General features: G+C 37.3%; 1 long non-coding RNA gene and 1 pseudogene across 1 annotated transcript; both read right to left on the minus strand.

Moving 5' to 3' along the window:
* Window positions 1-66,899: 66,899 nt before the first annotated feature.
* LOC147825478 (U2 spliceosomal RNA) lies at window positions 66,900-67,065 on the minus strand (annotated as a pseudogene).
* Window positions 67,066-81,412: 14,347 nt separating this feature from the next.
* On the minus strand, window positions 81,413-196,857 carry LOC110346032 (uncharacterized). The gene is made up of 3 exons (XR_002389806.2): window positions 196,697-196,857; window positions 107,971-108,065; window positions 81,413-81,965 (listed from the first exon to the last, which is right to left on the minus strand). It is a non-coding gene; the product is annotated as an uncharacterized LOC110346032 (long non-coding RNA).
* Between the last annotated feature and the right edge of the window lie 91,501 nt (window positions 196,858-288,358).

The following is a 288,358-nucleotide window of genomic DNA, read 5'->3' on the forward strand; positions in this document are numbered from 1 at the left end:
ATATTCCAAAGGCCAGCATGAGGATAAGTTCAACAACAAAAAGAAACATGATATTAAATTAAAATTGAAAGAATAAAATAAATATTATTGAAACCATACTATATAAACAAATGGACAGCAGAGAAGGAACAAATTATTTTTGAAGAAAAATAAATTAATTCCTGTGGAATAAATGAAGAAAGCAGACAAATCATTATTAGAAAAACACAGTCATATTTGGTTTAGTAGAGGCATCATCAGGGGTGCAAAAATTTAGTTTAAAAAGTTTAAGGAGAGACAAAGTATTTTCATACATCTCAATTTGTCCTTAAGATAAATATTCATTAATTACGAAGGAAAATATATTAACTTGGTAGTGAATGCCATCCAACCAGGCAATCTAGAATGATGTGTCTAGTTCTAAGACTTATTGAAATCCCATTCTCTCTGAGGCAATGCACTAATCATGAGGAAATATCACAAAACCTCACCTGAAAGGACATTCTAGAAAATATCTGACTTTAATCCTTTAGAGAATGCTAATGCACAAATACCAATATCCTTGTGTTGATATTTGTGCTAAACTTACTCAAGATGGTGTAATGGGAGAATGTCGGCGAGGGTGTAGAGGAAATCTATGAGCTATGTTTCACCTCTTTTATAACTCCAAAGTGATTTAAAATTAAAAATTTAAAAATACATTATTAAGAGTGAAGCTCAGCCAGTCCCAGCACCCGGAAGGAAGCTCCCCCGCTGCCATCCCAGGCTCCAAGGGCCAAGAAGGTGAGCCGGTCCCAGCACCCGGAAGGAAGCTCCCTTGCCTCCATCCCAAGCTCCTAGGGCAGAGAAGCTGAGCTGGTCCCAGCACCTGGAAGGAAGCTCCCCCGCTGCCATCCCAAGCTCCTAGGGCAGAGAAGGTGAGCCGCGTGGGAACCAGAAGCACACGCCGCTCCCGTGGAAATGAGAAGACACTTAAACAAGCCTCAAAAACAGACTTCCAGATCACTTACAGCAACCCTAAAGGGAAACGAGATGGAACACTCTGATACTCAACCACCTGGACTCTCTGAACTGGCAACAAAAGAGGATCTGGGAAAAATAAAATCAGAAATGATTACTCAGATAACAGCAAAGATTTTGCTCATGGTGCAAGACATGATTAATAAATCTAGAGAGGAAACAGATAAAAAAATAGAAGATCTGAGGAACATGATGGAATCCCAACATAGGAAACAAATGGAATCCATAAAACAGATACAAACATTTCCAAGAGATTAAAAACTCCATGGAAAATCTGCGCAGCAGAATGAACCAATGTGAGGATAGAATTTCACATATAGAAGATAAGATTGCAATTAGTGAGGAGGAAAAGAAAAATTGCTTTAAAATTGTAAGGGAACATGAGAAATCAATCCAGCAGCTGCTAGATGATGCAAAGAAGAATTACATAAGACTGATTGGAGTCAATGAAGAAAGAGGAGAGAGTGCAGATGACATAAAAAAAAAACTCTTCACAGAAGTGATGGCAGAAAACTTCCCAAGGAGGGGAAAAGAACTTGACATACAGGTAAGTGAGGCATATAGGACTCCAGCTAGCCTTAAACAAAAAATCTACACATAGGAATATAATAGTTTGGATTCCAGAAATCCAACAGAAGAATAAAATTCTACAAGCAGTGAGAGAAAAGAAACAAATCACATACAAAGGAAAGCCCTTCAGAATCACAGCAGACTTCTCAATGCAAACCCTCAAGGCAAGAAGAGCTTGGACTGATGTATTTCAAGCCCTCAAGGAAAATAGCCTCCAACCCAGACTGATGTACCCTGCAAAACTATCTTTCAAAATTGATGGAGAAATAAGATGCTTTCATGATAAAGAGCACCTCGGGAACTTCATGAATATCAAACTGGCACTCCAAAAAATTTTAGACAATACCCTAGGAAAAGACAATGAGGATCACAACCCCAGGAAACCCAACAGAATGAATCCATTGGGCGTGACAAATTAAACGCCAAGGGGGAGAATCCGACAAAAAGAAAGAGTCATGACAAGGCTTTTAAAACTTTTGACTTCATCTCCCTAATGAGTGTATAATTCAATCTTATTATTGTACTGATTAGCATTTTTCTGATTTTAGAGTTGCACACCATTCCTTGTGCTGTACTTGCTATTTATCATCTTCTTATGTCTGCATTTTAATTGGGTTGTCTATTAATGAGCTCTAAGAATTCTTTATATATTCTGGTCATAGGTTATATGCATTGTAAATATGGTCTGTTTAAAGACTACTTTTCATTTTAATGATGTCATTTAAAGTTCTAAATTTTGATAGAATGTCATTTATCATTTTTTTTTCTTTTATACACCATGGTTTTTTATCCTATATGTAGTTCTTGCCTACCCTGAGTTCATAATTATTTTCCCTTATAATTTCTTCTTAAAGTTTTATACTTTTAGACTTTCTTATTTAGGCTCATAGATCCCTTCAAGTTATTTTCATGTATAAAAAAAGGGTTGAGGTTAATTTTTTATATAAGGATACCAGGTGTTCTAGTGCCATTTGCTGAAAACACTATCTCTTCCTCGGCTCTTGAATCAAGTTTATATTCTATAGAATGCTAATGTTAAATAATCTTTCAAAACTCAGTGGACCATGTATGAGTGGTTCTATTTCTAGATTCTCTGTTTTATTCAAATGATCTATGTGTCTTTCCTTATACCAACACTGCCTTGATTACTGTAGCTTTAGAAGAAGTCTTAAGATTAGGTACTAAACATCTTGCAGCACTGTTTTTGTTTTTGTTTTTGGCTTTTCTGGGTCATTTGTACTCCTACATAACTTTTAAATTTCAATATCCAGTTCTTCATTTATAGCAAGTATACATAGACCTGAATTTTTATATATACCTTATGTTTTCTGATCCTGCTAAATTCAAGTACAAGTTCTAGGGGCTCCTAGAGATTTCTTAGTATTTTCTCTGTAGATGATCATTTCATCTACATATAAAGATTTTGCTTCTGCCATGCCAATCCTTTCCTAGTTGTGTCATTTTATTGCCAGACTATTTTGGTTTAGACATATGTTTCAAAGTCTAATGGACAGATGAAGAGTAGGCATATCTGTCCTTGTTCCCCACTTTAGGGAGAAAGCATTGTATCGTCTCCATTCATAGAAGGAGTTTTTGTTGGAAGTATGGAGTACATGTCTTTGATCTGTTGAGAAGTTTCTGTTCTACTTCTAGTCTCCTGATACCTTTTACCATGAACAGCTGTAGAATTTAGTCCAATACTCTTTCTCCAACTAGTGACAGGATCATATGGTTTTCTCCTTTCCTCTGTTAAAATGATGACTTTTGGGGGTGGATCTTCCAATGCTGAACCAAAACTTCCATCCCTATAATAAAACCACTTTCTGCATACTGCCAGATCTGACTTCTAAGAGTTTGTTTTGTTAAACAAATTTCTATCTATGTTCATACTTTTTTCTTCTATTATCTTTATCCAATTTTAGGATTAGCACAATGTTGATTTCCTAACATGAGAGGAGAAGTGTTCCTTCTTTTTTCTGCTTTAAATGTTTGATAGAATTTATCAGTTAAAATGTTTATGAGCCTGCTGTTGTCATATAGGTAGGTTTTCAAGCTAGGAATATACTTTCTTTAATAGGTGCTATTCAAATTTTAAATTTCCTCCAGAGTTAGTTTCATTAATTTGTCTTCTAAGTTACTTCTTAGAAGTTGTCAAATTTATTTCAAAACAGATTTTTGTAATATGCTTTCTATATCCTTTTAAATTCTGTAAAATCTGTGGTAACATCTCCTAGATCCTAATATTGTAATTTAAAAAATGTATACCTGATGTTGTGTAACAGAAAGAAATGGTCTAAAATAGCAGGGGAATTGGGAGGGGTAGGGAAAGGGAAAAAAGGGAAAGGAGAAAATATGAGAAGAGGCAAAAAATGGAAACAAGGTCTTTGCAAATAGGGAAGGGTGGAGGGGGTGAAGGGAGGGCAAGCGAAGGGGGAAAAAATAAGAATCAAAATGCTCATGTAAAGGTACAAGATCCCAATGATGAATGTAACTGTATTGTATACCTAAAATGTACCAATAAACTTAATGGGGAAAAAAGTACATTATTAAATATGTGAACTAAAGAAAATTTTCGAGGGACAAGTTCTACTTTCCTTACATTAGAATTAAGAGGACAGCTCATGAGGAACAAAGAGCATGATAAGGAAAATGAGAAACGACAGAAGAGAAAGTAACAAGAAAGAAGACCAGTCCCACCCTGAGTTGGACGTTGAGGTGTTGCTCCTCCAGATGGCCTTACTCTGGGGTTGGGACCTCTCCCCTGCACCTGTACCCCAGCTCCTCGTGTGTGTGGGAGAGGACAGAAGGTAGCATCATGCATGATCTTGATCAGTCCATTGGGGGCTTAACGTTTCGCTCCTGATTTACTAACCACTCCAATTAGGCAAATATCAATTTTCTCAGATATAAAATGGGAAAATGAGGATCAGGTGAGGGTTAAATATTCCTAGGATTGTGTTACAGACAACAAACAAAATCTGTGGCAGCTTTGGTCCTAATTACCTCTTTGGGCCCAAGAACAGCCCCCTGCAGGAGATAATTAGAAGTCAAAATAGCTCTTCGTGTAGAAGAAAGTGATTCTTTGTGCAGTAAAACACTAGTGTAGCAATGTGCCCTGACCTCAAGGAAAGTCCAGAGGCTCCCAAATACGCTCGCTAACAGTTCAAGTTTTTGTGTTTGTTTTTGCTTTCCCATTGAAGTCCTATGGCAGCCTTGACATTCTGAAAACGGGCAGTGTCCTTACATACCAAGCCATTATGTACCAAGGGAAAGATACAGTGCAACTCAGTGGCTTTCGGTGTATAGCCTCTATCTGATCCTAATCGATAGTTTGCTCAGTGCCACCTGGGTAGCAGACTGGAGGAAGAGATGGAGGTGAGAGACACGACAGTGGGGTGTGTGGTGGACTGTGGTTCTCACTGTCATGTGAGCCTGAACACTAAGTGTGCACAGAGGCTATGCAGGGACATGGCTTGCTCTCCTGATGAAAATCTAGTGATTTTATTCTAAAGGTCACTTGTGAGATTATACTCACTCAAGGGTGGTTTTCTCAATTTATTCCCTGTAAATGCTTGACAGGTCTACATGTGCAAAAACCATTCAGCAAAATACCAATGCAGGCATCAGAGTTTGTAATTTATAGCTGCAATAACAAAGATCTGCTGCAACTTGTAAAATATTCAACAAGGGGTTTTGAATAAGATTTTAAAAATTCAAGGAAAATCTAGGTTTCCAGTAGACAAAATATTACTGACAAAGAATAATATATCTGGGTAGAGCAAAACACAAGTACATTTTGCACGTCAAAGGCTTCTTTACAACAAATTTGTTCAGATTACTTTGTTAAATTTTGTGTCTTGCAGCAAGTTCAAGGTTAAGAAAGTAAAATAAAATCTAAATGACCATGGGGAGGATAACAAGATTCTGAACAATGAGACATCTTTACGTAAGAAATAACTTCACTTTTATATTACAAATGAAGCTTTTTCCCACTTTGAGGATGAAAAGGAAATCAAAACATCTGCCAATTTGCCTTCATAAACTATATTCTCCTGCCTACACATAAATATAAAAATATAGTCTCCATTTCTCATTTACCCATTGAGGTTTTCCTATTTGTCACGTTTTTCAACTTTCCCTAGGGAAAGCACAGTTAAAGTTCCCTAAAATGTAAATATATGGAACTTTATTATCACATGATTTAATCCTTCTGTGGAAAGAAGTGAGAAGCTCTGATCCCTAGATCAGAGATTATAGTTAAAAAAACACAGAAAAATAAGGTCTAACTTGGTGTAAAATAATGCAACTGAAAATTATTTTTTAAACAAGGTATAATAAAATATTAATGTTCATATATTTACAACTAGCTTAAATTATAAGTGAAGCACCTTTTAATGTCAAGAAAGAAAAGCATTCTGTTGACATTCATCTTCCAATTAATTTCAAAGTATTTTTTATTTAAGGAATGTCTTTCAGAGAATGTGATTGATGCTTAGAGCATTGTCTTTACCTAACACAAAAGCAACAGTACTCTGGGAAAACAATTGAATTGGTGATCACCTGAACATGAAATAAAGGTTTAAAGAGCCTGTATCTTACTGACAGCTACGCTCCCATCTTGGCCTGGGTATCCATGGAGATCGCTATGCTGGTCCCCAGGCTGGACATCACTGACTCAGCCTGATTTGTGGTGTATGCAAGACTACTAGCTCCACGACTCGGAGCCCACTTCGTATTTACACAAAGAGAAGTAGTACGTCAATGTGTCTTTCCATTGATTGGTGACTGAATTAGTTTAACATGGGTATTTAAGGGTCAATTTCTTTGCTGGGAATTTAGCTGAGATTTCTTTTCCTTCTTTGTGGACAGTCAAGATTCTTGTTTCTTCCCTTCTACAGCTCACATGCTCCTCCGGTGGGCATTTTCTATTTCTCGTCTCCTTTCCCACCTGAATTCTGGTTGCAGCTTTGTTCTTCAGCTGTCGTCTCAGGAAAATTACCTAATCTTCCTCCTGACATAAGGGTAAAAATCCCTGCCCTCAGGTTTGTAAGATTTAAATAAAATATGCATGCCTAGAGCTTAGTATAAACCCTTTCCATAGAAATCTTTCAAATCGTGTTAGGGCCTATCAGTGTTGCTATTGTTAACAAATACGAACATTCTCTCAAATCTTTGCTACCCAAAGTGGAACTGTGGGTAAGCAGGAAAACTGATCTGAGCAGTGAGTTACTGTCTTCAAGAGATGAAATGTTACATGAGGAATGTCCATCTCTTCTTTGTTTCTTTTATATTTGGGGTAGCAACAAATAATCATTGTACATACTTTTATATATTTATGAGATCATTTTAAATAACGCCTTTTAAAAGATATTTTGTAGTGTTTTGGTTTTGTTGAGTGTAATAAGATTGTTCTAGAATATTGTGATATAGAAAAGCAATTTGTGTTGCTATGTGTTATACAACCTTAAAAAGTCTAAAAGTGTTACATGCGATATAAGAAAAACTTGCTAAATAATTTCCATGAGGTGGAGAGGGGAAGGGAGAAAAAACAGAAAAATTATAAATTTCAAAACATCCTTCACCTCTCTCAATTACAGGAAACTTGCATTCAAATTATCTTAGTTTTGGTGAAATAATTTATTAGAATTGCTGTCAAAATAATGCTTGATAGTTAGGTTAAATTTCAGTAATTATCAGTTTTGGTCCCACGACTCTTAATTATTAAAGAAATACATATATACAATTTGAAGGCACTGAGAAAATGATTAGAAATTAAAGAGAGAATTTCCTCTGAATTATGAAAGTAAGGGATGATACCATGGTTTAAATATTCTCTACCTAACCTCTCATGATACCCCCATATATCTAATATATACATACTTAAGTGTTAGGAATGATACAGTAACACAGATTCCCAAACTTTGTATTTTGAGAAAGAAAATACCATCAACTGAGAGGCAGCTAAATATAGTAAGTGATTAGGATAAATGATTACTTTTGATTATTTTCAGAGAAAATGACAAGTTTAAATACAAGTGAACTTTGAGCATGAGGACTTTGCCTAGAAAGATTAACTTATAAGCCATTTTAATGAAAGAATTTTCTTGGTTTAATGTACCTAAGGGATTAAAAACTACAATTATTCACCAAATAATTCTCTGGCTGCTGTACCTGGTGGGAATGCCTTGGGAAATGCAATCAGCAAGGCAGAGCTCCCCTTTGGGCAGGGGCGAGGGAGCAGGTGGGAGCTGGGGACACAGACAAACAAACAAGGAAAGAACTAAATCTGAATGCTCATTTGCAGTAGTGAAGCCAGTGATGTGGCAAATAAAACAAAAATCACATGAGAAGCAGTGAGGCAGATACTATTTTAGTCCAGATGCTCAGGAAAGGACTCTGAAAAGGTGGCAGAATGTATGGTGTTGGATTCAAACAGGTGTCTGATGTTCTGTCATTGAACTTCACCCTGCCTGGCCAGGCTGAGGATTCACTATCAGAAAACTCAGGAGAAAACAATCACATCAAAGCATGGAGTCACTTACTACCCAGACAGAGAAAGGATCGGAGTGCTGCATGGATGGACAGCCCTGAAGCAGACAGAATCTAAGCCAGAGATTCATTTCCAGAAAGAAAAGCAAACATAACTGTTGATGGAGGGAAGGAGAGGAGAGGACAATAGAAATTTCTCTGCTTCCGTGGGATTGTTGGAGGGGTCTGTGCATATTCACTGTGCTGGGCAGGGGCAGGTAGCTTCATGTGGCACCCCATGGTGCCCCATGCAAGGAGCCACACTAGCCCAGAGTCACCAACATAGGGATTTCACTGAGTCTACTTTCTTGGCAGTTTCTGACTTTGACACCTGTATGGGGGTCCCAAGGACACTGGGAGGCCTCACATAGTGAAGAGGACAAAGAGGGTCTCAGAAAGCAGCCCGGGCCACACAGTGGGTTTTTCATATCTCATGAGAACTTTCGGTGGCATCAACATCAGATTCTATTGAATCTTAAATTTTGATAAATGCTAAACATTGCATTGTGTGGTGATCAAGTCTTCAATCAAACTGAAGGTGCAGGTTTTCTTGGTCTTTTAAAACTTTCTCCCTGCAGAGATACATAGATTAATGAAATGTTTCCCCTGAATGATGTCAAGTTATAAAGTTTCTTTGAGGAGTTAATCTGAGAGTCCTGTAGGTCATCAGTAGGACTAGCGTTATTATATGCTCTGCAAGGGTAGCTTTTAGATATCATAAAAATGTAAATGTCGCTCTGATACATACATGTGCTAGATGTCTTGCCTACTCAGCTGAGACAGAAACTGACCATGCTTTACTGCCTGCTGGGTCCCAGAAGAGCTTCTTATTTGGAATATCACACCATGCTATGAGTAATTTCAATGTGCAGAAATATTTCAATGTTTCGCATTTGGGAGACATCTCCAGGGTGGCATCGTAGCATCAATGCTGTCAGTACAGGAGCCAGTCTGATTTAGAAATACCTCCCTGAGAGGTTGCTTAATCTGCTCAGAAGCCAATATTTCCTTATTTACTTCACTTATGTGGAAATGTAATATTTATTGGTTTCATATATTCTTAATTTAATTTTTTTTTAGTTTGGGAGCAAATAGAAGTAAATATTTTCAGGAAACAATCCAGAGAGAATACTAAAATATCAAAAAGAAAGGGGAAATATATAAGGCATTCAAGTAGCTTAAAATAACCCAAAATAAAGTTGCACCCCAAAGAATCCTTGGAATATAGTATATTAAAATTTCCCACTTTTCACCAAGGGGATACAGAGTAAAGAAACAGCATCACCTCTTCTTTATATGATATTCACCACACTTAACCTTCACCTCTCTGAAGGTGAATCAAGTGGTTATGGTAAAAAAAAAAATTCATCTGAAGGCCAGAGATTTAGCTCCATGGTTCTGGCACCTGCCTTGCAAGGGCAAGGTCCCAGGTTCGATACCGGGTACTAAAACAAACAAACAAACAAACACCCATCTGAGAGGTTAGTCAATTTGGAGCTCAGTTAGTGACTGAGCCTACATAGTAAATATATATGTACTACATTTAAGATAGAGAGATACTAAGTATGTGGTTTTATTGTAACTATGATCCACAATAATTTCTCACCACTCTTGAAGGCTAAATAATTTTGTTTGGGCAAAGAAAAAGATTCATTTGGAAAGCTAGCAAACCAAGATGGAGGCTATTACCAGCAGTGCACATCTTTCTAAAAATACATACGGGTAGTTGTAGGGGACAGTTAGATTATGGGGGCAGCAAGGTAGTGCCAAATTTCAGGGTAGTTATGAACTTGCTCGGTTCTGCCTTTCTACCTCACAGTCTGTTGATATCTGTAGGTTGCTGTATGTTTAGGGTCGTATAAAACTGAAGAAAAATTGCTGGTTAGAATGTCTTATGACTCATGTTCTTTCACTTCCCTTGCCTAGAAATTGCTAATCCTGCAGTTAGTTACTGGGACATTGAAAGTGCCTTTTCCCCAGAGAACAAAAGATGATACCAAAAGCCTAGTTCTTCCCAGGTGATAGAGGAGGTACAGAAAAGTAACTTTCCCCAAGGACAGGAGGAGATAACATTTGCTTGAGGACAGTTTTTAAGCCAGTAAACGGCTTCAGACAGAGGTATCATCTACAGCAAAGCTAGTGGGATACTAATACTGCCTGGCCGTGGAACTCCCAAAGTTAGAGACTTTCTAAAAAAAAAAAAGTGAACTAAGCAAGTGAAGCTAGAGGGTTTTCATAGGTTTTTCCTCGGCAACATGGAGTAACAAATGTATAAGCTTATGTACACAGCATTTCAACACACATAAAAACCATTTCTATCAGCTCACAACATTTTTTATGCCTATTCAATGCTAATCCTCGTGCAACTAAAGGCAGCTGCTCTTATGATACCTATAGATATGCAGTAGCTTGGTCTATTCTTCAATTTTACAAATGATGCTCAGTCATACAATATGAACACTCTGTGTCTGGTTCTTTTAATTTAACATAATGATTTAAAATACATGATGTTACTAAATTTGTTAATAGCATATCCTTTTTTTGCAGGATAATATCTTTAAAGGGATATGAAAAATATGTTTACTTATTTTCTGGTTGTTAGAACTTTGGTTATTCCAGTCTATGGCTAGTTTAAATAAAAAACTTTAAAATCCTTGTATAATTTCATAAGAAACCACACATTTTCATTTCTCTTTGGTACATTCATAGCAGTGGGTCACAGAGTAGGGATATGTTTTGTGTTATAAGAAAAAGCAAAGCACTTTTCTAACAGCACTATATTTCACAACTTGTACACTAGTAACATGGTTATCAAAGTTTGAGTTGCTCTGCATTATTATCAAAATAGGCCATTTTAAAAAAAATCCATATTTTGTGTAATCTCTGTTCATCCATTCTGGGCATAATATTCATGGAGCTTTTTGTCATTTTCTTGTAGATCTTTAGATTTTTATGTATTCCAGTTAGCACAAACTTTGCCAGATTGTATATTGTGAGAATTTTCTTTTTTATGGGTCATAGTTTTTTGATGAGTAAAGTTTTTAATTAAATAGAGCCCAGGGCCGGGGATTTAGCTCAATGGTTCCAGTCCCTGCCTTGCAAGTGCAAGGTCCCGAGTTTGATATCCAGTACCAAAAAAAAAAAAAAAGAAAAGAGACCAATTTACTTTTTATTTCCAATTTGTCTTTTTTATTGACAACATTTCTGTATTTTGTTGTGTATAACAATGTTTCAAAATATTGTGGAAGACAAAATTGAGCTAATAAACATACCCATTTATTCACATAGTTTTTTAAAAGGGTCATAGCTTTTAATACCTAATCTGTTAGCTATTTTCAAAGAATACAATGCATTGTTATTAATGCTGTATTTAGGTTGTATAATACATCCTTTGAAACTATTTATTCTGTCAAGTGAAACTTTGTATATTTGACAAATATTACCCTGACCTCCCTTGGCTCTTTGACTCCTGGTAGCCAACATTGTATTTTCTACTTCTTTAGGAGTTCAACTCTTTTTTTTTTTTTTGGTACCAGGGATCGAACTCAGATCCTCCTGCTTGCAAGGCGGGTGGTGGAACCACTGAGCTAAATCCCTGGCCCCTAGGAGTTCAACTCTTATATTCCACATTTAAGTAAGAATGTGTGGTAATTATCTTTCTATGCTTATTCATTTAATTGACTATTCTCCAGATTTTTCTAGTTTGTCTTCTTAAAAATTATGCTCTTATCTTTTATGTCTTCTCAATAAATTTTTCTTCCAATGATGGTAAAGGAACCTAGGGCTTTGTGCACATTAATCCAAAGCTCTACCACGGAACTAATCCCCAGCCAATAACTCTGTATGTCTCATATTTGGGAAGTGTTCTCCCATATTCCTTCCTAAGCATTTTACATGTTTAGGTTTCACATTCACATTTTGGATCCATCTCATTTACTACAATTAATAACTACAGAACTTCAGAAATATATCCACACATATGAAATCTCAGCTTCTGGCTGGATGCAAGACTTTCTGATTATTTTTTTTTTCAGATTGAAAATTGTGCATGTAGCATTATTTCTTTATCCTACTAGTGGTTCATTGGATTTTTGAATGTGGGCTGAAATTGGTAACAATGAACCCTAAGAGGCTGGTTAAGCAAGTTTTCTTTTATAGATTCTATATTTTGCTCTGTCAAGTATTCACACTTCTGTTGGAATCTGTTGGCTTCTATGAGATTTGATTTTATTCTTGGAGTGAGTCTATTTTTGTTTTGGATTTAGTTTTCCATGTTGATCCTTAATCTAGGATGTTGTCCTTAACCAAAGTTAGGACATTTCCAGGACCTTAACTGAGTGCTTAATTTGTTTATCTTGGTCTCCCCAGGACAGTCGGTTGAGGATTCCAATCTCCCCAGCCACCATGGGAATCTATCACCAGTCAGCTTTTCCTTGCTTATCCAGACATCTCCACTAAATCTCATGCACCTCTCAGAGCAGCTGGTGGTTGCTCAGAGATCCAGAAAAGTGAATGCAAAAGAGAACCAAGTATTGAACATTGAGAGAAAGATATATACTCTTTGATGCCACTTTTATAATGTCGACATTCAGCTATTGCCATTAAGCATTTCTTTTTTTGTGCTAGCTTTTTAAATTTCTGAAATTTTCCACATAGCCGCCAATAGGGAAATGCCTTTCCATAGCTTGCTTTTCATGAAGGATTTTAACTGTTCTCTTTTTAAAAAATGTCCTCTAGGAAAATAAACTGATGAGACCTGGTAAGTTGAGTATTCATCTATCTGATTACTAAGGACTAGCACTTAATGTTAACTCATTTTTAGACTTCTCTCGAGAAGAAAAGATCCAGCTACAAAATATGTTAATTTGGAATGGGCAGCTATCATACTGTTAAATTCCAGTGTAGCTTATCTCTCTGGCCTTGTGCTTCTCAATGTATTGTATGACAAGCAATATAAATTTGGCATAATACAGAAAAAAATTATATATTTAGAGCTGCAGATTGCAACATCTGGGCTCTTCATCATATTCATTTTCTACCCTGAAATATGACTCTAGGGGGCACATTTTCATGTGGAAAGTAGTATGACTGCAACAACAACAACGAAAAGATGACCGGCAGCATTCATTACAATGCCTGTCACATGCGCCTGGAGTAATTCAGCACAAATGGAAGCCATAGACTATTCCTTTGGATGGATGTTGCCAAAGGCAAGTGGACGTCAAAGGCTACGGTTTAGCCGATTTGGTCTTACATTTTGTCATTTATAAGCTTTACTGCTTAAATGAGCTCCTACCTTTGAGTTGCAACTGCTGCATGGGGGTAAATAAACAAATAACAACTAAATCAATGGGGATTTAGGTGGATAGACAAAAAAAATAATAGGTACAGGAGTCTGCTAGCAAAACTTCTTACTTTAAGCCAAACCTATAGACCTATTCTTGTCATTGATTGGTGTAAGACTCTTTAGATAATTGAGCAATGAGATGATAAAGGCTTTAGGTGAGCTATCAGAAATAAATTAACATGAAATAAATGCCAAAATTGCCAAAGTGTCACCAACATGATCCAGTTTAAATAATTAATGATAATTATTATATTATATTATATAAAAATATTATATATACTTGCTGAAATGAGAAACAAATTTTATTACATAATTCCATTTTAAAATCTATAATATGTATAAACACCAACAAAAAGTATTATCAGTTTTACTTTATGTGATGAGTATGTAGTAATCTGTTATACAAAATAAATAAATATGCATTCTCTTGGACCCTTCCCATTCACATGAGCTGCATCCTTTTGTCCCCTGCTATCCCTCATTTACTGCACTCTGTTTGTATTTTGCCTAGCTCAAATGATAGATACTATACGGTATTTAAGCTTTTGTGTCTGATTTGTCTTACAATATTATATTAAAAATTAATAAATATAAAGAAAATTTGGATGACTCATCCTCCTTTCTCCAAAGCATTTTTTCTGGATAAGTTACTGAAGAAAAGGAAAAGTTTCTTGAATGGAGAAGTTTAAAATAAAATGTTTGATATATGGAAACTAATCATTACTACTTTTCTTTGCAATGCCATATGTTGTCTCAATGTGAGATAATTATAACAAGTCATGGGGGAAATTTTGTACAATTATGTTTAATTAGTTCTAAAGGCGATTGTCTACCTCATTCTTCATCTCTGAATAATATTTGCAAGGAGATTTCTTTTTTCTAGAGATGTACCTGTGTAAATTTTCCCACCTCACTGGGCATTGCCACAACATAATGGATCGGATCATTGTTCTACCTCTTATATAATGAACTATTTTAACAATGTCTGTCAAATAATAATAAAGCTAAATATCAGTAGTGTGGGCAAGAGAAAATGAAAACTATTAATAGGGTTCATCATCACCATGTGACTAATGTGGATTCGGTATAGCTTTACAAGATTATATTACAAGACCAATCATTTTTCCTATCACCTCTAGCATTTTTTCTATGAAAAATTTTTTAAGGAGAAAACAGTATTTTTTAAATGTCTACAATTCTTAATTCATGCATAGCAATGAAAATACAGGAAATAATGGGAAACTAAAACTTGTTCAATGTATTTATCAATTGCAGGTGACACTTGTACAGAAAATCACTTACATTGACATTTTGATAATTATTGTCTAGGAAATGAGTAGACTAATTTGAGAAACATTTTATAGCAAATAACAACACCAAAAGACCCCCTGCACTTACAATGTAGGGAGACAAAGCCAAAGAGCCAAAGTGACCCAACTGTGTAGAGCTGAATAAGCTGTGGACAGCAAGACACAGTCAGAGCAAAGATGGACATGGGCTGTCATTAATCTTTGGGAATGCTTCCCTCTCAGATGAGCTTATAATAATAGAGACATATTTGGAATCCCCTGTGTGTGTTTCCCAGCAACACTTGTGTACTGAAATCATCATCTGATATGCAAAAGTATAATAGATACATGTATAATAAAGCTTATTACAGTATCTCCATTTCAAACTCTTTAGGTAAAGAGTAGTGTCTTAGAAGTTTATATATAGTACCAACCTCTGGCACTGTACATAAAATTTTATGTTCAACTCATTGAATGAAAAGTGAATTTTATTCTCAAGCAAACAGCTGGTATATTCTGTGTTCTGACAACTTTCCCATTTGAGTGGTAAGTCCTCATGTCATTTCAAAGCTATGGTGAATACGTTTTTTTTTTTTTGAACTTCAACTGGGTCTTATGCAGGAAAACGAATGGCTATTGAGTCCTTCTCTCTGCATCCATGTGAGCCTCTTTATTCAATAACATTGCCTCTCAAATATCCAAGAAGAAGGAAAATAGCCAATTGTAACAATGTATTATTTCATATATATATATATATATATACACACATATATACATATACACACATATGTGTGACTTTGGGGTTGCAAATTATCTAGAGCCAAGCTTTTCTCCTACTAGTGTGCCACAAGGCAGCGGGTCCTGCATGGCCTTCCAGTGGCAATCCCCACTTCAGCCAGAAGATGCCAAGTGGGACATGGGAAATTATCACAGGAGGAGAGCCTCCTGTCAGTACCTCTGTATCAGCGAAGCTGTAACATGCAGGGGAAACCACTACGTTAACAAAGAACCACAATTCCAGTTAAAGGATATGTGCATGGGGAAAAGACACCATGGTGAGTTTGGTGTCAGAATATGGGACTCGATCATGTGCGTATCAGTATGGTGCAAAGAGCCTGTGACTTCAAAGTGGGCCTCTCTGGAAAAGCGAGAAAAAAGTAGTTCATGAGACAGAACAATCAGAGAAGAGAAAGAACAGAGAAGAGGGCTTGTGAGGGCGAGGGACCTGAGAAAGGCTTAATAAAGCAGCCCGAATCTCCTGGAGATTTAAAAAAATCAACATATTGAGTATGGTATTCGTAATGTCCCATGAATTCAAACATAATGCATACACAGTGATATCCACGTTACATGTACATTTTACGAGCTTAACAACTGCATGTTCTTTATAACCTAAATCCCAGTCAGAACATATAACGTTTGCATCCTATGCCCCTAACAGACGGCATCGTTCCCTCTGCACCTGTGAGGAGGACCCGGAGCGCGGCTGTTGCTCACAGACACTCCATTCGCATTCCCAGGGCTCCACAGAGCCGGGATCTCGCAGGAGCATGCGTTTGCGCCTGGCTTCTTCAACTCGGAGTAATGTCTCTGAGATGGCAGGTGGCCTGGTACTCATTATGTCACCTGCTTTCATTGGGAAGTATTCTATTAAGTAGCATTTATTTTTCACCTATTGACATTTGTCGTTTTTAGTTTTGGCTTTTTTCTTATAGGAATACTTGCACTACTTTCTTGGACCTGTTATCCATGAGAGTCGTTTATTTATTTAAAAATAAAAATAAATAAATTTATGAGGTATAAAATTTGTGTCAAAAGTTGTGCTATTTTACATACCAGCATTGTACAGACATTCCAGTTGTTTTACATCCTTGATAATTTTTGGTAACTTTTAAATTAAGACATTATAGTGAGCATGTATTTTATATAAATTTGATTTTAATTTTAATTTTCCTAAGAACTCATAATCGGAAAAATTTTCCATATATTTTAGGCATTTGAACTTTATATTTAAGTACCTATCAAATTTTGGAAACGTTTTATTGGTTTTGTATGCCTTATTATAGAGTGATAAAATTATTAAAATACCCCAAGAACAAGAATATATAGTGTAGTATGTTTTCCCCGGTCTATTTATTTTCAATATTGTTTTTAAGGTGTTTTCTCAATTACTATCAGGAATTCATTTTCATTTTCAGTGCGTATATTGTTAAATATGTTTCTGAATTTTTTAATATTCTATGTGAAATAAATTGTTTCTGCAGTGTTTACCTTGTGAGTTTTTGTAGCAGATATATTTATATATGCACACCTATGTACATGTATGTTACAAATTTATATACACCTAACAAATGCATATAACTCTATGATATTTTACATCATTTTGATAATTTTCATCTTTCAAATAATTTGCCTATTTAAACTTACTTTTTAAAGATTTGCACAAAACTGTTTGTATTTCATGTCTTATTTTCTTGCAATCTCTAGTTATAATGTTCCCTATTTCATTACAGATATTTCTAACTTAATTGATTTTATTTTTCTATTTTCTGTTTTAATTTTGCTCAGATATTTATCACTTCATTTCTTACGTTTTCATCAAGTTTAATTTTCTCTTCCTCTAGTTTCTTTCAATGAAAGCTTGGATTTTAGATTTTCTTTTCCATAAAAAGCATTAATGCAGTAAGTTTTTTTCCGAGAGCTAATTGAGACAATTGTTACAAATTTCTTCTATTCTTATTCTTTGTGTTTTATGGATTTTTTTTCAGCTACTGGTTTTCAACTTTTAACATTATGATCAGATGACAAACTGTATGAATTCAGTCTTCAAAATGCATACTTTTTATGTCGCAGCATATGGCATCTGTTGGTAAGCATTCCATGTATATTTGAAAATGATACGTTGCAGAGGAAAGGTGGTTGATTATGATTTTCTGTCTTATTGTATTAATTCTTGAGAAGGAAATCTTGAAATATCCGATTTCAGTGATTTATTTATCTTTTCACCCGGATCATTTTTGTCTCATTTATTCTGTAGCCCTTCTAGTTACAGATGATTTTGTTATGATTACTACATTTTCCTGCTTTTCTTACAAATTTATGATTAAGAAATACCCTGTGTAATATTCCCCGAGTCACTCTGTTTTGCCCTATCTCAGTTGGCCCATGACAACTTTCCTGTGCAAACCATTTGCAGTTGGTATTTCCTTATTCTCTTCTTCAATTTCAGTATATTTGACTTGAGTTTTAAAATGTTTCTATTATGTTATATTTATTCATTAATTCTCTGCAGTGTCAATATATTTACCTTTAAGGTCCATTTCTTGGTTATAGAGCTTATGAATGGGTAAATCTTAACTTCATCCATTCAGAAAATTTCTGTCTTTGAATGACTCAGTCCTTTCATTTTAATGTGATGATTTTAATTGTTGAATTTACATCTTTTTTCTATGTATTTCAACTTAACTCATAGCTCAAGTTTTCTCTCCATTCCTACTTTAGTGTCTTTGTTTATGTTAGGCAATTATTTCTTATAAGACATTTTAGTTCTTCTACTGACTTTCTAGCTATAATATAATATAATTTTTCTTGTTGTTGATGCTGCTTTAAGGTTTATCATCTGTTCCCCTAATTCTTGCAATCACCCTCAATTTACTTCTGATTTATCATTCATTCCAATATAATATGGAAACATGTCTATATTTTTATGTATCCATGTGCCTATTTCCATTCTGAAGTTTTTAATCTACTTGCATTTCACACAATAATATGGTTAACATTATAAGCTCAAGGATATACCATTATAATTGTTGTTTATTTTCAAATACAGAAGAAAAAGGGAAAATATATAAATACAAATACTACATTCATGCATTTTCTACTCTTACAGTTTCTTGAAGTCATTCTGTAGATCTGAATTATCATCTGATTTAATTGCCTTTAATATTTCTCATCATGCACATCTAGCAATAATGCCTATTAGATTTATTCTGGTTTTATTTTTGAAGGAACTTATATTAAATATAAAGTTACTATGTGACAATTTTTAAGGAGCCAGGCAAGCTGTAATAAAGAATATTTTTGGCTACAGTTAGTATAAAACCCAGTAAAAGTTCTTCTAAGATTTTCCTTTTTCCCTCTGGCATGTATTCACAACTGAATGAGTGGAATTATAATATTACATCGTTCTGAGAATTTTTTTATATTCCAGACTTTGATAAAGCATTCTAGAAGTAGACATTCCTTACTTCATTAGAAAACTCCCTAGAAAAGTTAGCAGAGCTGGCCATTCCTTGTGCCTGGAATGCTTACTTAGAAATTTCTCACCTTTTGCCAAGGTATCATGAAAGAACATTTTACTTCAAATTAGATATACAAGGTGAAATATTACATCGTTTCTCTTACATGAGAAGCACAAGTATAAATAACTTAAAGAGTAAAATAAAAGGAAGATGATAAAGATAGAGACAGTTTTTAGAGACAAGAAGGAGATCTAGGGATGGAGGAAGATGGGAGGAAGAGATGGGGTCAGGAAGTAAAAAGGATGAAGATGTTACAGGTATATAACAAATACACCACGATGAGATGAATGCATTCATTGTGTGTCACAAACATATACTAATGTTTCTTTTAAAATTTAATTCAAGACTTCTCAGAAGCATACTTATTAAATAGTCTGGGCTCTCAGCTCCTAGAATTACCATTTTGGGGAGGTTTAACCTTGTTTTGCAAGTTAAAAAGTCTCTGATTATGCTCAGTATGTACTTTGTGTGAATAATAATAGTGGCAGTAGCAGGCACACATACAGGCATCACTGGACTAGAAGAAAGTTGGGAGGTAAGAGTTGTCGGTGATGTTTTATTGGACAGTAAAGTACTGTATAATTTTCTCCTTCTATACTACTAACTCTTCGAATCTTACAAGGCAAAATTTGTGGTGAAAAAAATAGAGCCAAAAGAGTTTTGATGCCAGATATTGGTTATAATTAAAGCTTTATGGATGACAAACTAGTGCAGGGAGCTTCCTTCTGTGGTGAAACTATATTCCTGGGACAAACTGAGGCATAAGATGACTAAACTCAGCCGCAAATAAACAGATCAAATCAGGAATTTTAATCACATTTTCCTCCTCTTCTCTATCATAGTACTTCCCAGTCTTAAAATATATTCCAGTTGTATGATTATTTTGTGTCTGTTCTTCCCATGAGTTTTCCAAGTTCCCTGAAGAGATTTCTCAGCAGTTTCCATGCCTACATATCTCAGTATTATCCTTAGTGCTACCTTTCATTCGGAAGTATTTTCCTAATGAGTTAAATGAGAAAAGTCCTGGAGCTGATGAATCAAATAGAAATTGTAGAATAATTTTACTTTAGTGGAAACTACGTTTTATACCTGCACACCATTGTGGGATTTAGAAAGTGCATGACTAGGTCCTCACAACCAACTGTGAAGTAGAAAGAGCTGATTGCTATTTATTTCTAAGGTAAACATGAGCATCTTAAAGCTCCGGGAGGTCAAATTATCTGTTATTCATTATAAATTTGAGACTAAAATAGACAACTTCTAGCTTTGTAATGTTCATTTTGGTGTCAATAGCTATAACTCAAGTAGAGATGGGGTTGGATGTGGATTTTCAACCTGTTGTTGAAAAGCATATTCTTGCTGATATTTGAATTGCTTGTTACCATAGCAAATAAACATTTTGTAGTTTATTACTTATCTTTAAACAAAATAACCACTCATTTCCTACAACACATTCTGCAAACTTTGTCATTTTTCTCTGGCAAATGTCTTCTGCATGCTTAGAAGTATTAAAGAATTTTAGTTTGAGAGCCAAATCAGAATATGTCCTTTTTACTACTCTAATTCTACACTTATTCTTTTACCCTTCTTTTAAGAAGCTATGCAGAGAAATCATGTTTAAAATTTATATTAAAATCTAATTGTATATTTCATTGTGTGTTACAAAAAAGATCATAATAGCTCCAGTAAATGATTTTACACATGAAATTATGATATTCTTGGTAAGTATTTTCCTACTGGTACAACTGCTGTGTACACCAGAGTCCCACTGACTTTACAACTTTTATTCTTCACTATTCTTAGAATGCAAATTTTATTCTAGAACTTGTGAGATGCCTTTCCTGCAAAGGACACATCAAAGAGAAAGTAAGGCATGCTGCCATAAGGAAAGTAAAAAATCTTTCTAGAAATATCCACCTGACTTCATCTTATAAACCATTAATCTTTACTATGTCAATGACCTGTTGGATTTGCAAGGAAAACTGAGAAATGTATTATTTTTGTTTGCACGTTTTGAAGTTTAGTCATTGCTGCCCAAATAAACTTGGATGTGGTTTGGCAGGAAATAAAGAAAAATGGATAATTTTAATGGTAATTAACTTTGTCTAGCAAGCTATAAACTGCCTCACGTACAATTTTCATGCTAACTGACTCTGCTAGTGAAGAAACATGATTCACAGAGTCTTTCATTTTTTCACTTACTCTTCCAACAAGCCTGAGTTGGATGTTGGAATGGAGCGAAAGACACACTGTTAGCATGCAATACACCTATGGCCAGATACACTACACACAGAGATGTTCAGCAAAGGATAAGTACCGAGAGAGGGATAAGCACAGAAGGAAGTCAGCAATCAGCAAAGTCCTCCCAATAGACATGAAAGCCCAGAGGACTGTGGATTTAAACATCATGACCGTGAAGTTTATGCCAGAATATTGCACAGCAATGGGGCATCTTGGACTATTCATTCACTCTGTACTAACACTCAACTTGCTTAATCTCTCCAAGCCTCAGTTGTTCTCATGTGTAAATTGGGTAGTAGATTAACAGTGGGGTTATGGGATTCAACGGTTAATGTAAATAAGATCCTTGAACAATGGGTGGTGTTTGAAAGAATTCTTGGATGTAGATTACAGATATTACTGTCTTTGTTTTACAGATGAGAAAACTGAGACTCAAAAGTTTAAGAAATTCACCAGTGATCTCATAGCCAGAAGGACAGAACTTAGGTTTCTTACCAAGGCCAGTGGGTTCTGAGGCCCACAGCATGAGCCCTTTTGTTCCTGCTGTGGGGTTAGACAATCCTAATGGGACAGCAGAATATCTCTGTACCATTCCTCTGACAAGGAAGACTCCTTTCGCTCCTTCCTCATGTCTCAAAGCATTGTATGAGCAGAACAACTTCCCTTTTTAGTTAAACAATTGGGCAGCCTCTATGTGAAGGACCTTCTAAAAGGTAATATTAATTATACAAAACACTATTTTCCAGTACTTATGGGTGTGTTCTGTGTGTATATGTGTAATTTTCTTTCTATGGATGAATGGGCATTTAGTAACACTATTTTGCATCAGTTTTCACAAAGGACCCAAGGGAAACAGAATGTAGAGATAACAAAGCAATATAATACCTCCACAAATGAATAATCAAAGATTCTCCAGCTAACCAAGAGTGAAAATCAAAGCAAAAATAGCAAGAGCTACCTAAAATGATTGAGAGGACTGACTCAAATTGATAACACAAAATCCAGACCTGTGTGAGGATTTCTCTTGAGTCATAAATCTGAGCTGGGAACAGCATGAAAACCACTTCAGAAACTAACACAAGGATGCCGTAGCAAGGTCTCCAGTTGTGAGGAACATGCCTCATCAGCCCGCTGCAGACAGGCAGGTCTGCAGACACCGTAGCAACATCACCAGTCGCACGGAATGGGCCAGATCAGCCCATGCCCCAGCAGCAATCCACTAGACACCCCCTCCCAGTCCTCTGTACAGCCACCTGGTTCCACACTACAAAGACGCAGAGTACACCGGACCACCAGACCACTGTATTGGGTAAGTTGGAGTCATCTTCACCTCCCATCAGGACCGGGACTATCTTCAGGAGAAGGGCAGCTGGAACCTGCAATACAACTCTGCAGAGTTCAACCCTACGGGAGGACAGGGAGCTCAACTTGGGACTTGCAGACAGAAATCTGCCTGAATCTCATGGGTCTGCGACTAGCTTGCTGAGACTCATTGACTTATATCTGCACACTGCAACCCACATTGTCTATTGTGACAACAGAGACATAACCTGAAAGAGGCCCTTCATCTTCATGGTTATTTTTTATCCCCAAAATTAGTATTATTAGTTTTTTTCTCTTTTCTTTTCTTTTCTTCCTTTTATCTTTAATTTTTTTCCTACTCTTTGCAAATATTTGTTTTTCTCTCCTTTTTTTCTTTTCTTTTCTTCTTCCTTTTCTCTTTCCTTTCTCTCTCTCTTACACTCACTCTCTTGCTCTCCCACATTGCTCATCTTCCCTTTTTGTCCCTGTTTTGATCCTCATTCAGAGTTCTTTATTTTCCTAGTATTCTCTTTTTCCTTCTCACCTGTGTCTTCTGGCCACACTGCTAACCTTCCCCTATCCTTCTTCCCATCTATCCCTCCCTCCCCAACCCCTTCTAACTCCCCATCCCAAAGGGTAAAGTTGTTATATTGAAGAGTTTATTCACTATATATTGGGTTGGTCCTCAATCTTTATTTAAGTCACACAGTTAAAGGTGATGGATTAATAACTACCACAAATTATCATTCTTTAAGAGGTATTTGATGCTATGGTGGTGCTGATTGTATGACTTGGGATAAAGTGTTGTGACTGATCTAAACAGTTTTCCTTCCTGGTATAATGAAAATGAGATAGCCTCAGAGTCATTATAGACTTAAAACCTAAAGAACAGTTATATGTGGTAGACACTTCTGAGAAGCAATCATTCCATAAGGGTTTTAAATAGATCAACAAAGATACATACAATAAACAACTTCATAATATCAACCCAGGAAATAAACCAGGGACAGCACCAAAAAAGAAAAATGAGAAGGCATTTAAGCAAGTCACAAACCCAGACTTCCACCCCACAAAAGGCAATTTCTGAGGGAAATGAGGTGAAAAAGTCTGATAATCAACCACCTGGACACCCTGAACTGATAGCACAGGAAGTAACAAAACAGATAAATGAGGCTCTAGAAAAATTCAAAGCAGAAATAATCTCCTGGATATCAGCAGAGATGGTGAGTAGAGTGAAAGACATGATTAGAGGATCTAGAACAGAAACAGATAAAAAAATAGATGAGCTCAGGAACATGCTGGAAGCCATGAATACCCAGCATAAGAAAGAAATGGAAACCATGATCGCCCAACATAAAAAAGAAATGGAATCCATGAAACAGATTCAAACAGATATTCAGGAGATCAAAAACTCCACTGAAAGTATCTACAGCAGATTAAGGGAATCTGAAGATAGAATATCAGATATAGAAGACAGGATCGCAGATAGAGACCATGAAAATAGAGATTTCTTAAAAATAGTAAGGGTCCATGAGAAATCAATCCAACAACTGCTAGACGATGCAAAGAAGAATAGCATAAGACTGATAGGAGTCCATGAACAAACAGGAGAAAGCAAAATTGACATAAAAAAACTGTTCACAGAAGTAATAGTGGAAAACTTCTCAGACAGAGGTAGAGAATTGGACATACAGATAAGTGAGGCATATAGAACTCCAACTAGCCATGACCAAAAAAAAAAAAAAATCTACATCTAGACATATAGTAGTCAAGATCCCAGAAACTCAACAGAAAAACAAAATTCTACAAGCAGTTAGAGAAAAGAAACAAATCACCCACAAAGGAAAGCCCATCAGAATCACAGTAGACTTCTCAACACAAACCCTCAAATCAAGGAGAGCCTGGAGTGAAGTATTTCAAGCCCTAAAAGAAAATAACTTCCAACCTAGACTGTTATATCCTGCAAAATTATCTTTCAAAATTGATGGGGAAATTAGATATTTCCATGAAAAAGAACACCTGAGAAATTTCATGAACACCAAACTAGCACTACAAGCAATTCTAAACAATATCCTAGAAAAAAGCAATGAAGTTCACAACTCCATGAGGCCCAACAGAGTAAAGCCACCGGGAAAGGTAAGACACTAAAAGGAAAGGGGGAAAAATAAAAAATAAAAGAGCCAACAAAAGTAAATCATGACAAGAATAAATCAATATTTATCAATTATAACCCTCAATGTTAATGGCCTCAATTCATCAATCAAAAGAAATAGACTGGCAGAATGGATTAAAAAGGAAAATGAAACAATATGCTGTATAGAAAAAACACACGTAACTTAAAGAGAAACTCATAGGCTGAAAGTAAAAGGATGGAAAAACGTTCTCCATGCCACAGGAACTCAGAAGAAAGCAGGGTAGCAATTTTATTTGCAGACAAAGTAGATTTCAAACCAAAACTAATTAAGAGAGACAAAGATGGTCACTACATCCTTGTGAAGGGAACAATCCAAGAGGAAGAGATGGCAAGCCTAAATATATATGCACCAAATACGAATGCCCCCAACTATGCAAAATAAATATTAATGGACATGAAAAACCAAATAAACACTAACACAATTGCAGTGGGGGACCTCAATACCCCACTATCACAAATAGACAGATCATCTAGACAAAAAGTTAACAAGGAAATTCTAGAACTGAACCAAGCTATTGAACAAATGGACTTAATAGATGTTTACAGAGTGTTCCACCCCACAAAATTAGAATACACATTTCTTTTTGGCTGCACACGGGTCATTCTCCAGAATAGACCACATGCTAACTCATAGGACAAGTCTAAGTAAATGTAAAAGAATTGAAGTTACCCCCTGTATATTATCAGACCATAGTGCAATAAAATTGGAGATCAATAATATAACATAAGAAACCGCAAAACCCAAAAAAACACATGGAAACTGAATAACACCCTCTTGAACAACCAATGGGTCACAGAAGTAATTAAAGAAGAAATTAAACAGTTTCTACAAGTAAATGAAAATGCCAGTACAACATACAGAAATCGATGGGACACAATGAAAACAGCTCTATGTGGGAAATTCATAGCAGTGAATGCCCATATTAGGAAAACAGAGAAAACTCAGATAAATAAGCTAATGTAGAACCTCAAGCTCATAGAAAAAGAAGAGCATAACAAATCCAAACCTCATACAAGAGAAGAAATTATAAAGATTAGGGCAGAAATTTATGCAACAGAGACTAAGAGCACAATACAAAAAATCAATGAATCAAAGAGTTGGTTTTTTGAAAAAATAAATAAAATTGATAAACCTTTAGCCAACCTTATCAAAAAAAGGAAAGAAAAGGCACAAATACATGCAATTAAGAATGAAAAAGGGGAAGTCACAACAGATCCAACAGAAATCCAGAGGATCATCAATACCTACTTTGAGAACCTCTATTCCAATAAAATGGAAAACACAGAAGAAATTGGCAGATTCCTAGACACATATGAATTGCCAGAGTTAAATACAGAAGACATAGAAATTCTAAACACCCCAATTACAATGAGTGAAATTGAAAATGTCATAAAATATTTACCAACATGCAAAGCCCAGGCCCCAATGGCTGCACTGCTGAATTTTACAAGACATTTAGAGAAGAATTAATGCCATTACTCTTTAAACTCATCAAGGAAATTGAAAGGGAAGCAAAACTTCCAAATTCATTCCTGGAAGCAAATGTTACTTTGATTCCAAAACCAGAGAAAGACCCAACCCAAAAAGAGAACTACAGACCAATCTCCTTAATGAACATAGATGCAAAAATCCTCAACAAGATACTGGCAAACAGAATACAGAGGGTCACCAAGAAGTTCATACACCCTGACCAAGTCGGATTTATCCCAGGGATGCAGGGATGGTTCAACATATGTAAACCAATAAATGTAATACACCATATTAACAGAGTCAAGGACAAAAACCGTATGATCATCTCAATAGATGCAGAAAAAGCATTCAACAAAATCTAGCACCCATTCATGATAAAACCCTACAGATAATTGGAATAGAAGATCTTTATCTTAACTTGATTAAGGCTATCTATGAATAACCAACAGCCAACATCATACTAAATGGTCAAAAACTGAAAACTTTCAGGCTAAAATCAGGAACAAGACAAGGATGCCCACTATCATCACTCCTGTTCAATATTGTTCTGGAAACATTAGCCACAGCAATTAGAAAAGAGAAAGAAATAAAAGGAATAAAGGTAGGAAAGGAAGAAGTTAAACTGTCATTATTTGCTGACTATACGATACTTTACATAGAAGATCCAAAAAACTCTGCCGAAAGACTTCTAGACTCAATTGACAGATTCAGTAGAGTAGCCGGATACAAGGTCAACACTCAAAAAACAATAGCCTTCTTGTACACATATAAGAGACTCACTGAGAGAGAAATTAGGGAAACAATTCCTTTTACAATAGCATCCAAAAAAATGAAATATCTAGGAATCAATCTAACAAAGGAAGCAAAAGACCTCTACACTGAAAACTACAGCACTCTGAAAAAGGAGATTGAGGAGGATATAAGAAAATGGAAAGACATCCCTTGCTCCTGAGTAGGAAGAACCAATATAGTGAAAATGGCCATAGTTCCAAAACTACTACATAGATTCAATGCAATGCCAATTGAAATTCCAAAAATATACTTCATAGAAATAGAGAAAACAATCCAAAAATTCATTTGGAACCAGAAGAGACCTAAAATAGCTAAAGCAATTCTAAGCAAAAGAGACATGGCTGGTAGTATCACAATCCCCAACTTGAAACTATACTACAAAGCTACTGTGATAAAATCAGCATGGTACTGGCAAAGGAACAGATCTAAGGATCAGTGGAATAGATTAGAAGATCCAGAAACAACTCCAGACATGCTCAGCCACCTCATCTTTGACAAAGAAGCCAACCACCATCATTGGAGGAAAGATAGCCTATTTAATAAATGGTGTTGGAAAAACTGGATTTCAACCTGCCAAAGATTGAAACTAGACCCATACCTATCACCATGCACTAAACTAAGATGGAAATGGATTAAAGATATAAATATTAAGACAGAAATACTAAACTTGCTAGAAGATAAATTAGGTAGAACTCTTGAAGACATTGGCATAGGAAAAGACTTCATGAACAAAACCACAGCAGCATAGGAACTAGCAGAAAGAATCAACAACTGGGATATTGTCTTATTAAAAAGCTTCTGCACTGCAAAAGAAACCACCAACTGAGCTAACAGACAATCTACAATATGGGAAAAAATTTTTAGCAGCTGTACCTCAGACAAAGGACTACTATCTAGAATATATAAAGAATTGAAAAAAATCAGGACCCCCAAATTCAAAGACCCAATTCAAAAATGGGCATCTGAAATGAATAGACATTTCTCAGACAAGGAAGTAAAAGCAGCAAACAAATATATGAAAAAATGTTCAACATCACTGGTTATTCGAGAGATGCAGATGAAAACAACATTGAGATTCCACCTCACCCTAGGAAGAATGGCTGCTATCAAGAAATCAACCAATCACAAATGCTGACAGGGGTGTGGGGAGAAAGGAACCCTTCTCCATTGCTGGGGGAATGCAGACTGGTGCAACCACTGTGGAAATCAGTATGAAGATACCTCAAAGAACTAGAACTAGAGGTCCCATTTGACCCAGCTATTCCCCTACTGGATATCTTCCCCAAAGAATTAAAAGAATCATATCACAGCGATATATGTGCACCTATGTTTATAGCGGCACAGTTTGTAATAGCTAAGGTTTGGAAACAGCCTAAGTGCCCATCAACTGGAAATTGGATAAAGGAAATGTGGGTTTTTTAAAATAAAATGAAGTACTACTCAGCCTTAAAGAAAGAAAAACTAGAGTCATTTATAGCTAAATGGATGCATATCGAGGCCATACTCTTAAGTGAAATAAATACTACACACAAGGGTAAACACCGAATAGTTTCACTAGTGTGAGAAACTGATAGTGTAAAGAAGGGTTAAAATGAATAATTGATAATTTGAAATAAGAAAAAATGTCCAAAGACAAAGGAGTGAAGGGAGGGGAAGGGGAAAGGAAAAGAGGGAAAGGAAAAACTACGAGAAAAGAAAAAAAATGGAAATGAAATCTATGTAAATAGGGAAGGTTGGAGGGGGTGAAGGGTGCACAGGTAATGGAGAAAAAAAACTAAGCACCAAGATATATCATGTACAGGTACAAACATCCAATGATAAATGTAAACGAATTGTATACCTAAAATGTACCAATAAAAGAACTAAAAGAATAAAAAAAAAAAAAAAGAAGCTTCTTCACGGAAAGAGAAACCACCAACAGTGTGAAGAGACAACCCACAATGGGGGAAAAAATTTTCACCTGCTGTTCCTCAGACAAAGGTCTACTATCTACAATTGATAAAGAACTTGAAAAGATCAGACCCCTCAAATTAAAAGACCCAATCCAAAAATGGTCCTCTGAGATGAACAGACATTTCTCAAAGAATTAGAAATAGAAAATAAACATATGAAAAGATGTTCAACATCACTGGTCATTTAAGAGATGCAAATGAAAACAACGCTGAGATTCCACCTCACTCCAGAAAGTATGGCTGCTATCATGAAATCAACCAATAACAAATGCTGGCAGGGCTTTGGAGAAAGAGGAACCCTGCTCCACTGCTGGTGGGAGTGTAGACTGGTGCAACCACTGTGGAAATCAGTATGGAGATACCTCAAAGAACTAGGACTGGAAGTCCCATTTGACCCAGCTATACCCTTACTGGGTGTCTTCCCCAAACAATTAAAAGAATCATACCACAGTGATATATGTTCACCCATGTTCATAACAGCACAGTTTTTATTAGCTAAAACTTGGAAGCAGACCAATTGCCCATCAACTGGAAACTGGATACAGAAAATGTGGGTTTTTTAAAAAAATGGAGTACTATTCAGCCATAGAAAATGAGAAATTAGAGACATTTATAGCGAAATGAATGCACATTGAGGCAATACTCTTAAGTGAAAGAAATGGGACACACATGTAAATACTGAATAGTTTCTCTGGTGTGAGAAACTGAAAGTGTAAATAAGGACTAAAAGGTATAATAGATAATGTGAAATAGGAAGAAAAGGTGCAAAGGGGAAGAGGAAGTGGGAGGGGTAGCGGAAAGGAAAGAAGGAAATGGGATTAATATGAGAAAATGAAAAAATAGGAACAAAGTCTTTGTGAATAGGGAGGGATGGAGGGCTTGAAGGGAGGGCAGGGGAAGGGGAAAAATAAGAATCAAGAGATTACGTAAAGGTGCAAATTTCCAATGATCAATGTCATTATATTGTATACCTAAAATGCACAATAAAATTAATTTAAAAAAAAAAGAAACTAACACAAGACATAGTACATAGTTTTCATCACTGAAGTAAGTCTGAGTTCTAACTATTTTCATTATGTTTCTTAAAGGTCACTAGACAGCTGAGATATAATATTTTATAGCATAGTCTTATTCACAATTCAAATATTAAACAGGTCTTTAAATCTCTTTCATAGTAACTGCTTATTTATGCAAACCCAGGACTCATATACAGCAGAGTGAGCATACACAGAAGTTAAAGCCTTTTGGAAGTTGACCCACGGAAGCAGCAGAAGGGAAGGTAGAGTGCTGAGCAGGGAAATGCTGTTTCTGCATTGAAAGTTTTCAGTCTGGCAGAAAATACAGGCATTGCAGAGAAGATTAGCAATGCTTTGCCTCCATATTGAACCTGATGGTGTCTAATTGAGAAACATCTTGTGAGGAGTGAAAACCACACTGCCACCCCAGGTGTCAACAGCTCTCTTACAGCCAGCAAAGCTTGATTTGACCTATTCCGAAATATTGGTCAGCCAGACGGCGCTTTGACTAAGACTACTGGACTAGTCATACTTCTGCTCCCCTTGTCCATATGATCTGGGATCTTTGAAGGCAAGGCTGAGAACTTGCGTCCCCTGGTCTTGCTGGCATAGCTACAATGATTCAGGTTCCTTTTGTGCCTTCACTTCTGCTCATCTTTCTCATCAGCATCTTGGGGCAGGTGGCAGAAGCTAAGCCACTGGGACTCCAAGAGCTCAAAAACCCAGCACACAGAATTAAATAGGAATTGACTACACAAGTATATGGATTCTTGTTGTGTAACAGTTTGAAGAGAAACTCAAAATAAATTAAAACAAAAAAATGAGGACATGTCCACTGATGGGAAACCACAAGGGATCTCCAAGCCATTTGCAAAAGCCCAGTGTGTTTGTAAGTAAAGACTGAGAAGGAAATTAGACTGGGGAAATGAGCAGGGCCATTATCAAGTCAAAAGGAACTAATAACTGGCTGAAGAGTATGTAACAAGTGTAGGAAATGTCCAGCCATGTTAATAATTGCAATATCTCAATGATTACTCATCCTACTGGAGATTTAACTTTTGTATCTCCTTCATGACAGACACAAGGTAAAACAACTTCCTCTAAACTGGTCTGATAAGAAGTAGAAGTTTCCATGCTATGACAGAGAAGCCCTCTCAATGGGACATATTTTTGTAGCTCTGAATTAGCCCAAACACCCTATTTTATTATATAGGTGACATGTGATATAACAACATATAATACAAATTATATTTTATATAATCTAACATTATCAGAATTCAAAGAACTGCTGTAATTTTCCAGGCAGTTCTGTACAAGGAAGAAAATACATCTCCTTTCGGTCAGGATTTTACCTATTTGAAAAATATTAAATACTATTTCCAAATATCCTTATCTAATGTCCCTAGTTCTTCGAGAAAGTTTGTTTTATGTCAATCCATTTGATTGAGGCAAGACAATAAGCACATGTATCTGTGATATATAGTCAGAACCATTTGTAAATGGTGCTTTCTGACCATGTCTTTTGTAGGCAACAGTGTTTTTTACAGTACGGGTTGATTCATTTTTTTCAGGTCCCAGATAGGTGATTACGAAGCACAGTACCTCCTTAGGAAAGAACAACACTGCGAATTAAAGAAAAGTCTTAGGCATTTGGATGAATTTGTTAGATATACTAGATCGCATGTTTCTACACAATGATTTGGGAAACCATGTCAATAATATAGCATGTCCCAAGCAGTTTTCATGCCTGTAATTGGAGGGGTGAATCGGAGAAATTTGGAAGCCATCTTATTTGTAGATCAGCGATTAGGTAGAGAGTTAGTGAAAATGTGTGTATTTCCTAATACACAGTAAAAAATCTCATTTAGCTGCTACACACACACTCTGGCTCCTGCTTTATTTATTTATTGAGGTTAGTGGTGGAATCTCACTGCAGTCCTCGGCTTACTGTGGCAGCTTGGCTCGGATCTGCATGGACTGGCCAGGTGGTCCGGGAGATCCCTGGCATGCAGGCTTGGTAGAAGCAGTCCTCAGGGAAACCTGGGGCCGAATTCCTCACCTGCACCCAGGGCGAGTATGTCAGGAGAGTCGGAAACCGCATTTAGACACAAGAGAGAGCAGAGGGGTGAGTGGACTTCACTGCAAGCTTGGGATCCAGGCGGCCCCGCTGCATACAGGCCGCCTTTGCTCCAGCCTCTGCTGTGAGATTTTCCTCTCCTCTGCCAGATCTCACGCTCAACCTCACGGCCCACTTCCTAGTGACATCAAGCAACTCTTGTTTCCTGGGAGCTATTTAGTAAAGTACAGGAATTTGAAGTTCATATTGAAGTTCACAAATGCATGTGATTGAATAAATAAATGTGGGTATAAACTGTTTAATAATAAGCATTGTGAATTGCTTGGGTTCTAAAAGATTTCTTAAAAAAGAACCCACATTTCTCCTGCCTCTAAAATGTTTTAGTCTGTTGGAATCATACAAATACAGAGACTGTAACATAACATGTGACATAACACACCACATAAATTGGTATGATATGTTAAATAAATTTATAAAATATAAAACAAATTATAGTGAGTACCTGAGGGTAGGCATTAACTCTCTTTATGGGGTTCTGGGGTCTGGGGTCCAGGGTATGAGGGTACAACTGAAAAGGGATCACATTTTCAGACTATTATGACATGAGTTACAGTTTGCCAGGTAAACCAACAGGAATAGACACTGCATATCAAAAATAGCAAGTTCAGAGAGACATGGAGTTATTAAAAGGTAATGTTACACTCTCTGAGAAAGGGAAAATTATAGCCTGCCTAAAGCCTCGAGGCCAGTGGGAAATTACAATATAAGGAAATGAGGCTGGAGTAGCAGTTTTAGGCCAAGTGGTATAAAGATTTATGTATCAGATAAGGCAGCTGATCTTGTAAAAGTCCATTTTGAAACCTACTTCTGTTGCCAGGGGAGCCACATGGCCCGTTTTTGGAGGGAGGAGAAGACAGACTGCCGGTCCTTGAGCACTGTTTCAATCCCTTGGGCTTTTCTGAAGAGGCTTCCCAATTGTAACCTCCTAAAATTAATACTCCAGAACAAACTGGGAAGTAGAGAGCATGAATCTCATTGTACGGCTGATCAACCGAAGTGCAAGAAAAGCCTGGGAACTTTCACCTAGTCACGAGTCTGTAAGCACTGAATTTCTCTAGGTAGAACTAGGTGGGGAAGTTTGTCTTCCCCTGAGTCTGTTGGCAGTGGGGAGTCCTCTCCCCTCTCCCGCAAGAGTGACATTGAAGACATCAGGGAAATGTGCTCCTAAGCGAGGATGTAGCCAAGCAAACATACACAATGCAAATTGCATTCCGGGTAACAAAAATGTCCTAATGCGAGCCTAGTAGAAATCTAAACCCCTTTGTTCTCTAGTAGCAATAGTTCAGAGTTTGTGATTAAGTGTTTGTGGTGGCTTCCTAGGATATAATTAACGTGAGTGACAGGAAATGATTGTATGTTCTTCAATTGCACTTTGACCTCCATCATTTCTGCTAAGGATTCAGCTTTTGACTATTGTAAATTATAAGCCCCTTTTCACTCATTCCTTTTACATTTTTCGTCTTGATTTTAATTTTTATCATTTTTGCCATGATACGTGATAGATTTTTCTTATATTTTTATTGGAGTTTGTTAGCTTCCCCTAAATGTAGATAATTTTTTTGTCATACATTATAGTCATTTGTTGCCATTATCACACACACACACACACACACACACACACACACACACAGAGTTTTCCTGTTTTCCTTTCCTTTTATGTCTTTCTCATATTTTATTATAGATGTATTGTTTCTCAGTATTGTCTCATATTCTTGTATGATCTGTATTAATATATTATAAACTTTAAAAATTCTAGTTTAAATCTAATCTTATATTGTATAGTGATTGTTTACATTTCAGAAATTTTTTTAAATTCCACAATTTCCAAATGGATCTATAGAGATATATATGGAGTTACATATGATGTTTAGGGGATGTATATGTCTCCTATAAATCCATATATACTCTTATGTATATAAATAATCATTTGTATTATATATTTATGCATAGCAACATATCCTTAGGTAGGTATATATTCATATATATCTTTTGTCACTTTATCAATATTTCCTATTGATGCAACACTGCCCTGTTTATAATGGCTATTTTGAATTCATTTTGCACTTATTTTGATGTGAAATCTGAGCATTTTGCAGGCAGCTTGTGTTGGTTATTTACTTTCCAACGTAAATTGTATTTCCTGTCTCTTTAGGGACCTCATAATGTGTTGTTGGAAACTAGTCTTTTAAAATAATGTATGGTAGCAACTCTGCATCCTGTTATCCCAGTCTCCGCACCAACCTTTGGGTTCAAGACTCGTTATTGTTGTTGATATTATTTTCTTGCTTATTTTCAGGGACTGGCTGAATTATTTTAGGGAATCTGCCTTCCTCTTCCTCCTCAACAGTATTGTGTCATTCTGTCCCTAATGAAGCACAGTTTTGGGTATTCACAGAGTCATCCTGGGATGGCCATGGCTGCTTGGAGCTCTCGCTTTCTTTCCTAAATGCAAAAGCTTTTAAATTCTCCTGATTCACAGTTGATTGCTCTGCTGTTTTAACAATGCTCTGTCACGTATTGCTCTCCAAATTAATCTAATCAAATTGCAGCCTCTTTCAATGATAGCTTCTGAAATCACGTTAGCATTTTATTCTAATTGCAGAGGGACTCCACCAAGTTGTCCCTTTTCTGAGTTCACTCTGCCCACCGCTGACCAACTCTCTACACTGTGTATTCATCAAATCCGTACCTGTCTTCCTAGTTCCCTTCTTTTCAAACACCCCATTCCTGATAGCCTTCTTAGGTTTTCCTGGAATAATGCCAGGTGCAGCTTGGAGCAAGGCCCCAGGCATGCAGAAACTTCCACCAGGCAGACCACTCACATGCTCCCATCTCAGTCGCTGAGAAAAAGCCAAGGACAGGTCCTGAAAAGCACTTTTTGCTGGGAATGTGCAGAACTTTCAAACATTACCTGAATTAACCATCCCCTCTGCATTCTCTATTTGTACATTCATGCACGTCCTTAATTTCCTTGTACCCTTGAACTAGGGTCATGGTAAACCCTGACTACCCTTTTCTGGATCTAGAGGGGAGAAAAAATAGAACTCTGTTTCATGGTTACTGCTCCTCCAACTCCATTTACCCTATGGTCTTCCCAGTGCTATTCTATAAGGAATAGGATTCTTTGGCTAACATTTATTGATGACTTATTTACTATGTTTTGTTTTAAGAGCTTTGTTTTATTATGATAACTAATCCTTAAGACAATCTTTGGTGGCAAATGCTATTGCTATTTCTGTTTTACAGGTCATGAAATTGAGGAACAGAATTCTCAATCAAATTTCTAATAGCACACATTCATTAGAAGAGGAGGTAAAGATGGGTTATAAACCCAGAGAGTCATACTCCAGGGACTAAATATTTCATCAATATGTGAGCTATAAAAAAGCATAATGTTTGCTTGGCTAATATTGACTTAGACTATCTCCAGTGCTGTTGTTTGAAAAGGTCTGTGCTTATTTCTCCATGTTGTTTAGCATTACTACATGCTACCTAAAGTTATGCTAGAGATCGTTTGTACGTTAAGACCATTATTTGTTATTTATTTGTGTGCTTTCTGTTGAGATGTAAGGTGCAATTGGGGTGTAGAGGGAAAAATTTATTATTCTTTCATATTCCTAAAATTATATTGAAAAGCATGTTTGAGCTTTTTTATTTGAAGATATGATAGAAATCTATTTAAAATTTTTCAGATAGAAATTTTAATTAAATATGAACAAATTTTTTTTTGTTTTCTTTTTTGACATAGCCCAACCTAGTCCTGAGTTCAAGATCCTCTTGCCTCAGCCTGCTAAATGCTGACACTTACAGATATGTACAAACATGCCCAGCAAAGATATACTTTTTAAAACAAGATTCAACCATAAGGAAAAAGTGGCTTGCAACCTAGTGAGGTTTCTCACAACCAGGAGTATTTAATCAGAAACTGGGGCAGAAATGGATTCTTTTCAGCGGGTAGGAGACAAGAACAGATAATTCCTAAGTTTTCCTTTATTTGAACAACATTCTATTTAGTAGGCACAAAATATTTTATGTTTCTGTAGTATCCAACTAAATAATGATTTACATAGGGTTTCTCCTCTCTTTGCTGCCTTTTGGCCTAATTAATACTTTTGAAAGTCCGTAACTGCTAAGGCTTAAATAGAAGAGAAAATGGATATTGATTTTGTAAATTCAAAAGTTAACATGTTTAGCAGGAGGGGACCCAGGTTTGGTTTCTTTGTTTCCCAGCAGATATTAACTATGCAAACACGAAAGACTTGTAAATTTATTGTCTATACATTTTCTTCTTCCTTTTGAAACTTTTTAAAAGTTGATCTTTTAGATATTTCAGGTTTAACTCTGGATTTGCATTAACCAACAAATATTGAATGTTTCTTCTCTACATAAAACAGACAGAGTTAGGCACGGAAAGAGTCCATAAAGATTGGTTCTTCCCCTCCTGTCCTGACAACAGTGAATGATTTCAGGCCTACAGCATTGGTACCAAAGGAAGCATTCAGAAGTAAGTGCTCCGAGCATTAGGTAGTAAGTTTATTCCATTATTAAGATAACAAACATCCACTAATTATTCACACTGCACTGGGCCCTCTGCTAGTGCAGCAGATGATGCAAAACCCACACCAGGGCCCTGACTTTCAAAAGTTCCAGTGAAGAGGAGCAGTAAACATAAAACAAAAATATGTGCAAGGAAGAATTATGTAAATGTAACAAACTGAAAGTGTCAGCTCCTAGCAAGAAACACTACAAAAATGCAATCTATGTTAGACTCATGGATATTCCCTCAGAGGTAGAGAAGTTTAATGGACAGAATATAAAAATATCCATTTGGTGAAAAAGGTAAAGGTGTGGTTTTAAAATGAAATGGGAGAAAAGTCTTATAGGAAGAAGGAATATCTACAGCATAAAAACCAGGGTGAAATATGCTTGGTTCATTGAAATAACAGAAGGAAGAGTGAGATGGCTAGGGAAAGTGGTGGGAGAAAGGCAGCAGAAGCAGCATAGGGCTGGGTGGTATGGAAGGGTTTTGTGGGAGAAACAGCACTTGACATTGGGTGGCATATTAAATGTTCCCCAACCTCTGGAGGAAGGGGAAGCTTGCCTTGGGGTGAAGGCATTAAATTGTTTTCTCCTAAAAAACTCAGAGTTCAACAGGAGCCTATGAGCCAGGTAGATTTTATTCATGAGTTTTATTCCATCTAGCCTGAGAAACTTTCAAAGGAGGCTCTTGAGAAAGCAGAATATGAAAAAAGATTAAATCAAAATATTTCTCTGAGAAGGTCAGGTATGTACTCGTAAATCCTCCTGAGCTTCCCCACATGAAAGAATATTTTAAACCATTTTCTTTAACATCATCGTGTTCAAGGCAATATTGTTCTTGGTGTGAAAAAAAAAGCCTGGTGGGGCATACAGGAGTTGGCTTTTGCAATACCCAGTTTTTGGAGCCCTTGTAAAACTGTCAGTGAGTTGATTCAAACTTACTATTTCCAGGTATCAGTACTCACAAGGTAGAAGAGGACTTTGCATGAGCTGATTAGTTACAGTCCAGCAGGGATGAAATATATCGAGAGAGGTTTCTTCCTAGTTTTCTTGGCACAAAAAAAAAAAAAAAAGAAGAAGAAGAAGCTCTTACTGTTTGGGAAATCTAGAGCACCTCAACTGCCCTTGCCTGCCAAGAAATGATATGTTCCATCCCCAGGTCTTGAGTTGGCCTTAGTCTTTTCTTCCACTACATTTCACGGGTTCTGCATTAGGAGTCTTTTTGCTTTGGAAGGACACTTACCATTACCCTGCATGGGGTTGCTCTCACTGAGGCATTGATGATGCCCTTTTTGAGTCATAAATGAGAATTTAAATTTACCATTACTCTCATTACCCATGCAAATTGACTACTTGTAGTTGAATTGAAATGGTGCTTCTCTGACCACAGGTGAAGAAAGCCCTGAGCTGTTAACCTATCAAGAATCTGGGGAAGGTGTGTTCATGAATTTACCATTGCTCCATTCGAGCCCAAGTGAAGTGTGACCCTTGAAGGGAAGAGAAAGGAAGGCTCACTTTGCCATGGTGAGGATGTTCCAGGGCAATCAAGCCTTCCAGGTTTTGGCTTTTCCCATCCTAGGAAATAAGAACAGAGTTACAATCATGGCAGTGCAGGTCCTGCTGGTGGCGTTTCTCTGCAGCAGTTATGCCTTTAACTCCCCAAGGCCAACTCAGTCATTTCTCCCAATTTCTAGGAGTCAAGGTTAATATAGTATATTTTGCGGTTTTAAAGAATCTTCTTCCCAAAAAGAACAATAACATTTATTTGTTGAGTATTTACTTTGTAGGAGACACTGTACTAACTCCCTTGCATCCGTTATGTATTACATATCACAGCAATCCTGTAACATGGGTGTGATCTTTATTTATACATACATTAGATTTTGAAGGCTTATAGCAAATAGTTAACCTTCACATATTCCCCCAGATACTGTTTGGTAGAAGCAGTATCTGAATCAAGTGCATTGTTTCCAAGATACCTAGGCTTTTTTAGGGAAGGTGTGAGACTGGTGAGTAATATTTGTGGACCTGGGGTTGGGACGAATGAATGCCAACCCCAGTTCTCATACTTGACCATATATATATGTGGAAAGGAGGAAGTTATTCTCTTGTGAGAGTACAATGAATGTATGAGAGTAAGTGATCTATGAAGAAGCTGTGTGACTGTAGACATTTAGAAGGCTCAACGACAGGCTATGCTTTTAGCTCGCATAGCACCATTTTGCATTGATAGAAAGGATTTTTGTGAATGACTAAAATGCTTTTAAAGCAACTGAATAATTCCATTAAACTCTGTGAAAGTCAGTTAATTTCCAAGTGGGAATATCTGTACATTAAATCACACATAGTATCAGAAAGGAGTTCTCCATAAACTTGACTAGTAATCCTAATTTTTTCTGGTAGTGAGGCAGGTATACACATGACTGTTAGATTGCTCTTTGTGCACCTTTACACACTTGAATATTTTTAGTTTCTGAAAGAAATGAAGCAGAATGATATTTTATTTAGTTTGATCTGAGTGGGTCTTCCTCGAGGAAGCCCACCTAGAGGTAGATGCCTTGCAGTTACCAGGAGCCCTTCCTGAATTACCATCTGGAACATATGAGAAGTCCTCCTTATGTCAGAGCACCAGGAGACTGAAGTGCCCATATACGTAGGGGCTGTTTGGATTTTAATGCTGGGTTCCCAATGCCTAGGAAACATCTGCATATAGAAATGATTTCTCAATCTGTGGGCCACTCTTTTACCCAGTAGAAAGTGTAAGAATTTCAAGTCTTGTAGGGCTTTAGGGCTTGAGAATTTCTCAAGTTTCCTGGTTAAATGTTGGGGATGAGATTGCATAAACTGTGGATATACAGCCTGATTAGAGACTGCAAAATGAATCCAACATCGACATCAACAACGAACATATTTACACCAACTTAGTGTCTATATTGTGTCATACACTGTTAGGTGATATGGTAGGTGGTTGTTACAAATTATAATTGAGAAAATAAGGTGCCAGGATTTAGCTCAGTGTTTCTAGCACCTGCCTTGGAAGCACAAGGTCCCCAGTTTGATCCCCAGTACCAAAAAAGGAAAAGAAAAGAAAAGAAAAGAAAGTAAAAGAGAAGAAAGGAGAAGAAAAGAGAAGAAAACAAAAGAGAAGAAGATAAATATAATTTAAATAAGTTTCTCAAGACAAAGATGCCAAAACATGACTTTCTCCTCAGAAGTCTATAATCATATTCCTCACTCTGAGCTAAGCAGTGTCTACAATTGATTATCCAATTACAGAAGGCGTGATCTCAAAGAGAACTAGTGGTGAGCTCCCTTTCCTCCAATGCTTATTTTCATATTACTATGACCCACTTATGGATTCCCCACCTTGTCTTTGGCCAGCTGGTCCAGGGATGGACAGGATCCTTAAACAGAGATCCAGAGTGAACATTAGGAGGCCCTCGGGTTATTCTTATTAGCTGAATTAATTTGAGCAAGACATCTGTCTTCTTTAAATTGGTTCCTTGACCTTTACAGTGGCATCAACAATACTCACCTCCAAAGTCTGTTAGAAGATTGCTTCACAGAATGTATACAATGTGCTCAGTGTCTCAGACTGCACATGTTTTTAATGATCTTAACAGTTCAAAGAATTACTGGTCAGTTATTTCATAAAATGTCCCTCAGTTGGGATTTGTCTGATTTTTTTTCATAACTAGACAGGGGTGATAGATCTGAAAGGAAGACCACACAGGGAAAGTACTGACTGCGCCCCATCCTTTCAAGAGCACATGGTGGGACACCGTGGATCACTGATGACATCAGACTGGCCACCTGGAGAAGGCAGTGGCTGCCAGTTTTCTCCATTGCAGTCACTGCACCTCATCCTGGCCAAATCTCCTCTCTAGAGGGAAGTTGTTATACACACTCACTAAGAGTGGGTGCTAGGTTCCACTCTGTCATTGATAAGTATCTGCACAAATTATTTGGGATATTTTTCTCCAAGAAACATTTGTATATTGTCCCTCATTTATTTTTTTAGTCATCCATTTTTATTAGCACAAACATTCATTTTGTGTTGCAATGCAATATTGTTTACTTACACATATTTTAATGTTCCAACTTTTTCACTTTGGCCCCTGTGAATCCTGCATGTTGACTCCTGGACTCTTATGTTACCATCTGATCCACTAGCTTTACCATGCATGTGTGTATGTGGACTTCTCCATGTGCCCCATGGTAGTCCTAACCTTCTCCCTTGCTTATTTACAAACTCTTGTTCCAGCAGAGAAGAAACTAGCTTTTAACTGTTAAATTCCACTCACTGCGTGTGTGTGTGTGTGTGTGTGTGTGTGTGTGTGCATAATGGCTTTAGAATTGTTGATCAGAATTCTTGCAAAGAGGGCCTTTTTTAGTTGCCATAGAATATTTATATGCAGTTAATTTGAATTTTTGTTTTGAGATATCAATCACTTTAAAATTATTTGGGTCAATACTCTTTTTTTTTTCTTACACTCTTCCTGAGGTTGTTTTATACATTTCTTTTACAGTGCAATTTTTTTTTTAATATCCTGTAGTCCTGCAAGTCCTCCAACCTAAATTGTTTTTTTTTTTAACTTTGAAGTCGTCAAGTGTTTATTTTTTTATATAAAAATCATTCATTCCAGCAATTATTTTCTTTATGTAGATACAAGCGTTGGACATGTTAATTTTTTTAGTGTGAAGGAATTCACCACCAGCAGACTGCCTTACAGATGCCTTCTAATTAAATATTTCTGTTTCACTTTTGAAGGAAGATGTCACTGGGGAAAGGATTCTAGGCCAGAATGTTTGATCTTCTAACACTTTAAATATTTCACTCCTGTCTCCTAAGATGTTTTTCCTTTCATCTGGAGTTCTTCAAGTTTTTTTCTATTTTCCTTTGGTTTTCTGCAGTTTAAATATGATCTGTCCGTTATGTCCGTGTGTACATTGGATTTGCTTCCTTGCCCTTTTCATGTCCTCCTCCTCTTCCCTGCATCACTGTATTTATCCTTCTTCATGTGCTCTAAACTTCTGGCATTTGTGAGTTGGTATCTGTTAGTAATTTTGGGATTTTCTCAGTCATTATTACTTCCAATGTTCCTCTACTGTATTCTTTTTCTCTTTCCCATATTCTAAATACACCTTTGTTTTATCATTTGAAATTATCCCGTAGTCCTTGAAGGTCTCATTGTATTTTTTTCTTCTATTTTCTCCTTGAATTTCAGGTTGAGAAGTTTTTATATAACTATCTCAGGCTCTGTCTCCTCAGCTCTATCCTGTCTACTGCTGAGCCTATATTAATAGCATATTTCATTTCTGTTTTGGTGTTGTATTTTTTCTTTCTTAGAATCTTTCTTTGCTTATCAAATGCACATATTTTTGTGTGATGTCTATTTTTCAATGACAGCCGATGTTGGTTTGAATAGTGTCCCCAAAAATTTACATCTTGAAATGTGAATGTAATCTTGTCTCTACATAGGGTCTCTGCAGAGAGAACCAAGTGAACATAAGGTCATACTGGTGGGTGGGGTCCTTCACTCCAGTGCTCTTGGTGTCTACAGTGGGGAAAAATGAACACACAGACTCAAGTCCACTTGATAATGGATGCCCAAATTTGAGTCATGCTGACAGAAGGCAAGAAAAATCAAAGACTGCCCAAATCCACTAGAAGCTAGGGGAGAGAGAGGCATGGATCAAATTATATAGATTTCTTCCTCCAGAAAAGAAGGAATATATTTCTAATCATTTAAACCACTCAGAATGCTTTAATTTGTTCCAGTGGCACTTGGAAACTAATACAGAGCCTTTAATATATTAATCACAATTATTTATTTACTGTTTTTTCTCTTTTTTTTGAGACAGGGTCCTGTTATACAGTTCAGGGTGGCCTTAAACTCACTATGTAGCCCTGCCTGGACTTGAACTTGCAGAGTTCCTCCTGCCTCTGTCTCTTGAGTGCTGGGATTACAGGTGCCTACCACTGCATTCAGCTAATCACAATTATTTTAAAGTCTTGTGAGAAAACTCTGACACGTTTGTCATATCTGAATCTGGTTCTTCCTTACGCTCTGTCTCTAGACTGTATTTTCTATTAGCTTTTGTCTTGCTTTGTAATTTTGTTGTTTTTGGATCTCAAACATCTTAGATTTGGTAACAGGATCTGAAATATGCAGATTTTTCTATAAGGATGTAATCTGACTAGGACTTTGATCATGGTTACTATCTGCAATAGCTCCTGGTGACAGAGACTTGAAAATTATCTGCTGAAATTGTTTTGTATTTACTCTGGACTTTGAGCTTCCCTAAACATTCCTACTCAGAGAGAGTCTAGGTCATATATTCACAGTTACTCTCTAAATGCCGTGGTGTGGTATAGAATAGGGAAAGACATCTGGAATCTTATGATTAAGTATCAGCTTTATTACTATATTGGTGTTCCTGGTTTGTGGCACATGTGATTATATTCTGTTTTGCCTTTTGCAGTGATAAAACTTTTCTTCCCTGGGCCGGGGATTTAGTTCATGGTGTCTCTGCCTGCCTTGCAAGTGCAAGGACGCAAGTTTGATCCTTGGTACCAAAAAACAAAAAAACAAAACAAAACAAAAAACCTAAACTTTTCTTCCCTTGGAGAGGCAGGAAAGCTAAGAGTAGTCGGCGATGGGAGGAAGGCATTTCCTGTGGGGAGAGAGCATGCTAAACACCTTTATCCTACAGAATGGGTCTTTAGAATGCATCATTTTCTGAGCATGCTTCACAATGATTATTGTTCTTTTCCTCCTGTCAGATCTCTCTTGGAATATTCACTGTGATTTGTGGGAGGTTGTGCTATTCATTGAGATTGAATATGTACCCACAGATCATGTATTAGAGACAATCTGCAGCGAAACGAAGTTGGGCAGAAGAGGCATTTGGTTTAAGAGAGCTCCACCCTCCTGAATGGATGCAGTTGTCATGGGGTTGAGTTTCTTATTTAAACAAATTTGACCTCTTGTTCACTGTAGCATTTTTTAATTAAAAAATTTATTACAGTAAAAGAACATTGCCATAATATCCCTCTTTGCAAACACACTTATCCCATGATTCTTGCAACTTTTTTTTTTTCTTTCTCTTTTAGTAAAGTTTATATTAATCTTAGGGAATAGCCACGTCTTCTTAACATATTTTTATTCTTTTTATTCTACTTCTCCTCCTTTCCCACCTCCCCCTCTCCATCTCTACATCTTCTTTCTCTATTTTCATTATATTATCTCTATTATTTAGTTCATGCTTGCAACATACAATGTTTACATTCATTGCAAGTATTTGGTACTTGTACATGATGCATATTAAATCTTTTTACACCCCTTTCCTTTCCCCACCCCTTCACCTTTGGTCTCTTAGACCTTCTCCTTTGTGAAAGATCTGTCTCCTGATTTCTCATATCAATCTTTTACTTTGCTCTTTATTTGTACTTTTTCACTACTCAAATGAGAGAAACCATATGGTATTTAAGCTTGTGTGTCTGATTTGTTACATTATGTCTTCCAGGTTTATCCATCCTGTAGGTTTTCTCTTCATTTTTATCAACTTATGATGCCTTCTGCGGTTATGATGACACAGCAAGAAACCCCTCCCTGGGAGCAGTCCCTGGATCTGGGCCTTTCCTACCTCTAGAACTCTGACTGAAACAAATTTATGTTCATTCTAAATTACCAGTCTCCAATATTCTATGACAAATACAAAACAAACTAAGGTTCCTAGAGTAGCATCCAGGAGAGGCAGTGAGCTCTTCTAAATTTGCAGCAACCAGAGAATTCTCAGTTTCAATCGAATTCACACCTAGCCTACAGGATTTTCAGTACTTGTCCAACTTCCTGTCCAATTTCTCCGTGTCCATTAAAAATGAAATCTGGGGACTGGCTGCATTCTGCTTGTCCTGAATGAATTGCATGGCATGGCTGATGTGTAGATCCTTTTGGAGACTGGTACCTGTCCTAGGAGAGCCTGTTGGCTGTTCCACTCGGAAGGCTCCAAATACCAAAGAGTTGTTCACAGGTTGCATCTACAGCAATTACAAAGCCACCAAATATTGGCTTTATCCCCTTAGCCAGCCTCTGTTACAACCACTCAAATTTTGGCAAGATGTGGACATGACAAAACACTTACATGAAGTCCTGAAATGGGAGACAAAAATGAACCTTTCTCAAAACCTCCCATTTGTATTTAAGATATCAATCACCATGTAGTCACCTTACAGTCCATATTTCTAGACAAACTGCAGGATAGGCCCTAGTATAAAAATTAAAATATTGGGAAAATCACTGGCCTAAGACACACAATGAAACTTCAGTGTTAATTTCAGATCTTGCCTTGCCCTATGACTCCTTTCATGAAATAGTTGAATAACAACATCATTATTTAACATTCCTTTAATTAGTCTAAGGAATAATTCTGTCATTTCAGAAGTTCATTGGCATAGATAAAAAATCAATATCAACATTTTGAGATTTTATTTAAGCATATTATTTGTTAATTAATATCTGTTAAGGATGCACTGAAAGTATTCTTACATTTGTGAATGTTGGGTAAAACACCTCTTTTCACCAATTAATACTGATGTTATTCTGAATTGAACCACAGTAGAAATAAATATTAGTATCTATACCCCAAGGAGAATTTGTTACAGGGCTGAGTACTGTTTCTTTCTACTTATATTCCTTTTCAGAATATTTAGTTTCTAAAAACTTATAGAACATGTTCCAAAAATGAATGGATTTTTAGGAGCTTGAAGCTTTCTAACAGAATCATAAATTGAATTTTACAAGGCAGTAAGATTTTATTAACACAAATTTGAAGAAGCAAAGGAGGAGGAGATGCTTGACAGTGATCTAGAATCAATCTTATTTCAGTAGCTACTTCTCAGTAGTTTACGTGAAATAGAATTAGACTCGTTTCAAAACAACAGGAAATAGATAATGGAAAATAAAATTAAAGCTGATTTTAAAATAAAACAGCATTGTTGTCTCACTGATAAAATTGTGGAAGAAAATGTCTCACTTCTTTTTATAAATTATTAATATAGTTCCTTCTTATAATATTATTTATGTATTGGGAAGAAATAGTGATGGGCATCTAAGTCAGACTTCTATAGTCAGAAGCTTGGTCGAAGAATGAAATTATTCGGACCCAGAGTACAATGTTTTTGTTAGGGGATCTTATAATACAAATGCAATTTTAAAATTCATTTTAAAACTCTAGATCTTCAGATTTTCAAGGGATTTGTGTGTGTAAAAGTCTTTTGGAAGCCAGCATTGCTACGGATAATTTATAAATCTCTAATCATCAGTCTGCTTGCTGGTTGAATCAAAAAGTATTAGAAATTTGTTTAACTGATTTCCAAACTTTAATGAGAATCTATTAAATAAGGAGCATATGCAATTGTGGGATACATAAAATTATGGAGATACATAAAAACATAAGAGATCATATGGGACTTTTAATACTGGAAGAAAAAGTGAAGAAAAGGGGAACGATCATCTCACAGAGTATAGACTAAGACTCAAAGGAAAATGTGTTTGTGCTCCAGGACCTAGGTAAGAAAGCCCCCAGCTGTGCTATGGAGAAGTAAAATTTGTCTACTACTGTGGAGCCAGGCCCTCTCTGGTCCCTTCCCCCATCATTCCTCTTGTATTTTGGTATCCTTGGTTTTCCCACAATAATCAAGATTTTGAATATATGTATACCTCCAAAATCCATATATATACATATATATATATATTTATATATATGTATATAATGTTAGCAATTCATACAGTTTACAATCATCTTGGGGTGGTCACACATACATATTACAGCTTGTTTCATTGTTGTTTAATCCCCTTCCCTTCTTTCCTGGTGCCCACCCTTCCTCCAGTTCCCCACCTCCTTTTCTGTACTTGTTGATATTATTTGTCTGAGCTCATGTTATGCCATATAGTGTTCACATTAACTGAGGTTACCAGATTCCTATCTATGGCACCTCTTTATTCTCCTCATTTCTGCTTATCCTTCTCCTCACCCATCATCCTTGTTGCCTTGGACCACTTCCCTATTGCAAAGATCTGTTTCCTTGTCCCTTTCTATCCATCCTTCATCATTTTCTTTGTCAGTATTTTGCCTCACTAAAATGAGAGCTACCATATGGTATCTAAGCTTTTGTGCCTGATTTATTTCAGTCAACATTATATTTTCCAGGTACATCTATTTTACTACAAATGTCTCATGTGCGTCATTCTTTACAGCTGAATAGTATTCCATTACATGTAGACACCACATTTTCTTTATCTAATCGCCTGCTGATGGGTATATAGACTGCTTCCAGGACCTAGCTATTATGTATTGTGCTGCTCTAAACATTGCTATGCATGTATCACTGTAGTATGATGACTTAAGCTCTTTGGGAAAGATACTTAACAGGGGGGATAGCGAGGTCATATGGAATTTCTAATTTTAGTTCTTTGAGAAATCTCCATGCTTATTTCCATAATGGTTGTGGTTGTTCTAGTTTGCAATCCCCACCAGCAATGTAGAAGGATTCTTTTTCACCCACCCTTGCCACCATTTGTCATTGCTTGATTTCCTAATGACTGCCATTATTTCTGGAGTAAGATGGAACTTTAGTATTGCTTTAATTTGCATTTCTCTAATGGCCAGAGATGTTGAGAATTTTTTCATATATTTGTTGGCCATTTGTATTTCTTTCTCTGTGAAGTATCTGCTCATTTATCTAGCCCATTTCTTTAGCCCAGGTCTTTAATTTTAAGTAGTTTGATATTTTTTAGTTCTTTCTATACTCTAGATATTAGTCCATTAGTCCTCTGACTGAGGAGTAACGGGGAAAATGCTTCCCTTTTCTCTAGGTTGTCTCGTCATGTTACTGATTGATTCTTTTGCTGTGCAGAAGATTTTCAGTCTGATATAATTCCATTTGTTGATTCTTGCTGTTATTTCTTGCTGCACCCCAATTTTGCCTTAAAACCCAGAGAGAATTGTTTGGTTTCTGAAATTGACCAAAGATGAATATAGCTAATTATAACTGAGGCAATAAGGATATGTGTGTGTGTATATACATATATATAGAGATAGATACATACATATATATATAGATAGATACATATATATATAGAGAGAGATACATACATATATATAGATACATACATATATATAGATACATATATATATATACATATACATATATATATATATATATACAGTTAAATATAAAACCAAAGTCCATTCCAGGAGCAAAGCACAAATATTATTAAGCAATTTAAGTCACATAAGACAAATGATCAAAAGGATTCAGTGTGCCAACAACTGTACTTTATATAAGACAAGTAAACTCGATCAGCCTCCCTCTTACTCCAGGATTCATATGAGCCCATTTATCTCTCTATTAAATCAGCTATTGATCCTCTGGGTTAGTAATGAGGGAAAATATAAGGTGAAAGCAACTAGTTAGACACTATAATTGAATTCATGCCTCCTAAACTTGAGCTATCCCAGCCCTACCACTTTTGCTATGTGAAGATTCTCTCCAATTTACAAACTTTGGAGGTATTAAAAGACAGGAGAGGACTAACACCTTTTGTCATTCCTTAGAAGTGAAGGAAATGCTGAACAGTTCTTTTCTGACAAAGTGTAAAAAATAGCCTAGAATCAGAGCTTGAAGATAACAGAAAACTCTTTCATCAGTAGTGAACTGTTTCAAATAAAGGATTTAAGCAAATGGAAAGCAACATGACCTCAGAGATTTAACTTAAACACCTGAGGGCTCAGAGGTTGTATTATCCTGAAATGTCTTTGGCTGCAGATAATAAAATACCTAACTGCAGGGGAGTAAGCTTTCAGGATATTGTTGTCTACACAAAGTGCAGACTTGAGAGCAACTATCTGAAGTTTGCACAACTTCTTAGTGATTTTTAATCACACAAATGGGAAAGAAGTGTAGAGTTTGATCATCCAGCGTGCCCTTCCCTAAACTGTCCAAAGCATCTTCTAAACAAGTAAAGAAAGTTGTCACTGAAGAATTAATACTTACTGAAATGCCATTTAATTGCCAAACACCACCCAGACACTTAGCCATGGCATTGCTATGTAGAGGAGTTATGCCCTAGTTAGGCCTTAGTCATGCCTCTGTCCCCTGTTGTTGTATCTGTCTTTATGGATCTGGACTCCAAGTACATTTCAGCTCAACAAAAATATTTACCACTGACTCCTTGCAGTTTTATGGGTTTTTTACCCAGGACCCCGATTGACTACCATCCCAATGTCTGTCTTTGCTTTCTAGTTTCCAGTTGGATATTCCCAGTTGCCTAGGATTGCTACATGTTCCCATAAGGTACAGGAAAGATATCTATTGAACTGATTTGACTGAGAAGCCTGAATCAGTAAAGAGGGGAATTTTCTAGTGAAGGCTGAATTCCCTTCCCAAGGCAGCTGTCTCTCAACTCTGATGACATGGAGTGTTTGTGCTCACCAGCCAACCTGCTCTATCAGAAATGCAGTTCTTGACTTGACTGTAGTTTTCTTCTATTCTCCTTGGTATAATTAAAACCCGTCTCATTGCTTTGCCTTCTCCCCAAACCCTCAAGGCTTCTTTGCTTCTTTCTTCTTGCTTCTCTGCTAGTTTTCTCTGTGTGTGGACTTTGGTTTAGGGAGGAGCCCCTACTGCCTCTCTCCTCCCGGATTTGATTATGGTTGGTCATCTAAGGGCACTGAGGAAAGGGGAGCTGCAGGATTTCTTCTGCTGTCTTAGCCTTTTATTGTTTTATGCTTCCCTGATGAGTAAGATTAAAAGAGAGACGGGTTTTGTTCTTTACAAAAACAAATAAACTTAAGGACTATAAAAATAAATCTATGAACGTCCACAAAAGGTCCTTTGTGGATTTAAATAAACAGCTAAGAACTTTTGGCAAGTGTGGAATTGATGGAGGAAAATTTTTGTTCTCCAGTAATGAGGATGGAAACAGGAAAGGAGAACACCACGGACAAAAAGACAGCCTTAAAATTCACCTCAGTTTTCCTAAACTTTAAAAAAGATTCTTCCTGAATGTAGGTACCTAACCTCCCTTTTCTTAGAGTATTTAATTTGGAAAAGTTGCAATTGCAAATTCTGTCCCTTGCCCTTCGAAGCTGTATATAAATATCCAGCAAGGCCTCTTCCCAGGAGGATGTCTTTGTCAATAACCTGAGAGTCCTTCCCTGGTAATAGGATCACCAAGGATGACAGCGCTCCTCTCTTCAGGTTCCCGCAGGTCTGAAGGAGTCTGACTCTGGGAGTGCTCCATTCAAAGAAGGAACACAGCTTCCATCACAAGGATCTGAGTCCATGTACTTTGCCTTTCCGTTAGGCCAATTAGTAAGCACAGGTGGCTTCAGCCTCCCAATCTCAGCTCTTAAATCCCTCCAGATATTTATTTCACCAGAATGGCACTCAGTTTCTTCTCCCAGTGCAATACTCTTTGATACAGTCTTTCTTGACTGTTTAACTTTTTGCCGAGCAATTTGACACTTTTTTTTTCACATAATTCATCCTCAGAGATGTATGCAGCTTATGACTGTGAATGCCATAAGAAACACGTTAGCTTATGCAGTGTTAAGGCTGTGCCTTGAAGTCCCCCCAAAGCCTCATGTGGTCCTAGGTGGAGCTTTTTCAGAGGTTGCTGGATCTAGAGTGTGTGACGCTGGGACTGATTCATGGTGCAGTGCTAGGATCCAGGGCACTAGGATTCAGGGTGTGAGTGCTGCCCGCCCTCAGTAGCCTGGATAAAACACAAGGGGCAGAAGGAGCTATGGTTCCCTTGTTGCTTTGCTACTTCCTGCCTGCCATGGACTGTTTCTCCTCTGTCATGCCATCCCACCATGGAGCCAGCCGATTATGGACTGAAACCTCTACAAACTGTGAGCCAAATAAACCTTTCCCTTTTAACTTTGAGGGTTGGGTATTTTTTCTCAGCAACAAGAAAAGTAAACAAGACCTGAAGGTATAGGCAAACTCAACTAGTCCCTGTGTTCAGAGGTGGATTTCTCAAACATCCAAATCCTCCACATCCACCCTGCCCTCCTCCCCCAGCACTTCCCCTGCAAGACATAGCAAAATCGGAATCCAGCTTGAGATTTCCTCTGTAGCCATAGACATTTAAATGTGGCTAGTTCTGAGTGTGCTATAAGTGTAAAACACCATCTGTATTTTAGTAATTTACATGTTGAAATGATCATACTGAGATTAAAATTGTGTTATTAAAATATATTATGGAAATTCAAAGCACTTCTTTATTTTTACACTTTTCAAGGTGACCAGTGAGTGAAAAATTTAAAGTTGTGTAAGATGCTATTCCCACTATTTCTACTGAGCAGTGCTTATTTAGAGTCAACAATTTAACCTGGGTCATTGTGATGGTAATCTTGATTGTCAACCTGATCAGCTTGAAACAAGTCTAGACGACTGGTGAGGCACAGTGTCCTGTAAGCCTTGATGGATCCCTGGGTTGCGCCCTTGGAGACTATTCTGGTCCTGGCCCCTTCCTCTCCAGCTTTCTTCCCTTGTCCTTCCCTTCCCTTGCTCAAGGTTTCCACCGCGGCTTGAGTTGAGCAGCTTTCCTCTGCTGTGCCCCTCTGCCTTGGTAGTTTTTACCTTGCAGCCGGCCATGCATGGACTAAAATCATGAGAAAAAATACACCTCTCCTCCTTTGAGCTGTGGTGTCAGGAATTTGGTATCAGCAATGGGAAAGTGACCCAATTGAGGCAACTTCTATATTTCCTTTAAAGATTCTAGAAGGTGAGTCAGAGCTCTTATAATTCTGAAAGAACGTAACTATCCAGGATCAAGGAGATGGTAAGGGAAAGCGATTGTTTGCAGCAAAGTGAAGGAAGTTTTAACTTCTGATGTCACCACTTCCTGCTGTGGAAATATGGACAGTTCTCTTACATGGGTGGACTTCAACTTTTCATCTCTAATATATGAACATAATGCCTTTTATCATCTTCTTAAAGATATTAAGACAGTGTATCTGAAGCATTTATACAGTACTTATTTCATAAATGTTACTAATATGAAAAAAATTTGCACCAACAATTGGACCAGAATTCAGACATATTACACAACTATGAGTATTTCAAGACACAACAACAACGGATATGGAAGGCTTGTGCTTAGTAGCTGGCATCTAATTTTGCTTGCTAACTGTGAAAGGGAACAGTGTAGAGATTTTCTACCAAGACTAACATGTTTAGGAGGTAAATATTTTATTTATTTCTTGGCAACATTTTTATTGATAGAGTATACAATTTGGCTTTTTAAATAATCCTTTTGCTTGCAAAATTTATTTTGGGAATTTAATGATGATATTTTATAATTGTTAATATTAATAATTATAATTCATTAAAATTATTATTAAGATACTTATTGAGATATTAATTGATGTCATGCCGAGTTATTAACAACATTATTCATGAAGTCATTGACATGTACATGGCCAGGGCTTGCTGGCTGTAGCCATATGTTATGATTTTTAAAATATATTTGCATATATTTTTAAACATATTTAAATATCTCAGATGTCACAGTAATAATTCTAGCCACTACAAACATTCTATGTAATGTTTCTTTGGACACAGATTTATTTTCCATGAGAAAGAATTATTACTTCCTATTCATCACTCTTAAAGTTTATTGGAGCCACCATTATATAGTACCACAAATTTTGTGTCTTAAACAACATGAAGCTATTGTCTCACCGTTCTGATAACTTTTATGGTAATACAGAGCCCTAATGCTCTGTTATGATCTGTCTCCTGTCCCAGATTGTGTATATTTATGCTGGTTATCTGCTATTATAGAGCTTTACTTTAATCTGAATACCTCTTCATTTTCTGAGTCAGAAATCAGACTCTGCGTAGTAGAAAGACTATAAAACTGTGTCAGGGAGACTTAAATTTTACTTCTGTCTCTGATTTACTTTTGTGACTCAGAATCCTCATCTGTGCCTTTGATACTTGGTTTGTTCAGATATAAAATCAGATAGACTTGATGATTTTGAAAGTGCCTTATGACTCCATTTCTCCAGAATTTATTAAAATACAAGTTAATCTTAATTTACCTCTAGGCCTGAAAGTGTCTCTAATATTTTTGTATGAATTATAAAACAAATAGAAACCTCCCTTTTTTTCTGAGAAAGTGCCATAAATGCAAAAATTTATGTTGAGCGTAAATTTCAATGTTCTCCTCAGGCAATTTGTATGAAGAAGGTTCTGAGGAGTGAAGGTCAGGTAGAGAGAATAAGACTGAAGGGAAAGGAAAAATTATGAGAAAAGGAAAAAATGGAAACCAAGTCTGTTTAAATAGGGAAGGGCCCACAGGTAATGGGGAAAAAATAAGAACAAAGATACACCATGTACAGGTACAAGCACTCAACGATAAATGTAAACAAATTGTATACCTAAAGTGTACCAATAAAAGAATTTAAGCAAAAAAAAAAAAAAGAACGAGGGACAAGAAAGTGTCATATCTGATTGGTGCAATATGCTAACGTGAGTAACCTCAGGTTGGGGGAAAAGGTGTCTGGCTACTGGCTGGGTCCAGGAAGGGGCAGCTTGTGGAGAGTTGTGTACAAAGATGTTTTTGCTATGTCTGTAACCACATACATCCTGACGGCTCAGGGCCATCAGTGGTCAGTGCTTTGGCTGTCAGGACACTAAGGTGGTTGGTGGGCACCTCTGTCCCTGAAAAGCATTGCAGTAGAGTTAGGAGAGAAACATCTGTTGTTAACCCAAGCCTCTATTTTTATGGACTACAACCTAGAACCGCTGCATGGTTTCATGAGTTAGATTTGTCACCTAGGGTTACAGTACACGAAAGACAATGATACATCAAAACAACAGAACTTATACTGCCGTAGTTCTGGAGAACAGGAGACCCGAATGAAGGTGCTGAGAGACCATTTCCCCCCATGTCACCAAAGGGGGGTCCTCCACACCTTTACCAACTGATGGCAGCTTCAGGCCTCTGCTCAAGGCAGCACTCCTGTAAACTGTTGCACCTCTTCATCTCTCCTGTTTTCTCTTGGCTTTTTTCTCACATTCTTATAAACACAATTGTACTTGAATTTATAGTTAGCTTGCATAATCAAGAATTCATTCATTTTGAGATTCTAAAGCTAATTTTGTTAAGAGAAACACTTTCCTAAATAAAAACACATATATAGATATTAGGCGGTCAGATATTTTGAGAAGCCACCATTCAACAATTGCATAGGACTTCTGGGAAATAAAATCCTCAACTTACATTTTAACAGGGCAGACTCAATAGTTAACATTTTTTTCTGTTTTCATCTGTCTATGCTTTTGAATTCTTTTCTAAGCAATCTGAATACCAAAATCATGCTTTCATATAAAACAGCATAATTCTTCTTCTTTTTTTTTTCTCCATTAACTTTATTGGTACATTTTAGGTATAAAATACAGTTACATTCATCATTGGGATCTTGCACCATTACATGAGTCTCTTGGTTCATATTTTTTTCCCCTTCCCTTGCCCTCCATCCCCTCCACCCTACCTTATTTGCAAAGACTTTGTTTCCTTTTTTTCCTCTTCTCATATTTTCTTCCTTTCCCTTTTTTCCCTTCCTCTACCCCTCCCAAATCCACTGCTCTTTTAAACCTTTTCTTCCTGTACACAATACCAGTTATACATTTTTTAAATTACAATATTAAGATCTAGGAGACATTACCACAGATTTTACAGAATTTAAAAGGATATAGAAAGCATATTACAAAAATCTTTTTAGAAATAAATTTGACAACTTTTAAGAAGTAACTTAGAAGACTAATGAAACTAACTCTGGAGGAAATATAAAATTTGAATAGCACCTATTAAAGAAAATATATTCCTAGCTTGAAAACCTACCTATATGACAACAGCAGGCTCATAAACATTTTAACTGATAAATTATATCAAACAATTAAAGCAGAAAAAAGAAGGAACACTTCCCCCTCATTTGAGGAAATCAACATTGTGCTAATCCTAAAACTGGGTAAAGATAATAGAAGAAAAAAGTATGACCATAGATAGAAATTTGTTTAACAAAACAAACTCTTAGAAGTCAGATCTGGCAGTATGTAGAAAGTGGTTTTATTATACAGATGGCAGTGTTGGTTCAGCACTGGAAGATCCACACCCAAAAGTAATCATTTTAATAGAGGAAAGGAGAAAGCCATATGATCCTGTCACTAGTTGGAGAAAAAGTATTGGACTAAATTCTACAGCTGATCATGGTAAAAGCTATCAGGAGACTAGAAGTAGAACAGAAACTTCTCAACAGATCAAAGACATGTACTCCATACTTTCAGCAAAAATGCCTTATATGAATGGAAAAGCTACAATGCTTTCTCCTTGAGGTGGGGAACAAGGGCAGATATGCCTACTCTTCATCCGTCCATTAAATTTTGAAACATAGGCCTAAACCAAAATAGTCTGGCAATGAAGTGACACAACTAGGCTAGGATTGGCATGGCAGAAGCAAAATCTTTATATGTAGATGAAATGATCATCTACAGAGAAAATACTAAGAAATCTCTAGGAGCCCCTAGAACTTGTACTTGAATTTAGCAGGATTAGAAAACACAAGGTATATATAAAAATTCAGGTCTGTGTATACTTGCTATAAGTGAAGAGCTGGATATTGAAATTTAAAAGTTATGTAGAAGAACAAAGGACCCAGAAAAGCCAAAAACAAAAACAAAAACAGTGTTGGAAGACATTTAGTACCTAATTTTAAGACTTCTTCTAAAGCTACAGTAATGAAGGCAGTGTTGGTGTAAGGAAAGACATATAGATCATTGGAATAAAACAGAGAATCTAGAAATAGAACCACACATATATGGTCCACTGAGTTTTGAAAGATTATTTAACATTAGCATTTTATAAAATATAAACTTGATTCAAGAGCTGAGGAAGAGATAGTGTCTTCGGCAAATGGCACTAGAACACCTGGTATCCGTATATAAAAATTAACCTCAACCCTTTTTTTCCATACATGAAAATAACTTGAAGGGATCTATGAACCTAAATAAGAAAGCCTAAAAGTATAAAATTTTAAGAAGAAATTATAAGGGAAAATATTTATGAACTCAGGGTAGGCAAGAACTACATAAGATACAAAAAACATGATGTATAAAAGAAAAAAATTGATAAATGAGATTCCATCTAAATTTAGAACTTTAAATGACATCATTAATATGAAAAGTAGTCCTTAAACAGACCATATTTACAATGCATATAACCTATGAGCAGAATATATAAAGAATTCTTAGAGCTCATTAATAGACAGCCCAATTAAAATGTAGACATAAGAAGATGATAAATAGCAAGTATAGCACAAGGAATGGTGTGCAACTCTAGAATCAGAAAAATACTAATCAGTACAATAATAAGATTGAATTATACACTCATTAGGGAGATGAAGTCAAAAGTTTTAAAAGCCTTGTCATGACTTTTTCTTTTTGTTGGATTCTCCCCCTTTGCCTTTAATTTGTCACGCCCAATGGATCATTCTGCTGGGTTTCCTGGGGTTGTGAGCCTCATTGTCTTTTCCTAGGGTATTGTCTAAAATTTTTTGGAGTGCCGGTTTGATATTCATGAAGTTCCTGAGGTGCTCTTTATCAAGAAAGTATCTTATTTCTCCATCAATTTTGAAAGATAGTTTTGCAGGGTACATCAGTCTGGGTTGGAGGCTGTTTTCCTTTAGGGCTTAAAATACATCACTCCAAGCTCTTCTTGCCTTGAGGGTTTGCATTGAGAAGTCTGCTATGATTCTGATGGGCTTTCCTTTGTATGTGATTTGTTTCTTTTCTCTCACTGCTTGTAGAATTTTGTTCTTCTGTTGGATTTCTGGAATCCTAACTATTATATGCCTATGTGTAGATTTTTTTTGATTAAAGCTAGCTGGAGTCCTATATGCCTCATTTATCTGTATGTCAAGTTCTTTCCCCCTCCTTGGGAAGTTTTCTGCCATCACTTCTATGAACAGTTTTTTTATGTCATCTGCACTCTCTCCTCTTTCTTCATTGACTCCAATCAGTCTTATGTTATTCTTCTTTGCATCATCTAGCAGCTGCTGGATTGATTTGTCATGTTCCCTTACAATTTTAAAGCAATTTTTCTTTTCCTCCTCACTAATTGCAATCTTTTCTTCTATATGTGAAATTCCATCCTCACATTGGTTCATTCTGCTGCACAGACTTTCCATGGAGTTTTTAATCTCTTGGAAATGTTTGTATCTGTTTTATGGATTCCATTTGTTTCCTATGTTGGGATTCCATCACGTTCCTCAGATCCTCTATTTTTTTATCTGTGTCCTCTCTAGATTTATTAATCATGTCTTGCACCATGAGCAAAATCTTTGCTGTTATCTGAATAATTATTTCTGATTTCATTTTTCCCAGATCCTCTTTTATTGCCAGTTCAGAGAGTCCAGGTGTTTTAGTATCAAAGTGTTCCATCTCGTTTCCCTTTGGGGTTGCTTTAGGTGATCTGGAAGTCTGTTTTTGAGGCTTGTTTATGTGTCTTCTCATTTCCACGGGGGGACGAGGGTGCTGCTGGCACCCACGTGACTCACCTTCTCTGCCCTAGGAGCTTGGCATGGCAGTGGGGGGCTTCCTTCTGGGTCCTGGGACCAGCTGAGCTTCACTGCCCTAGGAGCCTGGGATGGAGGCGGGGGAGCTTCCTTCTGGGTGCTGGGACTGGCTCACCTTCTTGGTCCTAGGAGCCTGGGATGGCAGTGGGGCAGCTTCCTTCTGGGTGCTGGGACCGGCTGAGCTTCACTGCCCTAGGAGCCTGGGATGGAGGCGGGGAGCTCATTCATAATTCTTCTTTATTAAACTGAAAATGCACTAACCTTCCATCTAAAATAGACCCATGATGTACCATTTTCCATGTTTTTCATGTTTATTTATCATCCAGTATATTCATTGGTCATCTAGATGATTTCATGCTCCTCTTGTGATATTTTGAACCTACAGTACTGAAATTTCTGTTTAATCATTATAACTCATCCTTAACAGTATTTATTTTTCAGACGCTTAATAAAAAGAATAGAAAAATTAAATGAAATGAAATATCCATGCAAAAATATTCATGTCAAAACAAAGGAATATTACTAACTACTGAAGCTTTTATTTTTACAGTTGGTCACATGCATAATACCTTGTGTTCCAAATTTCTGTCGATCTCTATATGTTTTCCTTTCACAAAGCTCCCCAGCTGGCCATAATTCCATAGCCAAATTTTTATTTCTGAACTATCTGTGCCCCAGTTTAATGAATGAAATATATTGTTAACATTTTAAAAAAAGAAATAAGAATATGTAGCAGGATCCCATAGGATATCATATATCCCTGTTATGATAGTCCCTGACTCTTTTTCCTTTTAGAAAACAGTTTTTCCCTTGGTAATCTGGATTAATCACCCCCACATTGTACAGTTACATTTTCCTCTTTCTATTTGTTCCCTGCTATCAAATGCCCAAAAGTTGCCAAAAGCAGCCTTCCTGAGGAAAGTTAAAGAAAAGAGAGAGAGGAATGTGGGGATGAGGAAGGAGGTGGGAGAGAGAGATTCTGATGTTCTAATGTACAGTAGATGACTATGGATTACAACAGTTTATCATTCATTTTTTTTTTTTCTTTTGGTACTGGGGATCGAACTCGGGTTCTTGAGTTTGCGAGGCAGGCAGAGGAACCACTGAGTTAAATCCCTGGCCAGCTTATCATACATTTTATAAAGAACTAGAAGCAAGGAGTTGAGAGGCTTCTCAACAAATAAATTATTAATGTTTAAGAAGATGGAAATAGTAATTCATGTGATTTGATCTTTGTACATTGTATACATGAATTGTAGTGTACCTCATAAATATGTCCAAGTGTTATGTGTCAATTTAAGAAAAATATTTTTTTAAATGGTTCCTTTTTCTAGCCCCTGCTGGAAGCCCAGGGAAAATTTGCTCTGATATTTACCATGAGAACTTGGTTGGGCTCCCAGAGGTGAAATTCTTGAATGTATTTGCCCCCCAGTGGATTCCTTCAAAGTTTATAACTTCCAGCCTCATCCACCTTGAGCCTCTAGACTTTTGCCAATTGCAGTTCAGGTTTTGCTACCTCACCCTTAGCTCCTGTGGAGGATTCTGCTGCTGGGTTTGTACTCCGGTAAATTATGGCTTTGAGTCTGTCTGTCCATCTGTCCCTAACCTTTGAAGAAATGTTTTTTCCTGGAACCTCATTTCTCTTATTGATCTAAGAATCTAAGATTAGTTGATAATTTCACATCTGTTCAACTTTTAATTTGCTACTGAAATTGAGAGGCAATCTACCTCCCTCTCTGTGGGTTTAGAAACTAGAATAAAAATTTTTTCAAAGTATTTTCAATTTCAATGATCATCAACAATTTTATACCTCTTTAAAAATGTATTTACTTCACATACTCTCATTAAAAAATGGCATCTAAAATATTCTTGAATGTGGAGGCAAACATTCTTTGAGTAAGAACTAAATAATTTATTAGAAAGTTAAACTTTTACTTGCTCATGGTGACTGTAATACATATTTTGCTCCAGCCAGGCATGGTGGTACATGCCATACCAGAACTTGGGAGGCTGAAGTAGAAGAGTCACCAGGAGTTCAAGACCAGTTTGAGTTACATAGTGAGTTCAAGGCCAGCCTGAAGTATACAGTGAGCTCCCGCCTCAAAAAGACAAAGAACGAACAAACAAACAAGAAACTTCACTTTTTTTGCTCCAAGCAAAATAATCTTAAACCAGTGCGGCTGTTTTCATTGAGTTGCAAACTATATTATTGTTCCTTCAGTGTAATAGAGATGGCTTAAACTATGCCTAAATGTGTCTGGGATACTTATTTTTCTTACTTTTTTTTAAGCAGATGAAACTTTGTAACTGATTGTGTTTTACTTTATAATTATATTTAATTCAAATGTATTTTCAACATAGTTTCAAAAAATCCATCTCTTTCTTAACTGATCATAGTGCTTTAATTTCCAAAGTAATGATATAGTTTAAAATTCTGAATAAATTCTCCCAGGGCTTTTAAATATTCTACTTTTATTATTTTAAGCTTATTAATTGCATTATAATTTTATGGCATTTTAGAATTGGGGATCATAAGACATGTTTATAATTTATCCAGGCTTCATTTCCATGCATATTTTGAAGAGATTTTGTAAAAATAACTGATTTATTCTCAGAGAAAAGATGTCCCAAAGGCCACCTACTCAAAACTTCAGACAATAAAGGATAGAAGGGTAAATTTAATCACCATATATATGATGTGGGATTGTGGGTTGAGGACAATATGAGAAATTATAATTTATAAGCAATATATCTGAGAAAAATAAATCTACTGAAATTTATTTAATACAATATTCTTAATTTTCATATTCAAGATAAATGTCATTCCAATGAATTCCTTCAAAGGACTGAGTAGTGTGCTATTGAGGAGAGAAGAAAATTATTTTCTGGGTAAAAAATATATCAATGAACCATCAGATTTATTGACATATATTATCTCCAGGAAAGGAAAATCAATTAATTTCCCCAAATTCTGTGTTTAGCAATGTGGGACTAGTATACATGAGGAAGTAAATCTCTGACCTGTAGAACCTCCTGTGAGCATTAAAAATCAGAACCATGGAAAAATATTGTGCTACAAAAGGCAATAGGGATATTATCTCCACAAAGAAGCACAGGATAAATGATGAGAATTGAGAATTGGTGTAGCTTCCAGGTCAGGTCTCGAAAAGGAAGTGAGTAAAGTGAGTAAAAATCATGTTATGGTTTATATCTGGATCACCCTCCAAACTTTGTTTCATGTGATCACAGAGCTTTTGGGAGGTGACTGGATCCTTGAGGCACAGTACTTAGCACTGGATCTACCCACTGACCAATTCATAGCTAAACATACCTCTAGGGCCAAGGTGAAAGAGATGGGCCACTGGAGGCATGACTTTGGAGTTGTGCACCTGCCAGGCTCTTCCATTCTCTCTCCTTTCTGGCTGCTATAAGGTGAGCAGTTATCCTCCCCATGCCCTTCATATGATGTTTCTGCCTTGGGGGGTTTAACTGACCATGGACTGAACCACTGAAAACCTGAAGCCGAAATAAATACTTTGCCTTTAAATTTGTGGTGCCAGGTAATTTGTACCAGTAATGGGAAAGTGAATGATATATAAGATGAAATGATAATATCTTATGCTGAAGTAGCAGTAGCTAAGTGTCACTGACTATTGTATGTGTTTCCTACATGCTAGTATATTTAGTCCACATTATAAGTTCAATGAAGTAAGTACTTCTGTCATCTTTCTAAAAATGAGAAAATAAGAACATGGAGCTTTTCATTCAGTTATATTTGTGATGCAGAATAATTACATTATCTTGTGGGTTTGGCACAAATGCATATCACATCTTCATCATTTTCACTGTTTCTTTCCTATTATGCACAAATCTCCAACCCCTTTCCACAGTGTCTCCTATGTCCTGGTTTCCTACCATGTCTCTTTTATTTGTTCTTTGAATTACTTCAATTTTGGGTTTCTCATATTAGAGACACCATGAGATATTTAAGCTTCTGTGTCTCCTTCATTTCACTTTACTTTATGGTCTAAGGAGCCATCCATTTTACTGTATTTTAGTATATGTGCTGCCAAAGCAAGCACCATTTTACAATAAATGATTCAAACTTATCCTTCTTTATTTCAGAGTAATATCCCAGTATGTATCAATATCACATTTTCTTTACCCATTCTTCTCTTGATGGACATAATAGTTACTTCCCAGATTTAGCTATTATGAGTTGTGGTGCTATAAAGATGGTATACATGTGGCACTGTAATAAGATGTCTTTAAGTCTCTCAGGAAGATATCTAGAAGGAGAATACCTAGGTCAAAGGAAATTTGTACTTTTAGGCTTCTGAGGGATGTTTACATTGACTTCCATAGTGGTTGTACTACTTTACATTTCTACTAACAATATAGGATTTGCTTTTCCCTGCAGCCTTGACAGCGTTTGTTATTATTTGATTTCTTGATGATAGCTATTCTTTCTGGATTAAGATGGACTCTCTTACTTCAAAGTTTTTATTTGTGTTTATCTAAAAGCCAGAGGTGCTAAACATATTTTCGTGTATTTATTGGCCACTTGTTCATCTGAGAAGTGTCTATTCATTTCAGTTGCTCATTTTTGAATTTTTTTTATTTTTGAAAGCCTAATATTTTTGAGATCTTTATAGATTCTAGATATTAGTCCTCTGACTGAGGAGTTCTCTGTCTAGGAGAATTTTTTCCCATTCTGTAGGTTGTCTCTTCACTCTGTTGTTTGTTTCCTTGGCTGTACAGAAACTATTTCATTTGATATAATCTCATTTGCCAATTTCTGGTATTGTCTTTTCCAACTGATGTTCTGTTCAGGAAGTCCTTGACTATGCCTATGTCTTCAAGAGTTTATAGAATTCTTTCTTCCAATAGACCCAGTGTTTCTTTTTTATATCTACATATTTGAATGATTTTAATTTGGTTTTAGAGAAAGGTAAGAGATACAAATCCAGAATAATTCTTCTGCAAGTGGATAACCAGCTTCCCCAGCATTACTTGCTGAGAGACAATCTTCTCTCCAGCATTTCTTGTTGTCACCTTTGTCAAATTATAAGGCTGAAGGTACCAGGGGCTGTTTCTGTGTCCTCTGTTCCATTCCCTTGGTCAACATGTCTGTTTGGGGGTCAGTACCAAGTACCATGCTGTTTTTAACCTCTATAGTTTTGTAGTTCAACCTCAAATCCAGGATTGCAAGGCCTCCTGCTTTGCTCTTGTTTTTCCAGATTACCTTGGTGATTTGGGTAGCTTCTGGTTCCATATAAACATTATAAGTTTTTTTCCTATGTTGTGGAAAATGCTGTTGGTATTTTGATTGGAATTTTGTTAAACCTATATATCATTTTTGATAATAATGCCATCCTAGCAGTATATTGGTTCAGACTTTCGAACAAGTGACTCCACTGAGAAAGAAAATAAGAAACAATCCCATTCACAATAGCTTCAAAAATTAAATATTTAGGATCTCATCTAACCAAGAAATTGAAAGACTTCCATGAAGAAAACTAGTGCTCTGAAAGAAAGAGATTAAAGAGGACATCAGAAAAGCAACCTTGTTTTGACTAGGCAGAGCCAGTACTCCCAGCCGGAGTTTAAATGGCCTATTCATATTAAAGTGCCAATGAGCAATGAACAAGGGAAAATGGCCCCAACACATGGTCTGGCCCTCGGATTTTACCATAAACCATCTTAGACTGCTTTTCCGCCTGTGATGGGGTAGGTTGACATTCGGTCAAGTTTTACCAGGCATGTGTTGTACTATAATTTTGTTGTAGTGTTAGACATGTGCCTTTTGCCAGATATTTGTTTTTATAAATGTCTACTATTCTTTCTGACTTTCCATTTATTAAGCACTATATTTTGAAGAGCAAGTATTTTTCATTTTAATTAAGCCCCATTTTTTATTATGCCCTATTTTTATGTTTGACTTGAGAAAACTTTGATTAAGTTAAAGTCACTACGATTTTTCTCCCATGCTTATTAAAATAAATCTTATGGATCCTATGTTTAGGTAGTTTATCTATCTGTTGTTGTTATAAATGATATGAGGTGATGACCAGGGTTTGTACATTTGTGGGGTTTTTGTTTGTTTTTGGTTTTTTTTTTGGTACCAGGGATCGAACTCGGGACCTTAGGCTTGCAGGGCAGGAGCCAGAACCACTGAGCTAAATCCCCAGCATTTGTTTTTAATGCAGGTATCCACATGCTCCAGAAGCCATGTGTGGAGATGAAAATTATCAAATGCACATTGAATTAAAGATATCTTTTGTTCTGAAATATTTTCCTTATAAAAATGAAAGTATCAGTTCTGTCCTCCAAAATATCTTCACATAGAAATACGGATGAAATGGTGGCCTGGAAGTTGAAGTACAATTCAGTAGTTTTGAACACACAGCCTCTCTAAGACCAGTGACAGCAAACCGACCATGGCCTCCACATTTCTCTGACATGAAACCAAATAATGGCTGAGGAGGATGTGTTCTGGCAGTAACAAAATGCTCAAATAATTACACATGCAAATATCACATCCAGTCATGCAGGTAGTTAAAAGTGTATTCAAATATCCCATTTCAAGAAATAAACAATTCTCTGGAATATGAGAAGGGCGTTTTTTTCTTATAAAATAGAATTGTGTAATTTCTTTGCTTACTGAAACTTGAGGTATTAAGGGATATTATGTATGCAGGGACAGAATTTCTGGATTAAATAAAGCAGATTTTAGTTACAGTTGGGACTCCTATAAGATCTCAGGAAAACTAGAGAGATCTTTTTTTTAGCTACCTTCAAATAATTCTTGTATTGCTCTTGCTTGGGTGGGTCTTAGTGGTAATTTATAATTGAACTTCATTTCAGCTACAGGATGAAAAAAACATCTTGAGCTGATTTTAGGGGCTATGTTTATTTTTTGTGGTTTTATTTTTTGTTCATTGCATTATTTATCACTCTTAGTTTTACATCTTAGAATAGCAATAGTATTTCTTTGCTGTTCCTCATGTGATTGTTGCCAGGATAAAAAAGGTAAGTGAAATAATTGTATAAATTATAAATAGTATATGTGCACAGCAATACATGGTAAAGTGACAAACAGATATTCTGAAAGTCTGATTGTGAAGATTCCAAGTAGGTAGATGTGAAAATGCTTGTTTTTAAGCCCAGTTTTAATATTACCTACTACTGATATATATATATATATATATATATATATATATATATTTGTGTCTATGTATATGTGTGATAAAACTGGATATGATCATTGGATAAATATTACACATATATTTCTCTTTGAAAAGTTGAAAGTGTCTGCCTGAAAATTATGTTGCACAAATTTTTGAGGGTTTTTTTTTCAGTACTCTTTATTTTGGGTAGAGTTTTTGGTAGATTAAGGATGTCTTATGCAGGTGGCAAGTGGAAGTACTATATATTTTTCATTCATAACATAGTTACTTTTACTCCTTTAGTTATTTCTCCTCTTTTCTTACTCTTAAATTCTTAGTTCTGTATTCTTGCTGTTAGGTTCCACATCGTTTCATGATCCAGCTAAAATCCATCATTTCATAACTTGTTGATGGAACTAAATTACCAGGCTCTCTGTTAACATAGTATCCTCTGAAGTTCTCTGTTTTTAAATTATGGTCCATCCACCACCAGCTCATCAGTGAGTGTCCTTTCCTTCATAGTACAAGCTGTTCTTTATCCTACAGCTATTTTATAAAATCACTGGAAATTACAAAGTTCCACTTCAGCCCATACAACTTGGGGACTAAATCAGTTACTCTTACAGTATTATAAATGCCTCTTTCCTTTCTCCGGTACAATACAAATTAGAGTGGTTTTCTGTGGAGAGGACGGAGAAAGACTTCTGACCAGATGCTCAGTAGATGAAAGGAATCAGATAATAGTCAGACCTCCTCTTGGAGAAATAGCTCAAAATCTTTAGCTCTGTCTTGAGCTGCTGTTTTCAAACCTTGCCAATGTGCTTAGCAAACTAGAGCTTTTGCACTGAGAAGAGACTAAGGAATAAAGGGACCATCACCTGGGTTTTGCCATGGAATTGGTAAGGGCATCAGGTCTCAATTCTCAAGAGACGATTTGCAGATTTTCATTGTCACATTTCCAACATGGCAATGTTGTGCTTCTGTTTTATATTGCAGCCTATCTACATCCTTGATGGTGATTATAAAGAAATAATGGTAGTAGAAAACCCTTCCCTATGTCTGCTCTGTGTCATCCTCTTGGCTCATGAAGATCTCAGTCCTCACTTTCACTTCAGAAATGGCAGAGAGCAGCACTTCCTTTCCTGGAACAGGCAGAGAGTGATGTGAACAGGTATAAATAAAAGCCACTCTGTGCTTTATGATGTGTGGATTAGTAAAGGCACTAAACCATTCTAATGACAGATAAGGAACTTATATCCACTGTTGCTGAAAGAAATAAAACTATTTCATCATAAATTAAAGAGGACTAAAACGTTGCAAGCTCATCAGTAGTACCTCAGCAACAAAGAGGTAGAATTTTATGCTCATTATGAAGCACCTTCATTCATTAACACCCACCATCTTTTCTTCTATTTCCTTGCTGTCAGTGTTCTCAAAAACTTATGGAAAACACCAAATTTTGCATAATATATAAGAATAATATGGGTCAGGATGTTATCGTGTTTAAGAGGAATGCTAGCATATCCTTATTCCATGTTGCACTGTTAATTTTTATTTCATTGACAGTCTCATTGAGATAGCAGCTGTGCACCAAGCTTGAATGGCATGATTTACTGCTCAAAGATTAAATCTGGATTTGTAATAAATGGTTAGACCGTGGATCCAGAAAATATAATTCTTAAAATGTTACAGTAGGAGCACCACTTCCTCATACTGATAAAACCTGGTGCCATGTGTTGATTCACCGGCACAGGCTGTTACAGAATATAGTGTCATAAAAATTGGGTGGAGGAGTATGTTCACCGGACATCTCTTCGTATCCTGTCGACTGTTATGTTTATCACTCTTGTCCCTGGATTTTTGCTGGTGCAACTGGATAATACGTTTCCACAAGCTCTGAGCCTTGTGCTCTGCACTTTTCACCCCCATCTTTTTCAGGATGTAAGGTGTCTGCAGATACAGCTCAACACTAAATCTGGAAATGCACTCCAGGAATATGGGAGAATTGAAACCCTACCCCTTTAATTGACAAATTTATGAAAATAGCCATGGGGCAATCGCCTTCCCATTTTAGTCCTGAGACAATTTTCCTGTCACCCCTTTCAAGAAAGTTAAGTAAATGGCATGTCTACTCATCCTTTATGTTTTCTTGTCCAAAATTGGAGAAGTACAGCATTTTTCTTGACCATGTGGTCTCAGAAATTCATGTAAAACAGTTTTCTAGGTAGGCATTATCAATTGGCTGAGTTTAGTATCCTTCCCACAGTTTAATTTCCACTCCTCCAGGGAGAAATCGTATCATAGATAATCATGGATTCTCTCTTAATTCTGTAATCACTGATCCCTGTGGATCAGGAAGACTTACCTGAACAACTGTAATCAACTCATACTTTTGGTGAGAGAATGCAAAACATAACAAGGAAGTCATAATGCATTTTTTACACTGCACAAGATCATTAGACTCTCTTAAGACCCCCAAAAGGCAAGATTTTTTTATAAGCATATAGTTACTTTAGGAACTAGAATATTACACTTGATCTTAGCCAAAAGGCCAAGAAGGAATAGGAACCAGAATATTAACAGAATCATAATATAAAAAATAATACTAGGCAGTAGAAGATGGTGTAATATTTCTAAAACTGTAAACCACATATCAGCTGTAACAGAATCCTCAAGGCAATTCTTTGGGCTCATTAGCTGTTGTATTCCTCATGTTTTCATGATTTTTGAAAGAGATTTAATATTGGTCATCCTATGTCTTCTGACCATATTCCATTTGATACATGGGTATCTGCTCTCCTCTTCTACTCCACGGACAGCCAAGATGGAAAATGGCCCCAAGAGCATCAATCACCAGTGGTCCATAGTAGCAATAAACTTGGTAACATAATTTTACACCATCTACCCTTATTGTCCCATTATTTGAGACCTCTGCAGTAGGTTCTGATCTCCTGCTCCATGCTCTGGTGCAAGGCTGAGAAAAAACTAAAAGACATAACTAAAGAAACAGAGAAACTGGGGAGCCAGGATGACCAATGATATCCTCATCTACTCCTTGTCTTAAATATACTAGCTTCCAAATAAGATTTTGATTGGCTGTTTTTTAAGAGAAATTGAAAAATATAGACACAATTATTTCCAAAGCTCACTGTTATCCTGAGGAGTACCAGTGCGGGAATTTAACCCAAACTTATCTTAAGTAAAAAATATGTATTTATTTGCTCATATATAAAAATAATTTGGAGAAAAGCAGATAGATATTCAGGCAAGTTTATTAATAATTGATCCTCTTTATCTTCCAGATCCTTGTTGTGTGTATGTGTGTCCATGTTTGGCTTCATTCAAAAATAGACCCCTCAGCCACGCGGGTGCACCGTGCTTATTTCTAAATCTAACAGAAACATATGTTGTCTTCCCAATGATTTCAGAAACTGAGTATCTTTTTCTCAAGCTGGCTGACTCTTCAGATGTTACTCTCTGGTCAGTAAGATGTGATGCTCTGTTTGGCTGTTTCTAAGAGAAAGGTCATTCTTAATAACTAAATAAGATCAATACCTCTCCATCTAAACAAGGTGATTTTAGACTACGACGTAGTTGTTCAACCAGTAAAATCAGAAGGTTAATATCATAAAAATTGAAGATGAAGGTGGAGCAGACAAAAAGCAGCAAATGGCGGTTACGAGTTTGCACTGATCTAAGCCTGCACACATTCCCTCAAGACTACTCCTGAATCTTCTTACTGTTCCCTCACCTCAGTTGACTTTCTTCCTTCTCAGGCTAACACCTGTCCTTTTCCAAGCAAGAATTAGCTTTAGTAGCCATCTTGGGGCTTTGTGATGTTAGCAAGTTCTCTCAATTTTGCTGGCATCTCCCATGTGCTCCTTGTGGGAAGTCATTGTTCTACACAGCCATCACTTTTACAATGCTTACAAATGATCCATATTCTGATCCTGTACGGTTATCTTTATCTAGTGAATCCAAGCACTGAAAAGAGCTGATTGAAGTCATCAGCATCTCCCTGGTTTCATCTATTAGGAACAATTTAGCACAAATAGAAGGGCACATTGTGGCAATCTGCCAGTTGATCCTCAGAGCTAAAAAACATCTATATGGAAATAATGGTGGAGAAATTGTGGGAACAGGAAAGAAACACGTTGTTAAATCTCTAGAGATTCATCTCTTATGCATTAACTCTATGAAAGAGTCTTCTTTGGGAACTTATGCATTGTTTTAGTTTGGACTTAAAGTTTAAATAAATAATAAAATATGAAAGGCTCTGAATCTGTAGAACAGTTATACTTCCATACATTGTTGATTTTCTCACACAATTCTCTACTGACACATGTCAAAGAAATTGCAAAATTATGTGTCAAAAATTTTATTAACATTAGGTTGACCATTGCTACACAATGATGTGAGGTCTACAGGGATGAATTCAATTTGTGGTTAGCCTAAGGAAATTTAACATGTTCCCTAGTCCCAGAGTTTATCCCAAGTCCTTACTATTTAATCTATTTAATTTTAAACTGGATTTAATGTCAGCATAAAAATAGAAGGACAAAACACATTTGGCTCTGAGCACTAGAATCTCCATGGTGAGAAAAATACTCAGAGAGAACCTTTTACTAAAGGTAGGCTGTTAGAAATATATTCAAATGTGAAAACTTACACAGAGTATTAGGACTAGGTATAAGCAGAAGGTCAGCCTAGGCCATGTCCTAAAAGTTGGCCAAGATGCTTCACTCACTTGTTGCAGCAACAAAAATACCCATCAAATGGGCTACATGACTTTTTAGCAAACAGTACCAAAAAACTGACTCCTACATTTCATAAATCTCTAAGTAGTATAATGTGTGACAGTGCAATACAATATGTAAAATCATTTTTTTAACCATGTAAAGAAATAGGTACAGTTTTTGTTGTCAGCCTGTCTATGCCCCCCATGGAACTGATAAAAAGTGTCTAAAGAAAATTCTGTAGAATAGTGATTTCACGGACCTATTGTCAGAAAGAATTGTGTCTGAAGTTCATTTGAGCCTCTGGGTACAGTAAAATCACTTTTTACTCTTTGGCCAGTGTTATGGGTTGCATCTGGATGGCCCCCCAAAAGCTTCATTCAGTCTTAGGTGGGGCTCTTTCAGAGGTGGCTGAATCTAGAGTGTGTGACTGATTCACAGTGTAATGCTACGAGTATGGGTACTAGGATTAAGGGTGGGTGATTACTAAACCAGGCCACTGATTGGTTTGGAACCACCCTTATCCCAGTGGCCTGGATACAACATAAAGGACAGAAAGAGGCTTGTCTTGTCTCTTGCTTGCTTTGCTACCTTCTGCCCACTATGAACTATTTCTCCTCCTCAATGCCACCTTGTCTTGGAGCCAGCCAGTTACGTAGCTAAGGTGCTCAGTGTCTTTCTCATGATGCTATTCTTTCTTGTCCTCCTCATTTCTCTCATGCTGGATTTTTCTATTTCTTTTGATTAACATTTCTAAACAGATTTTTCTAAGATCAAGAATAAGGTAAACAAAGAAACTTTTAAGTGTTGTGCATTTCAAAGAAAAGTGGCCTAGATGTCTAGATTCAGAATGATGATTACCAGCTCTGTGACCCCCCAATTTCAATAAATTTAACATGTTTCTTTCCTTCCAGTCATACATGGATTGTTTTAAGAATGCTGTGCCTCTATGAAATATTTTGTGAAAACTTTGGAGGGATTCAGAGGTTTTATAACAGAGGGTACAATTCACAAAGTTAATTAAATTCTAATTTTTCTCACTTGAGAGAGTTTTTCTGAAATTCATACCTCAAAAATTCCTCCAGAGGAGAGGGTATGTTGTGAATATCATGCCTCACATTAACATGACCATTTTCCACTAATTTATTTACAGCTGATTGTATTAAACACAATCCTTAAGGCTTCATATCCTTATCTCACTTAACTCTGCAGAAATAGTAAACGGTCTTCTGTGAATATCTTAGTTTTACAGATTTTTTAAAATATGAAGGCCAGGGTGCGGGTTTATCAATTTCACAAAGTTAGGAAAGGATTAAACAAATTTTCAACATCAGATCTTTTTTTGCTTCAAAGCCCATGCTCCTTGCAGTATGACACACTTGTTTCCATATGAGCACAGTAATTCACAAGGCCTGGGCCATTACAAAGCTCTTACAAATACGTCCTATATCAAGGTGTTTTTCAACTCTCTGCCTCCCCCAGACCTGAGTATGAACTCAGAATGCTCACTAAAGTTAATCTTTTTATGTCCTATCTACCAAATGAAAGAATTCTGACAACTTAGAAATGCTAACATTTTCATATTCAGAATGCAAAACTTCAAAATGCTTCCCTTGATGGTGTGTTTTGAAATTTTCTCATTAAGCTGCTACCGACTCTCTCCTCGCTCCCTGTGCTATTTCATCTCTGTGGATCTTCCAGGGTGCTGAATGATGAAGAGGACCATTAAAGTGCTCAGCTTCAGTAATCCATGCATAGAAAGCAGAAGTGCAACACAAAGAAATGAGCTGATGTCCATCCATGATCTGAAGATAGATCATAAAAAAGATACGCAAGACTACGTTTTACTTGAACACAATCATATTTAATGATAAACCTAACAAAATTATTCTTTGCATTTCTTTCTCTGAAGGGGCACCTGGTCATTTTTTCCAGGGGAATCATCACAAAAGTAAAAGGGAAATTATTTGTTAACTAGAAGTCTCTGAAAAGCACCACCCATCTCCTGACTCTCCTTTATGTTACACAGGAAAGTTTTCAAGATCAGAGCCACAATTTTTTAAAAAAGGAATTACCGGAAGGAAGTGTTTTTCATGTCTTTCCTGTGGTACTGGTGATTCAACACAGGACCTTTGCACTGTGCAACAGTCCCAGCCTTTTTAAAAATTTTCTTTCTTTCTTTATTAATGTAGAGACATGGTCTCATTGAGTTACTAGGTTGTCCAGGTTGGGTTCAAACTTGCAGTTCTCTTGCCTCAGCTTGAATTTATTTTAATCTGAGGTTAACTCATTTAAAATCAGAACCTAAAACTTAGTATTTGTATTCATTTAAGGGAATGCTAAAGGATGCTTTTATAATAGTGATGGTGCTAATTGTCACTGTAAGTGGAAATGATAACAGGTGCAGAATTCAATTATCAGAATCAAATAGATTATTGGATATACTTATAGAGTGTCAGCTTTATCCCAAGTCCAGATTTACAAATCTCATTCTAGTGATAGTAAAGAAGGGATCACATTGGTCCTCTTGTGAAGGAAAAATCATCCAGAGCTCTGTTATTCAATTATATCTGTGCAAACATTTACACTCACAGATACACATACACTCTCTGTAGAGCATATCATGTATTTCTCATTGCTTAATGTTTTGTGTTCTTTTTATTTTTTTATTTATTATTTTTTTGCACTTTGTTAAATTCTTTTATTGCTACATTGTAGGTATACAACATAATTACATTCCTCATTGGGAATTGTACCTTTACATGATGCATCTTGTTTCTTATTTTTCCCCATTCCTAGCCCTCCCTTCATGCCTGCCACCCTTCCCTATTTACAAAGATACTATTTCCATTTTTTCCATTTCTCAGCATTTTTCCTTTCCCTTCTTTCCTTTCCCCTGCCTCTCCCACTAACCCTACCCCTTTGGACCTTTTCTTCCTATTTTGCATTATCGATTATTCATTCTAATCATTGGTACATTTTAGGTATACAATATAATGACATTCATCATTGGAAATTTGCACCTTTACATAGTCTCTCTTGGTTCTTATTTTTCACCCTTGCCCAGCCCTCTCTTCAACCCCTCCATTCCTCCCTACTTACAAAGATTTTGTTCCTATTTTTCCATTTTCTCATATTAATTACATTCCCTTCTTTCCTTTCCCCTACCCCTCACACTTCCCCTTCCCCTTTGCCCCTTTTCTTACTATTTCACATTACCTATTATACATTTAGTCCTTATTTACACTTTCAGTTTCTCACACCACAGAAACTCTTCAGTATTTATACATGTGTGTCCTATTTATTTCACTTAAGAGTATCTCCTCAATGTGCATCCACATAGCTGTAAATCCCTCTAATTTCTCATTTTTTATGGCTGAGTAGTACTCCATTTTATTAAAAAAAACCACATTTTCTTTATCCAGTCTCCAGTTGATGGGCATTTGGGCTGTTTCCAAGTTTTAGCTATCACAAACTGTGCTGCTATGAACATGGATGTACATATATCACTGTGGGATGATTCTTTTAATTCTTTGATGAAGATCCCCACCAGTGGAATAGCGGGGTCAAATGGGACTTCCAGCCCTAGTTCTTTGAGGTATCTCCATACTCATTTCCACAGTGGTTGCATCAGTCTACACTCCCACCAGCAGTGGAGCAGGGTTCCTCTTTCCCCACAGTCCCACCAGCATTTGTTATTGGTAGATTTCATGATAACAGCCATTCTTTCTGGAGTGAGGCGGGATCTCAGCATTGTTTTCATTTGCATCTCTTGAATGACCAGTGATGTTGAACATTTTTTCATGTATTTATTTGCTATTTCTACTTCTTTGAGAAATGTCTGTTCATTTTAGATGCCCATTTTCAGATTTGGTCTTTAAGTTTGGGAGGTCTGATCTTTTTAAATTCTTTATAAATTCTAGATAGTAGACCTTTGTCTGAGGAAAAGCAGGTGAAGATTTTTTCCCACATTGTGGGTTGTCTGTTCACACTGCTGGTGGTTTCTCTTGCTGTGCAGAAGCTCTTTAATAAGAAGAGATCCCACTTGTTGACTATTTATGCTAGTTCACAGGCCACTGAGGTTTTGTTCATAAAATCTTTTCCTACACCGATGTCTCCAAGAGTTCTACCTAAATGTGTTCCAACTGGTTCAGGGTTTCTATTTTAATATTTAGATCTTTAATCCATTTTGATTTTAGTTTAGTGCATGGTGAGAGATATAGGTCTAGTTTTAATCTTTGGCAAGTTGAAACTCAATGTTTCCAGCACCATTTATTAAAGAGGCTATCTTTCCTCCAGTGAGGGTGTTTGGCTCCTTTATCAAAGATGAGATGGCTGAGTGTGTCTCATGTTGTTTCTGCATCTTCTAATCTGTTCCACTGGTCCTCAGGTCTGTTTCTTTGCCAGTACCATGCTGTTTTTATCACAGTAGCTTCGTAGTACAGTTTCAAGTTGCGGGTTGTAATACTCCTTGCCATGTCCCTGTTACCTAGAATTGCTTTTGCTATTCTGGGTCTCTTCTTGTTCCAAATCAATTTTTGGATTGTTTTCTCAAGGTCCATGAAGTATGCTGCTGGGATCTCAATTGGAATTGCATTAAATCTATATAGAAGCTTTGGAAGTATGGCCATTTTCACTATATTAATCCTTCCTACCCAGGAGCAGGGGATGTCTGTCCATTTTCTGATATCATCTTCAAACTCTCTTTTCAGAGTGCTATAGTTTTCAGAGAAGAGGTCTTTGATTACTTTCATTAGGTTGATCCCTAGGTATTTCAGTTTTTTGGATGCTACTGTGAAAGGAATTGATTGACCCATTTTTTTCTCAGTGAGTCTGTCATTTGTGTAGAGGAAAGCTATTGATTTTTGTGTGTTGACCTTGTAACCGCCTACTTGCCTGAATTTGGTTATTAAGTCTAGAAGACTTTTGGTGGAGTTCTTGGGGTCTTCTATATACAGTATCATGTCATCTGCAAATAATGACAATTTGAATTCTTTATTTCCTATCTTTATTCCTTTTATTTCTTTCTCTTGTCTGATTGCCATGGCTAATGTTTCCAGAACTATATTGAACAAGAGTGGAGATAGTGGACATCCTTGTCTTGTTCCTGATTTTAGTGTGAAGGATTTCAGTTTTTGACCATTTCATATGACATTGGCTATTGGTTTCTCGTAGATGGCTTTTATCAGTTTGAGGTAGAGACCATCTATTCCAATTTTTTGTAGAATTTTTTTCATAAATGCATGTTGGATTTTGTCAAATGCTTTTTCTGCATCTATGGAGATAATCATATGGTTTTTGTCCTTGGCACTATTGATATAGTGTATTACATTGATTGATTTCCATATGTTGAACCATCCCTGGATCCCTGGGATAAATCCCACTTGATCAGGGTGTATGATCTTCTTGATGATCTTCTGCATTCTATTTGCCAGAATCTTAGCAAGGATTTTTTGCATCTATGTTCATTAGTGAGATTGGCCTATAGTTCTCCTTTTTGGTTGGGTCTTTCTCTGCTTTGGAAATCAAGAAGATGCTTGCTTCCAGGAATGAATTTGGAAGTATTGCTTCCCTTTCAATTTCATTGAAGAGTTTAAACAGTAGTGGCAGCAGTTCCTCTCTAAATGTCTTGTAGAATTCAGCAGTGAAGCCATCAGGGCCTGGGTTTTTCTTAGTTGATAAGTTTTTATTATGTTTTCAATTTCATTGCTTGATATTGAGTTGTTTAGAATTTTTATGTCTTCTTTGTTTAACTTTGGTACTTCATACATATCTAGGAATCTGTCCATTTCTTCTGTGTTGTCCATCTTATTGGCATATAGGTTCTGGAAGTAGGTATTGATGATCCTCTGGATTTCTGCTGGGTCTGTTGTAATTTCACCCTTTTCATTCTTAATTACATGGATTTGGGCCCTTTCTTTCCTTTTTCTGATAAGGATGGCTAAAGGTTTGTCAATTTTGTTGATTCTTTTGAAGAACCAACTCTTGGCTTCATTGATTTTTTTTGTATCTTTCTCTTAGTCTCCATTGCGTTGATTTCTCCTCTGATCTTTATAATTTCCTCCCTTGTATGAGCTCTGGGGTTGTCCAGTTCTTCTTTTTCTAGAAGCTTGAGTTGCAGCATCAGGTTGTTTAATTGGGCTCATTCTGTTTTCCTAATATGCGTATTCAGTGCTATGAATTTCCCTCATAAAACTGCTTTCATTGTGTCCCATAGATTCCGATATGTTGTACTGTCATTGTCATTGAATTTAAGGGTTGTCTGATTTGATTTCTTCTTTAATTTCCTCTGTGACCCATTGGTTATTCAGAAGTGTGTTGTTCATTTTCCATGTGTTAATGAAATTTTTCCTCTTCCTTTTGCTATGGATCTCCAATTTCATCACACTATGGTCTGATAATATACAGCGGATAACTTCAATTCCTTTGCACTTACTTAAACATCTTCTATGTGTGAGTATGTGGTCTATTTTGGAGAATGACCCATGTGCAGCTGAGAAGAATGTGTATTCTGATTTTGTGGGGTGGAACACTCTGTAAACATCCGTTAAGTTCATTTGTTCAAGAGTTAGATTGAGTTCTAGTATTTCATTACTTATTTTTTGTCTAGTTGATCTATCTATTTGTGACAGTGGGGTGTTAAGGTCCCTCACTACAATTGTATTAGTGCATATATGACTTTTCATGTCAGTTAGTATTTGTTTTATATAGTTGGGTGCACTAGTGTTTGGTGCATAGATATTTATGACTGTCATCTCTTCCTGTTGGATTGTTCCCTTACAAAGATGTAGTGTCCTCCTCTGTCTCTCTTAATCAGTGTTGGTTTGAAGTCTACTTGATCTGCAAAGAGGATAGCTACTCCAGCTTTTTTTCAGGTTCCTGTCACATGGAGTATTGTTTTCCACCCTTTAACTTTCAGTCTATGAGTTTCCTTTTGAATTAAATGTGTTTCTTGTATGCAGCATACTGTTGGATTTTGCTTCTTGACCTATTCTGCCAGTCTATTTCTTTTGTTTGGTGAATTGAGAGCATTAAGGTTGATGGTTATAACTGAAACATATTGACTTGTTATTGCCATGACTTTTTCTTTTTGTTGGGTTCTCCTCCTTTACACTTAATTTCTTGTCCTGCCAGATGGGTTCATTCTGCTTTGCTTCCTGGGGTTGTGATCCTCAATGTCCGTTCCTAGGATATTGTTTAAATTCTTTGGAGTTCTGGTTTGGTATTCACGAAGTTCCTAAGGTGCTCTTTGTCATGAAAGTATCTTATTTCTCCATCCATTTTGAAAGATAGTTTTGCAGGGTACATCAATCTGGGTTGGAGGCTGGTTTCTTTTAGGGCTTGGAATATGTCACTCCAAGCTCTTCTTGCCTTGATGGTTTGTGTTGAGAAGTCTGCTGTGATTCTGATGGGCTTTCCTTTGTATGTGATTTCTTTCTTTTCTCTAACTGCTTGTAGAACTTTGTTCTTCTGTTGAGTTTCTGGAATCTTAACAATTATATGCCTATGTGTAGATTTTTTTTTGATTAAGGCTATTTGGAGTCCTATATGCCTCACTTATCTGTATGTCAAGTTCTTTTCCCCTGCTTGGGAAGTTTTCTGCCATTACTTCTGTGAAGAGTTTTTTTATGTCATCTGCACTCTCTCCTGTTTCTTCATTGACTCCAATCAGTCTTATGTTATTCTTCTTTGCATTGTCTAGCAGCTCCCACATTGATTTCTCATGTCTCCTTATAATTTTGAAGCAATTTTTCTTTTCCTGGTCATTAATTGCAATCTTATCTTTTATACCTGAAATTCTGTCCTCACATTGGCTCATTCTCCTGTGTAGACTTCCAATGGAGTTTTTCATGTCCTGGAAATCTATTTGCATCTGTTTTATGGATTCCATTTGTTTCCTATGTTGGGATTCCATCATGTTCCTCAGCTCCTCTCTAGCTTTATTAATCATGTCTTGCACTAGGAGCACAATTTCTCCTGTTATCTGAGAAATTATTTCTGATTTCATTTTTTCCAGATCTCCTTCTGTTGCCAGTTCAGTGGGTCCAGGCGGCTGAGTATCAGAGTTTTCCATCTCATTTCCCTTTGGGGTTGCTGTAGGTGATCTGGAAGTCTAGTTTTGAGACTTATTTACATCTTTTCTCATTTCAACTGGGGGGCAGGGGGTGCTGTTGGTGCCCACGAGGATCACCTCCTCTGATCTGGGAGAGGTGGGACAGGGGCCGAGAGCAGTGGTAGGGATGGTGGCCCAGAAGCCCCTTCCTCTGGTCCGGGAGCATAGGGACAGAAGGTGGCCCCAAAGCCCTTTTCTGTGGGCTGTGAGCAGTGGGAGGGATGGTGGCCAGGAAGCCCCTTCCTCTGGGCCAGGAGCAGCTGGAGGGATGGTGGCCCAGAAGCCCCTTCCTCTGGGCTGGGAGCAGTGGGAGGGATGGTCACCTGGAAGCTCCTTCCTCTGGACTTGTGTTCTTTTTAGATTAGAATACTTTTTGTTAGTTTTCAGACACATGTAGTGAACCTAGACACAATCAGCATGGTCTTCAAGAAAAGAAATGTGATCATGATGTCATAGTGAGAGGCAGGGAATTTTAGGGGAAGAGTGTCAAGAAATGGCCTTTGTTTCTGTATTATTCTCAGAGATACAACTTTTCAAATTTAACTTTATAATCATTAAAAAAGGAGTCTGGCATTTTACCTTCATAAGTAGAACTATGCAATGTTCTAAGTCAAGAAATTTCAAAACTGGGTCAAAGCCTCATATTTACAACAAAACTTCCAAAGTGAGTATGTTCTATTTTGCTTTACTTAGAAATATTAATGCATAGTGAACACCAAGAAAAGGTGCATAGAAGTGCATTTTTCAATAACTAAACATCATTTATTTACTCCCAATGTCTCCTTATGATTTCTTTTACAGATATCATTTGACATACTAGTGTTTTCAAGATAGCAGCTGCCTCTCTATTGCCTCTTTCTTTAGATTCACTTCTCTCAGATTTTCTACTCATCAATATTCCCATTTTTCATATCAGAATCTTCTTACCTTGGACATATGAACCCAAAACAGATTTCATAAACAATTATCTTCTTAAAGAAATATCATGCTATCTGATTGACACATTCTCCATGCCTTATCTCACAGTCAAAGTAGAAACAATGACACTTAGACAAAAGTAACTTTCCTCTTTATATCTGATTCTGGTGGTCATAAGTGGATACTAACAAGTATGATGTAATATAGGTAAACTCAAATTTGTAAGAGGGATTATTCGTTGTCACTCTCAACAAATTTCCATTTCTGAGTAAGAAGTAATGAAATAAGGTTTTTCAGATGTGAAAACACATATATAAGCTTCCTGGTGTTAAAATATTGTGACTGAGGCAAGATTGATTAAGTACGGTTTCTTATTCAGCAATTGTTCCAGAATTCATGAAGAGACATGGGTTAAATGATGGAAGAAGGTACAATTCCCATGGGTAGCTCTATCTTCAGTATCCTTAGATATAGTGAAGATGGAATAGAGCTTTAGAGTTATTAAAAAAAATGACAAAATAAATCTCCAAGAAAGTTATCAGACCCTAGCATTATTCAGAGAAGTTATTGAACCTAGAGTGCAGTACAAATGGGAACACTATGTAGTACTTGTGTGCAACACAAACTAGTAAGCAGCAACGAATGTTTCTGGAGGTGGCTGTGGTCTCAACTTAGATTTTTTGGCAGAGAAATCCTTGTTAAATTGAATTAGAAGTTATAAAATGAGTATCAGAAGCTTGGTATTGAAACTCTCAAAATGTTTTCAGAAATGATTGTTTTATGAGATTGAAAATATTCTCACAAGATATCTTCTCAACAATTAGAGTTATTTGTTTTCATAGGAAGACAGGAAATGGATAGACCCATGGCTGAACACTTTGCATATTCTCTCCTATTTAAGCTCTACCACAATTTTACATTATAGCTATTAGTTTTTCTTAAACACTTGATTTCACATATCTAGAAAATATTAGAAATACTGAATACATAATGTCTTATCCACTTTCCTTCTTTCATGGACAAAATACCCAACATCCACAACTTAAAGGAGAAGAGATTTATTTTGGCTCACAGTTTTAGGGGTTCAGTCCATGGTTGGCAGGCTCAGACACAGAAATGGCATGGTGGAAATGCCTGACAGAGAAAAGCTGCTCACAGAAGAGATAGAAGAAGACATAGATGTGAAGTTCTGAGAACAATAATACACTCTTCCAGGTCCTTCCTCAGTGGCCCACCTCCTAAGAGCAAGTCAGTCATGGTAATGCTATGATCCAGTCAGCTCCAAAGGCCACCTCTGAGCTCTTGAGGCTTTGGGGTAATATTCCAGATCTAAGTCAAAGCACATAATTACAGACAGACTACCATAGCACAAAATGTCTCTCACCAATATGCTTAAACAGTGGATTAGCTCTTGACAACATATGTCTAGAGAGAAGTAGACAAGGTTACTGTGTTCCATGATACAAAATTTCAGAACGAAAACAAAAAAATATATAAGTAGAGATCAAAGGCAGAGAATATGAAGGCACAATGTGTGCAGAGGTTCATTTATCCTCCCTTGTATTCAGGAAGTATTGTGTTCCACTCTACTGTCATAACCTTTGCTCAGAATATATTCTGTGTTTAATTTGTGTAAGTCATTTGTTCTTCATTTTAAAGAGCCATATCATCAAAGAAAAAGCTGTGAAACCTTGGAAAAACCAATCAAAGTGTTTCCCTCCTCTACAGAGCTAGAGAAATGCCCAGAAATGGATTCACAGGGTGACACATGGAGCTGGGTCAGTCATTCTCAGTGTAGGAAAACTCTGATATATTTTTGAAATATCTAATTGCTCCTTCTGGCTATAATGTAAGAAGATGCCAAAGCTTGAAAAGAGAATTGCTTCAGGGAAATTAATATTTAATTTTAAGGTTTAAATTATCTCTGCCTTAATAGAGTTGTCTGATTCATAATTCAAATATTGAACTCAGCCAGCTTTGAATTTGTAATTGGATGTAGCCTAGTATAATTTCTCATTGCTACATTCTAAGAGATTTAAATGTTAACATTTGTTTGTTTATGGTATTTTTATCCTTGTTTTTACATTTTCATTTCTTTTTTTGAGGCACTCATATTATAAATTAAAAATCATGTAATAGCCTTTAAATTTTGCCTTATTTTTTAGTTTTGATATCTGGAAGTAATTGCTTAGCTTCTCTGCTCAAGAGCAACATGATACAGTGGAGATAAAACATGTCAAGATATACAAGAGTCTCCCTGGTGTGGCCTCTGCTCACCTCTCTGCCTCACCTGCTCTTTGCTGAACTGATGTGTTCCAGACGTACCTGGCTTGTCTTCTTCCTTACACAGGCAGTTTATTCCTGCTTTATGTCCTCAGGTCCCCTTTGCTTTGACAGAATCAGTTTCCTAAGATTTTTAAATGACTTGGTCTTTCTTATCACTCTCACCTGTAGTTCAAAAATCAACTTCTCTTGAATTTCTTTCTTAATGATCATTCTAAAAATGAGTACCACTTATTTCACTTTTAAAATTATGGGGAATCTCTGTTACATCCCTCTGCTTTATTTTTTGTAATGCCATTTAAACATTGTTTTTATTACCTGTGCATGTATCTATGGGTGCATAAGGGAAGATATAGAATCTTTTACCCCTCCATATTAAAATCTAAGCTATTTGATAGCGCTGTCTTTTTCTTCCATATTCAATTGTATTTCTTGACACCTGGAATGATATCTAACATGGATTAGATTCTCAAGAAATCAATGCAGGAAAGCAATAAAGGATGGAAGAAGGAAAGAAGAAAGGAACAAAGTCAAGAAGGAAAGAAGGAAGGAAGGGAGGAAGGAAGAGAGAAGGAAGGGAGGGAGGAAGGAAGGAAGGAAGGAAACAGAATGAGAGATTTCTAATCTTGCTTATTGTCTTTGAGTAAGAAAATGATTTCTTACTTTCTAATAATTAAGTAGCACTATATTTCAATTTCCTGCCATAACCAAGCATTTAGATCAAGCTTTTAGGATGAAAGTATGAGAACATTTTATAAGTAGACATCTGCTTTAGAAAATTAGGCACAGTCTACAGCCATACCACCCTGAATGCTCCTGATCTCATCTGATCTCAGAAGCTAAGCAGGGTTGGGCCTGGTTAGTGCTTGGATGGGAGAAAATCAGGCACATGAAGGCTAGATTTACCATCATAATGCATTAGCTGGTGAAACTCGGCTTTCAGAACAATCTTTGTGTTGTCTGTGAGAGTCAGCAAAGATGCCCTTTAAGTGGCAGCTTTCCCTCTCTACATGTTTGTTTATGGATTATTCTCTAGAAAGCATGCAAGAAAACTTGAAGGACTTTAGAATTACAGTAAATGGTATTTTGTACTGAAATGGACCTAAATAATGGTGCAATATTGCTGAAATACTTGATAAATTCCAGAGGAAGCAAATGCTCTTGAATATTGAAAGTAGCATATGAGGCCATTTTAGTCACTGGGCAATAAGAGACCTGCAAAAAATAAACTGAATGTCAGCAATACCAGGTTATGTTTTTAATGAGTAAAAATGTCCAGGAGGTTATCTTCTTTTGTGGCTTCAGTCAAGGGACTCAATCCATTACCCATGGCATTTTGCTCTCTCTGAATACCTTCTTCAATTTGCTGGCTGCATTTCCAAACCTGCCCTCCTCCTCCATGTGGGATTAAAGCTGGAAGAAAAGGAAAAAAAGAAATGAAATGTTTTGATTTACTCATCTGACTATCTCTGGATTAGGGGTAGGGGCAGCCTAATCCAGAGCACACAATGTGACAACAGAGCAGCTATGAAATCCCAGAGGGAAATCACTTTCCATGAAAGGTAGGAAATGGATAGAATGTGGTTTAAGAATATATTTATTTCCACTGTACTAATCCATGTTCTTGAGATCCTGTATTATGGCTACCGTGTAGAGTTTTCTAGTTTCCATTTCAGCAAAGTTATCTTATTCTGTTTTGTTCTGTGGGTTTGGCGTTTTGCACATTCAGATTTCTGCCAGGGTGACATTCATTTTCCAGAGCAGGGAAATGGTGCCCTTGGGACCCAACTAGATAGACAAGTAGAGGTAGGTGCACCTCTGCTTTTACATCCCTCCCTTTCCATTTTGATGTAGAGGCTTTGGTTACTATCTCAGGGAACTCATTCTGCTTTGCCTCATTTTCTCATCTCTTTAAGGCCAGTTAGAAGGACTCACTCTGAAAGGGGAGACATTCCAGACATACCTCAGCCAATTTCACACTAGGGACGCTATAACCTGAACCCAGAGATTTCCACCGGCATGGGACACAATAAGGCTTCGAAAAGGATGTGAGACACACAACTTTGGTTTACTTCCACTCATTTCTGTCTTTCTCCATCATTCATGAACAACATGGTACTAGCATTGATCCATATTGTCCTTCTATACATGGAACGTCCAGTTCTCCTTTGTCCTTCTTTCAAATTCTAGCTGTATTTTAAATTCTATTTAACATCTTCTCAACAACCACACTCCAGCTTTCAGATTTATCTGGTTCACCATTAGGTCTTCACCACTGAATTCTAAGGATAGTTATCATCCGAGTTACTCACTTTTATACTTCATATAATATCTCACATACTTCATCTTTGTTATATGCAAAAGGTTTGAGTGAAGGGACCACTCTTAAAGTGTTGGCTCTGTATCATGAAATCCTCCAGGATGTCTCCAACATGATAGGATCAGACACTACAATGATTCCAAGAGTTTTCTTAAATTTCAAACAGTTCTCAAGCTCTTATACAAGTCCAGCTGCTCACTTATTGGTTACATTGCTCGGGAATTCTCACTTGAGATCATCAGTATCATCAGGGGCAAATGTTGTGAAAGGTAGTTTGCTGATCTCTTCCTTCTATGGAATATGAAATGTGTTTTGGTACAAATTTGAATTGCTTCTTTGATTTTTCTTTCTCTGTCATTGTTTTTGTTATTTTTCTCATGTTTATGGCATTTTGATAATGATAACAGGTACTTCTAAGGCAGGTGAGCCAAGGACTAATCTGAGAAACATTGCCCCACACACTTCAAATGCTTTTCTCTACCAGGCTCCTGAGACTTTAGGAAATACTGTCTCAATACCTTCTCTGCTCCGAGCATGAATAATATATGCAACATTTGAGCATACAACTGACAAAGGAATACTTAAGACTCAAGATGAATGCCTGAAAGTGGAAAAAAAAAATCCAGAAAGAACACTGCAAATGTGAAGGCTGGCTGCCCCCAGCCAGCATTGACTTCAGCTGCCTGCTTTGGAAATCCAGAAAATTTCTGCACATTATTGATTCAACAAAGGTAAAACCACCCACTTAGGTGGCCAATGAATTGTACAAGGCTCTTAGCTGCTTTTGAAAGGGAGATCAGCTGCTATAGGCATTGCTTTGCCCAGAGAAGCATGAAATTTGATTATCCTCTTTTTATAAAATTCTTTAACAGTCATGCCTAATTGGACATGAAACCATCTAGTCCTGTTCAGGATCCAACTGAATGTCTGACTCAGTGAGGCGCTGCCCACACAGTGCAACCTTCAGGTTCCTGTTATAAAACCAGTGGGGGTGGATTGGGTTAGCAGGGACTGTTGAAAATGTTCAGTTGCTCATTAAGTGCTGGGATATGAGACCTTTCAGAGTCTTCCCACCCCACGAAACTTTTCCATCAAAGCAACCTAGACTAGGAACAAGGTGTCATGTTGGAGAAAGCGTGTGCGAAAGAGCAGTAGCAGAGGAGGGAGGTCTCCAAGGCCAGGAGTCACAGCCTTTGGTGCTTGTTCCCTGCCTGAAAGGAATCTCAGTAATGAACATTTACCAGGTACTTTTCTCAAAGTTTTCATTCAGTTCCATTATATAAAAACTGTGGTCATATTCATTTTTAAAAAAAGAAACCGTGTCTCAGTAATTCGGGAAACTTTCTCAACACGCCATAGCTATCAAGTGTGGTACTGGGATTCAAAGCAGGGTGTTTAGCTCTAAAGTCACCTCTTCGCTGCTGAGCTCTGGAGCCACTATCAAAGCATGTAACCTTTGCATATAATTTAATTGCATATGTGTGTTTGTGTTTATGTACATGTTCTTGCCTGTTTATTTTTCAGCTCTGAAATTCCCTCTGTATTGTCCTCTGGTGGATATTGAATTGCTTATAAAGTGTGCATTTGATACCACAACCCGGTTGTCAGGTGCATACAACTTCCTGTGGAGGTGGCACAGGATGTCTGGAGAGTTTCCTGGCTAAAAGGAGCAGGTACCACCGACATGGTGACAGCAGCCAAAGGTGACAGCTAGTTGTCATGCATAGAACACAGTGCTAAAATTTGCAGGGCATCTCGACTATTTCCCAATAATTTCATGGAAAACCTTCTCATTTTAAAATATTTTGTGAGGAAAAAGAAAGAACAAATTGGCCAAGAGGAAATCTGCAGGCTGTTGGCTTCATATGGCTGAACATTAGAAGTTCACGCTTATTTTTACAAAGCACCCTTGTATTAGGAGGGAAGAGAATTTTATTATTTATTCACTTACAATGTATCACATCATCTACTATGAACATATTTATCCTATGTATAAAATAAGTCTAAAAGTTTTCTCTTAATGCCTTTACTTGTTCTCCAATCTACAAATTTATATTTGCATAATAAAAGCCATGGCCATGACCTGGACTAGCTTACAAGTGATTAAAAAGTTAGGAGATTCATAAATTTAAAAAGATGTGAGGAAAATTTATAGCAGTGCATAAACTTTAGAATCATGTCCTTAGTTCTCAGGGGAAGGGAAGATTAGAAAAAAGAAATATAAAAACTCAAATGATGGGCCAGATCTCAGAGATAAGGAAGTGTGAGCAACTTGCTTTTCAGCAGTGGGAATGTGTTTTACCAGCACTAAGTCAGCAGGGGTTGGTGCTTTAGAGTGGGATGAATTCTCTTACAGAAAGACTCCAGAGAAATAGTAAGGCTTTCAAGTTGGGAGAGGTAAATTTTATTCCTCATGCTCCCAAGGACCACCACTGAATGAAACGTCAAATGGAAGCATGCTTGGATAGGATGACGGTGTAATAAACAGGAAGGAGTCTTCAGAAGGGTTTTTCTATGACAAACTCTTAGACTACTGAGGTTATCTTCATCCGTGACTTTTTATTTTCTTGTGTTGACTCACGTTTGCTTTAATATCAGCCCTAAATACTACTGTTAGTGTTTCTCGTGGGGCAGGTCTATTAGCAATGAATTGTCTCATATTTTGCTATCTGAAAATGTACTAATTTTACTTTAATCTCTATACAATTTTACTGGATTTAGAATTCTTGGTGGAAGAAGATCTTTTTCTTTCATCACTTTGAATATGTCATGCAAATGCTTCTGGCTTCCATGGATTGCAATGATGTCCATTGTTATTGGTTAGAATTTTGACTTTGTTCTATTTGTAGTTAATTAAACGTTTCAGTTGTACATAATATTTTTAATAAAAATTGAGAAGATTTTATCCATCAGGAGCTTAAATATTATTTTTGTCTTTTTCTCTCCTCTCCTCCTGGGTTCCCTTATGTGAATATTGGTACACTTGGTAATGCCCTACAAGACTATGAAGTTCTTTTAATTTTTTTCATTCTTTTTTCTTTTTTTGGACTAAGTAACTAATTTTTGTGGGGTTTTTTTCTGCCTGTTCAAATGTAGTTCTATGTCCTTCTTACATGATGTTCTTACATCGTTGTTGATTTTTCAGTTTCAAAATTTCTATTTGGTTCATTTTTTTAAACTTCTGTGTACTTAATGATAATCTCTATTTGGTAAGACAATTTTCCTACTTTACTTCTTTAAATATAGGTTTCTTTAGTTCTCTGAATTTACTTAAAGTAATTGATTCATCTAGTAACCCCACTGTCTCTATTTTCTTAGGTATAGATTCTGTTCAATATTTTTGTTTTTCTTTTATGGGTCATCTTTTCTATCTTTATTGAATGTTTCAATTTTCTCTTGAAAACTGAACATTATACTTAATACAGTGTAGCAGGTTGGAAATCAGACTCTGTCCTTGCAGGTTTCTTGTTGTTACATGTTGTTTCATTTTTTTGTTGAATGACTATCCATCTAAGTGTGTAAAGTCTGTGTTCTTTGTTGTCTAGGCCACTGACCCCTGCGTCAGGTTATCATAGTGGCCAGCTAATCATTCAACAAGGATTTCACAAATGTCTGAAACCAGCCAATCTCCCGAGTGTCATGCATTTCAATTTCACAGCAATTGGAGAATCAGGCTGTGTTCACATACTTAATTTATGTATTTCTCTAGATAGACAAACAGAAATACAATAAGCATCTTACATTTTACATCAAGGACATCAAATTTTGCTAAATGACAATGGCTCTGGATATATAGAGATTAGCCTAGCCTTCAAACTTTCTTTTTATTATCAACAAATCAACGCACACTACTATTGACTCAGCTCTTTACCCAAGCTTCTTTACAGAAGTTTGGTGATGTGATCAGAAAGGGTTAGTGATGCATGAATTATATTACACCATTGTACAATGCTGCATGAAAAGGCAACTATATAATGCACATGCCAGTAGATATATTTCAATAAATTAAGTATTAAACATCATATCCTTGGCCCAAAGGGCAATTTTACAGAAATGAAATTGGAACAGCTGTGTTACAGTTTTGCTTACTGAGATGGTCTGAGTTAGCCAACTATAAGAATATTAAAAATAAATTAAAGCAGATGCTAAGATGCAGTATGCTATATCTTAATTTACCATGGTCTTGGACTTCACTAATATCTTCTATACATTATACATTTCATGTAGACCTTTTAGAGATAATTACTTAAAATACTAAAAAATAAGATATGCTTGAGAAGCTTGCCTCAGTATCAAGATTTATGTCAAGCATCAATAGGCAGGTGGTACATTCTAAAAATCTTTGCTGAATTAAATCAAATTTGCAACTAATTTGATACATGAGAAGTTAAAAATGAGAAGCCACCTATGAAAAGGTTTGGGGTAGGTGAAAATTAGTAAGTTTAGTTGAAAGTTATTGACTTTGCCAATAGTAGATATCTCTATGAATTAAAGGGAAAAGGGAAAACAATATGTGAAAAAGCCAGAAAACTACATGTTATAAGCAATATGGTGTCATCAAAAGATAATTTCTGCATTTAAAAAGCATGGAAAAGTTTTAAAATTATTTTATCTATTTTTTAAATGAACCAAGGGATTCAGAGGTTTAAGATTTTCAGCTTTTCATAAATCCATCCAGATGTCTGTTTTCCAAAGTTAAAAGCCTATTCCACAATTCTTTTGCAGTCGCATAAAGGGTCTTCTCTCCAGCCAATCATATTATCTTGTCACAAAATGAAATTTGGATTTATTTTGCAGAGATAGCTGCAAAAAATAAGATGCTAGACTCAGGATGCCATTGCAGCTTGCTGATACTTGAGTTGATTTCAGAAATTAAAAGCCAAATTTATTGCTTCCTTCTGAAGATGCTTTAGTCGAGTGGGCAGCATTGACCATGTTACTCAAAGCCTTTATGGTTTTTGTTACTATGCTCATGGTTGTCACTGAGTGTCTAAGACAGTTTCTCTAGTAGGAAATTTATCGTAATCAAACACAGGCAATATTAATTACAATGAAACTGAATGCCATGGATTGCAAATTTCCTCATTTTTATTTATTATTTATTTATTATTTATTTTTTTGTGAAGGTTCATTGCTATGTTTAGTGCCAAATGAACCACAAAACCATCCCTGAAAACCGTGATTCTGCTACCTTTGAGTAGATACAGACAGGCTAGTCTAGGAGAGACACAAACGTTATCTTGGGAGAGACAGAAGGGCTAAAACCTGGACCCTTTAGGACACTGATGTTTCTAGATCGAAGACTACCACTGATAAAAACTGCAGATGGAAATGTAAGGAGCTATTCCTTCTGCCCTCTTCCTATTACCCTGACCTTCTTCTGTGCCTGTTTTGATGGGATCTAACAGGAAGCCATCACATGAAGAAGTGTTGTTTGCACAATTCTAATTCCATCATCAAAATATGAAAGGATAAAATTTTAGGGAAAGGGAATGTCTTAACATCAGCACTGATTTGTTGGCAGCAACAAATTATACATGGTAAGCTTTTTTTTTCTTTTTCAGGTTTGATCATGTTTGTATATAAAACTAGGATTAAACCCCGAGTTTAAGTTCCAACATTATATACACATATAAGATGTTGGGATATAAATTACTATGGATAGACAGCTGGAATATAGCAGAGTTATTATCAGCACATTGGAGTCAAAAAATCTAAAACTTTTAGTTTCCCATAAAGCTATCAGCATGTGTGTGTTTATGTGTGTGTGTGTGTGTGTGTGTGTGTGTAGTCTGAGTTCTTACCTTTTTTAGAGAATGTTTGAGCTAAAAATAGAACTAAATTTACATGCTCATTTATTCAAACCAATTTTATCCCTGTTTTTGGAAAAATGATTTTTTATTGAACTAAATATAATGTACTATAATATAGCAAATAATTACACAAAATACATCAGAATATTTAAAAAAACAGTGAAGAAATTAGATGTCACTTAAATTTATAACACATTTTTTCTTTTCTAAAGTTGTTGATTATTTACAGAAGAACCCTATATTGGAAGCAAAATGCAATAAGCCATCCAATTTGTGAGTGAATAAAGATAACCACTTTGGGTTATTCCTTTGTGTTTCATTGGATATCTTGTGTTGAACCATCACAAATATCTTGCTAGCCATCATATAATTTGCATAAACAGTAGTTCCTTTCTTCATCTGTAGGAAGTGAAGGGAATCAACTTTGTTCTTGCCAAACTTAATTATGTTGCAATAGCCGTGCCTTTCAGATTCCAGACAAAGGGGAAAAAGCAGTTAGTCAGGGGTCATTGAGAAAGATGCTTGGGAAGGGAAGCAAAGAGGAAGGAAGAGCTACATTTTAAAAGGCAAATTGCATATTGTCTGGCAAGAATTGTGATTTTCACTCAAGCATTTGTTTCTACAAAGAATCTCACCAATTACTGTAGTAAATCTGAGCAAAAGAAGAGAGCCCTTGGAATTGCCATAGAGAAAGGAAGCCTTTTTGCTGAGAAATTCTAGAAAGCTTCAAACATGAATGTATTTTTAAAGATTTGATATCTCAAATACATCCCAAGATTAATGAGTAAGTTCAGAGCTATGCTAAGAAGAAAGGAGAAAAGGAAAACAGTTGCCTTTATAATAGGGAATTTAAAAACTGTAGATCATGCCTCAAGTTAAAAGAACATAATTTTAATACTACAAATATTATAATTTCTAGAAAGTATTGTACTGAAAATAGTAGAAGATAAAAAAATGGAAAGTGCTCTTTGCTTTCATTTTTTGAAGAGTAGAAGACAAAATAGCAGACCTGTGAGAGGTGAGGCATTTCCATGGCCATCATTGCTTTGATGGAAGCAGCGTCTTACATTTAAAATAATGGATTCCTTATTGCAAAAAAGTTCCTTATAAAAATCTTTACAATTTATTAATTTCTGGCACTTTTTCCTCTCATACAGGATTTCCTGGACTATAATCAATTTGCAACCAAAAAAATTGGCTACATTCAAGAGACCTGTTGCTGGTAGAATGTGAGGTCCAGCTTGCTCATAGTTGTTGATCCACAGTTCTCATGCAGTGTCAAAGCTCTGAGCTTCTCATGCCAGTCGGCTCATCTCTGATGGGTTAAACATGAAGCAACTGTTTTTATACCAATTAGATAAATAACCTCCACAGAATCAGGGAAGAATTCATTAGAAACTTTCTTTCCTGGGCTGGGGGTACAGTTCAGTGCTGTCAGGCTAACTTCAGTGCATAATTTTTAACAGCTTATTTTTCATATCCTACATTTAACATGAAAATGTCAGAATTGATAAGCTAAGGAACTGATTTTGATGACAAAAAAAAGCCACATAGGTTACTAAATAATGATAAGTAGAATTCAACTAATAGGAATCCTATACCAGTATAAAAATTAAAATTAATACAACCAATTATCATAGTTTAGACAACCATGTTTTTTTCACAGGGAAAAGTAAATATTTGAATTCCCATAGAATTCACTGTAAGATAACTTTAATATTTAGTAACTCTAATGCATTGTAAACAGAATGGTTTATAAATTCTAACCTACGAAAGAGTAAGCTGTTTCTTTCATAGAAAGAAAGGATGTATAGAATTAGAATTAATCTGACATTGTGGAGTAGTAGGGACTCCTCTCCAAGACATAAAGGTTAATAAAACTTATGGTGTTATTCATCATTAGTCACTGTTTATATTTCAAGTTAATGTCTAGCCTAGAAATGTTCTCTGTGGTTATCTCCCTGGAAGCCCACCTTATACATATCTGCTGTTCCACCCTTAAGGCTCTGGCCAAGGTAGCATTAGTGAACATCTCAAGTACAGTCAGGATAGGCAAGAGGAAAAGCACATTGTGCAATTTTTTCTTTTCCTTCTCCCCTGCAATGATTTCTGAAGCTGTCTTCACCTTACTTTCTTTCCTTGTCTAACATTTCTTGAAAATAATGGAGGTCATTTCTCATCAATATTGAGATTTTTAATAGCACATTTTGTTCCTCAGGAAAATAGAACATGACCATACTGGAGGAGCCACCTGAAATAGAAAGATGCAATACATAAAATCCTTTTGGAACTCAGTGGGACATGGATTAAAGAGGATTAGACATTATTTTCAACTTATACATCTAAAAGTCCTATTCTTATCTCAGTTAAGAATAGGAAGTGAAGGGAGAGAAAATCTTTCTTCTTGGTTTCCAAGGAAACTTTGGGTGAAGTTAACATTGGAATTAGAAAGCAGATCTTGACTATTGTTTTACTCTATTGTAAAATTATTCAGTTTAAATTAATGCCATAATTATTTAGCTGTGCTGCATGCTGGGCTCTGAGAGACATGGAATATAAGAGGACCTGGTTTGGGGAGGACTCTCTGCATAGGAGTGACAAAGTGTCTAACAGAGTAGGTTCCCCTCTAATGTGAAGCGTTTCTGGTGTGGCTGCCTTGGGAATCGGCGATATACCTGATCCACTCTTAAAGCATTAGATCGCTTGTCTTGCATTCCAGCCACACTTTACACAGAATTGTAAATCTTTATTCCTTTCCCCAAAGATGTTATGTGCGTGCACACACACACACACACACACACACACACACACACACACACACACACTCACAAGAAGTTAGTTACTGGGAAAATTTGAAAGATATATGGTAATTTTAGTATACAAACACCTGAGTTTGAATCCAGACCTACTAGAGAGTTATACTGAGTCAGACCCCTGTCTGCTTTCATTCTTAATTTCTTAATCTGAAAAAGGGGAACACAGAAATTTTTTACATTGAAAATTCCTTTATTTAAACTTCCAGAAACTGAGAATTTTTATGTTAGTCAGCTTTTCCATTGTTGAGACACAATACCTAACACTTACAAATTAAACAAGGAAAGGTTTTATTTAGCATATGCTTTGGGAGGATATAATCCATGCTCACTCACTTGGCTGCAAAGCAGAATATCATGTTGGAAGGGTATAGAGGAGCAAAGTCACTCGGTCCATCATGACTGGAAGCCAAGCAGGGGCACAGCACTGGAGTGAGTGCAGGGGAACAGACGCAGACCCCATGACTTTATGAACCACTCAGATATGCCCTAGAAATGTGCTCCACTGATTCCCACAGTGATCCCAAAGCCAAATAAGTCTAAACTCCACCCTAACTACCTCAACACTTCTTCAAAACTTTATTTCAAAATAGTTGGGCCCTTACTTGGTGAGATTTGTTCCACATGTGTTAGAGAAAGAAAAAACAGAAACTTAATTTTTGCGGGAGATACAGTAACAGAGCCATTATTGGGCTGCTCTCTTCTAAGACAGATACATATTCAGCTCACCCAAATGTCTGAGCATCAACCATGAGAGATTAAGGGTTATAATACAGAGGATACACATATATTATTTTACTTCCATGGAGTTAACAGTCTCAAAACCAGCACTCTGAAAGGAGACAGGCAGACAGACAGACATACAAACACATAAGCACACACAACTCATATGCAAATTAAAATGATATTGTTCAAGGTATGTTAAGGGAGAAAATCATAGGATGGATTGGCTTTGGGAGGTGTGAGTTGAACTGTAATTATGAGAATGGGTTGGGGATGTAAAGGTGGCTAGGTAGGAGGGGGATGAGAGAATCACACAGGGAACGTGGTAAGTATCAGGGGCATAGATAGATACAGTTGTTCTATCTGGGTAAGGAAAGAAAGGGGGATGTGAACTATGAGACACAGAGAGAAATAGGCAGTGTCTAGACCATGCAGACTCCTATAAATCATGTAATTGTCCTAAGAATGCTCAGCCTTGGATGAAATGAAACCTTTGAAGAAGGAGTATGTGCCAGGGAAAGGGGATGGCATTATTGGAGATAACTTTTTAGTTAGTCCTTTTTTGCAGTAATATGAAAAACTGATGGACAGAGATATGTCTTGAGTGTCTCAAAACATTTTTAGAAAAAGATCATGATAGCATGGACTAAAGTGATCATTTGTATCATTTTTCCTACAACTGCTATAGCAAATCATACACATTTGGTGCCTTATACAACAGAAATGAATTCTATCATGGTTTTGGAACCCAAAGGTTAAAAATAAATTTCACTGGGTAGAAAACAGGAACTATTTCACAGGGTCACGCTCCTTCTGGAGACTTCAAGTTGGCATCACTGTTCTCTTCTTCCACCTTCCTGTAAGAGCTGGTGTCCCTGGCTTGGGGCCACATCACCTAAATCCCTGCCTCCTGGTTGCCAATATCTCCTCCTCCTCGGTGTGTGTCAAATATCCCCCTGCCCTCTTACAGTGTACATTTAACTGAATTTAGGTCTAACATGGATATTTCAGCATAATCTCCCCATATCAAGATTATTAATTTAAGCATAGTAGAAATATCTTTTTGGCCATATATTATAGCAATTCAACATTAACCAAATTGTGGAATTTGAAATTACAATGCCCTTGTTATGGCTTCTGTCTAGATGGCCCCCCAAAGCTTCATGCAGCCATAGATGGGGCCTTTCAGAGGTGGCTAGATCTAGAGTGTGTGATGCTGAGATGAAGTCTGTGTGATTACTAAATTAGTCCACTGATTGGTTTGGCATAGTTCTGGTTAAGACTGCAGGTGGCCCACCCTGGGTGTGAGTGCTACCTGCCCTAAGGATGGATAACCCAGACACAATATAGAGGGAAAGAAAGAATCTGTCACTTAGTGCTTGCTGCTTGCTGCCTTCTGCCTGCCCTGCTTTGCCATCAACTGTTTCTCCTCTGTGATGCCCCTTTCCCATGCCACCCTGCCTTAGAGCCAGCCAAATATGAACTGAAACCTCCACAAACTGTGAGCTACAGTAAACCTTTCCTCCTTCAACTTTGGGTCTTGGATATTTTGTCTCAGCAATGAGAAAAGTAACTAAGACAAACCCCCAGATTGATACCAGTGGCAAATCTGAGACATTAAAATGGCAGATTCAACAGTTTTCTGTAAGAAGTCTCACAGAACTCATGAATTTGGTTATTAGAGGGAAAGGATATAAGACACACTCTGGGAAATTCTAAAACATGAACAGAAACACTACCCTGCTGTTATTGATGTATAGAAATATATAGAGAATGTGAGGTGCCATCAGGGAATCTTGCTTGTGTATTGGTGTACAGAATTTTGAAGTCTGATATCTTAGGTGTTCACAGATACTCAATTGGGTGTCAGTCCTTGGGCATAATTGAGTGGTCATCCACAAGTCTGAACTTAGTCTTCAGGACACCTGACACTGAGTAACACAAAGAGCCCACCCCCAGTCACATGATTGGTTACTCAAACATACCCAGCCCCTAGGCTATTACTATCTGGTGTGGATACTAAGATGTGCTTTGGCCAGCTCCTCCTGTAAGCAGAGATGCTTTTAGCATGAATGAAATGCATTAACCTCCCAGAAGTGAAGGGTAATGAGCAGACATTGCTTTGCACAAGGGCAAATTTTTAGTCCACTTTAACACCCAGTTTCCAGGGCATAAGACATAGATATACTATGGCACCAATATTCACTATACCATATGCAGATTTATTAGTTCTTTGTTTTCATATATATGTTATATATTTGTGTACATATATGTTATGAGGTCTGAGCAGGAGTGAAGAGATAAATAGTCAAAGATTGACAGTCTATTGAATAGATACGAGGGAGAATGAAGTGTTAATATTTGCTCCTAGTTTCTGGCTTAAAAAAATGATATTGGTAATGGAACAGGAAGAGACCAGATTTGAGAAAAAAATTACATATTTCATCTGGTATATGTAGACTTGAAATTCCTTTAAGATGCGTAAATACTAATTTTTATGTGAAAACTGATTAAAATAATTCCAAATTCAGTAGCGTTCTCTAAGTTACTTGTTTTTGCCATCCAAATCCACCTTTAATGCCTTTTCTGCAGTAAGTGGAGATTAATCCTGCAATCCTTTGCCAGATAGACTAATGTTGAGTTTGTTAGTGGAGAGCGCTGGAGAAAACCTAGAGGAGACAGAGGACTTTCCTTTAGATGCGGCATCGTCTGGTTAGTTCCTACAGTGAACAACTCTCACAGGGCTGTTCTATTGCATAGAAGGGCCAGCGGCGGCCCCAGAGTCTTACGCTGACAGCCTTTGCAGGGTGGTTTCAGTGAGCTCTGCTGAGAGCTCCTTCCTTGGCCTGCTGCCCGGGACTCAGTCCTGGGGAAAGCTGAATTTCTAGCGGGTTCTCCGTGTGTACCTGGGGTGCAGCACCTTAGAACAGGGCTCCTCCACTCAGTAAGCCATACCTGAGTCTTCTCCACAGCCTGGTTAGGCTTGGGGGAAAATCACGGCTGATTGGCCAAGTAAAAGAAGGAGAAAAGTACTTGCTCCATTTACCTACAGGGTGATCACCAAGGATATTAAGGAGAAATTATTGGTAGAGAAACAGACAGAAAACTGGTGAGAGCCAACTCGGGAAGAAGGGGACTTACACACAGCCAAGAACATTTCTAAAATCTATTTGACTGTGGAACAAAGGAAGAGAAATCGAGGTGCTGAATGATTTTCTGCCACCTCCAGGAGTTTACCTTTGGCTCTGTAGTTCTATAATTTCCACCTCCAGATTCCTATTCTGTACAATCCACCAAGCTCAGATCTCAGAATGTTACCAAGGCAACCCCATGGCTCACCTTGGGGTCCACAGGCTCTGCAAAGAGTCACTTGAAGCTACTGGAGAAATAACACATCCTGGAAATAAGTGCCCAGCATCCCCTGATCCTACAGTCAGGAAACTGCCGGAAGGGTCCAAGGGTGGGAGATACCCTGTGAAAGTCCAGAAAATCTTTAGCTTCATTAATAAACATACAGCTCTTAGGAACACCTCAAGGTGAACAAATGATATTTCGGTTCAAGTAACTAGCATTCAGCGATTACCAGTCTACTTTTAACATAGCAAGCAACAGCGACAATTGTTTCAGGCTACGTAATCAGTTTTCTTAAGTGAAGCCTTAGTGCTTACTCACTCACCATTCAGACTTGCACAGGCACAAACGTTGAAACAGTTTATAGAATTATATTTTCATTGTAATCTCCCACTTCTGTTTTTCTATGCATTTTTGACTGCTTTGTAGGCTGAGCTTCCAACAGTGATGGTTGCAGATTCTCAGTTTCCTCTCTTCTAATACAGCATTTTAACATGTAATGGTGAAAAATCACAAGTAAGGGAAAACGCAGGGAGATGCTTGGCACCTCATGTTGGAGGCACAATTAGGAGAGACTTTCATAAAGGAGCATTTGCAGCTCAAGAATGAGAACCATGCTGAGAAGGCAAGTGTGTGTGCAAACAAATAGGAGAGAAGAAGTTAAGAGCTATATTATCAATAGAGGTTGACTATACCATTAGGGGCAGCTGTATTATGCTGTAGTTGTGGTGCATGGTTAGAATAAATTATCTCCAAAATCTGTTCATTATGTTCCATTTACTTATAAGTACCTCAAGTTTATTTTTCTTGATGGCAGCATAGTAATCCATTGTGTATCCATTCATCTATTGATGGATGTATATACTGTTTGCAAGATCCAGATATAATAAATTGTGCTATTATGAACACGGATATGCATGCATCCCAGTAATATAATGATGTTAACTCCTTTAAGAAGATATCTAGAAGGGGGATAGCTAGGTCTAATGGAATATATACTTTTAGTTTTTGAGGAATCTCCACACTGATTTCCGTAGCAGTTATACTAGTTCAGATTCCCACTAACAGTGTCAAAGAGATCCCCCCCCCACAAATAGCATTTGTCTCTATTATTAGATTGTTTTTGGTGAGAACTATTCTTCCTTGATTATGATGGTATCTCAGTATAGTTTTAATTTGTTTTTCTCTGATGTCCAGATTTAAAAAAAGAGGAATTTTTTTTTTTTCTGTCATCAGGTAAAGTAAACTTTAAGCACCATTTTTCAAACTGTAGGTCAAAATGAGTACATGAAGGAATGAAAGACGTGATCATTTCTCTCAGTTCTGTTTCAGATGCACTGTGGACAGAGGTCTAGGTGAGAGACAGAGACATGAGCAAGAAGCAAACTTTTGCCAACTTCTCTGGATCCCAGGGCATCTGTTTAGCCACAGTATGCTGAGCCTGGAAAGAATCCACCGGTATCAGACAGAATTTTTCAATATAATCTTGCTGTAACAACCTCTTGATTTCTACCTCCACCTTCTTTTGCAGTTTGATAATTTTTACTGATGTTTCACTTTGAAATATTCAGAAATGCATTCATATACATAAACTGTATAGCTCAATGATTTTTAGGATTTTCACTATTATTCAATGATTACACTATCTAATTTAAGAACCTTTCATCAACCAAAAAAATTATACCCCATACCTCTTATTAGTTGTGCTCAGTACTACCTACACCTTGAAAACCACTAATGTAATTCTATATTTTGATCTTTAATTTATTGACATTTTGGACTTCTCATGTAAGAAAAATTATTTGATATTTAAGTTTGTGCATCTGATTTATTTCACTTAAACTTATGGTCTAACAATGTAACCATTTTCCTATAAATGACTCAAATTTGTCCTACTTTATGGCAGAGTAGTACTCCATTATATGTAAGGTTATTTTCTTTGTCCATTCATCTGTTGGTGGACATATAGTTCACTTTAAGATTTAACTATCATGAATTATTCTGCTAAAAACAGGGGTATGTATGCATGCCTCAGTGCAACACGATCTCTTTAGCACTTTGGGGAAGATACCAAGAAGGGGAATAGCTAGGTCAAATGGAATTTCTAGTGTCAGTTTTTTGAGGACTCCCATACTGAAAATCCGATTTGATACGCTGACATTGGCACTGCTGTTTCTATGCCTCGAGCCTGTGCTGGCCTTCGGCTGGATACACGTGGACGTGCAGCGTGCTTGTTAGTGCATCCAGGACACGTCAGAACAAGAGCCCACGGCTCAGCCTGTGATTTTTCTGATTACACCCCACATGGTAAAGAGACAAACAGGTCCACTCTACTAGAAGGGGTTTTCTGGGACCATGAAATTGCCCTGGTCCTGGAAAGTCCACCAAATGTTTGTCTTTAATATTTTTCACGCGTTCATTACCCATTCTCTTTTATTTTTCTTCCTAATATTCTGACTTTTTTTTCCTTGTGTGTCATTCTTTTTCTTTCTTTTCTTTTCTTTTTTCTTTTTTTCTTGTTTGTTTACTTTTTGCTTTTTGCTATTTCATTCTTTTTCTTTCCAGGCCAGTGGATGAGCTGTCGCATGGCAGGGTCCTGGAATGGATTCCTTCATATGTTTCCCACCTGCTCTGCTGAGAGGGTCCCCAGACTTTGTCTCATTTTCAGATCCTAATCAGCCTTCAAGGCTCAGAAGAACACTGCTTCTTCTAGCTTCCAGCATACATGTTCCTCCGCTTTGGGAGCATAGGAGTCCCTGCCCCTTGTACCGGCTGGGATTGGAAAAAAAATTGCTCCATTATAATATGCACAGATGATAGCTCATATAAAATATTTGCCAAAGACATAATAGATGTTTAATAAATATTTTAAGTTAATGAATTCTAGATGTTTTCAATGGAGAGAAAGAAAAGGACTTAATAAAAGCGCACTGGTGAAGATCTCTTCGCTGGAAGCTCTCTTGTTCCTTTTAAAAGTTTGTAATCATTTCTTGACTGCTTGCATCTACGTGGTTAGCTTCACATTGATTATTTGCTATCCTTTGATATTTTCTATGCATTCTCGTTCCTGTCTTCTGTGCTTTTGGTAGCACTGTAGTTTGTGGAAAACTCTCACTTTTCCCTTATGTTTCCACTCCTTTTATCTCACCCTTATTCCACCAGCTTTTCTCTCTTGCTTACTCACCCTTTGAATTCCAAATACAATGTCTTCGGAGCTCAGGTAGGCAATCTTTGCCTGTTGAAAAACTTTACAGATGAATGATAAATTCTAATTATTATGAAGCAGTTGACAGTCTGTTAACTAACACATCACTGGAGATGTTTTCAGGAGAATTGCTGAACATGAGTGAGTAAATGCTTAATGGCTTGGGTAGTAAAAATAAGTTCACAATCAGCAACAGCATCTAAGGGCTACTACAGTCTGCCGGGGAGGGAGTGAGAATTGGGGTAAACTTTGCCAGGGAGGACAAACTCTCAGCTGATCCAGAGAAAGGACCTCAGAGTGGCACGGGGACTGGGAGTCCAGGCAGGTGCGCAGCATAGGCGGTCTGACAAGGGGTTCCTGGTCCAGCAGTTGTTAGGCAGTCAGCGATTCAGCGCCTCCCTCTTCTTTGTATTTTACTGTATTACAGGTAGATATTAATAAAGAAAATATAAAAACCACCCTGCTTACTTCTATGCAAAGCTAAAACAAAATTTGATAACAAAATAATTAGGTGATAGATAAGTAGGAAGAAATATAAATAACTCCAAATTATCTTTTACGTTGTTTAAAAAATATTTTAAGTTAAAAGTTAATTTGTTCCATTTATGCTACTAACTTCTTTTGTTCATTAAAAAGAAAGTTTTTCCCTTTTATTTGTTTGTTTCTTCTTTGTGGGAGAAAAATCTCTCTCTCTCTCTCTCTCTCTCTTTCTCTCTCTCTCTCTCTCTCTCTCTCTCTGATTTGTACTCTGAGTACCATTTTAGCCATTATTTTAAGATTGTGATACACAGAATATTAACAATTGTTTTCTTTCTTTTTTAGTAATAATCAATTTCCTCTCTTGAAGAATGGGTTAGTAGGACTAGAACACAGTAGTTCACTAAATTAACCATAGAGAAGGAAGTAATTTGGGGCATGGAGTGAGTGACAAAGACCTTCACTGGGCCATTTAGTTTCTCTACTTCACACAAAGGTTAATGACATTATCCAGCTTTCCCCTGCTTTTATACAATGTGGGAAGAAAGAGTATAACCTCTTCAAGTTCTATCTAGAAAGCAGCATTCTCCACTCATTTTTTTCCTATTTGATAATTTTTTGGGCGTATCTTCAACTACAAAAAATGACAGAGCCACACAATGTAGAGGGCTTAAGTCTCCAGTTCCCCACATGGAAGGAAATTACCCAGAACGACTCAATCAGAGGTAACAAAATGGGGTTAATGGTAAAACTTTTATTGGATTAAGATTTTGATATCTTGCATTGCTGTTGTTGTTGTTATGACATCAAGCATTTGAGCCATAGCCTCTATAGCTAATCCAGGGTCAGAGTGCAATTGGCAGCAGGGTTGTCTGTGATGGATGTGGACTGATTTGTGATATCCAGAATGAGTTTGCCTTATCACTCTGAAAACCAATTCATTGTTCCTAAGAAATCACTCCCAAATTAGGTACTAAACGTCTTCCAACACCGTTTTTGTTTTTAACTTTTCTAGGTCCTTTGTACTCCTACATAACTTTTAAATTTCAATATCCAATTCTTCATTTATAGCAAGTATACATAGACCTGAATTTTTATATATACCTTGTGTTTTCTAATCCTGCTAAATTCAAGTACAAGTTCTAGGGGCTTCTAGAGATTTCTTAGTATTTTCTCTGTAGATGATCATTTCATCTACATATAAAGATTTTGCTTCTACTTTGCCAATCCTATCCTAATTGTGTCATTTTATTGCCAGACTATTTTGGTGGGGACTAGGTTTCAAAGTTTAATGGACAGATAAAGAGTAAGCATATCTGCCCTTGTTCCCCACCTCAAGGAGAAAGCATTGTATCTTCTCCATTTATATAAGCCATTCTTGCTGGGAGTATGGAGTACATGTCTTTAATCTGTTGAGAAGGTTCTGTTCTACTTCTAGCTTCCTGATAGCTTTTACCATGAACAGCTGTAGAGTTTAGTCCAATATTTTTTCTCCAACTAGTGACAGGATCTTATGGCTTTTGCCTTTCCTCTGTTAAAATGATGACTTTTGGGGGTGGATCTTCCAATGCTGAACCAACACTGCCATCCCTATAATAAAACCACTTACTACATCCTGCCAGATCTGACTTCCAATAGTTTGTTTTGTTAAACAAATTTCTATCTATGTTCATACTTTTTTCTTCTATTATCTTTATCCAGTTTTAGGATTAGTACAATGTTGAGTTCCTAAAATGAGGGGAGAAGTGTTCCTTCTTTTCTCTGCTTTAATTGTTTGATATAATTTATCAGTTAAAATGTTTATGAGCCTGCTGTTTTCATATAGGTAGGTTTTCAAGCTAGGAATATGCTTTCTTTAATAGGTGCTATTCAAATTTTATAGTTCCTCCAGAGTTAGTTTCATTAATTTGTCTTCCAAGGTACTTCTTAGAAGTTGTCAAATTTATTTCAAAATAGATTTTTGTAATATGCTTTCTATATCCTTTTAAATTCTGTAAAGGCTGTGGTAATGTCTCCTAGATCTTAATATTGTAATTTAAAAAATGTATAACTGATATTGTGTAACAGGAAAAAAAGGTCTAAAAGAGCAGGGGAGTTGGGAGGGGTAGGGAAAGGAAAAAAATATAAGATGAGGAGAAAAATGGAAACAAGGTCTTTGTAAATAGGGAAGGGTGGAGGGGGTGAAGGAAGGGCAAGGGAAGGGGAAAAAAATAAGAACCAAGATACTTATGTAAAGGTACAAGATCCCAATGATGAACGTAACTGTATTTTATACCGAAAATGTACCCATAAACTTAATGGGAAAAAAAAAAGAAAAGAAATCACTCCCAGTCTCGGTGGGAGTTCACATGAAGTTGGTAAAACTCCTCTCCAGATTCAGAGCCTATGAACCAGGCTGAGCTAATGAGCACACTGTGTTCCCTACCCCACAACAGCCCAGTTTGATCAAACAAGAGGGAATCTTGGAATTTTTACTGGAGTTTACAGGAAATAAATAGTGCCTTTTCAATGGTGTACCTCTATGAGATTATGAACTTTCTGGGACTTAATGAATATAGAACATACTAAAAATAAAACACAAGTAATGGGAAGCAGAGTTGAAGAATACAATAGTGTTTTTTGTTTTGTTTTTTTTTGCTGACACTGATTCAACAGTAGAATTCAAATATACCTTAAATGAGGCCATGCTTAAACTTCTCAGCTTTCTGAACAAATATATAATTCCAGTGTCAATCAAGCATGGATTTTTGTTACTTAGAAAAAACAAACATTTGTTTGAGTCCTAAACCTTTGCTTTCAAATCATGTTAAGTATAAATTTAAGTAAAATTTGAGTAATATGGCCCCAGAAGAGGAAAAAAATGTTACATAGGAATAAGAAGAGAATGTCATTCCTGAGCAGAGGAAAAACAGATCATTATTTTCATAAAACTCAGAACCTATTACATAAAAACTACTCACTCTCTGTTATTAGTATTTAAAATATGGGCCATCTAAGTAATAATAAAATAAATTTGGAGCATTATTTATAAAAAATGATTAAATTGTATGCATGTCTTAAAGATACTACACTTTGGTTCATCCCAGAACCTTAAAGATAAAAATATAATAGTGTGTTAAATAGTATATAGTTTAAATCAAAACCTTTTTGAGAGTACAAGAGTATCACTTATGATTAAGGTTAGGACAGCATATTTATCTAGAAAATGTCTGGGAGAAACTAGGAACGATGGTTATTCTACTTACAGCAGTCAATTTATGTAACTCAACATCAAAATACTTCTTTGAAAACTAGATTGGTTTAGTATTTTTGAAATGTTTTTCTTAATACATGTTTGCAATAATGATTCAGTTTGTCCCAGGGAACATCATATATGTACATATCACATTGTAATTCTTTTTTTGAGGGCGTCCCCTTCCCCTCTCATTTCTCCCTGCTCTCTCCAACCCTTGCTTCCCTTCTCATTTGGAAAATCTCTCTTTCCATTTTAAAAATCAGTTCTCTTTTTTCATCTCTTCTCTTTGCTTCTCTCATCCTCCCTCCATCTTCTGTTCTTTTCTCAGTTGTAAAAGATCTCCCAAATTCAGATTATCTTTCAGTATATTATCTTTCAGTATATTATCTTTCAGTATATGTGAAATTAAACTTATGTGTCTGATTTATTTCATTTAACATCATGGTCTTGAAGTACATCCATCCATGCATCAAGTTTATCTTTCTTTATGGCAGAGTAGTACTCCATTGTATATAAATGCACATTTTCTTTATCCATTCATCTATTGATGGGCATATAAACTGCTTTCAAGATTTAACTCTTACAAATGTGCTGCTATACACATGGGTATGTAAGTATCACTGTAAGATGATGACCAATTGTTTTAGGGAGATACCTAGAAGTGAAAAAGTTGGGTTCAATGGAATTTCTGTTTTTAGTTTTCCATTACAATGTGTTATCCTCAGCTAAGCAGCAGCATGGTTAGGGTCACAGAACATCTCTGTGAGAGGTTTTGTTTCTCCTATTTCTGAGACACTTTCCATGCAGGAAATTCTCCAGGCTTTCTGGGACACCCATCTCTACAGTGTGTGCAAATTCCTAGGCACAAGTTCTAATTCTCCAACACAGTTCCAAGGATTTTAAGGAATGAGGCATGTGGGATGTATCTTAGTTACTTTCTGGTTGCTGAGACATGATATCTGACCCCTGCAATTTAAAGGAGGAAAGATTTATTTTGGTTCACAGTGTGCAAAGATTTCAGCCCCTAGTTTGGTGGCTCCAAGGAAGGACAGCATGGCAGGCACATGGCAGAGGAAAAACAGTCCATGGCATAGTGGCAGGAAACAGAGATCAAGGGAGGTGGTAGGGAGGTAGGCCGTCCAACACCCCCACTCATCTGACTCCTCCTAAGGTTACATTTAGCTAGAAACTCATCAGTGAACTAATCCACTGATGAGCATCACTCCACCATGATCAAATCACCTCCCAAACGTCCCACCTGTGAGCACAGGAGGCTTCAGGGGAACATCTAGATACAAACCATCACAGGAAAACTGCTTACTATTTTCAGGGCATAGCACAATCTCATACCTTCTGAATTCTTTTCAACACATAATATTGAACAGTCATGGACTTTGGAGAGTTGGAACAAATAAAGACAAATAAAACTGCCATATAATGACACAGTTACTGATCCAAGGAGTAATGTGAATATTTATTCTTTTATCCTCAGTTCTAGATTGTTGTCTTTATATGATTTATGGGTAAAATTTCTGAGTTTAAAAGAGAACATGGCTCAGAAATCTTGAAATAAGTACCAAGCTTACATTCTTTTGTGGGCAACGACTTACACTTCAATTCAGGAAATAACTTTTTGGGAAATTGGTACTTTTTATTGTCCTACTACTAATAGATCATCATGCTTATGTATATTGTCTCATCTGAAGGGCACAATGAGCCTTTCATTAAATCTCCTAGCTGTGAACAAGTGAGTATGTCAGTAATGCCGTGGTTTCTGCATCCTAAAATGTGGGCAATACATATACATTTTCCATAAGTTGGCTTCATGATCCAATTAAAGGAGAAATAAATCTGGCTATCTTGATGACAGCCTGTGAAACAGTAGCCATGCAATATAGATTTATCCAAGAAAATGGAAACTTGTATTCTTTGACAGTGTAATCATTATGCTCTGTCAAATTACTTGACTTTTTTGTATGAAAATCTCTTAATACTTCATGTAGATATTACTTTCCCCATCAAGTTTTACTTTAGGGAAAATTAATAATTTAGAAACTTTTATATTTAAAAAATGCCAAATCCAGTAGATGCATGAGATGCCATAACCAGATAGCTGTTCCTTCCTGAAAGTTTTGTGTAATTGCTTCAACCTCAAAGTCTGGCTCCAGAGAGAACAATGCAATTGCTTGTTAAGGAGACTGGAATTTAGGGGTCAGAATGTCAACAGTGCTATCAGAAATATTCTGTGGGTGGGAATGAAGATCAGAAGAAAGGCATTTAGATTAGATTAGAAGAAAGGAATTTCTTTTCCACCAATTATCTGCTCTGGTTTATGATAATTTAGCTTACAGGTTTCATTTTTTAAAGTCTATAGCCTTCAAGCTTATGCTGACATTTACTAAAGCATTAGTGTATGTGCGGCACACAACTAGGGTGCTTTTCAAAACTCATACTATCAGGTTTAATTTTCTTAACAATGTGAAAAAAATTATCATTATACCATTTTGAGGAAATTGGAGTTTATGGTATGAAATAATTTTCTATTGTCACATAATAAGTATCTTATTGTGAATTTGTACCCAGACTTTCCAAGGTAGAGCCACCCTTTTGTAGCAATAACATGAAACCGGTCTCCTATGAAAACTCTACAGTTACAGAATGCTTTCTTTTAAGTCCATGTCCAGTACTTGTTTTCCCATCTGAAACATAAAACAAAGATGTATGTTTTGGTTCTTATTTTATAGACAAGGAGACTGAAGCTTACAGAAACTGAGTCATATTAGCATTGTCACTGCTGACAGTAGTTTTCAAATACATTTTGAAAATTCAGTGTCAAAGCTGTAGAATGTTTGATTTGAGTTATAAAATATGACATATATGAAATATATAATATGTTTGATTTTAGTTTATAAATATCCACAGCATCTTAATTTCTATTATAAATTCCCTGTTCATCTCAACACTAACATTGCTTTTTGGATAGTGGTAAAGGAGGCCTTCCAGACTTCAAGACAATGAGTAGATAACAAAATAAATCTAGTAATAAAGAGAACTGTGTCCATCTTGACTTTACATAGCTTGATTTTAAGGGTTAAAAAAATTACATTTTTGAATCTAATTGTGTTACTTTGACATATAGAAGCCAATTTCAACATTGGATGATAACATCAAATTGTCATCTAAGAACTTACATTTTTGTTATAGGATGGTTTTAATTTTAATATTAAAAAGTGTAATATTTGTTTGCTCATATTAATGACTTTCTTATGAACACTACAGAACTGGCAGCATCTCCTATCTAAGAGAGATACAAAGGGAGAACTTAGTTAATTTTCCAGGTTTATTTGTGGTGAGTATATTGTGTTTGCCTCTGTAGTACTTCAAAGTCTTGAAGTGCTTCATGTAAGTGTTTAATTAGTCTTCACTGTACTTGGGGTATAGGCATACATTTTTATTAAAGCACAAAATGTGAGAAGTAAATGTGAAATATTAAAGTTATATCCATAGCCTGATGGGAATTGTTTATGATTTATCCTTTTGGAGTTGGGTCTCCAAGAAGATGAAGATTGAATAAGTTCACAGGAAATTCTAATGTCTGGTGTCACTCAGTAATATCTAAATTTCATACATCCCAAGCAGTGAACCTTGGATGATCAACTTTCTCATATATATATATATATATATATATATATATATATATACACACACACATACCCTGAGAGATATATCCTGAAAGATATATATATCGAGAGATATATATAGATATAGCGCTCTCTCTCTCTCTCTCTCTCTCTCTCTATATATATATATATAGAGAGAGAGAGAGAGAGAGAGAGAGAGGGCTATCCTGAGAGCCTTTCCCTGTCATTTTCTGGACTGGAATCCAGGTCAGAGGGGAGGGAGTGTATGTGCTAAGGTATGGACAGTTTAGCTCTTTTCTGAGTAACCCTAAAACTCTTAGTCAAATTTCAAGCCATGGCCAGGTAGTCTCAGACAACGTTAGTTTTAGTCACATACTTTGTCATCAAAGGAGCTTGGCTAGGTGGAGACTTTCTCAGAACAATATGAAAGTTGGAAGCTCTTCATATCTAGTCCTCCTTCCTTCTTTCTCTCCTGTCAGAAGTTTCTGACCTTCGTCATGATCCGATGGTTCTTCTCATATATTCTTCTTCGTTCACCTCTTATTTTTCACAGGTATCTCTTTCATCAACTCTTTTGTGCATGTCAACTCCATGCTGACATCTGCTTCACAGAAGACTCAAATTACTGTAATATATCTAAGCTATCAGGTACTCAAGTGACTGGTGTGTCCGTTAATTACTCTGCACGCTTCCTTCCTGGCCAGTTCCCCCATTCAATCCTCAGGAGGTCTGCTCCCTTTTTCCTTTTGTTTGGAGCTAAATTTAGGCCTAGTCTGAGATACTGACATGTAGTAGATAAGTAAAAACTTCCTTCTGTACCTTAATTTCTTCCTATCTAAAACAGGGTATCAAGTGACTGTATGGAATAAAAATGTATCATACAATTGAAATTGGACAAGAGCAGATTGTAAGTATTCTTATCACAAAAAAGCTTAACATACATGTTGATGCAAATGCTAATTAGTTTGATTGTTGGTAATTAGCTTGATTTCACAATTTATATATATAGCAAAACATCATGTTGCATGACTGGTGTGTTAGTTACTTTTCTCTCATTGTTGAGACAAAATACCTAGCACCCAAAGTTAAAAGGGAAGGGGTTTATTTGGCTTACAGTTCATAGAGGTTTCAGTCCATAATTGGCTGGCTCTGAGGCTGGGATGGCAAAGAAGCATCACAGAGGAGAAACAACTGGCGGTGCAGAAGGTAGCAAAGGTAGGAGGGAGTTTAACGTCATCTCCCTGCCTCTTTTATCTTACTCTGACTACTTAGGGAGGGCAGCACTCACACCCTTAATCCTAGTGTCCTTGAGCCTAGCACTGCATCATGAATCAGTTCCAGCTTCACACACTCTAGATCCAGCCTATGACCACAGGAAGCTTCGGCTGGACATCTAGACCCAAACCATAACAACTGGATTCCCCAGAAAACCTCTGAGTAATAAAGAGAGAGGGTGAGGCAGCACCATTGGAGGCAGCTTCACTGGGGCTCCATTGAATGTTCCCTGTGAGAAGAGGTTGTAGAGTGTGGTAAGGGACAATCAAGCAATATTTAAAGACTGTGTTAATGATCCCTACTTGTATTCTAAGAATAAGGAAAGTCGTTGGGAGGTTTGGACAGAAGAGACCTCCTGCTGTGGACAGATGTGGGAAAAGTTAATCTTTGTACTGTGAAGAAGAATTAGAAGGTATGGACTGGGAGGAGGAGATTAGCTAGCAAACTACTCCAGTCCAGGTGACCAAGGGATTTGAAAGAGGAGAAGTTCAGGAGAAGCCTTCATACAAATCAAATACTGGGAGTAATGTGGCGGAGGAGGGGAAGTAGAAAGGGAAGGCCTTACCTTTCACTCAGCCCAATCATAACTCTGCTGCATATATGTGTTTCTGAGAATTCATCCAGATCCAATGTTCCTTCCAAATTCATTATGTGTTCTTACTGAAAATGAGCACATAGACCCATAAAACCAATTCTAATTAGTCTTTTTATTCTTTGCTAATAAAAATTGAAACTTTTATTTGATATAGTAAAGCTCAATAATCTTTTAAAATTTTTCCTCTTTAAGAATCCATTTTTACATATTCTAAGTAAAATAATTACGGAGTCATGAAAAATGTATTTCTAATTTCACAATTACTTTATTAAAAATCACCTACTTAGAAGGTTGAAAGTCTGATATTTGTCTAGGAAATGAATTACTTTATTTAATTTGCAGTGAAATTTTCTTTATGGCTTGTGGAGAAATGGAATTGGGCTGAGAGAATGCAGGGTATAATATTAATCATGACCTCTCTGACACAAATCTAGCCATATTGATTGGGGTGAATAGAATTTGAGGTCCCTCTCCCAAATGCTGGCCACTGAATCTACATAGCACAGTCTGCTGATCCATTAAGCTGTTATTTGGTTCTTAGGAGATGTCCTTGCTTTAATTATTGTGACAATGCTGGTATGAGCATGGATATACAAATACCTCTTTGGGATCCTACTGTTAATTATTTTAGGTATAGATCCAGAAGCAGCATTCTGTTTTCCTTTTTTAGGAATGGCCCTATTACTTCCTATAGCAGCTGCATCATTTTACGTTTCAACCGACAGTGCACAGGGTTCTAATTTCTCCACATCATTGCCAACACTTACTAATTTCCATGTTTCCTCAACAAAATGTTTACTTTGTTATGTATCCCAGGGTATTTCATTTTAATTTTCCTTTAGATCTGTAATAGTTCACCAAATGGAAGTACATGCTTGGAAGCTAGACACAATAAGTGATGTCTATCTCTAGCACCAGATCAAAAAAAAGTACAGCATTATTATACTGCATGATTTAGCTGAATATAATCACTATATATCACAAACATATCAATAATTTTTTTAAAAGATCATAGAATGAAATGTAAGTTTTTGTTTGTTTGTTTTTCTGGAGACAGGGTCTCCCTGTGTAGTTCAGGTTGGTCTTGAACTCATTGTGTACCCCAGCCCAGCCTCAAACTCATGGTGATTCTCCTGCCTCAGCCTTCCAAGTGATGGGATTACAGGCATGCACCACCACACCTGGCCAATGCAGCCTTTAAATCTATTTTACAAAACCAGTAGAACTACAATAACGTCCTATAGAAAAAAAATACCAATTTTATGTATAAACCACTATTTAATAGTATATTACTTGTATCAAAATACAACATAGGAAAATTAAATGCTAAAATTGTACAATTCCTACACCAACAAAGTGGTGCTTTTCCACATATACTACTAAGAGTCACAGAATAGCTTACATCGCCATGGGTCCCCCAACCATCACCTTCCACTGGTCCTGACAGTGGCCTTGGATGACTGTGACATTGGCCGTGGCCCTGGCCATCCAACTTGTTCAGCTTGGCCTCAGCTCTGGCTCAGAGTAAACATAAGGTCTGACTGAGCTGTGGCTTTTCCCTGGGCACTGGTGGTGACTTTCTAATTCTACTCATATGCAAAGTTACACTTTAGTCCTAGTCTTCCAAACCTGGCTCCTGAAAGGAGCAAAATTTAAAGCTGAAGTGGGGAGAAACCATCAATCTTATAAATCTCCTAAATGTTACTTCAACCAGAGAGTGGAGACTTACAGCAGAGTAAACAAGGGCACAACGACAGCAGTCTCCACTTCTTCACATCCCCATATGTAGTCAGAGACAGCAGGGATCTGAGCACATGTCCCTGAGAATTGAGAATGGGAGGTAGGGTTCCTTGTTGCCCACTCTGGTTTCCATTGGTTGTGTTTGAATTCCAGGCTGAAGGGTGGAGAAGTAGCTTCTACTGTGGTGTGAGCTCAAATTGACTGGAATTAAAAGCAATTTATCACACAAGCTTTCCCCTGGAAGTTACAAGCATTAAACCAACTCTAGTTTTTCAGCAGATTCCACCTGAGTAATTATTGTGAAGATGGGGAGAGAGGTTGGTCATGCTTCCTATTCTGCCATCTTTCTGCTGCGTGCTTGTTTACAGCTGTCTCCCCGCTGCTCCTGAGGTGCATGCGGAAATGCAGCTCACCTTGTACTTTTCGAAAAAACTTGAATGAGGTATTTCTAGGTTTTACTGATCCTATAGGTAAAAGGGTTTTTTGATGCACTGTGTATATTTATAACCCAGGGAAATAGATGTCACACTGCTACACAGGTAGGTGTTTAGGGTTGGAGAGTGTCTCAAGCAGAGAACCGTAGCCTCCAGTGGTGTGGAGGATAAGTGCTCTGTTCATTGATGTGTTCATTGATGCTCTAATAAGAAAGCACAGCACTTGGTAAAAACATTCATTGAACTGTACACTTATGAATTGTTCAATTTCCTATATGCATACTTTTTCAACAAAATCATTTGCTTTAGAGCATATTAAGCAGCAACAAAATGCCATGTCTCATTTATTTTTTAAAGAAGTTGTAAATAAAGGCCGTTAGGAAACAAGTAAATGGGCAGAATACAAAAGAATTAAAACTTCATACTATCCTCTTTTTGAGATACTGGTAACACTTAGGTAAAAATTAACTGTTGGAAGAGCGAGATATGTCAGTGGAAACCAGAGCTCTACATGGTAGGGGGTATTTGGGGCAGTAAATGTTTAATGTTTAATTAATGTACGATTCAGTTTGAAATGTGGCTTGATCACCACAGAGCTTTGTTTCTTTATTAAACATTATTCTGAGACATTAAGGTATTTAGTAAGCTAACCACAGATACCAGTGGCCAATGTCCTTCGATTGTCCTTCAATGCTGAGTACACAGAGGGAGCGGGAACAGGAAGGACCAGGAAAGTTGCCAGACCACGAGCCCAGAGGGGCGCTCTGCTTGTCCTCAAAGTCACCCTGCCCCTCCAATGCCCAAGGCTCTGGGTACAAATGCAGAGTCAGGCAGCAGGCAGCTGCCTCACCGGCCTCTGGGCATGGAGACCATTGTGATATAGGGAGTAGATGTAACTCCCAAACCTACCAGACGTCCGATGTGCTGAGTTTGTGTTCCCCCAAATCAGAATGAATTCTGAGGAACAACAGAAGTTAAGAGTAGGAAATTTTATTGAGAGAGAGACAGCTCCTGAGAGAGTAGAGGGGACCCACAAAGTGGGTTGCCACAAACCCTAAACACCTTTTAAACCTTAAATATATTTAATACAAATTCAAAAAGTGTCTATTAATCCCTACATTTTTCTTTATCAATCATTTTAGATTTTTCCTTTCAATTACTGGGCAAGGAAGATACTTAAGTATGGGAGATTTATGGCTCCAGTGTGAGTGAAATAAAGTTGTTTGGTTTTTTTTTTTGGTGGGAAGCAAAAATTAATACTGACCTTCTCCCAAGACAGATGTGTGTTTACAAGGAAGAGGTTGCCAATCATTGATTAGAAAGAAGGCAAGCAGATGGATAGACATGGGACACCAGGGTAACTTTAAGCTGTCAACTAAAGGAGAATTCTTTCTGACCATTGTGGATGCAGTCTTGCTGCACTGAAGAGATATAAAGTTCTTCCAGAGTTTGGAGAATAGTCCCTGTGCAGAGAGAGTCTTCTTCTGTCTCATCCAAAAGACTGACTCAGTGTTGGAAGAGTGCAGTTTTACAAACTGTGCTTGTGCAGGAGTATAAATTAAACCATGATTTTGGTTTGAAGCACTCTCTGGCAAATCCTAGTAAAGTTGAATGTTTGTACACTGTATGGTAGAGCAACCCTAAGTCCACTCTAAAAAATCCTACTTTATTGTACAGTCTTACACATGTGCAAGACCATGGCTGCCATACATATATATGGCAAAATTTTGTTAGTACTATAAAAATACCTGGAGGACAAAAATCTAAATTTCTAAATTTCTATCATGTAAGAATGAAGAGCCATCTTCCTTTTCTGTCATGGAAATTAATTCCAACATGTTCAGTGGATGTCTGAAACCATGGATACCACCGAACACTCTATAGTATATTTGTCAATATAAACATACCTACAACAAAGGTTAATTTATAACTTACATACAGGAAGAGGCTAGAAACAATATCAAAATTAAAAAATCATAAATCATAATAATAAGCTGTAATATGATTTCTAATGTCACTAATGTTTTGGACCATTAGTAAATAAATAAATGTTGCTTGCACGTAAGTACTTTGATACCATGATAGTTAATCTGATAATAATTAAGATGACAATTAAGTGACTCATAGGTAGACAGTGTATACAACATAAGCACTCTGGAAAATGGGATAATTCACATCCTGTGTAGGACAGAGTGGGATAGCACAATATTTCAACAAGCCATGCAAAACTCTGTGCAATTTAAAAGTTACAAATTGTTTATATCTGGAGATTTTCTTTAATATTTTCAGACTGCCATTGACCTTGAGTAAGTGAAAGCAGTGAAACTGATGCTGGAGAACTACTGAATAAATAAAATGTTATATTTAGACCATAAAATACTACTAAGCAATGAAGAGGAATGTATTAGAATCTTCCAAGTGAATAAGAAAAAGGAAAAATGATGACAATTATGAATCATATAAAACTGCTATGTATTTTTAGGATCTTACACATAAGTACTAAGTATGGAATGGACATGAAGATAATGGGAAATTCAGTATTATGATAATCTCTAAAAATTTTGTAATTAGCTAAAAATAATTCATACACTTATCCAGATGTTCATTTCTTCATGTACTCAATAAATACAGTTTCTTTGTTGCACTATGCCCTCGCCTTAGGGCTAAGAAAACAATAATGGCTGAATATGACATAGTGCTCATTTTCAGAAGAGTCATTGCCTAATCGGATGACACACTGGGAAGTTAGACTCTAATGTAAGCATTTAATTTTCAAGACAACTGTCTTACATGAAGATGTAGCTTGAAGCAAAAATATACACAAAGTCTGACTCCAAAAACATCACTATGAATGGTGGAAATCACAGGTGTGAGGCAAACAGCTCTGTAAGCTCAGGATAGAGTTCCCCTCATCAGACACTTCCTTTTTCTTTCTAAGATGCAGTGAAGTCCATTGACTGGATAAATGCTCCTTCATGCTTGGTCACTTTGAGCACTTCTTACCATGCCCCAAAGTTCTGCACAAGGCTGGATTTGTCCTGTGCAGTGTGTACTCTTTAACATGTCATCTCTTCCCATGAACTGAGATCAGCAGTAGGCATCATATGGGTTAGTCACTTTTCATTGGAAATCACATTTTCCAGAAAGTCCTTCATGCAAGAATTTCTGCAATAGAAGGTGGAAGATCTTATTCCTCAAGAGAAGGCAGAGGATATACTAGAGAAGAGATCCATTTTCTCTCTTGACATTTCTGTGATATTAAATGGAAAATATTAAGGGACAGGCTAAGCTAGATCACATAGGAATTTATTCTTTAGCTCTGAGATTCCCAACATTCAGCTTCTGAAAGGGAAAAATATCTTAAAGCAAAATTGCATATCTTTAAGAATTTACTGCTGTAGAGCTTCATCCAGTGACATCTCCGATCTCTTAAATTGTATTTTCACCATTAATTTTACTTAATTATTGCTTGGGTGACTTTGAAATTGATAAGTATGATGTATTTACTCCTTTATTTCTGTTTTAAAACTACCTCTATTGAAATTCAGAGGGCTCTGTGTCTTGTATTGCAGAAATTAGTTTAAAGAATGAAAACTCAGTTATCAACTGAATTTACAGTTTTAAGCCTGTTCCTATTGTTGCTATTCTGGTTTCATTTCTGTAGTGTGGGAAGCCATTTGGTCTTGAGCCCAATTTCCACTCTTCATGTTCAACTTCCTCATAAATACAACAGAGAAGGTGCTGCTTAATCCACTTTCCAAATAAAGAAACTACCAGAAAGAAGTCAAGTTGCCCAGAGTATAATGGTATAATAATGAAATGACCCCTCCTGAGAAGGTAATTTCCTACCTGTTTTCTTCTCTGCTACCTAAAGGTGAAATGTAGAAGATTTAGCAAACACACACACACATACACACACACACACACACACACACACACACACACTTCTGAGATTCCATAGAAGAAAGTAAGCTATAAACTAATCATAATACCTATTTTATTCTGAAAATGGGGAAAGACTAGGTAGGTAAGAAATTTATACATCATGTTGCATAATTGCAAAGCCTCTTAATGCACTTATACCAGTTTTACTTCAAACAAAGAATCCAAGAAACTTTGGAAACCATGCACTTTTAGGTGTCCTCACAGTGCATCCAGAGGTCATTGTATGTGATGGGTTTTGTAAATAAGGAAAGAATCCCTAGTCAGATAACTCTAAGATAAACTTGAAGAAATAAAGTTAAACAGGTTTCTACTCTGTCACACTTCAAGACCTTTAATATCTTAATGTGGAAGCTAAATTACTAAGAAGGAACATATGCAACATTTTTCATACTTTTAAATGTGGAAGTGTATTTTCTCCATTCATCTTGAAAAGCCTCTTTGCTCTATCACTATTATTCCATCAGAGGGGGAAGCCATGTTATAGAGAATATTATAATTAACCAAAAAGCCCAGAGTAGTAAAAGAAATTAAGCGAGAAAGATGAGACGAGATCATTTTGCTCAAAAAGGTGTAATACCACAAGGTGCTACTTTAAAGCCCATGTAATGCCTGTGAAACAAATGAAATGTATTCTTTAAAACCAGATAGGGAATACCAACATCCTTACCTATGAGACATTTGGAATGCCACCAAATGTTTAACAGCATTAACGTTTCTATAGAAATGCTCTGATACTAATAAATTGTAGTGTGCCCATAGATGGCCACATAGAAGCTGAAGGAGGTCGGTGTTTTCTGAATGATTTAGACTCACTTTTGAGGAAACTGAGGCCCAGGTTGAATTCTGGAATATATCACTGAGCACTCTCCATTCCCACAGTGCAGTGCTCCGACCTCATAGAAGTACGCATAGCTAGGACGGTATTGTGGGGATGACTGAGAGGGGAGCCTATGGCACATTCATTTAAACATCCATTCAGGGTTGTATGACAGAAGACATTTAGAAAGTAAGACAAATTGTCCTCTCTGGGTAGACCATTCTCCTTTTCAGGTAGAACAAAATAAAAGCATAGTTTTTCTCTCTGAGAAGAACAAAAGGTGTGAATATTTAATTGTTTCCTGCCGAATTCATTATGTAAAAATACCTACTTTATTCAGAAATGTGCAGTGTCTTCCAGAAGAATAGTCTTTTTTTTTTTTTTTTTGTCTGTAAATATCATCTGTGCTGCAGAGCATAAATAAGAACAATGAATGCAAGAAACGTTACGGTCTTTTAGACCAAAAAAGAGAAAAACCTTTCAATTACCCTGAAATACATGATGAAATACAGCCCATTTGTTTTTGTTTTTGTTGTTGTTTTGTCTCTGGGCAGACTCAGTGTTGTTCTAAATGTTCTGTCCTCTCACCGCTCACTTCAGAAACAGGCATTTATTTTTTTCTCTGTAGGCCTGAGTGCTGAAGGTCTAGTGACTCTGGATTCCTACCTCTTTGGAGTCCAAAAGTTCCACCTAGCAATAGGGCTTCCAACACCAGAATATTGAGCTCCAAATTCTTCTCTCTATATGGCTTTTCTTGGGCCTTGGGGTTTCTGACTTGTTTGCATATTCAATAAAGTTCACCCACTGACTTTTGAGTCCAGACCTAGACGCTGTAGCCTTAGGGCTGCATCAACAGCTGAGCCATGAAGAGGTGTGAGCTTGCCTCCAGAGCCCCTTTTTGCCTGACTAGTGCTTCTTTTCCTGCTGTACTGGCCCTCAGATTTTAGCCCATCCTGTCTATAAAACGGTGTTGGACCCACAGTGTTCCACCTAGTTTAATTGTCATCCTCTTTGATCAGTTGCCTTTCCATCTGTTTCATGTGATCCTCTGGAAACCTCTGGAATTTGAGCCTTTTCAGACCTGTGATGTATGCTAGACAACTCCAGGCAATTTCAGGTTTGTTTGATTTTCTTCATGTCATTCCTGTTACTCCTCTCCAGCCCTATTTTATTATTAAGTTTGGATGGAGTATCCCATCTTGAGCTTTTTAGTTGTTTCAGCTGATTTGAAACATCAAGACAGAAAATAGGTCCCAAATGTCGAAGATAACATTTTCACTGAGGTTAGTTTAGTAGATCTTGGCAACACCAGTATGACCAAGAACAAATTCTACCAAGGCATATCATATAGATGAGTTTTTTAATCTTCTGAGGAGTGGAAGGAACATTTGACAAACCTCCGGGGTAAGATCAGTGTCAGAAATATATGAGTTCCTGGCCCACATTTTCACAGCATTTTTGCTAATATTAGTGTTTTCATTGTCATTCATGAGTACAGTGTAATAATTCATCAGACTCATCTCCATTTGGGTTGTATCTGAATTTTTCACTCTTGGTTAGTGCACATTGGTCCTTGAATGTCATAGCATACTATGGGTTCATGGCATACCAGAATCACAACCAGAAAGGAAAACAGAACAAAACAAAACAAAAGGATGTGACTTCACAGTTTAGAATGTGCAGTATATATTATCAGAGGTGCACTTTTTCTTCAACATTGACTAGGTCAACATAAACTGCCTCTGACTTGGACCTCTCTTAAAAATCCAAAGGACAGCCAAATATCATGGTTCCACTGTCTGGGCCAGGAAGTGAATACTCTTCAGATCTTCTCATACACCTAACTGTCTGATTGCCCACACCTGCCGCATGGATGTGCAGGGGCCACCTCCATGGAAGGACCATAGAAGAAGTGCTCTTGTTATCCAATACAAGAAGCAAACTTCCATCTCTAAGAATTGCAATAGACACCCGTTAAAGTGGATCCTCTGGCAACATCTCAGCCTCAACAAGAGAATCATGACTTGCTGGAGAATCACAAAGAAGAAAAGTCTCAGGTGACAGGTCTATGCAATGAGGAACTGGAGCTTTTCTCTAGCTGGATATCACACTTAGACTCAGTCCATGGCAAAATTTGAGATCTAGCCTGACAGAACTTGTTGCAATAAGTGTCTCTCTCCAGTCTCTTGTAAATCTAAATTTTGGGGATTCGAAATTTCAGTCTTTTAATTTAATCAGCATTTTTATGTAACATGAAAACTGATAAAATGATGGGGAAAAGGGTGAATAATGGAATCTAGTGCTTCAGTTCACCTCATGCTTCTATGCCCAACTTTAAAAGTTATGTGCCTAGCATGTAAATAGTAGTTAATCCTCTTTCTCACTCCAAGTTATTCAAACATATGTTGCACAAGAGCACATTAGGACTTGGAATGGGCCCTAGTTATATAATTTCTTCTATGCAACACTCTCAGAATCACCAAAAGGAAGACTCGAGCTGTGTTCCCCAGACTTTAGTGTTTGTACTTCCCCGAATCTTTATTGTTTTGTCCAAGGACAGGAGTAGAGAAAGGAGGCAGCCTGGTGGAGAAACTGAATGGATGCTGTTGAATGAGAGAGGGAGGAAAAGTTTGTTCAGGCCTTAGCAACACATAGCAGGATTGGGCCAATATCAAGAAGATATATGACTGATGCCATAGCTCTTGACTTTTTGAGCAGAGGCTACTTCTAGCCCAGCTGTCCCAGAAGCAAATGTCCTGAAAATCCACTCAAAATCATAATAATAGATGGCCAATCTTGGTTATTTTTCCTGTTGCTGAGACAAAACACCTGACCCCCAATACTAAAGGAGGAAAAGTTTATTTTGGCTCACAGTGTGTAAAGGTTTCAGTTCATAATTGGCTGGCTCCACACCAGGGTGGCATTGCAAAGAAGAAATAGTTCATGGTGGGCAGAAGGTAGCAAACCAAGCCTCTTTCTGTCCCTTATATTGTATCCAGGCTACTGGGATCAGAATGGTACCAAACCAATCAGTGTATTGATTTAATAATCACCCACCCTTAATCATAGCACCCTTAATCCTAGCATTGCATCATGAATCAGTCACACACTCTAGACCCAGCCACCTCTGAAAAAGCCCCACCTATGACTTCATGAGGCTTTATGGGACATCTAGACATGAGCCAAAACATGATCCTTGCCTTGTTTTTATGCCATGATCATGTCTTTAAGGAGGATGAGACAGAAGAGTGGGATTATCCAATACATTGAATTCTGATGCATAGGACATGATGACTTTAATCTAGACATTTAGATGTACTTCTTATCTCTTTTTACAAATGTAAATGACTGCATATGTATATGGATGTCTCCACTATTTATGATACATTAGATACTTATCACCTGCCTGTCTCTTAACTAAATTCCTCATACTATTATCTGATTTCATTGTCATGATAACTCTGTGATGAGGGAACTTAGTATTAGCTAAGGCTCATCGGCAAATGGGTCTATTACAAAAGGAATAGGGTTGCTTTCTGAAGATCAAGGGGCCAACTTGTATTATCCAAGATTAGCTCCATCCCAATCCATCCGGCTTTAAGAGAACTAGCTGGAAAATTAACTACTATGCTCTGAAACCACATTGTCATTGGAACTGATACCCACAGGATCCCTTGATGTAAAAACTCTAAACCATTTCATGTGGGGTCAACCCCTGGTTCCATGGAACTTACAGCCACTGGGACAGAAAGTCAGAGTTGTGTAACAAGCCAAGTGCTGATTGCTTGCTTTTGTACTCCCTTATTGGCTATGTGACCTAGCATAGTTTCACAATTCATAGGAGCCTCAAATCTACCCTTTATAAAAGGAGAATAATAAAGTTTATCCTAACTCACCGAAAATTACTTAAGTTAACACAAATTTATTGCCTGGACACCACAAGCTTTAAATAAATGGTCATTAACTCTTAGAATTATAACAATAATCAGAATCATAATGATATCAGTCTTATTGTTACTATCAAAACATGCAGAGGTTCCTGGCTTATGTTAGACCCAGGAGTGTTTGTGGAAAGAGGCTGCATTTTTCAGTTTTTATTTTATACCCTTTAAATACATACAAAAACTGATGATTGTATTAATATTTTTACCTGATTCAATTTTCCTTGTTTTCCCCTGCATTTTATATCACACAAACCAACTGTTATTCTAGCATGTGATGATTACAGATTTCTGTGGCACCCAACATGTAGATGTTGCTCAAATCTCGCATCTTTACAACTTCTGAATGATGTAGGGAAAGCAGGCATTACATCAACTTTGTCAGTGAGGCTCACTAAACAGTAAAGTATCAGAAAAGGAGCCAGTCTTGAGGTCATCTCATTCCTCGTCAGAGATTCTGTCACTAGATTGTCACTAATATTGCAGTCTGTGTCTGTGGATATTCCTACTTCCCCAAAATGCAGGGATCTGATGAAAGAAGTAACATTGTCTACACATGTGTTCACCTGTCATACCACAGTCTTGAAGAAAGCCATGCTGCAGGGTATCAAGCACCAACAATTATCAGTATCCACAAAATGCTAGGAAAAAGGGGTGACACTGAAATGCAATATCCAGCTGCAGCTAGGAAAGAAACTAACTTATACATATAAATTAAAAAATTTTAAAAATTAGACCCTTCAACATAAAAGACAATCAAAAATGTTCAACTGAAATAAATTGACACTTATCAGAAGGAAAAAATGCAAAAGATCCATAAATACATGAAAAACTGTTCAATATCATTGGCAACTAGAGAAATGTAAATTAAAGTAACACTGAGATTTTGTCTTGCACAAGAAAGAATGGCTATCATCAAAAATGAAATTGTGTTATGTACATGTGTCTACTCCACATAAGGATTATAAACATGATATACTACAAAAATGTACTTTAAAAAAAGAATTAAATAACAATAAATGCTTGTGAAACTGTGGTGAAAAAGTACCCTCTTACATTGTTGGTAAAAATGTAAACCATTATGGAAATCACTATGGAGATTCTTCTAAACACTAAGAAGAGAAATTCCATTTGACCCAGCTATTCCCTTACTTACAGTGAAACATGCATGCAACGTTTATAGCAGCACAATTCATAATAGCTCAATTAGAGGCTATATGTCAATCAACAGATAAATGGATAGAGAAAATGTATTTATAGACAATGGAGTACTACTCTGCTATAAAGTAGGATAAATTTTAATCATTTGTGGGAAAGTGAATGCATCTTGAAAACCTAGTATTAAGTGAAATAAATCAGACAATATAAGCTTAAACACTGTGTAGTTTCCCTTATATGAGAAATGGAAAGTACATATAAAGAGCAACATAAAAGATAGGTGAAAGGAAACAGGGAGATAGATCTTTTACAAATGGGAAGGGCACCAGGAGAAGGCAGGAACAGGGAGGGAGGGGAGGACAAAGATATATCGAGTACATGTGCCAAATATCCACAGTGAAGGTGGTCATTATGCAGCACAAAAGTGTCCTAATGCAAAAGTGGAAAACATCTGTAATGTTCTGCTTCTAAAAAAAAAATTTAAATTGTTTTAAAGTCAGAAACAGTAAAACGACTCTAAAGCTCTTTGGAGCTGGGAGGTTGATTTATATCCTGTTAATCATCAGCCAGATGTTTGTGTCAGGTGCTTTATCCTCCCTGCAACCATGAATTTCCCTAAGCCATAGTGAAGGGTGAGGGAGATAAACTTCCAAATAAACACTTTTAAGAGGGTCTCAAGATGCTGCTGCAATAAGAACACTAACATTGAAGATGTTATTGTTCAAAATTGTTACTCTTAGAAATTCATATGTGCCCCAGTGCCATCCCACCGCTCCTAGGGCCGAGGAGGTGAGCCAATCCCGGGGTCCAGGAAGAGGCTCCACCGACACCATTCCACCACTCCTAGGGCAGAGGAGGTAAGCTGCACGGGTGCCAGCAGCAAACCCCCTCCCCCGGAAATGAGAAGACACATAAACAAGCCTCAAAAACAGATTTCCAGATCACCTACAGTAAGCCCAAAGGGAAAGGAGATGGAACAATCTGATACTCAACCACCTGGACTCCCTGAAATGGCAAAAAAAGAGGATCTGGAACAAAAGAAATCAGAAATAATTTCTCAGATAACAGCAAAGATTGTGCCCATAGTGCAAGACATGATTAATAAATCTAGAGAGGACACAGATAAAAAAAATAGAGGAGCTGGGGAACATGATGGAATCCCAACATAGGAAATAAATGGAATTCATAAAACAGATACAAACAGATTTCCAGGAGATTAAAAACTTCATTGAAAGTCTACACAGCAGAATGAACCAATGTGAGGACAGAATTTCAGATATAAAAGATAAGACTGCAATTAGTGACCAGGAAAAGAAACATTGCTTTAAAATTGTAAGGGACCACGAGAAAGCAATCCAGCAGCCGCTAGATGATGCAAAGAAGAATAACATAAGTCTGATTGGAGTCCATAAAGAAAGAGGAGAGAGTGCAGATGACACACAAAAAAACTGTTCACAGAAGTGATGGCAGAAAAGTTTCCAAGCAGGGGAAAAGAGTTTGACATACAGATAAGTGAGGCATATAGGACTCCAGCTAGCCTTGATCAAAAACAATGTACACATGGGCATATAATAGTTAGGATTCCAGAAACCCAACAGAAGAACAAAATTCTACAAGCAGTGAGAGAAGAGAAACAAATCACATACAAAGGAAAGCCCATCAGAATCACAGCAGACTTCTCAATGCAAACCCTCAAGGCAAGAAGAGCTTGGAGTGATGTATTTCAAGCCCTAAAGGAAAACAACCTCCAACCCAGATTAATGTACCCTGCAAAACTATCTTTCAAAATTGATGGAGAAATAAGATACTTTCATGATAAAGAGCACCTATTGGTATTCACCTTCATGAATACCAAACCAGCACTCCAAAAAATTTTAGACAATATCCTAGGAAAAGACAATGAGGATCACAACCCCAGGAAACCCAGCAGAATGAATCCATTGGGCATGACAAATTAAACACAAAGGGGGAGAATCCAACAAAAAGAAAAAGTCATGACAAGGCTTTTAAAACTTTTAACTTCATCTCCTTAATGAGTGTGTAATTCAATCTTGTTATTGTACTGATTAGTATTTTTCTGATTCTAGTGTTCAGCACCTTTCCTTGTGCTGTACTGGCTATTTATCATCTTCTGTCTACTTTTTAATTGGGTTGTCTATTAATGAGCTGTAAGAGTTCTTTATATATTCTCTCATAGGTTATATGCATTGTAAATATGGTCTGCTTATGGCCTATTTTTCATTTTAACTATGTCATTTAAAGTTCTAAATTTTGATGGAATCTCACTTATCAATTTTTTTCTTTTATACATCATGTATTCATATCCTAGGAAGTTCTTGCCTACCCTAAATTCATAAACATTTTCCTTTATAATTTCTTCTTAAAGTTTTATAGTTTTAGCCTTTCATATTTAGGTTCATAGATCCTTTCAAGTTATTTTTATGTATGGAAATAATGGGTTGAGGTTAATTTTTTTATACGGATACCAGGTGCTCTAGTGTCATTTGCTGAAAACACTATCTTTTCCTCAGCTTTTGAATTGAGTTTATATTCTATAAAATGTTAATGTTAAATAATCTTTCAAAACTCAGTGGACGATATATATGTGGTTTAATTCCAGACTCTCTGTTTTATTCCAATTATCTATATATCTTTCCTTACACCAACGCTGCCTTGATTACTGTAGCTTTAGAGGAAGTCTTAAAATTAGGTACTAAATGTCTTCCAATGCTGATTGCTTTTTCCTTTTTCTTTTTACTTTTCTAGGTCCTTTGTTCTCCTACATAACTTTTAAATTTCAATATCCAATTCTTCATTTATAGCAAGTATACATAGACCTGAATTTTTATATATACCTTGTGTTTTCTAATCCTGCTAAATTCAAATACAAGTTCTAGGGGCTCCTAGAGATTTCTTAACATTTCCTCTGTAGATGATCATTTCATCTACATATAAAGATTTTACTTCTACTTTACCAATCCTATCCTAATTGTGTCATTTTATTGCCAGACTATTTTGGTTTAGGCCTATGTTTCAAAATTTAATGGACGGATGAAGAGTAGGCATATCTGCCCTTGTTCCCCACCTTAAGGAGAAAGCATTGTAGCTTTTCCATTCATATAAGGCATTTTTGCTGAAAGTATGGAGTACATGTCTTTAATCTGTTGAGAAAGTTCTGTTCTACTCCTAGTCTCCTGATAGCTTTTACCATGAACAGCTGTAGAATTTAGTCCAATTCTTTTTCTCCAACTACTCACAGGATCATATGGTTTTTTCCTTTCTTCCGTTACAATGATGACTTTTGGGTGTGGATCTTCCAATGCTGAACCAACACTGCCATCCCTATAATGAAACCACTTTCTACATACTGCCAGATGTGACTTCTAATAGTTTGTTTTGTTAAACAAATTTCTATGTTCATACTTTTTCTTCTATTATCTTTATCCAGTTTTAGGATTAGCACAATGTTGAGTTCCTAAAGTGAGGGGAGAGGTGTTCCTTTTTTTTCTGCTTTAAATGTTTGATAGAATTTATCAGTTAAAATGTATATGAGCCTGTTGTTGTCATATAGGTAGGTTTTCAAGCTAAGAATATACTTTAATAGGTGCTAATCAAATTTTATATTTCCTCCAGAGTTAGTTTCATTAATTTGTCTTCCAAAGAACATCTTAGAAATTGTCAAATTTATTTCAAAACAGATTTTTATAATATGCTTTCTATATCCTTTTAAATTCTGTAAAATCTGTGGTAATGTCTCCTGGATCTTAATATTGTAATTTAAAAAATGTATAATTGATGTTGTGTAATAGGAAGTAAAGGTCTAAAGGAGCAAGGGAAGTGGGAGGTGAAAGGAAAGAAGGGAAAAGAAAAAGTTTGAGAAAAGGAAAAAAATGGAAACAAAGTCTTTGCAAATAGGGAAGGGTGGAGAGGCAGAAGGGAGAGCAGGGGAAGGGGAAGAAAATAAAAACCAAGAGACTCATGTAATGGTACAAGATCCCAGTGATGAATGTAACTGTATTTTATACCGAAAATGTGCCAATAAACTTAATGAAAAAAAAAAAGAAATTCATATGGATGTCCTGGTCCTCGGTACCTCAGAATATAACCTTGCTGTTTGTAGGGTTGTTACAGACGTGGCTACTGAACTCGAGGCTGTCACGGAGGAGGAAGAGTCTCTAGCTGAATAAAATTGGTGTCTTTATGAAGGAGTAGCTCACATTCAGCCTCACACTTGGGGATGGTGTCGTGTGAAGATGAAGGTGATGCTTCCACAAGCACACCAATGTTTAGCTGCTCACCAGAAGCTAGAGTAGGGTCGTGCGCCTGATTCTTTGCACAGCCCTCAGAAAGAAATAATTCTACAACCATCTCGATTTTGGATTTTTCTAGCCTCCAGAACTGTAAGATGTTTTTGTTAATTTGAGACCCTAAGTGTGCAGTATTTTGCTGTGGCAGCCCTAGCAACTGAATACAAAAGAGAACTTGTCATGAATTGTTGAAAGTCACTTATATCACTGGGCTCCTTTACAAAGTAAATCATTGTGTGCATAAGAAAATGTTTGGAACCAAAAGCTTCTCAAAAGTTAAAAATCCTAAATGTGCTCATGATAGCTGCCTCACGCTCAAGGTTTGGATTCTGCTCCAGAGAAACTTTCAGAGTTTTATTTCAGTTGAAAGCTTTTACCCATTTTGTGATGTAGTCAGATTCCAGCAGGTAGGACTCATTGGGGAAAATTGTTTTCTGCAAAGATGGATGATTCGTTCATTCCTGCGTCTCAGCTACTTAGAAGAAATTATCCATAGGATTGTGGCCTTAGTTGGAAAGCTGCTGCAGTTGCTTTTATGTCAGTATAATTTTATACTGCAAGAGCATCAGTTGGAAAAAAAATTTTTTAAAGTGACTAACTCATTCAATTTTGTTAAAAGTGTGATTCAAAGATAATGTGTTTCTGTGTTTGTGACCTACACCGTGGAAGGGGTTTAAAATAGACTCGTATCTCTTCCACGTTTTGCAAAGACTATGATTTCTTAGATATAGAATTTCTTCCTCCAAAGGAAATGTCAGCCTCAGCCACATTTGGCTCAGATGGACTGAGAAAGAGCTTTAAGCTCCTCTCCTTCAACTGCTTCTGAACATCTGCTTATGGCAGTTGAATCTGTGTTCCATATGCATCTTAAGATACTTCCTTCAATTCCATGTGGACCTTAAGTCACTTCTCTAAGTTACATGATGACACTTTTTCTCGCTAGGGTGAAGTAACGACATCTTTATTGCCAAAATAAAATTTCCCTTGATGAACCAGAAAAGCATTAATATAAAACTAAGTCCTTCTCTGTCATCTATCATAAATTCTAAATGTGCATAAGAGATGTTGCAAAAAGGACAGAACGGAAGAAAGAAAAACTAAAAAACAAAAATGAGACAGGGACACATCACAATTGAGGGAAAGGAGATGCTTTGTTTAGTGTGCTGGAGGCTCATCCATGTGGTAGGTAGTAGGCATTTTCTTTCATTTAACGCTAAATGATATTTAATCATAGGGCTATATCACATATTACTTACCCATAGATACAGTTCTATATACTTGGGTTGACCTCAAGTTTCAGCTCTTTTGAATAATTCCCTTGAGTATATATTTAAAAATGAACTGTTGGATTACATGAGAATTCTACTTTTAATTTTTGAGGAGGCACCATAGAGTTTTCCACCGAGGCTATGCCATTTTATATACCCACTAAGAGTTCACAGGGCTCCATTTTCTCGACATCCTTGAGAACCCTTATTATTTTCATGTTTTTTACATATATAGTGACCAACCTAATGGGTGTGAGGCACTCTCTCTGTACTTTTTATTTCCTTATTGATTGGTGATTTTGAACATCGTTTCTTGTGCTTATTGGCCATTTGTGTGTCTGGAGAAATGTCTGCTCAAATATTTTACCCATTTTTATTAGCTAGCTTGGCTAGAGATTTTTTAACAATGAAAAGTAAAAAAATAAAAGGTAAATATTTTTCTAGTTCAATTATAAAGACTTTGTCACTATATGGTAATTGGACTACTTCTTTTAGCCTTATTTTTTCACACAAATAAATACTATGTTTACTTAGAATTCTATTTATGCAGTTTGATAAAGTGAAAGTAGGATGCTAATATACATCTTTTTAGAAAAATTTGAAGTACATCTATAATAAATTTAGTGAAATAAATCATTACTAGATGAATTGTTTGGTCAAATGTCATTCATATATATAATTATGGATGTCCATGATTTGCTTTCTAGAAATAGTATATACCAATTTATAATTCTACCAAACATACATGAAAGGGTTCATATTGGATACTTTCATTAAAAATAATGTCTGAACATCACCATCAATTTGCTAATCCAATAAATGAATATGTTTTAGTTTGCAGTGAACATATATTACATGATCAGAAACAGAAACATTATTTTTAAGGATTAAAATACAAAATATTTTCATAGATCTTGGCTTTAAATCTATAGATTTTTAGTTTTGCACATTTACTTAAGAAAAATATAGTTTCCATGCTTTATATTTGGAAGATACATGTTTTGTTTTCAATAAGTTTTAAATATTTTTCCAAAGTAATCTCCTTGCTTGTTACATTGGTGATTATGGGTTTCAGTGAACATGATAAGTACATATTTGTTTGTAGTATATATAAATGAAATGCTGTTTTCCAAAATAACTATTTGCAGCATGGGAAGTCAAAGCTTACATGCTCATATTTGTCATAAAAATAACAAGAGTTTTTATAGGCAGTACAAGTATGTGATTCCTTATTTTTCTACGTTTCCTGACAAATGGGTGCACTTCAATTTGCTTCTCTCCTGCATTTGTAAAAGTAAATTCAAAAGAATAATTTCAAGGGAAAATTCCCTAAACATCATTTTAGAGATGATTAGTGAGATAGAATTTGGGGACAATTGAACAAACAGTATTAATTCTAAACATTTCAACTTGGTCTCTCAAATTTTATTATGAAAATTATTAAATCACCCCTGAGTCAAATATGTGGAGTATTTTTTTCTAGATATCTCCTTTTCCCCTGTACCCACGTGCTCTGTTTTTGAACTTACAGACATCAGTGGGGTGAATATCGGGCTCCAGATGAACAAGCAAAACACAGCAAACACAAAATCTTAACACATGAAAATCTGCTTTGAATTCTCTTCCTTCTTTGACTATTTTCCAAGGTCTTGGGAGTTATTTTTCTCCCTGAGTTTGGGGTGACTTTAAATTTTCTATACAAAGACAAAAGCAACATTAGTGGTAGTTTCATAATCTTTATTGCCCGTGGTAATTCAGTTTCCATATTTCAGTGCAAAGACTAACACACTCTTCCCAGACAGCCTGTTCTAATCCTAAGAGCTGGAAGACACTGTCCAGTCCTCTTACCTGAAATCAGATATCAGCAAGTTTAAAAATTGGAATCACATGAAAAAAAAATATGTCTTTCTCTGAAATACAAGAGCCTGAGTCCCAAGCATGAAGAATCACAAAGCTATGGTTGGGACCTAGGCAAACCATGTTATCTCCCTGATCTGTTCATAATATGGAATCACACACGAATTTTTACCTTTAGTCAATAACAGTGCAGAATAAATGCATTTATTTAAGGCTAGTAAAATGCCTGCCAGTATATTAAAAGCTTTTTCTGAATTAGTTTTCATAGTAACCCTAAAAATTTAAGAAATCTAAGTCAATTGTACACAGGTAATAAATTCAAGCAGGCCTTCACTACTTATATGGAGCCTAAATCTCTACTCTTACTCACTCTGTGCTTTCCCTTTGTTATCTACCTTAAGCATAAGTGACAGAGAATGAAATTACTCCTTTGCTATTTTTTGAAAATGCTATTCTTTACTTCCTGGATGGATGAACTTTGGAGAAAAGAGTGTGAAGTTTGGCTTTTATAAGTTTGTGTGTAATTTTTATTATATTAACTAGGCATAATTCTCAAGTGAGGCAAATGAATGTACTGGAAGTCTAATCAGTGAATTTGGGGATTATAGAGATGGCATGTGTGCAGCTCCTAGCTTGGGGACACACAGAGCAGGCTCTCAGTATGGTGTTAGTTTCCTCTCATTTCTTCCTTTTTATCTCCTACTCTCCCTTTGCTCAGCAACAGTGAGCAAGCTTCAAGTCTGGATAGGTTTTCAAGTGAATTAAGGATCCCACTGATCCATAAGTGTGTTAACATAGTTCCCTTGCTGTATGCCTGGACCTGCACATGGTCACCTTTTGCATCCATGCAGATCCACACAGGTGAACATGTCCAGTGTATAAAGGCTGATCCAATAGACATTGAAAACAAAACTTATTACAATAAATGACACACTGCCCAGAATAATGGGAGAAATGTGTTTGAAACCAAGGGGAATATTTTTAGTATGTTGATGGGGATTGGTGACAATGAGTCTTCCTCTAATGATTTTTTGAATTTAAACATTCACCTTTTCTTATAATCACCATGCACCAATCAAATGTTTAGGGCAATTTTTGTCAAATAAAAATATTATGTTCTCTCCTCATCCACGTTACTCTCTGGATCTGGCACCACGTGACTTCTGGTTCCTCTCCAAAGTCACCATGACCACGAAAGGGAAATGTTCTGGATCAATTAAGGACATGGAGGCAGCCATGAGAGCGCAACAGAAGACACAAAAGAGGACTCCAGAGCCTCTCCAGAAAGTGACACAAAGGATGGGATAAGTGTGTTCAAAGGAAGGGGAAATATTTTGAGGTGGATTTACTGACTGTGACTTCCACTCTAGTAAATTTTTTCTTTAAAATCTCACAATTCTTTTATCACACCATGTATACTGGGTCTATTTCACACTGTACCATGCATGAGGTGGGAGTAACACTGACTCAAAATCACAATAAAACCAGGGACCACGAAATAGTTCTCCCTTTTGAGAATGTGACATGGTCGAAACAGTGAAACAATGATGTGGCATTTGGGAAGATCCAGGAAAGGGAGAAAAACTAAGGATAATTTTGTAGATAACATAAATGTTTTAGAATTGTAACATACTTTGAACATCACTGATCCAAAAATCCAAAATCTGCAATGTTCCATACCTGAAAGTTATTGAATGCCAACATAATGTCACAAGTGGGAAATTCCACCTTTGGTCACATGTGATGGTGGCAGTCAAAAATGCATGCACACCGACAGTATTATACAAAATATATTCTGAGCTGTGCTTCTAAGGCATAGATGAATCCTAGTGAATGTAATGTTTAGACTTGGGTGTAATTTCTAAGATATGTCATTATATCTATGCAAATCTTCCATAATCCCTAAAACTCTGAAACCTGAAACACTTTGGTTTCTAAGTGTTTTGGATAAGGGATACTGCATGAGTATAGTAGTATTTAAAAGTTTTCATTCTACTTTAGCAGTTAAAGGCCCTTCCCTTCTGCTGATTACAACTAACACCTTGGAAAATAAGGAAGTGCCTTAGTTGTTTTGTGCTGCTTTTATAAAATACCATACACTTAGTAGCCTATAAACAACGGTCTTTATTTCTTATATTTTAGAGGCTGAGAAGTCTAAGATCAAAGTGATCAAGATGCTCATAGTTTTGGTGTCTTGGGGAGGTCCATCCTCCATAGTGATGCCTCCTAATTGTCCTCACATGGTGAAAGGGACAAGGCAACTAACTGTCCAGGGCTTCTTTGATAAGAGCATTAATTACAGTAATACCTTGGCTCTTCAACCAAATTGCAAACAATTCAGTTAGCAAACAGAAGCATTCAGTTAAATTTTGGTTTTAGTTGCAAACTCCACCTGGGGAGATGAACACAACCACAGCCATCTTCTTCACATGAACACAAACACAGCCCTCATCTGCACTCTGACATGTTGTTGTAGCTTCCTCTCATCAAGATCTCAGTTGCAGACAGACATGTGCGCTCTTGCTACAAAGCTTTTTTGTGTGGTTTTTAGCACGTACAGTACTGTACAGTATTATTCAGTCCAGCCTGGCTCTAAAAGAAAAGTGCAGAGCAAGCATGGTGGCAAAAAGAAAGGGGAGAGTGGTATTGAAGGTGACAAGAAAGTGCAGAGCAAGAATGGAAAGAAGAAGGTTTTGAAAAAAATAACAATTGAGTTGAAGAAGGAAATTGTAGAAAAGCATGAGCTTCGTATTTGTGTGACTGGCCTGGCCTTGGAATACAAGATGGCAAAATTGACAGTCTTGAATATTTTGAAGAATAAAGATGTCATCAAAGGAGCTGATGATACTGTACAGTACTGTATTGCTAAAAACCACACAGAAAAGCTCTGCAGCAAGAGCTGGAGATTGTGTCGACAGGCAGGCAGGAGTAGGGGTCTGGCTGAAGATGGTATAGACATAGAGGACCTTGCTGAGGTCCATAGCAATGGAAGAACTTGCTGAACTCGAGCGAGCAGCAGAAGCCGCTTGCTGAGGAGCGTCCCACTGAGGAAGAGGAAGGGGCAGACAGAGAGGAGGTTAGCGGTGATGTGATAAAAACCATTATGGAGAATGGAGTGAGTGCTGGGATATCTTTGAGAAACACCACCCCAGCATAACTGTAGTGAACAGAGCAGTGAATCTGGTGAGCGATAATGCCATTTTCATTTCCTGAGGCTCATGTAGCTGTTAGATAGATTTTTTTTTTTTTTTGGTCAAAATTGACCCTGCAGCCAAGAGACAAAGAAGAGAGGAAAGCTCTGAAAGAGATCTCTCTTCCTCCAAACTAAAACTTCCTCTGCATCCTCCACACCAGAAGTTGCTTCAAACAAGGTGAGTGTTCTCTCTCTTCATGCTGTACTGCACTTCGTTTCATAGTTTTGTGGTTAAAAAGTAGATACGGTTCAGAATGGATTAACCTTATTTACACTGAACCTTATGGGAAAATTTCATTCGGTTTGTGACCAAAATCAGTTCGAAACCACATTCATAGGGGTCAGAACAGATTAACCTTATTTATATTGAACCTTATGGGAAAATTTGATTCAGTTCATGTCCAATTAGGTTCAGGACCAGAATCATGGAATGAATTAAGTTCGTGAATTGAGGTACCACTGTACATTCAGAAGAGCTCTGTTCTCATGACGTACCCGCCTCTCCAAAGGATCTACCTCTTAGTACCATCACTTTGGGACTAGGATTTCAACAAATGAAGGTAGTGGGACACAAGTATTCAAATCATAATTGAAAATTAAAGGAAAGCATATGGATAATGAAGGAAGTTAAAACAGTGGAGAACTGATTTACACCAGGGACAGTCCCCTTTGATTTTTATTTTCCTTTCTCTCTTAAAAGCTTTGTCATAGTATAAGCCCTGGTGGCTGGAAAGGAGACCAAGCAGAGAAAATTTGAAGGGGAAAATCTTAAAGAGAAGGGAACCCATATCATCTCTCAGCCTGAATACATGCAAAATGACATAGAAAAGGCTTCCTGCACTTGGAACACTAGCACGGATGCAGCTACTAAACTAGGCCTAGACAAAATAGGCTCAATCTGCCAAGCATGGTAAAAGCATTGAGAACCTAATGAAAACTTAATTCTTACAAAGATAGATAGATTGATAAGTAGGTAGATGAATGGATGCATGGATGGATGGATGGATGGACAGGTAAGATGGTAGGTAGATAGGTAGATGATAGATAGACTGATATGTAAACCCCTAACCTATGCCTGCTTAGAACAGACCCAAGTCAAAGTAGCAAAGACTCTGAGACCTGAATGTGACTGAGAACAAACATCTAGGTCTCTCTTAATGTCCAAAGCATACCTGTGTAACACAGACGACCAGTACAGTGAGGCCTCTGAAAATTGAACTGTGATTTAAACAATGCTCCCGTTGTCTGATCCTACATCAATCATTTGAGAAAACATCACCATTCAAAAAAACTGCAGAGAATTTTTAGGAGGAATTATATAGAAGTTATATAGAATTTTTTAAAGTTTTCTACAGAATTATAAAGAAATTTTTAATATATGGAAAGAAGGTTTCATAGTGTCAACAATGAGCGCAAAATAACAAAGAGCAAAGTGAATAGAATGTGATCTGAACATAAAATGAAAGCAAAAGTTATCCCATAGATGATGCACATGGTAATTGCCTAAAAACTTTAGGGAAATTATTCTATCCCATGAGTTAAAGGAAAATATGCATAAAAAGGATAAAATGATAGAAAATCTCATGAGAGAAAGAAGTAATAAATAGCACAATGCAAATTTTAAATCTCAATTTAAAAAAAATTGAGTAGATGGAGTCCATAGCAGAATAAAGTCATAAAGAAAAGTAGAAAAATGAACCTGAAGAAGTACATACAGAGTCCACTCAAAAAATGTATACACGTTTGAGGAAAAGAAAAATAGTATGATGTGTTTTTCAACAGATGGTGCTGCCCTCATATGGGGGACCCTAGAGGATGTTGTAAAGCACTGGAAACCCCCCCACTGCTGGCCCACAGAGAAGACACTGAAAATGCTTGTGCAGAATCTCAGCGACCAAGGTACCCAAGCAGCAGTTTGCTGTAGTAATAAATGTCGCAAGCTCACGGCCCCCACTCTGAGCACCTCTTGGAATGGTAGAGGCCAAAGGTAACTTGGATTAATCTAATTATGTTTCAGTAAATTTAATATTAAAATACTTGTACAATTTTAAAATATTAAAATATTTATACAATTTTCCCCAATTGTATATATATTTGTATACAAATTGTGTATACATTCTCTCTTTCTCTCCCATATATATATATATATATATAAAATTGTTTGTAACATCATCTGTACTGTAAATAAAACAGAAAGAAACAGAGCCAACAGATCTATAGATATATTAAATGTTATACTAAAATATTTAACAAATATAAAAAACATTCTAGGGGAAAAATAACAAATGATGGATAATCAGATAATAAAATAGTAGACTTAATATAACAATATCACTAGTTAAATTACACATTAATATTCTACAGCAGCTAACTTACACGAAGAGATTGCCAGTGGATCAAAGCCCACAACCAAGTGTACATTACCTTGAACAGATATATAAATGTAATGAACAGATAGTTTGAGAAAAAAGAGTGGAAAACTTACATGCCTTGCAAATGAGAAGCATAAAAAGACCGAAGAAGCTTTATTAACACCCAGCGTATGGACTTCAAGACAAACATTATTGCCAGAGATAGGGATGTTTCACAGTGATTGATAGAGTACACCATTCTTCTAAAAGAGATAACTATTATGTGCAGGTGCTTAATAGAGAACTGCAAAGTGCATAAAGCCAAAAAATAGAAATGAAAGAGATTATTTTCCCCATAGCTGCAGATTTTAGTTGCTCTCTCTCAGCAATTTTCAGAAACATGAGACAAAAACAATTCAATTAAAATGACAGATCTGAAAAACACTATCAACTAACTTGATTCTTGATCTAATTGTGATTTATAGAGCAGCACTCTCCCATGCAAAGTGCACTTCTTCATAAGTGCACAAGATACTTACATCGTAGTGCACCATCTCCTGGAACTACAATAACAGTGAATGTATTTAAAAGGAATGAAGTCATAGAAATGTACTATGAATGACCATAGCAAAATTAAACCACATAGTGACAGCAAAAGATACCTAGGAAAATCCCACATAGAAAATACTAAAAGAATATTTTTCCAAGTAACTAATTGGCAAAGTAGTCAATCTTAAATGATAGTAGAAAATATTTAGAACTATCAAGTATTATTATGAGGATAATTTTGATGATGCAGATTCCCTAAAAAAACTCAAGAACAACTTGCTGAATACACAAATCCCAAGGAGATTTGAGAGTCCATGCCTCCTCCAGTTGATGGTAATTATAACAGGGTTGTGAGCCCTGATGGTCAGACAAACACCTGGGGACAGCTGAAGTCCACAGTGAACTGAAAAAGCTTCCCATTTCTGTCAAAGCTTTGCCACACTACTGTGAGAATGAGCTCGTTCAATGCCCTGAAGAACATGGGGAAGATACAGGTTTATGGGCCACTGGTCTCTACTTGCTTTAAAGAAGACAGATCTGCAATAAAGAAGTTAACAGTAAAAGAACAATGGAGAGTATGTCTCAACCGTTAGGTGTAATGTTCATTTTATATAAAGGAATGCTTTTGGTTTTATAGCTATGGTTGTTCCCATTTTATAATAAAAAATTTAAATTTAAGAGAATCTCATGGCCAAGATCACAAAGAAGGTGAATTAGGAATGAAACTTGGAGAGCTTGACTCAACGTTCTGATAAAAATGGAAGCCTCTATCCTATAGCACACAAGAAATGCAGAGAGTGTTTGAAGATAATCAGTGCAGAGAGGAAAAAGATAACAAAGACTAATGGAAAATGCCAGAGGGCACAACTCCCCATGCCAGAATCTAAGAGTATCTGCCAAGGGTTAAGTCAGATATGCAAGTGACACTTTAACGTAGAAACCTTTGTAAAGTTCTTATGTCCTAAAATTAATCATATTTCCTGGCAGCAGATGACCAGTCTCCCTCCTCCTAAACAATAGTTGCCCCCTGAGAAGAATAAGAAATATATATTTATAACATATTTCTATTTATAACTTGCATTCTGGATGAAGGAAAATCTCCAAGTGATAGTTTTGTAGTCCTTTCCTACAGCACTGCCATCTCTGAGAGCAGAGACAGAGTACTTTTTAATATTGCTGTAATTAATACATATTTGAAATGTCTTATTTTATTCAATGTATAGTTGTTAAGCTCCCGCCAAGATGCAATAAAAGAAAATTAAAATGGCCAGAGAGTTATAAATGATGGCATTTCTCTCCCCTGGAGCATGCTTTGAAATAACATTCAGTCAGTGTTGTGTCACGAAGGGCATCTGGGGATTACACTTTGTATTATTAATAAATTGCGTGGCTGAGATGAATAAGCAGAGGCTATGAAGTTGTTTGAAGAAACTGATGGATATGGACGGGTAGAGATTCACGTCATCAGGACAAACACTGCCAGGTGGGTGGAGAGGACGGAGAAAAGTTTCACTCCCTGTGCTCCCTTTCGGTTGTCTCTTGTAAGGACAAACAACTTTCTTAAAAGCGCATTTCCTAAAGGCTGTACTAAAAGACAGTGGGATCCTTTGCTCAGGTTGCAGAACAGAGCCAAAGGTCTTAGGGTTCTACCTCTACCAGCAGCTGGGACGTGATCTCAAACAGCCCACGATGGTGAATGATGTCTCTGATGCCCTGAAAACTCTTGGCTCATGTATTTCTTAATAAAAGTTCTGGGAATGTGTGTAGGGTCCACATTTTTCTACATGTAAACCCATGCTTCCCTTTGAAAACGTTTAGAGTCGATGAGAACATTACGTGTGACCAAAGTGTTAGGAGGATTATGTGTTTCGTTCAGTTTCCTAAAGTGAGAGGCGCAGGAGCAAGGTGACAAATCTGAGAAAGCAGCTACAGAAGGCCATCGCGAGAAAGGAAAAGGACCAAATCTGCTGTGAGAGAGGAGGTGACGCCAAAGGCCCGGAGGGCGAGCCCCACTCTGGAGAGGAGGAGGAGAGGCAGCGCAGGGTGAGATCCGCCCGACAGGGCACCAGATCTGGCACAGATTTTGAAGTTATAATAAACAAAACAGTTAACAACCATCTACGGAATGCACTGTGGTGAGCATTGAAAGTGATCTCGAGGCGATTTAAAGCGTATGGCAGGTTACATGCAAACACTGTTGAGTACCTTTTCCCATAAGCGACGTGGGTATTTGTTTTTTAGACCTTATTAATATCTGCAATCAGTGTGAGAATATGTATGTATGTGTGTGTATGTATGAATGAATGGGTTGCATGTATTTTCCCAAGGGGTTATCCAACTGATCCAGAACTTTATTTTTAGAAAGTCTTTTCTCATTGCCCATTAGGATGTCTTAACCTGTGACCACACAAACGTGGTTCACTTCTAGTTTCTGTTCTGCCCTGCTGGTGAACGAGTCTCTGCAAAACGCAAAGCGTTTCCAATTACTGTCCTCTAAAGAATTCAATGCCAATGTGCATTCTCATTTGTCATATTTAATAATAAATATTCATTAAGGTAGCTTACCCTCCCATCTGCTTAGAATAAGCCCCCCATATTTCTTCTGCTTACTCGCTTTAGCTATGCTTGGCTTTGTAAAATTCCATATGAATTTGAAGAATGATCTCTTAATTTTTTCCAAAACATGAGTCAGGAAAATCAAGTTTGAGCCAAGCCTGGAAACCTAGCGACATGATGAGAACTTTATTCAAATAAACATTTTTTACAAAATTAAAAAGGTCTGAAAATGTACCTCAGTGCAAGTGCCTTCCAATAAAATCAATAAATAAAGTTCAAAATATTTTTAAAAGTATGTCAGTAATACCATTATATTTAGTTAATTGATTACTATGACCAAGAAAATTCACTTTTTCACTATTTACTACTCAGTCTCATGGACTTAGTCTAAACTTTCGTTTAAAACTTCAGTAATGAATACCAATATTTTGTACTCTTCAGTTTATTTTATATGTCTTTCTTAAAATTTATTATTAGGTACTTGTTTATTTTGGATGCTATTTTTTTTTTATTTCACCCCTTATTTTAGTGTAATAGAGAAATCTAATAGTTATTGTTTATTGGTTGTTTGGTCTTGTACCTAACAAACTCATCAAAGTGACATTTTTATATTTCAGCACTTGTTTTATGTACTTGTTATATAGACTGGGTAACCTATTATTATTAACAATAATTAATAACCTATTGGGTAACCAAATATATATATATATTTTAGCTGGCTTGGCTGTCTACTAGAATATGAAATAAGATAATGTTAATAGGCATTTTTCTCCAATTACCCATCCCAGAAAAATACACCTGAGTAAAACATTCATTGTATAGATTTTAAACTTTTTTCTTACTTTCTTAATTTAAGAATCTCTTAAGAAGAAAAAGCTAGTAATAAGAAACAATTTTATTTTCAAGCCCAAGAATCCCTGCCTACTTTGTATTTTCTATAAACTTTTATTTAAATGGGATCTTGGTTTTATGTTCTATTTTTTTATTTCTATGACTTATTTATTCTCTTTATCTACAAACTCTTAAAATTTTGCCTACAGTTTCTTTTTTCAGACCCCAAAGCTTAGGTAATTTTTTTTCCTAGTTTTACTAAGCATTGTGCAATGGCATAAATGAGTGTGGTGGTCCCTGAGAATTCGGCTTTCCTTCCTCACTCCAGTAGGTTGGATGAGCCAGCCACTCAGAGTTTATGATTTGGCTGGCTGAGCCAAGCCAGATAATGAAAGAAGCTAGAACCTTAGATAAAAGTTGTGTCCATTCTAATTTTTCAAGACCCTGGAATTGAAATACAGCCAAGAAACAATGATAGCCAATCAATTCTGTGCAGGAATGCATGGCCCCACTTTCTAATTATTTGTGTACACTGTCTTTAATTTTAGTTGCTGTGGCTTAGAGAGCTAGTTCCGTGGTATCTCTATGGCACAAGGTTGTATTCAATAATTTTGTTATTGTCATTCGAACTGTATCAAATAAGTCAGAAAAGTAGGGGAGAGGAAGACATCTATCTTTGATGTATTTTTCCATCTTCTTTATTTTTACTACCTTGAATGAAGACATTGAAATGCATCAGCAGTGTTTTTCCAGGATTAGTGATGTCATTTTTGTGAAACCATGGTTTGACTTTTGCACCTCTTCAGACTCTGTGTTGGGACATTTGGTGTGGATACACAGTAACCTATATAAACACGTGTACATATGTATACCTGCTGAATGGAGACGACACTGCATCTGTCTGTCTCTGGAAGTATCTAACATCCACCAGTATTTTACAATAGCTATAATGAAAAGAATCATCTACCTGAGAAGTCACAGAGTAAATTTCTGGAAAAGTTAAACAACATTGTAAGAGATTCATAAAAATTCAATATGACAATGAAAAAGATAAGATAATTCATGCTCAACAAATTTTTATTGAATTGAACTGAATAGAATTGTTAAGAGTGCAAAAGAAAATAGTATGCCTAGCTCCTTTCTCAAAGATTTTCCAAATTAGTGGGAAGTGTAGCAAATACAACCTTCTGAAGAAGTGCAGGAATTTTATAAGGGGAGATGAAAACTCATGGAAATTAGAAGAGCAGGCTGTGGACATTATCTGGCCACCTGGTCTTCATCCAGATCTTTGTACTTGTATAATTTACCCGTAGATAAGCAGCATCCTGTTGAATTCCTGATGAGGCCATGCAGTGTGCTGGATTTAGGTCAAAATCTCCAGAAGTATTTTTGAATAATTCTCTTTCTATGCTTAATTATCTTATCTGCTCATGAGAAAAAGGTACTAGGAGCCCCTATGCTATGACTTCATCCCTTTACTTAAAAATAAATTCTTTTTTTTTCTTCCAAGTATCATTTCAAATTTAACTATCAGAAGTTCTTTAAGAATTGTCTTTTTTAACTAACAGAAAGAAACTTACAGTGTTAGTTTTTGATGATGGCTAGAACAGAAGGTCATGTAGCTATTGTGTTTGGTTTCTCTTTTTGTCTGTAATAGTCCTGCTTTTTTTAAGCAAATTAAATTATCTGCTTGTTCACTTTTTAAAATATTTCTTTGAATATGGTGTTTCTACTTGACTCTGTCATCAGCTGAGGGTCGAAGGACCATGGCAGGCTTCCTGTTATTACTAAAATATTAATCCTGACCTATTTCTCCCAGCTTTCTATCACGCATAATTCTGCTTTATTCTGTAGGAAAAGTCCATTTTTAAGTCTGGTAAATTTACAACTTGGCTGGATAATTTGCTTTTTCTTGATGACTGCCACATTAACTTTCCAAGGACATTCTGGAGAGTTTGAAAGCCTGGGCATACCGAAATTACTGCAGTACAGGCCGAGGATTTAGCTCAGTGATTCCGCCGACTGCCTCGCAAGCACAAGGACCCGAGTTTGATCCCCCGCACCAAAATAAATAAATAAATAAATAAATAAATAAATAAATAGAAATTATACCAGTACAGTCCTTTCACTTTCTAAAAATAGTAGGGAGGGATACCAGTTTTAGAAGCTTTTATCTTAACAATCTGAGGTTCTTCTTTGTGGAAAAAAAAGAAAACTGTGACTACAAAACTAGTAAAAGTGAAAACCCATACTTCTTGGAATGGAGAAATAATGACACAGAAAAGGACCCTCAATGTGAGGGAGCCAGAAACTTAGGGTCCATCCACTGGTTCACACTGACATCTTTCATGGAGGAGGAGAGGGGAGGCCCTGGGATTTGAACAAGGATCAACGAGTTCTCTTCACCTGAATCTGCAGAAAATTAGTCTGCTAAGAGATAAGCTTAAATGTCATAAAATGGGTATGATTTTATTTCATACAAATCTAAGAATGAATCTTAGACTGAAAAAGTTTAAATAGAATCCTGTGACTTGGAATAAATAAGAACTGAGGTGCAACCTGAAATGTCCTTCGTTCTGCTCTGACAGGTAGAAACATTTACATCTTAAAAGAAAGGCAGAAAAAGTGGAATGGAAGAAAAATTTAAAGATCACAGTTAAAGATGCTAAGAAAGGACTTAATTGTTCCCAGAAGAAAGTCACACAGGGCTCTGTCCATGGCCAGGTCCTTGAAGTAGAGAAAGATCAGATGATCAGATTTGTTTTCCTTCCCCCTCCCTCCCTCCCTCCCTATTTTACCTCTAATTCAGGCTAAGAAGAAACTGTGTCCCAGATTTGTTGTATAGCATAAAGTATAAGATAACAAGTGATTAAACACAAAACTAGAAGAAGAGAAAAAATATTCCCCCTCCTGTTTAATGCCAGAGCACTCCTCATGTTCCACTAGCCTCATTTTACAGAAGGAAATGAAAACTACAATGTGTGCACTTTATCAGTGTGTGGACCCAGAGCACACACCTTGTTTCCAAGTCGAAAAAGCATCTTACTTTCAGTAAGATCTGCACACCAACATCCACCTGGAGTCAGGAGGCTGTGTCTACAGAGCCCAGTGAAAATTATTTTGCAGAGCCCTGAGGGTATTTGGATCACAAAGTCTAGGTTCCGGGCAGCAGCACACATGTGCAGTGATGTCACTGAGCCCTATGTGACTCTTCTGTATCCCCGGTTCCACTGTAGTCTTCAGAACCAGGGCAGTGCCTTCCTGAGCAGTGAAATGACCTGGAAACAGTAGTCATTGTTGAAATTCCTTTCTCTGGTGCCACAATTTTCAAATCATCAAAGGAGGAGAAAAAATGGTTGCATTTCCTTTGTCTTGCATTTTGGTGATCACAACCCATTTTTATTTAAAGCAGTCTCTAGGGTACTCCACAATTTACATCAATATAATTAAACCCAGCGTCATCTTGTCATCTCTGTCACAGAGCAAACTGCTGGCAGCTTGTAATTTAACCGCACTGTGTTCTGCCGTATCTATTTGGGCCTAATAAAACAAGAATCATGCGAAACAACAATAAAAGCATTGGAAGGCTGATCAGAAATTGGAATCCAGAAGAGCCAAACAGATTTCAGAGGGCTGAGTAGACATAGGGCAAACCTGCAGGAATAACCATGTCTGGGAAAATTTTGTAAGTAATAGCTTATCCATAGTTAACTGGTGAGTTATATTTCAGAATATATTTTAGTTAATTCAGTTTTATTGTTTTTTAATTACATTCTATTTTGCATATTTAAGTTATATAGCATCATGTTCTGATACACAGATCCATGCATATTTGTGGGGTTAAATTTAGTCTATTCTTCCTAACCAAAGTGACACCCACACAAATCTTTTCAGGTATGCCTTTCTAGACTTGATGTGTGTTAGGCTCCTGCAAGGCAAATTTTTCAATTACTCTTAGACCCAGCTGGATTCTTTTGTTCATCTAAAGGGATCTGTAGGATTCTAATTTAATATTTTCAGAGATATTAGTGTTTGACAGTCACACCTTGGATAAGGTCTTTGCCTTGATAATGTGACTCGACAGCACTGCTCTGGATTTTCTTAGCAGCTTTAAAAACAGTGGACATTTATTATCTTATACTTTCTGTGCTTTAAGAGTCTGGACATGGCTTAGCTAAAGACTCTGCTTCACAGTCATTCATTAACAAGGCTATCGTGAAAGTATTACCCAAAGCTGGTGTGTCATCTGAAAGCTTGCGTGAGGGCAGATTTATTTCCAAACTCATGTGGTTGTTGGCAGAATTTGGGATTTTGAATTTTGTGGAAGTAAAGGTCCCAGTTCTCATAAGTTATTGGCTATTGGCTACCTCTGGTCCCTTGTCATGTGGATTTTTGCAGCAAAGAAGCTTGTGTGATTGAGTCTATAAAAGTTGTAGACAATAGAGAGGTGTGATAGCTCAAACCAGTTGCTTTCTTGTGTAGGCCAACCATGGAAGCAAAATGCTGTCACTTAGCAGTCCTCTATTGATTGCAAGCAAGTCAAGAAACAGCCTAAACTCCAGAGGAAAGGACCGCAGAGGAACACAAATACCAGGAGATAATTGGGTTGGGTCATCTTGTTGTCTGCCTCCCACAATAATTATGTACTTGTTTTAATTATGTGGTTAAATTACCATTGTAAACTAGCGATTTAAAAGTGTGAAGAGTTGTTGGCATAGAAACTGCCATGTACTTTGTAAAGATATGAAAAGAAATGTTGCTGAAGATAAAGACATTGATTATGCATGGGCTAGAGAATTTTAAAATGAATAATGATCTGTGATTATACAAGTAAGTTTTTTCATGTGTCTAAATTTTCATTCTATTTTAAACAAATGGGAGTTAGAATTATAGATGACCCATTATGGATGTGATTTATACAATAAAGAAAATATGTAAATTTCATCTGAGATACTCAGGTCAAGAAACTGCATAAAAAATCTGAACAGCCCCAAATATTCATGTCTCTGTGGAGAAAAAGTCACAGGACCTGCACTGTAGATTCTAGCAGAGGTAGATCCTCCTCAGGGATTTACAGAAGAGTTAGTTATTTGTAAGTTGACAAAATTGGGTTGAAGAGTAACTTTACAAAATATAAGAAAGTCCAAATAAATGTATATTAAACTCAATTACAAAAATATAATAGCATAAAAGTACAAAGAATCTAGATTCCAAAGTTCAAGTAAAAAACCCATGGGACAAGGATATCAGCAAGATGGTAGAATAAGACTTAAGGTGTAACACACACACACACACACACACACAAAACGTTCTAACTAGCAACTATCCTCAGAGGAGATACCTTGAAAAATCCTGTGTACTAGTTACTTTCCCTTCCCTGGCACAAAATACAGACAACCCACAACTGAAAGAAGGAGAGGCTTATTTGACTCACAGTTTCCAGTGGGTTCAGGCCAATGCTGACTGTCTCCAAGGCAGAAATGATATGATGCAAGGGCCTGGTGAAAGGCTACTGATCATCCGATAGCAGCCAGAAAGCAAATAGAGACAGAAAGCCCAGGGGGAATTGAGGCATCCTCCTTCACACAGTCCAAGGAAGGGATGACTTGCGCTGCTAAATTCAGGAAGTTAAACATCAACTCCACTGAGGCTGAGAGCCTGTGCTGCACACTAAGGTAGCACTAGGGTTAGACCTATTTGACACTGAAAGTCACATGATGGCTCCACCCAAAAGGCTCTCCCCACTTACCCCAATTGAGTATGAGATCTGTACCTAATTACATTTCAGGTAAGTGTAGAGGCTAGCCCTCCCAAAACCAGGACATCAAACAGTGAATAAACTCAGAAAAAGTCCATGCTCTGCTCTTACTGAGAGGCAAACCTCCATCATACATTTCTAAGCATACACTGGGATCCTGCCTGTAATAAGCTTTCACTACACTCATCCTCAGAGCTCAGCCTGAAGCCCTGCTCAACTGTAGACTAAAAATGGCAGAACTGGCCAAGCAGAGAATGTACATGTGACTAGGTTGGAAAGAGGTCATTCACTACCCAGGTGGTGGCTTCACGTGACAGCAGAGCCCAGTCAATGGTTACAGCAGCAGACTCCAGCTGGCAGCCTCCTTTGATACTGGAGCAAAATCAGTGCCCCACCCAACTAGAGAGCTTGTGAGGCTCTGGCTGTCTAGGGCTCTCCCCAGCCTGCTTTCCCAGATCACACCCAATCTAAGCGGTGAAGCTCTAGCCTGCCAAAGAATACAGAGAAAGGCCAGAACAGGACGCTGTGTCTTTGAATGAGCAGACAACCACACAGGACACAAAGATAAGGAAAAATCAGGGAATTGTGCCAAAAGACACTGATAAATTTCTGATAATGAACCCCAACGAAATGAAGAGATCTATGGAATATCTGATGAAGAATTCAGAGTAATACTTACAAAAATGCTCAGTAAACTGCAAAAATATACAGATAGCAGACTTGGAAAATAATAGAGGGACAAAATTAAAAGTTTTAACTAAGAAATGGAAACAGTAATCAGAATCGGATAGGAATCCTATAGATAAAAACATATAATAACTACTTAATAGAAAGCATAACAGCAGACTGGTCAAGCAGAAGAAAGCCCCAGGGAGCTGGAATACAGATCATTTGGAAGTATCCAGTTAGGAAACCAAAAGATAAAAGAGTGAAAAAGAATAAAGACAATGTCTGTGAATTATGAGGCCTCATCAAGATATCACATATGTGCATGGTAGCATTTAAAGAAGTAGACAGAGAGAAACGCCAGAACTCACAGTTAAAGAAATGATGGCTGAAAACATTCTCCATCTGGGCATAGATGCCCACATCCAAGCATAGAAGAATAAGTGGTCTCCAATCCAGTTCAATGAAAGGAAGAATGCAGCAAGGCACATAATAAACAAGCTATCAAAAATCAAAGACAAAAAAATCTGAGAGCAGCAAGAGATAGGAAGCATGTTACCTACAAAGACATGTCAGTGCAACAATCAATGCTTTTCTCAGCAGAAACCCTGCAGGCCAGAAGAGGCAGGGGGGAGGATGCTGTAATGAAAGTGCCGATGAAACAAAACTGCCCATCAAGAGTAATTTATCCAGCAAAGCTGTCCTTTGGAAATGAGGAACCGATAAAACTTTCCCAGACAAACAATAACTAAGAAAGTTAGTTCATCACCACTAGGTCTGCTTTGCAGGAATTATTACAAAGAATTATTTGAATTGAAACAGAAAGCTTCCATATAATAGCATGAAACATGAGAAAGTAGAAAACTTAATGGTAAGCCAGTGGTGGCGAACCTCTTAGAGCATTCAGTGATAACAAACAGCCCACTACAGCATGCGTGCCAGTTTTGTCACCACTGATATAACCACAACAGCCATATTAAAGACATTCTATGACCTTAATAAGGTGCAAAAGGAATTTTATTCCCAGTATAAATTTTAAAGGACAAAACTTTTGATAGCACTAAAAAAATTATCAAGGAAAATATATAGCAAAATAGTGTAATCCTGACATCAAAAATGCAAAATGTAGAAAGAAGAGTAAAAGTGGAGAGTTGTTACATGCAATCAAAGCTAAATTGTTAATGGAATGCTATATGAATAAGATGTTCTATGCAAGCTTCATGGAAACCACAAAGAAAAATCTTTAGTAAGAGCACAAATCAAAAGTAGGAATTATTGAAAGCAAAAAGAATTGAACAACAGATTAAAAAGATCATCTTTCATGACTAAATGGGATTGATTCCTAAGTTGCAAAATGGTTCAGCATATACAAATCAAAATTTATGACAAAAACTCTTACAAATAAGGTATTGAACAAATGCCTCTTAACAAAATAAAGGCTATACAGGTATATAATTGCCCACAGTTTACTCTATGCTCAATTTTGGAATATGAAGCCTTTCACCTGAGATCTAAGAAAAGGCAGAAATTACCACTCTTTCCAATTCTATTCAACATAGTATATGAGGTTTCTTTTCAGACCAACAAGAAAAAGAAACAAATATATGAAAATGAGAAAGGAGGAGAAACTGTCACTTCTGATGCCATGATCTTTTATATAGAAAACCTATATACTTCACCTAAAAACTATGAGAACTAGTAAACAATTCTATACAATTATAGGATATAAAATCTGAACAGAAAAATCAGAAGTCTTTCTATATGTTAAAAATGAATGACCAGAAGGAAAACAAGAGGGTAATGCCACTTATAACACCTGCATAGAGATAAAATACTTAGTACTATTTTTAAACAAGTAGATGAATGACTTATGAACATGAATACTGTACTACACAATGTTGATGAAAGAAACTGAAGACACAAGTAAATGTAAAGGTATGCTATGTTCATGAATTGGAAGAAATAATATGGTTAAAATGTTCATACTAGGCAATGCAATCTACAGATTCAATGCAACCTCAACCAAAATTCCAATTATTTTTATAGAAATAAAGTAATTCTAAAATTTATACAGAACCATAAAATGAAATATCTAAATCAATCGTGAGCAAAGAGAATAGCCAGAGCTATCACACTACCTGATTTTAAGTTATATTTTAAGATTACAGTAATTAAAACAGTATGTTACTAAAAAAAAATACAGAAATAATAACCAATGGATCAGAAGGAAGAGCCTCCAAATAAACCCATACATATGTGTTCAATTGTTTTGGACAAAGAGGTCAGCAATATACCATGGGAAAAAGATAATCTCTTCAGCAAACTTTGTTAGGTAAACTGGATATTCACATCCAAAGAATGCAATTGAACCCTATCTCACACCATAGACAAACATCAACTCAAAACATTTTAAACAATTTAAACTTATGAATGAAAATTGTGAAATTACTACAAAAAAAACAGGGGAGGAAAACTGTATTGCGTTAGTCTGGACATTTTTTTTTATTTGACCCAAAAGCACAAGCAATAAAAGCAAAAATAGATAAAGGTGATTGAATTAAACTGAATAGCTTCTGTATAGCAACACAATTAACAGTGTACAGAAATAATCTATGGAACAGGTAGAAATATTTAAAAGCTGCGAAAGGTTGATTCAAAATTCATAAGGAGTTGAAGTATCTTAATAGTAAGAAAACAGAAAAAAATGACAAAATTAGCAAGGTATTTGAATCATTATTTCTCAAAAGAAGTCATGAAAATAGCCAGCAAAAATGTATAAAAATGCTCATCATTGCTAATCGTTAGTGAAACACAAATTAAACCCACAATGAGATATCACCTTATCACTGTCAGAATGGCTATTATAGGAAAGATGAAAAAAACAGAAAACAAATGTTGGTTAGGAAGGAAAAACGGACCTCTTTTTCCATTTTACTCTGTCAGTGGTAATGCAAATTAAGACAGCCATCATGGAAAATTGTATGGAAGCTCTTCAAAATAATAAAAAATATAATTACTATATGATCCTGCAATCTCACCTCTGAGTATGTAAAAAAAAAAATTAAACTTATTTTACAGTTATCTGTCCTCTTGGGTTCACTGCAACACTATTCACAATAACCAAGTTATGGAATCAAATGAAATGCCCACCAGTGGGTGAATATTTAAATAGCTCAGCCCACAAAGATAAAAGAAATTCTGTCATTTCTGGAAACATAGATGGAACTGGAGACTATTATGCTAACTGAAGTAAGATAAGCACAGAAAGACAGATATTTTGTTCTCACTTACATGCCAACTCAAAAACTCAGAAAGGGTAGGATGGTGATTACAGCAGGTTGGTGGTGGGAGCATTGGAACATGATAGTCAAAGGGTACAAAACTTCATCCAAAGAGGAAGAATATGTTTGGTTGGATTTTTGAGGTCTATTGCACAGTGCAGTGAATATAGTTAATAGTAGGACATTTAATATTCCAAAATTAGTAAGAGAGTAAATTTCAAATTTTCTCACCACAAAGATATGTTAAATATTTGAGTTGAGGTACATGTTAACTAGTTAGATTTAATTATCTCACGCTGTATTCATAAATCATGATATCACTTTGTATCATAAATTTCTACAGTTATATATTGTCAATTTACAGTAAAAAACACATGGATATGTTTTTGGTCTTAAGGTGCATAGCTTTTAAATGTCCAATGCTTTTAAATATTGGGAAAGTTTTATTTTACAGCTTTGCAATTTCCAAATTTATAGCATCTCTCTCTATTTCCTCTCTGTTCTGTTTGTAAATCAGAGATGCTTTCTCAACTCATCTCTTTCCTAGTGAACTTTAACAAATTTAGCTACCCACAACCATCTTAGTTTTTCAGTATTCTGTGTTGAAAATCCCCATGTGGTTCTTAATGTTCGTAAAGTATCTTTTATATCTTTACACTATTGCAAATGCATCAATACTTTTTCAGCCTGTTCTAACAATTCCTTACCTTTGGCTTCTCATTGTCATAGTCAATTCCATTCATTTAAAATTTTCTTATGGCAGCACCTAACTTTCACTATGAATTTTTTATTGATCAATGGTCGTTATTATTACATAATAAGCAGCCCTCAAATTCACACAGCATCTATTTGGGGGTTGATGATATTGTAAATTGATTTCAGGTAGCTCTGGTAGACTAGTCTCAGCTTCAGGCTGCTGCTTCAGTTCAGGTTTATGCTGGGTGTGTTTATTTGGAACCCCCATCCCCTGTTGACTGTGCAATATCAGTACCAAGAGTACATTCCTCTGTCATGTGCAAGTATTCCACTGGTGAAACCATTCTCTACTGTGTTTGCTCAAGCACTGTAGACAGAAAGTTTCATATTGTATCAGAGACCCAAATGTATAGCTCTGCTCATTACAATAGGATACTGATGTAAATAAATGGCACAATGTAACAAATATGAAAGACAAGTGCCACGGAGTGTACCCTACTTTAAAAACAAAGTCCATAGTTCACTGTTCTTATAAATCATTTCTGCTAATATTTCCAGAATCTTCTGAATTAAAGTTTATTGAGAACCCAAATACTTGGTTTAATTCATTCCCACTAGAGTTTAGGGACAATGGCTTTTAAGTTATAAAGATATGAGTTTGAATCTAGAAACACAATTTCTTAGGGTTGTTGCTTCACTCTCTCGAAGGTTTGGTTTCTATTCTGTTAATGTAAGGATAATAAGACCTACTTAGAATCATTATGAGAATAATAATAAGACAGTAGGGGAAATTTTTGGCATAGTGTCTGGCTCATAATAAATACTTCTTTTGAGATCAAAACTTCATTATCTTTATTTGGTTTGTAAAGTAACAGTGCACATGAAGAGTCCATTGGTGAAAATAATCCTTACAGTTGAAAATAAAGGACATTGTTGAATGGCATTTCATGTTATGTTTATCTTTCATTCATATATTCATATTCACTAAGCTGAGGAAGTTCTCTCATCTTTTAGAGGGGAAAGTTTTTGAACCATATGCTTACATAATTTTAAGGGAGAAGCTTTCTCAGCATAGCCTTAGCATGGTAAGTGCTGGCTCCCATTTCTACTGCCCCACATTCTAAGCTTTGTTCTTCCTCTTGAAAAAATCATCACCATGCAGTTCTTTGAACTTCTCTACATTTTACTGTGCTTTTACCATAATAATGCTTCTAAAACTGTTTTACTCCCCTCTGAACACTAGATTTGTTTATTTGTGTATAAGCCATTGGAATTTCTGTGTACCTCTTCCCTTTACTCATCAATCTGAACGAAGTAATTTCTGAATAAAACGTGATTTTTGCTGATCTTTGAAATCTCAGAGAAACTCTTCACTCCGATGATATACTTGTCAACTTGGATTTAAATATCACAGCTATCTACCCACTATAGCTCTTAGAGTCTCAGAGACATGTTGTAGTTATTCTTAAGTAGTATTACAAGCATTATTTAATATTGTATTGACTGCTTTAAAAATGTTGGATCCTTTCTCAATACATTTACAAGTTTAGGTAGACAATGGCTGTAAGAATGAGGACTGGCACAGAAAATAAATGGAAAGGATGCTAAGAAGTAAAATCACTGTTGGACACTGGCTTAAGTGTTTTCAGGGAAGTGTGTGTGTGTGTGTGTCCTTTGGAGCAATTCTTTGATGAGTGGACAGCAAACTAGTTTACATTTGGAAAAGGGTTTTTTTAAACTCATTTTCAGATAGATAATTACAGATTCCAATTCAATTTTTTCTAAATGTATCATAGCTTGCTGCAAATAGTTTGTATTTTTTTACTATAAGCTATAACATACACAGAAATTTATTTAATAAAAACTTGTGATATCTCCATAATACAGCAAGTACTGAATGGGCACTAAGGAGATGATAGTAAACAAGCGATAAGATCTGTTGTGGTTGGAATCCGGTGTTTCCTTGAAGTGTCATGTGTTCAGAGATAAAGCTTTTTAGGGTGACTGGGTCATGGGTGGGCCATACTCCTCAGTGGGCAAATGCACGTAAGTTCATGGCTGGATGTGCTGTTGGGGGCTGGGTCCCTGCCAGATGAAGTGGGTCACTGGGTCCAGGTGTGACCTGGAAAGTTTTATTCCTCCCTTCACATTCTCCTCTCTCTCTGCTTCCTAGCTGCCATGGGGTGAGCATCTTTCCTCCATCAGACCCACCCACCATGTTATTTCTGCTCTGGAGCCACCATTTTGACTGGACCCCTTGTAAACTGGACCAGATAAACGTATCCTCCTTTAACTGTCAGATGTCAAGTGTTTTATCCTAACACCAGCAAAGTGACTAATACAGTCTCTGTCTTTGTAGCATGGGAGAACATATATTCATATTTATTAATGTAGTAATGTGTTTAATTACATCTGTTTTAGAAGAAAAGTTTTGAGTTATATAAAAACTTACAGGAAAATACATGACTCAATTTGAGGGTGAGAATTGTCAAGGAAAACTTATTTTTGTGAATGTGGCAACTAATCAATGCTCCCAAAAGAAAGAAAGGAAGAAGATGCAATAGGGCACATGAAGAGTCAGTAAAAACGGAAGAAAATTATAGCACTGAGACACCATTGAGTCATGAGGATGAATAGCACATTTCACTCACTCCTCCCTGGCCAGGATGTCCCCAAAGCATGAGAGACTGGTCAGAGCTAAGGCAACAGAGCCAGATGATGAACAACAGCATCTTCTGTCTGCCTCTCTCTGTCTCTTTCTGTCACTGTCTCTCTCTCTCTCTCACATCATTCTCTATCTCTTTTATATCTATCTTTATCACTATGTAATCTTTCATAACATAATGTTTAATATATATAATATAATTTAATATATTATTTACATAACCCAGCAAGGGTTAACTTTGAATTCAAGCAGGCCTAATTTTGGCTGGCATAGAGGAAATAGTATTATGTCTCTCTATGCTCTTTGAATGCCTTTCCCAAAAATACCCTGACAGCTTTATATAACACTTTTATCTTTATAACATGTATCAGGAAACTCTGTTCTTCACTACTCAAACAGGCAGAGTAGAAAAGAGGCTGTTTCTATGGCGCTATCTTGTATTTTGTATGTCTGTCCCTCTGTCATTACTTTCCAAAAATCCATAGCTTTGAGAACCCCACATTCAAGTGAGATAGTCATGGAGGTGTGGACAAAGGAGATGGAAATGAGTGGGTATCCAGGGGAAAGCATGATTTTATTACATCCTGGAGGAAAGTCAAGATGTTTTGCACACTTCTATCCAAAATGCCCCCGTAGGTATTTAGCACATTATGCTTGTTAACTGAGATTGAATGGATTTTTAAATGGTTAAGTATCCACTGGAAACTAACAATGTGAGAATTTTTAAATGTGTAGATATTATTAATACCATCATGTTCATCTCAGATCAAAAAGTGTGAGGAATTAGTCAAAGAACTTTCCATTCATTCCATTGACAGTGCTATTTTGTCAGATTCCTTAGGAGGGCCTGCTGTTCTTCCCAGCAGGTTCTTTGTTCTGATATTACCTGGCTCTTCGCAGTTCCTTTCTCTCCTGCCAGGGGCTTTAGCAGTACTGTGTCCTCCACATCCCACAGCTGCCTCACCATGTCTATCTCTAAAGTGTCTTTTCTGTCTTATATTCGCATTGATTTCTTTATGGACATAAAGCTGGGCAGAGGAAATTTTCTCATAAATGGAGCCCAGGGATATTATATCAAAAAGAACTTCCTAAGACTCAGCTGTATTACATGACAGAACATGTCCCCAGGAGCAATAGTAAGAGGCCAATCACTGGAGTTATTTAAAACTCAATTGGACAGTCATGGTGGATGTGCTGGCAGGAATTCCCTCGCTTCCCCTACACAAGAATTAAAAAGACAAGAAGATCATAAAAGAATTTTTTCTCTTGAGTTCAGTTTTTTCTAAACTGGATACTACAATTTCTGCTGAAACTAGCTGTATTAAATAGACAGTAAGAATCTCTGCTGTTTTGCCCGCATACAGATTGAGATCATGAATGAAAAAAAAAAAACAAAACGGTGAGATTCCTAAGGAAGTCTGCAACTATAAAGAAAGGCCTGGCCTCGTGAACAAATACATGATGTTATTTAGAGATTTGTGTAATAATTTTATTTTTCTTTCTGATTGTGTGATCAAAAGAAAAATATTGGAACAGTCAATAAGTACTACTAACATGATAAAATAAACCTTCCTAATTTATATATCACTTCCTGCAGTGTCATTGAGCAATTTTGTCATCAAAAATATAAAGTTTACCTGACATTAGTATATTTTATCATTAAGAGATTAATGTGATTTTTAATATCCATTTAATGCTAATATTGCTGCCATGACTACCATGCTTATTATAACACATACCAGCCTTGAGGAACATTAGAGAAAATCCCCTTAACCAGAGGAATGTAAAATGTTACATTGCACATTTTGGATACAACTATGTTGCTAACATATTAGTGTTGTGACTTTTCACTCCAATATCATCAGAAGGAAGATAGTTTTGAGACGCTCTGAAGCATTAATAAAAATTCTGCTAGGGTTTCATGAAAATTTCTGTTTATGTTCCACAAACAGTTTAATGTGAATGGACTCATTGTTTCTACAGCACTTTCACAGATACAACCCCTTTAAACCTCAGGAGAACGCCACGTAATATGCACGCTTATTAAAGTTATTTGCTCTATGGAAAAAAATTGAAAGACAAATAGTTTGTTTATTGAAAGTAAGGTCAAACTCAAATCCAGTTTGAACTCTTCTATTTCTCCACCATCCTCTCCTATTTTCCTTCTCATGTTTTCTGAGACTTTATTCCCTGAAAACGTTCTGGTGACACATTTCCTATTCTCATTGGCCTCCCATCCTTCTACACTCTCCTCTGTCCTACTCTATTTCTGTTCTCAAACAACACACAGAAATATATAGAGCATTTGTCAGTGGCCCAGAAATTAAACAGAAGCTCATTTATTTGTAGGTATTTTAGTTTTCACAGGCAAAGAAGCAATCATTCAGATATGCCCTCTTGGCTAAAATTATTAACCTTCTAGTTTATCAATCAAATAATAGATCCATTCTGGCTTTTCACTCAGTAGGACCCTCCACCCCCTTTCCTCCATCACCAGCCTCATCCACCCACCATGTGAGCACATGCTTTGAGAAAAGCTCCTGGAAGTAGACAAGCATCTCGTGTTGGGTATAGTTGCAGCAGGTAGGATCAGCATGTATACGCTAAATTGAGAACAACAGGGATCTGTCTTTCCAGTATGACTAGGACTTATTGTTAATGCCAGAAACGTTCAACAAATTTAAATGTTGATCTTATGAATGAAAAAGGTAAAAGAAACCAAGCTAATATGCAAAGAAATAATGATTTAATTGCTGTGAACATCTCAGAAGATTAAGTCACCTCAACAAAAATTTTAGTCTTTTCTCCCTTGTCAGGATGAACGTGTAGCTCTATGTGTAGTCAATAAATGTTAAAAAATATTTAATGAATGGAGACAAAGGCAATACTCATATTATAACTATCAAGTATAAGAAGAGAGAAAACTAACTTAAGATGACTGAAGTCAGAGTAAAAGATATATCTGCCAGAGCCCCACTTGCAAAAGGGCCCAAGGAACTTTACGGGGTACTGCAACTAGTCTGTATCTTAGTGTAGGCACTCACACAGGTAGGCAAAATAATGTATGAAGTTTTACATCTAAGAATGGTGCATCTTACTCGATTTTTAAAATATATTTTAACGAAGAGAGGGAGGGTAGATTGTGAAAAGCCTTTTCATTTATGTTGAGACCTTTTCCTATAGTAAATGGAAAGAATTGGTATACATTAAGCAATGAACTATTTAGATTTACATTTCAGAAAGAATACTTATTGGAAATCTAGAACACTGATTGGAAGCCTATTTTAGAGACTATGTAAAAAGACAAAGCAAAAAGTGATGAGGGCTGAGAAAAATAGAGGACACAATGATTATTAGGATGGTGGAATGAGAACTGTATAGTGAATATGTGTGGAAAATGATGCAAAAGAGAAGTAAAACCTTATTCTCAAGCAATTAGTGACAGTCACAACTGAGTTCATTCAATGATCTAACTACTCATCATTTTGAAGGGTGAGTTGATCATCTTCCTATATTTGCTGTGAAGTATGTAAATGAGTACATGAGTGGGATTCACCGGTGAAATTTCCTGGCTGGTGAGGCAAGATTATAAGTTCTTAGACTATACAGATTCCAAGTCACTGTCATACTAAGGATTGTCCAGGGATAGTTCAGATTAAAGAGAAAGATAGTGTAAGGATAATAAGAACTTTAAATATATTTAAAGAAAGAACAAACATAGAAGGTGAAGAAGAGAAACCATAAGAAAACCCAGGAAAGCAAAGGAAGACCCAGATGTTTAGAGAAATCCAAAAAGAAAAGAGTTTGAAGGATTAAACAGCCAGTGGTATCAAATCTACAAAGTGAAATAATGAAGAGATTTTACAAAATGCATTAAATTTGACCATTAATGATTACTGGGACACTAGGAAGTAAGGAGAAGTCAAATAGGTAACATGGATAAAATGCACTGAAGCGTGAGGGGATCTGGGGAAAGCACAGGAATTAGTAAACAATTATTATGCAAGTAAGTTGGAAGTCAAAGGTTGAAAACTAGATCCATGGGTTTTTAATCAATGCTACCCCTAGAATATGAGAGTCTTGCAATTGTACTTGAGGCAAACGTGCAATTTTAAAAAGTAATAAAAAGAGAAGATAAAGAATTGTAGAATTCACTTTACTACTCTTAAATTGGGTTGTGGTGGTCATTTACATAGCATCTTAAACATTTATATTATGTATATTCTCATTGTGAAAATAGGAATACCCTTATTTTCCCAATTATCAAATATTGGAACGTGTATAGTATTTGTACTTCCCGCACAGAAGTTTGATGACACTCTGTGTCTACTCAGACACGGAGTGTCTTTCTTTCGAAGGCTTGATGCCAAATCACGTGAAGGGCAGTTGGCCTCACTCTGCTAAGATCCCGCTTGGTCTGCTGTATCCCATGTCTGTATCCACAGCCACAGGCAAAGGCCGGTTTGTCTCAGGACTCCTTAGATTCTGAGCCTTTTGGATAAACAGACACCTCCCTGGGTTGACCAGAAACTCCCACATGTGCCAGTCCAGACATGGTGGCAGCAGTTCCATTCCTTCACCAGAGAAAAAATAACAGATTTCTTATCTCTTTCCAATGACTGTTAATGTTGGAAAGAACTATAGGGTGACAGTTTCTCTGTGGCACTTGGTGAAATGTGTGAGTATGTTAAACTTTCGAGATTTCAGAGACTTACCCACCACCTCCGACTCTGCGATGTGTGTTTGTTTCCAAAGTTGTCAGGCCTACCCTGGCATTTATGACATATTCCATTCTTCTCTATTATTGAGGATGACTTCATGGCCCAGGAAAAAAGGAAATCAACAAGCTGTCTATTGATGTCTCCTGCCAATATTTGCCTACTGGTCCCGCCAGCCTCCAAACTAACTCCTAACTCCCTTGCTGAGGATGCTCATTGCGTCCCTGACACCCTGTCGCCAGGGAGCACGGGAAGTTGGCAAATGATCCTCAGAGGAAGAAATGTCCTCTACTCACTGCCTCCAGATTCTGAAACTGGGTGATTAACACAGTAACTGTGGAGTAGTAGCCAAGGAGCCAAGACTGTAATTGGGCCTCTGGAGGTTTGATCTCCCTGGCTTTCTGATGTGTGGCATAGCATTTTACTTCACTAGATAGCATTATTCTTCTTTGTAAAAGAAATGGCAGAATTAAAAGATCTTAATGGTACTTTTGAGGTAAAAAGTATATAATTCTTTGATTACTAGAAATCAGTAAACTTAATTTTTCTCATAATTTTTCTCACAGCAGTTTGACACCTTAAATACCCCTGTGTCATTCATAAAGATGTGCTCTTACAATTTGAAGTGTCGCTACTACCATGACATGACAGCTACTTAACCTCCTATTAATGCCTATTAATGTGTCATCGATTTATTTGTGTGCATAAAATCAGCACATCTCAGACACCTGGATTAGCAGAAGAACATGACTGCGTGTCAGAAAATTAAGGGATCAAATCTAGGGCATGTCACAGGCTCAGTACTTATATAATTTAACCTCTCTATGCCTCAAGTCCCATATCCATATACTTAGGAGAGTTACACCTACTCCAGGGTTGCTTGGAGGATTACATGAGATAATAAAATGTCAAGAATGGAGCACAATGCCGTACTAAGTATCCATGACAACATAATTCTTTTCGCTTTTGTCTTTAGAATCAAAATAGAGCAAATAGAGCAAATCTATAAGGTCAATAATTATCCAATTCTCAAGTAAAATTCTGGTCATTACTGGGCTGGGGATTTAGCTAAGTGATGCCGCCTCCTGCCTCACAAGAGCAAGGTCCTGAGTTCAATCACCGGTACAAAAAAAAAAAATTCTGGTCACTAACATTTAGGCTGAATGAACATCTCTTTCTCCTGATTTGTCTATTGTAGAAACCAGGTATATAAAATCATGAGAAAACACTATGACATTTCCCCACCTGCATATATAAACAGTAAAGGAAGTGATATTTAGGGCTTGACATGAAATATGAAATACAGGAAATTATTTTTGGGAAGTATATATTTAGGAAGATGGAATCTAGACTTTTTGATAAATATTATTTCTTGAAATTTGTTATTTTACTCATTTTGAAAATTATGTTTATGGCAATGATCTACACTACTTAAAATTCACCCAGCAATTATCCCTTATACCAGTACCCTAATACATGCATATGAGGATACACATTGATATTTTCCTGTATTTTAATACAAATGTATACCATATTAACAAAAACTGAAAGGCCTGTGTCACTTCCTCTATTAAGTTTCACAGATGCTATGTGTAATTTATTCTAGCAGGTTGCAAACCTAGACCATGTGACCAGCACTCCTGAGGTCACAGCCATCTGTATGCCCTTTAACAGGGCACATTAACTTGGCTTATGATGAAAATGTATCTCTCATACCCTTTCTTGTTTCACCTCCTTATTCTCGACCAGGACAGTAACCAATGAACAGCCACTAACTAACAGGTCTGTGTGTTGAGTGCAGCAAAGTTATTCCTCCAAACGTCCCAGAACCACTTTCAAACTTAATTTAAATGTCTTTGTGTCAAATGTTTAACTGCTCTAGACAGCCTCCAGAACTGAGCTTCTCAATAGGAATAACAAATTGTCAAGGTGTGAAGAGGAAAAGTCATTTTCTATCTCAATCTAGTCAAGCCAGTGAAAGTGATCTATTGGACAGATAGAATAAGCAGCTTCCCATCCGTTCGTTTTTCTCACCAGTAACAAAGGAATCTGACAAATTGCCTTTGCCAATATATTATTCTCTAATGTTGCATGACTCCAGGTGTGTTTCGGTAACTCTTATATACCAGGGACATATGATTTTCAAAATACATAAGTGCCCCTGGCCAGAGGTGAGTAAAAACTTCCTGTTCCATTAATGTGTAGAAATCCAAGGTCATGGTACATGGAGCCATGGGAGATCAGGAAAGGCAAAGGAAATTCTTCTATTTATATATCTCTCATCAACCCCTCCCATGAAAGCTAGGGGGGAAGAGTATTCAGTTATCTCTGCCCTACTTACACAAACAGAGGTAATTTTATTTCATTAGTGAAAATAGAGACAGTGAAAAAGTTGCAAGACTGAACAAATTAAAGGGATTTCAAACATCTCCTTCTCAACCCAAAATGCCATCACTTCTTACACCTATCTTCTTGATCTAACAAGAATTTAATAAGCAAAGTTTTGGCTGAACATGGTGCACGATATAGGGAACTCCAGAGGGAATGAGACACAATTGCTGCACTCTAGGGTTTCTAAATAAAAGATTGTTCCTTTTTGGATAGGAAGTTGGGCAAAAGTTAGCCCATTAAGGTTTTCATGTCAAAAAGGCCTTCATGCATTTCACAATTTTCCACCTTTCCAGGTGTGACTGAGGAGCAATTATGGAACTTTCTGAGCCTCAGTTTTCTTAACTAAATACATGGTTAGCAGAAACATATTTCTTTTGTAAACCTTTAGAGGAGAGCAGTGATAAGACAGATCACCAGATAATTATGTTATGGTAGATAGGCTGGGTATAAGAGAAATTCCAGGGAAAGTAGGCACAGTTTGGTCTAGATGTAAGATAATTTAACACTCTAGGATGAATAAGGATTTGTTTAACAATTGAGAAAACATCAGATTGTGACTGAGCAACAGCTTGACCCATTATCTTGGCCACTGATATCAACTTCAGATGTTCTGAGACAGAAAGCATGGATCTTGGGTGTACAGTCATTGCCTTTTAGACAATCCAGCCTGTTATTTCAGCCTCAGTTTATTTATTCTTGATTTTGCATGCTGCTTCAATGTGTTTTACCAATTAGAAATGAGGTCAAGGTAACAACCCAGGAATTCATGTACTAAATATTTGATATTTAAAATTTTGTGAACCTCAGGAGGAACTTGGCATAGGTGGGGTTCATTGAAAGAAGAGGGAAGGGCTTGAAAAGAGAGAAAATCAGCTGACTATCAAAGCCAATGTATTTCTAGAGAGCATGGAAAGCTTGTGAATTTATTCTGGGGAAACACAAGTGAAACAGAGAGTTCTCAAAATATCCTCTGGAGGGAGTGTTCAGCATCTTCTTAAGATTTGCACATGAGTAGTGAGTGCTAAAGGGTCTTCTGTGTTTTACTCCCCACCCTCAAGCTGGATGCACTGCACCCTCCGGCCTCAGTAGCCTACATGCCTTATGACACACAGAGAAATAAATAGAGATATAAGGGTGAGAAAGGGACCAAAACTTACTCAGCTTCAACAGTGATCATCTAGCTTTTTATCATTTTAATCCTCATTTAATGAAGTAGCTAAACTTTCCCTCATAAATCACACATTCTTCACTGTATACATGGGTGAGAACTGAACTTCCTCACAGATGCAAGGTAGCTCCTGAATCAAAATGACTTATTTTTCAAAGAGGAGTCATGAACCACACCATAAACATCAACTAGCAACTATCAGCAATTCGGGGCCTGTGCCCGGCACACACCCACTCAGTCAGAGTCTACCTTTCCAGAGATTTCCCAGGTGAATTATACTAAAATGAGTTATTAAACCCAGGTCTAAACTAGTGGTTCTTAATTCTCATAGTCACTTGAATCACTAGGAGGCTTTAAAATAAAATACATTAATGCCTGATTCCCACGCATAGGTATATTAGCATAATTAGTAAGAGGTCTGCCTCAGCATACATAGTTTCCAATTCTCTGCAGAATATATTAATATGAAGTCAATGATTTTCAATCACTGACTGCCCCACCACTTAGAGCTATTGCTTCAGATATAAAAGTACAACCTAATACAATCAGTGAGAGGCTGACCCTGGATGTGTTTTCTGATCCTGAGGGAATGCTAGTGTCTCCATATGGAGGTAATGGTAAAAACACATGTGGTTCAGAGAAGCTTTATACATTTTTGGAAAGGGTTATACCTGCCTGAAAGCAAAACCAATACATGTAAGAGAATAGAACCAAAGAAGTGGAACAAAGTGGGTCTTGGGATATTTTTCCAAGCCTCGCTTAAAGGCATTCTGAAGCCATTTAAACTTTGCCTTTGTGGTTGTTTGAGTGGAGAGATCCCTATTGGGTTTACAATAATTTGCTTGGTCTTTTTAATTTTGTGCAACAGAAGATATCTTAATTGATATACAGAGGATTGATGGACAGATTCAAGGACCTCCTTGCTCAATTAAAAGTTGACACCAATCCATAATAAAGGGAAATAACTTTAATGGTTGAAAGGAACCCTCTAAGTTTTGAGTCCATAAAAAAAGGACTATGGTGGGTAAAACTTTAATTTTCTTAACTAAATCCATAGGTGGCAATAATACATTTCTTTCTTAAGACTTTAGTGCAGATCAGTAATAAAAGGACAGAGCATAAGAGAAATGACTTTGAGGGAGAAGAGAACAAGGTTGGTTTTTAGGAGCTCTTTGCAGAACAGCACAGGTAGAAGCCTGTGCAGACTTGTATTTTTCTATTTGCAACCAATTCCACTTCGCTAGAGTTCTCCTTAACTTGAATTGCTTGACTATTTTTAATATTTGCGTATAAACTATTATCATTTACTAAATTGGTTTTATAGTTCACCAGCATCCCGCCAGATTAATACATGCTATTAGTTCTCATCCAAAAATGTTCTCCAAAAACCTCATGTATTCAGATTGGGGGGCTGGTTGAAGGTGGGTCACTAAGGAACTGCGATGTGCCCAGGAAAGGTGTATTCTTGTCCCTGACTCCTCTGTCTCACTCTACTTCCTGGTTGTCATGCCTTGAGGAGGTTTCCTTTACCAGACCATTCCACAGATGTGTGCCTGCTGCTGTGATTGTACCAGACCATGTGGTTTAGAAACTTTTAGAACTGATTTTCTGGAGGCGTTTAGAAAGTTTTCATGACATAGTCTAGAGAAGCCCTAGAACACTTTAAGTCAAATTGATGGCAATTCTGGATGGAACTCAGAAGACCAGAATGCTGTTAGCAATGAGGAAGGTAAAGGGCCAGCTTAGAAGGTTTCAGTTGGGAACAAGGACTCTTTTGGAAACTGGAATTGAGGCCATGTGTGTTATACTCTGGGACAAAGTCTGTCTAAATTTTTCTCATGTCCTGAGACTTGACAGGGAGATTAAGAGTGGTGGACTTTAGGGGCATTGGAGAAAAAAAAGAATCAAGATACATCATGTAAAAGTACAAGTACCCAATGATAAATGTAAATATATACCTAAAATGTACCAATAAAAGAATTTTTTTTTGGTACTGAGGATTGAACTCAGGTCCTTGCACGTTCAAGTCAGGTGGTGGAACTGCTGAGTTAAATCCCCAGTCCTACCAATAAAAGAATGTAAGGGGAAAAAAAAGTGGTGGACTAATTGGCCTAAGAGAGGAAATTTCAAGGCAGCCCAACATTCAGGCTGTGGCATGAGTAGTGTTGGCTTTTTTTAGCCAGATCTACAGAGAGACGCAGGAAAAAAAGCAGAGTGAAAAGATTTCACTTTCACTAGAAAGGAAGTGCCTGCAAAGTTGGGGTCAGAAAGAGCATGCAAGATTGCTGAAAAGTTTAGCCATAAAAAGAAGACACATACTTTGCATCATGACAATATGAAAGATGGCTTGCAGGCATGTCAGGAATTCAACAGACATCAGGTTTAAATGGCTCAGAGGTGTAAAAGGGTAAACAACTTAGAAAGTCTTTGCTTTAAGAAGAGAGCCCATTTATAGATAAATGGATGCATATTGAGGCCATCCTTTTAAGTGAAATAAATAGGACACACATGTGTAAATACTGAATAATTTCTCTAGTGTGAGAAACTGAAAATGTAATTAAGGATTAAAATGATTAAAATGAATAATTGATAATTTGAAATAGGAAGAAAAGGTCCAAAGGGGTAGAGGTGGCAGGAGGGGAAGGGGAGAGATCAGAATTACAGGCTGGAATATGGAAAGAATCCATATACAGATGGTGTTTAAAACTATAGGAAGAGATGTAGATAGAGACTAGGCAGAAGCTCATCAGTGAGTTGGAAAGGAAGAGTCACTGAGATCAAAGGAGAGAAGCGTGTGTTTCCAGAAGAAGCACATACAACTATGTATAGTACACAGTACTTGATAGTGTGATAAATGACTGTTACTGTTGTATGTACTTACCATAACATGCTGTGCTTTTCATCTTTTAGAACACAATCCTACTTATATAAAAGAGTTTGCTGTAAAACAGTGTGCTGCTATGCTAGTGGTAGCCTCGTGTATCTCATGTTTAACTGTGTATTTGGGTAATATCAAGGGGCCATCACAGATGATTGGCATCTACCTTTTCAGTTTGCACTTAGAAGTTGGCACTCTGTGTGGTACTTTGCGATACACACAGATGAAATTGCCTAATAACATATTTCTCATATTATATTTCCATCACGTGTCACATGACTGTGTTGAAATTTAAATTAAAAAAATTTGGCCTATATGGAGTCTACTAGCTAATTAGAATTTTTTCCAGACCACTATTTGTTAAATATTAAATTTGAAAATCTTTCTAAAACAAATCACGTCCTTTGATGTCTTAATGCTTGAGATTTTGTAAAAATTATATGGAAAAATGTTTAAGTACTTTTCAGTTTTGCTTTGGTTGAGTTCTATTATATTTAAATATCATTATAGTATTTTTCCCTTGCATTGCTCTTCTTTGAATAATTTTAATTTTTATACATGTGTGTGTTTAGTGAATGATAATAAAGTTATACATTTTTTAAAAAAGAAGACAGCCCAAAGGAGCCCAACTTGCTCAGGACCACATAAGGATGTGTTCCCCAGAGTCTAGCCATCCAGACACTCAAACACTGCTATAGTCATGTTCCATTGAGGTGTGGAGGGTACTAATGGCCTCCCTGATGGTACTCTGGCATTAATCATTTGGTGCTGAATTTTCAGGTATATATAAAACAACAGTTATGGAGTCATGGAAGTTTCCACCCAGATTTCATGAGAAGATTTGAGAGACCAGGCAGTGTGCCCCTGAAAGGGCAGTGCAAGAAGCTACGAGTAAAGGTGAAAGTGTTATGGAAACCCAAGGAAGTTGGAGATGCCAGAATCCCAGGACCTGCTTAGGAAAGCCAAGGGGAATGAATGGATCCAGACCAAGAAAGAGAAGAGATATTGGCTGCAAACTTCCAGGCCAAAGTGGTGGGGCTCCACAATCCCTTTGGAGCTCACATCTCAGCAAAATCTCCTCCAGGTTCTTGGCCTGGAGCTACAAGATTTAATGTTTGTCCTATGGCATTTCAGTCTTCCTTTAATCCCATTCATTTCTATCCATCTGCTTCTCTCTTTTGGTATGGCAATGTTTACCATATGTCATTATATGTTGGAGATATTTAACTTTCATTTGAACTTCTCAGGGGTTTACAATTAAGAATTTGCCTAGATTTTTAGCAGAGACTTTGGAATTTAAGTTTTTTCAACAATGCTGGAAATTTAAGACTCTGGCAATTTGTTGAGATTAGATTAAGTACATTTTACTTAAGGAGATGGACACCAGTCATTTGGGGGGCAGAGTGGAAAAGTTCACAATGGCTGCCTGTGGGATCAGAGGCAGGAGAATTGGCAGTAGTCATCTGGCACTGGAGAAATAGAGGATCCAGTAGTTACTGAACCCAAGAAGATGGAAGTCATGGAACAAAACGAACCAAGGGTGCAACACCTGTCCAAGGTCAAAGGGCTGGAAGTTCACTGGGGAATCAATGGTGTGAGTCTGCATTTATCAGGCTGAAGAAACTAGAAACCAAACCAATGTCAGCAGGCAATGGCAAAGACAGGAGCTCTTCACAAATGGAATAACATCCTTTTTCTTTGCCTTTTTACTACAATCAGGCAACAGGCCTATTGTTTGGTGCTACCCGTCTTCTCTCCTTGTTTGCTGTATTACATGTCAGTCACCCACAGATGCACGCAGTGTTGTGCTTTACTTGTCTGCTAGGCTTTTCTTAATCCATCAAGTTGACACATCATGGTTGATGGTCACAATATACAAAGGAAAGACTCCTTTGATCAAGTAAATTTGGAAAGCGTGTTCTCAAAATTCTGTTCTAAGATCATCTCAATTCACTCAAGGCTATATTAAATGCTGAAAGATCTGGTTGAAACTGTCCTCTTCCATAAATATACCTATTAACAGTTCTTTGAATTGCAGTTTTAAAACTCAGTTGGTGCCTATTAATTGGCTTTAGTAGAGTTGAATTAATAAGAAAGGAAATGATTGGGTTTAGTTTCTTTCAAAGCACACCTTGAGTAAAAGATTTGAATACAATAAATGATGTATTCAGGGAGTGAGGTCAGGAATATAGCACCATTAAGGAGGTGAGGGAAGTGGAGTGGGAAGAAGAAAACAAGTGTATATAGATATATGAGTGATTCACCTCTTTCAGCAACCAGAGTTCCATTTCACTAGGATGGTGAAGAACTGGGATTGAGGACCACCCCCATGTGTTAACTGTCCTCTAAGTTCTCGTCTGATCTGAACACTGCTGAGCAGATTCTTTAGTCCCTGGACCAAGCCCTCAGCCACACAAGTAGAGAGATAGAGCTCAGAAGCTCTCACTGTTCCAGGAACTGCCCTCTTCTTGTGGTGGACACTACATTACTATGGGAATGATAAGGTGCTGAATGCAAATGTTGTAGCCTATGGAAAGTGTCATAAAAACTCACAAATGTTGTCATCACTTTTGAGTTGTTTAGGTGCATCCCTGCTTACTGTGGCCTTAGGTGAGCTTAGTAAACAAATGAGGAGTGATGAAAAGTAGATAGATTGTGTATATGAAGAATGAGAAAAAGACAAGAGATTCATATGTGGCTATACTAGGATCTCTTCAAATATGAGCATTTGGAAAATTAAGCCTAATAAAATTTTTCAACTCACTTCATATTGAAGGACATCAAGAAGCAAAAACCCTGCAGATAATGAAATGTGCTGTCAGTGAATGTTTCTTCGTCAGTTCTGTAGGTTACACTGTGGAAACAGCACTTTAATGTGAAAATGTCAACAGGAGGGGACGTATCTCCCCCCCATAGGCTCTGACGTCTATTGTAAATTCCACCAGAGACTGGAGGATTCCTGAGCCTGCTCTCTATTCCCCAAAGATGAAATGAGACTGATTATTGACTTTCACATACATAGGCCAGCAAATAGTCATTACTGCTTACTAATGTCATTTTTGTCACCTTGGAGCACACTTTTCAGAGAAAATGCTTCTGTTCTCTACTACAAGCTTGGCTCGGTACATTTTCATATAGTTAGCAGGTTCTAATAGTTTTTGATGAGACAAATGTGAGATTGATTTATTCCACTATTGACTATTTTCTCCTAAATGGTGAACTGAAATATTATTTTAGAAAGAGTTTTAAATAAAGAATTGGATAAAGGTGTGTAAAAATGTCCAGGAGAAATTGGGGTTCACAAGGCATAATTGACATGTTCACTAAAGTTTCTCACCAAGGCATATTTTAGTGTAACACATGAAGTATTTTGTATTTTGAATAATATAAATTTATAACATGAGGACTATAAAGAGTCTGCACCAACCTCATTAAAATTTACCCTGCTCCTATGACTCAAAAACATACATTAGAATTGATAAACAAAATGACAAATTCACCAAATAGAAAACTATTCAGTATCAAGAATGAACACTATAGAACTGTGTGCAAGAAAAGAATTGACTATCATTACATAATGTCAATTACACACAGCCAAACAAAAGAGTATTACAATTACATTCCATCTATATTAATTAAAAATAAACAAAAGAACAGGCAGAGTTAATCTATGCTGTTGCACATAAGACGTGGCTACCAATAGGAGAGTGAAGAGAGATGACAGTTAAAGCAAAGGAGTCCTGAAGTGTTGATGATGTAGTTTGTTGATAGGAACATTGGTTACATGTGGTGCTCAATTTCTTAATGTTGAAGATGTCCACTCGTATATAATTTACATGTGCACATACAATGCTATCCCTCAGTATCTTTTAGAGAATTATTCCAAGATAACAAGATCTGTGGACACTTAAAATCCTTAATAAAATGTTTAGTATTTGTATATAAAGCTGCACACATTCTCAAATATACTTAAAATCATCTCATGTTACTTTTAATACTCAGTGCAGTAATACAGTAAGTGTTATTAAATACACGACAAGAAGTTGAACGTCTGTACATATTCGGTACACATGTAATTTTTTCCCAAGAATTTGAGGTCCACAGTTGGTCACATCTGCAGAAACACAACCTACAAATGAGGAGGACTGACTAGTTTTTTAAAAAAGGAAAACTGAAGTCAGGCGTGGCAATGCATGCTGGTAATCCCAGCAGAAGGAAGGCTGAGGTGGAAAGACTAACCCAAGTTTAAGCCCAGCCTGGGCTACAAGGTAAGTTCAAGGCCAGGTGAACTGCATTGTAAGAAGACCCAGTCTCAAAAATAAATAACAAATGAAAGAAAAAAGAAAAATTACCACAGCAATTATTTTTCAGCTTTCATTAAACTTCTACTCATCACCATGGAAGACTGGAGGTATTGATTTCTGATTTTTCATGATTGAACAATTGGTCCCTAGTCTTTTATCCTGTTTTTGGACTTCTTCAATCACCATCGACTCTAGTATCAATTTAAACAACAACAACAGCAAATCTTATTTAAAGAACCCTAGTTCCTCTGTTATAAATATTTTATTGGGTTAAGAATATATGAATGGAATCTAGTTCATGTATCCTTACGGACTTATCATGAGATCTGCCTTCTGAAAATGTTTTCACCTGTCCGATGTAGCACTGTTTACTATAGATACTATGTTTTAGAGCAGATAGTTGTTCCTCCTGCTTCAACAATTTATGTTGCTTAGTAACATTTTCCCTCTTGCCAGACATTTGTAATTTCTATTCAACTCTCATATTATTTGAATTCAACTATGTCAGAGACTTCATATAAATATAATCATGCAGTGTTTGTCTTTCTGTGACTACCTTATTTCACTTGTTATAATGTGCTTATGGTTCATTTCCATTGTCACATTGTAGAATGACCCTTTTTCCATTGCATACACATGTTCTTAAGTTTGTCTTATCAGACAGCAGTTCTGCCTTTTTGTCTGGGGGTTGGAGGTGAGATTCTGATTTAGAGGCCTTGATAATCCTTCAGTGACTTAGCATTTTCCCAAGAATTTCTGCCAATAGAAACCCTGGTTCTCCTTGTGTTGAAACGGTTCTCCACTTAGTTTGGGTGGGCCTAGTATGGCAGAAGCTGGTAACTTATCTGCAGGAAATTTAGGTACAGAGCATGTTCTTATTGACAAATAATCTTGACACTTTTTATTATGCATTAACCTTCAGAAGCCCAGATATTTCTTTCTTAAGTGGAAAACACAGTATTTTGCCCATGGCAAGATAGGAAGGAGGGGAGATGAAAGGGCTGAAAAACAGAATTAAGATGTGTTATTCACCTGTACCAACTCCACATTTGAAATGTAAATACTTTTTTCTGCAAACATGTACAAAAAAAGGAAGGGGATCAGGAGATAAATGGAAGGGGGAAGAAAGGGAAAGGAAAAGAGATTTAAAAGGAATTAAGATGCATTATGCACATGTCCTAATTCTTCATAAGGAACATAAGCACTATGTACTACAACATGCACTAATAAAATAATTTTTAAAATGTCCTCAAAAACTCTAATTACTACAAAAGTGACAAGTAATGAAACAACAGTAGCAATACTAAAAGCAACAACATGAATATTACATCTATAATAATTTCCATAGTTTACAATTAAAAGACAAGTTGTCTGGCTGGTAGGAATACTAACAAACATTATGACATTATGCCAATCCTTTAGAGAGGGGAGACAAATTTTGCTCAACATTTTACATTTGACTTGATTTTATTTGTGGCAAAGTACGACAGTTTAGAAGTAGTGAATCTTATCAATCAACAAATGATCATAATTGATTTGAGAATTTACAGAATGCCATTCTATGATTGTTTTCTAAATTTACTAATATAAGGAGAAATTTAGTTCAAACTATCGTAGAATGGGCAAAACAAAATTTTATTGCTTGAGGAAATAAAGAAGAGTAATCTTCAAAATGATTTTTGAAATTGCATTTTGGATGTAGAAGGAAAAGTAGACATCATACATCTTCTCGATTTTGCCACTGGGATGCAGTACTCATGAGGCATGAGGTGGTATCCTGAGAATTACTAGAAATCAAAGGCTCAGAATGTCTCAGCTGCCAGCAAGATTTATCTCCCCTTAGAAAAATTTTGTTTTATGTTACAACAAACACATATGAAGTTTGAAGTTCAGTGAGAGATACATTGACTGTTAAAAAGTAAAATTCGAGATATCACCGCGATGCATGAATTGTTGTGGAATCTTTCGTCTGTGCCTGGGTTTACACCTTCACTCTGCCATGGCCATCAGGCTTAGCTGAGAGAAACTGCTTTTGGAGAACACTGATCTAATCTCCTCACCACTTTGTAGGTCAAGAAATGGAGGAGGTGGGCATATATCACTGTGGTATGATGCATTTACTTCTTTGGGGAAAACACCCAGAAGAGGAATAGCTGGGTCAAATGGAACCTCTAGTCCTAGTTTTTTGAGAAATCTCCACACTGATTTCCACAGTGGTTGCACCAGTCTGCACTCCCACCAGCAGTGGAGCAGGGTTCCTCTTTCCCCAAAGCCCTGCCAGCATTTGTTATTGGTTGATTTCATGATAGCAGCCATTCTTTCTGGGGTGAGGTGGAAACTCAGTGTTGTTTTCATTTGCATCTCTCGAATGACCAGTGGTGTTGAATATTTTTTCATATGATTATTTGCCATTTGTGAACCTGGGATTGCCAGCTCTGCATCTACAGCGGCCCCTCTGACGGTGCTTTGGGAACATGCTGAATACAACTGGAGTGGAGTCACAGGTCTGCCACCTCTGCCCTGGTCTTTTGCCTTACTGTAAAAACACAGCCAGTGGAATGCTTTCCCTAGATATTGCCTGTCTTTTTGCCCAGAGCTTTTAAACTCTGTTTATTCACATTGGCAGCACTCTCCTCTTTGAATGTGTCCCTCGTAAGATTGCCCATAGAATCACTTTTTTAAACAAATGCATTTTAGATACCCAATATATGTTAGGCTTTGTGGAAGGTGAAAGAAATTTATGGAGCTTATTATTATCTTGTCTACCAGGAGAGAAGGGATAGCATAAAAATATTTGATTGACAAGCACCACACATTTCTCCTTCCTGCTCCTACCCCAGCAGGAGTTTTAATCCCATGAGAAACATGGTCAAGCCATTCTAGGTGGAGGACACAGAATCCTTCTCTAAGCCAACCAAAGAAATTTAAGTGTATATCCCCATGTTGTCTCCAAATACATCTGCAATAAGTTCTGCACTGAAACGCAGGGATAAGTTACACTTACAAACATTTGGGGATCATTATTTTCTCTCTCCTACAAGCAGCTTGAGGCTTGGTATTAAGGTTTTCACAAAATTTTGATTCCTGTTTCTGTTAATGAGCAATTATACAATTTGTTGCATTAAAAAATATTTATCTGTTTTGGGGATTATAACTTATGACATCTGATACAAAGTTTGTTAAAATTGGAAGACATTTTAATACTCATAATTTCACTGATCCAACATTCTGTGGAATGCAGAAACAGTCAATATTTATCTGATTTTTATCAGGACTAAAACTATTCAACTATCATTTACTGAATGTCTACTTAGTAAATATTGGGTGACATAAAATCAAAGCTGAGCTGCACAACATTCACATCTGATAAGATTGGGAATGTGTAAACAACAAATCACACAATACAGTGTTATTAATGACTTGTCCTTACATTGCAGTTTATATGTGCAATATGAATATTAAAGTTGCCTCACAGAGGGAACAATTGGGCAAAGCCATGTCAATATTTAAATAGTTTGGACCACTCAGGGGATTTTATGGTGAGGATAGAATGTCTTGCCTAGAGTCATGAAACTCTTCCATGATGAAACTCAGGCTCAAGCTTAGTGTTCCGTTGTGGCAAACTTTCCCAAGTTCTAAGTGCCTGTGTTAATACTGAGCCTCTAAATGGAATGTTTCCCTACCATTGGAAGATGAGAACAAACAATTTTGATATTGCTGATTTCAAGCTACACTTCTTTGGATGAACCTCTTCTTTATTACAGCAAGAAGAAGCAGCTCTGACCAAAGTGATAATGTTGTTAGAATAATAAATGCAATCTAAATGAAGAAGTACTATTTTAGCCATGTTCTCTGCTCTGAATTTATACTTAATGTCTTTTCTCTGGGAATTTAGGTATAATGCCTTTTATATTAACATGTAATTTGTAAAACAACACCAATGAAAGACTGCTCTTTGAACATGGTTTTCTTTGGCAATTAATCTCTTTACCCTTAACCTCAAGTTCTAAGAGAAAGGGACACTATCCTTCTTTCTGAAATAAGATCATATTCAAACTAAACTAGGGTTAAAATAATGAAAGGAAGTCAATTTATAAATAAATATGTTTGAAATATTTATTACTATTGAGCCAAATTTTGACTATCGCAAAATGTTTATAACATTTACTTAATAAGGAGTTCAATAATTTAGTCTTTCAGGACAAATGAAATAATCTTTTACCTGTTATTCATGATCCAGTTCCAGCTGCTTTAATAATTTGTGCATATTTTAATTAGGGCCAGAATCTGCTAGACTTGTGAAGATTGCTACAAAATTATTTAGAAGCGGCAATCAAATGCCTGGATTTTTAAACATAATCTAATGAGACAGTTTGTTTTTAAACATAATATGTTTCCTTGAAATTTTGGGGGGGAAGAGCATCACTAATGGAGCTTTGGCTGATATAACCGGAAATTTCCTGAGTTACCCACAGTGACACACTGGTTGAGGCTAGTTTTCCCTCTGCCACATGGTAAATTCATTGAGCCCTGTTGTGGTGATTGCTTACTGTAACTGAGAAGCCACAGACCCACAGGGAACAAAACAAGCAACAATATTGAAGCTTCCTGACAATGTACATCAACAAATTCAGATACAGTGTCTCCCCACTGTTCTCTCTTCATGTGCCTGAAGAGAAAATACATACTTATTTGCAAAACTGTAAGTCTGCTCTATTGACTAATGTTCTAATATTCTATTTGCATGATGAAGGGACCCGAGAATGGTCTGTGGACAGGCCCGAGTACTAGCGTTGTGTCTCAAATTTATGGATCAACTTGCATACCTGTACTGAGATAAATCTGACTACAATAATTAAAGACTCACAAGCAGAGAACAGGCAAGGAAGAGAGGAGTTGGGAGGAGACAAAGCCACACCCTCAGGGATCCGAGTCTTCAGACCGCATTGCACCTCCTAGCACTGGGTCAGCTCTGGGCTCATCAGTGGACTCCAGGTGCCCATCATCCCATCACCTCAATACAACCCCACCTCAGAGAACGTGAGGATTGGAGGGGACCTCTAGACGCAAACCTTAACAAAGTCCTTTCAGATTGGCTTCTTTTACTTAGAAATATTCATTTTCATTTCCACGTCTTTTTCGTGTCTTGGTTTCTCATTGCATTTTATTGATGAATACTCCCGCGTGGTCTGGATGTACACAGTTTATTTATGCAGTCACCTACTGGAAGGAACCTTAACTGTGCCCAGGTTTTGGGCATTATGAGCCAAGCTGCTTTCAACTTCATGTGCAAGCTTTTGTGTGAACATGCATATTCAGGTCCTTTGAGAAAATATCAAAGAGCATGACTTCTGTGTCATACAGTCAGAATGTCTTTAGGAACGTATTAAGCTGTTTTCAAAAGTAGCTGTACAAAGTTTGGGTGAGGTGACGCGTGCCTATAATCCCAGCCCTTGAGGTAAGGCTGAGACAGGAGGGTCACAAGTTGGAAGCCAGCCTGAGCTACATAGTGAGTTGGGTGGGGGTTGCTGTATCATTTTGCTTTTCTACCAGCTACAAATAAGGGATCCTCACCTTGTTCCACGTCCTCGCCAGCACTTGGTAGTGTCAGTCCTCTGCATTTTGGGCATTCCCATACGAAGTGGTGTTTTCATTGTTGCTTTAATTTCCATTTTCCTGGTGATGCAATGTGGAACTCATTTCATATGCTTCTCAGTCACCTGTCAATCTTCTTTGGTTATATGCTGGTTAATGTCCTTGCCCTACCCCTTTTCTAGGGTCGCTCATTTTCTCAGTGAATTTTAGCTAACAGTCTTTTGTCAACTGTGTTTTTTGCTTTTCTTCCAGTCTGGAGATTTTCTTTTTATTCTCTTTGCAGTGTCATTTGCAGAGCAGAAAATTTTAATCTTAATGAAATCCAAGTTATCGGTTCTCTCTTCATTCATCATGCAATTGGTTTCTTATCTAAAAAATCAGCAACAAACTCAAACAACAACATTTCCAGATTGGACCTGGAATCTATATTTGATAGATAAGGAACAGAAATCATTACCTGCCCAAGAAATATTTGTCCAGTGAACTGCTGGAATAAGGACTTGAGCCCACATCTGTCTGAATACAAAGACTTTACTTTTAACAAGAGGCAAACCTGGCTTCCTAAAATGGAATGTTTTTATTTAGACTACCTAATTTGAAATTCTTGTAGTTCAAATAAAGCCAGCATTTTTATAATTTTTCGTTGTATTCAAGACATACAACATGGGTTAAGAGTTTCATTTTGTACCAAAAGCTTTATCTTAGTTTAAAAAATGTTTTATTAAAAAATAGATGTTTAGTGGATGTCAACTTTAGCTGCTTCATGAGATTGGGCCATTCTTACATCGTGTTTCAACAACTGGCCTGGGCATCTAACTTACCCAGACATATCTCACATAAATCACTGGGCTGTGTGCTCTCCACCACCACCACCTTCAGCTTCTCCTTCAATACAGCTGGGAAGTTGCCTGATCATTTACATCTCTAACGAATCTCCCAATTTTACTAATCCTGCTGGTTTATAATATGCATTCAAAACTGCCATTTTAACTGTCAACAGGTTAAAGTGGTTCATCATTGTTAAATGGCTGTGGCTTTTGTACCTTCTGAGAGCAGTTAAGAGAACAGAAATTTCATGGTGTGAATGTGGAAAAGCGTGATTCTGGTTTAAGGAACATGGCTAAGTTAAAGAAGATATAAAAATATGCTGGGGGTTTGAAGTGATGGAGGGTAATGTGAGAATGCTAGGGAAGGAAAAAGTATAAATGAACAGCAAAATAACTATATGGCTCAGAAATGGGCATAGATACACTCCATGAAAAAAAAAAAATCATGCACTGGTGCCTTATTCTAAACCAGGCAAAATTTGGTTGAGGAAGAGGATGGAGGTTAGTGTCCTGTGTTTCTCCACTGCTGTTGCTTTATTCGATGAGTCCCATGATTACATCCGTCTGTGAGGTTCTGAGTCACCACGCCTCCTACCTGGTGTTGCTTATGTTTCTGACGTAAGAGGGCTCACCCGATGTTCTGAGCTCAGAGGTGATCACGCGCCTGGTCACGTCATCTCCTCAGTTGTCTGTTAGTTCTCCAGCTCCTTTTTTTGCATTTCCCGATGTGGTCAACCTTCATTTATATTGATGGGTTGAATGCCAGTATCTTGGATCTCGTCAGAAGATTGCAATCTGAAATTAAGGACTTTGAAGCCACTGGAATGATTTTAAATTTAAATGAGACTCAGATAAAAATAGGATATATTGGTATAGCCATCAGGCGAAATGAGAGCTGACAGTTTAATTTCTGTAAATGGTGTAAGCGAATGGATACATCAGCTCCATTGACTGGTGGGGTTGCCTAGATTGAATATAATAGTCTACAGCACAGAAATTTGATGTTAAACATATTCTTGTAAGGTTTTACATTTAGAATCCAGAAAAAACTATCCTGGGCAAGAAGGCTGTATTTATAGGTTGTACTTTCCTTCTGACTCTGGTCTCAGCCTGTAGAGCAGACTGAAGTGTCCCGATTTATTACAGTTGCTGAAAACCCTAAATAACCCTGTCTGTTTGTTAAAGTTGCCCCACGTCTTCTGTATCTCAGCACTCAAGCAGTTCAAAAAGAAGGCACTGCAAAAAATGTCAAGTATCTCCTCAGAACTCATGTCTTTTCCATCGGAGGCATCTCAGTTTAGAATCTATCAAATACTTTGATGGGTACAAGAGACTTGACGTTATTGAAAGAGATAAAGGCTACATACCATGTCTGAGTTTTATTCTTGAGGCAAAGATTGAAATCTTGTAATTAGTTTTACAGGCCGAGTGCACTCAACACAGAGAGGAGCATCTATGCTGCAGAAAGAACACTCAAATCCACACAGTGGGAAAGGGGATAAAGTTAGAAGCCTCAGGCCTTTTTAGCTGGAGTTTAATTAACTACAAATATTACAAATATTTCTGTTTGGTGTTAATTTTAGGATATGTACATTAAAATAAATGCTATAGTCCTTCAACCAAAGTATGCTGCATGCTATGGTAATAATGAGCTTTATACCTACAGTTTCTAGATTTTTTGTGCCAGGAATTAAGGGAGGTATGTGGTTAGCTTTTATATTTATATGGCAGGTAATATTACATAATTTCATATAAAAGGAAGAGCGCTGTGTCCACTATTTACTGTAGTACTGTTATTTCCAAAAATTGCCTCATTGTTTTATAGCCATGCTGCTTACTCATTAAATGCTGCAAGAATGAGGGTAATATATCATGCTCACTGTGATAGTTCATTGAAGAGTCAAATTGACTGAGGTGAGTGATGTTCAGATAGCTGGCAAATTATTATTTCTGAGCGTACCTGTGCAGGCCTTTCTGGAAGACACCAGCATTTTTAACAGTACTCTCAATGGGGCAGGGGAGGGTCCAATGCATTACGGCTCTCAAATAGAACAAACCATTAATTGTTTTGCCTGAGCTAGAGCAACTATCTTCTCCTTTCCTACCTAAAAAAACAGATGAGAATATTCTGCAAAGCTGAATAATTTATTGTTTAATGAGAGAATGAAAAAAATAATTGGTTCCTAAGAAACTTTTTCTTATTTTCACTGGGGTGGTGATACTCATGTCTGACTTACTCCTCCTTATTTATTATGCTATTTAGCATGTAGTACTTTCCTACTAAGTGTTTTTAAATTAGAGAATGAGGGTATTGACTAGTTATTTAACAGTTTGTTAGTGTTTCTGCATTATGTACCACAAACTTAATTGTTTACCCATTTGTTATCTTGTAATTTCTACCAATCAGGACCCCAAGTCCAGGTTTACTGGGTACTGAACCCATGCTATCAACAGGCTGAAATTAAAGTGTTGCCCAGAGATGCAGTAGTCTTTTGAGGCCCAGGATCCTTTTCTGAGCTCAAAAATTAGCGGCAACATTCATTGCAAACAGTAGCAGTGGCACATCCCTCTTATTCCAGCTACTCTGCAGACTAAGGCAGGAGGATTGCAAGTCGAAGGCCAGCTTGGGCAATTTAGCCAGACCCTGTTCCGTGGTTTAAGCCACGGTTTCACGTGAGGATAATCTGAGACATGGTCAAGTCCAAGGCCTACCTAAGATCATTTAAATGTAAACTGATGGAGGGAAGAGCACAGATAGATATTTTAAAATAGTGAGAAAGTAATTTAAATATATAACTGGCCGTGAGGTTACTAGAATGGATGATTTTTAAGATTTAGTCCATATCAAAGATTTTTGGTACCAGCCATTAGTTGCCAGAAAGAATAAAGAGGGAAACTGGGACTGTAGCTCAGTGGGAGAGAGCTTGCCGAGAATGTGCTAAGACTTGGGATAAATCTCCAGCCCCAAAAACAAAAGGAGAGAAGAATGAATACAGGCACTGGGAAACTGAAGATGTGCCACCAAAGCACTTAAAATAAAAGTTATTGTTGTCTAGTTAGATAGGGGATGATTTTTGAGACTGGACCCAGCCTGTTTGAGAAGACCATTTTGAGACACAACTATTGGTAATGAACTTAGAGGTGGTTCTGCTGGCAGACTGATCTAATTCTTTTATCCATGAAGTGCTTTTGACCACCTACTTTCTACAAGGTCCTATTGGACATTGTACTATAGTAGAAACAGAGATAAATTAGATTTATGTCCTATCTGAAAAGAACTGACATGTAGTTGTGGGCCATTTTTAGCTGAAGAGGTGTTAAAATTCTTTCCACGGTCATCTGAAATCACTGCAAGGAATGAAGAGTTGAGATTTGACTTAAACCTGTAAAAATAAGTCGAGACACCCCACATGCGGAAGTCAGAGTCAGGGAGATGGGTGGAAGAGCATCCAAAGCAGAAATGTGTAATTATTGCCTTTCCTTTGTACTCAGCACTACTGAGTTTTACCTGCCTCCTCATGCTGGTAATAATTCATAATTCCAAATTATTAGTCAAACTATTAACTACGTTCTTAACACACTTTGCCTCTTTTCCATGCCATCCATCACAGCTGTTCTCCTCTGGCTACCATGTGTTTCATGCTCACCTTCACCAAGATATTTACAATCAAATTTCTCAGCTAAATCATGAGCCCTTTGAAATTAGGAACTTGTTCCAAATATTCACTTATAGGCCTTAGCTTGTTTCATAACTTGGCTCAAAATAAACCATAGAAACCAGATGGACTAGACCGTAAAATTTCTGTAGGTTTTAACACCATAATTGTAACGTTTCAATTCCTAACTAATTCCTCTACAGTTTTTCATTCCTATAATTAAATTTAAACCCATTACCAAATTTTAAGGGTTTTTGTCTATGTAGACGTCATCCAAATTATCTTCTGAATATTTTTCTACTCTTGGGTCGTATCCTTCTCATCATCACTGTACTTGCTCAGTACCATCCACAGACAGTTTTTCATCTTCTCTAGAGTTTTCTCCCTTCTCTATGATGGAAGGCGGCTTCCTTCTCCTGATCTTTGGGCTTGCTCTTCCTACTCCCTGATACCCCTCTCTGTCACACAGTTTAGCTTCTCCCACTGTTCTTGCCTCCCTTTGAGTAACTTATCTTCACAGACGTTCACCCTGCTTACCACTCCCTCTGCTCTCCCTCCACCTCAGCCCTCATTTTCATTCAATGTAGTATTTCACTGACTCTTCAGTTGGCTTGCTTACTGACTAACACCCTCTGACTGGGAGAGAAGTTACATGACAGCGGGAATATTCTTTCACTTACTTTTATATCCCTAGTCCTAGAATGGGGTATGGTGTATGATTGGTCCTTGGAATCTATTTTATTTTAATAATTGAAAATCATGCGGTAGGAAAGAACAACTTTTTCCAGTTTGCTAACTCATCTGGTTTGAAAAGGAAATAAGAAAAGATAGAGTTAAAACTTGACTCTAGAGAAGCATGTCTAGATTTAGATGCCAAATCTCTATATTGGATATAGGTTTGACATTCTTTTACTGGCAACAATAACAAGCCAGCATGAAAAATGGAACGGACTCCTAGAAAGATGTGTAAATTGATTTACTTTCCAATGTATCATATTTCATAAAAAAGCAATTCTTTCTTCCACCTCTTGATTACACCCTTCACCCCTAGAAGTGTATTAATTGCTTGTCATTCATTTAGCTGGCTAAACTTCAAATGGATAAATAAGTTAGGTGGCGATTAAATAGTGATGACATTTACACTGTACACTCAGAATATTCTTTCAAACATGGTAAATGTCTTGTAAACTGCAGAGAGTGGTAAGCATAATCTTCACATGGCATTAAATTAATACAGCAGTGAAGAACCATGCCACCTGCAAAACTTGTGGATGTCAGAGGATGTCCCCTATTGTTTTCATTACTGTCTGTGCATTATTAATTTTGCCATTATACTACTTCCCCTTCCTTTAGCAGCCACCATGTTTCAGATTTCTGGCAAGAAAAGGGTCACAAGATGTGGCAAAGATACTTCTTTTGTCCTGTTATTATGAAACTGGTAGCAACCTCTTATTTCATACACTCCAGCACGGACTGCACCCTAAAACATTCATTTATTCATTAAATAGGACACAGACAGGAATGAAATAAGGAACTTCCTCATTATATTACTAGCAAGGAAGTGCTGACTTATTTCCCTTCCATAGTGAATTGAAATCAGGAAAGGTCAGAAAAACAAGTCAGATTTTGGACACAAATCTGAACACAGCCATTACATGAATGACTAAGAAGAACCTGTATTATTGTTGTCTATAACCCTGTAGAAGATAAACACAAGGGATTTGATTTTGCCTAAGTACATGGAAGAGTTATGGTGTAGTAACAAGAGCCAGACTGAATTTTACTCCTGGTTCTCCCCTAAATAATCATGTGGCCTGGGTCATCACACTCCAAATCTCTTAAGCTATAGTGCTCTCACCTATGAAATCATACCGTTGGGTTACCAAATGCTTTCTACCCTGGAAATTTCATGGGCCTGCTCCATGTATATACCAAAATTCTTCAATATTTGTAAAATAATTTGCAAGACATTGCTTGACTTGATAGCTAGCATATTGAGAGAAATGAGTATGCCAATACCCCTAAAATTATAATCTTTATTTTGCAGGTGAATAAATTGAGGGCTTACTTAGCTAAAAGTCAGCAAGTGATAGCTCTTTTGTGGACTCTACCTTGTGTCTCTTAGGAATTAGAGTAAGGATAAAAAATATTACTGGAAGTCATTTACTGAGCATTCCTGGAAGATGATCTTGGAGGAAGACCATTGGATATTATCTAGTCCAAACATCGAATCTGTGCTGAAATTTGTGCCAGTTAGTTACTGACACGGTCTGTTCTCATCATTCCATCACACTGTTGGGGAGGGGTAAAACCTGCTTACTGATAGAGCCTTTTACCATTTGCGGACACTGCTGCTCCTTTGTGCTTGTAATATGAAGGACAGTATATTGAATTCAGAGAACTGATATCTGCCTGTTCATGTCAGACGGGGAAGCATACTAAATACTCTTTTAGTGATGATGTATGTCTAATGACTACTTGGGTAAAATTGTACTTTGAAAAAATATTACCAAAAATTGAATGCGATTGGGAAGTATATCACTTTTAAACATGGTAGAGTAAAGTTAGTAGGGCCCCTTCATATCTGGGGGATATTAGGTAATGATTTGAGAAATTTTATTTTGCAATGGTTATACTTCATGTTGATGATTCTCCCGTCATTCATCCTTTTACCTAAGATTCAAATTGTTCTCCATCTCTAGAGTAAGAGTCCAGCAGCGTTCTTTTAAGTGTGAACAAAGGGACGCCAGTTTGGAATATCTGTACATTGTTACCTTGACTACTTCAAAGAACGAGTTTAAAGGTAAACTTCCACCATTGTAGAAGAAGTAGAAAGTGAATAATGAATCAGAAATCCCACTGGCTAGGGTTATTTTCTTTGTTGTGGTGATTTTGTGCCCATGCTTTCTTCCCACAGTCTTTATTCCCGACATTCCTTCTTTTACCTTCATTGATATTCTCTCTTTTCTTTTTGTCTACTGCCAAAGAACTAGTTTCTGATTCTCATTGATATTAAGCAATCTTTCCACATCACACAAAACTTTATGAGAAACTCTTTCTCATGTCCTTTGTATAATTATTACCTGTATTACAATTATTTCCCTATTTTCTTTTCTTCCTTATTAAAAGTTGTATTTATCTAAGACCAGATGGCTTCAATCTTCCACAATCCATAGTGTCAGGAGATTCCAATTGACATCTTGGTTATATAGGCATTCTTTGACACTAAAGCTTTAAACAGAAGTGATCAAAATATTTGCTGAATATTTATTATTGGTTGATTTTCTTATTTGCTTTTTTTCCAGGGCTACCATGTAATGGATTAATCTTTTCTAGTATCAAAGCAATTTTATAGAACACCTCAGGGATTTCTGTCCATATTTTTATAAAATTTTTTCCTCGAGCAAAAAAGGGAAGAATGTGGAAACTCTCTAATGCTTTATTCTGTCCATTGCTCAAGGACCTGAGCTTGTTTGTAAGGTATGAATGAAGGAATTAATATTATATATTTTAAAACCTTCAAAATATGCTTTGTAGGAAAGGAAATATGTTTATTTGGAAGGTTTAAAACATTATTTAGCTCAGTGCTAACCAAGATACTCAATCACCATGTTTGTTTCATGGCAGAGAATACAATGAGATGTCTCGTGTTGACAGCACATACTTTAGTCACTCTAGTTTGTAAATTACGAAGACACAACTGATTGTTTTTAAATAAATAATCATGCACTTGCAAAAGTAAAATTCCTTATCTGGACATATTTACTTGAATTTTGAAAAAATGCTGTGTTCTGCACATCTTTTAGAACACAAACATAAATTTGTGACACATCATGGCATAAATGTAAATCTGTGACACATTGTGGTGGCCATAAAGCATATTCTGTATTTAGACTGCATCACTTGTGGGCAGATAGCTCTTCCACCATGGTGCCCTACAGAACATAGCTAACCCGGTGAAGGGTACATCTAACTTCTCATCAAATGAGCTCATCTACACCTGCTCATCAAATGACTAAAATGTTTTCCATTAAAATTCACAAAATTTTAAACAACTCTCCAGGAGCTTTTTGTTTATTAATCTCTGAAACTATTTTCTATTTTTAACCTTCTATTGTCTTTTCTTTTCCTTCCTTCCTTTCCTCCTTCCTTCCTTTCCTCCTTGCCTTCTTCCTTCCTTTCTTTTTCTCTCTTTCAGTACTGAGGATTGAACCTAGGACTTTCACACCTACCTACATCCCCAGATCTTTTGCTTTTTTAATCTTTATTTTGATACAGGGCCTTGCTAAGTCACTAAGATGTAAAGGTTGGTTCCAACGTGTGATCCTCCTGCCTCAGCCTCCTGGAGTGGTAGGATTACAAACCTGCACCATCATGCTACTCTAATAACTATGTTTTCAATTGCTATTTGTTTTTGTTATTGTTGTTCTTCACATAATCCAGTATCCTTACCTTTATTTTCTTTTCTTATAGATATCAATATGTACTGTTTTTAATGATAGTATTTATTGGATAAAAAAATTATTATTCCAAGAAACACTGTGAATAGGTTCTAGGTATGAGATTAGGAAATGTACATAGAATGTTAAGAACAAGTGTGTTCCTGCCATGGTGAATTTGATAGTTTATGGAGAGAGAAAGGCCTTAGCCAAATCCAGTCCAATGGAAAATTGTTAAAACTCATGGTAGAGTAGAAAGAATGTAGCAGGACTGCATGGTTAGGAGGGAGAAATATTAACTAGAGGCTAACAGTAAGTTATTACTAGTAACACTAACACTGGGAACTTGTCTCTGCGAAACTGACATACCTGTGAAACTACCATTTTCTCATGACTATAATACCTAAAGATTTCTAAGTGGCTGTGAGACTCTTCTTCTTAATACCCCTCTTGATTAGAATGAATAGAATAGACACTTGTGTGACTGACACTCCCATTATAATCAATTCAAGCAAAATTCTTTACCTTTCTGTTTGTTCTTACACAGTTGACATAAACCCAATCTTTAAGCTTTATCTCTTTTAAAATACCTCTATCTGTAAGCATTCTGTGTTTATTGCCCCTCAAGTGGCTGAAATGTTTAGTTTTTTATTTTCATTTTTTCTCTCTTAAACCTCTTAATGCTGCTGTGTCCTGTTTATGTGATGCTTTACATTTTATCTTCTGTAATTATTTCCCACCCTCACTAGATTGGAAAAGTTTAAGGACAGGACTTAGGTTTGTTCATTTGCTTTGTTAACATTTAAATCCCTTAACCGAACCAAGGTTTTAGTACATTCATAATGTATTGAGGTTAACTTTATATGCACAACAAAAATTCTGGTGAAACTTAAACTTGAATCTCATGTGCACAACAGCTGATTTGAAAACTACACTTCTCACTTTGTAGCTGTCATTTTCATTATTTGAACTGTATCTCTTTCATGACAAAATAATAATAAATGTGACCCAATGTTTGTCAACTAAAAAAATAATTTTTTAGCTGATATGGTTTTAATCTTAATTGTACAAATTACTAAAGATTATAAGGGATGTATATGAGGGTCAGTTTACTTTGCTAACATTACTGAGTAGGAGAGAAGTGCAAGTGAAATCCTGAGGTGGTCTATCTGACATTTGAATGCACTTTCTTTACCTTCATTCTATCTCTTGTAATATAACATGCTCTGGTGAACATTTCTGAAGACAGCTTTTACTGTATCTACTAATGTAAAATTAGAGGGAGTTCAACTCACTAGAAAAAAACTCAGCTTTATCTCTAACTCTCCATTTGAAATCATTATTTGACTGAGGGGAAAATAAAGAATTCCCACATATCTGAATGAAGAAATGAATTTCATGTGAAAAATTCAGAAAGTAATTTTCCTAAATTTCCTAGCTATTTGTCTCTTGGTGGATTGTTTCCTCACACTTAAGATACACTTGAATAATAAATTTCTCAAAGTTTAGAAGTAACTTACAATGAAAGCAAGTTTGGGGAGCATATATAAGTGTTTGGGCTGAACTGTGCCTTCTCCAATTCATGCCATAAAATCTTAACCCAGTATCTGAAAATGGAACTGTACTTGGAAACAAGGTCTGTATAGTGATGGGCAATCTGCATTAAGGTCAGGGGCGTGGGACCTGGTCTAATGAGACGGGTGTCATTGTAAGCAGAGTGCACAGGACACAGACATGTATGGAAGGAGGGTCATGTAAAGATGGAGGAGAGGAATAACATGGGCAAGCCAAGAAAAGACACCTCTGAAGAAAGAGTCCAGCCAACATCTCTGACTGCCTCCCTCGGAAATGTGAGAACATATATTTCTCTTGGTTAAGCTAGACTCTGTGGTGCTTTTTATGGCAGCCATTCTCCACTAACACAATGTATTTCAAGAAAACTTTGAATCTCAATGTCACTTCTCCCTCTGTAAAGGGGAAACTCCACAAAGCAGGGACTCCTCAACAACTCCTCTTGCTTGATCCAGAAGATATCCAGAATTTTCCTTTAGAGGCAAATAGGAAGCAAGCATCAGAGTGCTGTTAGCACCGAGGTGCAGTTTGGTGTGCAGGGATGGAGAGATGCTAGAGTCTCCTGACACTATGTTCTTCTGTGTGCTGATCCAGGTCCTTCATAGAAGCCCTGTCAAATAATCATGTCACAGGAAGAAAAGTTGAAACTAGAAATACAGAAATAATTTAAAACTTCTTCTAAGGCTTATGCTGGACAACAGTAAATCTAGAAAAAGTAAACTGTATGGCTAGGTCAACACCTACCCTAAAAGAAATGGAAACTATGACACATTACCTATTATTTCCCATTGAAAGTTCTTGATATGATATACATAATACAACCAAAACTTTGTGAGAGAGATAACCAAGACAAACGATGCCTTTCTTCTTACATGGAAACCTCAGAGGAGCAAAGAAAATAAGACAGATTATTCCAGTTTATTTATATAAAGAACTCAGAGTCACAGATATAAGGATTGAAAAAGACTCAGGAGTGTCAAAATGCTGTAGTACTAGTCTACAGATTTCCAAATTGAGTGAAATTTCTACTATATAGATATATTAGGAAGTATATAAAAATATAACTGTGATAGTTAAGCCTTTATAAGTAGCCTGGGTTTACAGAATAGTCAATTTGTAAGAAGAGACAACACCCCAAAAAATGAAATATTAATGCCAATATCTTCAATTTATGATTTTTTAACAATGTAGTATCATATACCGTTTGTTTGCATTTGGTGTTATTGTTTGGATAAAGTTACCTATATATTTGGATATATTTGAACAGACAACCAAAGAATGGTCATTACCCACAACCAAGAATTAAAAGCTCTTTGGGCTGGGGATTTAACTCAGCGGTGCCTCACAAGCTCAAGGTCTTGATTTTGATCCCCATTACCAAAAACTAATAATAATTAAAAGCTCTTTGAGATAAATCTTATTCAGTGTGAGTGTGTGTTATCACAGTAATATCTGGAGGAATCTTTTTCTTTTCATAGAAGAACAAATAATGAAGATATAATTCTGTGCTTTGTGAGCTTCTATTCCTTGCAATGAAATAGATTTTTGAGAATCTGGAATTAGTGACTCTAGATTTAGATGCATACCTGTCCTGTGATATTTAAGAGAAAAGAGCATCTGGGATTGAAGTGAGGGGATAGAAACAGACATGGATGATAACCTTTAGAATTTCCTCCTCATCACTGATAATACTCAGGAACATTTGCAATTAATGTTCATATTATATTGTTCTAGAATATATTTTTAAATTGACATCAGACTATGCACTTTAATATAGTTTTAAACTTTTCAAAGGTGTCTATAATGATATTTTAACCCACACCCTCTCTGTAGGAATGTAGGGTAATTATTTTAAGTATAAGACAGAGAGGTTTAGAGAAAGTAGAAAATTTGCCAAAGATTACACTACAAATAAGTGGACAGAAGCAAGATTCATGTTCCATTTTTCCACTGATATTTTTTCATAATTTTATAGAAGTCCATCCCTCCTATTATAGTTTATATCTGGGATCCTCCAAAAACTTCAGGTGCTCTGAGTCAGGGATTTTAGGAAGGTGACTGGATTATGGGATGGCTTAACAGTTGACTTGATGTGAAGAGGTGGGGTCTGGTTGGAAGAAGTGTGAGACTGGGTACACTAACTAGATGGAATATCTCCTTTCATGATTCCTCCTCCCATTGTCTCTGCTTTCATACTGCTATGGTAAGCAGTTTTTGATCCACTATGTCCCACTGCCATGTGGTTCCTTCTTTGGAGCTAGATGACAATAGGCTGAAGCATGAACCAAAATAAATTTCTCCTTTTAGGTGTGAATGTTGTGTATTTTGTCCCAGAGTTGAGAAAAGTGACTAAGACAGATTTACTACTGAGCATGGGGTCATTGCTGTGACATTAGCTAATCATATGGTTCATAAACTTTGGAACTGGTTTGAGGGGGAAATTGGAAAAAGTTTAGAGATATTGGCTAGAAAAGGATGCTGGAAACTGAGCTTGATAAAAGATCTTGGTCAGAACTCAGAATACCAAAATACTGATAAAAATACACTCTGTAAAGACCAGTCAGGAAACAAGGACTTCATTAGCAGTTAGGCTTCAGGCCATGTTTGGTGTACTCTAGCAGAATATGTAGAGACATTTTGCTCATGTCCTGAAACTTTGCAGGAGGTTGAGCTTAAGGGCTGTGTACTAATTGATCTAGTGAAGGAAATTTCAAGGGAGCCCAATATACAGGCTGTGGGATGGGTACTGCTTGTTGCTTTTCATAAGATCTTTTGTCTGATGCAAGACCAAAAAGCCATATTGAACAATTTGGAAAAAAAAATTGCCAGTGGTCAGAAAGGAAGCTCCTGTAAATTTTTGACTGAGGCGTGTTTGGTTGCTGAAAAGATCAGCATCAGACAGAAGCCAAATACTTTATATTAGGACAATAGGAGAATGGCTTCAGAACATGTCAGGAGTCAGCAAGACCACACCCTTTGAAACCTCTAGGATGCAAGGATGTCAAGTTTTGCCTTGGCAAGAGAGCCTCAGGGCCCTCTGCTTCAAAAGGGCCATCTAGATAATCAGTTCCTGAGTAGCCCTCCAGACACTCATAGGCCTCTGCAGCTAAGACTATATGTACCTGGCTACTGCTCAGGCTGGTGGCAAACCTTAATGTCATCAAAATGGTGCTGATTTACAGGCATGAGGAGCGCAAGAGCAGTGGGGTCAAGGAGACTTCCACCCGGATTTCAAAGGAAGGTTTGGGGAGCCAAGCAGTGCACCACTGAGAAGGTAGTGCTAAAGGCTGTGGCAGTGAACCTGAAAGTGCAGTGGAGAAGCTCAGAATCTGGAATATCTAAGGAAAACCATAAGGACTGAGTAAAGCTAGCCACACAGAAGTTATGAGAGCTGCAACCACGAGTAATGCCATACAGGTGGGACTGCACCAACACTCTGGAGTTCACATCACCACAGGTTGCCCTGGGTGCTGGATATGGAGTGCAGGAATTAAGTTTGCCCTGCTAGGTTGCAGTCTTGCTTTGATGCCATTATTTTCTACCCCTATATGCCTCTTTTTTTTGGAATGGGAAATTTTACCCTATGCCACGGTATTCTGGGAGTGTTTAGCTTTCTTGTTCTATTTTTACAGGGACTCACAGCTAAGAGTTTGCTTGAGTTTCAAAAGAGTTTGGACTTGGACTTTTTAGCAATGCCTAAACTAGCAAGAGTTTAACAACTCTTACAAAAGGAATAAAGGCATTTTGCCTCAGGAGATGAGCATAAGCCTTGTGGGGGTCAAGTGTGGAGGATATCTGGATATTCTCCCAAAGCCTCATGTGCTCAAAGGCAGGGCTTTGTGGAAGGTGATTTAATTATGATGGCATTACACCTGACTTCCTGTGAGGAGGTTGAGTCTGGTGGGAAGAGGCAGTGACTGAAGGCGTGACCTGGAAGGGTTTATCTCCATGCCAGATGCCTCCTTTCACTCTCTCTGCTTCCAGACTAACATGATGTAAGCAGATTTTCCTCAACAATGCCTCCCTTCCATGTCATTTCTTCTTTGGAGCTGGCTGACCATGGACAGACTCATGAGACAAAATAAACCTCTTTTCTTTTAAGTTATGAGTATTAAGTATTTTTCCCAATAATGAGAAAGTTACTAAGACACAACCAGTATTAAAAAATAATTCAGACTACCCATCACTGGCCTATGGGATGTATAATGTACTCCATATAACTTTAGTAATACAGTGCAGAGCTAGGTCTCCAAAAATCCAAAAACTAAAAACCAAAATGAAAAACTGGAATGAAAGGCCAAAAATCTTCATTCATTATACTTCCTTGCCATTGCAAAATTACTCTGCCTCATTACAAATGGTTTTAAAATTGAATTCACAACTGATGTTCCCTAGAAAATCTGGCATCCATCCATGAACAAGCTGCTGTTAGCTCAGCTCTGGCTCATTAGACAGCTCGAATTTGAAGCAAATTGCTTAAGATCCAACATATGAAGTCATTATATTCATTAACTATGAGTAGTGATATAAAACAACAGAACTTTATTTTTGTCTCTCACTCTTTTCTTACAATTCTGGTTAAGGGACAATCTTTATCTAACCCTGAATGAAAATTCCCAAGATCTATGACTTTTAAGTTCATTTTTTTTTTTTTTTCTACCAGGGATAGAACTCGGGTCCTTACACTGTGGGGCAGGTGGCAAAACCACTGAGCTAAACCCCTGGCCCCTTAAGTTCAATTTTTGATAGCTAAAATGCTATGCAAGTCAAAAAGAAATCTCAAATCAGAAATTAGAATCTCTAAATAGATAATAGTAGTAAAAACTTGGACCTTAATTTGATACAAAACTTCTCCTCTGCCCTTTGAGCCTTCTTTAGACTCAAAACCTAAAGTGCAGAAAAAAAAATCATCGCTGATTTCTTTTCTTTCCAAGGAATACTTTTCAACTCATGTAGATATCTTCTTTTGGCATACTCTGTTTCCAAATACAGTGAAGTTGGTTTCAATGAGCCTCATTCATTGTTGGATGGTTAGATAGATTCTTTGAAAAATAGACTGAGAAGAGAAATGTTTGAAAGATAGCCACTTCTTTTGCTGCTTTTCCTCTACCTGGATATTCCAAGAAATTAACATGAACAATTTGGCCTCTCTGGTTCTTTCTTTTCATTTGCGACTTTCAGACTCAGATTTGTGAATTCACTGCATCAGGTTTCTTTCAACCTGAATTATCATGTTAGATAATTAAAAGGCTTGGTTGAGGATGGTTTGTTTCAAGAGCAATAAATGAAATGATAGAAGTAATGTATGTTAGGCCACTGTAAGACTATTTTGGTGTAATGCTAATGTATGCTACAACATAAGTAATTTGGAAAATTAGTAAAATTATTCACAAATACCCCTAGTGATTAATGATATGCATTTTATTTAATTCTCATTTTAATATCTATGAGTACTTCTGAAGACTGTATTTGTCTGTGTATACATGAAGTCCAATATATTACATGTAGGTATACACAAAAATATATACACGTGTGCATATATATTCATAGATTGACATTTACATTGTGTCACGATTCTCTTTTGTAACTTCATTTTACAGTTACTCTTTAGTAAATGCAATAATTCTTGCAGTAATTGAGAAAGTAGCTAAAAAGGAATGATGTCTTTAGTTAATATATAACAGTGAGGAAAGAACAGGACCAATTTAAGGGAAAAAGAGATACACAATTTCTGTTTTTCTTTCAAAATCTCTAATCTAAATTTACTTCCATTGTGTAAAACAGATATTTATTCCCTGCTATTTATCATTTGAACCTCTTCTGAGACTTGGAAAAGTAGAGAAATAATCACTGAATCATTATAAGCCTGATCAGATGCATATCTAATGAATAAAAAAGTGTGTGTAAGACTCAGTTATGTTGGGTATATAACTAGAAGGATAATCTATGAATGGTGGGTTATACACATTTTAGCCTTGCTAGTATTCCATAATGTTTACAAAGTAATGGTTAACAATTTATTCTTCCACTCACAGTGTAAGAAAGTTCTTTTTGCTGCATACCTTTAATATTAAACATTTTCTTTTGAAGTTCAATGCTACCCATATTTTATTTTTTGTAATTTTTGGCTTTTTTCTAATTTTTGATATAGAAGGGAGCATTGTCTTGCTAGTTTTACTTTGCATTTTCTAATTACTAATGATACTGAGCTTATTTCCTTTTATTTCTTGTTCTTTGAAACATGTCCTATTAGACTCTAAATAATTTTTAAAGTCCTTGTACTTATATTTTTACTACCGATTTGAAGGTATTTCTTAGATAGGATCTCTACAGGTACTTTGTCATTTCCATACACTGAGAACAATTCTTCCTGACTATGGGAAATAGTCACATATTTATTTTCTTCATTTTGTTGATAGTGTATTGGATTGAACAGGATTTTTTAAGAACTTTCTTTAATATACAATTTAGATACCACAAAATTCATCCATAATAAATGTATAGTTCAGCAATTTTGCTAAATCTGCAGCACTGTGATAATCATTACCATACTCTACTTCTTTAACATTGCTATTATTTCAAAAATTTCACCTACACACATTTACTATTGAGCTCCACTCTGATCTACAGCTTTGGACAATCAATGACCAACTTTATGCCATAATTTCCTTTTCTAAACATTTCTTATAAATGGAACCAACACAAATGTAGTCCTTTATATCTGACATCTCTCATTAAGCATATTTTTATGTTCACCCATACTGTATTTAATCTTTCAACATTAAATTTACTATCCACCCCTGATTTTTCATAAATATCCTTTATCAGGTGGAAGAACTTCGTTGTTTTATTTTTATCATTATTTCTTGCTTTTTAACTGAATATGTATCTATTATATTAATATAGCATATTTTGGGGCCAGGGATTTAGCTCAGTGATTTCACTGCCTGCTGTACAAGCACAAGGACCTGAGTTTGATTCCCAGTACCAAAAAAAATATATACATATAGCATATTTTGTTTATCCATTCACCAGTTTCACATTCTGGATGACTTCCACTATTTAGGTTATTATGAATAAGTTGGCTATGGATATTTTGCATGGAAGTCTCTTGTGACCATGCATTTTATTTTTCAGAAGTGATCTGTAGAAGAATTGCTTTATATAAATTATGCTTAACTTTTAAAGAAAAGGTCACTTTTTCCCCAAAGGAGCCCTACAGTTTTACATTCCCAGAAGCAACATATTTCAGTTATTTCAGCTTCTCTAAATTGTCAATAAAACTTGTTATCACTTGCTTTACAAAAACGGGCATTTCAGTGAGTGTGTCACAGTGGATTGTGGATTTAATATCCATTTCTTTACACAATTAATGTTCAGGGATGTTGATCATATTGTTATATGCTTATTCATTTATCTGCTTATAGGTACATACACATAAATTCAAATCCCAGATTTATTTTTAATTTGACTGTCTTAACAATACTGATGTTATACTTAACAATATGTGTCTTTCTATTTGCCAGGTACCAATCTTTTATCAGCTGATGGTTTGCAAACATTTTCCTATCAATGCCTTGACTTTTCATGTATTTAATGGAAATATTTGAAGGCAATTAAAAATTAATGAAGTCCAATACATTATGTTTTCATTCATGGAATGTGCTTTTCATATATTTTCTTTAAAATATCTTTTAATTAAGGAGTAATATCTGAGGACCTATTTGTATGTTGATATTTGAATCTGGATTCTTACCCATGGAATAATTTTCGTACTCTTATCCTGGCTAGAAAGAAGATTTTATAAAACTCATATAAAAAGATATTAAATTACTCTGCAAATCTCTGAAACCTTTGTGAGAAAAGAATGGATTATTCTAGTATTTAATAAATAGAATTTATGATTTAAAAACAAATCACCATTGGAAGGACCTGGGATTCCTTTCTCGAGTCTATGGAACACAAGGAGCCAGCCTGCTGTTCATCAGTAGGAGACAACCCCTAATGCATGAGTGGCATCTGCGTCACTTTCCTATCACTGAGACACATTACCTGACACTCAAACTTGAAAAGGGAGAGGTTTATTTTGGCTTATATTTGTAGCCCGTTGTTGGCTGGCTACAAGGCAGGAAGACACGGTCTAAAGGGCTGGGCAGAGAAGAGCTGCTCACATCATGGCAGACAGGAAGCAGACAGTGAAGGGTAGAGCCAGGGAGGATATAGACTCCTCCAGGTCACAGCCTCCATGAACCACCTCTGCCTTCTACACCTCCCCTCCTAATAGTCAGCTATGATTCACCGTAATTCAATCACCTTTCAAACACATGAAGGTTTGGGGGCCATTTAGATCTAAACCATAATAGGTAGTAATGGTATTTTTAGATTTTCAAAAATGGAAGGGGCCAACTCCCACTGAGGCCACTCAATTAATCATGGCGGCACTGAAATGTAAAGGCTGAGATCACTATTGTGCTTGTATTTGCTCTTGTCTTAGACTGGTCCCTACGAGAAATTGGAATTCTCTTCCAAAAGACATCCTGTGAAAGACCTTGTGTAAGGAAACATTCCCTTGGAGAAGCTACCAAAGGTAGATTAATGAATACCAATCACTCTGTTGTCCTCAAAGTGCTGCCATCATTCTCAGGGATTATATATTCTCAAAGAAGTTGCTGTGAAAGGAAACTCTCTTTCCCTCATATATAGGTAATCATATATATGGTAGAATTTGCATTTGATTGTTGTACTTATCTTTGTTGATTTTGGATCCTGTGTTCATGCAAAGTCTTACTAGTTTTGTGAAAGGAAACTTAAGACACTTCTTCCTTTTAAAAACAAACTTAAAATATTCATACAAAAAGCCAATATGCAATTTGCAATTTTTCTCCCTAAAATTTTATTTGCACTGTAAAAAACATCTGCAGAAGAGATGTTTGGAGGTCCTACAATTTAAGAATTTTAGGCTCAGAAAAGATTTTTAAATGTCGTGTAATCCAATCTTTTATATTATTTTTAACTTACCGAAATCGTTTTCCATTTTCACTTTACAAGAACATCAGAATACTAAAAGTTACAAAAATAATTTTTGTACATCCTTTATTCATCTTCCACAAATATAACCCTCTTGTACAAACACAGCACATTATAAACTCTAGAAAATTAAAAGTGATATCACATGGCCAAGTATGTAATCCACAGAACTTAGGACTCCCTAATGTCCTTGCCTCAACCTACCATCCAATCCATGATTTCATGATTTATTTTCTGGTTTTCTAGATCTCCTTTAACCTGGACAGTTCTTAGAATGTTCACCTTTCATGACGCTGACTCTTGTAAAGGATACTTCTCCCTTATTTTGGAGGGTGCTCCTCAGCCTCAGCCTGCTCCCTTTCTATCTTAGGCAGATAGAGTGTGGTAAGACCCTAGAAGTTCACAGCAAATTTGTGGTGAGCACCTTGTGCATAAATAGGAGACGACGAAAATGTGCAAAGTTCCCTCAAGATTGCAGACAACGTTTTAGCAGCTTGGAGGGGCATCAGTGGGGCCTGCTATAGGAGAACCAGAGCACTGGATCAATAGTTACATGATAAACACAATGAATACCTGTCTCCAGTAGACTACTGATTTCCTAGGAGCGTTGGGGTTTTTTGTTTTCCTACACCCTGCATCTACAATAGTGGGCAAAAGACCCAAGCATGACGCCAAGCCAGTTTTGTGCCCTTGTATTATTTTTACGCTTTGTGAGTTTGTGATGTTTTGGAGGAAGCCTAAAGTAGGCCCAAGGCAGCAACGTGCTTTTTCAAAGGATGGGGCAAGGCTGGTTTAAAAAATTAATTTTAATTTATTTACTATCATATTAATATTATTAATTATTGTTTATTAATTACTAATTTTAGGATACTGGGAGAATGAAACCAGGACCTACACTCTAAGCTACATCCCCAGCCCACTTACTTTTACTTATTTATCTTTTAGACTTTGAGGCAGGGTCTCGCTAAGTCGCCAAGTTCCACAGGCTGGGCTGAGCCTGCTGTCCTCAGCCTCCGTCCGGGCTCCGGAATCCCGCAGGCTCCAGCGGCCGCACCTGCCTGCTTCTAGCGGGACGAGGTCCACGAAGTGCGGAGACGGAGGCCGGGTAGCGACCGCCGCGCCGCGGGCCCCGGGTCTCCGGGCCAGAAGCCCGGCAGGTGCCTGGGGTGTGCAGCGCCAACCTGCAGAGGCGAACAGAGGGCGCGCACCGGGCGGCCCCAGGGTGTCAGGATCCGGACGGTGACTCCGGACCTCCGCTCGCCTGCTGCACCCCTGCGCGGCCCCGCAGCCTGCTAGAGCGGGGATACCGGAGCCTGGAGCGCGGTGAAGGGCGAGGCTGGCGCTGATGCCTCCCCAGTGCCTTCTCGGGGCCAACCTCCTGCCCGAGGCTCACGCAAATCTAAACTGTTAACTGGCAGGGACTGTGGGGCCAGGCCTGGTGCGCAATGCCGACGCTGCCTTTCGGTGTAGTCCGGGCTCCAGCGCTGGACTCGGATGGGTTACAGGGAGGGTGCACCACCCGCTGCTCTGCGTGTGTGCGTGTGTGTGTGCGCGCGCTTGTGTGCGCATGTGTGTGTGTGTGTGCGTGTTCCAGTCTGAGGCTTCCTAGCTTCTGAATTACCCTTTCCCGTTATAAGAAGTCCTGGAAACAGCACAGAGAGACGTGCATTTCTCGTGGAAAAGCAAGGACACAGGTCACAGGGGTCCCGCGCTGGGGAGAAGGGCTCCGCGGGCTTTTGCTAGACAGACGCAGGGAACCTAGCAGGGATGGAAGATGGGGATTTGGGGTCAAAAATTAAAACTGCACCTGTTAACTAAGTAACAATGAGCAATGAAGAAACAGCTTTGGTTTTGACGATTAAAAACTATGTAAAAAGTGTGTGAACATTTTCTGGGTTCCCACAGAGCAAGGGTAAGAAAGTCAGACTCAAGAAGATGGGTAAAAATAAAACACATGCGTGAATAAGTAGAAAAATGGAGAGATTGCTCTGAAATCTGCGGGTTGCCCACAGCTTCATTTGTGACGTGATTGTCAGAAAGCCTTTCAGGGATGCGGACTTTACTTATGCTCACTGTTCGCTTCTGAAAATGAACGTTCTAACACAAATAATTGCTCCTTGGGAAATCCCTCGGTATTAGGCCAATTGCGTTAGTCTTGTTCTGAGAATGTCCACATGCCCCGTGTCCCTGATATTCAGGACTCAGCTTCTCCTTTCTGTCCTTGTACAAGTTTAGTGAAATAAATGCAGTGGTCCCCTCCCTACCTTAACAATCACATCTTAAATGTGAAAAGTTAACGTTACAAACTATAAAATTATTCATCCCCTTTACACTTTAATTTACAGCATATTTTTTACCTTTTTAAGTAAACTGGAGCTTTTGGCTTGAAACACTTCCAGTGTGTAGGTACAGTGAAGAAAAGTTCTTTTGCTCTAGAAATATACTGGTACACAAAGCTGAACATTGTCTTTTCCTTTGTCTTGAAAGATTTGGGGCTGAATGAGTGAGGAAAGAAGTGCTCCTTTGCCAAACCAAATTCTCAGTCACTAAGAAATGCCTGAAATCTATAGTGTGAGTGTGTGTGTGTGTGTGTGTGTGTGTGTGTACTCAGCAGACTGAGTGTGGGCTGCGTTTTGGATGGGTGCTGTCAGTGGTCTGCTGAGGTTATCACTGGAGTATGTAATGGGGAGCAAATTAAGCTTTGGGACCAAGTTTGCTGTCTAGAGGGCTCTCTCCTCCAAAAGTCTTCTATTTCTTAATTAATCCCAAGTCTGAAGACAAAATCAGAAACCTGGGACCTTCCACCTGGATTTCCTACCCCAAGGAAGAAGGGAGCACAGTGTTATTCATCCCCCACTCTGTGTCTAAATGCTGTGCCTGAGAACACTCAAGAGGACATTGACACCTACATTGAAGGTGTGAGTGAGTGGGAGTTTGAAGCTGCCCATCTAACTCTTCAGGAATTTCAGATGTTTCCCTTGCCTCCTTTCTTCTTGTGTCCTTTGCTGTACTCAAGGGGAAGCCATGTGCATATCATGTGTTCATTGTGCATAGGTTGAGAGGAATTCCCCAAACCTGAGAGCCAGTGTTTCAATCCAATCACTAATAAGTGCAGGCTCATCCAGGACAAGCTGTCTGGATGGATCTCCTGCAAGATCTGGACCAAATGGAGAATCTCGTTGCCTAAAACATGATGAGTGCAGATCATTTCTTAAAAGAATGGGTTTCATCTCTGCCACCTGTCTGTGTGCTGTGATCTAATTCTTTTCGATAATTTTGAGGGCTTAGTGGTTTGGGCTATGTGTACATGTGTATGTGGTGTATGTGTTATTCTTTTCCCTATTGAGTTCCAAAATCCTAACCTGCATTCACTAACTGAACCTGGTACAATCCTTTTTAGGTAAGTGACAAGTTTTAATCTCTCTCCTTCATATGTTTATGCTGAAGGCCATTTGAACATTTCAGCTTTTCACCCCCAGGCTGTTTAGCCTTGGTGGTGCTATTCAGGGAGATACAAGCTGAAGAGAGTTATCTTCAGTCCCTGACTCACATCACTGTGACAGGCGTCAAAGCTGCATTTATCAAAGTGAACCAGTGCCTGGCATGCGACATGCATGTGTTTGCCTTCAGCTAGTTTTAGACCTAATGTACCGATACAACTTTGGCGTTCACACTAGGTCAGTGCCTCATAAAATGCCATATACTCACCTTTTTAATTTTCAGAATTTTTTTTTAAGAGTGGGAAATTTTATTAAGGGAGACAGCTCCTGGGAGACAGGAGGGGACCCCGAAAGTGGGTTGCCAGGGACTCTACTTAGGGGAAGCTTTTACAGAGCAAAATCAAGGGGTGGGTACAAGGTGGGACAAAACTACACCCAATATGATTACAAGTATAGTCGCCTAGGTAATAGTGATGCAGTGGGGAAGCAAGTCACATAGCAAGTGTACATGGATGACATCATTCACTTTGGTCAGTAATCTATAGTTTTAGATTTGTCATTGTCTTAGTCTTAGTCTTTATTTTAGCAAACTATTTATTGGTACTTTTTAGATATGCACGATGATAGTTTTCATCATAGGGAATTTGCACCTATACAGGATATATCCCACTTGTCTTTTTCCACATTTCCCCCTCCCCAAAATCTCCCTCCCCTCCCTATATACAAAAGCTCTGTTTCCATTTTTTCCTTCCATTTTTATTTTTCTCTTGTCCCTTCCTTCCTTTCTCCCTCCCCACTACCTTGTTCCCTTTCCCATTTGGACATTTTCTTCAAATTTCCCAATATCTATTATACATTTTAGTCCTTATTTCCACTGTGATTTGTGAGGGTGTGATTATCCATTTTATTGCATAAAACAAGAAACTGGGGGTCAAACATAATGACTAAGTTAGCTAAGGTCGTGAGAGGGCTGAGGAAAGAACATAATTTCAGTCTGTGTTGATTCCACACCAAAGCCTATGCATGCCGTGTAGGCTTTAATGTAGACTTTAGAATCAGAGCCCTTTTAAGCTCTGTCTGAAGTGTTCATCTCCCTTGAATTTCAGGGGAGTTTGGGCACAGGCTAATCCTGGCTGTGGAAGCTCCATTTCTCTGTGAGAAGGGAATGATTTCAACACACCACACACTTGTCATACTTCATTCGTTAGCGCCAGCAGTAATTACACTGTTCTCACACTCTCCTCTTCATCTTTAGTGTCTTCCTATTATTATTCCTATTCTGTGTGACTTATTTAACATAAGGTCATTAGGAAAATCGAAACCTTGGGAGTTAATGTATTTCAGTGTTAACCAGAAAATGTGATTTTATTTCCAACTGGCTGTGGAAATAGGGTTTTGAGATCATTTGTCTAAGATCTTTTCACTTGGCTTTTTGTACTTTTAATAGAATTAGCTTTCTTTAGCAAACTTAGATTTTTCCTTTTATGATCAGGCTTCTGTCCTAGTGAAAAAGGCAAGTGCAACATAGCATTTTCTTCCTGCAGAAGAGAAAAGCATATATGATAGGAAGGCAGGCAGGCTTATGATGGAATCTCAGATGTTCTTCCTCTCTGCTCTCTGCTCTTGAGTGACATAAGGTCACCAACATCTCTGAAACCCCAGCCACATCTCACCAAGTATATTAATCTCTTCAGCCTGAAAGTGCTGAGCATCTTGCATCTCCAAAGTAAACTTCCGGATAAACAGATGCCACCGCGATGCATGCTCTTGACTTGAGAGTGAGCTAACCTTGTGTTTCATATGATTTTTTTATATCATTGAAATACATATATATATATTTATTTAAATTGCAGAAATCTGAAAGTCTTTAAAATGCAGGCACCGATATTTTCAATAGCACATAAAGCTTAATAGTTTGTTTTATATCATCTCTGTGCTGGCACACATGTAAATTTGGCCTTTAAAATGCATAAGCTGAAAATAAAAATTAAACTTCTTTTGGAAATTAATTTACACTTTCTAGAAAAGATCATGAATTACTGATTCTGGAAATTACTCACACTTTTCTTAAAAGAACTCAAAATCATAGAATTAAGGATAAAAATACACAGAGTGTTTTATTTATGATATTAATGATCACAAACAGTTAAGCAATAATAACTTTGTTCCAGTAAGGATGCTGAGAGTTTTATAAACAGTAGCTCATTGGAATTTAATTCTGCAGCTATTTCCTGAGCACCTAACCTGCCCCAGGAGTTGATGTAGAAGCCTGGGTTACACAGGAGGGGCCAAAGATGTGTCCTTGGGGGGCTGAGGGCCAGAGCCCCAGAGGAGATGGGGCCTTCACACTGGGGTGGCTGTGCAGGCTCAGGGTCATGCCAGGCTGTGCTTGAATTGAGTGTGTATAGCACAGAGAAATTTTAAAGGGGGGCACATGTGAGCAAATAATCACACAAGCAAGGAAGAGAAAGGTTAAGATTTCTCAATCAGTAAGACATGAAGCTAGGTATTTATCATGCCTTTGGAGACATGGAAGAGCTAGGTGAGAACAACAGTGCTGTCCACGAGGGAGGCAGTGTCGGTTGTGATTGACACTGGCTTCACAGGCGTGCAAAGCACACTTCTGGGTGAGTCTGGGTGGTCGGGAGGCGCAGCCCCGGGGACTCACCTGGCCCAGGCCCGCTCTCTCTGCTACTCTTCCCTCTGCTCTGCTTTCCAGCCACCAGGGATGCCGCAGACCAGCTGCAGTCGATGTCGATGTAGGGTAGGAAGGGGAGATGTCCTGGGCCGGCGATGAGAAAAGAACCTTCTTAAGCAATGTTCGGGTTCCCTCTGAGAAGTCTCAGGGTCTGATTTATTTTTATATCTTTAAGCAATAGCTGGGAGGCTTTGGCGGAACATGTTTACATGTTAAGTTGCCTTAGCAATTTCTATTGAAGTAAAGGTTATTTTTTGTTAAACAAAGTACAATTCCTCTAAGCTGTTTCATTTCATTGAACATCACGAATACATATTTAAAAATTACAGTTGTCCCCTTTTTTACCCACACCTAAACAGAACAGAAAGTAACTTAATCAAAATCTTTCTATCAGCGGGGGTACAAGCAAGATTGAATCAACTAAGTGTCAAACTTGTGGTCACCAGCTGGCCCTTGAGAAACTGCACAATGGTTAATATAGTTTGCTATTAGCTCTCTATTTTTCTATACCTCTATTCATCTTAACTAAATGTCATTTAGGTTCATAGTCCATGAGCAGGAGATATTTACAGCACTTTGAGAAATATTGAGCAACTTGTCTCCTTAATGCATTTACCTGTCTTAACGTTCTATTTCCCATTTTCCACTATTTCTTACATCTAAAGTCTGTCCTTTCAATCTCTTCGTAAGACCCTTTTAGTAAAAAGAATGTCAACAATAAGAGGGGGAGTCATAGTAGTGGGGGAAACAGAGGGGGTTTTAGGAGAGGTTTCTTTAGGAGTGGCTGTGGCAATAGAACGAAGAGAAACTGGAATTTGAGACTTGTGAGCCAGATCAGATTTCAATATATCATTGCCAATGTGCTTCATGGAGAGTTTGTTGTTAGTCACAAACACAATGACTCCTGTGATCGGAGTAACAATTATAAACATTATGGCAAGAAAAAATAAAACATGAGGGTACGATGTGTTCCCTCCTTTCTTTCCCCCAGCTGGAACTTTGTCAAGCAGCCTTGGAGGTTGGTTGGGCTTCGCCACATGGAGTAGCAGCTCTGTGCGTCGTGTCTGCTTTGGAGACTGCTGTGGACTGAAACCTCAGAAACTGTGAACCCAAATACATCTCCTGTCCTTTAAGGTGCACGTGTCAGGTATTTTGTCCAGCAATGGGAAAGCTGCCTAGAGCATACCATGAAAATACAATTCTCCCTACTTGCACATTTAAGGCCCATCATGGATGTTGTTGCTTCCTCTTAGCCTGACTTATTTCTCAAATGCATATTTCAGAAAAAGACCTGAAAGCAAATCTGCCACAGACACCTTCAGCTACATGGCCCAAACTGACATTTCTCTTTATATCTATAATGCATCTATGCAAATTACTTGCCCCATCTCAATGTGTGCCTTGATTTGCTATGCTGTATTCCCAGAAAGCATGCAGTGCACCTGCATCTCCCATGGAGCCACAGGCCGAACTGCAGTTTTGTAGTCAAACTAAACTCCCGCATTTGCAATGGTCATCCCTGAGGCCAGGCTCTGCTCTCTTTAAACAGAGTCGCCGAACAGCTGGCAAGAAACAAAGGTGAAACTTTAGTGCACGTGGCTTACAATGAAAACATAGAGCCTCGTTTCAAATGTAGGTAGGATAAAAGGCTGTGAATGTGCTGAAGGACACTCTCCAGGAACTTTTGCATGTACGTAAAAGATTTCCACAGATCTCCTGAATGTTTTTGAGCCACTGTAGATCAGTAAGGTGCCTCTTCCCTTTTCAAAATGGTGCATATTTGAAGAATTTTGTCAGATTGCTGATCATAGGCCTAAGAGATCACTCATATTTCATGGGAGATGAAATGGAGGAACAGCTGCCTGAGCAGTGATTTACACACATGATGCTTGTTGAAGGGAGAGGGTGAAATTTAAAGCACAGCAATCTACTGATACTGGGCCATGCTCAGGGTTTTTGTTGTTTGATTTGCCATGGGCTGAGTACAGGGACACAGCTGTTTTCATAGTGTGTTTTGGATGAATCCTGCCCCCTCCTATAAACAGCCACCACAGTGGGGGAAGTGCAGAGATTGGGCATAGGCCTCTGAGTTCCAGGACAACCTGTGCAAATCATGTGCACTGGCCTTTCAGCAAGTGGCTTCATCTAGGTTGATTCATGAGTTGTGTATCAGCCTTAAAAGGTGACCTCACAGTTACAGTTCCTGATAAGGCTTACTGCAAGGTGACGTGCCTGCCCACCCATGTATCTAACATGTGTTAGGGCTTTGATGCATTTGCAGGATGAGATAAATTGTGTTAGGAAAGTGGGTGTAGGAGGGGGAAGGCAGTAGAGTCCCTTCGTCTGCCTTCTACTAGTATTAGGCAGATGACGTCTAGTAAAGTTACGGGAATCTAGAGTGTGAACAACTGTTGCACTAATCATAAGGAGTGTTGTTGAGGGGCAGAAGACCACCTGGAAAACCTAAAGCAATACAGTTCCGCATGCTGGTGCTCGTGAGCCATGACTCCCATGGAGAAATCAAATTTAGTGCTGACGCATGCCCTGCTGATGTCCAGCCAGAGACGGCGCCATAACAGTGCTGAGCACACTGCCTGCTGATGCAAATGCTGTCTTAAAAGGAGACGCCTTCACAATGGAGTTAGCCCTTACCCTTTTGTTTTTGCTATTCCTGACGTGGGCTGGAGTTGCAGTGGGGCAAGGAGCTGAGGGGTGAAACTTACTGAAGAGCTGTTCGGTAAGCCAGGCAGCCTACCTTACAACAGAGGCCACCTTTCAACTACAGTAATAAAATGAGCATCTCTTTTGAGGAGGGCCCCATGGCAGCACACGGGCACATAATTTAATGGAATCCTTGTGGCACCCTGGGGAGTAGGTGTCACTAGTGAAGGGGAGGCTGCTTCCATTACCTCTAAAACAAGTAGCAGGGTAGCAGGGCGGAGATTTGAGTTAGGTATGGGTTTCTTTGAAGTTTCTTGGAAAGAGATCTGTAATCAGTTGAACAGGATCGTGAGGAAGACCCTTGGCATGCACAGCAAGCCCGGGTCAGCCTGTCCTCTGGCACAGCCTTACCACCCCTTTCCTGCCTCCATGCTCCCGAGGACTGGCTGGGGCAGTGTCACCAACATAGGCCGTCTGCCTGCCATCTGAGAGGCCAGGGAGTTGGGTTTCTCCCAGATGACACTGAGGCCAGAGAGACCCCATGGATAAGGACGTGTGCTCACTCTTTTCCCGATGAGGCTACCAAGGCATCTGTCAGCCCGCCTGCTGTTTAGGCTGTGCCCAGAAGACCAAGGTGATGTTTCACAAACAGGGTAACAGGACAGTTGTGAGAACACAGACTCATGGGCCCACCGACGACCAAGGCTGGAGAAGTCCTGTGGAAGCCCTTCTGGAAGCCCTAGTGAAATTTATTTTTCTTCATTTTATTAAGTGGGCTTTTGTCACTCTGGCTTGGAAATGCCCCCTTCATTCCTCATCTGAGTTGCTCTCTCTTTTGCTGAGCCAAAAGACAGGATTTTAAACCACCTTTGACAATGGAGCATTTATGGAGAGATAATGAAACCATGGGCTTTTTCACAGGCTTCTGAAGCAGCTTTCAGGTATATCGCCTTCTGTTACCTGCATTTGAACTACTTAAGTGTAGGTAAATTTAGATCCCAGAATTAGTATTCGGTTAGAAGGAGAAGAGGAGTCAGCCATATTTTAAAAACCCAAGATGATTTCTACAACTAAAAACTGACACGTGGTTCCTAGAGGATTCTCCTTCTAAGGGCCCCCCATCTGTGAACCTGCTGAGATCCACCTCCACATGTTGTGCACATTCTTTTTTTTTTTTCTTTTTGAAAGCAGTTGAAGTCTACAGCTTCCAGTTACCTCTTAAAGGAGCATGTGGATTCAGCAGGAAGAAATCCTCTGTAACAGCCAGCGGAGAGATGTTGCTTCACAAGTAACAGGTCCAGCCAGATTTGCAGAAAGACTGCAGGATTCCTTTTCCTGGAAAGGGAACTTTCTCTAGAAACAGGCACTTCCATCTGTAGTCCCTATAATGGTAATAATGTCTAGGGAACCATTTTCCTGGCTGTCCACATAAACAAGGTTTGTACTGTGAGCATAAAAAGGGTACAGTCTGTTAACTATAACAAACTGATTATTAGCAAACACTCTAGAAACAGATGCCTTGAGTTTGGAATATCACTTCACAATTTGCTAGCTCTGTAACTTCAGAAAATACCTTTGGCCTTATATCTCTATTTTTTCATATGTACAAAATACCACTCCTGAATTTTATTATCAGATTTAAATAGGTTGATAGATATATACCACTTAAAACTGATTGACACAAAATGGGTACTTAGTAACTGTTAGTTATTGTATCATTAGTACTACTTTATTATTATTGTATTGATGGCAATCATGATAATAAGCATCATGACTAATACCCAAATATGGACAAGATATTCTTTGGGATATTTCTTCATTTTCTGTAATTACACTCTGTTCCTCTTCCATTTCATCTGAAGGCTGCAGCTTCTTTTTGTCTCTTTCAATTTGTTTTGTTTTGTTTTCTTAAAAGCCCTTGCAGTATTTATAACTATTTACTCAGAGGTAAATACTTCCTATTTTTTTTCTGACTTTGTGATGTTCTTTACTTTTTTTGCTGTACAAAAGCAAATAAAACCCATGACTTTAAATATAAACAGGATAGAACATCATAGCGCCTTTATCTACATTATCAATGTACATTCATAATATATTTAATGGCTTAGAAAATGCATACAGCAAAACAAAAACAAATTTCAAAAACAGCAAGAGTGTAAATCTATAGGGGTAGAATTTTTGTATACTGAATTAGCTGATACATCTCAAATACCTGATTAGTTGGTTCACAATAAGAGCTCAGTAAACTTAACTGAGTACCTTTCTATTTTTGTAAGCAAAAAGTGAAAGTGTAAAACATCTGAAAATCAGAGTAAAGTGTTACCATTGATTGCTGATGAATGCTTTGATTATAACTAAGTTGTATTTTTTTTAGCATTTCTTCTGTATACATCAACTATCTCTGTTTTTCTAAAAGTAATTTGTTTTTTTGTTATTTTGTTTGTTTTGTTTTTATTCATTAAGTTTATTGGTATATTTTAGGTATACAATATGATGACATTCATAATTGGGAATTTGTACCTTTACATGATATACTTTGCTTCTTATTTTTTTCCCCATTCTCCTGCCCACCCATCAACCCCTCCACCCCTCCCTTTTTACAAAAACTTTGTTTCCATTTCCTTTTCTTATATTTATTCCTTTCCCTTCTTTTCTTTACCCTACTCCTCCCACTTCCTCTTCCTTTTTGGACCTTTGCTTCCTATTTCACATTATCTATTATACAATTTGATCTTTATTTACACTTTCAGTTTCTCACACCAGAGAAACTATTCAGTATTTATACATGTGTGTCCTATTTATTTCAATTAAGAGTATGGCCTCAATGTGCATCCACTTAGCTATAAATGTCTCTGGTTTCTCATTCTTTATGGCTGAGTAGTACTCCATTTTTTGAAGAAAAAAAAAACACCCCACATCTTTCTCCAGCCTCCAGGTGGACAATTGGGCTGTTTCCAAGTTTTAGCTATTACAAACTATGCCACTATGAACATGACTAAAAGAAATTTGAAAGCTGAGAAAAAGGAACGTAAACTTATCTTTATGCCACTTTATTGAGGATAACTGAATTTGACCCAAAAATTTCTTTTAATTTTGAATCTTGATAGATAATTTTAATGACAAAGGCAGAAATAAGGTCATGTTTTTTATTTTCTGAATGTACAATGACAGATTCTTTCTGACTTTCATCACATTTTTAAATCAGAGATGAGACAGATTTAAAGGTAATTGCACCAATAAAGCAGCATAGAATTCTGAGGCATTTTTGTCCCTTTCAACAAGAAAGAATGTGTTTATGACTAGTTTTAACTATCAGACATTAGCTTGATCTTGATTCTCATATGTATACATAATAAGTCAAGCACATATTTTGTCCCTGTGCCTTCCCAGTCATAGTTCTGAGACATTAATTAGTCTTGTGCTTAAAGGTAAGGAAACTTAGGAAAACAGGAAATAAAAGGAGAAGATGGGATATAGAGCAATGGAGAAAGGATGAAGTTAAGAGAAAAAGCCAGAGACACGGAGAACCCAAGAACCAGGGAGAATCACAAATCACGGAGAACTTGAAATTCTCCAGTGTTTTTAAGTCTCCTGAGATGAGCCCCAGACTTCTGGCTTAACCAGCAGCCAACACAGTCGATTCATAAGGCCTGAATGGGTGGCTGCTGACTTCGCAAAGAAGGTATTTCACAGTTTTCTTTTCTTTTTTATTCATAACACGTTTCACTTTTGAAAACGTCTTCATCCAAGTGGTTAGATTTCTAGGAGAGCCTACAAACAAGCAAGCAAACAAACGAACAAACAAACAAACAAAAAACAGTACAATTGAGATGATACTGGAATTTAGCTGTCTGTGGAGTTATATAACTTTAAACTTTGTAACCTTTTATTTGATCAGGGCATGCATCTAACTAGAGTCGACCGTTTCATTTCTTGTGAAAACTAGACTTTTGAATGCATGGTAAGGGGTGGATATTATGGTACCAGTCTCTTGGATATGTTTGCTTGTTTATGACTCTCCAGTCATTCAGGAAAAAATGGGTGTTGTCCTAGGTACCCAAGCCACATGGTCATTCTAGTCTATATAAGACAGGTCAACTATTGTGTACTTTTGCTGCCTGTCTGAAAACTGTATTTTTGTTAGCTGGAGCTGCATAAATGATTTACTGAAGCAGCAATTATGTTTTATAAGAAACTGTTAGCAGTTGTTATTTTGGGAAATGAGACTAAGGATCTAGTACCAGAACAGGCAAACCATGTGCTGTGAGGTAGATTTGGTTTGCCACCAGTTTCTCCTACATAAAGTTTGAAGGGAGCACAACTATGCTCATTGGTTTTGTTCTCTGCACCATCTGTGGCTGTTTCTGCCCTGAATGCCAGAGCTGAGTGGTTGCGTTGGTGACCCTTTGTCCCGTAAAGCCTGCCGTGGCTCCTGCCTGGCCCTTTAGAGGAGGAAACTGTTCAGCCCTGAGTTAGATCACGAGGACACCATTCTTAACCTTGCTTTCTATATGTGCCTGTGCCATTTTGAATTGGGATTTTTGGCCCTATTTGTAATAAAATTACTAAAATAATTAAGTTTTTTCTATGTACGGAGATGTGGTATTTGTGTTCCTGTTTCCTCAGAAATCAGCAAATGTCTTTGGAGAAATCAGACATAAAAACCTCTTAGAATGACAGCAAGAGAGCATTGAGAAAAAGCTAATGTAGGCAAGATGCTGTCAGAAGCAGGGTAAAGAGGAATGGATGTAGAACAAAGAGGACAGACATGATACAGACCTTAGAATTTATAACCAGGCTTCTTGGGAAATCCAGTTAGGAAGTGAGCAAAGGAAGAATCAAAGAGAACGATGTGCAGGATTCCAGCTTCTGGCTGTGGCACTTGTGTGGGGAGTGGCAACATGCATTGTGACTGGGCCAGTGAGAGGGTACAGGATTTCGGGTTGTCAGTGTTCTGCCAAGGGGACAGAGCACCAGTACCACTGGGGTGCAGTGTGTTTGTGTTTGCATGTGTGCACCTGACTCCGGGGACACTTCCTCATGAGCGTGCAGCCTCTTCCAGTCTCTTACCTCCGTGGAGCTGCTGCAACAAAGAATGATACTGGCTGGCTTAGAAGTAACGGAAATTTATTTTTCACTGTTCCAGAGGCGGAAATTCTCAGAACAAGGTGCCAACAGATTTGGTCTGGCGAGGCCCTGCTTCAGGACATCTGTCTTGTTTCAGTTCATAGACTCAGTCCTGGTTTTGTGTCTTCACATGGGACAAGAGGAAGCGTGAGTTCTCTGGCTCTGTTCCATAAGGGCATGAATCCCACTCATGAGGGGCTCCACCCTCATGACCTAATCACAGTCCCCTCCCAAAGGCTCCACTTCCTGATACCATCGATTTGGGGGCCAGGATTTCAATATATGAAATGGAGGGTGGGGGCATAAATGTTCAGTCTGCAGCCTCTGGCCTGTGACCTCATTGTAGAAATTTAAGAGAGGCGACCACACAGAACTCCTAATATGTGGGGTCTCCTGCTGCTTGACTGAAGAGAAATTCCATGTGGTTCCCTACCATGTGGGTTCTGGGTGTCACACACAAACCCTACATATTCCTCGGCAGATCATCCTGAGCAAAGTAGGGGCTGATTCTATAAGGTCTCTCTGAGGGAAGAGGTGTGGGTCAGACACACAGACAGCAGTGTCTTGAGCAAAGCCAAGAGGTTGATTACCCCCCTTTCATCCCTGGCTCATGGCAGCACAGAGAGGAGCTGCCCCTCCTGGTCCCTTGTGCCATCCAGCCATCTGTGAGTTGCTTCCTGGATGGGGTAGGTTTTATTAATGGAGACGAAGACCTTGTAAATCAATGCCGCTATCAGCCAGAAAGGAGATTATTTAAGGGAATTGGTAAGTAACTACACCTGTAGCTGAGATTGCCCAACCAGTTCTATCTTCCAAGTCTGCTACTCCTGGAATTATTTCTGATGCTTGTCACACCTGTTTATTGAGATATCCTGATATTGCTCACTTCTCCTGAAAGATTATAGGACACACACATTTTCTTCATGATGAGGTTTTCTTCTTCATGTTTGCTTTGGTTGCTTTCCCATCACTACACACAATACTGGACAGGCACAGCTGAAAGAAGACATTTGTGTTGGCTCCTGGTTGTAATCCTTGGTAGGCCAGCTCCAGGGCAGATACAACATGGAGGAAGGGCCTGGGGGAGGAAAGCTGACCACATCATGGCGCCCAGGAAGCATTGCATGAAGGAAGAAGCCAGGGCAGGAGGTGAACTCTTTCACATCCCACCCCAGAGACTCCTCTCTTCTGAACCTGTCCTACATCCTAAGGACACAGTGACCTGTAAGCTCATCAGTGGGATCATTACTGAGTACAGAACACCCACAATCCAATCACCTTCTGAACACACGAGGCCTTGAGGGGACATCCCAGTTGTAAACCACAGTGATGCTAAAGAAGAAAATGAGGGAAGTCACTCGAAATCCTCTGCCCTCCCTTAATAAAGGACCAAACCATCTCCTATACCAACAGATGTCCTGGAAGTCTTGCCAAATGAGAAGTTCTTTTTTTTCAACTTAGAGCAAATGAGAAGTGGAGGATATCCCTTCACTGAAGATTTTCTTCTCTTGTATCTTGCTTTCTTTAAAGTTAACTTTCATTCAGCATCTCAGCAGAGGACTTGAGATTTGTCTGTGACATTGGAATCTTGTGAAAGGGTTCAAAAGGTGGTATATAAAATCAAGTAGAACGTGTATCTGTTAGTGAATTGACCAATGTTTGCTGGAAAGACTTTTAATATTCCATTTCTCCTGGAAAGCATAAATGTAACTAATGGAAATCTAATTAAGAAAACAGCTTAAGAGAGTTTATGGAAGGCAAAGCTTTTGACTGAATTAGTGGGTTGCTGTTAATAGTAATAATACCTGGCTGAGAGTATAAGAGCTATTTAGGTATTGGCAGAGACTTTCCTGATGGGAAGTAGCACAGTCTCAGGTAGCGTTACTGCCCATTTCAGGATGATGTGGTGAAGTTGTTCCACGAGTTAGCACCTCCGTGTTCTTGGATTTTGTCCAATGAAATGTTTGCTGTTATGAAAGCTTGAGGAACCGGGTTCTAGTTCAAGTCCAATTCTTCTGAAAACAGACATCGGTTTTACACTACTGTGAAGCTACACTCTTCCTCACGCTGCTGGTTTCAGACCTTCTCTGACAGTGTCTTTGTGACCCTAGCAGTTCGTCAAGTACTACTGACTGGCAGTTGCTTCCTGCCACACCGGCTGTGTGTGTGACCCATATTCTCTCCTGTTCTCTCACCAAAGGCTGGCTTTGATTAAAAAGTCATCTATTTTTTTCTTTGTAGAAAGGCTTGCTTCCACCAATTTGACCTGGATTGTGAGCTTGGATGCATCCACCTACAGAGACAGAAATGGGAAGCTAACCCTCAGAGAAGCAATTGCTCCCTAAGGAAAGGCATCACCTTTATGAGAAGTGATTGCAGGCATCAGTAAAATTATGTGAGGGAGAGCAAAGCAGCTCACTGATGTGGAGCCAGCCTTCTCTAGTTTATGAGCACCATTTAATAATTATCACAGGCTAAGACATGTAGGGGATTTAGCGGCACTCTGTTAAGGTCAGAGTGAGTAAGGGCCAAGTTTAGATGCTGTGAGCCACTGTGCTGTTTCAGAGAAGCCATGATAGGAGGAGAGAGGGCTGGGCTAGGTCAGCCTACATTTCCACGGCCTGCTCTTGACTGCCTGAGTGACCCTGAGTGACCCTGGGCTTAGTATTTCTTACAAAGGTGAGAGGGCAGTGATGCGTTCATACAAGGAGAGCCCGTAGCACAGGCGGACTAAGCACAGCCTGGGTGACAAAGGCATGTTGGGCTCTGTCTGTGTCAGTCTTTTCTAACCAAGGTGGCTGGGCCAGGAAGTCTCCTGAGCACAAGTGGACCTCGTGAGCACCCCGCCAGTACTCTTCTTACTGGCTAGGCCAAGGTCTTGCACCTGACCCAGGGGATTTGCCTGCATTAGCTGTGCTAGTTTTTGTCTTTTTGGAGCCTCAGTTTCCTCCTCTGGGGTGCAAGAATAAAGCTGCTGAGCTGGGGAATTCTGAGTGAGGCCTCACTAGTGATTCTTGGTTCCACTTTGGGTAAGTCACAGAAGCCCAAAGTTTTTGTTGCCTTATCTCATAATAACGGCCCCTCCCCAAATCTTCCAGAGGGTGCTATTAACCAGCAACAGTACAGGAGTGCTAGCATAAGCCCTCCTCATAATGGGTGCCCAGTAAATGGTAATTGTAATGACTGTGAATTTTCATTAGTCCTTGCTCTATGAAACCACCAGTTCTCCAGGTGAGAGTGCTCGGGGCACTCATACACAGCTAATCTTACAGCATTTCTCCCAAGGAAAAAAAGTTGTATGTGTTCATAGTTTTATTTTACCTGAGATTTATGATCTGTTTTGTTTTTGGCCTTTTTTTTTGGCTCTTTCTTATTTTACCGATTTCCCAGCATGGGAGAGCAGCAACAGTAGCAACTACAGTTCAGGACCAAAGTGCCAGAAACCAAGGGCAGAAAAGAGCTCGCCCCCTCCCACCCCAGGTCCTTTCCCTGCCCCTGGGTTTCTTTGGTAGGAAGCCCCATAGCTGGGAGCACAGCTCTTTTCTAGGGACCCCTGGGCGAAGTTTCCTGCTTCTGTACACAACACTCATTTTCTCACCCCAGGAAGGGAGCTTGTCTTCAACCAAGGGGATCTGCATGGTCTTTTCCTTCCTATCTGAGCAGTTCTCAGCCTTGGCATCAGACCCACCCCGCACGAGTGGGAGGACTGCGTAGACTTTCTCTAAGCCCTCTGACAGAGCTTAAACTACCTGTGAGATGAGATGTAAGATTGCTCTGTGGTCTCAGGAGTGGCCATTTCTCTTGACAAATTGTTGTATGAGATGAAACATGAAGATGCTCTCCGCAAAGTGTAGACGAGTCACAAATGCCAAAGGTTGAAGGAGACATTGCTATTATTTCTTTCATTATTTCTTCCATTCTGGCATCTGACTCCCCAAATCCTTGGAAATTGCTAGCATCTTGGCTTTACACATATGCCATGTTATTGGAGTAGTGATGCTCAGAGTGGTAGTGTGAAAAGTAGTGATTTTGCCTATAACTAATTATATGACCTTGAGCATTCATATAATCTCTCTAAGCTGTAAAGTTTTCATCTCTGTTATGAGGGAATTCCTGCCTGCCTTACCTTCTTGATCAAATAGAATCTCAGTGCTGTAATGCTGGACCTCAGAGTCCTAGAGCCAGCCAGGGAAGTTGCACACCATCTGACACAGCCATTGTCTTCTACCTGCTCTTAGCTCTCCCCAGCAACCTTCAGTGAAAGGGTCCTGCAGCTTTCACCTGAGCACCAGCCCTGTGTCCAACTGCCCTGCTCAGGGCCTATGATGATCAGGAAGTTCTTTCCCGGCTCACCTTAAATCTGCAGTGTTTGTACTGCATCTGTTGGTATCTGTTTTACTTCTGAAACCAACCGTAAATTTAATTATGTAAAATGAATAATAGTGTAAAAATGCCAGCAGTTTTTTAAATTGTTAAGTTATCCTCTCAACTCTTTTGCTCACTTCACCTTTTGAGGTTCTGATCCGGATTGAGTGAAAAAACAGGGCATTGGTGTCAGGTGTTTCTGATGTTCTCTAAGATCCTGTGGCATGAGTGATAGAATTTTCCCTGATGATCCCCAAGGCAAGGGTGGGTGTTATTAATTTTTGCTGTTCACATACAGATGAGTGTGTGAATCCTAGAGCCATTATCGGAAAAGCATGTTTCTGAAACTTAAATTATTTTACTTGGAAATAAGGTCTCCTTCTTAATGCCTTAAATTCTTTTTATCCTGAAGAAAACCAGAAGCATAAAACTTGATAAGATACATCGAAAACTTCTAAATAATAGAGTGAGTCATTTGTAACTTTGTAAATGAATAAAATTACATTCATACTTTATAAATTGGTTGTGTTTCCATACATACGATTATGTGTTTATTTGTAATTGTTGAAATTGTGCAGCACATGTTAAATTTTATATTATCTTTTCTCCATGTCTCTTGAATTATTTATTACCATAAAATTTGTATCATAGTATTTTGCTGAATGAATATACCTGATTTACTTAATCAGCTCCCATAATCCCTAATTTGTGACTTGTTTTCCAGAACATCTGGTGTCTTCTCTTTGAGAACTGGAAACATGGGAGAAGGCAGTAACTCTAGATTCTCAAAGCAAGATTAGTTAATTTTTAACTTTTAGAGTAATCCCTCAATCCATGTTTTCTTTTCATTTCATCAATATTATTAGATCTGGATCAAATCCTGATGCATATTAAAGCAACACTGAGATTCCATCTCCAGAAAGAATGGCTGTTATCAATAAATCAAATAATAACAAATGCTGGCATGCCTGCCCTTCTATGTTGTTGGTGGGAATGTAAACTGATGGACTATGGAAATCAGTATGGAGATTCCTTAAACAATAAACAACAATGACAAAAAACTAACAATGAGGAGAGGAAGACATGTGTATTAGTCAGTGGTTGCAAGAGAACAGATTTAATGCAGGACACAGAACTGGACAAGAGTATCTTACAATATTTGCCCACATAGTCAAATCTAGAAGAATGAAAGTGATCAGTCCGGGAAGAATCCGGCGTCCGGATTCCATGGCAATGTCCTGTAGGGGTCGCCATCAGGAGCCACGAAATCTGCGATGGAAGACGGGAGAGAACCAGGGCTAGCTTGAGGCTGCAAGTCTGCAGGGGGGGGAGGGGAGGTTCCTGATGGAAGCCTAGCGGTCTGTACCTAATGCCAGGAGACCAGAGCACCTCCGAGGAGAATAGCAGCCATCCCTAGCGAAGCAAAGACGGAAATTCACCCAAGAGAACAGCCGAAGTGTCTCTGAGGAAAAGCACTCAGAATGAGAATCAGCAGCAAGGAAGCTTTTCCGGGGATATCAGCATAACCCACCCCTACCCCACCCGGTTCTCCTTTTATACCTTTCAGACAGCAGTCCTCTGTAAGTGGGTCTTCTAGGCACAGAGCCAGCTAACTCAGTTCAGCTGGGCATTCCCATTCAAGGTGACCGTTAATTAACTAACCACCACAAAGGGCTGGGGGATAGGGCACCCCCAAACAGATTAAGATGTGTTATATATGTGTACAAATCCCCCATGATGGAGGTGATCATTATATATTGCAAATGTGCACTACTAAAAAATAGCCTAAAACTAGAAATTACATCAGACCCAGCTATTCTCCTTCTATTCATCTTCCTAAAAGAGTTAAAAATAGCATATTACAGTGATACATGCATAGCAATGTTTATAGCAGCACAATGTATATAGCAGCACAATTCATAATAACTAAATCTTGGAAGCTGCCTATATGTCCATCAACAGATGAATGGATAAAGAAAATGTGGTATTTACACCCAGTAAAGTACCACTGTAGTGTAAAGAAGGATAAACTTGAGTCATTTGGAGGAAAATGGATGCACCTGGACACCATAATGTTAAGTGAAATAAATCGGACACACTGCTTGAATAAAGCATGATTTCTATTATATAAGAAACTAAGAATATAAATAAAGAGCAAAGTAAAAGATATTCTATAAGATGTAGGGAGATGGATTTTGTTCAAATGAGAAGGAGATGAAGAGATGGAATGAGAGTGGAGAGAGGGGAGGGAAAGGAGATAAAAAAATTAAGATACGTTATGTATGCATACCAGCACCTCACAGGGAATAGAATCATTATATAATGCAAACATATACTAATTTTAAAAAACTGAAAAAAAAATTCAGACACACAAAAAAGAAGTAGCAGTCTGAAAACACAGGTTGATATGTGTGTGTATAACCTGTACTCCTCAAATCCAGCTTTAGATGCCATACTGAAGATATCTGTGACTATCAAGATGTCTTTGGATTGCATTCATCTGCTGATACAAAATGAGGACACTAAAGGCCTGAGCAGTCTTTGTTCTGTCATTAGGGATTTTCCTGCAAATTACTGCCCCTTTATGTCAGGACAAGAACTTTTAAGACACTTGAACCTACAGCTGAAAATCAAAGAATTCCAACGATGTCTTGGATTAACTTAATTTGGGGCCCCCTTGTTTCTTAGTACATAACTCTGGCAGTGCACAGGCTACACCTTCATATAATCAAATCAGGTGTGTAGGGTCATTGCTAAGCATAACAATATCTGTATGCTTCTGCAAAATAGCCAATCCCCAAAGGAATAAGAACCCACAACACTACAAACTCCCCAAGTGAATTGTTAGAGATAAATTTTATAGATGGTTCATTACATAAACAAAATAAAATATTTTCAATTAGTAAATTTGGTTTAAAATACAATTGCTTTATCCTGCCCCTACCATGATATTTTTTAAGGATCCTAGTATTTTCAGTTATTTAGCTGTACCTTAAAAACCCTTTCATCTTTGGTGATTATCAAAATCATACAACTGGAAAGGAGTAGCTTAGTAAATCCCTAAAAAAGCTGCTGAAAGAGATTTTTCTGGGGGGGTACCAGGGATTGAACTCTGGTCCTTGTGCTTGTGAGGCAGGCACTGGAACCACTGAGCTAAATCCCCAGTCCCCTCAGAAGGATTTTTAAATGTATAAATGATTATATTCTAAAGAGGTCTCCCACAGCTCCCAAAAGCATTGTCACTAATAGAGACACAGCTGCATTCTCCATCTTGGGCCAACACTACACTTGTGGAATGGCTAAAACCCATGTTATCTCCCACAGGAAGTGGCTAATTTGATGCAGTAGCATATGGTTCAAACAAACAAACACAGAAATTTAGGTCCAGCTCAGTTCCTAAGAGCCAATCCACAAGGCTAAGCTCAGATATATTTTCCCCTCCATCTGTAATCCATTCCCAGCCCAGAGAAATGCTAAAATTATTGGATCTGGAGTCCAGGGATGTTTTCAACAGATGGTTGTCCAAACATTCCTTGTATCATGTTTCTATTTCTGCAGAGAAGAAGTGCTAATCATGTTCTTCATGTGTTTAGTAACACAGATGAAAAGTAACCTAAGAAGTGAACCCCAGGCTCTAGTAGTGAGAGTACCCAATTTAGGGGCATATCATTATTTTGGTGGGGGGTGATAAATCACAGTGCAACTTCTGTGTTCTTCCCTTTCCTGTGGTAAAACTTGATAACCATGATAGCCAAACATTTGAACCAGTAAGTTTGGTCCAAATGGACAGAAATGATAGACAAGAATTATCTTATAATAAATCAAGGAATAAAAAGGAAGAAAGAAGAGTTCTGGCCAGTTTTATCTACACACCAGATTTTTCAAAATTGAAAATTATAGATATACGAAGTCTGAATGTTTTGGAGCACTTGAAAAAAGTTTCATATCAAGAGAAAAAACATCCAGCTCATACACAGGAGTCATCATAAGGCTACCAGTGAATTTCACAGCACAAACCCTGAAGGTTGAGTGAGAAGTATGACATTTTCAATGCTCTGAAAGAAAAAAATTAATTATCCTGACACTCATGAATAGTATACCTATTGAGATTTTCCTTCATAAATGAAGTTGAGACCTGACATCCCCAGATAGAAAGTGAGGAAGAGCATCACCACCAAATCTGCCTTACAAGATATGTTAAAGGAACTTCTTCAAGCTGAAAGGATTCTATTTAGTAATAAGAATATATACAAAAGTATGAAGAAGCATAAAACTCACATTTCAGAAAACTCTAATTATATAATAGTGTAAAAATCTAATATAAATGTTAAAAGACAAAAATAAAAACAAATCAGCTATCACAATTTGTTAATGGAATAAAACTGTGTAAGAGATGGAAATTGCAACATCAAAATATAAAACACAAGGTGGGCAAATGGGTACAATTTTTGTACATTTTGGAACTTAAAGTTGTTATCAGTATAAATTAGGTTATTATAACTATAACATGATTCAAGTAAGTATTGTGGTAACCTCAGCCAAAAAGTTTAGTTCACGCACAAAAGATAAAAGAATTAAAACACATCACTAAAGTAAAACGTCAACTAACAAAGGAACACAGCATAAAAGAAAGAAAGGAACAAAAGAATACAAAACATAAGCAATCATCAAAGTCATAATAGTAAGCTCTTACCTATTATTAATTAACTTGAATGCAAATAGATTAAATTTTAAAATCCAAAGATGTGGAATGGTTGACTAAACACACCAAATACATTCTGCTATGCATTGTGTGCTGATTCACTGCAGCTTTACAGATAAAAGCTGAAAATGAAGGAAGGAAAGTATAAATTGCATACAAATTTGAAACCAAAAGATAATAGGTGTAGCTTTACTTATATGAGGCAAAATAAGACTTAAGTCAAAAACTAAAAGGAGAAAAAGGTCAATATGTTATGATTAAGGCTTTAATCAAGATTTTGTAATAAGTATAAGTGTATACTGCAGTGGAATGCCTAAATATATTAAGCGCATATTAGCAGATATAAAGCCAGAGATATCTGCACATTAAAAGGGTTATGCACCAAGATCAAATGCAATTTATTTTCAAAATGTAAGCATGGTTTAATATATTAAAATATATGATGTGCCACATGTACAGAATAAAAGATAATGATGAGATAGATAATCATCTCATTAGATGAACAAAAACATTTACCATTCTTTCATGACAAAACTCTATAAAGCAATTAGTTATAAAAGGAATCTAATTTGACACATTAAAAGCCATAATTGATACACCCACACTCAACATCATATTCTCTGATGAAAGACTGAAAAGTCTACCTCTAAGGTAAAGTAAGGTAAGTAAGGATGTCCATTTAAAATTTTATTTTATTAGTATGTTTACAGTACATGATTTTTACAATTATCTCGGGGAGTTAGTACATATACATAATGTGGCTTGATTCTTGCTTAAATTCTCTTCCCTCCCTTGCCTCCATCCCTCCTCTATTCTTGCCACATCTATTCAACATAGAAATAGAAGTTCTCAGCATAGCGTTTAGACAAGAAAAAAATAACAGAATATGGAAAAGGACAAGTTAATAGTGTCTCTTTTTAAGGATAATAGTGTATGTATAAAAATCCCTAAGCACTTCCCACAAAACTGTTAAAACTACTTAACCAGTTCATTAAGGTTGTATAACACAAAATCAACATAAAAATCAGCTTCATTTCTATACAATAATATCAAGTCATCTAGAAGAGAAATAAAGCAATCCCATGTCTAATACAGTAAAATACTTGAAAATAAGTTTAAGCAGGAATTGAAATACGTTTACACTGAAAATTTTAAGCCATTGATGAAAGAAAACAAAAATGGATGGGAAGTTATCCCGTGTTCACAAATTAATAGCTGACATGGTAAAAAAAAAAAAGTCTACACTACTTAAAGCAATGTGCAGATAAAATTCAATCCCTATCAAAATTCCAATAATGTTTATAAAAATAGACACAATCCTAAAGTTTATATTCAATCACAAAACACCATGAGTAGCCAAAATAATCTTTGAGAAGAACAAAGCTAGAAGATTACACTTCATAATTTAAAACTATATAAGAAACCTATAGTAATCAAAACAGTATATACTATCTTAAGTATAAATGCATAGACCACCATTGCTCACCTTTTTTGGTACCAGGGATCAGTTTCATAAAGACAATTTTTTGTGGATGGGGGAAGGGTGGTTTCTAGAAGATTCGAGCACATTACATTTATTGGGCACTTTATTTGTATAGTTATTACATTTCAATATATAATGAAATGATATAACTCAGCATAATGTAGAATCAGGGGGAGCCCTGAGCTTATTCTCCTACAACTAGATGACCCCATTTGGGAATGATGTGAGACAGTGACACCCGAAATGTTTTGCTTATGTTGTCGACTCTGTAATCTTGTTTTGGTTGCTGTCAGTGCAGAAAACCCTGCTTCAGAAAGATAGGGTGTTGGAAATGAAAGCAAGCTACTCAGTGCTTTGGGGGCAGTCTCAGTATATTGTTCTTTGACTTTAATTGGAAATACACGAAGATTTCAGGTTGTCTTAGACATATTTTTAGGGTCTCCATCATTGACAATCTGCAACAGCTGATATACGAGCAGTCAGTTCACCTGACTTACTCATAAATGGGTCACAGTTCCATTTTTCCCAATTTGAGGGTATTTTGTGGTTCGGAAGTAAGAATTAAACTCTTTTTTTTAAGTATTATTAATTTTATTGGTACATTTAAAGTATACAATATAATGACATTCATCATTGAAAATTTGCACCTTTACATAATCTGTCTTGGTTCTTATTTTTCCTCCTTCCCCTGCCCCCCTTGAAACCCTCTACCCCTCCCTATCTACAAAGACTTTATTTCCATTTTTTCCTTTTCTCATATTAATTCCATTCCTTTCTTTCTTTTCCCCTACCTCCCCACTTCCCCTTCCCCTTTGCCCCTTTTCTTCCTATTTCACATTATCTATTATACCTTTTAGTCCTTATTTATGCTTTCAGTTTCTCACACCAGAAAAACTATTCAGTATTTACACGTGTTTCCTATTTATTTCACTTAAGAGTATTGCCTCAGTGTGCATCCATTTAGCTATAAATGTCTCTAGTTTCTCATTCTTTATGGCTGAGTAATACTCCATTTTATTAAAAAAACACATTTTCTTTATCTAGTCTCCAGTTGATGGGCAGTTGGGTTGCTTCCAAGTTTTAGCTATCACAAATTGTGCTGCTATGAACATGGGTGCACATATATCACTGTTTTATGATTCTTTAACTCTTGTGGGAAGATACCCAGCAAGGGAATAGCTGGGTCAAATGGGACTTTTCCAATCCTAGTTCTTTGAGGTATTTCCATACTGAGTTCCACAGTGGTTGTACCAGTTTACACCCCCACCAGCAGCGAAGCAATGTTCCTTTTCCCTCACAGTCCCACCAGCATTTGTTCTTGGTTGATTTCATGACAGAAGCCATTCTTACTGGGGTGAAGTGGAATCTCAGCATTGTTTTCATTTGCATTTCTCGAATGACCAGTGATGTTGAACATTTTTTATATGTTTATTTGCTATTTCTACTTCTTTGTCTGAGAAATGTCTCTTCATTTTAGATGCCCATTTTTGGATTGGGTCTTTAAATTTGGGAGGTCTGATTTTTTTAAGTTCTTTAAAGATTCTAGATAGTAGACCTTTGAGGGACTGCTAGTGGAAATTTTTTCCCACATTGTGGTTTTCCTCTTCACACTGTTGGTGGTTTTTCTTGCAGTGCAGAAGCTTTTTAGTAAGAATGGATCTCACTTGTTGACTGTGCTAGTTCATTGGCAATGTTTAAGTAAGGGTAAAGGAATTGAAGTTATCCCCTGTATATTATCAGACCATAGTGCTATGAAACTGGAGATCAACAGCAAAAGAAACTGCAAGAATTTCATAAACACATGGAAATTGAACACACACTTCTGAATAACCAGTGGGTCACAGAGGAAATTAAAGAAGAATTCAGATAGTTTCTACAATTAAATGATAATTTTAATACAACATATTGGAATCTATGGGACACAATGAAAGCAGACTTATGAGGGAAATTCATAGCAATGAATACTCACATTAGGAAAACAGAGCGAGCCCAATTAAACAACCTGACGCTGAACCTCAAGCTTCCAGAAAAAGAAGAGCAGGACAAACCCAAAGCTCATACAAGGGAGGAAATTGTGACTATCAGAGCAGAAATCAATGTAACAGAGACTAAGATAATGATACCAAAAAAAATCAATGAAGCCAAGAGTTGGTTCTTTGAAAGAATGAACAAAATTGACAAACCCTTAGCCAACCTCATCAAAAAAGGAAAGAAAAGGCCCAGATCCATGCAATTAGGAATGAAAAGGGTGAAATCACAATGGACCCAGCAGAAATCCAAAGGATCATCAATATCTATTTCGAGAACCTATACGCCAATACAGATGAACAACACAGAAGAAATGGACAGATTCCTAGATACGGATGAATTACCAAAGTTGAACGAAGATGGCCTAAAAATTCTAAACAACCCAATCTCAATCAATGAAATTGAAAATGTAATTAAAAACTTACCAACTAAGAAAAGCCTGGGCCTTGATGGCTTCACTGTTGAATTCTAGAAGACATTTAGAGAGGAACTACTGCCACTACTGTTTAAACTCTTCCATGAAATGGAAAGGGAAGCAATACTCCCAAATTCATTCCTGGAAACAAGCTTCACTTCCCCAAAGCAGAGAAAGACCCAATCAAAGTCTTGAAAGCTGAGAAAAGTGATTATGGATGGACCTGGAAGAAAGAAGGCCCCAGGCTCAATATTCTCCAGTTTCTGCTAAGGTTTGAAACATGTTAAAAATCCTAATGTTTACAGCTCAGCTTTGAATGCAACGTTATTTGACACAGGTGTCAATCTCCTCTGAAGTGACAGATTGAGTCTGTCGAACAATTTATATATGTCACACAAGTAAGCAAAATTTACTACCTGTTCTGTGTCACTGAAATGCGCTGGCAGTGGTGAATGTATTTTTTTCTAAAAGCAGTTAGTGAGTGGAGAGGCTCTCATACCTCAGAAATTCTTACCAGTAATTTACCATTAGAAAACCATCTTGTTTCTGTGTATAGTACATGTGTGTTCTTTGTAACCATCTCTCCACAAAGGCTCATGAAAAAATGTTTTTCTAATGTGTTTGATAATTTAATCACATCCTGCAATATGTTGTTAAATTCGGGTGGTGTTTTTTGGTTAGCCGGTATTTCTCTATGAATGACACAGTGAGTAGAATCACATTCCTATGTGATCTCTTTGACCCCAGTAATGAACCTAGAAAGATGTCTAGTCATGACATTGGTTCCATCCATACATATGCTGAGATAAAACAACCAATTCAATTTTCCTGACATGTGGTCATTCAAAGATTTGGATAGTTCTGCAGCAACAAAATTGCACATAACACATCTTTATGGACATCTTTATAAACAATATATTGCACAGGAACAAGCATGTTTGCATTGTTTTTAACATCAGTAGACTTGTCAACCTGGATTGCATACCATGGTGACTCATTAATCTTTTCTAAAAAATATCTTCTACTATTTCATCTATTTGTGTACATATGGTGTTAAAGAGGAGTAATAGCAGAGTTAAACCACACAATAGAACAATTAAACCCAACATATCTGCAGAGTTTCTTCTAAAAAAAAAACAGAATTCACATTTTTAGCAACACACAGAACAGTTACCAAAATAGACCATATCTCAGGCCATACCATTTTTAAATAAATACACAAGAACTGAAATAGTCCCCTCCATATTATTGGGTCAGAGTGACTGAAACTAGAAATCATACAATAAAAGAGACTCTAGAAACTACATAAAAACATGAAGATTAAAATACATTATTGAATAATAAATGGATCACACAAGAAATTAAGGAAAAATAAAGAATTTCCTAGAATCAAATGATGACGGTAGCACAGCACAACAAAATCTATAGAACACAATGAAACCTATCCTAAAAGGAAAGTTTATAACTGTAAATGTGCATATTAAAAAATTAAACAACCTTGATAAATAACCTAATGAAATATATCAAAGTCCTAAAAAATTTAAGGACAATACAAATCCAAATCTAGTTGGAGGAAAGAAATCATGAAGATCAAAGTGGTAGCTAATGAAATTGAGACTAAAAAAATGACATAAAAGACCAGTAAATCAAAAGAATTGGTTGAGAAAATAAAGATCAATAAAACTTTAGTCAAATTTAACAAAAGAAGAAGAGGAAAAACTCATATTGATTCAATTACAAATGAAGAAAAGTGAAATTACAACGGGCACTACCAAAGTCCATAGGATTAAAAGAAACTACAGTATTTTGAAAATTTATACTCCAATAAATTGGAGAACCTAAGAGAAATGGAGAAGTTCCTAGATATTTATAACAAAAATTGAACCCAAAACAACCCCATAAAAATCCTGAATACACCAGTGACAGACAATAAAATGGAACCAATAATAAAAACTCTGTGAACCAATAAAAGCCCAGGTCCTGAAGAACTCACCACAGAATTCTTTCAGAACTTCAAGGAAGATTTAATGTCAATAATTCTCAAAATCTTCCATGAAATTCAAAGGGAGGGAACACTTCCAAAATCATTCCTGGAATGTAGCATTACCCTGATACCAAAACCAGACAATGATTTAAACAAAGAAAAGAAAATTGCAAACCAGTCTCTTTAATGAACATCAAGGCAAAAATATTCAACAGATACTGGCAAAGTGAATACAAAAAATCATTAAAAATATTATACATCGTAACAAAGTTGTTTCATCCCAGGAATTTAAGAATGGTTTAATGTAAGTAAATTAATAATGTTATCACATCACATAAATAAAATCAGGAACAAAATAATATGATAATATAAATAGATGAAGAAATTACTTTTGACAAAATTCAGCAACAATTTCTGATAAAAATCCTGATGAAATGAGATATTTGATGGAACTTACCTCAATCTCTCAAACTGATCAAAGCCATTCAAGACAGACTCACTGCCAGCTTTATACTAGTGGAGATAAACTGCAAGAATTTCCTGTAATGGAACAGGACAAGAATGTCAATTCTGACCACTCTGGTTCAAGGAAATATTTAGTTTATCAAGAGCAATCAGGCAAGAGAAAGAAATAAAAGTGGCATATCTATGGAAGGAAGAAGTCAAGCTATCCTTATTCACTGGCAACACGGTCCTTTATAGAGAAGACACACATGTGCGCACACACACACACACACACACACACACACAGACTTCCACTGAAAGACTCCTTAAACTAATAAATTCACCAAAGTTGCAGGATACAAAATCAAAACATATACAAAAAAAAAAGCAATTTTTTTGTACACCAAAAATGAACCCATGAATGAAAAGTCAGATGAACTATTCCATTCACAAGAGCTTCAAAACAGAAATTAATTACCTAGGACTTAACCTATCCAAAGAAGTAAAAGTCCTCTACAATGAAAAGTATAGTATTTTGAAAAAAGAGATTGAAGAGTATGTCAGAAAATGGAAAACCTTTCCCTATTCATGGATAGGAAGAAAGAATACTGTCAAATGACCATATTACCAATTCTCAAAATAAGAAGTCAAATGGCCAATTTGTACATGGAATAGTGTTTGGTATCTCTGACCATTAGATAAATGCAAATTGAAACAACACAGAGATTCCATCTTACTCTAGAAAGAATGCCTGACATCATGAAGTCAAATAATAACCAATGGAGAAGCTGCAGGGTAAGTGGAACTGTCCACATTGTTGGTGGAAATGTAAACTAGTACAACCACTATGAAAATCAGTATGAAGTTTCCTCAAAAATATAGAAATAAAAATTTCTTTTGACCCAGATATTCTCCTTCTGGATATCTTCCTGAGTTAAAGACATTATATTATAGTGATACATTTACAGCCATGTTTATAGCAGCATAACTCATAGTAGCTCAATCTTATAAGCAGCCTTTACATTCATCAACAGATGGATGGATTAAAGTGTGGGACATAGACAGAGTGGAGTAATGGTCATAAAGAAGGGTAAACTGGAATCAGTTATCCAGAAAAATGGATTCGGTTTGAGAAAATAATTCCAAGTGAAATAAATCAAACACAGAACCCAAAGTAGAAGCAATTTAAAGAGCAAAATAACAAATAGATGATATAAAACAGTGAGATAGACTTTGTGGAGAAGGGAGGGGATCTGGGTATGAGTGGAGACAGGAATAGGGAGAGGAAAATGGAAGGAAAATGGTCAAGATGTGGTTGTGTATGGACCATTTCCCCAGGTAAATGTGCTGTGTATCACAAATATATACAAATTTTAAAAAGGGGAACAGAGTAACACTTGCCACCCTATCTCTAAACTTCATCACAAATGTCCTCTGCACCAAGTAGGCTCAACTGTTTGCTAATTGTAAATGGGTTCTTAGCTTTAGCAATATGGTTAGCAACTAGGACAGATGGCCTCAGAAAAGATGCATTTGATGAGGCAATGGCCTTCAAAAATAGGTTCTTTTCTTCATGTTTAAATTTTTTCTTTCTAAAAATTCCAAAGTCTTGTCATTTAATACAGAATACTTGATCTCCATGTAGCAAAAATTTCATGGATTCCTTGATTCGCCAATCACCGTATGATGTGCAAGGAGAGCTTGGAGAATAGTAGTCACCTTAAAATGAACCTACAATATAAGTAGGACTTTATACAAGGAACTTATGCAACTTCATATCAAAGCATCCACAATAATCTATTTGAAAAGGAGGACAGGAGCTAGTTAGACATTTTAAGAAAGAAGACATGTAGATGGGTAACAGGTGCATGAAAATATGTTCCACACTAACAGTCATCAGAAAATGCATATCATAACCACAATGAGATCTCATCTCACTCCCAACAGGATAACTATAACCAAAAGATAAGTGGTAGCAAATGTTGGCTAGGATATGGAAAAAAATGAACACTAGAACTATTGGTAGAAATATAAATTGGCACAACCATTATGGAAAACAGTGTAGAGGTTCCTTAGAGGAAACTATGGAATCATATGAGTCAGCAATCCCACTTTTGGATAGATAGCCAAAGTAAATTAAATGTTGAAGCATTATCTCCAGTCTCATACTTATTGTAGCATTATTCACGGGAGCCAAGATATGGAAACAATATTACCCTTCATCACTGAAAGAATGGGCAAAATTACATATAGGTGTATGTATACAAATATACACACATACAAACATGCACCCACAATAGAAGATTTCTCAGCCATAAGAGAGAAGGAAATCCTGACAATTTTTAGGACATGAGTGAAACTTGATGTCATTATGACAAGTAAAAGAAGCCAGACAAAGTAAGAAAAAAATAGTAGTGCATGGTACCACATAAATATTAAATTAAAATTTTAAGATAGAAATAGAAAATATAAAGGTAGTTGCCAGGAACTGGGATGTGAGAGAAATGTGGAGTTGTTTGTCAAAAGGCAGAAACTTTACTTATAAGACAAACAGTCTGGAAGGTCTAATGTACAACATGATTACTATATTTAGTAACACCACATTGCATACTTGAATTTTGCTGCGGGGTGGAGTAAGCATTCTTTCCAAATTGTTATTTTTTATTAGCACAGGTTTGCAGTATGTAATGATTACTTTCCTCGTAAAGAGTTGGAATGTGTAGATAGCACATCTTAATACTTTTCTCATCCCTTTTGCCTCCCCTTTCTATTTCCTATTATCTATCTTTTATTTTGCTCTTCATTCTCTTCATTTATATTTTGGGTTTCTCATATAAGAGAAATCAAGCAATATTTAAGCTTGTATCCCTTAACAGAAACAAAAAGTGTTAACTATGTGAGGTGTTGGAAGTGTTAGCTAACTTAATTATGCTAATAATTTTACCATATATATATCACATTGTACACTTTAAATACATACAATTTTATCAGCTAAATCTCATTAAAGCTGGGCATTTAAAAAGAGTACCTTTTCTTTTCTTTGTGATTCCTCCTTCAAAAAGCATTTCTTTACGTCCCCATGAACTGTGAGACTCGTGGATTTTGTAGTGAGAGATGTAGGTACCCAGCCTCTTAGCAGAGCAGAAGTTATAATAGAGTTTTGGGCCCATATGGGCCTTATGTGTGGTGTTACATTTAAATGGTGTAGTGAGACATTAACACTGCTAATTCTCAGGTATATTTGTAACTAAGCCAGGCAAGCTTGGTGTGATGTTTCTCATTCTTAGTGTATGCTTTGATCAGCTAGGGATTTATTTTGATTTATACTTGCTCACTTCTTTCATTTACCCCATCAATTAGACTTTGAGAGAAGCTTCTCCTTGAACTTTTAGAAAGAACAATTTATTTTTTGGCACCCGATTTAAAAGCCTAGAAACCTTTTCTTGGGAAAGGAGGCAGTGGTCTCTATGATATTCTCAAGCCCTTCATTCTCTACCTGCTCAAGAAATGTGAGCCTGGATCACATCTGATTGGAAGTTTACATGGATGGTAACTCAAGTTGACAGCAATTCTGCTCTTTGTTCTCCAGCCTGTTAAACCTGTTATTTCCCAAGGCACCCTGAGATCAAATTTTTATTTAATCGGTTAAGCATGAGAAACAAAAATGCCCAAGTTCTCTCCTTTCTAAAGTTTTTGTCTGCCTGACCCTTTTTCATTAGTGTTTAAGTCAGAGAGAAATAAACTGAGATGACTCCATAAAGAGTAAACATAAAAATAAATTTGTATGTGTAAATATGCAAGACCTGAAGGGGATGATTCAATATTGAAATATAGCATGAGAGAAAAGAACTTCCACATTTTTCTACAAATAATTTTATAAATATTTGAGAAAAAGGTTATTAGGCTACAACTACAAATAAATCTAATGTACAGCCCCTAATTCTCTGATTCACTACACTATCAGTTTCTTAGACTTATACATAAGACTAGCAATTAGTAACTGTCTAGCTTTAACAGATCTTGCTTTTAACAACTATTATCAGTCATCATTCATCAGATTGATTGAGAATGAGAAATTGTAACCCGTTCATTAAATGGAGTTGAAATTGTAATCAGCACTGTTGAGCAAGACTTTATTCCTGATGCTCTTCATTAATCGGTGTCTCCAGTTCCTTTGGGAAATGGAATGGAATTTCCATAAGGATTCTATGTGTGCAGTTATATAGGCTTTTTAGCAACGTATCTAGCACTTTGGGTTTGGGGAAGATAGGTGACTTTAAGAGAAAGATGTCTTTGGATGTTTCTAAGCATCCACTATAGTGCTTGATTAAACTTATAGTTAAAGGTATAGATGATGAAAATTAAATAATTTAGATGTGCTTACCATAAAGCCATAGATGTAAGGTTTATGGGTTAAGCTAGGAGGATCAGGACATGGTAGACTGGAGGGATGGCTGATGACTATCTTCACCTAAGTGTTCCTTACAGCAAAGGAAGCACAGAGGAATAACTTAAAGTTTTAAAATTCTGTTTTTAAAGCTCATTCTGGACTCAGAGGAGTGACTTGTTTTGGCCAATAGAACATTAATAGGTATTATTCATGCAAAAGCTTTTGCATCCACTCTCTCTTGGAAATCAAGTACCATGAGTGCAACTTTAAGCAAGCCTGCCTGAATCATAGCACAGAAAGACAACAAAAGTATTGCTTTCATCTCACTATAGTCAGAAAACTTCCAAACACGAGGGAGCCCAGCCAAGACCAGGAGAAACCTTTAGGCAACCTCAGCTGTATGGCTGAGTGGAGGCACAAAGTGAGCCCCGCTGCACGTGGCTTGGAGGAATAGAATCAGTCACCCTATAAACTCGTGAATGACAATAAATGTTAACTCTTGTATGACATTAAAGTTGTATGTTTGTTGATTACAAGACATTAATGTAGTAAAAGATACCTGGTGTGTACACCAGCCCATGGAAAATGGTCAATGAATGTTAGCTATCTGTATACATTCTTATTTAGTTGAATCTAAAGCACATTGATAACGGTGTTTTCTTCTTTTTCCAGAAGATTCTGTAGGGAATTTCTGTGCAACACTGGCATAACTGCAGTCTGGCAGGGAGTGACTATTCTATTCTAGTGACTCCAAGATGCACCTTGAATTCAAAGCTGTCAAAATGCTAAAATACCACTTAATTGTGAAAATTTTCATTGAACTCTTCCAGATACCAGTGATCTCTGAGTGTAGCTTAGCTGAGCTTCTTGAAGCCAGAGTGCTGCAGAGGAGAAGCTCACCAGCTGACACACACAGCCTTGGAGCTGCAGGCACATGGGGAACAGGCACACATTCTCCTCCTGAAAAGCAGATCACTGCTCTCTTCTTTGTTCTCCAAGGTGACCAGAGAGGAGCTTTTTTGGACTCTCATGGGGGCCTCCAGGTTGACTAAACATTACAAGGACAAAGGCTTGGGAAGCAGGACTTCTTTCCACATGTGCAGTTTGAAAGGATAATATATGGCCCCTAGGGTCTCTTTATGCTGAATAAGAATAGTGTTTAATTATGCTGCACATAAACAGAGTTGAATAGCCAGGGAGATGTTAAATGCTACAATTATGGGGAGAGTCAGAAGAAGTTTAAATATTGCAATTAAAACCACTCATTGTATGTTTTACATTTTATGTTTCATCAGGATTTGTCCACCACTCAGAAACAAATTGATATATTATTCCATTATCTCAGTCTTTTATAGTTCTTAGTAGGACTATAAGGGATAAATTGGGTTAATATTTGGCATTTATAATTTTAATGGAAGATTACAGGTATTACAAGGAAATTATTATAAGATCATTTCAGTGTTAATCATCATGTTGGAGAAAACAAGACACCCAAGTGAAACAGACACTTGGCTCCAAATGAACCTCATCTGCAAAAAAACAATTTAGAAATCATACTCTTCCCACAAACATGAATAAATCAAACAAGCTTCCCTAAAGCACATTATAAGGAGTGTGAAGCCCTAAAGTCAAGTGTCCTCAAAGGATGTGAAAACTGATGGCACTATAAGGATGCTGATTATCTCTTCCATGGTGAAAACCCTAAATGCAGGAAATTAGCATACTGTAACTAGATGTGTTCTGAATCCTCTTTCTGCCAAGAGATTATAGTACTCCCTTGTGCTTGTGCCTAAAAACAGGTCCTTCGCTTTATTAATAGCTTGAGAAACACTGAATTTCTTTGTCTGAAATCCAGCTTTGATTTTTGGCCCAGAACCCTTAGGTTTGCCTGGGAAGTCAGAAGTACTGACCACATTGGTTGGAGAGAGCACAGAGTTTGAGGTCACAAAGAATCTAAATACCTACAGTGGAGCCTTTGGTCAACAGAGGGTGAAAGGTCTTGTGGGTATGAAGACAGGTCTGGATTCCCATCCCTCTCTTAAAGTATACCCTGCACCTTATTGTGTATGAAATGAGAGGACCAGTGTATGAGCTAGAACAGATGATAATGAGAAGAAATGCCTCCTAGTTACCATCTGAAGACAATGTTCATAAAGTGTTGTGAATGGTGCACAAGAAACTATGTGGACACAGGCTTTGTGTGAGCAATAAAACTGATTTATTCTGCCTTGTGCAGGCAAGCTGAGGTAGAAAAAGGTGGCAGCAGCTGGTCCGAGGAGAAGTTAAGTTTTTATAGAGTTTGGGGATGGAGGTCGTAATTTTAAGGTATCTGGCATGGAATGCTTGGGTCAAAATTCCCAGGACAGTCAGTGTAGGTGTGCAGATAGTACCGGGCTTCTTGGTGCTGGGGAGATGGTGTGTCATGTCCTAAATTTTCTTTATGGCCATCTGTCCCATTTACTGAGGACAGCATGCCCTGTTAGTGGTTTCCTGTTGCTTGTTGGGGGCTGCATGTTTGCTAAGAGGCTTTCCCTTAGGTCAGGCATGACAAAAAATATATCGTCTCTGTGGATATAGAAATTAAAAATGGACATTGGGACTAGTATCTTCTGAAGCAGACACACAACTTATATTTATTCTCCTATGTCAATGTTTAAACTATGTCATTTGAAACCATGCTCACTCTAGGAGATTTAAGATGCCTTTGTCCTCAGGAATCATCTTGCTTAGCTTTGAACCCTTGTCATGTGAGGTCATCTGCCTTCTGGCAATTCTAAACTTTTCTTTATCCCATTGGTTCAACTGAAGCATATAAAAAAGGAATGCTCTCTTTACATTAGAAAAATTAAGCTCTACCCAGGCATATGTGGTCATATACACCATGCCTCAAAAAGTATGATTGCTTGCAAGCCAAATAAATCTGGTTATTTCCATTAGAAAATGAATACATAATGAAGTTCATTAATATACCCTTCACCTTGCAGAGTTATCTTTGCTTTTGGTGAGAATATACAGATTTTGCAAAAAAAAAAAATGTTTGTGTACTTAAGCAGTTCACCATATTCATAAATGTTGAGAAGCTAGTGGCCAGTACTTTGAGTACCTTTTGTAATTGTAGGTAATTTGTATTCATTTCAGGATGTCTCAATAAATTTAGTATTAAAATATTTATACAACTTTTTATTTTCCTCATGTTTACATTTTTTGGTGCACTGTGTGTATATCAAAATATCAAATTTTATACTTCAAATATATACAATTTAAATCTGTTGATTATAGTAATAATAAATCAGTAACATAATTTTATTTTATTTTTCTCTTTACTAGTAAGAAAAGAGATTTTTCAAGAATATGTCACAATCCATCATTAGTCTCAGGTGTGAAATAGCAGAAATCACAACTAAAATTCTACCAAAGGGACAGTCTGGTTCATATACCTCTTAACATCATATATCTTGAGCATTTGATCAAGATTCAAGCTCCTTTAAAAGAGTATCCATTTGACCAAGAGTATTAATTAGCTTTTCCATTGTTGCACACAATACCTGACACCCAAAACTTAAAAGAGGAGAGGCTTAATTTGGCTCATGTTTTAAGGGGATTTAGTCCTTGGTTGGCTGCCTCCAAACCAGGGAAGCAGAGAATGTGGGGGACTGCCTTATTGATTATGTCTGAAGCAGGCTGTAAGCAGTGCAGGCTGTGAAGAGTCAACCCCAATTGGTTTGTTTATAGAAGTGAGTCTGGCCAAAGCCTATGTGCCAAGGTCAGAGTGACTCGCAACCAAATTCCATTCCCAGAGTTAAAACCTTCTTTACTAAAAGACAAGGTTAATTATTAGCCACAACCTCTATTTTGTCTGTTCTGTTCCTAATTCAAGAATGCTTTGTCTCTTCCTTTGTAAGCCTTGCCTGCATCAGCAATGTATCCATAGCAACTCAATGTAGTCCCTCCATGTAGCCCCTTTACCTCAATCTATGATGTCACCAATAAGTATTGACAGCTCAGGGTGTTCAGGACCTTTGCTTGTTCACCTTGCTTGCTTGAGCATTGATCGTCCTAGCTCCCCGTATCTGTCTCTTTAACTCTGTCTCTATGTTTTTCTTCTCACCTTGCATTGTCACATTGATCAGGAGATCAGAACCCAATGCAGGGCTCTGATAGGAAGGAGCAAGAGACCAAAGGCTGCAAGACCACACCTCCATGACTCACACAGACACAGCTGGACGTGTGCTTCTCTAATCCCTTGGGTGGATGGATCTCAGAGCCAATCAAGTGGACACAATGAGATGGAGTTTAACACTCACACTAAGATCTAAGACCAGCTCTCCAGCCCTCAACTGAGCTTCTGCAGGGAAAGAGAGAGAAACAGCAAGGCTCCATTGTCTCTCATCACAAGATGGCGGCAGAGAAAGCCTGGGCTTGCCTTCTGCCCAGATCTTACTCCCTGGAGAGCACACCCCAGTTCGAGATTGAGAAGCTTCTGAAACAGGGAAAGAAAGTGCTGAGTGACAGCCAGCCAGAAATAATCATTTCTTCCTTCTGAAAGCAAATTTAAAAGCAAAATAACCTCTCTCTGTCTTGTGTGCGTGTGTGTGTGTGTGTGTGTTGTGTGTGTGTGTGTGTTTCTTTGTATAACATACATGCTTCTGGAAAGCTATATTTACAATACAACATTTTTCAGTTGTGAAAGAATAATAAGCAATTTCCAATAATCTGTTGCTACCTCTTTTCACAGCCTCTAATGCAAAACAGAGCCTCAAATTGATTTGGTTTAAATGTAGAATTGTCCCATAATGGCTTTTTCCATGGAAAGACACTGAATATATAGTTGTGCTCCCTTGAGGAAGCAAATTCTGAATTCTACCAGCAGGAAGTTTTTCTCTTTGAATTGATCCTGACGGAAAGTTCCATCATGGACCCCCTCACTTCAACAGACAGTTATTTCAAAAGAACGGAATATCTTGGGATCCACTGAGGGTCCCTCTGTTTTCAACAGTATGTGTTATTACAACCATAGCTAGGATGAATGATTTTTTCCTGTTTTCAACAGAATTAAATAAATCCTTTTGTTGATTGACTGGCTGCTAAGAATTCCTACAGCTTTTCAAATTTTCTTTCTTGTGATGAGACTCTCTATGCAGACCACTGGCCCAGGCACATGAAAGCTTTTCCAGAACCCCACTGACTTGCATGCTACTATTGATATCTTGGTTCTCTGTTTCCTACAAATTACATATCATCTCCTCATCTAGATTTTCTGACAATCTTCAAGGACTTCTTATAAGTCCTAACACTGTTATGTCTTTGGAGGGTAGATTTTTATGTAAGGTTTATAAAAAACCTGCATCAGTAAAAGAATTAGACATGTGAGTTTAGAAGGAGAAATAAAATCACTCTACTAGAAAGGGAAGATAAAAAAGAAACAAAAGCACTTTATTGGGAAAAGAAGAGAAATAAGGAGATAAATAGCTACCTTTTGGGAGTAAGGTGGGGAGCCTGGAGCAGGTGTTCAAGGATCTTTGTTCTCAGGCCCTTTTATTACATGGTGAGAAAAGGACTTCCCCCTTGAGAGCTGCTATAACTAGACTGGGTGCTCTGGGCCCCAGGACCCCTGATCTGGCCATTGCTCTTCCATTGCCTAGGTGTACATTCTTGGATAAGCACTGCTTTGGGCTCATTGTCCTGTCTGGGTGCTTATCTTGTGAGCTTTACAGCAGCGCCTCACATTCAGGGTCAAGTAAAAAGGGTACCTGTGCATTTTAGTGTATGAACATGGTGAGAGAATAATAAAATATATGTGTACTTATGTATGGGAGTGTGAAAGTCCAGGTGTTGGCGTGTTTTATATACCGGCTGAGGTTTCTGTGTTACAGCCCCCTTCCCACTGCTTTCTTTATGCTTAATTGGACTTGGAGGGAGGTGGGAATTGAGGCCTTGGTACTGACGTGAGCCAGGCCAGGTGCCTTATCAGCTGTCTCTGATTGCTTTTCTGAGCTACTCTCTCTAGCAAGGAGGTAGTTCTTTATTTGTCAGAAACCTCATTGAGGCCTTTTAATTTCCCTGCCCGTCCCCCAAATTTCCCTACAATATTCAGAGAACTGATAGCTTTTGTGGTACTTATAGATGTGGATTACACATGCAGAAAAGTCTGGCCTCACTTTCTCCCTCTCAAGAAATGTCAGTATTTGTTGACTGTGGCTTTTGGGGGCAACTGAGAGTCTGCCCATGTGAGACAGCCATACAGTTTGCTTTAACAAAAGCCCACAACCTGGAGGCAGTCAAAATGGTGGGGAGAACTTCTTGTTCCATAGAACAAGAATGGTGAGGAGAACGTCTTGTTCCAAGCTTGCAAAACTGACTGTAAATATTTGGAGTGGAATTTAATATTTAATATTTGGAGCTGAATGTAATATTTGGAGTTAAGGTACCAATTTAAAATGCAAACAAAACAGAAATAAGTAAAATATCAACAGCAAACTCCTAGCAATTAACCATAAATTTCACAAAAGAACATTTTGTCAATAAATATCTGGAAGAGCATAATGTGTACTGAAAGGACAATCATTTAATTTTTAGTAAATTTTGTTTTTGAAAAGATACATTTCATGTTTCTGTTTTTCCTAATTTTTGAAGCAGGCATCATTGAACCTTCAATCTTATATAATACAGCATAAACAAATCTCACAGACAATGCTGAGTAAAAGGAACCAGACATACAACAGTTAATACTCTGTGATTTCTTTTGCAGAAATGATATAAGCAAGTGAAGCTAATTTCTGCTGATAGAAGTCAATGTCATGAGTTAAGGAGGGATCATATCTGGGAGAAAGGCAGGGAGTATCCTAGGGCACGAGGAATGCTACACATATAATTTATCTTGGGAAAATTCAGCAAGATGCACACAATTTTCTGTGTAATTTTTGCTACAATATGCTTCACATAAAATAAATAAAAGATATTTTCAACATTTGAAGTTTCACTTTGGATAGTTAAGGGAAGAGATATTATTTTGTACAAAATGACACCACCAATCAGTGATCCATCTGGGAATGGAGTCCAGGCCTCCTCATTTTGGCCCAAGGACTATGCTCTGAGGCAGTCCTCTTCATTCTGAAATGCTCACTGTGCTTGAGGTGCCTCTACCAAGAAGGTCCTGCTGTCACTCAAGGTGCCCACCCAGGTGCTCAGGACCCAGTACGGAATGCTTTGCACCTTATGGGTAAGCTCCTGTCACCCCATCCACACCCAGGGAGCTGGAGGCTTCTAGCTGGACAGCTGCCTACTTCATACTGTACATGACCAAGTGTGCTATTGTTTCTTTAAGAAAGTCATTTCTTCTTCTTTTTTCCAAGACAAAGCCTTTTCTTGTACACCAGAAACTCTCCAGTTCTTTTTGTTTTATTTTCTTCTCTTCCATTTGTACCAGGTACCTTTTTCTGCTGGGTTCTCCCCCTTTGTTTAAAAATATGCTCAGTCTCTTTCTTTAGAAAATAAATAAGACAACATAAAGCAAGCAAAACATCCCCTTCTGGACCCTGCCAGTGCATGCTAGACATTTGTTGGGTGCCTGCCCTCTATAAGCTCATGTATCAGTCTTGGGCAGGCAGGCCCAGGCTTCTTTTCTACATACTGCTGTCTTCAAGTTAAAAAAAAAGTCCAGTAATACTTCATTTTTTTCTATTTAGTTCTAATATTTTTCTCTGCCTCACTGTTATCTGGCTTCCAACCTCACAGCTCGGCTAACACTGCTCTTTTGAAAAATGTCCTTATCCTTTTGCTAGGGCCTAATTTATCTGAAATAGTCACAACATGTGCTATCATTGAGTTACTCATATGAATGAATCTGTGTTTTTAAATTTCCAAAATATTTAGAGATTGCAGTATAAATTTGGTGGTCAAAACCACATTCCACTAACTTCATAAATAACCCGTCTTTCTTCTTGTGTGTCTTCAGTCACATGGGGCACAAAGTCTGTGTGCAACGGTTATGCACATAGACTTTGACATGGAGCCTTAGGTTCAATTCCCACCTCTCTTGTGTAGGATCTGTGCTATTATGTTACTTAATCAATTTGAACCTCCATTTCTTCATTTTATATAAAAGGAATAGTAATAATATTACCTACTCACAAGGCAGTTGGGTGGGTTCAATAAGGAAATATAAAGCACAATAATTCTGGGCAGAATTATCCTTCAGTGAATGGAACAGTTTCTTACTGTATGTTCTTTTGTGAATTTACCTAATGCTCTGCAGCATCTGGAGTGTGAGATATTGAGGACGACTTGTGTCCTAGTCCTTACTCTCAGCATACTTGCTGTGGTCTCTTTATTCTTTGTGTTCAAAACTCTAATAAAGCCTAATGGTTAAGCACTGGGGCTGAGCAGATAAAGCTCATGGGTTCATTTTCTTAGCTGTGCCTCTTACTATCTAAATGCCCTTGGACAAATTATGTTACCTTCTGTTTGTTTTTGTGACTGTAACTGTAAAATGAGATCAATAGCTATAGATACCTACTTTCATAGCCTCTATCAACTTTACAGCAGTTGTTTAAAAGTTTCAGTGAGCTAAGGCAAGAATCATGTTCAACACTATTCCCGGAACCGAGAAAACACCTACAAAATCTTAGTCATTGTGCTCTGTCACCAGAGACTTTGATTTTGCATCCATCCATTCATCCTTGTCTCTAGGCTCTGTAAAAATCCACGCATTTGCTCTCTGTGGAGGCTTCATTACTCTGTCCTGTGTCTTCATCCTTTTGGTTCTTCTTTTGCTCCTGCTAAATAGCTTCACATCTTGTTTTTCTGTCCATAATGTGTTCACCCTTCAATCTATTGCCAATGGTGAAGTAGTTGAATTTTTCCCAAATCATATTTCTGATTATCTTTTCTTTTGGCACTTTGAACTCCTGTGGTTTCCGATTGTCTGAAGATTAAATTGTGAACTTTAAGTCATGCTGTTCTAGTTCCCCCCATCTAGATTCCACTTCCTTTTCAACTATTATTTTTTACTCTGCATGCACGGCTGGATCCAGTCACCCAACTAAAAGGACCGGTTCCCTCTTCCTTATATCTGACTGCAATTCCCCCACTGGGACAAGTGTGTCTCTTGTGCTATCCATCTGTCCTTCTCAATATTTTCCTTCTCTAAATGTCCAATCACTGCCATGTATTGAAGTTCAACATGGATGATGTCTTCACCATGACTGTCCTGCTATGTTTTCCACCTCTCAAATGGGAGAGGTACATGCTTCTGAGATCTTGTCAGACTCTCCCATAAATACCACACTTTTTACCCAATGTTCTGTCTGAAACATGTTTTTTTTTTTTCCCACAGGTCTAGTGCTTACAAGTACTTATTCTCTCTTCTTCATTCCTTGTCCTCTGTCTTTCACTACACATTTGCATCAGTATGTCCAGGGGAGGGAAGTGGCTATCTTGAATAATTACCCAACTGTAAGTGGATTGAATCAGGCTCTGTGGAGCCCACAGTAGAAACCATAAAGAGCTGTTTTCCTGTTTTGCAGTGTTATAAGGCCGAGATGGAAGGAAAGAGCCTGTATTCATTAAAATGTCTCAGTAACGTTTTCAGTGCAACACATAAGCAGAGGCAGCTGAAGGCAGTGCCTTGGCCTTGGTAAGTGCTGGAGGATACAGAGAGACCATGTCAGCCCTGTAGGACAATGGGAGCAGGCTCCATGGCAAAGGCAGTTTCATAGAGGGACTAGGAAGAAGGAAGCGGGAACTTTTGGTAAGAATTGTTAGAAAGGCAATAAAGGTGGGCAGGAGGGACTGGGCTTAGTGAAGTGAAGCCAGGTTGCCCATTTGCCTGATGGGCAATGTGGGCTTTATCCTGGTAAAATTCAAATGTGTTAGTGTCCCAAATCACAATACTCACAGGTCCCAATTTAAAACATTAATGAAATAAATCCTTCAGTTTAGTAGTAAAGACATGCACTTTGGAGTGAAACATGCTAGAAGTATATTTTCTTTTACTTACCAAGGGTGTGATCCTGTGCCTGTGATTCTACCTACCTAAATTTCAGATCACACAATTTTCTTTATCACATGGAGTTCAGAGGAGGGGTCTGGCAGTAATTAAATGCTGCCTTTCTTAAGTGCTAGCATCATAACCTTGAAAAAGTACTTTACTTCTTTGAGGTTCTTCATGTTCATGTTCATGGGATGATTGTGAAAGAGAGTAAGATAGTGCATATAAAGATCTGCTACATTACAGAGGATGAAAGCATGTTCAATAATATTGTCAGTGGTACCCCTTGCATTCTGAGAATCCACATCCCCATCCAAAAAATGAGTAAGCTGACAGTCACTTGCTAGGGATGTCATGTGAGTTTAAGAAGCCATCAGCCAAAGTATTGGGCATAAAATAGAGATGCAATCAAAGATAGATTGATACTATTTCAAGAAAATATATACTTAAGGGGCAACCAAAAATATGAATCATCATCCTATTTAATTGAGTGCATAATTTTGTGTTTAATGCCTGTCTTTCATGTCAGCATAAAATCTCAAAAGTTAGAGTTGTGACTATCTTACCACCACTCATTGCCTCTTACTAAACATAATACATAGACAAAGAGGCAGGACAGGAAAAAATTTTTAGTGGTAATTATGCCGCAATAGAGAGCTGATAAATGTTAGATTTTTATGGACTAACAAATTTTTAAAATTATTTCCAGAGTTATTGGAATGAGGCCATTTGCATTAAATATGTAGAATATTAGTAATTAAACTATAGATTCACTTTCTCTAATCCGTGTTTTTCTATTTCATTTCTACCTAATTGCACAAATTTATACTCTTGCCCTGACCCCACATACTCTAATTTTGTCCATTATTCGTCTGTTTTTATTCTTAGGAACTTTATCACTCACTATAAAAATTGGAATATTTGTGTGAAAACTATCATCTAAGGCATGCATGGTGTGTCTCTTTTTTTTTTTTCTTAAATTCTTTTATTGGTACATTTTAGATATGCAACACATTTACATTTCTCATTGGGAACTTGTACCTTTACATGATGCATCTTGGTTCTTATTTTTTCCCTATTCCTAGCCCTCTCTTCACCCCCCCCCCACCTTTCTCTATTTACAAAGACTTTATTTCCATTTTTTCCATTTCTCAGAATTTTTACTTTCCCTTCTTTCTTTTCCCCTGCCCCTCCCACTACCCCTACCCCTTTGGACCTTTTCTTCCTATTTTGCATTATCAATTATTCATTCTAATCATTGGTACATTTTAAGTATACAATATAATGACATTCATCATTGGAAATTTGCACATGGTGTGTCTCTTGACAAACCTTAATTAGATTCTGAGAGAGAGAGAATACCCTTGGAGTAAATCACACATAGAAAAAAGAGAACAAGAAAAAATAAGACTGAGAGGAAGGTGGAAAGGGGAAGAAGCAAAGGCATGGAATTTAAGCAATCAGCTTAGACATTATCAACTTGCAGTCTTACAAGTGGCTAACAACTACATTTACAAACATTTATCGAACATGTGCTGCCTCCATTCTTGTAAAATTCTGGACTAAGAAGTTTTAAAATTATAGAGAAGAATGTGTTTCTAAGAATCCTTTATATAAGTTGTTTAGGAAAATCATAAATCAATGAACATGAGCAAGCTCTTAGAGCATCTTGATTTTAGCCCAAAAAAAACAGTCCTGGACATTGAAGGGTTTTGGAAACTGCTCATCTCAAGAATGACTAAAAGTACCTCAAAAGTATTTCTTAAAGAAATTAAGTGGGAAATGGCCAGGAATACCAGGGAACAGTTAGATTTTATGTAGAGTTTTCAGATTTATTTCATGGGGCTCCAGTGGTCAGAGTTAAAAGTGCTCAATTCATTATAGTCTTCATTTATTTATCCATCCAAAAAACCCTTAAAGAGCATCAGTAAATTCCAAGAATTGTTTTAAATGCCACAGAGGAAAAAGAATTGCATGAAGGTCACAATTTATGACTGAGGTGCAGCACAAAGGATGAGAGATTACTTGGAGTCATTGTCCAGTTTAAACTCCAAGAGGGCCCAGAGGGGCTCCCTTAACTGAGACTCCTCAGCGTGCAAGTCTCAGTTAAAAAAAAAAAAACCCTAATCTGAAACTTCTGTGGCTTTTATTGATAGCTCCAGGAAGCAAGGATAAAGAACAAGAGAAGGATGTCTGTGCAGGAATTCATGTAAGGGACAAGGGAAGGACAAGGGAAGGAAGAACAGTGTGATCTGCTACACAATGGACTTCAGGACCAATCTAAGTAACTAAATGAAGTATGGGGAGGACAAGGACCAGAGCGCATATTCCCCAAGGCAGTGAGTTTGAGCCTACCTGGACCTGTGGCACTGTCGGCTGTCTTTCAATCTTTAACCATGCATTCTGCGAGGTTTTGGGCTGTGGCCCCAAAAGTCCCTTATCTCTGCAGATCCATCTCATACACATCTCTGCCCAGTGCTCTCACACATAAAACCCTGTGCCCTACTGAATAAGAGTCCTTGTAGAAAGGTGCTTTCCCAAAAAGAACTTTGAAAGATAGGCTTCCTCTGAAACAGGGTCAAAAAATCTCTTACTGCACTTTCTAGCTATTAGAACAGAGACAATCTAATGCATTTATATTTATCAAATATTACACTTGATTTTAAGTCATGGGTTCTGGTGTTTGCAAATATAGACATAATTACGACAGACAAGGCTTCTGTACATATGGAACTGTCATTCCAGATGGAAAGAGAGATGCAACAAATGTTTACACAAATAGCCAGGATAGTTTCATGTGATAATAAATTAAAAACTTTAAACCCATGGATGGTCAGAGACAGCATTTTGAGGGAGAGCTATTTGAGCTGAGATGTGGAATTCAGATTATCTGCAGTGTGCAATTTATGTTCCATCATTCTAAGGTCAACAACACCGTTCCTTCCATTGCCAGGAGTAGTGGTCACTGACATTTGCAGGTGACTCGGTTCTTCTAGTAATTGTCCTCAGCTGAAGAAAGCTGCTTCAGGCAAGTTATGCCACCTTTCAGGGTGGCATAGGAGGAGTGCAAATCCAGTGCTTCCCCCAGTGAGACCATGTTGTTCTGGGCCCCTCATCCTGAGAAGGGGTAGCTCTGCAGGGCTATCCTAGCTCAAAACTTCCCTTGGGTTGACTTGGTTCTTGCTGAGATTCATTCCATCCACACTTCTGCCTACCCTTTGTTTCCTTCACTCCACCACAGAGCGGATTCTAAAAACTAATATTAAATGTCCCATACACATATTCCTGTCTGAGACTTCAATTCCCAGAATCTAATTTCATATGATCTCTGAAGGTTATAACTGATAAGGAATGACCATACTATATTGTACCTGCAAAACCATTAAAACAACAAATTAAATTGATGACCATATTGGTAGCACTATTGATACATAGCAGTGCTGGAACATGGGACCTTGGTCTTGCCCACAAAATAAATGTGATCCTAGTCAGATACCCTCTCATGGATATTCTCTCTTAACTGTGACTGCCTCAATACTTCCTTTAGTTTGACAAAACATACACATGTTTCTTCTTGACCCCTTGACCTCCCTTTTTAAGACTATTTACTCTGAAAAACTTGCAATTGTAAACTCTTTTCCTGTCCCCTTGAGGTGTAAACTTTCTCTCAGCTTCTTGCTCCGTTTACCATCCCAGAGTATCTTTTTGAAGAACCTGAGAGCCATTCCTGTGAAATACAGTCAGGAAAAATAGCATGGATGGCCCTCGCCTCTGTCAGAGGGTAGAATCCTAACCAGTGAGTGTCAGTTACACAGAGGCTGAGCTCTTCCTGGAAGTCCTGAAGTTCTGCTCCCCTAGTTCATCCCAGCCTCCTGACTTTCATTACAGTGAAGTTGTGTTCAGTCTCTCTCCAGTGTGGTGACAGTTTGGAATAAAGTTTTCCTTGCTGGGTTAATTCTTGTGCAATTTTTCTTTGACACTCCCTTTCTTTATTAGTTATTTTTTACCAAGCAGAGAGGTTGGCAGGGGTAAAGTGGCTATAGTTTGTAGTGCCTGGTTCTGCCCAGCAGTAAACTCCTATTCTGGATCTTTCTTTTGACATTCCAACTGGGCAGGACCACAGGCAACCATAAGAGTTAATTCAGTTAGACTCCTGGAGAGGCAGCAACAACCTATCAGCTGACGTCTCGGAAGCTTAGCCTGATTATGAGCTGCCGCAGAGCTTGCACTGGAGAAGGAAGCAGGAGATCAAGCCTGGGCTACCGCATGGTTGAATGAGCAATTGCAGGTTCAGGCCTGGCTGTCTGCATGGGTGAGTTCTAAAACTGACGCTGAGCATCTTAAGTTACGCTGACCTTATTATTCCAGAGCTTCTCCTGCTCTGATAATTTAATATTAACTTCTCTAAACATCAATACAGTGGTTCAAAGACCTTACTTGTTCTGGCCACAGAGTCTTCTATTGAGCTGAGGCACAGAAATTACTTCAAACCCTCTACTGGCATTCGGGATACCTCGAGATTTCTGTTATTTTATTGTTGCTTTTTTAATGTTACTTTTTTTCCTTAAGATAAATTCCCACCAATCTTATTATTCAATTAAATGGCATACTATTTTTTATGACTCATGTTACCCATTCTTATTTGCTTCAAAAGATGGAAACAATCTTCTTTGTAGATAACATCAGCACCACAAATGTCTGGCGGGACAGCAAGAAACATTCATATCATGTGCACAAGGAAATCATATTCTCTCCCCAGTCTTTTCAGTCACTTTTACCAATTTAAATTTATTTATTTTTATTATTTTTATGGGATCTGGTAATTATTTTAATAAATTTTCATGTATTTAATTTCTACATAGTTAATTTTTTTCCTTTCAGGTACCATGACAGAAACATTTGAAATATGTCTCAGGTGTCTGTTTGTGGACCCACCCCTCCCATGTCATCTTATTATCTGGATTAAAAGAAATTTTTTGTAGTTCTTTAATCCCTGATAGAAAGAGTGGAAAAGCAGAGATCTCAGAGGGACAATTGCCAAGCATGGGGAAAGACTAGAGAGCGGAGCGCCTAGGCTATGAAAGAGGATTCCTCCAGGCTTAAAGAGGTCCCTGCTGAGCCTGCTCCTTGTATCCATCTCCGGATCCCCACAACTTTGAGCTTTTGTTAAAATCACCTAAGCTCAAAAAGGTAAAAAGCCTCAATGAAGTAGTTTCAGTGTAGGGCAGCCAAGTAATGGTAGAAAAGATCAAAACCATATCTATGAAACAGTCACAGGCTGACTGCACATACTGGGACTATTGTACTAAAAAATACTGTACTAAGGGCCAGGGATTTAGCTCAGTGGTTCTGCTGCCTGCCTCACAAATGCAAGGTTCCAAGTCCAATCCCTGGTACCAAAAAACCAAAAAAACCCCAAAATACTGGACTGAGTTCCACATTCAACCTTTTCCAAAAAGAATATATATTGAAACAAACTGAAATAATATATGCAAACACATAAAATTTTAAGGTAGTGAATATTTTCTGTGTTTATTTCTTTAGAAGTATGTTTAGTTAACTAAGGGTTTAATTCTTACACAGATATAAAGTATTAATATTAAATGTTTTTAGCATAGAAGAAACAATAAGGAAAATGCAATAAATATTTTCTTGTCTGTCAATACAGAAACTTATAAAGTTCCCATATTTCATCATGTTTATGTTTTCTACATGTATATACATTACTAGATTGGCAGATATTTTCATTCTTTATTTTTACTATTGTAATCATAATCTGTAGACAATTGTTTTTCTTGTGCTGGCATTTTCCCAAGTTAATAAATCTGGGACAGTAGTTCTCAAACTGACTATACATTATAATCACACAGAGAGCTTTGTAAAATAATACCACTGTACCTGAAAACATTTATGTTAAATAAAATAAGGCAGACATAGCCAAATCCATGTCATTGATCTCATATGTGGAAGCTGAAAAGTTTGCTGGTGTAGAAGTAGAGAACAGAACCATAATCACTGGAGGTGAGTGTAGGTAGAGGGTGTGGAACGATGGGTGTGCAAAGGGGAAAATGCTCTGGTGCTCTGTAGCACAGGCAGGTGACAACTGTGCACCTCAATTTATTGCAGGTTTTACATAGAATTTAAAGAATAGAATTTAAAATATTAACAACAGAGTGATAAAATGGTAACTGTTTCAGGAGGTGGAAATGCTAGTTACCCTAATTTTATCATCATACATTATATACATATGTCAAATTATTGCAGTGTGTCCCATGAACATGTATAATTCCTGTAGGTCAATAGAAACATTTCTTGACTTGCTGACAGATGGGAGGAAAGCTTTTTTAAGGTCAGTTGTCCTTGTTTTAGGGACTCTCCCGCTCAGCACTAGCAGGGAGGGCCACTTTCTCCTCTCCTCTTTTCTCCACTGCAAAGTCTTAGAGCAGTGAAAAGGTAGCCCTGGGACTCTTCAATAACAAAGAATGCTCTCCTTTCTATTTTCTGTGGATTATACACACACTGCTATGAGACTAGGAAATGCACTGTAACATCTGGCCTCCACTTCCTTCCCGCCACTTTCCCATACTTTTCCGCTTCTTCTGGCAGAAGGTTGTCTGACAGTATGGGTCCTGGGAACCCAAACGCTCTTCAAAGTGTCTCTTCAGTGCTCACTGCACATAGAGTCCTCTGGTAAGGAGTTGATCTTACATACCTTATCACCCTTAATGAAATTAGTGCAGCAATCCCATGAAAGACATGGCATTATCCCTGGTTTATAGATGTAAAAAACTGAATCTCAGGAAAGGAAATTTGGTTTGAGTTTCACAAATAATGACAGGTAAGTGCATATTGAATTTGAAGCACAGCTTGTTGGACTCAGCCCCAGCAACACTGTTAGACCTGATTCCTCTACAGTTTGGAATGTTGCAAGTGTGTGTGTGTGTGTGTGTGTGTGTGTGTGAATGCACATGTCTCAGTCCCCCTGAATATGTTGTTTACACCTGGTATGTGTGTAATGTGTCATATGACTTCATGCCCACACCTAAACAGATGTCTTAAAACAAAATATGACCTCATTTCAAGAAATGCGGATGTGGATCAAAAAGCAGGTGCCTTTTCAGTAGTCTGAGCATTTCTCAACATAAGTGGAGCAATGGTTCTCCCCAGTCTTTTTCAGGGAAGGAGTTCCCCCTCGTTTCATTTTTTATAGCAATATACATCCTCAGGCAGTTTATGAGCAGTACCCGCAGGCCAGCAGGAGTGGTGGTGGCACACTGCACTTAATCCCATTCTTGCCCCAATACCTCAGAGAATGAGCGATGAAAGGACAGTAACAGGAGTGCATAGCAAGCTACTTTGGCTCAACACATTGTGCCTTTTGCTAATCTTAGTCCAGAGTTTCCCCCATCTCATCAGGACAGGTGGGGTTATTTCTGGCTGAAATCCAAGGCGACTCCTTAGAAGTCTGTCTGTGTGACCTGGCAGGATTATTAGCCGAACTTAACTGAATGTTAAAATGTTGTCAGAGGCTTTGCCTTATTGTACACGAATTGCATGGAAGGCTGAGAGAGGCAGGGCAACTTGAGGAGTTACTGTTGGAATTTAAAGTTGAGCGCGAGCCTTGCATTTCCTTAGAGCAACATAGCATAAAGTTAATTTACCTAACTTGTTTTAGTCTCTGTCTTCATATTTCTCATTACAGCATAAACATGGTGCTTCATGTCTCCTAATGTCTGGAGAGAGAGTAAGTGAGGTAAGAACAGGTAGTGAATAAGACAGTATCAGGTACACCATCAATTCTCAGGGCTGCTAATCATGAGGACTGAAAGTGATTATGTTTTATCTTGCCCGTTATCTTCCAATGTGGAATACACAAAGCAAAGTCAGAGCATATCACTTCATCCTGGTGACAATCAATTCAGGCAAGCATGCATTCTTATCTCCTGCACTGGGTTCATAGGTTGAATGGTTTTTGTTAGACTCAGTCCCGTACTCTTCCCGCCACAATGGCTGCCAGCTTCAGAAGAGGACTCTCCCTGCCCTGGCGGACCAGCACTGCAAGGGCAGCATCAAAGGATAGCCCTGCAGCAGGTCAGACTGCCTGGGGGACCAGACTTCCTAGAGACTGAGTCCATGCACGAACCAATGATTTTGTGTAAGCACCTTGCACAAATCCTATTTTAATTATAGTTGTTTTTATATAAATTGAAGAGTGTTGGTGCTATTTTGTTTTTAAAAAGAAGACAGCATTTTCCCCGTGCAATATGGAATTCACTGTTCTCTCTTTCATTTAAGAATCAGGAAAATAAATTATCAATAAAGTTGTTACAACTCCATAGCTTGTGTGTGATATTTGCTCCAACAGGACACGGGTTAGAATATGTCACAGTATGAATTCATGTGTCCTCGGAGAGATAAAGGAGAAGAGCTTAGAGATTCAGAAGAGGGAAGATTCTATGGTAAAATGTAGATGTTAGTTTTTAGTAATATTTGAAAATAAAAAAGAAGTGAAGAATTTTTTTTGAGAGTGAGAGAGAGAGGAGACAGAACTGGGTCAAGAAAGGACTAGGAGGCACTGTTATATTCTTGTATTACTTTGTGTCAGTTATAGTCTTGAGCTGTATATCCCTAGGTTGCAAATCTGGAAAACAGAAAATTCATAGTTGTCCTAATTTTTTAAATCAGTAGAACACATCTGTTTCCCCATCTTTAGTTTGCTAAAACTAAACCTTGTTCCGAAAGGAGAAGGTGCAAGGTAACAATCCTTGGGACAAGAACTGACCAGGACTCTGTCACGGAGCCAAGGGGAGGAAGACTCCCTGCAAGTCGGTTCCTCTGTCACTCACACATTTGTTGCTTTTTAATTTCATCTGTAAGTACAAGTATATCAGGAGTAGCTGGGGGAAAAAAAGGGACCACTCATGTCATGAGCGAGAGGAAATCAGATGACCTGCACTGTAAGAGAACAAATGCCCATGAGTCACATCTGGGTGATGGAAATTCTGACCTCCAGAGTTTAAAGGTGATTTCATCTAAGCTACCCCTTCAGGAACAAGAAAGTGGATCAAACATCTCCTAATGTCATAGGAATTGTCTTTTCCTTAAAGAGGAAGCCCGAAAGCCCCGAGAAGAGATTTACCTGTGCATTTTGACATAACTCTTGCCTTTGTTTGTTATTGTGTGCGTGTGTGTTCATAATGATACTGGGGATTGAATCCAGACCTTTGTAGTGTGCTACATCCTTAATCCTTTTATGTTATATTTTGAGATGGGATTCCACTTAAGCTACTAAGTGGCCCAGGCTGGCTATGAACTTGTGGTCCTCCTGCCTAAGCCACCCAGAGTCCCGAGATTACAGGCCTGTGCCACCAAGCCTGCCTCTCCCTTGTTTTCCTTAATAAAATAGGAGGTTGAATTCCTGACCTTTTGGTCATGGGTCATGAGGCCAGGTCAAAGAAACCCAAGGAGCAAGGCCTTTTCTTCCCAAGGAAATCTCTCCTTTATTGAGTATACTTCCTAGGATAAGCCATCTAGTGTCGTATCTGGGCTATAGACCTGTTCTTCATCTCTTTTTCTCACCTGGTTCTTCCTTCTCTCATCAAGACTTTAGTAGTTTCAGGGACTAAAGAAGTGATCTTTTCAACAACACAGGGAACAGATCCACTAAATAGACCAGTAAATGGGTAAGATTTAGAAAAGAAAGACTTGAAATTGTAACCTCTTTTGGAATCTTTTGGACAAATTGTAAGATTTGGTAATGTCTATTTTTGGCCCTCCAAATATGAAAATACTTCTCAAACTCATTAAATAGTCAGAACACAGTGAGACGGTTTTTGTTTGTTTCTAATATTTTGTTTTAATCTGTGGATAGCAAAAGGCAGAATGGAATTTAGACACTCAAAATAGAATACTTCTCAGCATGTTATCCATACTTGCCAAAACAATTTTGTGGGTTGTGCGTTTACTAGATGTTCACACTTTACTTTGCCTTGAGGATATAAAAAGAAGCAAAAAACAAATGATCCCTCTGTAAATCAAGCTTACAGTTTTTCAGTTATTCATATATTGAATAATTATCAGTTGTATAGAGGATCAGTGTAGATGGATGGGGTTACATGACATTGAGTCTCAGGGATAACTCACCCAGCATGAGGCAACAAGCACACATTGCCAGGAGACGGACCCCTGAAGTTGAGAGCTGTGGAATGGGATAGGTTTGGAGGGAACTCCAGCTCTGGGATAGAACTGAGACTCTCTGACCTAGGCTGTTCAGGGTTCTCCCAGGATAAACAGTTTAAGTTTAACTTTACAATAAATGTGTACTTTTTGCCTTCTCAAAGATAAAAGGCAGACAGTCATTGACTTATTTTCATAACTCTCAGTGGTAGAGTGTGAGGGAGGAATGAAGCTGTTAGTCCAATAGACTGGAGGGAGTTCTGTCCCCACATCAGCCAGGGAAGGGACCTTGACAGGAGCATCTCCATCAGGTGTCCCGAGGTGGCCGCAGCCCTCATCACCCCTGGGTGGCAGTGTTAGGAGTGACTTTTCACCAGAGGGTCTCCAAGGAGCTTCCTTGAGATTCTTTTCCCACAGGAAGTGCAAGGAAATATTTCAGTTTCTGGGCTTGAAAATATTTGTCATACTGATAATTACCACACTATGACCTGCGAAGGTCAACACATATTCAGCCTTGCTTCTGCATGTTTTCTCCTTTGTGTTCTTCTCCATAGGCTCTTCTTCTAATTAATTCTCTTCAATCTTCCCAGCAAGGACAGATATCAAGAAAACTGTGAATCACACCACATTGGACTTATTGGCTTTATCATAGTCATAGATATCAGAATCTCTGGCTGATTGCATGGAGGTATCCAGTTCTCCAAAAACTATACCTTAACATCTATTAATGCCTCCTATTTCAAGGCCTTCCAGACTATAGTTCGCTTTTGGTCTAAAAAAGATGAACCAGAATATTTGAAAGCTAATTCCAGAAGGAGAGCAGAAGCTGCTGTCAGCATAGTTCTTTTTTTTTTTTCTTCTTATCCTATAGCCCCTGTGGCCTCCTTGATTATTATTATTTACATTAAGTTTATTTCAGTGGCTTCCTTTTTTTCAAAGGTCTCAGAAAAACAAAATAAAAGAAAACAGAAACTAAACAAACAAAAAGAAAGAAAAAATGTGTAGAGATGAATAATAATCTGGTAGCCAGTTACATGGAGGCAGCTCTTACATTAATAAGAGCTTGGGCATTCAGGCTCCCTCTACCAGCTCTGTCTCTTGCTTGTCTGAGGGGAAATATTCCTGCTAAATATATTTTAAGAGATCCTTAAAAGCACACACCCAGCAGCATGTTCTGGCAGAAATATAAACAAGAATGAGGATAGAATAATTCTGGATAAAAAAATAAGAAATGTGTAAATAAAAAATATCCAAGTTTAGCAAACTTCCTACTTCTCCCATGGTCCTAGGGGGCACCATCCCAAGAATTTGATTTTTTCTATTTGTTTTAATATTTTAATTATGGAATATTTTAAACACCAAAAACTAAAGGATAATGTACGCTCAGTAATGTTTCAACTAATTTATATTTTAACTCCACCTTTCACTTACCCTCATCCACATCACACAAAGTGAACTGCTCATAATGCATTTCCAAGAAAATATGCCATTACTCTGAGAAGGTGTATATAAGATCTTTTTTCAAATAAAAAACATAATCCTTTTTAATTAGTATAGGTTTGCAGTACATCATGATTGCTTTCATCCTGAAGAGTCAGTACATGGACATAACATATTTAATTACATTTCCTTTCCCTTCCACTCCCTTCCTTCCATTCTACCTCCATATTTGGCCCCCTTCCCGTGAGAACTTTCAATTTCTTCTTATCACCATTGTCTGAGATCAATCTATAATGAAGCACACAACTTTGCCAAGCTCTTCGGTTAATCATTATTTTATTGAATCCTAATGAAGGGAGTATGATGACAGTGCTATTATAAACATATTTCAGATGTAGAAGCTGGTCCATTGAAATTAGGTCACTGGTTTAAGGTCATAGAGCTAATAAGAGCTAGCCCATAAATTGAAGGAAGTCCTATCAGAAAATGCTCAGAGCACTTCAATCAGTTGTCATATCATTTCTTCAAATGAGTTGTTTTCCCTTTTCCTAATATAAGTTGTTTCTTGCTTTCCATGCAATAGGAAACTACCTGAGCCCTGGATTTTCAGTCTTGCTGAAGTAGGAAAGAAAAACTCCCCAGGGTCTAGAAGTGCTTGCTTCTGTTTGAAACCACGTTGTGACCCACAGCTGTACATCAGCTAGGGACATCCAACTGGGATCTTATGGGGAACAGAAATACTGGGGAGATTGGTTTGTTTCAATGTCAATCAGAAAAGGGCAAATGGATTAAGGTTTACTAAATAAAACTTGTCTACAACAGCATTTATTTCCTAGGTCCCACGGGTAATACAAATTGAAATGAGGAATGAAACACTATTAAAATAAATGAACCAATAGCGTTTTTTTAAACAACTATCAGTACTTCCATGTAGGGAACCCCTCCACACTTCTTTTATATTCCCTGAGTTCCAATTTCTATTTCTTTCTTGGTAGTTCAGCACTAAATGAGGGTAATGACTGTTAAGTCCTAAATAATTCTATTTGAAAACAAGAAGTTAAAATATATATATGAAGGAAAACAGGAAGGCTTTTCAGTGCACATGGGTGCCATGTTTCAAGTAATCTATTTCCAGACCTGGAGGAAAGTTGAAAATGAGGCTATAAAAGGGACCCTAGACTGTATTGTATTTTCATTTAATGTTCTGAATAAAAATTATAGATGTGAGAGTTCCAGAATTTCCCCTTCCCATTTTCCCATGAACTTTAAAGAGGACTTTCCAGCTTCTCTTAGTCAGTCTGGTTCCCTCCTATTCCAGTGACTCTCTGAAGAAAGAACAAGGTGGGGGGAAAAATATTGGCAGAATAAATAACAATAATGATCACGTTTTCCGATACTTAAGAGTTTTGATTGCTCTGTAGTTTTATATTTGAGAGCCTTTGTGAAAGTTTTTTTTTTTTTAAGTAGGAAGATATTTATTGATAGGACAGCTCCTGAGGGGCAGGAGGGGTCCCGAGTGGGCAGCCCAAAGACCCCACTTTACAGAGCAGTTTTATAGGGTGAAACCCACGTGGGCCACAGCCATGAACATCCAATAAGGTTATAAGTATAGTCACGTAGGTAATGGGGGTCCAATTGAGAGGGAAGTCACATAGCCAGTGTACAAGGATTTTCAGTAAGGGTGGGGGTCAGGGATATTTCCTAGAGAGGCTGGGTTAAGACCTTGACCCCCCACCCAGTTGATTGGTACTTATTTAGAATATCAATCACTGCTATTTATCCCCAGGGGAAGCACAAGGGTGTGTAGTTTCTCTCCTTTTACAATTCTGGCCTTCAGTGAATGTGTCTTCACTGTCCTCCATGTTGGCTTCTCCTGGGCTGGCCCTGTCTAACTGCCTAGGAGATATCTAATTAACTTACCTATCTGTAATATTCCCCCCTCTGAAGAAGTACCCCTAAGTGCTGTGAGGGACCAAAGGGCAAAGACCAATTTGGCTACTTCCAGCTAAAGAGGGTCATTGTTGTGATCAGCAGTCAGAGTTACTCTACAGAGGGTCTAACTAAAGGTCTTTGATAAATGCCAAGCATTGCCATCCTGGGTAGCTATATAGCTTTAAGCCTGGAGCAGACAAAACCAAAGAAACAGTTAAGAGTACATGGACCAAATACTAAGATCAGCAAGACTGGTATGAATATAGCCAACAAAGGTTTCCATTGCGAGGAACAAGTATAAAGGGAGAAGGTCCAGGGGACTTCAGAATCCATCATAGAAGTAATTTAGCAGTTTTGAGTTGTTTACAAGGTCAATCTGGTGGATCCTGGTAAAAGAACTCTAGCACATTTGTTGTTGGTTCCATTTATATGCCTAGAGTTTGACAACCTCTAGGCAAGAATAAACAAAACTTTTAAGAAATTAGAGCATGTATAATCTAAGCATGAGCACACTAGAATGGAAGGGCAGGTTGGGAAGAAAGTCACACTTAGAAATTTAAATAGTCATTCTAACCTGCTGGCTCTTATAGATTCTACCACAGATTTTTTTCTAATGATCCATAACTGTGGTCAGCTACTGGTGTAGCTAGAAACTGCCAGAAGGGGTCAGTGACTGGAGCCCCTTTTTATATCTACCTTTATTACTATGGCATTATTTTATACCTCTCTTGGTTATTCTTTTCTGCCAGGTGTTTAAAACCAAGTTAAAATGAGACCTGTGTCAATCAGTAGGAAACTCTTGCTATCTATCAAGGCCAGTTAAGTCTCCTCAGGCATTACTTTGGAACCATGCATAGAGCCTCTCAGCTCCTCTGTCAGTGTCAGTCATCAGGATGGGTCACAACCTTGCTTGACCATGCTGCTTTCAGTGAAAGCATGGGACCCTCCTTTGGCACACAGTACATTTGTGACCCTCCTTTGACCCTCTTTGTGACCCTCCTTTGGCACTCAGTACACTTGTCCTCTGGTGCCCAGAAATCCCCCTGCTAAGGAGGTTGAGTGATTTAGCAAAGATGTAGGATCCTGTAGGAAAGATTCCTTTGTGTCCTGGATTTTTGTTGACCTTGAGGGGCCAGGGCCAAAATATTGGCTGTCCGCATATCCCAGTTACCTTTCTAGTTTTGGTCCCCAAAGTTTACTTGTTGAACACTCAGAAGAGCAGATCAGGGACATAAACATTTCAGTAGGAGCAGTGAGCCTATTATAATAGTTAAAACATTAAGCATTTTTGAAGTATAAAGCACAGTTAGAGGGCTATTATTTCTTACCAACCATGGTTGTTTTAGTAGTTGAATTCCTGCAGAATGTTAATAGACATCAGTTATACATTATATAGAGAAACTTAAGATCAAGAGCTGCACATAGTATTTTAGCATGGAAATCATGATTACATTTTCTTTGTAACACATGTCCATCTTGGTATGGAATAGTCTTTTAATCAAACACCTCCATCTGATCACAAGACATTAAATGACATGAAGAAAACTCTTGCATTTAGTACATTTTAAAACTACTAACATATAATATGCTTATTTTCTAAAAGTAAGTTTTTATATAATTTAATTTTAGAAGAGCCTCTTTGAAGAATTATAATAATTGTATTCATATAATGAGAATCTAGTAGTTTTTTCTAAGCATAAGCTTCAAGCTAATGTATTAGCAATTTAAGTTATATAATTTGCAATGCATGGAATTCTTAGTAGCTTGCACCATTTGGTTTATAGTTTAAATAATTTCAGATGGTTCACAATTATTTGTGCATTGGGGAAAAAAGCACCAAGGATAATGATTTTTTACATCATAGATAAATCACCATACTACAATCTCAACTTCCATTCAAAATCTAATCATTTGGAAAGAGCATTTATTTCAAACGCTCATACTTTAAGCTTTCTCAGTGAGATCAACTGATATATTGGACAAAAGAATGGAAATGGTAAAATAGACACTATACACAGTACCTACTCACATAATAGAATTCAGCTTAACATTGACAATCTCCATTTTTCATCTGAGTTCATTAGATCAAATAAGGACTCTGAAAATAAGCATAACAATGTATAAATTTGTTAGCTGTATCTCTTAGAAAGAAACTCCAAAGGTACCTTTCTGGCCATATTTAAAGCAAAAATTTCAAAGAAAGCACCTCTTGTGGTAAGGAAATATAAAGAAAATATTTTCTACAATTAATATACAAATTTATGTGCATAAATGCAAAAGTCACAAATATGTACAATTAAATAAATTCATATATTTCACATGAATGTATATTATATGGAGATATATCTTGTAAATAGTTGAATGTACCTAAGTTTTCTGTATGTTAAAATGTGGTTAGTGTGCTCATTATGGGAATAAGAAAACTACTCTTGTTTATTAGGTGGATCTGAATAAAATGCTTTCTTTCCAGAAAAAAAAAGAAAACTCTTACTTGTTATCCTTTAGTAGGATGCCATCTAAAAATAACATGCATATTGGCCTATAAATGTACCTTAGGAGTTCATAATGTCTAGCCTCTAATTTTAATGTTTGACATTGTTTCAACTGTTTGACAATTGAACATCCCTAAGTATGGTGACACGTATAACATACATTACGTAAGTTTTTAAGAAGATTATTTGACTGGTTATCTCATTTTGGCTTGACATGTACCTCTTATCACAAGTAGCTGGAGTGCTAGGGAAAGACAGATACCTTAGTCAAAAAAGATCATTACCATAAACAATATGCTAGAAGACCAGTACACTCAGAAGGTATGGATGCATACACCATGAAATAACAGTGAGTATCAGTTAAATGAAATCCTTTGTCCCTTAATTTTGTTTTGTACCAAGAACATTTTAAATAAAACCTTGTTTTCCCACAGAAAACTCAGACCATGACTAATGTATACATATCAAAATAATATGTTTAGCAATGTATTTCTCATGAGGCTATGGAAATTATTGGGGCCCCCTTTGTGAACAAAGGCTGGAATAAAGTTTTCCAAGCACCTGCTCCTTTATTTACCAAGAGGAGTCCTGTCTGGTAGTTTTCCTAAGCCCAAGAGTCTTTATTTATTTATCTTAACAAATTTTTAGATGACCTGTGAGAGCCAGACCATAACAATCAGCACATTATTTTGACTAATGAAAGATACCCAAGATATATATAAACAAAAATATGTACTGTATTTGTCAAACCAGTTGACATTATTTGGCTCATCTGGCAACCTGGGGGAAGCATGCCTTTAATTATATTTATCTATAAGCCAACTTGAGTTATAGGCAGACATCTCAAAAAATCCCAAAATGCCAAGAGAAAAAAAAACACCCTCAAACACAGCAGCTGTATGCATTTCAACAAATTGAAAAGACAGACACACACATAAAAAACTTATTTATAAACAGGAGTGCACTCAGATGAATTTGGCCAAGTTGAATTATAATAACTTTTATAATTTTTAGATTTCCAACTATAAATAAGACTAGTCAGAACTTTGTAGATTAACAGAGATCTCTTGCAATAAGAATTAAAAGGAATAAAAGTCTTCTACACCTGTGAAAGCAAAGATGGTTTTAAGATAAGCCTTATTCTGGCAGCTTATCTGACTGGAATACCCAGCTACACAGGGCTTCTCATTGTTGTTTTTATAGCCACAGTTGTTTGATAGCCACATGTAATTGTTTCCTCTAAAGGGACAAACTGTTAAATATCTCCAGGGGGTGCTCTCAGGCCAGGTTTGGGTATAGAAGAGATGAAATGACACTCTTTGGAGCTAAGTATGAATTCTAAACAGTGAGGGAAGAAGGCATGTCAAGGCTCCAACCTGCTGTGGTGCAGATATCTACCTAGGACAGACAGTATTTTCCATTTTGAAGAGAAAAAAAAGGAAAAGGAAAAGAAGGCATTTCTGTCTATCCATTTTGTTCTGTAACCAATCTAAGGTGTCCCTTAGACTTTATGTCATCCAGTGCCAGTGGTGGCAGACTAGAGGTGCAAGAAAGTAGCCAGAGGCAGGTTAGTCCTTCTTACCATTCTCTAATTTTGCCTAAGGGCTGAAAGGCAGATAAATCTGGACTAAAACTTTTACATTTATTTCTTGAGAGTTTCAGTATTAAACCTAGACCAGTTTTCTATATGGCCCAGAGATAAGTGAAGGTCAGCTTTACTCTGGAAGGATTCCAGGGAATGGAAACTCATCATTCTGGAAGCTTTGTCCTGAAGTCAAGCAGCCACAGAGGAGGGAAGTGCCTTGAACCAAACACTGTTGAGAACTGTGTTATTTCTCAGGGACAGGACAATGGAGAAGCAACAGAAGAGTGCCTTTAAGTATGGCACAAGAACAAAATCTTAACCATATCAGGTGTAGAAAACAATTAGGATCAGGAGCTTTTCCAGAGTGGATCTGCAATCCTTAGCAAAATATATCTCTAGAGACAAAAGCTATGATTGACTCCAACTGAATTACCAAGTAGAAAAATCAAACCAATAGGCAAAGAACCCAAATGGCTGCTTTTTGCCTCTTGAAAGAGAATAAAGGTGTCCTAACTATATTGCTTAGGGCTTTTTTTTAAGTAAATTATTTTGAATCTATAATATCTAATTTATGACTTAAATACCCTACAAGCTGTTGAGCAGCTCCCTGATCTTGCAGAAACACTCTCAAAGCCATGTCTCACCTTTTATTAACATACACACAAACTGAAATGATGTCCTGTGGTATGCACTTAGAAGTGCTTGTTTGAGCTTCTAGAGTGCAGTCTGGGAATAAGGCTCCCAGGTGTCTGTCTTTTGGGATTTTTGATAAGCTAATAGAGGGGTCATGCAATCTCACTATATCCTGCTATCTGAGGGCCACAAAAGCCTGTAATTTCTAGGAATCTCCTTAGCTGTTTTAGAGTCCAGGGCTGTGGAAAGGAAAGAATTGGTTTAAATCTTTCTTCCCTCAGTCTTTGGGTTCCCTTAGATATAATAAGGTCTAAATATTTTACCTCAAGTTTACAAAGTTGTGCCTAAGATCTAGAAACATTGTAATTCCTGTCTGTTTAGAAAATTCAGCAGAGCTGAAATCTTGGCTAGAAAACTCTTCTGAGGAGACATAACATTATATTACCTGAATATTATATGACTGTGACTTTGGAAAAAACTAGTATTTTCTTTTATCAAATCAGGAGCTAGGGATGTCCTCACCTTTTTCCTGATAAATAGTTGACAATTTAAAGTAATTGAAGGGTTTAGTTCTCATCTTTCTTAGATCCTGCAGAATACATGCCTGAAAATATCTTCTATTTTAATCTATCTGATTGACATGCCAGTAGGGGCTTGTACAGAAATGGCTTATGTTCCAGTAGGAACCAGTTGTTCCCTTGACTGCCTGTCTTTTGAGCTTCTAAAATTAAGGTAATATTTGTCTTTAGATGTAATAGCAGCATGTAATACTACTTCTCTCTCAATGTTTGATTTAAGAACAACATTACATCTTTCTAATCTAGTCCATAGGTCTAAATTCTTCAAAGACCTCAATGTATATATCAGGATCATCTGAAAACTTTTATATCTCATTTGACTTATCTCAGATCACTAAGAGAAAAAGACACATGAACATAGGTAGTCCCAAATGTGCCATTTATTTCCTGGAAAGTATATTGTGTTTGAGGGGTTTGAACAAAATTAGCTATGGGTGGTATAGTTCTGTAGAGGTTTTAATTACAGCTGGCTTGGGAATTTCACCCTTAGATTCTAAAGGATAAGGAGGAGGGAATCTCAGACTCTAAGGGGCAAGTGGGAAAAACTTCAAGTTTGGCAGTAGGTGAAGCTTTCACTGGGATTGCCTCAGAAACTTTGTCCTCAGGGTCCAAAAGGTGAGGGTGGAAAGCCTCAAGTTTAGTAATAAGGACTGAGGAGTCTGGTCTTCCTGGAGCTTTTATATACATTTTGAACACAAATCAGGATTATCTCCTAATGAAAAGAAAGATCTGGACATAAGGCAATTCTGACTATTTTCCCTCCTTTTATAGTATAATTCTAGTACAGAAATGGCATCATAATTAATACTTCCTTCTGCATTCTATCCTGGCTCTAGAGAATAGGCCGCCATGCATGGGTGCAGGAAGAATGTTAGGCTGTTCTTCCTCAGTATGTGAGGATCAAACTTCTGCCAGTGTTTAAGAATATATTCTAAAGGAGTAAGAGACTTTGACTTGGCATGCCCACATTCTGGAAAAAACAAACAGAAACAAGGCGTCCCTATGATTCTGATTGATTCCTTTTGCTCCTAGAGCGTCCTCTAAGATTACAGCTCTATGGCAGGTGGCTGCCATCTAGAGAGAGCCCAGAAGGTAAATTGGACTGGAGAAGCCATCCTTTACCAGCACGCTATCTTACCTTCCCCAGGGAACTTGAGTTTTTACTACCCTACGTGTTTCAAGAGCCCCAAGATACAATTGATTTTAGTTGTAAAATCATTTCTTTTGGAAGGAAACATCATTAGCCAAACTAATAATCAAAAGTGTCTAAGTCACTGTTTTCCAAATCTTTGAGAGAGAATGAGGCAGATAGATTAAAGGGCTGTGCCTTTTTCATGCAAAAGAGATTGCTTTTAGAGACAGAAGCAGACCAAAGCCTCATGGGATCTTCACCCAGGAAGAAAACCTCAAAGACGGCTGTGCTGTCTGATCACCTAGGTAACCTCCAGCAGCAAGAAAAAGACTACACATTGTTCAAAGTTCTCAAGCCACATTCATCAGGTTTCCATAAGCACACAGAAGAAGAGAAAATCTGGTTGAGATCCCTTTTATTCCTATTTAGCAAAGCACAAATGCAAACCATTTCTCTGTTAGCTATTCCATGTAAGGCCTCCTATAGAGGTGCGGCCTAGTAGTAAAGAAGCCTAAGAGTTTGAAAGTTAATTCCCAGGAGCTTCAGAGTTTCTAGCCTATTAAAGATTTGTCAAACAACCTCTACAGAGTTACTGTTTTATATTTGTGTCTATCTTACTAGCAGAGAGAGAGCAGTCCCATTCTGTAGCTCACCTTTTAATGGAGGCTTGAGAAAGGGCCCTACCAGCATCATTTCAGGTCACTCTGAGATGGAGGATATCTGGTTATCACTGGAAGGGTTACCTTTCACCTCGCTGAGGAGTCCAGTTAGGGGACAATAGATATGCAGAGATTTTTCTACTGATTACTCATTTGGGCTGTTGGGAGCCAGTTTGCACTGGGGGACCTTCAAGCACCTGCCAGGGAGTAGCCCTGGCCATGACCTCTCAGTTGTCACTCCAGTTTTCACTAGTTCCCCACAATCAGAGATCTGCCTCCTGAAAGGAATCTAGCTGCCTGTCTTGCCAGCAATTAGTCTACAATTTATCAGCCAAAGTATTTTTCACATACATAAATGATAAGAGCCCAAACTATGGGGAGAGAGAGAGAGAGAGAGAGAGAGAGAGAGAGAGAGAGAGAGAGAGAGAGAGAGAGAGAGAGGAGGGATCCTCCCTTAAACTAAATGTGTTTTGGTCTGTTAAGTGTTGTGCTTATGGAAATAGTTCCTTCTGGTTTCACCCAGAAGTTGGTTTTTTCCACCAGCTCTCATACACAGTCTCCAGAGGAGACTGTAGCCCAGAGCACTAAGCAGGGACATCTCATTTATGTGCTCTCCTGGACAGACAAAACCTTGATGTCTCATCTAACCCAAAGGTGAGGTATGTTTTCTGATCTGAAATGACTTCCCTATCTTTGGCATTGGCAAGAATGCTCATGTTCTAAGAACTTAAATTAAAGGTTCTTAGGAGAAAGACATTGAGTACTTCAGAGATCCTTTCTGACTTTACATGCCTCTATAAAGGAGAGTATAAGATTGGCAGGAGAGATTGGAAATGAGACCAGGAAAGGAGGTCTTTTCTTCTCATGCTCTCAGTGAGTTATTGAGACAACTTGCCCCTGCATAGTCACTCTCACCCTGGAAAGGTGAGATTGGGGAATCTCAAGAGCTCAGACTGTCTCCCCACCAGTGGAAGATCAGAGCAGAAAGGAAACTGAGGCAGAGCTGGCTCAACACTTTCTCTGGAGTATAGAGAAGGATTGGGCCAGACTGCTCAGTGAAACCTGTCTCCCAAGTCTTAAGAATGGCTGTGGGTCTAGTGGCTTATTAATTGATGGGGGGGGTCCCACATTTTATCAATAGGCATGTATATTTTCAACTGTAAACTAGATTTTGCAGAGAGACCTATTTTTACTACATTTTCTAATTTATTTGTAATTATTGGTAAAGGCAATTAGATGACAATCTAACATTACTTTTCCTCAGCATTGTCCAACAAGTCAATCAAGCAATTAGTATAGAACAGAAACATAAAACCTTGTCTACAAAAATAAACTATCCTTTTAATGAAACATCATCATTTTAACAAAATGACAATGTATAAGAATTCAAAGTACAAAGCATTTACAAGAGGGACAAGCAGTGACAAACAAGAATGACAATTTTGGTTACTTAATATAATTTAACAATCAATAAAAGTAAATTCTTACCTCCTATTAATTATTATCTCAGTGGGACCTCCAACAATGTCATGGGAAATATGAAGCAACCTGTTAACTATATGATATACTGAGTTATTGTTCTGTAGAAATTGAAGAATGAGTCCTAGGAACAAAGGAGGTTGAAAGTAGGAAGATATTTACTGATAGGAAAGTTCCTGAGAGGCAGGAGGGGTCCTGAGTGGGCAGCCCTGTGAAAGGATTTTGCAGAGGGTAGTGGAGAAATTATTTTAGTAAGTGCTTTTTAAATTATATGAAAAGACCCACATCATTTTACAATTACTTTTCTGTGTCTAGATTATGTATTGAACCTATTAGAGAGTTGTGTCTTTCAACTACATGAGTTATAAGTTTACAAGCAGTGTGCAGTGGTCCTGACCCTCTGTCTCTAGAAAGAGTGAAGCTAATCATCCCCTCTGCATCTTTTCTCCTGTGCTGAGTTTCCCTGGCAGTAAGAAAGGTTGATTTAAATGATTGCTCAGTTCAGTGAATAAGTCTTAAATATGATAAAAAATAAAGTTTTCATAAAGGAAATGACTGTGTAAAGAAGGACTAGCTGGTTTTTGAAGGACCAGAGCTTCAATTATTGAAGGTGTGCAAATGCTTTCAGCAATTAAAGGCTTCTTCTGTTTCATCCAATTTGCATTCCCCCAAGAAGACCCACACAGCCTTCTCCCTCACAGAAATGTCTGAGGAGGCTCATTCATAGGGGCAAGGATTCACTGGAGAGGTTACTGGAATGGCACTGGAGGGATGATATGCTTCCAGGATATTTGAAATCCAAATACTTTTGGCTGAGCTGTTAGTAATCCCAGGAGAGAGTTCAGCAGAAATGTTTATCTTCAAAGGAAAAAAGCCAGGACTGCTGTTACACACTAGCAACCTTTATTGTATTTTTGATTGACATATACAAGTCACACATATTTATGGGGAAAAGTGTAATGTTTTGATTCATGAATACATTGTGTAATGATTGAATTAAGATAAATAACATATCATCCTTTTAAACATTTAGCATTTCTTTATACTGACATCATTCAAAAATCCTCTCCTACTCATTTTAAAGTATACAACACAAAAGTAGCTGTGTTTACTGTCTAGTGCCACAGAACTCCAAAGGTGCCCTCTCTTCCATTCCTGCAAAGCTGTACTTGTTGAACAACCTCTCCCCACTCCTCTCAACATTCCTATCACAGCCTCTGGTGACCAGGAATCTACTCTTCACTTCCACAAGATTAGACGTTTTTAGCTTCCCACATGACCGAGATCATGCAGCATGTCTTCATCTATCTCGCTTCTTTCTTTTAAAATATTGTTCTCCAAATCTTTCTGTACTGAACCAGGTGACAAGATTTCATATTATTTTCTGCCCAAAGGTATTGGATCTGCATCTACATATCAACATCTATATCTATATCATGTCTATCTCTAGAGCTATCTACATGACTGCAAATAAAGAATGGCTTGTGATTTATTTTACTCAAAGAAGTTTGAGGGCAATAACATGAGGGAGGGAGGAAGGGAGAGAGATAGGGAGAGACAGAAAGACAGAGAGAGAGAGAGAGATTTATTTAGCTGAACATGGACTTATCATATGGCAGGCATTGTACTTCTTCATAACATATCTCTCATTTTACAGATGGAAAACCTGAGGTTTAAAGTGTTTAAACTATTGCCCATGGTGTTTTAGGTAGTAATTTTCAGAGACAAACCCAAGTCTAAGGTCATTTGATACTAAATATTCTGCATTTATTATCTATTTTTCTATTATTCAGAGTGTTTATGTGGTATTTCATCATCCAAATGATGGTAGTTATGAAACTATGGGGATTGGGAAACAGTCACATTAGTAAGATTATATTGAATTATTGGCATTAGTTAGGCTTTCCTAGATATGGTAAATCCCACAAAAATGAATGTACTCTGCAGTCTGTTCTAGGGGGACTCTAGCATAAGACCCTTTGTAAATGGCACAGGTTGAGAATAAACTAAGGGCTAAGGAAATGTAGAGAAGGGAAGAATTCCTTCAGGACAGTGGATTAGGATGTGTGAAATGGGGAATAAACTCTCAGAAAGTGTTAGACTAAATGAAAAGAAAACTACAATTAGAATATTGAAATGCAATTCACCACTGAAAAAATTGAATTGATTTGTAATTTTAATTGAAAAATAGCCTTGGCACACTTCAGTCCTTCAGAAGGATTTTTTTTTTCTTAAATTCTTTTATTGGTACATTTCAGGTATACAACACATTTACATTTCTCATTGGGAACTTGTACCTTTACATAATGCATTTTGGTTCTTATTTTTTCCCTGTTCCTAGACCTCCCTTCATCCCCTCCACCCTTCCCTATTTACAAAGACTTTATTTCCATTTTTTCCATTTTTCGTTATTTTTACTTCCCCTTCCTTCATTTCCCCTGCCCCTCCCACTACCCCTACCCCTCTGGACCTTTTCTTCCTATTTTGCATTATCGATTATTCATTCTAATCATTGGTACATTTTAGGTATACAATATAATGACATTCATCATTGGAAATTTGCACCTTTACATAATCTCTCTTGGTTCTGATTTTTCACCCTTCCCCAGCCCTCCCTTCAACCCCTCCATTCCTCCCTATTTACAAGGTTTTGTTCCTATTTTCCATTGTCTCATATTAATTCCATCCCCTTCTTTCCTTTCCCATACCCCTCCCACTTCCTTCCCCTTTGCCCCTTTTCTTCCTATTTCACATTACCTATTATACATTTTAGTCCTTATTTACACTTTCAGTTTCTCACACCAGAGAAACTATTCAGGATTTATACATGTGTGTCCTATTTATTTCACTTAAGATTATTGCCTCAATGTGCATCCACTTAGCTATAAATGTCTCTAATTTCTCATTTTTTATGGCTGAGTAGTACTCCATTTTATAAAAAAAAAAACCCACATTTTCTTTATTCAGTCTCCAGTTGATGGGAATTTGGGTGATTTCCAAGTTTTAGCTATCACAAACTGCGCTGCTATGAACATGGGTGCATATATATCACTGTGGTATTATTCTTTTAATTCTTTGGGAAGATCCCCAGCAGTGGAATAGCTGGGTCAAATAGGACTTCCAGTCCTAGTTCTTTGAGGTATCTCCATACTGATTTCCACAGTGCTTCCACCAGTCTACACTCCCGCATGCAGTGGAGCAGGGTTCCTCTTTATCCACAGCCCTGCCAGCATTTGTTATTTGTTGATTTCATGATAGCAGCCATTCTTTCTGGACTGAGGTAGAATCTCAGCATTGTTTTCATTTGCATCTCTCGAATGACCAGTGATGTTGAACATTGCTTCATGTATTTATTTGCTATTTCTACTTCCTTGTCTGAGAAATGTCTGCTGATTTCAGATGCCCATTTTCGGATTGGTCTTTAAATTTGAGAGATCTGATCTTTTTAAGTTCTTTATAGATTTGAGATAGTAGACCTTTGTCTGGGGAAGAGCAGATGAAGATTTTTTCCCACATTGTGGGTTGTCTCTTCACACTACTGGTGGTTTCTCTTGCTATGCAGAAGCTTTTTAATAAGAAGAGATCCCATTTGTTGATTGTTTGTTCTAATTCATGGGCAACTGAGGTTTTGTTCACAAATATTTTCCTACACTGATGTCTACAAGAATTCTACCTAATCTCTGTTCCAACTGGTTCAGCATTTCTATTTTAATATTTAGATCTTTAATCCATTTTGATTTTAGTTTAGTGCATGGCGAGAGATATAGGGCTAGTTTTAATCTTTGCCAAGTTGAAACCCAACTTTTCCAGCACCTTATATTAAAGAGGCTATCTTTCCTCCAGTGAGGGTGTTTGGCTCCTTTATCAAAGATGAGATGGCTGAGTCTGTCTGGTGTTGTTTCTGCATCTTCTAATCTGTTCCACTGGTCCTCAGGTCTGTTTCTTTGCCAGTGCCATGCCCTTTTTATCACAGTAGCTTTGCAGTATAGTTGCAGGTTGGGGATTGTGATACCCCCTGCCATGCCTCTGTTACCTAGAATTGCTTTTGCTATTCTGGGTCTCTTCTTGTTAAAAATGAATTTCTGAATTGTTTTCTCAAGGCCCGTGAAGTATGCTGCTGGGATCTCAATTGGAACTGCATTGAATCTATATAGCAATTTTGGAAGTATGGCCATTTTCACTATATTAATCCTTCCTACCCAGGAGCAGGGGATGTCTGTCCATTTTCTGATATCATCTTCAATCTCCCTTTTCAAAGTGCCATAGTTTTCAGAGAAGAGGTCTTTGATTTCTTTTGTTAGGATGATTCCTAGGTATTTCAGTTTTTTGGATGCTATTGTGAAAGGAATTATTTGCCCTATTTCTCTCTCAGTGAGTCTGTTGTTTGTGTAGATGAAAGCTATTGATTTTTGTGTGTTGACCTTGTAACCAGCTATTTGACTGAATTTGGTTATTAAATCTAGAAGACTTTTGGTGTAGTTCTTGGGGTCTTCTATATAGAGTGTCATGTCATCTGCAAATAATGACAATTTGACTTATTCATTTCCTATCTTTATACCTTTTATTTCTTTTGTCTAATTCCAATGGCTAATGTTTCCAAAACTATATTAAACAGGAGGGGAGATAGTGGACATTCTTGTCTTGTTCCTCATTTTAGTGTGAAGAATTTCAGATTTTGACCATTTAGTATGATACTGGCTGTTGGTTTTTCATAGATGGCTTCTATCAGTTTGAAGTAGAGACCATCTATTCCAATTTTTTGTAGGATTTTTGTCATAAATGCATGTTGGATTTTGTCAAATGCTTTTTGTGCATCAATGGAGATAATCTTATTGTTTTTGTCCTTGGCTCTATTGATATATTGTACTACATTGATTGATTTGCATATGTTGAACCATTCCTGCATCCCTGGGATGAATCCCACTTGATCAGGGTGTATGATCTTCTTGATGATCTTCTGCATTCTATTTGCCAGTATCTTATTAGGGATTTTTGCATCATGCTCATTAGTGAGATTGGCCTACAGTTCTCCTTTTCGATTGGGTCTTTCTCTGCTTTGGGGATCAAGGTGATGCTTGCTTCCAGGAATGAATTTGGGAGTATTGCTTCCCTTTCCATTTCATTAATAGTTTAAACAGTAGTGGCACTAGTTCCTCTCTAAATGTCTTATAGAATTCAGCAGTGAAGCCATCAGGGCCTGGGATTTTCTTAGTTGTTAAATTTTTAATTATGTTTTCAATTTCATTGGTTGATATTGGGTTGTTTAGAAATTTTAGGTCTTCTACATTCAACTTTGGTAATTCATATGTATCTAAGAATCTGTCCATTTCTTCTGTGTTTTCCATCTTATTGGCATATAGGTTCTGAAAGTAGATATTGATGATCCTCTGGATTTCTTCTGGGTCTGTTGTAATTTCACCCTTTTCATTCCTAATTGCATGAATTTGGGCCTTTTCTTTCCTTTTTCTGATAAGGTTAGCTAAGAGTTTGTCAATTTTGTTGATTCTTTCAAAGAACCAACTCTTGGCATCATTGATTTTTTGTATCATTCTCTTAGACTCCATTGCATTGATTGCTCCTCTGATCTTTATAATTTCCTCCCTTGTATGAGCTTTGGGGTGGTCCTGCTCTTCTTTTTCTAGAAGCTTGAGGTTCAGCATCAGGTTGTTTAATTGAGCTCATTCTGTTTTCCTAATATGCATATTCACTGCTATGAATTTCCCTCATAAGACTGCTTTCATTGTGTCCCATAGATTCTGATATGTTGTATTATCATTGTCATTTAATTGAAGGAACTGTCTGATTTCTTCTTTAATTTCCTCTGTGACACATTGGTTATTCAGAAGTGTGCAGTTCAATTTCCATGTGTTTATTAAATTTTTCGAGTTTCTTTTGCTATGGATCTCCAATTCCATCCCACTATTGTCTGATAATATGCAGGGGATAACTTCAATTCCTTTGCACTTACTTTAACATGTTCTATGTGTGAGTATGTAGTGTATTTTGCAGAATGACCCAGGTGCAGCTGAAAAGAATGTCTATTCTGATTTTGTGTGGTGGAAGAATCTTTAAACATCTGTTAAGTTCATTTGTTCAGGAGTTCTATTGAGTTCTAGTATATCATTACTTATTTTTTGTCTATTTGATCTTTCTATTTATGACAGTGGGGTTTTGAGGTCCCCTACTACAATTGTATTAGTGCATCTATGACTTTTCATGTCCGTTAGTATTTGTTTTATATCGTTGGGTGCACTAATGTTTGGTGCATAGATATTTATGATTGTCTTCTCTTCCTGTTGGATTGTTCCCCTCACAAGGACATAGTGTTCTTCTTTGTCTCTTTTAATCAGTGGTGGTTTGAAATCTACTTGATCTGCAAAGAGGATATCTACTCCTGCTTTTTTGGGGGTTCCCGTCACATGGAGTATTGCATTCCACACCCTTTAACTTTCAGTCTATGAGTTTCCTTTTGAATTAAGTGTGTTTCTTGTATGTAGCATATTATTGGATTTTGCTTCTTGACCCATTCTGCTAGTGTGTTTCTTTTGATTGGTGAATTGAGACAATTCTGAAATGTATTGACTTGTCATTGCCATGACTTTTTCTTTTTGTTAGGTTCTCCTCCTTTACACTTAATTATTTGTCGCGCCAGATGCATTCATTCTGCTTTGCTTCCTGGGGTTGTGATCCTCAATGTCTGTTCCTAGGATATTGTGTAAAATTTTTTGGAGTGCTGGTTTGGTATTCACGAAGTTCCTAAGGTGCTCTTTGTCATGAAAGTATCTTATTTCTCCATCAATTTTGAAAGATAGTTTTGCAAGGTACATCAATCTGGGTTGGAGGCTGTTTTCTTTTAGGGCTTGGAATATGTCACTCCAAGCTCTTCTTGCCTTGATGGTTTGTGTTGAGAAGTCTGCTGTGATTCCGATGGGCTTTCCTTTGTATGTGATTTGTTTCTTTTCTCTAACTGCTTGTAGAACTTTGTTCTTCTGTTGAGTTTCTGGAATCTTAACAATTATATGCTTTTGTGTAGTTTTTTCTTGATCAAGGCTATTTAGAGTCCTATATGCCTCACTTATCTGTATGTCAAGTTCTTTCCCCCTGCTTGGGAAGTTTTCTGCCATTATTTCTGTGAAGACTTTTTTTATGTCATCTGCACTCTCTCCTGTTTCTTCATTGACTCCAATCAGTCTTATGTTATTCTTCTTTGCATCGTCTAGCAGCTGCTGGATTGATTTCTCATGTTCCCTTTCAATTTTTGAGCAATTTTTCTTTTCCTGGTCATTAATTGCAATCTCATCTTCTATATCTGAAATTCTGTCCTTATATCAGCTCATTCTGCTGTGTAGACTTTCAATGGAGGTTTTCATCTCCTGGAAATTTATTTGGATGTGTTTTATGGATTCCATTTGTTTCCTATGTTGGGATTCCATCATGTTCCTCAGCTCCTCTCTAGGTTTATTAATCATGTCTTGCACTAGGAGAGCAATATCTCCTATTATCTGAGAAATTATTTCTGATTTCATTTTTTCCAGATCCCCTTTTGTTGCCAGTTCAGTGGGTCCAGGTGGTTGAGTATCATAGTGTTCCATTTCATTTCCCTTTGGGGTTGCTGTAGGTGATCTGGAAGTCTGGTTTTGAGACTTATTTATGTGTTTTCTCATTTCAACTGGGGGTGCAGGGGGGTTGCTCTTGGCATCCACATGGCTCACCTCCTCTGAGTTGGGAGAGGTGGAACAGGGTCTGGGAGTGGTGGGAGAGATGGTGGCTGGGAAGCCCTTTCCTCTGGGCTGGGAGTCTCCAAAGGTTAATTGATGGCTGAATTCTATCCTCCCATGAGGGTTAATTGAAGTGGCACTGGAGGGACTGTGAAGTCCTTTTATTAATTAGTGCATGTTTGTTGCAAAATATTCATATTTTTGTGGGGAATTGGTACATGCACATAACACATCTGAATTCCTTATTTTCACCCCTTTCCCATGCCTCACTCCTCTCTCCATCCATCTCTTGATTACTTTTCTTTTTATTTTTGGTAAATTTTTGTAATTCATGGTGTTGACATTGCTTGTGTGTAGTGCTACATGTGCATAACACATCACAGTTCATTTTGTCATCCCTTATGTCTTCCCTCCCACTCTCTTCCCTCAATTTCTTGGTCCCTCCCCCATTGATAATTATCTATTTCCTTAATTCCTATTATATGACTCTATTTTTGCTCTTTATTTATACTTTAGGTTTTTCACATAAGAGAACCATGTAATAGTTAAGCTTGTGTGTCTGATTCATCTTACTTAACATTATGGTCTCTCTCTGAGGAATAGCTGGCAAAACATTTTTCACATTCTGTAGGTTGTCTCTTCACTCTGTTGTTTGTTTTTCTTTTTGTTGTTGTTCTGTTTTGGGTTTTTTGTTTGTTTGTTTTTGTGGTTTTTGTTTTGTTTTGTTTCTGGGTTAGAGATAAGGTCTCCCTGTATATTCCAGGCTGACTTTGAACTCATTATGTAGCAGAGTTTGCCTCAAACTTGCAGTGATCCTCCTGCCTCAGCCTCCTGAGAGCTGGGATTATAGGTGTGTGCCACCATGCCTGTAGTTGATTGTTTTTCTTTGCTGTGTAGAAGCTTTCTAATGTGATAACCCATTTGTTGATTCTTGGTACTATTTCCTGCGTAAGAGAGGTTCCATGCTGGAAGTCTTTGTCAATGCATATAAATTCAAGAGTTTTCTCTATTTTGTTTTCCAGCAGTGTTTTCCTTTTAACATTTACTTCTTTGATTCATTTGATTTTAGTTTAGCACATGGTGAGAAATATTTTTATAGATTGAATCTTGTGCATGTGAATAGCCAGTTTTCCCAGCACCATTTATTATAGAGTGTATATTTCTTTCAAAGTGTACAGTTTTGGGCCCTTTGTCAAAGATCAAATGTACCTATTTTATTCAGTGTTTTTATCACTAAATGAAACTGGACTTTGTATATTTTCTGTGCATCTATAGAGGTGATCACATGATTTTTGTTCTTGCTTCAGTTTATGGGATATGTTATATTTATTGATTTGTGTATGTTGAACCATTCTTTCATCCCTGAGATGAAACCTAATTGGTCACAATGTATGATATTTTTGATCATTCATTCATTTTGCCAGTAACTTGTTGTATTTTTGCATCTCTGTTCATTCAATCATCTATAATCCTCTTTTTTGGATGGAAAAAGGATTTGGAATTGTCTGATTTTGGAATCAGGGTAGCAGTAGTTTCCATAAAAAAAATCTGAGAGCATTCCTTTTCTTTCAATTTTATTAAAAATCTTGAGGATTATTGGTGTTAGTATTCCCATAAAATATATAAATATTTTTTTCTGATTTTTTTCTGATTTCTCCAACTTATAGGCATAACGATTGTGGAGTAATTGTTAATTATCTTTTGGGTTTTGTCAGTATCATTTATGATTCCATATTTTCCATTTCTAATTGCATTGATTTGGTTCTTTTCTCTCCTTTTTTGTTAGATTGGCTAACAATTTGTCTGTTTTATTTATTTATTTCAAAGAACAAACCCTTCATTTCATTAATTGTTTGTATTGATTTTTGGTCTCAATTTCATTGATTTCTGCTCTGATTTTTCTAATTTTCTTCCTTTACTAGCTTTGGATTTGGCTTGTTCTTGTTTTTTATTTTAGGACATTGAAGTGCATTGTTACATTATTTGGGGGTGCTCACTCCATTCACATCTATAAACATCCCTCTCAGGACTGCTTTCATTGTTTCCCATGAGTTCTGGTATGTTGTACTGGCCTTATTGTGTATTTACAGAAATGGCCTTATGTCTTCCCTGATTTCTTTTGTAGCCTATTGTTTATTTAATAGTGTGGTTTTTTTACTTTTCATACATTTGCACAATTTTTTGCGTTTTCTTCCCTCAATGATTTGTAGGTTTATTGTGCCATGATCTGATAATGTGCATGGCATAATTTCAATTCTTATACATTTACAGAAGCTTGCTTTATTGGCTAATATGTAAACTATTTTGTGACAAAGTTCTGTGTGCTGCTGAGAAGAATGCATATTCTGTTGGTGGGTGGAACAATTTGTAAATAGCCAAGTCCATTTGTTCAAAGGTTTAGTTCACTTTTGATATTTCTTTATTGATTTTTTAAATCTACTTCATTTGTCTATTGTGATAGCAGGGTATTTAGGTTCCCCACTATATTTATGCTTATGCTTGTCTCATCTGTTAAGTCTACTAGTCCTTGTTTTATAAAGTTTGAAATACATGTTAATGATTGTTAGCTCTTCCTGCTGGATGGTTCCCTTCAGCAATATACAGTGATGTTCTTTTCCTGTTTCTTCAATTTTGGTTTAACATCCACTTGATCTATATATACAATACTTACATCTGCTTTTTGCAGGCTCCGATTGCATGGAATAGTGTTTTTCATCCTTTGATTTTTAGTCTCTGTGTTTTATATGTTAAATGTATTTTTTGATAGAGCATACCATTGAATTTTTTTTCTTGATCCATTCTGAGAGTCTGTGTCTTTTGAATTGAGGAACTGAGACCATGGAGAACTGAGAATTGAGACCATTCACATTGTGAGTCATTACTGATAGTTATTGACTTATTCTTTTTTTTCCCCATTAACTTTATTGGTACATTTTAGGTATAAAATACAGTTACATTCATCATTGGGATCTTGTACCATTACATGAGTCTCTTGGTTCTTATTGTTTTCCCCTTCCCTTGCCCTCCCTTCACCCCCTCCACCCTTCCCTATTTGCAAAGACCTTGTTTCCATTTTTTTCCTCATCTTATATTTTTTTTCCTTTCCCTTTTTTCCCTTCCCCTACCCCTCCCAATTACCCTGCTCTTTTAGACCTTTTCTTCTTGTTACACAATATCAGTTATACATTTTTTAAAATTACAACATTAAGATCTAGGAGATATTACCACAGATTTTATAGAATTTAAAAGGATATAGAAAGCATATTACAAAAATCTTTTTTGAAATAAATTTGACAAGTGGTAAGAAGTACCTTGGAAGACAAATTAATGAAACTAACTCTGGAGGAAATATAAAATTTGAATAGCACTTATTAAAGAAAGTATATTCCTAGCTTGAAAACCTACCTATATGAAAACAGCAGGCTCATAAACATTTTAACTGATAAATTATATCAAACATTTAAAGCAGAAAAAAGAAGGAACACTTCTCCCCTCATTTTAGGAAATCAACATTTTGCTAATCCTAAAACTGGATAAAGATAATAGAAGAAAAAAGTATGAACATAGAAATTTGTTTAACAAAACAAACTGTTGGAAGTCAGATCTGGCAGGATGTAGAAAGTGGTTTTATTATAGGGATGGCAGTGTTGGTTCAGCATTGGAAGATCCACCCCCAAAAGTCATCATTTTAACACAGGAAAGGAAAAACCCATATGATCTTGTCAGTAGTTGGAGAAAAAGTATTGGACCAAATTCTGCAACTGTTCATGGTAAAAACTATCAAGAGACTAGAAGTAGAACAGAAACTTCTCAACAGATAAAGACATGTACTCCATACTTCCAGTGAGCACACCTTATATGAATGGAGAAGATACAATGCTTTCTCCTTAAGGTGGGGAACAAGGGCAGATATGCTTACTCTTTATCTGCCCATTAAACTTTGAAACCTAGTCCCCACCAAAGTAGTCTGGCAATAAAATGACACAACTAGGATAGGATTGGCATGGCAGAAGCAAAATCTTTATATGTAGATGAAATGATCATCTACAGAGAAAATACTAAGAAATCTCTAGGAGCCCCTAGAACTTGTACTTGAATTTAGCAGGATCAGAAAACACAAGGTATATATAAAAATTCAGGTCTGTGTATACTTGCTATAATGGAGAATTGGATATTGAAATTTAAAAGTTATGTAGGAGTACAAAGGACCTAGAAAAGTTAAAACTAAAACAAAAACAAAACCAGTGTTGGAAGACCTTTAGTACCTAATTTTAAGACTTCTGCTAAAGCTACAGTAATCAAGGCAGTGTTGGTGTAAGGAAAGACATATAGATCATTTGAATAAAACAGAGAATCTACAAATAGAATCACACATATGGTCCACTGAGTTTTGAAAGATTATTTAACATTAGCATTTTATAGAATATAAACTCAATTCAAGGGCTGAGGAAAAGATAGTGTTTTCAGCAAACAGCACTAGAACACCTAGTATCCATATATAAAAAATTAACCTCAACCCTTTTTTTCCATATATGAAAATAACTTGAAGGGATCTATGAACCTAAATAAGAAAGCCTAAAAGTATGAAACTTTAAGAAGAAATTATAAGGGAAAATATTTATGAATTCATGGTAGGCAAAAACTACCTAGGATAAAAAAGACATGATGTATAAAAGAAAAAAATTAATAAATGAGAGTCCATCAATATTTAGAACTTTAAATGACATCATTATAATGAAAAGTAGTCCTTAAACAGACCATATTTACAATGCATATAACCTATGACCAGAATATATAAAAAACTCTTACAGCTCATTAATAGACAACCCAATTAAAATGTACACATAAGAATATGATAAATAGCCAGCATAGCACAAGAATGGTGTGCAACTCTAGAATCAGAAAAATACTAATCAGTACAATAATAAGATTGAATTATACACTCATTAGGGAGATGAAGTTAAAAGTTTTAAAAACCTTGTCATGTCATTTTCTTTTTGTTGGATTCTCCCCTTTTGCGTTTAATTTGTCATGCCCAGTGGATTCATTCTGCTGGGTTTCCTGGGGTTGTGATCCTCATTGTCTTTTCCTAGTGTATTGTCTAAAATTTTTTGCAGTGCCGGTTTAGTATTCATGAAGTTCCTGAGGTTCTCTTTATCATCAGAGTATCTTATTTCTCCATCAATTTTGAAAGATAGTTTTGCAGGGTACATTAATCTGGGTTGGAGGCTGTTTTCCTTTAGGGCTTGAAATACATCAGTCCAAGCTCTTCTTGCCTTGAGAGTTTGCATTGAGAAGTCTGCTGTGATTCTGAAGGGCTTTCCTTTGTATGTGATTTGTTTCCTTTCTCTCACTGCTTGTAGAATTTTGTTCTTCTGTTGGATTTCTGGAATCCTAACTATTATATGCCTGTGTGTAGATTTTTTTTTGATTAAGGCTAGCTGGAGTCCTATATGCCTCATTTATCTGTATGTCAAGTTCTTTTCCACTTCTTGGGAAGTTTTGTACCATCACTTCTGTGAACAGTTTTTTTATGTCATCTGCACTCTCTCCTCTTTCTTCATTGACTCCAATCAGTCTTATGTTATTCTTCTTTGCATCATCTAGCAGCTGCTGGATTGATTTCTCATGTTCCCTTACAATTTTAAAGCAACTTTTCTTTTCCTCCTCACTAGTTGCAATCTTATCTTCTATATGTGAAATTCTGTCCTCACATTGGTTCATTCTCCTGCTCAGACTTTCGATGGAGTTTTTAATCTCTTGGAAATCAGTTTGTGTCTGTTTTATGGATTCATTTGTTTCCTATGTTGGGATTCCATCATGTTCCTCAGATCGTCTATTTTTTTAATCTGTGTCCTCTCTAGATTTATTAATCATGTCTTGCACCATGAGCAAAATCTTTGCTGTTATCTGAGTAATTATTTCTGATTTCATTTTTCCCAGATCCTCTTTTGTTGCCAGTTCAGAGAGTCCAGGAGGTTGAGTATAACATTATTCCATCTCGTTTGCCTTCGGGATTTCTGTAGGTGATCTGGAAGTCTGTTTTTGAGGCTTGTTTATGTGTTTTGTCATTTCCACGGGGGGGGGGGTGCTTCTGGCACCCACGTGACTCACCTTCCCTGCCATAGCAGCTTGGAGTGGCAGTGGGGGAGCTTCCTTCTGGGTACTGGGACTGGCTCACCTTCTCTGCCCTAGGAGCCTGGGATAGAGACAGGGGATCTTCCTTCCATGTGCTGGGACTGGCTGAGCTTCTCTCCCCTAGGAGCCTGGGATGGAGGCGGGGAGCTTCCTTCCAGGTGCTGGGACCAGCTGAGCTTCTCTATTGACCTATTCTTATTTTCTAGTTGCAGATTCCTTGTCTTTTTTCTTCTATTTAATTGTTCACCCTACTTGTTACAGTCATTCTATTATACCTTTTTGCATTGTTAGCTTCACTGTGTCTTTCTATAGTATCTTTGAGAATTCTTTTAGAATGCTGGTTTGCTCACAATAAATTTCTTTAGGTGTTCATTATCATGCATATAACATTTTGCCATTAAATTTTTAGAGATAATTTGGGAGGGTATGTCAGCCTGTGTTGCACTTTGTTTTCTTTTAGGGTTTGAAATTCTTCACTCCAGGCTCCCCTGCCCTTGAAGGTGTTGAAAATTCTGCTATAATTTGAATGGGGATTCCTTTGTAAGTAATTTGTTGTTTTTCTCTAATCACTTAAAGAGTCTGTCCTTGCGTTGGACTTCTGGGACTTTGACTGATAGTCCTGAAGAGGTTCTTTTCTGATTATGGCTCTTTGTAATTTTATATATCTCTTATCTTGTATCTCATATCTATATATCTCTTATCTATATATCACTTATCTGTATGTTAAATTCTTTTCCCTTGTTTGGAAAGCTTTCTGCAATTATTTCAATAAATGTTAATGTGTCTCTCATTAATTGATCCATGAGAAGAGCCCTGCTCTCTAGTTCTGAGTCTGTCTTGACACTGGTCACTTCTACAGCCATACTTTCTGATGAATTTTTAATCTCCTGAATTTCTGTTTTAAGTCTTTTCATGGACTCTAATTCATTTCTATGCTGGTCATGTATGTTTTGCATTGTTTTGTTTAGCTCTTTATCTTTTCATTAGTGTGTTCTCCAGACTCATTGATTTTTTATTTCATCAAAATATCTTACTTTTTATATCTCCTGTGAGCTTGCCACATGCCTTATTAATGTTCTATTGTCTCCTCTGATACCATTGTGAATAATTCCAGTATCTGGTTTTTGGTTTCCTGCCCTTCAATAACATATGGATCAGCTTTGGAGAATTTGGGAGCTTTTGTAGGCATTTTTTAAGTTTGTCTTCTCGTGTTTCTATTTTTCGCTTGTTTGTTGTTGCTTTCTGTGTTAAGGTTTTCAGGTTGATTGTAGTGGACAACTTTCTCTCCACTATGAAGACCTCTTCCATTAGTGTGGTGTCCTCTGAGCATGGCTATTTGCCTTTGCCTCTGTCCCTGGATCCAATGACTTTCTTTTCTTTGAGCTGGGAGGTTGCAGCTTATTTAGCCCAGTACCCAGTTTTTCAGAAATGGGGCACAGAATTATTAGTGACTCCAAGGTAATCCAGATATTGTCACTCCCAAAGCAATTATTAGCAACAGCTATGTCAGCTTGAACATAGTTTTAAAATCAGCATTGCTTATAGCATCAAACTCAATATTGACAAAATTTAAGGCCAATAAATTCTCCCTTAACCATAGAAAAAAGGTCTATAATTTTAGTATGAACACTAAGACAAAACAAATATTGTCCTCTTATTAATGTGCAGTAAATAGCTACTAAATGGAGCAATTTTATCTCTACTAAAAAATAGAATCAAAATCAACAGCAATGCTATAAAGTTAACTAGCTAGCAATAAATTCATCAATCTTAGTAGTTAAGCTAATAATGGTAGAGTGGGTGGAGAATAGGTGAATGCAAAAAGCAAAATTTGAAAAATTATTCAATAGAATATGTATGAAATGTAGGAGAAAAATGTGAGATAGGGTCTCCTATTGAGAAGTAAAAAGAAAGTAATAGTGATAGAGAACAATCAGAGGGAAGAACAAACAAGAAGAAGAAAAAAGATAAAGAGAGAGTAAAAACAGGAAATAAATATGAGAAGAAAAAGAAAAAATGTTGAAAAAGAAAAAATGTTGAAAAAGAAAAAAGTAGAAAGAGAATAAAGAAACTAAAAGGGAGGAAAAAGAAAAAAAAAACCCAGCGCCCTCCCATGAAGAAAAGACACTCTCTTCTCACTTAAGGAAAAAAAAAATGATTTTCCTATTAAAGCTTTGTTTTGCTTTGGTGGACAGGATCATCTAGAATATTTTAGGGCAGTCAGAGATCTGAAACATCAATAAATCTGTCTGCCTACCATTCAGAAATTTCAAGAAGGAGACTAAACAGGTGATATTATAAAAAGATCTGTAGATCATAATTTTATCATGTATGAGTAATGTTATGGAAGAAACATCTGTATTTATGTATTCTTCAAATATAAAATGACAGAACCAGATTTAACAGTTTCAAGGGCAGCTATAACACTATGGTCAGAGATTCATTCTATTTAAAATTTTCAAGTAAAACAATCTCATATCTTTCTGAAAAAGGCATTTCAAAACTGGTGGAGAATATATCAGAGAATATATCTCAGAGAGAGAGAGAGAGAGGTCTGTATTTTACTTAGATATCTTAGAGTATGGTATTTAAGAAAGGTGGGTCATATATATTTCAAGTCTTCCATACCCAAGCTTCTCTAACATTTTGGTGACTGTTCTCTTACTGAATATGTCATTGGTTGTGAGAGCATTTGGCACCTGATACTGTAGTAGGTGAAAAAAAGGAGTTGTTAATCATACAGTTTCTCTCAATTCTATTCCACTGGTCATTTTGATATAGGAGAAATATAACTCCCAACCTGCTAGATGTCAGATGTGCTGAGTTCCTGTCCTCTAAGATAAAAAATGGATTCCAAAGGACAAAAGAGGTTAAGAGCAGGAAAGGTTTTTGGGGGGATTAGAAATAGCTCCTGAGGGACAAGAGATGTCCTGAGTGGGTGGCCGTTGAGGCCCTTTGTCAGGGGTAATTTATACCGCAAAGTCACAGTGTGGGTATAGCATGGGTCAAACTCCAATCTCATAAGATTCCAAGCACAGCCGCTTAGCTATCCAGTAGGGCAGCGGAGCAGGTAGCAAGGTTTGTGGCCAGCATACTTAAACTTGGCATAGCTATGACTTCTAAAACAGGAACATATTGGGCCAGGGATGGGTGCAGGTGTTCTAGCCCCCACCAAGCTGTCTGATGCACATCTGGACTTAATGGACTGGGTGCTACAGAGTAAAGTTCTGCTTATCTCTTAGGGAAGCATGTAAGTGGGGCCATTGTGACTTTATTTTGAAGACTTGGCCTCTGCAGATGCACCTTAGCCATAATTGTGAAGTCTGTATTTTTCACGGACTTCCTTAAGAGCCCAGTCCCTCTCTGACTGTATATTAATATCTATCTACCTCAGCTGCCAATTCTATTTTACCTTAGGTAAGTAAGTTTGAGTCGTAAGTTTTCTCATCTATAAATGATAACTATACCAAACCAAACCCCCTAAGTAATAATATGAAATAATGTCCTCATGTAAAGCATAATGGTAGTGTATAAGGACAGTCCTAAAACGGTACCAACTATTTTATTTCATCTTAATCCTTTTAATTGATCTACATTTAGGAGCCTACAATATTATTTAAGACATCACTGATGTCCCCAGATGGATTATAGTGTTAAGGTCTTTCATCATTTTTTTTTTCTTGTGTGGGGTGAGGATAATTAAATCAGGATAGCAAACACTAACTCATATATATATATAATATATATATGTTATATGTATATATACATGTAATATATATATATCCCATATGTTTTTTTCTACCTCATTTTATTAGCATTTTGAGTTTTAAAGTATACTATATTTCACATAACAGTTCCCTCATGAGAAATTTAGAGAGTAAAGAGAGTTTTCTCACTGATGCTTTGACTTTTATTCTATTGAAGCAAAAGTCTTCATTTTGTAACTGAAAATGTGTGCCTTTATATCCACATCTCACTATTTTCCTAGTTTCTATGCCCTGGAAATCACTTTTATACTCTCTGGTTCTATGAGGCTGACTTTTTTATATTCCACAGACAAATAAGATTATTTTCTTTTGCCTGATCCTCTTCCTGGAAGGAATGTTGCAAAACATGCATTTTTTAAAAGTAAAACACTTTGTTTATTACACTAATAAATCCTCTTTGATTTTTGCCACACTCCCACAGAGGCTCTGAAGAATTTATATAGAAATGAAGGTGGCAGTGCATCTGCTTAATTAGACAAATCTACTCATAAAAAGAGACAAGTGGCTGCCAGGATGGAAGGAGTACTGAGTAGGGTGGGGAATTCCTTTTCAGGGTTTTCATAGGTTCATTTAGGGGTTGTTTTCTTGGAAATCCAGTCTCTTGGGACACGTTCTGTTCCACAGGTAGGGGTCGGGTGCATAAGTGATCTTTCACATCCAATGAAGTATTCAAATTAACCTCTTTCTCCTTATGATAGAATTGAGGTCAAATTTAAGGAAAGCAGGTGGCAGAGTTTCAGAGGGAAGGCAAAGATCTAACACCTTTATCGCTGGTACAGAGATGAACATGAAATTCTTTGGGAGAGTTAACGCTTTTCATGACAGGAAGCCCAGTCCCTGGTAATTCACCAACCTCTCAATAGCAACTTGAGGACTAAGGCATGGATCTCATTATAAAACAAACAAACAAACAACAAATTAAACAACAAAACATAGTTTAAAATCATTGGCATGTGTTTTCCACAGGGATTATTGAAAAATTAACAAAATTAAAGTTACAGTGCTCTGCTTTGTCTTCTGTACCAGGAACTTACAGGTGCTGAGAGTGTATGTAAACACAGGAGCAGACAGTGCAGAAGAGGCAGAGAGATGAACAGTCCCATGCTGAGGGACTGATGGTGCCCACAATACAGATGATGCACGGTCAAGCACTCAGACCCCTTCCCAGGCCCTCATGAACAGGCTCACACTCAAACACACCCAGACACTGCTGGATAGGGAGCTCCTGTGGGAAAGACAGCCCCAGGCTAGACCTTCATGGTCTGGGTGTTGGCCCAAGGAGAAGCAAGCACATGCATGTTTGGTGCATTACGAGAGTTTAGCCTGATACACACAGGAAGATACACAAAAGTGAGATGAAGAATTACAGCACGGACATCATGCTTTTTAAGTTATATATCAGTAAAGTGGTTGAACAGAAGCAAAAGAATCACTGAGAGGCACTTGTACAACCAGTAAACAAAGACACAAGAGGAGACATGAGCACTCAGGGATTCTCCCGCAATAGTTTTTAGGTTCTATTCTGTGCACAGGTTACTGGAGCGACATTGTGCTATTTGCTCCCTGTCAGAGAATGTGCTTTGGCAAAAGTCATTGGCAAGCTCCTTGCCTGTTTAGATCACGAGGACGGTAGGGTTGAAATTATAGCTTCCAGAGAGTAGAATTATAGACATTTTGTGGGGAAAGGAGACTTGATATTTTTCTCTCATGGGAGCCTGGAAATGTAAGAAGCAAGTAAAGAATATTTCACTGGGCTTGGGTATCAACAGAGACTGGCACAGCAGGCTAAAATAGCCTGTAATAGTGAGAGTTAATAAGTAACGCACGTGGTCTTTTGTAGTGTAATGGGACTTCTCAGACCTGCTAGCTGTGTTGATCTTATTAGGGAGTTGTTCTGTGTGATCTCACTGGAACTTCAGAGCAACAAAGCGGATAAGTTATTATTGTCTGTGCTTTTCACTTTTCAAAGGTCATCTAAGAGAGGCTATCTAACATGTTTGAGGTCATCCAGCCACTAAGCTGTATGTTTGGAAGTCGGACTCATGTGTGATGGACACAAAGCGGGCACTTCCAGCAACTCTGTGACACAGCCTTTGCACCAACCCCCAGCTTGGGTTTGATCTTAGAACTTGTCTTCCTTTGCATGTAAGAAAACAAATGCAAAATCAAAAAGGCAAGCATCCAAGGCAAACACAGAGCTGGAGTCTGATCTTCTGCTTCCTGCCAGAGTGCTGATTTCAGGAGAGAAATAAGCTGTTAGACTCCTCGGGGGGCTGTTTGCGGACTGGCAGGGACCACAGTTTAGGAACAACAGCTCAGCTAAAAGCACAATGGCCATGACTTGAGTATCCTTGAAAACAATCCTGGAAGGTGAAGGGGCCAGAACCCCTCTATGCACCCCTCTACTTCTTTGTTCCCTCTTGAGACTGGTCACCCTGCCATTTCAGCTGATGGGAGGTAACCGTATTTTGGCCTGGAGAACAGGAGTACAGTCTCCCCTTCAGGAGGAAGTTTTCTCCATTTGCCATTTGCTTAAGGTGAACATACGGGTGGGACAATAAATGCTCAATTAGTACAAAACTGCCTGGGTCATATTATAGACTTTCCTCTAGATCATTCCCTCGGGAGTTGAGGGAGACTATGCAAGTTCCTATCAGTCTGCAGTTATTTAGCCTGTGTCTTGTATATTCCCCTGTTTTAGGTTCTGTATGGATTGGAATAAGAGTTCCGGTCTCCAATCTCTTCTGATTTAATCAAGGAAGGAGAAAAATATTGATTACATTTTACAGAATAATTAAAAAACATTAGACCATATTTTCTCAATAAATAAGCATTGGTTTCAGGGGCAAGGATAAAATTTGTTACATAGAACAATGATTTGTGGTCCTCCCTCAAAACTTCAACTATATCTGATAAAACTTCATTCCTTTTATTTAATTCCATGAATAGGTAATTAGGAAAAATGTTTAGGTTTCCATAGGGAGATGATAATGAACAATAGGGTGCTAAACACTGTCTAATACTGTACACCCCACAGATCTCCACGTTATTCACTTAGACTTTTCAAATTGTTGACTTTAAAAATCAGGAGATTTTATGTTTAAAACTTCCTGAGTTATATTTTTAAAAATCAGAAATTTGACCACGCTGGGTCCATAGTTTACACATTTGGTCAGATGTACATAATTGTTTCACCTTTTATGTAAAATGCACTATTTTCCCCAATATTCTCTATTGTTCCCAACACATTTTCTTCATTCTGGTCATTTCACTTATTTAGGTTCTTATCTATCTACTGCAGCTATCTACACATTCTCAGTGTTCAGAAAAAAAATTTAGAAATACGGTGACAGATGTTTGGGATAATGGAATCATAAAAAAGAACGAAATAAGTTTTCACAAAACAAGTCTTGTTTCAATTAAGGAATAAGGGAGAATCCTTGATCGAAGTATTCATCAGGTGATGAAAATATTAATGCACAAATTAAATACCAAACAAAATACCAACTGCACAAAATAAAACTTTTAAACATTTAGAATAAAGTGTAAGACATTACATTGACAATCTTTGGTTTGGAAAGATTTTGTTTCTTAAAAAGACACAAAAGAGAACCAAGCACAAAGGAAAAAATGGATGAATTTGAATTCATTAAATTAAAAACACCTGCTCATCCAAAAACGTCATAAACAAGGTAAAGACAAGCAACAGACTTTGAGAAGTTATTTGCAATGCATAAAGCTGACAAAAGATAAGTATCCAGGATTTATAGAGAACTTCCACAAAGGAAAATGAAAAAGAAAACACTCAGTAAAAATATGGGCAAAGTGTATGAGATTACCATTCCCAGAAGTTAAAAGAACAGTGGCTTGGTAAATATGTGAGAACAATGTGGCACTGTGTCAGGGAAATTTGCTTTAAAACAATATTAAAATATCATTCTGTATTTACATTCATATTTACAAGAATGCAAAATCAAATGATTTTTAAGGGCTAGGTAAGGATGTGACACATTTGGAAATTTCATAAGTGAGACAATAAATGTTATTCTTTAGAGGACAATTGGTAATATTTGATTAATTATACTATTTACATAACTTTTGACCCACCAATCTCCAGTAAGTATATACTTTAAAGACATTTTCAGATATTTGTGATCATTGATATCATACCATTGTATATGATTTGGGCAAAATTTAACACATTTTCAGTGATCCTCAAAAGGGAAAATGACGATCATTAAATAAAATGAGATATATTCACAAATTTAAAAATATGAGATAGTTAAACATGAACTAAGACAACATATATCTACTTAGCTAAAATTCCAGAACCTTACAAAATGAAAATACAGAGAAATACACAAAGTATTACAGTTTTATCAGGTATAAAAGCATTCAGAAAAGTAAATTACCTGACCCACTAGTGGGACAGTTGTTGGCATGAAGATAGGCTGAGGTCGAGCAAGAGAAGATTGTTTTGAGCAGACCGAGTACTGCAGGGCCTGGAGTGGAGAAGCATTTGAAAAACTGCCCTTTTTGCATAGCACTGAAAGTTGCTGAATTTCCTTGTCTGATTATGGGACATTTGATAAGGTTTCTATTCAAGGCCAAAAATGGTCAAAAATGGCCATTATAGATTCAGTGGAAGAAGTAGGCTGTAGTTCCAAATGTTTTATCAGAGGAAGTCAGATGGAATCTTTGCAGAGCAACCAGTCCTGAGAGAGAAAAACACAGTTGACATTCTCTTTAATACGTACATGCAGTCAGGATCCCATAGGTCATTTTATAAATTAAATAAAACTTGCTGCTATCCCGTGCTTACCGTGACTCCGTGGTCTCCCCAGCCTCTGCTCATGCCTAGTCTCTGCATCTAGCATGCATAAAAACCTCGCAAAACTCATGCTTTTTCATTTCTTGACACTTTTATTCTCCCTCTCAAAAAGTCACACATCCTTTATTATCCTCTGAATATAGTCTGAATCCTGCAGCTCTAGATTTTCTGTTGTTTGTTTTGTTTTCATTGTTATTTTGGTGTGTGTTTTATTTATTCTCCTTTCAAATAGACTTTATTTTTTTAATGGTTTCTGGTTCCCAAAGGACCAAGCTGGAAGTGTAGCAGTGTTGTACCTGTCCGGTCTATGTCCATGCACCGCCTTCCCCTCTGCTGACGTCCTGACCTGCCTCCACTCTCCCCACTGCCACATCAGAGTAATACATTTTGGACAATCAAATTGCCACATCTTACCCAAGTCGGTGGTCTAAATTACAATTCCCCCCATGCTATTGTACATTGTATTGGTCTTGTCAAATATCTGAGTATTACAGCAAAAGTCCACATTTTACTGGCTTCAAAATCCCTGTGCCCCACCTACTCCTTCCCCCATGCCTCTCCCCTAACAACCATCCATATCTACACTGTCTTAACAGTTTTCTCTTTTCAAAGCTAAAGTGTTACAGAAATTAAATCTCAGAAACTTGGACTTCTATATTAAGTAGTTTTTCAGACTTTTTTACTTGGTAATAGAAATTTAAGGTGCATCCTTGTCCTTTAATAGCTTCACTATTCGTATCATTTTAACAGTCACATTCTATTGTCCGTGTGTACTATATTTCTTTATCTGTGCACCTTCTGAAAGACAAATCAGGTGCTTATGAGTTTGGGCAGTTATGAATAATGCTATATAAACACCCGTGTATAGGTCTTATGTGAACATAAGTTATGAACCCATTTGGGTAAATGAGAAGGACCATAAGATGGCAAGAAAATGCAAACTTTTTCAAGAAATTGCCAAAGTCTCTTCCAGAGTACTCTACCATTTTGCATTTTCACCAGAAATGAATGAGAGTTCCTACTTTCCACATCATGTTTTCAGCACTTGGTGTTGTCAGTGTTCTGGATTTTAGCCAATGGGTATGTAGTGATATTTCAATGCTGTTTTGAGTTTCCTTGATGACTTATGGAGGGAAATGCTTTTCACGCTTACTTTACATTTATATATCTTCTTTGGTGAAATGTCTGTTCAGCTCTATTGCCCATTTATGTTTTAACTGGGTTGTTTATTTTCTATTATTGAGTTTTTTTAACAGAATTTATTTCTACATTTTGGATGACAGTCATTTCTCAGATATATGTCTTACAAATATTTTCTCCAGTCTGTGATTTAGATTCTCACTTTCTTCACAGTATCTAACACAGGGAAGAAATATTTAATTTTAATGCAGCCCAGCTTATCAATTATTTCTTTCATGGATTGTGATTTTTGGTGTTGGATAACCTCTGACTTTTCACTCAGGCTTCATCTTCCATTCCTTCTTCACCTATTCACCTATTCTTTTTGACAAGTATTTACTGTGAACAGTGTGAATTGAGAGGCAGCAACATAGACAAGGTCATTTTTCTCATATAATTCATATTTCAGGGTAGAGAAAGGTCATAAATACATTGGAAAGCAAAGATAATTTTAGAAAATATAAGCATTATGTTATCTGCAAAAGAAATTGGGGTAGAGCATCACTGGGGTCTTAGACAATGTGCTTAGGGAAGGGCACATGAGAGAAATCAAACCTGGGCCTATAAGAGTCAAGCGAGCATTGGTGGGAGTCACGGGTGGGCCTCATGGCTGTGTCCATGCTGTTGTTTCTTCTGCGTAATATGTGGATATGAAAGCTCCACCTTACTCTGAATTCCGCCAGTTAGGATTATGAGCCCGATCTCTCTAGTTAATGCTATTTATGTTTCTGGTGTTGATGCCTTCAGTAGTAAGCCAGCATCTTCTCTGTTCGCCTAGGCTGTTTTCATCACAAGTGATTGTACCAATGCAATGTTTGAGGAAAATGGACATTGTTTATTGTGTTAGGAAGTGCTTTTAGAAATGGATAACGAATAAGAGCTTCTCAAGTCACACCTCCTAAGTTTCATGCTCAGTTTTTCAAGAAGGAAGTTTAGTATCTCGTGCATACTCTACACCATGACCTCATATGTATTAGCTGCTAATGAATTGTCTGTTGAATAAGTCTTCTTGTTCTGCTTGTCATTGGTATATATGACTAGACTTCCTTTAGCACTCAGTATGTGCCAATCCCTGTGCTAGGAATTCCTTATACATGGTTTTATTTAATCCCTGAAAGTAGCCTATGAGGGAGACATTATGATTATTTCTGCTCTACAGATGTTTTCACCAAAGTAGTTAACTCTAACAGTAACAATAAGAAGAGAAATTATTCTTTGACTATTTCTTAGGATCAGAACAACTTGGTGAAGGCCTGCCCTTTTTAAAACTTTCATCCAGGGCCAGGGATTTAGCTCAGTGGTACTGTGCCTGCCTGGAACGCATAAGGTCCTGAGTTCAATCCTTGGTACTGGAAAAAAAATAAAATAAAACTTTCATCTAACCTGCCCTTTCTTGTTAACCAAAAGGGACACATTGGTGGTGGCCAGGGCTGACATGTTGATTTCCAGCATTTGGATCTATAATGATTCCCATGGATTATGTTCAACATTCTTTTCTTGATTCCTTTTTATTAGCTCATCCTTGATCCTTATTTTGCTCCTATACAGGCTCCCCCAGCTTCCCTCAAAACATGTAGGTCTTGCTTCACCACAATCCTTCTTGCCTTGTTCATGGAATACTGTAAAAATGTTGCAGGCTCCCTCTCCAAGTGTGGGTTTACCAAGCCTGACATGTTTCCAGTTATCCTCTCACCCTCTCGGCATCCCTGAGAAGTCTCTTCCCAGAGTGTCTGGTGTCCGTTTGGTCTGCGCCTGCAAATGAAAGCCAGTGAAACAGAGGCGGCTCAGGAAAATACATTGGAGACAGGCAGTAGCAAGCAGAGCAGCAGCCCTGGTAGCTTTAAGATGGATTGTACATGGAATAGTGCAATTTTTGTGTATCATTGTTGGCCAGAGTTGGTTATGCCTCAGTAGTCAAGTGATACTGACTAGAATGAAATAACTCACTATATTCCTATCCTGTCTCCTGCCTCCCAACCTCTTTGCCAGTTCTCCCACTCTCCTGAAACACTGGCAGAGAAAAGTGAAATAGATAACTAGTATAGTCGTTAGGGAAGAAGCTAGAGGTATTTGGCAGGAGTAGCTACTTTAGAATTTAATATTTTCCTTCACTGCAGCCCATTCCCTTGCCCCTTTTATGTGTTTCCTTTTGCTTTGTAGATTATTTTATTTTGTACAAATCAGTTTAAATAGGAATGTTAGCCTTAGTCAACATGGCCATTTTTTCCAGTAAAGAATATCACCTTGTGGGAATTTAAACCTCAGAAAGCTAAATAATGACAGAAAAAAGATGGAGATAAGAAGCCCCTGTGGGCTTCTGGGAGGATTGGTTGAAAGACTGACTATGGGTAAAATGAAGGAGTGAGTTACTTTCATCCATTCTCCCTGCACATGTCTGGCTCTATGCGCTTGTCCCAAATTTAAAGCTTCAATTCCACATATTTTTGGCAAAAATAGAGATTTTCTGAAGCAGTTAACTATTCTGTGAACTAAGGCATAGCAAGATCGTATTGGATACTGACTGAGTAAATGAAGAGAATAAACAAATGAATAAAATAATCAATGATACAAAGAATTTTGATGAATGTGAAGAAAATAAAATAGGTTAGATGAAAGATTATCACTTATAATAAGAATAATAAAGACTAAAGAAGCACTGCTTTGCACACAGCAGGCTTGTGACAGAGGGGAAAGTCCAGCACAGAACAATAAAACGGCTCTAGCGATTAATCCTTGAACAAGGCACATGTCAATCCCAACACATTATGTTTGGAAAGACATAGGACTGCTCTGATGTCAGTCAAGTGGAAGAGTATAATGCTACCAGAGAAAAGGGCAGTGAATCACTGGACACAATATTTCCATCTGAGTAGAAAATGTAGGTATTTGTTGTAATATCTTCTATGATTGAAGCCAGTGCCTCACCACCAGCCATATCCAAATTAGATATATTTAGCTGCAATCACATGTAAATTTCAGCACACCAAGAGGCATACTGTTTGTTAAAGGCTAGATGGAGGAAAGGAACTCTATTTAGAGAATTTCCACTGCATAACTTGGCCTATATCTATATCATCAAATCCCCCTGAGAGTTGTATTAGCTCTTATGTTTTATCAGAATGAAATAAGAAGTGAACAAAAAATTAAAGTGAAAGAAAATTAATGTCTAATGAAAAATAAATCTTAAAAAATAATAGCATGTCTATATAAGAAACTATTATCTCACTATTGCAGATTATGGTTTTAATGAATATTCAGTGACATGAAAATGGTCATATATAATAATCAAAGAGAAGAAAAAATATATTACATACATGCACTTCCATACATATGATTATAATTTTGATACAGTTTTGTAAATGTATATATTTTATGAAATAAAACTAGACAAAGTATACCCAAATATCAAAAGTCATCTATAAGTAGTGAAGTCATAGATTAATTAAAATACATCAATTTTTGTGTTTCTACTTCTCTACAAAATGTATTTACATTCCTTAACATTAATAAGTGAACAGATACTTAAGAATTGAGCATCACTTATGCAGCATAAGCTCTCATTCACCTGTCTTCAAGCAAGTGCTTTATCTGAGATTTGAGCCCAAGTCTCTGTATGTCCCTTACTGTGTTATACTGCTTCCTTGTGAAAAATCTTTATTTTGCAAACTGCAGCCCTCTGTAAGGAGGTTCAGTGAATACTGACTCTGTGATGCTTCAGATGACACTGGATTCACTTTTCCCTCCACAACTAGTTCTCCCACCAGACAAGTGTCTATTTTCCTCAGCTTCTGGGCAGTGGTGGGCGCAGGGCCCAGAGACTTTGGATGTCTCCAGTTTGTGTCTGCAATACCTACATGACTCTTCTTAGCTGACATCATAGGCTTGTTTGTCCCCATAGCAACCACAGTGTCTTCCAGCCTCCATGTTCATGGGAACTTTTCACATACTAGACCTTTTCTTGACAGGGTGGCACACTTCATCCTACACCAGACTGCCACATACAAAGCTTCACAGTTAACATTTTTTAGGAACTCAGCTTTGCAAGATCATAATTTAGGTGAAAGTCTAACAACACACAACTTAAAGTGAAGGGTCAATGATTTATTTTCCTTAAAAGATGGAGTACTCAGTTATTGAACTTCTGTTAAAGACTTAATTGTAAGGTGCTAATAGATTTAGGAAAAGGGGAGTTTTCCATTACTTTAATTAAAGAGTGCAGATTGAAGTACTGATGCATTTGGGCTACATCAGGCTGTAAGTGCTGCGCTCATTCATTTGTATGAAACAACAAAATGCACTGGGTCTCAGCCTCTCTGAGGCAGCAAGGTGTTCCAGAGGATCCTATCTCCCTAGGGAGGTGTCTCTCATCTGTCTTGTATCATTTGTATTCATCACTCTAATATTAATGGCTGGCCCCAACTTTCACTGCCCAATATTTTTCAGGATAGATTTTTGCACCTTTCTCGGGTGCTGTGGAAGACAAATGCCATTTTGACCATAAAGATATTCTTGGCCTATATCACATTTCATTGATGGATCCATCAACGACTGGAAATGGTACCCAGGAGGGAAATTTTCTTTAGGAAAAGGGTGAGTGATTTGCTATTGATGATGTTTTCCTTTGGGTCAAGGAGATGACTTATGTTGCATATTCTAAGAAGCTGTTACAAATTTTTTTAAAAATTCTAGGTATTTATTGTGCCTCACATGTCTCAGTCCTCTTGTTCCCTTACATTAATCATCTTCTCATGCATTTCAATGTATTCCCTTCATGTTAGATTGTGAGTTTTGCTGCATAGGTATTATTGCCATCGTACGTGTTAGGAAACTGGGGTTTGGCATGCTTCCAAGACATGCTTGGCTTTGGTGGTCCACTCCTCCCATATATTACTCAGTGATTGCCATTGGGATTCTATCCCCTTCTCTAATAATTGTGATCTCAATTTGAATGGATTAAAAACACCTAGTGGACTGGGTGTGTCTGTGGATAACTGACACATAAGCTGCAAACTGAAGAGGGAAGACCCACCCTGGATATGGGTGGCACCAACCAATAGGCTTATAGCCTGGATGGAGTAAGAAGAGAAACAAGGAAGAGCTCTATGTTTCTGTTTCTTTGGAAGAGCTCTATTTTTTGGCCATCACCTTTGAATGTTTGTCTGTAGTTTCTTTCAGCTTCTGGGCCCTAGTTTTTAGCCTTCCAACCCCAATGCTTAGGGTTTCCTACAGACGCAGATCACACTCTGCTGTAAGCTCCAGGGTTCAACATTCAGCTGGATCCTTCAGTGCGCAGGTGGCCATTTTGGATTCTTCCACCCATGACATCTCAGGTGGCCATTGTAAGCCTACTTTGACATGATTTATAAAGATTATTATAAAAAGATGATAAAGATATAGATATTTAAATATTTATCTCCATCTATCTATCTATGATTCCCAGGGCCACTGTAACCTAGCACCTCTAACTGGAGGGCTTAAATGAAAGAAACATACTGTCTGACTGTTCTATTGCCAGAAGTTAGAACTCCTGTTGGCAGGGCGAATTTCCTTTAAGACTATTAGGAAGGACATGGTCCTGGCCTCTCTCCTTGGCTTATAAATAGCTTTCTTCAGTGTTCACATGGCATTTTCTTTGGCTGAATCTTTATCCAAATTTCCTCCCTTTTAAAAAATTGATGCATAATTGTACATATTCATGCAGTACAATGAGATAATTCATTCATTTATGCAAATGCAATGATCAAACCAGGATAATTAGCATTTTCATTCCTTTAAAAATCCGCCAGTTTTTGTCTTCAGCAATTTCAAACTCTTCTTTTTTATTTACTTATGAAATATATAGTAAATTTTTCTGTGATCTCCCTGCTGTGCTGTAGAATACTTGAATCTATTTCTCCTATCTGACTATTTAGGTCCCCGTGGTTCAATCTCCCTCTGTCCCCTTTTGGCTTCTGGTCCCAGCCTTTAGTGACCACCATTCAACTCTCTACTTTGATGAGATGACTTTTTAGCTTCTACTATTAGTCAAAACATAAGTGTCTGTCTTTCAGGGCCTGGCTGAAAATATCTCCTTTTCATCCTGATACCAGTCAAGATGGATTAGAGTCCACCCTAATGATCTCATTCTAACTTGATTACCTATATAAAGACCCTATTTATAAATAAGATAATTTTCAGAGCCACTGGAGATAAGAAATTCCAAAATAAAGTTTGAAGGTCACAACTGAAGCTAGAATAGCTAAATTCATGAAAATAAATCTAACTAACCATTCCCCATTGGTTATGGGGAAAAGCATAAGTTTGTTATTAGGATTCAAAGTCCCTTCCTTATGTGCCTTGCCTCAGCCTAATTTCCCACAAATAAACAACTGAACTGTACTATACTGAACTACTTGATAAAAAGTAAATCATATTTATTGAGCAAGTAATAGGCCTACTGCCTAAGGTTCAGACTTGCTGCTCAAAATCTTTCTCCTTTGTCACTTCACTTATATCTTTTCCTCAGTGCTAAACCATCACTGTCATGGTAGATGGAGTTGTCCACAGTGAACAGCAGCTCTCGACACTACCTCAAGGCATTTACTATGTTGCAAAATGAGAGAGTAAGTAATAATGATCCAGTTTTTGTGAAGGCAGCTTCTCCAGATTTACTCATGATATTCTGAAGGCTCCTCGATTCCTATTTCAAATATTCCTTCATTTACTTTACTTCCTTAAAACATAATGTGACTGACATCTTATTAAAATGTTTAGTAATCATAGGTTTGATATAAAAAGCGCAATGACAGTTTGTGTTGTGGGCTTTCATTTCTGTTAGTATTTCCTGCAGAACCTCACTGAAATTTTGAATTCATCTGTTTTCTGTTGCCCTAACAAGATACTTGAAAGTGAGTAATTATGAAGAACAGAGGTGTTTTGCTTACATTCTTGGAAGCTGAAATGGGAAGATGACGCAGCTGCTTTGGCTTGGTTTCGGGGAGGTTTCATGTGGATGGCCTCACACTGGTGGAAGCCGATACAGCAAGACATAGCATGGTGACACAGCAATCCCGAGGGACTCAAGGACTGAGCTTGCTAATTTTTTTAGCAACTTGCTCTGAGAAGAACTAACTGGTGCCTTGAAAGAATGACCTTAAAATCTCTTCTAAAGCCAATGCCTTCAACGACTTAGTCAGCTTGTAAAAGTCCCCACCTCTTGAAGATTCTGTCACCTTTCAACATTGCCACATTGAGCATCAGGCCTCTAACATATGAACCTTTGGGGAATATGCTCAAATCTATCCAAAAGATACCACCCTTCATCCTTCAGACATGTACCTGGTACTATAATATTCTTCCTTCTTGCTGGATTATATTGCTGATAACACTTACACTATGCATACATGTGTTCCTTCAACAAATCACTACTCTTGAGTTTTTATTAAGGTAATATTAATAGTGTGTCAACAAAAATTTGGCCATATATTCATCTTGTATGTCAACATAAAAGTTCAATTAATTTTCAAAGTATTAAGTACTGAACTCTTCTGTTACAAATTAGATGCTAATTAATGCTCCTTTGCTTTCTCATTTATTTGGAATCTTCTTTTTTTTCCCCTGTCAGATCCCATGAAAGTGTGTAAATTTCATTAATTGTTTTTACTAACTCATTATATGGGTTGTAGAACAAAGTAGTAATTTTGAAAATTATAGCCATCCAACACCTACTTTTGAAAAATGTGACATTGTAAAGGATACTGTTAACTAGACGGTAATTAAAAACTGCAGGGAGGGAGACTGCTTCTCAGCAAGATATACAGTGATTTATTTTAACGAATTTCTGTAATGAGATAAACAAATTCTTTGAAGGCCACATCTAAGCTAGAGGTTCTGTGAAATTGCAGCGAGTGAAATGGTGGCAACTGCAGATATCACTTAATATATTTTAACATAAAGGTTAGTGGGTGACATCTAAAATGATTTAAATATATATAGGGGGACCAAAAGTTCCTGGTATTTATTTTATTTCATAGATTTAACAACTCTGATGTCGAGTTCTTTAATCCTCGGTATGGAGGCCCAGAGGTAAGTAGTTTCTGCTTTGCTCCTCCCACAGGACTCCCAGGGTACCAACCCACGTGACCATGTGAAGCCACGGAGAGTTAGAGTACCAAAGGCGAGCAGCCTACCTCGGGTGAAGGGTGGGAGGACAGGGGAAGCTGTTTTCCTTTCCGCCCACATGGTAGGTTGTCAGTGTGGTACATAGAGATTTTGGAAAATACTAGTATCCGTGGCTTTATTCATCATGCTTTCTTAAAGGATCACGT

Source organism: Heterocephalus glaber, unplaced genomic scaffold (genome assembly GCF_053883595.1).
Source record: "Heterocephalus glaber isolate CG9 unplaced genomic scaffold, H.glaber_assembly_v1.0 deba00001498, whole genome shotgun sequence".
Taxonomy (NCBI): domain Eukaryota; kingdom Metazoa; phylum Chordata; class Mammalia; order Rodentia; family Bathyergidae; genus Heterocephalus; species Heterocephalus glaber.